General features: G+C 38.9%; 6 protein-coding genes, 1 long non-coding RNA gene and 4 other non-coding genes across 18 annotated transcripts; 8 read left to right on the top strand and 3 right to left on the bottom strand.

Moving 5' to 3' along the window:
* Positions 1 to 66,089: 66,089 nt before the first annotated feature.
* Positions 66,090 to 66,656, bottom strand: LOC133634859 (uncharacterized). Its single transcript, XR_009821982.1, has 3 exons — positions 66,608 to 66,656; positions 66,386 to 66,525; positions 66,090 to 66,280 (listed from the first exon to the last, which is right to left on the bottom strand). It is a non-coding gene; the product is annotated as an uncharacterized LOC133634859 (long non-coding RNA).
* A 49,305-nt stretch (positions 66,657 to 115,961) lies between these two features.
* Positions 115,962 to 120,467, top strand: nppc (natriuretic peptide C). The gene is made up of 3 exons (XM_062027508.1): positions 115,962 to 116,172; positions 117,418 to 117,718; positions 119,479 to 120,467. Exons 1-2 carry the CDS (start codon positions 116,080 to 116,082, stop codon positions 117,688 to 117,690), a joined length of 366 nt encoding a protein of 121 aa, XP_061883492.1. The 5' UTR covers positions 115,962 to 116,079; the 3' UTR covers positions 117,691 to 117,718; positions 119,479 to 120,467.
* Positions 120,468 to 142,748: 22,281 nt separating this feature from the next.
* On the top strand, positions 142,749 to 156,105 carry ncl (nucleolin). Its single transcript, XM_062028045.1, has 16 exons — positions 142,749 to 142,911; positions 145,287 to 145,382; positions 145,460 to 145,568; positions 146,334 to 146,420; positions 146,660 to 146,875; positions 147,691 to 147,837; positions 149,061 to 149,144; positions 149,228 to 149,351; positions 149,456 to 149,592; positions 149,663 to 149,789; positions 153,356 to 153,495; positions 153,582 to 153,717; positions 153,977 to 154,104; positions 154,256 to 154,382; positions 154,970 to 155,280; positions 155,375 to 156,105. Exons 1-16 carry the CDS (start codon positions 142,894 to 142,896, stop codon positions 155,443 to 155,445), a joined length of 2,058 nt encoding a protein of 685 aa, XP_061884029.1. The 5' UTR covers positions 142,749 to 142,893; the 3' UTR covers positions 155,446 to 156,105.
* LOC133635474 (small nucleolar RNA SNORA57) lies at positions 145,691 to 145,829 on the top strand. Its single transcript, XR_009822069.1, has one exon. It is a non-coding gene; the product is annotated as a small nucleolar RNA SNORA57 (small nucleolar RNA).
* On the top strand, positions 146,457 to 146,595 carry LOC133635479 (small nucleolar RNA SNORA57). The gene has a single exon (XR_009822073.1). It is a non-coding gene; the product is annotated as a small nucleolar RNA SNORA57 (small nucleolar RNA).
* Positions 147,551 to 147,621, top strand: LOC133635477 (small nucleolar RNA SNORD82). The gene has a single exon (XR_009822071.1). It is a non-coding gene; the product is annotated as a small nucleolar RNA SNORD82 (small nucleolar RNA).
* Positions 151,412 to 151,550, top strand: LOC133635478 (small nucleolar RNA SNORA57). The gene has a single exon (XR_009822072.1). It is a non-coding gene; the product is annotated as a small nucleolar RNA SNORA57 (small nucleolar RNA).
* A 1,093-nt stretch (positions 156,106 to 157,198) lies between the features above and the next one.
* Positions 157,199 to 246,286, top strand: polr2h (RNA polymerase II, I and III subunit H). Of its 3 annotated transcripts, XM_062028044.1 has the most exons (8): positions 157,199 to 157,261; positions 192,524 to 192,618; positions 236,569 to 236,655; positions 240,430 to 240,508; positions 242,114 to 242,197; positions 242,384 to 242,477; positions 242,555 to 242,638; positions 245,756 to 246,286. In XM_062028044.1, the coding sequence occupies exons 4-8, from the start codon at positions 240,436 to 240,438 to the stop codon at positions 245,871 to 245,873; spliced, it is 453 nt and encodes a 150-aa protein (XP_061884028.1). In that variant the 5' UTR covers positions 157,199 to 157,261; positions 192,524 to 192,618; positions 236,569 to 236,655; positions 240,430 to 240,435; the 3' UTR covers positions 245,874 to 246,286. The 3 variants fall into 3 exon arrangements, with proteins under 3 accessions (XP_061884028.1, XP_061884027.1, XP_061884026.1); XM_062028043.1 differs by lacking the exons at positions 157,199 to 157,261; positions 192,524 to 192,618; positions 236,569 to 236,655 and adding exons at positions 237,744 to 238,413; positions 238,659 to 238,842; XM_062028042.1 differs by lacking the exons at positions 157,199 to 157,261; positions 192,524 to 192,618; positions 236,569 to 236,655 and adding an exon at positions 237,747 to 238,413 and having other exon boundaries at positions 245,756 to 246,284.
* Positions 162,768 to 172,680, bottom strand: b3gnt7 (UDP-GlcNAc:betaGal beta-1,3-N-acetylglucosaminyltransferase 7). Its single transcript, XM_062027507.1, has 2 exons — positions 172,545 to 172,680; positions 162,768 to 166,008 (listed from the first exon to the last, which is right to left on the bottom strand). Coding segments are annotated over exons 1-2 (1,257 nt in total). The 5' UTR covers positions 172,547 to 172,680; the 3' UTR covers positions 162,768 to 164,753.
* On the bottom strand, positions 198,521 to 237,298 carry LOC133635168 (lisH domain-containing protein ARMC9). 5 transcript variants are annotated; one of them, XM_062028037.1, is made up of 23 exons: positions 236,581 to 237,298; positions 236,371 to 236,496; positions 232,898 to 233,062; positions 229,678 to 229,833; positions 229,506 to 229,598; positions 228,539 to 228,563; positions 226,035 to 226,192; positions 225,652 to 225,750; positions 224,103 to 224,138; positions 220,967 to 221,001; positions 220,764 to 220,872; positions 220,568 to 220,660; positions 218,852 to 218,942; positions 218,014 to 218,137; positions 217,752 to 217,891; positions 217,504 to 217,580; positions 217,077 to 217,151; positions 216,753 to 216,843; positions 215,642 to 215,703; positions 215,169 to 215,267; positions 213,149 to 213,264; positions 209,967 to 210,106; positions 198,521 to 201,667 (listed from the first exon to the last, which is right to left on the bottom strand). In XM_062028037.1, exons 1-23 carry the CDS (start codon positions 236,653 to 236,655, stop codon positions 201,513 to 201,515), a joined length of 2,340 nt encoding a protein of 779 aa, XP_061884021.1. In that variant the 5' UTR covers positions 236,656 to 237,298; the 3' UTR covers positions 198,521 to 201,512. The 5 variants fall into 5 exon arrangements, with proteins under 5 accessions (XP_061884021.1, XP_061884022.1, XP_061884023.1 ...); XM_062028040.1 differs by lacking the exon at positions 198,521 to 201,667 and adding an exon at positions 201,683 to 205,458 and having other exon boundaries at positions 226,032 to 226,192; XM_062028038.1 differs by lacking the exon at positions 224,103 to 224,138 and having other exon boundaries at positions 226,032 to 226,192.
* A 7,365-nt stretch (positions 246,287 to 253,651) lies between the features above and the next one.
* mfsd8l1 (major facilitator superfamily domain containing 8-like 1) lies at positions 253,652 to 284,694 on the top strand. 2 transcript variants are annotated; one of them, XM_062028036.1, is made up of 13 exons: positions 253,652 to 253,761; positions 253,864 to 254,052; positions 257,958 to 258,143; positions 258,246 to 258,308; positions 260,727 to 260,846; positions 262,371 to 262,450; positions 262,944 to 263,289; positions 267,199 to 267,272; positions 267,426 to 267,639; positions 270,446 to 270,568; positions 277,639 to 277,769; positions 277,910 to 278,004; positions 284,021 to 284,694. In XM_062028036.1, exons 2-12 carry the CDS (start codon positions 253,977 to 253,979, stop codon positions 277,973 to 277,975), a joined length of 1,479 nt encoding a protein of 492 aa, XP_061884020.1. In that variant the 5' UTR covers positions 253,652 to 253,761; positions 253,864 to 253,976; the 3' UTR covers positions 277,976 to 278,004; positions 284,021 to 284,694. The 2 variants fall into 2 exon arrangements, with proteins under 2 accessions (XP_061884020.1, XP_061884019.1); XM_062028035.1 differs by having other exon boundaries at positions 253,671 to 254,052.
* The last annotated feature ends 3,664 nt before the right edge of the window (positions 284,695 to 288,358 follow it).

Genomic DNA, 288,358 nt, shown 5'->3' with positions numbered 1-288,358 from the left:
GTGTTCATTCATAGTTGTGATGCCTTCAGTGACAATCTACAATGTAAATAGTCATGAAAATAAAGAAAACACATTGAATGAGAAGGTGTATCCAAACGTTTGGCCTGTACTGTACATTGATTTTGGGTTGTGTATTCACAGCTTTTGCTCAATCCTTTGTTGATGCACCTTTGGCAGAAATTACAGTCTTAAAGGCCTACTGAAATGATTTTTTTTTATTTAAACGGGAATAGCAGATCCATTCTATGTGTCGTACTTGATCATTTCGCGATATTGCCATATTTTTGCTGAAAGGATTTAATAGAGAAAATCGACGATAAAGTTCGCAACTTTTGCTCGCTGATAAAAAAAAGCCTTGCCTGTACCGGAAGTAGCGTGACGTCACAGGAGCTAGTATTCCTCACAATTCCCCATTGTTTACAATGGAGCGAGAGAGATTCGGACCGAGAAAGGGACGATTACCCCATTAATTTGAGCGAGGATGAAAGATTCGTAGATGAGGAACGTTACAGTGAAGGACTTGAGAGACAGTGATGGACGTATTTTTTTTCGCTCTGACCGTAACTTAGGTACAAGCTGGCTCATTGGATTCCACACTCTCCTTTTTTTATTGTGGATCACGGATTTGTATTTTAAACCACCTCGGATACTATATCCTCTTGAAAATGAGAGTCGAGAACGCAAAATGGACATTCAGTGCCTTTTATCTCCACGACAATACATCGGCGAAATGCTTTAGCTACGAGCTAACGTGATAGCACCGTGCTTTAACTGCATATAGAAACAAAAAAATAAAGGATAGAAGGAAGGATAGATAGAAAATCAACAATACTATTAAACCGTGGACATGTAAATACACGGTTAATGCTTTCCAGGCTGGCGAAGGTTAACAATGCTGTGCTAACGACGCCATTGAAGCTAACTTAGCAACTTAGCAACGGGACCTCACAGAGCTATGCTAAAAACATTAGCTCTCCACCTACGCCAGCCAGCCCTCATCTACTCATCAACACCCGTGCTCACCTGCGTTCCAGCGATCGGCAGAAGGACGAAGGACTTCACCCGATGCGTTTGGCGGCCCGGAGACGTAGGAAGTCAAGGTGAGGTCGGCGGCTAGCGCGGCTAGCGCTCCAACAAAGTCCTCCTGGTTGTGTTGCTGTAGTCCGCTGCTAATACACCGATCCCACCTACAACTGTCTACTTTGCAGCCTTCATTGTTCATTAAACAAATTGCAAAAGATGTCCAAAATACTGTGGAATTATGAAATGAAAATAGAGCTTTTTGTATAGGATTCTACGGGTACCATAACTTCCGTTACTCTGACTTCGTCACGCGCATACGTCATCATACCGCGACGTTTCAGCCGGATATTTCCCGGGAAGTTTTAAAAGTCACTTTATAAGTTAACCCGGCTGTATTGGCATGTGTTGCAATGTTAAGATTTCATCATTGATGTATAAACTATCAGACTGCGTGGTCGGTAGTAGTAGGTTTCAGTAAGCCTTTAAGTCTTTTTGAATACGATGCCACAAGCTTGGCACACCTACCTTTGGGCACTTTCGCCCATTCCTTTTTGTAGCACCTATCAAGCTCCATCGGGTTGATTGGAAGTGTCGGTGCGCAGCCATTTTCAGATCTCTCCGGATTACAGAGTTGTCCTGAGGCCTTTCCTTTGATATCCTGGCTGAGTGCTTATAGTCTTTGTCCTGCTGAAAGGTTAACTGTCGCCTCAGTGTGAGTTCAAGAGCACTCTGGGGCAGGTTTTCACCCAAGGATGTCTCTGTACATTTCTGCATTCATTTTTTACCTCTATCCTCACTACTCTCCCAGTTCCTGCCGCTGAAAAACAACCCCACAGCATGATGCTGCCACCACCATGCTTAGATTTAGATTTAGATTTAGAAATACTTTATTAATCCCGAGGGGAAATTGACATTTTCAGCACAATCCCATTCAAGATCCACTGTAGGGATGGTATTGGCCTGGTTTCCTCCAAACATGACTCCTGGCATTTACGCCAAATAGTTCAATCTTTGACTCATCAGACCGGAGAATTTTGTTTCTCATGGTCTGAGAGTCTTTCAGGTGCATTTTGGAAAACTTTTATGACGGAATGGCTTCCGTCTGCCAAAAAAATTGGTTCCCGCCACGTGCTGAAGCTGCACTGCTGGCACTATGTCAACAACTGATTACTACACGTAAGACAACCACTTCATATTTGTGGTTATTATAACGATGTGATTATTTAAGTGTCGTGTCCAAAAAATGACAGAGTTGGTCATTTCCATAGGTAATAATGAGATTGTAAAGGACTGTTATTGATTCGATGATGCGATAAAACCTCTTTCTTGTTTAAAAGCTACACAAAATGTTAACTGTTGTTTGTTCAAGCGCATAATAAATAATAATAAAGTGTTTAGGTGTCTTCATTAAATCAATCAATGTATCCTCGCCTGCCAAAAAGGGATTCATGTTGATATTGACACATCCCATCTGTGCATAAATTACTAGACTGCCCTTAGACCAGGGGTGTCAAACTCATTTTAGCTCAGGGGCCGCATGGAGGAAAATCTGTGCACACGCGGGCCGGACTAATAAAATCATGGCATTAAAACAAAAAAATAAAGACACATTTTAAAAAAAATTGTCTTACTTTAGCCAAAAATAGAACAAACACATTCTGAAAATAATACAATAAAAATATAGAAAAAAATACCGGCAGCGGTAACAATTACATCCATGAAAGAAAGAAGAAAGTGAATGAATGTATAAATGCATAAAAATGTGTTTTCTTTTGTATTTTTTATTTTTTTAAATAAATTAAGTAACGTTTGACAACCTTTTTCCAAAACACAATATAGAATGTGAGATATAACAGGATAATGCATACATTTATCATTTGTTTTGAAAACGCTTACAAAAGAGTGGCACCCCAAAAATTTACCACGGGACCCCATTTTTATGACTTGATGGGGTCCCTGGAACCCCATTTTTAAAAATTCATAGCGCCAACACTGACGGAGTATTGGTGCGTGCAAAACAGAAGCAGGGGGCTGTGGCCTGCGGGCCGGTTCTAGTACTAATCAAATATCATCCCATGGGCCATAGATCATTCATTCAGGTAAAAAGATGTCTAATGCTTAAACCAAAAGTACCGTATTTTCCGCACCATAAGCCGCACCTAAAAACCACAATTTTTCTCAAAAGCTGACAGTGCGGCTAATAACCCGGTGCGCCTTATATATGGATTAATATTAATATTTATTTTCATAAAGTTTAAGTCTCGCAACTACGGTAAACAGCCGCCATCTTTTTTCCCCGTAAAAGAGGAAGCGCTTCTTCTTCTACGGTAAGCAACCGCCCCCATAGAAGAGGAAGCGCTTCTTCTTCTACTGTAAGCAACCGCCAAGGTGAGCACCCGCCCCCGTAGAAGAAGAAGCGCGCGGATATTACGTTTCATTTCATTTGTGTGTTTCTGTAAAGACCACAAAATGTCTCCTACTAAGAGACACGCGTACAAGGTTCCACTGACTTTTGATTTTGATATTCATGTGAACCGCACTGTGGATACAACGGGAACACGTACGGTGAATATTCGCACCACAGGGAATGAGAAGTCGTCCTTCACTGTGGTTCTAGCTTGCCATGCTAACGGCCAGAAACTTCCACCCACGGTGATATTCAAAAGGAAGACCTTGCCAAAAGAGAACTTTCCAGCCGGCGTCATCATAAAAGCTAACTCGAAGGGATGGATGGATGAAGAAAAAATGAGCGAAGAGACCGGGTGACTTTTTTCACGCAGCTCCGTCCCTGCTGTTCTATGACTGCATGCACGTCCACATCACAGATGGTGTCAAAAACAAGTGAAGCACACCGAAGAAGAAGAAGAATTTGAGGGATTTGTTGATGAGTAATAACTTCAGAAAGTGAGCTTTAAATGTTTATTTTGTGTGTTGTGTGACACTAACGTTCGAGCAACGTTGAGTTATTGATGTTGCTCATGCTCTGCACTATTTTGAGTGTTACTATTGTTGTGATTGCACATTTGCACATTACATTTTGGGAGTGAACAGATTTGTTAGAACGCTGGTTTGTGATATATTATTAAAGTTTGACTGACCTATCTGACTGTTTTTTTGACATTCCCTTTAGCGTAGCGTAGGTGCGGCTAATAACACGGGGCGGCTAATAGGTAAACAAAGTTTTGAAATATGCCATTCATTGAAGGTGCGGCTTACAACACGGGGCGGCTTATGGTGCGGAAAATACGGTACACAAAAGGTGAGTGCCCCTAAGAAAAGGCATTGAGCTTAGGGAAGGCTGTGCAGAACGAAACTAAAACTGAACAGACTGCAAAGTAAACAAAAACAGAATGCTGGACGACAGCAAAGACTTACTGTGGAGCAAAGATGGCATCCACAAAGTACATCTGAACATGACATGACAATCAACAATGTCCACACAAAGGGGAATAAAAACAACTGAAATATTCTTGATTGCTAAAACAAAGTAGATGCGGGAAATAGCGCTCAAAGGAAGACATGAAACTGCTACAGGAAAATACCAAAAAAAGAAAAAAAGCCACCAAAATAGGAGCGCAAGACAAGAACTAAAACACTACACACAGGAAAACAGCAAAAAACTCAAAATAAGTCACGGCGTGATGTGACAGGTCATGACAGTACACCTACTTTGAGACAAGAGCTATATTGATGCATGGTTGGTTATGATTTAAATTCATATCCAACACTTGTGACAATGACTTTTTACTGCCAACTGAGTTTAGTTTTTGAATGATTTCTGCTGTTGGTGTGCCTCCGGATTTTTTCAATGAAACAAATGTGCCTCGGCTCAAAAAAGGTTGAAAAACACTGGTTTAAGACGATAACAGAATTAACTGTGTCTGCTTGTAAGTGCTCCGTGATTGTGCGCCGCCGAACGTGCTTGTAAACCAGCAATGACTCGACGTGACGACGACACGGGCGCGCCGGACCGGTACGTATAAGAGGCGGTATAGTACCAAAAATGATTCATTAGTATCGCGGTACTATACTAATACCGGTATACCGTACAACCCTACTACACACACATGAATCTAGGCAGAGATTCGAACCCAGATCCTCCTGGCTTTGAGGCTAGTCTGCGTTAGATGAAAGCAAGAACAATGCAGTCACAACATGCGGACACTCCGGAGTAGACTGGGTTGTCCCCGAAACTTATCTCAGTGTTGTTATCTCAAAACACAAAAAGGTGGACGTGGGTGTGTGTGTGACCAGGGATAATCACCACAATAATGGCTTGCATCTGTTAAAGCCAGACTTCTAAAACGTGCAAAAATGATCTTCTAATGTGAGCAACTGAAGTATGACCTACACACAGATTTTACACATTGTATCGCTATATTGGTATTTGATATATTGCCCATGGGTTGTCATTTTAAAACATCACTAACAAATATTAGGTCATCTTCTCCATGAGTTCAGTAAAGTTAGGGTCCGTAATTGTTCCTTTAACACTGCAACAGAGAGTTTAGTGTTGTGTTTGATGAGATTAGGGTACGTGCTTTATCACCTCCACCATCTCGTCTGGCTGAGTTGGTGGTTCTGAAAACAAGTATGACGGCGGGAGTTCAAAGTTATGAAAAAAAATGGGCATAAACACACGTAGCACAATAGTATGCATAGTGGCGGGCTGACATCAGAAGAATGTTAGGGCACTAATCACTTTGCTCAGCTCCAAACCACAATACTCTGACTGTTAGTAAATGTAGTGGTTCGTAAACTGTTAGTTTTTCTGGTCTATATGATTCATGCATAAATTAGATATGACGAGGCTCAATCAAAACTGAGTGAATAAAAAGTTGGGTATTTATGCCCAAGAGGCTGTTTGAATGGCAACTACACTGACTCTTATATTTTGTCATGGTTAAAAATTGACAGCTGGATGTCATGGCTGTGCCCCATGATCAACTATTGGATGATGTATTCCAACCGGGTGCGTGTTATCGCAGGAGAGAAAAAAACAATTTGCAAAGATAATTGCTCTTCGTTTTTCATTAGTGTTGACCGAGTTGCAGCAGTCACAGTTTTAACATGCATGCCGCACATACTGCATATTTAGTGCTCCCTTTGTATGTGGCGAAATTGTGCATTTAGAATTTCTGTCTCTTGGTTACTTATAATCAAGTTCCTTCTGCAACACCAAATTCCCTTCTATTCACTGCAACATGTGGGTCAGATGCATTCCAAAAAAATACCCCTCATTGTCTCTCATTTAAATGTTTCTATTCTTTGTCCTTGGAAATGAAGCAGGTGGGTGGTGGGAGATGATTGTGGGAGCGAGGTGAATGCCTGGGCAACAATGACCCCGAATGCACACTGACCCTTATCGCACAAAAACACACGAGCGCCACTTTCACAGCAGCGAGCGTCTTCCGACGTCACTGTGACGGCATCCCACTGTCCCGTGTGTCAGCCAAGGGCATTGTGGGAGTGATGTATGATCTTTGAGGGCAACACCTTGTCTAAATCTTCCGTCGGGTCGTTACTAAGTGTGCGAAGCGTGGGAGGTTCCTCGCACATCTGCAACGGGAAGTTGAAATTAAAAAGGAAATGCAAGTCTAATAATATTGTTGTATATTTGATGGTCGTGTGACGGGTGATGAGCCAAGAAGACGCCAACGAGGAATCGTCGAACAAAAAGCTTTATTTGTTTCAGCGAGCCTCAGACTGGAACTGCAGTTTCCAGGAGAAAGAGTATGGGGCTGATTATTCCTCTCCTGTCTTCTTCGACAACTGTCCTTAAATACCTTTTACACAAAGACAGTTACTCTTTGTTGTGCTAGCCTCGGGGCCGGCCAGTTTGCACAACACCCAATTTGACCAACGGAGGACTGTCTCGATTTACAAATACAACTTTTTTGCAACGTTGTTTCAAAGTCAGTTTTAAAAAGGACATGTTTGTATAATCAACGTTGTATCAATGTCTTGTGCCTGCTGGGTTTCTTTTTTAGTTCAATCGCTTTCCCTTCCAGTCCAACCAAATGTTTACAAAGTATTGCAGTATTTTTCCTCACTTTCTTAATGTTTTTGGACAAGTGTTACCCGTCCTTGTGCTTTTGGTCCAGCCGAGCAAACACTTTGTTCAGCCTGGCTCCCATATGATTAAACATCATTATCGTTTATTGGTTTCTACCTGGTTTTTGATTCTTCCGCGTCCTCCTCTGCATTCGTTGCAAATCAAATTCTGCTAAGGACCCCTATTTAGCCAGTAGAATGTCATAACATGACACACAAGGTCATATGCTGTTTTGGGTGTTTTTTGGGTTTACTTCCTGTTTTGCGCTCATATTTTGTTCCCGCTTTATGTTCTGTATGTGTTTACTTCCAGAGCCTTCACCCCTACTTCCAAGCGTCATCGCTAATCACCTGCAGGCAATGAGAACCATGCTTGGAAGCAGAGGTGAAGGCATTGCAAGCCAACACATACAGAACAGGAAGTGGGAACAAAGTAAGAGCGCAAAACAGGAAGTAAACCCAAAACACAGGTAAATGGTGTTTTGGGTTTATGGTGGAGAGACAGGTAAATATGTTGGTGCCCTGCTTGAAAGAGCTCGTGTATGTTGCTTAATGCAGTGCTTTTCAACCTTTTTCGAGCCAAGGCACATTTTTTGTGTTGAAAAAATCCAGAGGCACACCACCAGCAGAAATCATTAAAAAACAAAACTCAGTTGACAGTAAAAAGTCGTTGTCGCAAATGTTGGATATGACTTTAAACCATAACCACCCATGCATCAATATAGCTCTTGTCTCAAAGTAGTGTACTGTCACCACCTGTCACATCACGCCGTGACTTATTTTGAGTTTTTTGCTGTTTACCCGTGCGTAGTGTTTTAGTTCTTGTCTTGCGCTCCTATTTTGGTGGGTTTTTCTGTTTTTTTTTGGTATTTTCCTGTTGCAGTTTCATGTCTTCCTTTGAGCGATATTTTCCGCATCTTCTTTGTTTTAGCAATCAAGAATATTTCAGTTGTTTTTAATCCTGCTTAGTGTGGACATTGTTGATTGTCATGTCATGTTCGGATGTACATTGTGGACGCCGTCTTTGCTCCACAGTAAGTCTTTGCTGTCGTCCAGCATTCTGTTTTTGTTTACTTTGTAGCCAGTTCAGTTTTAGTTTTGTTCTGCATAGCCTTCCCTAAGCTTCAATGCCTTTTCTTAAGGGCACTCACCTTTTGTTTATTTTTGGTTTAAGCCTTAGACACCTTTTTACCTGCAGGGTGCCTCCCGCTGTTTCCGACATCTACAAAGTTAAAGTTAAAGTAAAGTTAAAGTACCAATGATTGTCACACACACACAAGGTGTGGTGAAATGTGTCCTCTGCATTTGACCCATCCCCTTGATCACCCCCTGGGAGGTGAGGGGAGCAGTGGGCAGCAGCGGTGCCGCGCCCGGGAATCATTTTTGGTGATTTAACCCCCAATTCCAACCCTTGATGCTGAGTGCCAAGCAGGGAGGTAATGGGTCCCATTTTTATAGTCTTTGGTATGACTCGGCCGGGGTTTGAACTCACAACCTACCGATCTCAGGGCGGACACTCTAACCACTAGGCCACTGAGTAGCAATTAGCTACCGGCTGCCACCTACTGATATGGAAGAGTATTACACGGTTACTCTGCCGAGCTCTAGACAGCACAGACTCTCAACAACAACACATCATTTGCAGACTACAATTACTGGTTTGCAAAAAATATTTTTAACCCAAATAGGTGAAATTAGATAACCTCCCACTGCACACCAGACTGTATCTGGCTTAATGTATGAACCTTCGCGGACCCCTAAGCGTCACGGACAATCTCTTGATGACCTCTGGGCTGGTGCATGCAATCTGCATGCAAACAGAAGTACCAGCAGAAAGACCTAAAAGCAGGTGAAGCATGATCTACTTTGCATTGATATAAATAAAGAAACCTCTTATTCTGTGTTACTATATCTCCGACTCCAAATTGTTAGGCCAAATTTTTGTCCCAGGCCACCGCCAGTGCGAAAGTGTGTGTTAGCAATACCTCGTATTCCTGACTCACCACACTCCGCACCACTGCCCTTGCAGCCATTTACCTCAGCAGTCTCTGGGGAGGATCTCCGGATGGCAACGCCTTGGATTTATACGGTGGAGCTTGGCTATCATTCATCCTAGCTCATTCCAGATCGGCAGCCTCTTAAAAGGTTAATTGTGCCGGCTAATTGCTCTCCCTCCCTTTTGCTAATGAGGATGCCCTCCTTGATGAATACCTCTCCCACTACTTGGACGACGGCTTCTCACTTCGGAAGGGCACCACAATGTCTACGTCTGCTTCGCCGTGGAGAGGAAACAGTACTGGGAATAAAAAGGGAGTAACTCATAAACATGTCTTTTTTCTACAAGTTTTATGTTGTGCACTTGAAATAATGACACAGTTACAAATAAATGTGATTCAAATATGAATAACACACTAGTCTGCCATACACTTGTTTTGTATGTCATTTTCTTTCTCCTTTGAATATTTGAAGATTAATACCTAAAGAATACCAGAATAAGGCTGGACGATACGGCTGAAAACTGTTATCACAATATAATTAACATTATATCGGTCGATTTTGATGATTTTTATTGATATTGTTATGACCTATCAAAACTAAGGACTAGAAGAAAAACTTTCTTTGATTATAATACCCTTAGCTGTCAAGGCAGAAAGGAAGGAAAAGGTCAACACAACCATGGAAAACCATCAATGTAGACAAAATTCTAAAATCGCACTAAACACTTAACAAAAACCTTTTCAAATTAGGGTGTCCAATAGAGGAATACACAAGAAATGCTTCATAAAAGGTGACAAAATTGTGCAAAAAGAGAAAATGTAAACCTAGAAAAACCTGAGAACTATTTTCTGCAGGTTTAGTGTTGGCTGTGCACAAGGGAGATGGTGCAAGTTCCTTGGTCTGACTACGGTCCGTTTCTAACAAAAAAAATCCCCAAAACTGCCATACTGACTTTTCCTGTTTTATCAACAATTTTATTCATTATTAGTTTATTTTCTCACTCAATGCAAAGAATCAACCGTGTTTGTTTTGTTTTGTTTTATTTATTTATTTTTTTTAATAACTTTTTTATTTATTTATTTAATTATTTAATTTATGTGGAATAAAATAAGATAAATAAATGGGGGGGAAAAATAAATAAATGAATGGAGGTAAAAAATAAAAAATAAAAAAAATACTTTTTCTTGGATAGAAAAGAAAGTAAAGCAATATAAAAACAATTACATAAAAAATAGTAATTAATGAAAATGTTAGTGGACCAGCAGCACACACAAGCATGTGTGCTCTAAAGACTGTATCCCTTGCAGACTGTATTATTCTATATTGTAGGAACCAGAAGTTTTTAATAACAGAAAGAGACAGACCCTTCTGTGTAAATGAGTGTGGATGAGTGTGAATGGGGGAGGGGGGTTTTTCTTGGGTTGATGCACTAATGGTAAGTGTATCTTGTGTCTTTTTTAATGTTGTTTAAAATAAAATGTAAAAAAAAAATCAAAAAAGAAATCAACCGCGAGACAACAAAATAGCGCAACCAAACGTGATAGTTGATAATGTTAGCTGATTTGCTGTTGGCATATCACTCCCACTAATCAGTGATCACTTCTTGCATTGCTCGGTGACCAGAAAGCGACTACCTTTTGTTCATGCAAACAACCTTGCTCCCTAACTTCCGGTTTCTTCAGACACACAAAAACTAAATATATCGAATGTTTTATCGAACGCATTTTTTATTGATATCAATTACATATCTATCGCGACATATATCGATGCCTTTTTCTCTCCCAGCCCTAGTCCAGATGACTGAAATGTCACTAACAAGTTCTGTTTATGTATTATTTGCTCCTGAAAATAAATCTGTCTGTCCATACTATCAACTAGTCTTTGAGTAATCGGTAGATAACTAACTGGACTTGGAACGCCCCTCGATATGTCGCCTCCAGAACTGAAGCCTGCAAACACAGTGTGGGTGAATGTTTGTTTAAATCACTTGGTTGCATGTTTTTGTCCACCTGGTCCATGATTACTTATAAACTGATATTCAAAAGTGAGAATCCAAAATGGCTACTGTGATTCTCCAGACTTCCCAGCTCTTCCATCTCCTATTCCATAGCCCCTTTAACCTGTGTTTCCTCATGCTCGTTCAGCATTTCCTCGAGCATCTTGAAGAAAACATCAGTAGAAGAGGATGGTTTGCTCTTCTTTTTACGTCTTTTTGCAGGTTGTGACTCAGTCTTTCTCCCTTCCAGTTTTCTGAGCATGACTGCGCCCCCGTTAAAACGAGTACTCGGTAGTCTTTTATGACGGCTATAAAGACCGAGGAATACTGATGAGCATCACGTTTGCTCTTCAGTGATGTCATTGAGTTCATCAGTCAGTAGTAGAGCTTGAACACTCAGCGTTATTAGGAAATGTTAACATGTAACAAGTACATTTGGACAATGCAGCGTTCCGCAGGTCAACATTTTGAACACAGAACCACTGACATTCAGATGACATGTCATGCACGTTTGTCCACAACGTGCCTGATTTAGAAAGGGCTCGCTACACTGCAACTGTGGTGTTCAAAGCAATGTCACTCAGTAGTGTTAGGTCACGCCCGATGCTGGAACTGAGATTTTCTTTCCTGAAGTTCTAGTCCTGTCAGCTCTCTGTCCTGTGCCACCAAACTCCTAGTCTATGATACGAACAGTCGAGTGGATGAATGCCAATTTGATCTAGCAAAACAGTGGGGATTCTGCCTGGCAACAAGTGGCCTTGCAAATATGTGACATGACCACTAATTTAAAAAAAAAATTATGCAAAACAGAAATATTCACTGCAGAGAACACTGGTTTTCAGATGGATGTATATTAATGACCCTAAAGTAAGTATGTGAAAGGTTAACTGGAGATTTCAAAATGTAAGTGGCCCAAATGACTTTTCCCCAATCAAGTCAGAGCTTTTCTTTCCGTCACTCACACATCAGTGACCTGGTGAGACAGGGTACACCCTGGAATGTTCGTGAATAGGGGTGTCACGATAACATTTTCACTTCCCATACAATAACTGATACCGATATTAAAGTGCCAGCAGACTGGAGAAACAAGTTGACTTTACATGCTTATTTGTGTTTCATTGTATCCAATAAACCATATCCCATACTTGCCAACCTTGAGACCTCCGATACCGGGAGGTGGGGGGGGTGGTGGTGGGGGCGTGGTTAAGAGGGGAATATATTTAAGATAGAATTCACCAACTCAAGTATTTCATATATATATATGTATGAAATACTTGACTTTCAGTGAATTCTAGCTATATATATATTTATTTATTTTATTATACATATAAATAAAATAAATGTTTGAATTTCAGTGTTCTGGAGGCTATCCAGTAGATGGCAGTATTCTCCTGTTTAATAGTGTCACAACATTGCTGAAGAACTGCTTTACGGTAGACTAAACGTGACTGCTGTTGTTGTGTGTTGTTACCGCGCTGGGAGGACGTTAATGAAACTGCCTAACAATAAACCCACATAAGAAACCAAGAACTCGCCCTCAATCATTCTACAGTTATGACGCCATTGGGCAGGCAAGCTGTTTATATTGTGGGAAAGCGGACGTGAGAACAGGCTGTCCCCACTCAGGTCCGCATTGAGCTGGAGGGGGCGTGGCCTCCAGCTCCGGCTGAATACCGGGAGTTTGTCGGGAGAAAATTTCTGCCGAGAGGTTATCGGGAGAGGCGCTGAATACCGGGAGTCTCCCGCTAAAAACGGGAGGGTTGGCAAGTATGCCATACACAGTTGTATTTACAATCTGCAAAGTATGAGAAAATACCATTTAAAATGGCACAAAATGCCATAAAACTCCGTCAGTCAATTTGAATATCCAAATATCCAATACAATGTAGTGTATAGTTCGAACTTAGTTTGTACTTGCTATGGAAGGGCTAAAAAGTACAACAAAGATGGCGGGGAAAAGACACTGTCAAAGTGGAGCCGCATAAAATGGCGTATCCTGAACAGGCGGTCAGAAAGCGGCTTAAAGATGGTCTGTCAAACATAATTAATGCAAATTTTGGACCGAAGAACCACAGTTACATATTATGTACACCACAAGGAAGTGTTTTAAATGTAGAAAAAATATATATATAAAGTATAAACCCCTTTAAGAATGAATTGTGCGGACATGTTTGTTATTGGATACCTTCAAATATGCTTCTGCCTATGAGACTTTGAATTTGTGAATAACTATAATCATTTATATTGACAGATTTAATGTTAAGACTGCAATATTGTTCAATTCAGGACACTTGCTCTGTATGTCTAGCTTGTGTGCTTAGCTGTTGTGTACCTGCTAGCTCAGAGTAATTTATCGTGCTTACCTTTTGTATATGAGCTATAAAATACAAGGAAAGATTAAACTTTCTTTAAGCTTTTTGGAAAACATTTAGATGTCTGTCAAGCTTTGCTCAAGTCAACACATTGCAGGACTGCTTGTATCAGAGCATTAATATCAATATCGATGATTATAGAGTTTAGATGCAATCTGATATCATCCGATCCTACGGACCAATAACTGATATTATTGAACCCGGACACCCCTAGTCATAAGTCAACAACACCCCACTATTTGTTTCAACCAGAAACATTGCCACTGGGTGTGGGGTGTTTTGTTCCAGCTTTGCATGCACTAGTGTTGTAACGATACCAATATTTTGGTACCGGTACTAAAATTATTTCGGTACTTTTCTAAATAAAGGGACCACAAAAAAATTGCATTATTGGCTTTATTTTAACAAATAATCTTAGGGTACATTAAACATATGTTTCTTATGTCCTTAAATAAAATAGTGAACGTACGAGACAACTTGTCTTTTAGTAGTAAGTAAACAAACAAAGGCTCCTAATTAGTCTGCTGACATATGCAGTAACATATTGTGTCATTTTCCATTCTATTATTTTGTCAACATTATTAAGGACAAGTGGTAGAAAATGTGTCATTAATCTAATTCTTCATTTACTGTTAATATCTGCTTACTTTCTCTTTTAACATGTTCTGTCTACACTTCTGTTAAAATGTAATTATCACTTATTCTTCTGTTGTTTGGATGCTTTACATAAGTTTTGGATGATACCACAAATGTGGGTATCAATTTGCCTTTGACGAGGCAGGCATAAATAGCCGCTTGATTGGCAACTGCCGCCAGGTGTGCCCGGCTGCCAATCAGGGACAGGTGAGGAAAACGAGCGCTCAGGGAGACATGCAGGAAATGGAACAAAAATACGAGCGAAGCAGGAAATAAACATCAAATAAGGAAACACAAACAGAAATGAAATGACAGATCGTCACAGGTAAGCTATTATTGATTACGTCATTATTATTTGCCCAAACATAATCGATTCTATGTTGGACTTTTAACAAAATGCAATCAAAATTAAACTAATGAACAGAAAAGCATTAATGTCATAACCATCTATCCATTTTCTTCCGCTTATCCGAAGTCGGATCGCGGGGGCAGCCCTTCCCTCTCCCCAGCTACTTCGTCCAGCTCTTCCCGGGGAATCTTAAGGCATTCCCAGGCCGGCTCGGAGACATAGTTTCTACACCGTGTCCTGGGTCTTCCCCGTGGTCTCCTACAGGAGATATCATAACATTGCTTCAAAACACTGATTCAGCGGATAGCCAAGATTCTGTGTTGACAATGTTAAATTCCTCTGTAAAACTTTGACGTATCAGCGTTAGTATTTCTCAACCATCACTAAATCTGACAGAATTGTAGATTCTAGTTATCTGATTTTTAAAATTATATTTTTGTACTTTATATATATATATAACAGTGTATTGTGAACACTGTTTATACATTTGTCTGCGAACGGTCACCAGGTTTTTGAACCAAGTTTTCTCAAACTCTCTGGATCAAGACCAAATGTAGGTATGTTTGCTGGTTTCAGACTTATAAAAACATTTAAATGAATAATATCTATTGTGTGATATCTGACATCTGTGATGACAGAATATACCACAATATATTATTGGGCATATAAATAATAATAGAACTAGAGATGTCCGATAATGTTTTTTTTGCAGATATTCCGATATTGTCCAGTTCTTAATTACCGATATCCGATATCAACCGATATTGTCCAACTCTTAATTACAGATTCCGATATCAACCGATACCGATATAAACAGTCGTGGAATTAACACATTATTATGCCTAATTTTGTTGTGATGCCCCGCTGGATGCATTAAACAATGTAACTTTACCATGCATTAATTAACGTGGACCCCGACTTAAACAAGTTGAAAAACTTATTCGGGTGTTACCATTTAGTGGTCAATTGTACAGAATATGTACTGTACTGTGCAATCTACTAATACAAGTTTCAATCAATCAATCAAAAACAAGGTTTTCCAAAATAAGAGAACAACTTCAACTCCATTTATGGAAAAAAGTGCCAACATGGCAATGCCATATTTATTATTGAAGTCACAAAGTGCATTATTTTTTTTAACATGCCCACTACAACTATGGGAAATACTATACTTTGACTTTCACAAAGTGCATTATTTTTTTTTTTTTTTAAACATGCCTCAAAACAACAGCTACAAACACAATGAAGGCACACAACTTCAGTCCAGAGTATACGTCCGTGTTTTACCGGATATGTACCGCTCCGTACAGCAGCGTTTTAAAAAGTCATCAATTTTACTTTTTGGAACCGATACCGATGATTTCCGATATTACATTTAAAGCATTTATCGGCCGATATTATCGGACATCTCTATATATATAACACTGTATTGTGAACACTGTTTTTTACATTTGTCTGCAAACGGTCACCAGGTTTGTGAACCAAGTTTTCTCAAACTCTCTGGATGAAGACCAAATTTAGGGATGTTTGCTAGTTCCAGACTTATAAAAACATTAAATGAATAATATCTATATTGTGATATCTGACATCTGTGATGACAGTATATACCACAATATATTATTGGGCATATAAATAATAATAGAAACATTTCAAAACAGGTTACAAAGGCTCATATTGCATATTTTCTGGTCATATTATTTTCTCAAAAACAAAAACAGTATTCTTTATATCGATGCTAATACTTGAACATTTTCAAGATCGTTGTGTTGCGCCTGGATCGCATGTAGATTGACGTCAGGCAGCGCTCGAAGGTAAAGTGAAAAGGTATTCTTTACTTGCAGAAGTCTAAACACAAACCAGCGTGCCGCCAGGAACACAAAAGAGGTCCGAGGCGAACTTAGCTCAGCAAAATAACAAAACTGAATAGCAAACATCAACAGTCCCGTAAAGCAAACAACCCTGTCAGGCTTGGTCGAGAACGAGGCAGGTATAAATACCTCTCTGATTAGTGATCAGGGGCAGGTGCGCTTCCTGACCACTAACCAGAGGCAGGTGAATACAATCAGTGCCCATGGCAACTGCGGACACTAAAGTGGGTCTTGAAACAGAAAGACACAGACTAAGAATAATAATCAAAAATACCACAGTATGGTGGTGTAACAATATCAATTAAATATATTCAAATTGTTGTCTTTTTCCATTGTATATCATACAATAGTTTGAGCAAAGCAAAGTCAACAGTACAACATAAACAAAGACAAAAATTACTATTGACTCTGATACAAACCTTTTTTTTGGCAATAAATTTCATTTTAATTTATTTTATTTAGTTGATTGATTAATTGATTTATTGGGAAGTTAATTGTTGTATTTATTCCGAAAGATTTTTTGGACACTTGATTCATGTAACTGATTTTTTTTTGCATTTAAATTTTGTGAATTTTAATTTGTCAAATTTTGCTGACAATTTCATTAGATTAAAATTTGTGAACAGAACTTGTGCGTTTAAAAATTAAGTTTGTTGAAATCCAGTGTTTTAAAATCCAGTGTGTAACAATTCAGTGTAAAAAATTGTTTAGTACAGAAACATTTGTTGCTTCAAAACTCGAGTCCCACTACCGGTAAATTAAGACTGAAGCAATCAATCAATCCAAGCCAGCCAATGAGGTGTCAAGTTTGCAATCACGTGACACGACAATAATTTATGACTATTTCGAATATTTCTACACTGAATTTTCCTGCACCAATTTTTTTTTTACACTGAATTTTATAACACATGTTGCTCACAAATTTGTATTTAATGGAATTGTCAGCATAAAATTAAAACACAAAAAAATGAGCTACATTAATTAAGCTTTTTGTAATAAAACCTCCATGGATATATTATCAATATGCATGATTGTGAATGATCACAACTCTGTGGTTGCACTTGACTTGAGTAGCTGGTTTCAGTCTATTGATTCGCTATTTGGCTAAAGCTTTACTGTCTTGGCTTACTCCCCAGATTCAGAAACAGCAGGAAGTCGCTTTCACAAACAGTAAAAAAAAAAATTTAAAAACTGTTGGTGAATAAAACAAAGCATTTAGCTGCTAAAGAGCCAAATATTTCACCCAGGAGGTAATCACTCCCCTCAGCTAAACAAACCTTTCGAGAGAGTTGCAGTACATTGCTTTGCTTTTTATCGAGGTGGCTCACTCTTAACATTCTCCTGTTTGTTGTTTATGGCTGCAGAGAAGAAATATGTTCAAGCTCAGTAAGTTCTGCAGAAGCTTGATAACGATCCATTGATTGCAGTTTAGTTATTGTTCGGCATAATTGAGTTTCACAAGTCCGGTAAGTCACAACATAATTGAAATATGAAATAATTAGATTTAAAGTACATGTAAATGATCTCTTCTCGTCTGCACCGTACTGAAACAGAATGAGTCAATAACGCCAGCCAAAGATGTTACTTCAAATAAAATTCAAACGGCGGACATGAACCCATGAAAATATACAGAAGCTGTTCATTTTGTGTTTGACGGAGAAGCAGCTTGAAGGAAATACCGTAGAAGTCCACTCTCTAAGGCAGGGGTGTCCAAACTTTTTGACTTTATACAGTATATATATATATATATATATATATATATATATATATATATATATATATATATATATATATATATATATATATATATATATATATATATACGTGGACAAAGATAAGACCTTCTGGAGGAAAGTTCTATAGTCAGATGAAACAAAAATTGAGCTGTTTGGCCACAATACCCAGCAATATGTTTGGAGGAGAAAAGGTGAGGCCTTTAATCCCAGGAACACCAAGTCTACCGTCAAGCATGGTGGTGGTAGTATTATGCTCTGGGCCTGTTTTGCTGCCAATGGAACTGGTGCTTTAAATGGGACAGTGAAAAAGGAGGATTACCTCCAAATTCTTCAGGACAACCTAAAATCATCAGCCCGGAGGTTGGGTCTTGGGCGCAGTTGGGTGTTCCAACAGGACAATGACCCCAAACACACGTCAAAAGTGGTAAAGGAATGGCTAAATCAGTCTAGAATTAAGGTTTCAGAATGGCCTTCCCAAAGTCCTGACTTAAACGCGTGGACAATGCTGAAGAAACAAGTCCATGTCAGAAAACCAACACATTTAGCTGAACTGCACCAATTTTGTCAAGAGGAGTGGTCAAAAATTCAACCAGCAGCTTGCCAGAAGTTTGTGGATGGCTACCAAAAGTGCCTTATTGCAGTGAAACTTGCCAAGGGGCATGTAACCAACAGTGGCGTGCGGTAAGGTTCATGTCAGGTGAGGCACTGACTTCATCACAGTCAGATTTACAAACTTATGAACCCTAAAGAGTATCTTATTCACCATTTGATTAGCAGCACTTAACGGGTTATGTTTAAAAGCTCATACCAGCATTCTTCCCTGCTTGGCACTCAGCATCAAGGGTTGGAATTGGGGGTTAAATCACCAAAAATTATTCCCAGGCGCGGCGCCGCTGCTGCCCACTGCTCCCCTCACCTCCCAGGGGGTGAACAAGGGGATGGGTCAAATGCAGAGGACAAATTTCACCACACCTAGTGTGTGTGTGACAATCATTGGTACTTTAACCTAACTTTAACTTTACACTTACAAACTGTAGCACACAAAAAAGCACATTTAATTAAAAAAACGTTATTATGGTCTTACCTTTACTTATAAGTGCGGGAGCAGTGGTGTTCGTGTTGGAAGAGTTGTGAATGAATGAAATATTAAATCCGTGCTGCAGTCTGCAGGTGTACCTAATCTTGTGTCCCTGCGGTCGTTCGCGGCTCCTCCAGCGCGACTCGCGAGCATTGTTGTTTTTGCACTTTTTGGCTTCTTGTTAAGTGACTTTTTTTGGGTGGATTCGGTCTTGCACGTGGAGGGTTTGGGTGTGGGCTTTGGTTGGTGTGGCGCTCCCGTCGGGCGGTGCGTTCTGCGGCGGAGGTGCTTGGCACCAGGAGGCGGGGTTATGAGACGAGCCTCTCACAGTGCGTCTTCGCAGCAGTATTATGATCGCTCAGCACAAGAAATACGTTACACACATACAATTGTTGAGAAAATACACTGTACATTATATACCTCAGCTAACTAAACTATGGAAATGTATAATATAATTCATATAGAATACAGTCTCACTGCACAGCAGCTCAGCAGTTAGCCGAGTCATTGTGCACAATCCATGTTGAGGCACAACGCAGTGACGTGCCTCAACTGGCTGCTGATCACCGCACCATCTCTTCTCAGTATTGGAACGGCAAATGTGAACATTAAAATAAAAATAATCTAAAACTGGTGAAGTTAAATGGAAAATAACTTTAGTATAATCACTGGATACATATAACAATTAAATTATATTTTTTTTCTTTTTACTTTTTTTTTTCTTTCCATGATGGCAGGTGAGGCCGTGCCTCCCCTGCCTCTAGTGATGGCACGCCACTGGTAACCAAATATTAAAGGCCTACTGAAACCCACTACTACCGACCACGCAGTCTGATAGTTTATATATCAATGATGAAATCTTAACATTGCAACACATGCCAATACGGCCGGGGTAGATTAGTAAAGTGCAATTTTAAATTTCCCGCGAAATATCCTGCTGAAATCGTCTCAGTGTGATGACGTTTGCGCGTGACGTCATGGATTGTAGCGGACATTTTGTAACAGCACGGTGGCCAGCTTAAGTCGCCCGTTTTCATCGCAAAATTCCACAGTATTCTGGACATCTGTGTTGGTGAATCTTTTGCAATTTGTTTAATGAACAATGGAGGCAGCAAAGAAGAAAGCTGTAGGTGGGATCGGTGTATTAGCGGTTGGCTGCAGCAACACAACCAGGAGGACTTTGAGTTGGATAGCAGACGCGCTATCCGACGCTAGCCGCCGACCGCACCGATGATCGTGGTGAAGTCCTCCGTTGCGCCGTTGATCGCTGGAACGCAGGTGAGCACGGGTGGTGATGAGCAGATGAGGGCTGGCGTAGGTGGAGAGATAATGTTTTTATCATAGCTCTGACGAGGTCCCGTAGCTAAGTTAGCTTCAATGGCGTCGTTAGCAACAGCATTGCTAGGCTTCGCCAGGCGGGACAGCATTAACCCTGTGGTTACAGGTCCAGGGTTTGGTTCGGTGTCTCCTGATAGTAGAAGTAATAGTAGTATTGTTGATCTTCTGTCTATCCTTCCAGTCAGGGGCTTATTTCTTCTGTTTCTATCTGCAGTTAAGCACGATGCTATCACATTAGCTCCGTAGCTAAAGTGTTTCGCCGATGTATTGTCGTGGAGATAAAAGTCACTGTGATTTTCCATTTTGCGTTCTCGACTCTCATTTTCAAGAGGCTATAGTATCCGAGGTGGTTTAAAATACAAATCCGTGATCCACAATAGAAAAAGGAGAAAGTGTGGAATCCAATGAGCCCTTGTACCTAAGTTACGGTCAGAGCGAAAAAAGATACACCCCGGCATCCTGCACTGCACTCTAATCCTTCACTCTCACTTTCCTCATCCACAAATCTTTCATCCTCGCTCAAATTAATGGGGTAATCGTCGCTTTCTCTGTCCGAATCGCTCTCGTTGCTGGTGGGAATGATTGTAAACAATGTGCAGATGTGAGGCGCTCCACAACCTGTGACGTCACGCTACTTCCGGTACAGGCAAGGCTTTTTTTATCAGCGACCAAAAGTTGCGAACTTTATCGTCGATGTTCTCTACTAAATCCTTTCAGCAAAAATATGGCAATATCGCGAAATGATCAAGTATGACACATAGAATGGACCTGCTATCCCCGTTTAAATAAGAACATTTCATTTCAGTAGGCCTTTAAGCATCGGAGCAATAAGATATTGAGGAAATTGACCGACAAAATGACACACGGAGAGCCTCCTGATATCTACTAAATGTGACAGTGGCAATATTATTGTACAAGCAGTCTTAATGTTTTACCAGTGGACCCACCCTGTAAAAGCAACATGATCAAAAAAGGGGAAAGGGGTCAGGAGAACATGTTCCAAAACATTGTTACGCACCGCTGTTTCAAAGCTCTCCAAGATTAGATTGGGCAGGTAACTCCACATGATTACCTTGAGGGGCGGCGAGGTTAGCGAAAGGTAACGGTGCAACCGAAACCCAGATGTGACCAAATGTTAAGACCCGCGAGGTTTTTTCCCAAGAACTGCACCGGGGGAACAGGATGGGAATGGCAGAGATGGCCTATTATTGCTGCAAATCCCCTAAACACGGCGTAGGAAATGATTTATGTGCATAAATCTGCCGAGTGGGGAAAGGTGGCGGATCAAATTGCTGTGTCTGTTTTTGCGCATCTGGGGGTTCAGGGGTGGTGCGTAACAGATCCCACTGTACACGCTCAAGGTTTTGCATGGGTTGGCAGAGACATCCCTCATATCATCGGATCATTTGTCCTGCGTATACAATAATTGGTCAAAGCGCGTAAGTTTGCATAATAGCAGACCATTTATTGATGTAACGTTTCATGTCTCGTCCAACATCACATCGTGCAGCAAGACAGGTGTGTCGGAAAGACGAGCTGGAGGCGGTTATGCAACATTTTGTTGAGTTTGGATTGGAGAGTCACACTTGACAAAAACAAGGAAGAAAATGATATTTAAATCTGAAAGTTAGAACACAACCTGCGGCGTAATATTTTTTAAATACACATATTTCTTTCAATATGCATCATAACAAAAATGGTAATATTAAAAAAAATGGATATATGTTGATAGTCCAACTCATGCTGACTGGTATACACAAGCTACAGGGATAATAGCAGTAGAAAAAACTTTAGTTTAGATAATAATGAGTCATATATTGGAATATAGGATCCATCATTTAAATTAGTTTTAACTATTAAATGAACCTAAAATATGACTTCTTTTATCCATGTGGAAAATAATGGACACAATGTGTTGTCAAGTTTATGAGATGTGATGCAAGTGTAAGCCACTGTCCCACTATTGTTCATTTTTTAAATTTTTGTATTTTATTTTGTATAAATGGCTGTGATTATAATGTAAATGAGGGATTTCTAATCCCTGCTATGTTGTAATTCTTATTAATATTGATACTGTTGTTGATATTATTCATTTTTGATTGTTTTGTGTCATGTTTGTGTGTCCTCTCAATTGCTCTGTTGATTGCTATTCTGAATGTTGCTGGGTTTTGGAATTGGAATTGTTATATTATGGTATTATTGTGTATTATTTTGTTGGATTAATTAATTAAAAACAATTTTTAAAAAAAATAAATATATATATATATATATATATATATATATATATATATATATATATATATATATATATATATATATATATATATATATATATATATATTACGGAGCCCCTAAAGGGACATGGGGGATTTATTTTTTTTAATAATTTTATTTTTTTATTTTTTTATTTTTAGACATGTATGTCTTGCGCACGAGAAAGTTTCTTGTGTGCACGAGATACATGATACATGTCTAAAAAAAAAAAATAAAAAAAATTAAAAAAAAAAATATATATATATATACATATATACATTTTAAAAAAAAAAAGTTTATAACTTTATAAAAAGTTTCCCGTGTGCACGAGAAAGTTTCCACTCAAAAAAAAAAAAAGTTTAAAAAATCATTAAAAAAAATATTTCCCCCATGTCCCTTTAGGGGCTCCGTAGTAATACACACATATATGTATATATATATATATATATATATATATATATATATATATATATATATATATATATATATATATATATATATATATATATATATATATATATATATATATATATAATTATTATTTTTATTTATTTTTTAATTAGTGCTATCAAAGGATTATATTTTTTTTAAATCAGACTAATCACACTTTTACATATGTAATAATTGTGATTAATCGCATTTGATTACTTAAAACCAACTTAAAAAAAAAGCCCCAATATTTTGACACAAATTGCAATTTACTGTGTTCAAATTGAAATCAATTATCGGTCTGATATCAGCAAAAAAAAACAAGTATTGGGTCATATCGGCTTGCTTACAAGCAAACCTGGAACGTGTTTACCTGTGCAAAGCTTGACAGCCAGTGAAAACCTACAGTAAGGAAGGTATTAAGTGGATCTCGCGTGAAAAGGAGAGAGGGGGTTTGTCATTTTGCAATGCAGTCTGCTGAAAATGATGGGAAGCGCCACTCGACATAGCAACTGACGCTGTGGCCAAAGTTGGAATTGCCAACTTCCGTAATAAGTGTCCTTAATTGTACAGTTTATTTATATTTACTTAGCTGTTAATACAACTTTTTTTTACTTTTATGTACACCTTTTTTTCTCTTACAATGCCAATCTATTGTTTAACCCTTTTTTTTTTTTGTAGAAGCTGACTCAGGGAGAAACGCACAATAATTCCAATATACCTGTACTGTTCTGTACCTGTGCAAATGGCAATAAACATCTATTCTATTCTAATTGAACAATATTTTAGTCTACAATAGCACATTTGTCAATATAAACAAGTATAAAATAACTGTAATTGCATATTACTTACACATAAAAAGTTTCCAATTCAGAACTATATTAGAAAGTATGCAGTAACAAACATGTCCGTGTCAATAATTTACTTAATGAATTACTGTGACCACAAATTACCACTCCACTTCAATTTAAAGTCAGCATAAGTCCCTTCCTTATGGTTAATAATGCATAGGGTCGTACTCTTGTTGTTCTCTGTTTTAGTAATTTCACTTGAGCTTGTTCATGGTATTTCACAAAGCAAAATAAAAGTATGTATGATTTGTGCTGATATTGTGTCGAATCAATATCAGTAGTAAAAAGTACAACTTTTTATCCGCCACACCATTGACCTGATCACTGACCATGTAACAACCCACGCCGCCTTTAAGGTGACCACCCGTAAAGGTAAAGGTGTGGTGTACAGTGGAAATAAATAGCGTGATTAATCTGCGTTATACATAATTAATGCAATACATTTTTCTGATTAACGCCTTATAGTATATCATTATAAATATGTAATGACACTAGTGTTGTAACGATACCAATATTTTGGTACCGGTACTAAAATTATTTCGGTACTTTTCTACATAAAGGGCACCACAAAAAAATTGCAGTATTGGGTTTATTTTAACAAAAAATCTTAGGGTACATTAAACATATGTTTCTTATTGCAGTTAAGTCCTTAAATAAAATAGTGAACATACAAGACAACTTGTCTTTTAGTAGTAAGTAAACAAACACAGGCTCCTTATTAGTCTGCTGTGTTGTGATGCCAAAAAATATCGATGTAATCATAGTAGTATTGACTAGATACATGCCTGTACTTGATATCATTACAGTGGATGTCAGGTGTAGATCCACCAATGGCGTTTGTTTACATTTTGATGCCGGTGAGCTACGGTGTGTAGTGAAGCATGTGTAGCTATTCCTCGTCCTGCAGGGATGATACTTGTAAGAAACGTACTTTATTTGTCGCCATGGAGACCAGGATTAGTGATTTAGAAGTAGCTAAAACACTGCCGACGTCTTAAAGCACCTCTTCCTGAGGGCATTTCAGTGTTATAACTTCACCTTTATTGTTAGTTTTTAAGCCAAAATGCATCCGTTCTCCCTTTTCTGTCTACACACTGTGTCTGCTTGTAAGTACTCTGTGTGTGTGTGCCGCCGAACATGCTCGTCTGCTCGTAAACCGGCAATGACACGACGTGATTTCGACGTGGGCACGGGCGGGTGCAAGACCGGTACTTTTCAGAGCCGGTATCGTACCGAAAATGATTCATTAGTATCGCGGTACTATACTAATACCGGTATACCCTACAACCCTAAATGACACAATAAACAGCTCTTTCATTTTATGAGAAAAGGTATGTTAATGTAATAATGTTAATACTAATAATGTCATTGAGTTATTACATCCCTTCTAAGTTGATCAACCCCATTTATATAATTATTCTGTGATCATTTCAACAGTATTTAGGTCCAAAAAAATGTGGGAGAATAAAAAAAATGTAAAAAAACGGAAAGCTTTACATTTGATATGAAAAACAATAAAAGCCCGCCCTATCCAAGCTGGAAAGGACGTTGTGTCAGCATGGTGGACTTCAAAGTGTGAAAGCAACAAAAGAGGAAATGAAGAGATTTTTCGGGGGCCACTCTCGGATCTCACGTTACATGCGAGAGTGCAGAGAGTTTCTGCTTCAGTTACTCTCATATTGTTGTCTATTTTTTACCTATGCTATATTTTGCAAGCCTTACTGGTTAAAACCAGTAGGTCAGAAACATCATTTTGTGCAAAATAGTTGGATGTTTGAGATCCGCTGACTCGGTTTACTGTTATAGTGATGACTACAGAAATAGTGTAATATCCGTATACGTTATAACTAGGGGTTTATGCTGCCATTCCGATATCGATCGTCCCTGAGTGCGATCGGCCGATACCAATACCGATACTGATCACATGTACTGACTGTACATTTTTCAATGTATTTATGGTGAGTGCTTATGACAGCTTAACAATATCAACACAGTATTTAAATGAGTTCCTCATCCTTTTTTACTTCACGTAATTATTAGAGCAAAACAAAGTAAAACATACACAACAACTAAACAAAAACTACTACCGGAGTAAGTCGCTCCGGAGTATAAGTCGCACCGGCCGAAAATGCATAATAAAGAAGGAAAAAAACATATATAAGTTGCACTGGAGTATAAGTCGCATTTTTGGGGGAAATTTATTTGATAAAACCTAACACCAAGAATAGACATTTGAAAGGCAATTTAAAATAAATAAAGAATAGTGAACAACAGGCTGAATAAGTGTACGTTATATGACGCATAAATAACCAACTGAGAACGTGCCTGGTATGTTAACGTAACATATTATGGTAAGAGTCATTCAAATAACTATAACATATAGAACATGCTATACCTTTACCAAACAATCTGTCACACCTAATCGCTAAATCCCATGAAATCTTATACGTCTAGTCTCTTACGTGAATGAGCTAAATAATATTATTTGATATTTTACGGTAATGTGTTAATAATTTCACACATAAATCTCTCCTGAGTATAAGTCGCACCCCCGGCCAAACTATGAAAAAAAACTGCGACTTATAGTCTGAAAAATACGGTAATCATTACTCTTTTTGTGTCATGATCCGTAGCCCGGATCATGTGTTGTTTAGTTTTTGACTCCCTCAGTTTCTGTTTGGAGCACCCCTGGGTTTGTGTTTTAGTTGCCATGGGTGCAAATTAGTCTCACCTGCCTCTGATTAGTGTCCGGGACGCTCACCTGCCTCTGGACACTAATCAGAGAGCTACTTATTCCTGTCTTATTTGCTCTAGGCAACATTTAGGTCGTGTACCTTTCTTGATTCCTGTGCTAAGTTTTGCCTTAGCTCCCCGTGCAATCGGCACGTGTCTCTTTTGTTTGTATCCTGTCTGATTTATGGAAAATAAATCATTGTTTTACCTGCACCTTGCCTAAGTGCTTAATTGTATACACCTGTGGCTGGGCCAGGTGATTAGGACACCTGATTTTGATCATTTGGATGGGTGGTCAAATACTTTTGGCAATATAGTGTATCTCTTGTGCTTTTACAGTGCATTTCCCTCGCTGCACTCTAGTTTGTATTTTGGAGGGTGTTTTTTTACATTAAATACTTGTTTACTTGCACGCTGCTTGCTGTACCTTGCCTTTTCAGGTCACAACCTCTGCTATCCCTCTCAACGTAGGAAAACACAAAACATCAATCCACCTGTCATGAGGGCTCATATCAAGTGATACTTTATTCTTGCAGTTTTTGTTCCCCCGTCTTCGTCAAGTCGTGTCATTGCTGGTTTACGAGCACAAGAGCATGTTCGGCAGCGCACAATCACGGAGTACTTACAAGCAGACACAGTGTGTAGACAGAAAAGGGAGAACGGACGTATTTTGGCTTGAAAACTAACGATAAAGGTGAAGTTATAACACTGAAACGCCCTCAGGAAGAGTTGTTATAAAACATGGCTGGCTAGCTAGCTAGCGGCTAAAGTCCAGCCGCAGTCTGCAGTGTTGTAGCTACTTCTAAATCACTAATCCTGGGGCCGTACTTATCAAGCTTCTTAGAATTACTCCTAAGAAGTCTGCTAAGAGTTGACTTAAGAGTAAATAAATTCTTCGCTGAAAGCTGCACTTAAAAGTTAGTTATCAAGCGTCTTACTCACACTTTCAGCGAAGTGTAGGACTGAATCTTAAGTGTCACACTCAGAGCTGAATTACGACATTACTATGTGCCGTAAACGGAATTTTAGGTGACGTCATTTCTGTGTCCATAGAAATGACCAATCACGGAAGGGAATCCGTTGTCTAAGAATAAAGAAATATCTTGGAAATATTTAAGTGGACAATGGGAGTGTATATTTTGACAATAAACTACAAAATAATACAAAACAAACTAGTCCCCGCCGGCACTCACGCTACCGCTCCCTCTCTTCTATCGCCCACACACTCACTGACGTCACTCACCTCACGGCCACACACATACGCTACTGTCATAACATTTTCTTTCCAATTCATTAATTAGGCAACTAATTTGAAACTGGTGTGGGTGGCTCTATATATACTAGCCCACTGCAGACACATGCAGAAATCAACAAGGAATCGAAAAGTATTAAATCTGTGACAAAAATAATATCCGCTCTGTCTAAACGATACCGTTTGATCAGCTGCTCGTCATCAAAAAAACAAAAAACATTGTTCCGTTCCCTGAACGTTCGCGCACGTCTCTCTCGCCTCAGTGCCATCCCCTGCTGGCAACTCCTAACCACTTAAGACACCTCTGAAGGTCTCTTAAATATCGTGGAGAGTAGGAGTGATTCTTAGACTTAAGAACGTTGATAAAAAGCTTTTATTCTTAAGTTTGAGAGTAGGACTAAATTTCGCAAATTCTCAGGACTTAAGTGTAAAATGGCACTCTAAGAAGCTTGATAAGTACGGCCCCTGGTCTCCATGGCGACAAATAAAGTTTGTTTCTTACAAGCTGAATAGCTAAACATGTTCCACTACACACCGTAGCTCACCAGTGGCATAATGTAAACAAACGCCATCCACTGTAATGATACCAAGTACAATAGTGTATCTAGTCGATACTACTATGATTATGTCAATATTTGTTATCATCACACAATAATTTTTCGTTTTTTTTTTATTTATTTGTATTATTTTTATAAACTCGGGAAATATGTCCCTGGACACATGATGACTTTGAATATAACCAATGTATGATCCTGTAATGACTTGGTATCGGATTGATACCCAAATTTGTGGTATCATCCAAAACTAATGTAAAGTATCGAACAACAGAAGAATAAGTGATTATTACATTGTAACAGAAGTGTGGATAGAACATGTTAAAAGAGAAAGTAAGCAGATATTAACAGCAAATGAACAAGTAGATTAATAATTAATTTTCTACCACTTGTCCTTAAAAATTTTGACAAAATAATAGAATGAGAAATGACACAATATGTTACTGCATATGTTAGCAGACTAATTAGGAGCCTTTGTTTGCTTACTTACTAATAAAATACAAGTTGTCTTGTATGTTCACTATTTTATTTAAGGACAAACTTGCAATAATAAACATATGTTTAATGTACCCTAATATTTTTGGTTAAAATAAAGCCAATAATGCATATTTTTGTGGTCCCCTTTATTTAGAAAACTATCAAAGTACCGAAAAGTATCGAAATACATTTTGGTACCGGTACCGTTACCAAAATATTGGTACGGGGACAACACTAGTTGGCACCAAATGTGAATTACATCACAGCAGCAGCATGGGAACTTCACTATGAGACAATATCAGCTCACATCAGCACCTTATTGATCATCATTAAAAAGGCAGAAAGAAGTCAGGAGAAAAAACATGGAAGAAAAAAAAAAAATCGCTTTTACAACTGATTATTCAAAAAAATAACTAAAACTTCAACACTGCACAGACCATGGGAGCTCTCCGGTACCTGACTTTCCGCGAGACCACCTAAATAGCAGCTCTCCAAAGCCGACAAGCTCTGAGAAAGCTCATGGGTTTTCTTTAATGGACGACGCCCTTGCCAGGTTTGCTTCTCTAAAAACAGGAAAGTGTTCACGCCGGATTTACCAAACAATGCCGTGGCAGTCAATCGGACCAAGCCGCCATTTGACTTGAGAGTGTCACAGGCTTCCCTGTCAACACCCGCTTTGTCTCTGGGTCGGGACGCAGAAATGATAAGACGGGCGAGATAAGTCCGATCCGACCTTCTCGTTCACTTCTTTTCCGCACAATGTCTGTCTGTGTTTGTCCAATCTGCCACAGCTCTGCGCTCTCACCGAGTCCGCTCCAAGACTAACATTATGAAATGAGCAGCACAAATTACTATCAAAACAAAGGGCCGCTTTAAAATAAACCCAGCTGATTTTACATTCACTGAAATATTGCTTGATCTGAGCCACCGTCCACATTTTTAAACCACAATCTCTCCCACCCCCCCCCCCCTCTTCCTTTTTTTCAGTGAGAAATTACCAGTGTATATATTTTTATGGTGAACGACTGAGGTAATGTTTCCTCTTTATTGAAAGATCAAATGACTTCATAGGAAACACAGCCCTCTAAGTAACTTGCATGTCGGCAAACATTAACGTGTGCTGCATTTGAAATGAAATGAATGAATGAGATAAGTTTATTTCGGTCATATAATCAACCATCAACCATGTTTGTGTGATCAGTTTAACAGTACAGATTAGACATATTTACCAATCATACACATTTGCACACAAAAAGATGGTAAATGGGTTATACTTGTATAGCGCTTTACTACCTTCAAGGTACTCAAAGCGCTTTGACACTATTTCCACATTCACACACACATTCACACACTGATGGCGGGAGCTGCCATGCAAGGCAGCTAACCCCGACCCATCAGGAGCAAGGGTGAAGTGTCTTCTGTAGTCGACTTAGTAAAGGAATCCAAGCGTAGCACTGCTCGTCTGCACCATACTGAAGCAGAACGAGTCCAAAATGCCAGTCAAGGATGTTAAAATAATATCTAATTGGTGGACATTTATCCATTAAAATATCAAAAAGCTGCTGATGGTGTGTTTCACAGAGTAGCTGCTGAAAGGAGATACTGTAGATCAGGGGTCCCCAAACTTTTTGACTCGGGGGGCCGCATTGGGTTAAAAAAATTTGGCCGGGGATATATATATCACCGCACGTCATTGATATATATATCAGTGACGTGCGGTGAGGTTCATGGCTGGTGAGGCACTGACTTCATCACAGTCAGATTTACAAACATATGAACCCTAAAGAGTATCTTATTCACCATTTGATTGGCAGCAGTTAACGGGTTATGTTTAAAAGCTCATACCAGCATTCTTCCCTGCTTGGCACTCAGCATCAAGGGTTGAAATTGGGGGTTAAATCACAAAAAATTATTCCCGGGCGCGGCACCGCTGCTGCCCACTGCTCCCCTCACAAGGGTGATGGGTCAAATGCAGAGGACAAATTTCATTACACCTAGTGTGTGTGTGACAATCATTGGTACTTTAACTTAACTTTAACTTTACACATACAAACTGTAGCACACAAAAAAGCACATTTAATAAAAAAAACTTTATTATGGTCTTACCTTTACTTATAAATGAAGTCTATGCGCCGCTGTTGTGCCGGATAATGCACCCCCGCCGTAGAATGCACCCCCTGACGGGAGTGTTATATCAACTAAAGCCCACACTTAAACTTTCCACGTGCAAGATTGAATCTATTTAAAAAAGTTATTTAATAAGAAGCCAAAAAGTGCAAAAACAATAATGTTTGTGTTGGAGGAGTTGTGAATGACTGAAATATGAAATCCGTGCTGCAGTCTGCAGGTGTACCTAATGTTGTGGCCCAGCAGTCATTCACAACTCCTCCAACACGAACATTATTGTTTTTTGCAATTTTTTTTTATTTGGGACTTCCGGATTTTGGATGCTGGGGGGCCGGATCCGGCCCGCGGGCCGTAGTTTGGGGACCACTGCTGTAAATGCCCATTCGTCAAGGTAAATGCTGAACATTATTATTACATCCATCCATCCATCCATTTTCTACTGCTTATTCCCTTCGGGGTCGCGGGGGGCGCTGGAGCCTATCTCAGCTACAATCGGGAGGAAGGCGGGGTACACCCTGGACAAGTCGCCACCTCATCGCAGGGCCTATTATTACATTACTTCATAAAATACTGTTGTTGTTAGGAGTACATTCTATTGTATTGTTTCTCAGACAATATGTCTTATCTAAAAGTTATTTTTTCTTTGAAAAATGCATAGAAGATGTTAAAATTGGGCTGTTTTGGTGGGGCAAACTTGGATTCAAATTATTTTAATTGATTTCAATGGGCGACACTGTTAAGCCATACACGTTTGTTACCAGAACCAATTAAAGGCCTACTGAAACCCACTACTACCAACCACGCAGTCTGATAGTTTATATATCAATGATGAAATCTTAACATTGCAACACATGCCAATACGGCCGGGTTAATTTATAAAGTGCAATTTTAAATTTCCCGCTAAACTTCCGGTTGAAAACGTCTATGTATGATGACGTATGCGCGTGACATCAATGGTTGAAACGGAAGTATTCGGACACATTGTATCCAATACAAAAAGCTCTGTTTTTATCGCAAAATTCCACAATATTCTGGACATCTGTGTTGGTGAATCTTTTGCAATTTGTTTAATGAACAATGAAGACTGCAACAATGAAAGCTTTAGGTGGGATCGGTGTATTAGCGGCTGGCTGCAGCAACACAACCAGGAGGACTTTGACTTGGATAGCAGACGAGCTATCCGACGCTAGCCGCCGACCGCATCTATGATCGGGTGAAGTCCTTCGTCGCTCCGTCGATCGCTGGAACGCAGGTGAGCACGGGTGTTGATGAGCACATGAGGGCTGGCTGGCGTAGGTGGATAGCTAATGTTTTTAGCATAGCTCTATGAGGTCCCGTTGCTAAGTTAGCTTCAATGGCGTTGCTAGCAACAGCATTGTTAAACTTCGACAGGCTGGAAAGCATTAACCGTGTAGTTACATGTCCATGGTTTAATAATATTGTTGATTTTCTGTCTATCCTTCCAGTCAGGGGTTTATTTCTTTTGTTTCTATCTGCAGTTAAGCCCGATGCTATCACGTTAGCTCCGTAGCTAAAGTGCTTCGCCGATGTATTGTCGTGGAGATAAAAGTCACTGTGAATGTCCATTTCGCGTTCTCGACTCTCATTTTCAAGAGGATATAGTATCCGAGGTGGGTTAAAATACAAATCCGTGATCCACAATAGAAAAAGGAGAGAGTGTGGAATCCAATGAGCCAGCTTGTACCTAAGTTACGGTCAGAGCGGAAAAAGATGCGTCCTGCACTGCACTCTAGTCCTTCACTCTCACGTTCCTCATCCATGAATCTTTCATCCTGGCTCAAATTAATGGGGTAATTGTCGCTTTCTCGGTCCGAATTGCTCTCGCTGATGTTCTCTACTAAATCCTTTCAGCAAAATTATGGCAATATCGCGAAATTATCAAGTATGACACATAGAATGGATCTGTTATCCCCGTTTAAATAAAAACAATTAATTTCAGTAGGCCTTTAAGGTACCACTGTACATAAAGAAAAAACATACGCTCTTGTTTTGGTGTTTCCAGTCGCATATGTGTGAAAAATAAAAGGCACCTCTGCAAATGTTCTATTTTTACCATATCAAAAAGGGCAGTTATTTAGTTTAGTTATTTAGGGCCAAAAGCTGAGTAGAAATATCATTTATTTGAATATCAAGACTTTATTTTCATTTGTGGCTCATTCATTATAACTGATTTTGATGATAATAATCAATGCATTCATCGCTGTTCTTCATTAGGGAGGAAATAAACAAGAATACCAGATGATCTTAGTTAATTGCTCCCTGAAGTAGAAGGTCCTGGATATTTCCTACGTTCATGTGGCACCCACTCCAGTGACGGAAATTGGCCCTGCCATTTGTCATCGTGACCTCCTCGGTGAAAGCAGTTCCACAAACGTAAAATATATTCAAAATGGGATTACACAATTCCGTATCATATTCAATTACTGAAGCGCAATGGAATCGAAATAATCATGATAACATAATAGGCGGAAAAGCTATTTTGGAATACAGGAAACGTCAAAAATTGATCATTTCCCTTTAGCCTTGGATTAGAACCAAAAAAACAGGAAACCAAAGTGTTAGGTCGAAAAGTATCATATGAGAAAACGTGCCTGCTGTAGGTGAATCTTTGTGTGTTTGCGTGTTGCTTGGCTACAATACAGCAGCCTTGGTGATCCCCTTGCTAGGGACTATTTTGGAATGGAACCCCCCACCTTCTGTGCAGTAAAGGAAAAAGTTTGCATTGTGCAAACCCAATGTCCTTCATGCGAAACGTGCCGTCCATTATCATGAAGTAATACATGCGGTGCATTCAAGTTCAACATTCTCACAATAAAACTGCATTTGTGTCCAAGTATTGTTTTTTTTTTTAGGTCAATTTGAATTAAGCCAGCGAGTAATAATCTGTAATTAATTAGGTTAAACCATATCATCTGATTTAAAAAAATAATAATAATAATAATTAGACAGCACTAATAAATATAAATATATCGCAACTGTTGCCATTGGACCTGTGTTTATTTAAATTAACGGCAGTGGAAACTGAAAAGGAAGTACTAAAAATACAACAAAATGGCATCATTGTGGCAGGGGGGTCATGCGGGTTTACCTGCTAAACTGACAATTATGATTGTAAATAGATAACGCCCATCCTGTTATTATCTAGCCTTAGGCTTTGTGAAAATGCAAGGTGTCTGTATGCTGGCTGCCATGGCAACGGCGGGGATAAAAAGCCTCGTGTTGAAATCATTATGGCGGCATACCAACAAGACTGTCAGGGATACTTCAACTCAGGAGGCAATCCAGGTGTAACACCGCACCTTTTGGAAATGTCTAATTGCAATGTCGATGTCTTATTTTTTTTTTTTTTTTTTTGTCTTGTCCAGCTACTCAGGCAAATCATATTGTTACTTCCAGCTTTACAATACTGAGGATAGAAATTTACAAGGCAATCGAAAAGACAAAAAAAATACAATGCTAAAAAAAAAGGAAACCCCAAAATTTATAAAAGCAACAGTATCGATATTAATAATAACATCAATAATAGTTGATTAATGTTTTACTACAAGAATAGAAACTTTAAAAAAAACTTTAGAAAAAAAATTAATAATACGTTTTTTTTTGTTTTTTTTATTGATTTTTGAAAATTATGAATCAATTTAAAATTGGTGTAAATAAAAATAAGAGGGGGAGAAATGTGATTTTAACATACTCAAATGCCGCAACCATCATGAAGAATAGAGTGTCATGATCCTTGGTCCGGATCATGTTTTTGTGTTTTCTGTTAGTTTTGGACTCCTTTAGTTCCTGTTTGTGCACCTCCTGAGTTTGTTTTGGTTGCCATGGTTGCTCATTATGTTCACCTGTCTCTGATTAGTGTTCGGCCGCTCACCTGCTACTCGAGCACTAATCCGAGGCATTATTTAAGCCTGTCTTTGCCAGTCAGTCAGCATGGCGTCATTATTTGCTACAAGCACCTGTTACGTGAGTTTTGCCTTGTCTCTAGTTGTTTGCCTCATGCCTGGACTACGTAAGTCTTAGTTGTTTCATGTCACAGTGTCGTATTGGTTTCAAGCCACAGTTTTGTGTTTGTTCTATGCCATAGTTAATGCTAGTTGTTTCATGCCACAGTTTCGTGTTTGTTTCATGCCACAGTTTCGTGAGGTTCATGTCTATATTTTCATGTCCTAAGTTTTTACCTTAGCTTCCACGTGCGTTAGGCACGCTTGCCTTCGGGTTGTTTTCTGTTTTTTTGTACCCTTTTGAGTTTTGGGAAATAAATATGTTCCTACAAGCAAGTCCTGTCCGGAGTCATCCGTTTGCCTTCCTGGGAGAAAACCACGCCGTGACATAGAGGACGTACAGGTAGTTTACCTTTGCCACGAGGCTCCAATATGTATCTTCCGGGGTTTGTTTGTCTGTTAGCATAGCAAACAGCATAACTCAAAAGACATATATATCTTCATAAAGCTTTCAAAAAATGGCTAAGGAACAAGTGATCCGATTTATGGGGGGGATCCGGATCATTTCTACTACGTTACCTTACGCTTTTCTCTCTGTATGTATGCTTGCGGTCTTCCCTCCACCCACAGAGACAAAGGGAGTGGACGAACGACAAGATGGTCCAGGTGGTTTAAAAACATTCCCCGACATGGCGATTCCATTTATTAACCGCCACTAGGAGGTTAGGTATTTGTCGCTGGGGTATGACATGGCAATTAATCATGTTGACGCCAACAAAGAACAAGAAGAAATGTCACCTGATGTTCAGCCTACATTTACTAGATCGAGTGGCACCTGTCTACAGTTATCTAGCTCATTTGGTCTCGTAACCCTTCCACCCCCTGCTGTGAAACGTCACCTCGCGCCACATAGGACGAGGGTCATTACATCAGCATGGCTTAAGGCCACGGTTAAGTTGTGTCAGGCTGACATCACGCCAGACTCCCATCCGCCTTATCCCAATGAACTCGACCGGTCTTCTCCTACCTGATTGCTTTCTTCTCCGACTCGGAGGCTTCCATCTGTCCACAATCATCGAGCTCTCAAACTGGCAACACCTGCCAGTAATCTTCCTTATGAAGCAGTAGCACTGGTTGCAAATCAGCTCCGCCATTTATTTCCCCTCAGATGATTATCGCTTGTTTGTTGTGAAGGTCCCTGTTCCCAGTAAATGCCATGACGCATTGGGGAGTGAGATCAAACAGGATGATAATAATAATAATATTATAACGGTGATGTGTGCCGTAATGGAGGCTGCCGTAGTTTGCTGATCAAGCAGATATCCTGGAACTACGATGTATTATCGACAACATCATTTACCAACGATCGATACATAACAAACTTTGTAATAACAGAACAAGACAAGATATATTTGTGACGAACTGTCACTCCATTGCTGTTTGTTTCCTTGTTTTTGTCTTTAATTCCCATCAGTGCTCTTATTTTGTTCCATTTCCTGTTTGTTCCGCGGAGCACTGTGTTTTTTCCTCACCTGCCGTTGATTGGCAATCAGCATGTTCTATTTATGCTTGTAGTGCTCAGAGGTCACTTTATGTTGTGGAACGTTCACATGCAAGACTGCTTCATTTCTGTTTTATGAGATTAAAAACTCATTTTACCTGCTCCTCGCTCTCCTGGTTCCTGCATCTTGGGGGTCACAAACAATTGCAGCCATGCGAGTGCCTCACAATATTGCCAGTAGTATTTGTGTAAGTACTAGGGATGTCAAAGGTAATGCTTTAACCCGGGGGTGGCTCCCTCGAGCTTTTTTAAAAATGTGTGAAAATGGAAAAAGATAAGGGGAAAAATATATATTTTTTGTTTTAATATGGTTTCTGTAGGAGGACAAACATGACACAAACCTTCCTAATTGTTAGAAAGCCCATTGTTGTTATACATGCTTCACTGATGAGAGTATTTGGCGAGCGGCGTTTTGTCCTACAAATTTCAGCGGCCCTTGAACTCACCGTGGTTTGTTTACATGTACAACTTTCTCCGACGCTGCCACAGAAAGACGTGTTTCATGCCACACTTTCTTTGTTCTTTGTCTCATTTTGTTACGTGAGTATTCCGTATCTCTAGTCTATGCCAAGTGTTAGCTTTAGCTTCGAGTGCGATCAGCACGTTGTCCCTTCGGCTTGTTTTCTGTTTTTGTGCCTTCTTTGATTTTTTTCGAGAATAAATCATGTTCCTACCTGCACGCCTTGTTCTGAGTTCTCCGTCTGCATCCCGGGGGAACGAACCTCGCAGTAAGCTGCGACCCCCCCTGCCGTGACATTGTGCAATGACAATAAAGAGCATACCATACCATACCAGTCAGTAGACACACCTGTCCCTGGTCGTCAATCAGAAGGCTGGGGTTGGGGAAATCAACGGCGGCAAACGGAAGCACACAGGAAGTGGAACGAAAATAAGAGCGCTGGACTAATGAAAGAACATAGTAATCGATGGCAACCACTATGTGCTACGGTTGATATATTTTGAAGAGGTTTTACGACTGTATTTAACTGTACATTTCAATGCTATTTCTACCATACTTTTGTCTGAGTTATGTTTTAGTCCAGTGGTTCTTAACCTGGGTTCGATCGAACCCTAGGGGTTAGGTGAGTCGGCCTCAGGGGTTCGGCAGAGCCTTCGCCGCGGAGGTCAAGACACGCCCGACTCATCGTGTAAATAAAAACTTCTCCCTATCGGCGTATTATGGATACCCCCAAACAATGTTCCCTCTAATTTTCCATATGTGTGAGCAAACACAAAAACTCCTTGAGCATTCGGTGGAGCACATGTGGTCACACCTGCAGCACACCTGTCCCCAACCTGACTAAATAACAAGTTAAAGGTTTTATTATTGTAATCAAATGACAACAGTCATTTCCATGAGATTATTTTCTAATATAAGTGTTTTGGCCCACTACAATGACTATAATATATTGTTTTTCATGAGCTGTGTACTACTATTATATGTGTGGGTGGGGGGTCCTACTTTGGAAATAATGTGTACCCCTTTCAGATGTCGCATTTAGTTTACACTAAAACATTCACATGTTTCACAATGAGATGTAAACATGGGATTATGTGTACATTCCTGTATCTTTCTGTTTGTAAAATATAAATCTATTAGTATTTCTTTAATAAAATAACATCATTTTATGGATACGGTTCGGGTTCGGTGAATGCGCATATGAAACTGGTGGGGTTCGGTACCTCCAACAAGGTTAAGAACCACTGTTTTAGTCACACAGCATTGGATTACATTTGCCCGTGGTGTCCTGTTTAATGGGTATGCTGCAACGTTATTGTGAAAACACGAACGATTCATCATGCAACATAAAGTAAACACAAGTCTATTTCCCACTGCAAATCTATTTTTAGCACTTGTTGTAATCAAAGCCACGTGTTTATAATCAAATCAAGCAGCATGCAATGAACAATTTTTCCTTTTGCCCCTGGCATCAGGCTCGGGTCGCCCTTTTACTAAGAGCGGGAGCCAGAATTGACACGGAATGACTGTGTGTTTACACTGGGTTATGTAATTAAATGAGCATCGACTGAGGTGTAGCCGGTGGCTGACTACACCAAATGTGGTGTTAATTGTGCAGTTAAGGTTACAATTGTTTTTAAAGAGGGAACATTGGATTGGCTTTAAAGGCAGCAATCATTTTGCACTGTGTGGAGTTAATAGACAAACCTCAGTAAAGCTGAAATGTCAGAAACTTTATTAGGGCCCGAGCAACAACGCAAAGCACTGTGAAGGTCCGCCTGAAACTGCTCCATTTTTGAATCTGTTTTTATAGTCTGATCATGACGATTGACTCCAATGGCACCACCAATATGGCCCCGTTTCGTGGAAAATTATAACTCTTTCTACATGCTCCGATCTTACTGAAATTTTGGGATGAGTAGGACCAGACTGCAATATTTTCCCCTTGTGGTAGAGCGTTAACATGCTAATGTTTTTTTGGAGTGTCCGCCCTGAGATCGGTAGGTTGTGAGTTCAAACCCCGGCCGAGTCATACGAAAAACTAGAGATGTCCGATAAAGGCTTTTTTGCCGATATCCCAAAATTGTCCATCTCTTGATTACCGATTCCGATATCAACCGATACCGATATATACAGTCGTGGAATTAACACATTATTGTGCCTAATTTGTGCTGGATGCATTAAACAAGGTAACAAGGTTTTCCAAAATAAATCAACTCAAGTTAGGGAAAAAAATGCCAACATGGCACTGCCATATTTATTATTATTGAAGTCACAAAGTGCATTATTTTTTTTAACATGCCTCAAAACAGCAGCTTGGAATTTGGGACATGCTCTCCCTGAGAGAGCATGAGGAGGTTGAGGTGGGTGGGGTTGTGGGGGGCGGGTGGTAGCGGGGGGTGTATATTGTTGTATATTAGTGCTGCAAGGGGTTCTGGGTATTTGTTCTGTTGTGTTTATGTTGTGTTACGGTGCGGATGTTCTCCCGAAATGTGTTTGTCATTCTTGTTTGGTGTGGGTACACAGTGTGGCGCATATTTGTAACAGTGTTAAAGTTGTTTATACGGTCACCCTCAGTGTGACCTGTATGGCTGTTGACCAAGTATGACTTGCATTCTCACTTGTGTGTGTGAAAAGCCGTAGATATTATGTGATTGGGCCGGCACGCAAAGGCAGTGCCTTTAAGGTTTATTGGTGCTCTGTACTTCTCCCTACGTCCGTGTACCACTCCGTACAGCGGCGTTTTTAAAAGTAATAAATTCTACTTTTTGAAACCGATACCGATAATTTCCGATTTTACATTTTATGGGCAGTCCGATATTATCGGACATCTCTACCAAAGACTATAAAAATGGGACCCGTTACCTCCCTGCTTGGCACTCAGCATCAACGGGTTGGAATTGGGGGTTAAATCACCAAAAATGATTCCCGAGCTCGGCCACCACTGCTGCTCACTGCTCCCCTCACCTCCCAGTGGGTATTCAAGGGTAATGGGTCAAAAGCAGATAATAATTTCACCACACCTAGTGTGTGTGTGACAATCATTGGCACTTTAACTTTTAAATAAAGCCCAGAGTAATGAGAAAAGTGTACTCATAAAACCTGCTAAACGTCTAGGAGTGGTTGAGTAAGACAAGGCATCATCATCGAGGGGTTGTTGGCACCGCTAATCTGTGTTTTGGGAATGTACACTTTCCAATATACCGAACAAAAACCAAACGAGAGTACTACATGCTCACTGGGAAACACCACTATAAACAGTTGCCTCATGGAATTCACATGGAAACTTAGCCTGTTACAGCTTGACGACATGCCCAGGACTCCCTTTCTCCCTGTGCAGGAACCCGCCAATCCACTCCCTGTTCCACCAGAAAGGTCTGTGGGTTTTACAGGTTAAACGTTTTGATGTTTGACTTCCCCAGCGGCAACAACAATTCCTTCAGCGGAAATGAATCTTGATCACGTTCAAATGTTTTGCTTTATTAATTTGTACAGCCTAATACATGCCTGCCTCCTCCGCTGCTCAAAGCGGCCGTAATAAAGTGCTGTCTGACTTTTATCAGTTAAATAGATAATAGTCTGGTAAAAAAAAAAAAAAAAAAAAAAAAAAAATCCTCCCTGCGAGGGACAGAATGCGCTGCACTCTGTCAAAAGAGATGATCCAAGAGATTTAGCAGATTTTTTTTCGGAGGGATAAGTGAACGTAGTTTAAACCCCCACGTTTAGTATACTGGGGAGAAATTGGAGCGAATGAGATAATTCATTACAAATGCACTAAAGCAGAGGTGTCAAAGTCGTTTTCACTGAGGGCCAAATCGCAGTCATGTTTGGCCCCAGAGGGCCACGTCTAATGGTGAACACTATCATTACACAATTTTTTTATGCATTTTATTAGTAGTTAACTAAAATGTAAAAAAAAAAAAAAGATATGGTAAGTTGCAATAATTTCACCTCAAAATCTAGTGTATATTAAAAAACAGTAGTGCTGTTTTTATGGTAAAAAAAAAAAAAAAAAAAGGCAGCTCAGTTGCCAGAATTTTACTGTAAAATTGTTATGTTTGCAGAAAGGGAGTTGACGGCGCAGACACCACGGGGCAGTAATGTTCAATGATTTATTATATATATGTCATCAATATATATAATAATAAACAATACTAACTAACTATACTTAAACTCAGGAATGGAGTGTGTGACCAAAATCCAAGAGTGTGTGTGTGGTGTTAAACTTTGTGTGAAATTAACTGTTGTGTGTTACCGTGATGTTGGATGAGGAAGCAGACAAATCCAAAGGGGGCTAGGCGAAAGGGGTCTGTGATCCAAGTGAGGTCCGTGGGGCAGAGAGAGAAGCGACGAGGTCCGTGTCCAGGCGGGGGTCGAGGATCGAGGGAGGCAGTCGAGATCCAGGGCAACGGAAGGAAAACACTGCGGGCACAAGAGAGAAGACAGGGGACAAATCAAGCCACGAAGAGGAAACACGGAGAGAGCATAAAGCCTGTCGTTCCCGCAAGGGTCCTAGGGTCCACAGGTCCTTATACCGCTCGCCCTCATTAGTCCCAGGTGTGCTGATTGCTGATCGTCTGCAGGCTTGTCGCTGCGTGGGCGTGTCCGAGCGCGCTGCCAGCAGAGGTCCTGGCAGCTCCAGCTGCCGAGGAAAAACGGGTTCGAGTCCGCGCCGTGACAAAAATGTTTATTTACAGTAAAAAAAACAAATTGCAATTTTACAGTAAAATTTTGGCACCTGAGCTGCCAGTTTTTTTGTTGTTGTTTTTTACCGCAATTCAACAACTGTAGATTTTTCGTGTATTACAGTAAATGCCAAAATGGACGGCACCACAGTTTATTACAGTAAAAAAAAAGTACTGTTTTTTTTTCCTTTAGAGAAAAATGCTGTAAAAACCACAGTCAATTTCACAATTTTACCATGAAATCTATTGCTACTTTTACATTGCACATTTTGATGGATAACTTGCTTTTAAATCCTTATTTTTAGTATGTATTTCTATTTAAAAAAATATTTAAATGTTTGATAATATATTTTTGCATAATTAGACAATATTTAAGTTAACATAATTTGCGATTACATGGAGTACATGTACATTTTTTTCTCCCAAAATAGAAAGAAAGAATACATTTAGTAAGAAAAGTTACAGTACTTCATTGATACATATTATTTTCAGGCTTTCGAGGGCCAAATAAAATTAAGTGGCGGGCCACATCTGACCCCCGGGCCTTGAGTTTGACACGGTGCACTAAAGTATAGGCATCTCACCCGGGTAATCTTAAAAGAGCCGGTGAGGGCGAGGAGTAAAGAAATGCACAGTTTGCAGCGTAGTACAATCCTTTTTCTTTAGTGGCGTAGCTGTTTGCTCAAGGGCACCTCGGTAATAGCAAATGATGGAACCATACCCTAAATTTCCCAGATGATCTAACAGGGCTTACTTGTGTTTTTTTTTGTTTTTTTTACACATGGAAAGAAATGTTTTCAACAACTACTGTAGAAAACTAGTACAATCATGTAAGTTAGTCCCGTCTTTGATACTGCAAAACCAAGTAGAAAAGATGGAAAGATTGTCGTCTGAATCAAGACGAGGTCCTAGGAAAGAAAACGTTGTTCAGATGTGCAACCGATGGTTTCTCGTTACGCACATCGCACTTGCACAATCTAACACACAATCGAACAAACCATTTTTTTAAATAAATATTTTTATTTTTTTATTTTTTTTTTTTCATAAATAAATACAATCATGTGTGCTTACGGACTGTATCCCTGCAGACTGTATTGATCTATATTGATATATAATGTATATATTGTGTTTTTTATGTTGATTTAATGTTAAAAAAAAAAGGTTAAAAATTAAAACAAAAAAAATAATTTATTTCTTGTGCGGCCCGGTACCAATCAGTTGGGGACCACTGGTTTAGGGCAGTGGTCCCCAACCTTTTTGTAACTGCGGACCGGTCAACGCTTGAAAATTTGTCCCACGGACCGGGGATGGGGGGTTTGTTTTTTTTTTGTTTGTTTTTTTTTTTTGTCATAAAAAAATACAATCATGTGTGCTTACGGACTGTATCCCTGCAGACTGTATTGATCTATATTGATATAGAATAGACTAGAATAGAATAGAAAGTACTTTATTGATCCCTGGGGGAAATTCAGCACCACAGTTCGCTCACAATAGACAATAATAAAAATAATAATAATAATAATAATTTATATATTAATAATAATATATAATGTAGGAACCAGAAATATTAATAACAGAAAGAAACAACCCTTTTGTGCGAATGAGTGTGAATGAGTGTAAATGGGGGAGGGAGGTTTTTTAGGTTGGTGCACTAATTGTAAGTGTATCTTGTGTTTTTTATGTTGATTTAATAAAAAATAAAAAATAAAAAGTTGTATTTTTATTTTTTATTTTTTCTTGTGCGGCCCGGTACCAATCGATCCACGGACCGGTACCGGGCCGTGGCCCGGTGGTTGGGGACCACTGGTTTAGGGTATCTGGTCAGGATGCCACCCGAACGCCTCCCTAGGGAGGTGTTTCGGGCACGTCCGTCGGGTAGGAGGCCACGGGGAACACCCAGGACACGTCGGGAAGACTATCTCTCCCGGTTGGCCTGGGAACGCCTCGGGATCCCCCGGGAGGAGCTGGACGAAGTGGCTGGGGAGAGGGATGGATGGATTTTGAGAGGTAATCATTGGACACAAGACATCACTGAAGGCCTAGGTGGGAAACGCACGGCCCGACCACTGACATACAGTATACATAAAAAATGTTTTAAATATAACAATTCACCAGATATTGTTGTCTTGATTAATCACACAAACATGACCGTTGCATTCACGTGGCCGGCGACCGTGGTTGGCTCTCCTATGTGAATGAAATCGAATCTGACTGGAGGTCTAACAAGAAATTTCCTTCTTCGAAAGTTGCATGGAACAAATTACAGCGTCTTGAAAAGCCTGCAGATCCTACAGATAATCACCAGGTCATCGGTCTGGTGTTGTTCAGAGAACACGCAGACTTTTGCAGCCAACTCGTCCGAGTCCCTAACGTTTGTCTTTTTGACAGCGAAACAAATGCACAAATCGCCAAACTCTTTCGCTCATGAACACTCATCCGGCTCAGGAAAACAGAGGCAGTGAGTTCTCAGCGAGTGCCCAAGGATGTGGATAAGCACTCATTGTCCCATCAGCGCTAATAATGTTGTCACCGCTAACTGTCCCTGCTCCTCCAGAGGTAAGTGGCTCAACATGCCTCACTGAGGTCATATCCTCGAAGGATTAAAAGCAGGCCCGTGGCCCTTAGTACCCGCTATTATATGCGTTGAGCTCACATCGCCCATGGCAAGCTTGCAGGCTGGCCAAAGAATGAATGGAAATGGCACACCGTTTTTTCACTTTCTCCTAACAGCAGCAGATAATACTTGTTTTGTTGTTATTTTTGCAGTGATAAGCTGTAGTAAAAGACACGGTCCGTCTTATGTAGAGATGTCCGATAATGGCTTTTTTGCCGATATCCGATATTCCGATATTGTCCAACTCTTAATTACCGATTCCGAGAGAAACCGATACCGATATATACAGTCGTGGAATTAACACATTATTATGCCTAATTTTGTGATGTGATGCCCCGCTGGATGCATTAAACAATGTAACTTTACCATGAATTGATTAACGTGGACCTTAAAGGCCTACTGAAATGATTTTTTTAAATTTAAACGGGAATAGCAGATCCATTCTATGTGTCATACTTGATCATTTCGCGATATTGCCATATTTTTGCTGAAAGGATTTAATAGAGAAAATCAACGATAAAGTTCGCAACTTTTGCTCGCTGATAAAAAAAAAAGCCTTGCCTGTACCGGAAGTAGCGTGACGTCACAGGAGCTAGTATTCCTCACAATTCCCCATTGTTTACAATGGAGCGAGAGAGATTCGGACCGAAAAAGTGATGATTACCCCATTAATTTGAGCGAGGATGAAAGATTCGTAGATGAGGAACTTTACAGTGAAGGACTTGAGAGACAGTGATGGACGTATCTTTTTTCGCTCTGACCATAACTTAGGTACAAGCTGGCTCATTGGATTCCACACTCTCCTTTTTTTATTGTGGATCACGGATTTGTATTTTAAACCACCTCGGATACTATATCCTCTTGAAAATGAGAGTCGAGAACGCGAAATGGACATTCAGTGCCTTTTATCTCCACGACAATACATTGGCAAAATGCTTTAGCTACGAGCTAACGTGATAGCATCGTGCTTTAACTGCATATAGAAACAAAAAAATAAAGGATAGAAGGAAGGATAGATAGAAAATCAACAATACTATTAAACCGTGGACATGTAAATACACGGTTAATGCTTTCCAGGCTGGCGAAGGTTAACAATGCTGTGCTAACGACGCCATTGAAGCTAACTTAGCAACTTAGCAACGGGACCTCACAGAGCTATGCTAAAAACATTAGCTCTCCACCTACGCCAGCCAGCCCTCATCTACTCATCAACACCCGTGCTCACCTGCGTTCCAGCGATCGGCAGAAGGACGAAGGACTTCACCCGATGCGTTTGGCGGCCCGGAGACGTAGGAAGTCAAGGTGAGGTCGGCGGCTAGCGCGGCTAGCGCTCCAACAAAGTCCTCCTGGTTGTGTTGCTGTAGTCCGCTGCTAATACACCGATCCCACCTACAACTGTCTTCTTTGCAGCCTTCATTGTTCATTAAACAAATTGCAAAAGATGTCCAAAATACTGTGGAATTATGAAATGAAAACAGAGCTTTTTGTATAGGATTCTACGGGTACCATAACTTCCGTTACTCTGACTTCGTCACGCGCATACGTCATCATACCGCGACGTTTCAGCCGGATATTTCCCGGGAAGTTTTAAAAGTCACTTTATAAGTTAACCCGGCCGTATTGGCATGTGTTGCAATGTTAAGATTTCATCATTGATATATAAACTATCAGACTGCGTGGTCGGTAGTAGTAGGTTTCAGTAGGCCTTTAAACAAGTTGAAAAACTTATTCGGGTGTTACCATTTAGTGATCAATTGTACGGAATATGTACTGTACTGTGCAATCTACTAATACAAGTTTCAATCAATCAATCAAAAACAAGGTTTTCCAAAATAAGAGAACAACTTCAACTCCAGTTATGGAAAAAAGTGCCAACATGGCACTGCCATATTTATTATTGAAGTCACAGAGTGCATAATTTTTTTTAACATGCCTCAAAACAGCAGCTTGGAATTTGGGACATGCTCTCCCTGAGATAATCCTGATACCCACTACAACTATGGGAAATACTATACTTTGACTTTCACAAAGTGCATAATTTTTATAATTTTTTTAAACATGCCTCAAAACAACAGCTACAAAAACAATGAAGGCACACAGCTTCAGTCCAGAGTATACTAGACTACGTCCGTGTACCGCTCCGTACAGCGGCGTTTTTAAAAGTCATTAATTTTACTTTTTGAAACTAATACCGATAATTTCCGATATTACATTTTAAAGCATTTATCGGCCGAAAATATCGGCAGACCGATATTATCGGACATCTATAGTCTTATGTACTATAGTTTTTTTGTACACGATGGGCCTGATCTACTAAGATCCAAACAACACGCGCTAAACTAAACGGCATGTGCAAACTATAAAAATGTGTGTACTGTTAGTGGGTGTCTGCATGTGATCTACCAAGACTGCGTGTACAATCGATAACTTTATTTTCGAACTTACTTTTTAATTCTTAAAGCAATGTGGTTGCAGATGATCTCTACTTATACAGTAGGTTATCACTAGCTTTACATCAGGGGTGTCAAACGTAAGGCCCGAGGGTCGCTACGTATAAAAATGGGCCGAAATTTTTGAATGACAGAAACTGCTGTTCTAAATGTGTCCACTGGATGTCGCAATAGCAATTCTTTGTATCTTTGTAGATAATGCTACATACATGGGAAAAAAATAAACCACATGTTGTTAGTGCATTAGTCGAGGAAAATGAGCAAACTACATAAATAACATCCTGTAATTTGATTTTGATATGTATTTATCTTGATAGATTGAAAATGAACACCAATGAGTTGACTGATGAACATTATCACATCATTTTTTCAGAAAATATAAGTAACGACAAATAAAGATAGAATACTATTAACCGCAACATTTAAGTGTAAAAAAACAACATTATGATTTGTACATTTTCAGAATATGCTTGTTCAAAGAAAACAATCTGAAGTTGTCTTTATTTTTAAAATATCGTGCCGTGATTTTACCAGTCCGGCCCACTTGGGAGTAGATTTTTCTCCATGTGGCCCCCCGTTCTAAAATGAGTTGGACACCTGTGCTTTACATTCTAAGCTCCATGTTGTTGTGTGACGTGTGTTCCTGTTTTATGTATTTATTGACTATTTATTGTGGGCCATGTGTAGGCTATACACACCACGACACCCTGCTGCTCAAAATTAATTGCCCGTTGAGAGATTATAAAGTTGTTTGAATTGAATTGAATTGGTCCAGACCACCCTATTGAAGTGAGGTTTTGGCATGTTCAATGCGACTTCCACCATGGAGACACCCATTTACTGCACATTGATCTTATCATGCTCCCTTACATGTGGCGTTTTGAAACATGCTGCAGACCATTAATTTTGAAGATGGTAGATGCTGGCACTAACTACGAGTGTGCGCTGGAATGTTCCAAATGCAACAAAATGCTCATTGCAATATGACTGAAAGCGCTTTACATAGTGAAAACCCAATATCTAAGTTACATTTAAACCAGTGTGGGTGGCACTGGGAGCAGGTGGGTAAAGTGTCTTGCCCAAGGACACAACGGCAGTGACTAGGATGGCCGAAGCGGGGATCGAACCTGGAACCCTCAAGTTGCTGGCATGGCCACTCTACCAACCGAGCTATACCGCTCGTGTTGGTACTTTAACTTAACTTTAACTTTACACATACAAACTGTAGCACACAAAAAAGCACATTTAATAAAAAAACGTTACTATGGTCTTACCTTTACTGATAAATGAAGTCCATGCGCCGCTGTTGTGCTGTATTAATGCACCCCCACCGTTGAATGCACCCCCTGACGGGAGTGTTGTATCAACTAAAGCCCGCACTTAAACGTTCCATGTGCAAGATTGAATCTATTTAAAAAAGTTATTTAATAAGAAGCCAAAAAGTGCAAAAACAATAATGTTCATGTTGGAGGAGTTGTGAATGACTGAAATATGAAATCCGTGCTGCAGTCTGCAGGTGTACCTAATGTTGTGGCCCAGCAGTCATTCACAACTCCTCCAACACGAACATTATTGTTTTTGCACTTTTTGGCTTCTTATTGAATAACTTTTTTAAATAGATTCTATCTTGCACGTGGAAAGTTTAAGTGTGGGCTTTAGTTGTTATAACACTCCCGTCAGGGGGTGCATTCTACGGCGGGGGTGCATTCTCTACCACCAGGAGGCGGGATTACTGCGAGCCTCAGCCAGTGCGTCTTTTGCAGCCGTTTTATGATTGCTCAGCACAAGAAATACGTCACACACATACAGTTGTTGACATAATACACTGTACATTATATACCTCAGCTAACTAAACTATGGAAATGTATAATATAGTTCATATAGCAATACGGTCTCACTGCACAGCAGGCCAGCAGTTAGCCGAGTCCGCAATCCATGTTGAGGCACAACGCAGTGACGTGCCTCAACTGGATGCTGATCACAGCAAGTCTCTTCTCAGTATTTGAACGGCAAATGTGAAAATTCTGCGATTTTGAATAAAAATAATCTAAAACTGGTGAAGTTAAATGGAAAATAACTTTATAGTATAATCACTGGATACATATAACAATTTAATTTTTTTTTTTTCTTTTTACATTTTTTTAATTTCCATGATGGCACGTGAGGCCCCGCCTCACCTGCCACGTCACTGAGATGCACAGTTTAAATATAATTGTATTTTTAACATGACATGGTGCCAACTTGTAAACGCTATTGTTTGCACCCAGGTTTACAAGTGACAGCTGGCACCGTTATGTTCATTTTAGTTGAAATGTGAACACTGCATGCACCTAAAACACAGATAAGCGTTAAAATGAAGCATATGGAAATCATAAAGATATTGTAGCAAACTGAAGCCATGTGACATCACTGCGCCATTGTGTGAGAATGTGGTGCACAGCAGGCTTGTGCAGAATTGTAATTTAATTAATTTAAAGGCCTACTGAAATGAAATGTTCTTATTTAAACGGGGATAGCAGGTCCATTCTATGTGTCATACTTGATCATTTTGAGATATTGCCATATTTTTGCTGAAAGGATTTAGTAGAGAACATCGACGATAAAGTTCGCAACTTTTGGTCGCTGATAAAAAAGCCTTGCCTGTACCGGAAGTAGTGTGACGTCACAGGTTGTGGAGCGCCTCACATCTGCACGTTGTTTACAATCATGGCCACCAGCAGCGAGAGCGATTCAGACAGAGAAAGCGACGATTACCCCATTAATTTGAGCGAGGATGAAAGATTCATGGATGAGAAAAGTGAGAGTGAAGGATTAGAGGGCAGTGAAAGCAATTTAGATAGGGAAGATGCTGTGAGAGGCGGGTGGGACCTGATATTCAGCTGGGTAAATAAACACAAGACATATATATACTGTATTAGCCACAACACAACCAGGCTTATATTTAATATGCCACAAATTAATCCGCATAACAAACACCTCCGCCCTCCCGTCCATATAACCCACCAATACAACTCAAACACCCGCACAACACACTCAATCCCACAGCCCAAAGTACCGTTCACCTCTGTAAAGTTCATACAGCACATATATTTCCCCAAAGTTACGTACGTGACATGCACATAGCGGCACGCACGTACAGGCAAGCGATCAAATGTTTGGAAGCCAAAGCTGCGTACTCACGGTAGCGCGTCTGCTATCCAACTCAAAGTCCTCCTGGTTGTGTTGCTGTAGCCAGCCGCTAATACACCGATCCCACCTACAGCTTTCTTCTTTGCTGTCTTCATTGTTCATTAAACAAATTGCAAAAGATTCACCAACACAGATGTCCAGAATACTGTGGAATTTTGCGATGAAAACAGACGACTTAATAGCTGGCCACAATGCTGTCCCAATATGTCCGCACAATCCGTGACGTCACGCGCAAACGTCATCATACCGAGACGTTTTCAGCAGAATATTTCGCGGGAAATTTAAAATTGCACTTTACTAATCTAACCCGGCCGTATTGGCATGTGTTGCAATGTTAAGATTTTATCATTGATTTATAAACTATCAGACTGCGTGGTCGGTAGTAGTGGGTTTCAGTAGGCCTTTAAAGAATTTGAACTTAAATTGAAGAACGCTTAAACCCTGCTCTCTTTCAAAATTGAAACGCCAAGTGCCTCCATTGGCAGAGTCATTGGAAAAAGTATGTTATACCCAATGCACAAACAAACTGGGACAAGTACCAACTCAGAACATATTTTAATGCTAAACATGATAGGAGTACTTCATTGAAATAAATCAATTAAACACAACAGGTCCATGTATCTTTCAAATATTGTATTATGGTAACCCCATTGACTCATTATCTCATTGACCACACAGTAGTTGACAGCTCACAAGGAAAGTTGTAAGTATACCAGGATGTGTCCATACTGCTAGCGTTGACGATCACAAGCACATTTGCAGATCGAGCCTCTCTAACCTCTTATGTCTCCTATTAAATAACTTTTATTGAATAGGGAATTTCTGTTTTATTACTTACCACACTTTAATGGCTTGACTATTGAGTAACTGTGTTCTTCAGTACATTTCGAACATCGCCAAGTCAGCACAATAGTCAAAACCAAAAATAATGTTCCCACATCATGATAGGATTCATCCAGAAATAATCCGAACCATTGTTCTGGAACTTTCAATGAAAGCTGAGATCATAACATCATGTTCCCTGTTTAGCCATCTATCCTAAAATATGTTCCTCAGGCATCAATGCCCTGTATTTGCTCATCCGTGCCTATGCATTTGCATCCAACTACGGTAAATAACTTATATTTTACTTCTTAATATGGCAAGCTCATGCGATCAAATGCCTCAGCTGTTTTACACTGTCCAAAACACAACAGTTCAGATTACAATTTCCAGTATTGAACACCTCTTAGGGCTAAAAAGATATTTTTAAGGGCCATGGGTATGTTCCTAAGTCATAAAAAAATCTGCTAGGCAGAGTTCATATGGGTGTAAAGCCCCTTGCAAAGCGCACCTGAGTAAATTAATCCATCTAAGGGGGTCTCTGCCCAACATTCATTGTTATCGTAAGCAATGTTAAAGTACTATGACATTCAGAAGAAGCCAATATTTGCGTTGGGTGGAACTTCAGGACAGAGTCACCGGTTAGACTCAGCAACAGGTTGTCGTGTCCATCCAAGCCCGACCCGACAGTTATTATTTTACAACTCTATAAAACAACTCCTAAACTATTCGTTTGACAGCACTCCTTGGATTGACCAATACTCACTAAAAATAAAAGTCCAAGGGACTCATTGAAGATCTAAGAAGGATCATTGGGAAACTGCTGTCCATAGAAAAACTAGTTGAATTGAATTGCAAGGGTATGATCAGGAGGAAAAGGCAAAGAAAACATTAAAAAGGAGAGCATGTATTAAAAACAGGGCTTCTCAATTAATTTTCTGTCATGACATTTCTGAAAGACGGAAATACAATTGAGAAATGGATCATTTATTTGTATTTGTTTGTCCAACGCACGGTGTAAGTTACATTCTCTATATAATCATCTTATTTTCAACATAAATGTATCAAATGAGCTTAGATAATAACATATGCAATAACTTAAACAAATGTACATGTTACGCTTATTAAAGGGGAACTGCACTTTTTTGGGAATTTTGACCATCATTCACAATAATTATGAAAGACATGACGACAGATTGATTTTTTTATAATGCATTCTAACTCGTAAATAAATGTTCCCTTACAGCGATGCCAATGGGAGGTCCTCTATTCCCCCAATAATACCCAATAGATAACCATCCAAAAACCGCCCACAATGCTTCATTTACATTTCGTGACTTGAATATTAACCGAGTATTAGTGATATTGTTTTTATAAGCACTAACGCAGACAATCTATTTATAGCAGGAGCCATTATCACCACCGTGTGTCCCTATGTTTCCATCATCACGTGATCTGCTGTTTCCTCGCTTCCCTGCTCCTTGGAAGTTTTTTGTAGATCATAAATCATACACCTCACCTGGACAAAAGAAGGGTGAGGACGTATTCCGACAAGTTGGTACCCTTTGACATCCAATTTAGACCCCGGAATGGCAAGAACGACACGAAAGGACACTAGGTCCACCCCCCAATCCCCCCACTCCTGATTCTTTGCGAGGATTATGAGCCATTTTTCATCTAAATGGGAATATATGAACATCCTTTGATTAATTGATTGAGACTTTTATTAGTAGATTGCACAGTACAGTAAATATTCCGTACAATTGACCACTACTCAGTGGCCTAGTGGTTAGAGTGTCCGCCCTGAGATCGGTAGGTTGTGAGTTCAAACCCCGGCCGAGTCACACCAGAGACTATAAAAATGGAACCCATTACCTCCCTGCTTGGCACTCAGCATCAAGTGTTGGAATTGGGGGTTAAATCACCAAAAATGATTCCAGGGCGTGGCCACCGCTGCTGCCCAATGCTCCCCTCACCTCCCAGGAGGTGATCAAGGGTGATGGGTCAAATGCAGAGAATAATTTCGCCACACCTAGTGTGTGTGTGTGACAATCATTGGTACTTTTTAAATGGTAACACCCGAATAAGTTTTTCAACTTGTTTAAGTCGGGGTCCACGTTAATCAATTCATGGTAATCAGTCGGCATCCTAATGACAGCAGACCTTACACAGTAAGTGAGGTTTTATTATGTTTGTTGGCTCTAACAAAGTCTGCAGTGAGCAATAATCAGGGTTTAAAGGCCTACTGAAACCCACTACTACCGACCACGCAGTCTGATAGTTTATATATCAATGATGAAATCTTAACATTGCAACACATGCCAATACGGCAGAGTTAACTTATAAAGTGCAATTTAAAATTTCCCGGGAAACTTCCGGTTGAAAACGTCTATGTATGATGACGTTTTCGCGTGACGTCAATGGTTGAAGCGGAAGTATTGGGACACATTGTATCCCAATACAAACAGCTCTGTTTTCATCGCAAAATTCCAAAGTATTCTGGACATCTGTGTTGGTGAATCTTTTCCAATTTGTTTAATGAACAATGGAGACTGCAAAGAAGAAAGCTGTAGGTGGGATCGGTGTATTAGCGGCTGGCTGCAGCAACACAACCAGGAGGACTTTGAGTTGGATAGCAGACGCGCTATCCGACGCTAGCCGCCGACCGCATCGAAGATCGGGTGAAGTCCTTCGTCGCGCCGTCAATCGCTGGAACGCAGGTGAGCACGGGTGTTGATGAGCAGATGAGGGCTGGCGTAGGTGGATAGCTAATGTTTTTAGCATAGCTCTGACGAGGTCCCGTAGCTAAGTTAGCTTCAATGGCGTCGTTAGCAACAGCATTGTTAAGCTTCGCCAGGCTGGAAAGCATTAACCGTGTAGTTACAGGTCCAGGGTTTAATAGTATTGTTGATCTTCTGTCTATCCTTCCAGTCAGGGGTTTTCATTCTTTTGTTTCTATCTGCAGTTAAGCCCGATGCTATCACGTTAGCTCCGTAGCTAAAGTGCTTCACCGATGTATTGTCGTGGAGAAAAAAGTCACTGTGAATGTCCATTTCGCGTTCTCGACTCTCATTTTCAAGAGGATATAGTATCCGAGGTGGTTTAAAATACAAATCCGTGATCCACAATAGAAAAAGGAGAAAATGTGGAATCCAATGAGACCTTGTACCTAAGTTACGGTCAGAGCAAAAAAAGAAAGTCCTACAATGCACTCTAGTCCTTCACTCTTACGTTCCTCATCCACGAATCTTTCATCCTCGCTCAAATTAATGGGGTAATCGTCGCTTTCTCGGTCCGAATCTCTCTCGCTGCTGGTGTAAACAATGGGGAAATGTGAGGAGCCCTTCAACCTGTGACGTCACGCTACTTCCGGTACAGGCAAGGCTTTTTTTATAAGTGACCAATAATTGCAAACTTTATCGTCGATGTTCTCTACTAAATCCTTTCAGCAAAAATATGGCAATATCGCGAAATGATCAAGTATGACACATAGAATGGATCTGCTATCCCCGTTTAATTAAGAACATTTCATTTCAGTAGGCCTTTAAGGGGGAAAAAAAGAGAACGTTGTGATGCGTTTTTGAAATTATTGCGCCGCGTATGCTTAAAATGATCAAACTACGTAAATATAAAATGTTATTATAAATGTGCCCATTGTTTCGTTACATATATACCTACATCATGTTTTTAAATCCTTAATGGAGTTGTTTATTTAAGTGCCTTATAGATTGTATAGAGCGGCTCTCATAGGCTCTATTGTAAGCCGACTTTTGATCGCATTTATTTACTATTTAAAATCCATTTTTTTAAAATCCATCCGTCGTCATGTCTTTCATAATGATTGTGAACAATAGGCAAAATTCAAGAAAAGAGTGCAGTTCCCCTTTAAGACAAAGTATTACACTTAAATAAGACTGCGTGATTCTAACTACACAGAAAAAAGTAAAAAACATGTCACAAGTTTGTGCGGTTTTACAAGGCTAACACAGTGACATTGGCAACGTTTAAAAAAACCTGCAAACATTGGTCACCTGTTGGATCTATCAGCTCATTCCTTTTCAAAAAGAGCTATGATTATGATCTTTTTTCTTTTTGTGCAAAATTTGCAACAATATATCTTATATTGTAGCTTATCAGAAGGGATGCAAGTGCATATTTGCTTTTTCCTGCCCTTATCATATAGGGACTAATTTACTAAGTTTTACATACCACGCGCTAAACAGCGTGTGCAATCTACTACTAGTGGACTATTCATAACTGGTGCAAACTCCCTTATTAGGGACCGAGTCCCTTTGGGACAGAGGACCCTATTGAATTTCTAGCGTTTTATTATTATACCGCCGCCTCGTTGAGCTGTAATTTGACCCCCTTAACATGCTTCAAAACTCACCAAATTGGACACACACATCAGGACCGGCGAAAATTGCAATCTAATCAAAAAACCAAACCCCAAAACTCAAAATTTCGCTCTAGCGCCCCCTAGGAAGAAAACACAGACACAACTGCCTCTAACTCCCAGTAGGAATGTCGTAAAGACATGAAACAAAAATCTCTATGTAGGTCTCACTTACACCTAGATTTCATGCACTGACAACCCCCCGCAAAAATCAACAGGAAGTTTGCAATTCCCCCTTCAAAACAAAAGTTGTGTAAAAACAGTCACCATTTTTCAAACATTATCTCCTCTGAGCGTGTTTGTCGTGTCGGCTTCAAATTAGCACAGGAGAGAGATTGAACCCTTCTGATTAAAATTTGATGAAAGAGTTTTAATTACTGCTCCGGTTTGGATTTTATGAGCCCTCAAAGCCGGTCCCGTCCATCGCAGCTTGCAGCTTTAATTTAAACGAGGTGTTTGTGTGTACTGCGCAGCTTTCACCATGGAGAAACTCGATAATTTACTGCACATTCATGTTATCATGCGCCTCCTACCTGCAGTAGACATGTACTCATTTTTATTGGCATTTTAGAAGCAGTCCGGTGCATCCACAATGAAACCCACTTTTTTTTTTTAGCACTGCAGATAGGCTCATGGGAGAGAGGTTGCACTTACTGGGCTCAAGACACAAAAAATGCATACTTCAAGAAGGTTTTTTTTCATATAGGAGATATATATTGCCAAAAGTATTTGGCCACCCATCTAAATGATGAGAATCAGGTGTCCTAATCACTTGGCCAGGTGTATAAAATCAAGCACTTAGGCAAGGAGACTGTTTCTACAAACATTTGTGAAAGAATGGGCCGCTCAGTGAATTCCAGCGAGGAACTGTCATAGGATGCCACCTGTGCAACAAATCCAGTCGTGAAATTTCAAAGCTCCTAAATATTCCAAAGTCAACTTTATTATAAGAAAAGTTAAGTTTGGGAACAACAGCAAGTCAGCCACCAAGTGGTAGGCCACGTAAACTGACAGAGAGGGGTCAGCGGATGCTGAAGTGCATAGTGCAAAGACTTTCTGCACAGTCAGTTGCTGCAGAGCTCCAAACTTCATGTGACCTTCCAATTAGCCCACGTACAGTACGCAGAGAGCTCCATGGAATGGGTTTCCATGGCCGAGCAGCTGCATCTAAGTCCAATGCAAAGCGTGGGATGCAGTGGTGTAAAGCACGTCGCCATTGGACTCTAGAGCAGTGGAGACGCCTTCTCTGGACTGATGAATCACTCTTTTCCATCTGGCAATCTGATGTACCAGTCTGGGTTTGGACGTTGCCAGGAGAACGCTACGTTTGGGACTGGATTGTGTCGAGTGTGAAATTTGGTGGAGGAGGAATTATGGTGTGGGGTTGGTTTTTCAGGAGTTGGGCTTGGCCCCTTAGTTCCAGTGAAAGGAACTTTGAATGCTCCAGGATACCAAAACATTTTGGAAAATTCCATGGGATGGCACTTCAAGTTCATATGTGAGTAAAGGCAGGTGGCCAAATACTTTTGGCAATATAGTGTACATCAGTAATGTATATTATTAATGGGGAAAAAAACGAACGCCAATAAATAGAACGCCAGTAGACACCAAAATGCATCAATTTATTTATTGTAATTCAGCCCCTTAACTCACCCAGCATGCAGCTATGAAATGATAAAAGGATATTGCTGAATAGACAATATGTCTAATATTCGTTTATTTCTAACAGACAATGCAAATATGTCGACACACACTACAAACACGTTGGACGGAGGATTCTCTGTTCCTTGTCTGTCTTTGCTGCGCGAGCACCGTGTGTGTAAATGCGTCAGTTTGCACGTGCTTTTCACACGTGCTAAATAAAACGCAAGCTGTTATGAGTCAGAAAATATGAAAATCACACAAAAGCCACACACAAAGAGAACAACGTCTCTCACTTCCAAGTGTATTATCTCCATTTACAGGTTTGCAAAGGTCATGTGAGCAATATAGCAGATGCTCAGAACACAAAGTGGGCCAATACTCCTTAGCCCGAATCTTATTTTAGACACATTCTATGTCACTCTTCCATTAACCACTGAATGCCCTGACTTTTTAACAGGCATAGTTCATGGGTTTGGTTTCTGCTGTCACTGAATAAGCTGTGATAAAGTGTTCATTAATCAACCTCACACACACGCACGCACACACCGCTCTGACTCAGGGTACCAGTAAAATACCAAAGTTTATGCACTGCTCAACCTCTTCCTTTCACTTTGTTGGGAAGGAAGTGGGCAGTGTTCAATGAATGGCAAACGCAGAGACTGCCGTCACGGGATAAGAAAACTGTGTCATCAGTTTCCTCCTGCTGGTTGAGGAGAACTTTAACTCCAAGATAAGGATTATCCCCTGAACAATTGTACTGTTGCAGTCTGGGAAAGAAACCAGTGAAGAACAGTGCCTGACTTGTGATGATGGCAATAACTTTGAGGAAAATTCAGAGGGGGGTTCTTGGTCTGGTTTGTTTAAAAAAAACCAATGTCAAGGGGAAGAATGACAATTCAGGATTCCTAATTTAATTTTTTTTTTTTTTAGTTCCAACCAAACAAAAACCTATTGCGGTAATAATGAACCCAAATGTTTGATTTCCATGCAATTTGTCAATGACTGACACACTGATGCTGAGTCACTGGTCACTGAGTTGATGGCAAGAACCGTAACCATAAACAAAACCATGCAACCACGTATTATTTAATTTACCGATTTAAGGGGACTAAATGACTTCAGGCATGTTTGTTACACACAGTAAGGCATGACGTCTCGGGGAAATCTTTTGCATCTAGTATGTGGTCATTTCAGTCTGTAGAGCGTAAAAAGAAAAAGACAGCAGATAAATGGGGACTATATACCAACATCCATAACATGTCCAGGTCTCTGTGGGGACAATATTCGCATGGGTTTCAATATTTTCCTGATCCCTTGTTTCCAAGCCAAGTAAGAAAAAGTCAAGATTTTTAGGGTCTGCTATGAGGTCTCCTTTCAAGTTACACATGTCTAGAACAGGTGAATGAGGTATTGGAAATAGATGGTCGAGCCACCTTCTCTTAACGTGGAGGAGCAGCGGTTTGCTCCTCGATGGCTGGACCCCTCATCCTATTTTTAAGCAGCAACCTAAATGATTATATTATCATTTTTTTTCCTACATTTTAAAGACATCCTTGTGGTCTACATAACATGTAATGGTGGTTCTTTGGTCAAAATGTTGCTTTGATTATGTTTTACAAACCGTTTTCAAGCCGATTTCCGACCGTATCTGCAAGATATGACATTTTGTCAGCCGTCTTATTTACGTGGCTCCACATTGACTGCGTCTTCCCCCTGCCATCATAGTGGTAGCTTTCAGCGCTTTCATGGCGAGTATACTGACGGATTAAGTTCGAACTCAATGCGACTTTGTTTTTAAAAATGTCGACTGATGAGGTGGGGACTTGTCTAGGGTGTACCCTGCCTTCCGACCGAGTGCAGCTGGGATAGGCTCCAGCACCCCTGTGACCCCGAAAGGGACAAGCGGTAGAAAATGAATGGATGGACAGAGGGTGCATGTGCATCTACCAGCCAGTCTGCCTCACAAAAAGTGGATCGCAAAAAGAAGGAGCTTAATGACTACTAGAATGGCGGACCCACGCAAAACTCTTTGGGTAAGTTCACCGCAAAAAGTCAGTGTTCAAAAACAAGGGAAAAAAATACAAAAATTTGGGGTATTTTACTTGAACTAAGCAACATTATCTGCCAATAGAACAAGAAAATTGGGCTTATCAAGACTTTCCAAAACAAGTAAAATTAGCTAACCTCAATGAACCCTAAAATACATTAAAATAAGTATATTCTCACTAATAACAAGTGCACTTTTCTTGGTAGAAAAAAATAATATGAGACCTTTTTTCTCAGTATGTTGAAAAATATTCTTAAAAAAATAAGTAAATTCTAGTGACATTATCTTGACATAATGATATGCGCTCGGCATTACATTTCTTGAAACCAGCAAACTTATACTAAAAACTGGTTTATTTTTCTTAATGGAAAAGCAACTAGGCAACCGCTTGTTACTCTCGGGGTCTCCTAGCCGCTCAGGCAAATCATGTTGTCTAAAAATGCATTTTTCCATCGGTAACATGACATCATCGCGTCAAGTGTGTGCTCTTCCAGTCAATTAGTGCGCATATATACAGCCCGGCCCCCGGCCAAAAATGTTTTAATTGTAATTTTAAAGAATTAATCTGAATGTGCATGAACTATTTATGTTCAAAATTGTTAGAAATGTCAGATGTTCATTGTTTAAATATTAACTGTCAGTTTACTGTACTGTGCCAACTGTACTACTATATGAGTATGTGTTTTCTATGGTTTCATTGAAAATAAACCAGCAAAGTCCATTTGGCTGCCATCTGTTTTAATTATGAGACATGATTGTGTCAAAGTCATGATTTTATTTTTCATGCTTGAAATAAGAAATTATTACTTTAAAAAAGTAGTTTTATACTTGTAAGTGTTGATGACACAGCTTTGCAACAGTTGATATTCTAGTTTCAAGCATGTTTTACTCAATATAGATCATAAAATCTCAGCAACAAGCTGTAATATCTTACTGAGATCATTTAGGAGCAAAACCCTTAAAACAAGTAAAACACTCTAACATAAAATCTGCTTAGTGAGAAGAATTATCTTATCAGACAGAAAATAAGCAAATATCACCCTTATTTGAGATATTTAATGTTACTTATATTTCAGTTTTTGCAGTGTTCATACAATATCATCAATCAAAGTTTATTTATATAGCCCTTAATCACAGTGTCTCAAAGGGCTGCACAGGCCACAATGACATCTTCGGCTCAGATCCCACATCAGGGCAAGAAAAAACTCAACCCAATGGGATACAATGAGAAACCTACGGATAATCCGGTGACTTCATTGGTGCAAAAAATGGCACAGGACAGACCAGATTCCAAATGGCTCATTTGGCAAAGGTATAAACGAAGGCAATATTATTTTATAAATATCTACGCACAGTTTGATTTCAAGTTTTCGGGACTTATGCAGATCCCAAATACACAACAGCAGGTAAAGTACCAATAGGTAAGAAACGTTAGGTTTGCACAATGGGGCCCATTTTAAAAGTTATCTTGGGCAATGTACTTGCTTTTAAATTGAATTATTACTAAATTGTTTTTTTTAATTATTTTTGACCTGTTGTGGTATGACTGCTGTTGTTCTGATGTATTGTCTTGTTGTAATTATTATTGTAACTTTGTTTGTGCCGCCGTCTTTGTCAGGTTGCTCTTGAAAAAGAGATTTTAATCTCAATGAGTCTTTACCTGGTTAAATAAAGGACATTGATTGATTGATTGATTGATTGATTGATTGATTGATTGATTGATTGATTGATTGATTGATTGATTGATAAAACCCTCAAACCCACAACCATTATTTTTTTTAGGGTTTTTTTCAGGGTCTACCCTTCCATCTCTCATGAACAACCTGAGGATACTTGAACTCTTCAAACCACTTTTCGCATCATATTTGTACATATCATTTTTGCTGATGCTGTTCTGTTGTTGTTGTGGTTGTTATTGTTATTGTTGTGTTTGTTGTTTGTTGTTGTTGTCGCTCTGTCTTATTTCCCTCTTGTCTCCGCAATTTCCCCCTCTGTCTTTCATTTTTTGTCCTTTGTGGGGGGGCGTGGCCTGCGGACCTGCAGCGAAGCGGGGTGTGTCAGGATCGGCTTCGAGATTAGTGACAGGTGCGTGGATGACACAGCTGTGAGTGTTTGTCTGATCACCTGTCGCTCTGTTAAAGGCAGCAGTCGGGAAGGAGAGGAGGTGGTTGACGGTGGAGAACGAGCGAGAGACTTTTACATGGCTGAAAAGCACAACTCATTGAAAACTAAATGAACACGGCTGTCATGTCCGTCATTGGCGGTCCAGAGAACCCGGACGAGTAGTGATGGGTCGATGAGGCCTCATGAAGCGTTTCGACACATTGCAAAACTGTATTGATACTGTGTCGATGCTGTGTCACTAAATACTGACATCTGCTGGACATTAAAAATCCCTACAGGCAACCTATGGACCGACTCAACTGACACTGATTTTATGACCTAGTATATACAATAATATAAACCAAGTCATTGTATTTCATTTAGGATTATTTCATATCTTCATTCAAATAAAAATATATGTTTATCTTTTTTAGATACAGTCAATAAATAATGTGAACATGTATCGTGACTAGGATGGTAGAAGGTGGGGATTGAACCCCAGTAACCAGCAACCCTCCGATTGCTGGCACGGCCACTCTACCGACTTCGCCACGCCGCCATTCCTGTAACTGTCACACTGTGCGCCGCACAGCAAATATATGCCGCGCACCAAATCAAACCCATCTGAATTCTAAACAAATTAAACACATTTATTCTGTGTAATTTTGAAATGCAACTTTGAGTGACAGTGACAACAAGCGGCCCTAACGGTGTCCGTCAACAACTAAGCGTTTAAGGCCACACAAAAAGTCGGACAACTCAAACACCACACAAAGTTACACTATGACTCCTCAGTCATACGTGTGCTTATTTTTTCTGTCATTTATTATTAATATTAATTTATTGATATTAATCATGGAATGCTGTTAGTCAATAAATAATGTGAACATGTATCAGAACAGTGGTTCTCAACCTTTTTTCAGTGATGTACCCCCTGTGAACATTTTTTTTAATTCAAGTACCCCCTAATCAGAGCAAAGCATTTTTGGTTGAAAAAAAGAGATAAAGAAGTAAAATACAGCACTATGTCATCATTTTCTGATTTAGTAAATTTGTATAACAGTGCAAAATATTGCTCATTTGTAGTGGTCTTTCTTGAACTATTTGGAAAAAATAAAAATAAAAATAACTAAAAACTTGTTAAAAAATAAACAAGTGATTCAATTATAAATACAGATTTCTACACATAGAAGTAATCATCAACTTAAAGTGCCCTCTTTGGGGATTGTAATAGAGATCCAACTGGATTCATGAACTTCATTCTAAACATTTCTTCACAAAAAAAATACATCTTTAACATCAATATTCATGGGACATGTCCACAAAAAAATTTAGCTGTCAACATTGAATATTGCATTGTTGCATTGTAATGAATGGAATAGCCTACTACTTGATTTGATGTTCAGTTTATGAACTTACATTCATATTTTGTTGAAGTATTATTCAATAAATATATTTATAAAGGATTTTTGAATTGTTGCTATTTTTAGAATATTTTAAAAGATTAAGATTAAGATTAAAGTACCAATGATTGTCACACACACACTAGATGTGGTGAAATTTGTCCTCTGCATTTGTCCCATCCCCTTGGGGAGCAGTGGGCAGCAGCGGCGCCGCGCCCGGGAATCATTTTGGTGATTTAACCCCCAACTCCAACCCTTGATGCTGAGTGCCAAGCAGGGAGGTTATGGGTCCCATTTTTATAGTCTTTGGTATGACTCGGCTGGGATTTGAACTCCAACCTACCGAAAAAATCTCACGTACCCCTTGGCATACCTTCAAGTACCCCCAGGGGTACGCGTACCCCCATTTGAGAACCACTGTATCAGAACATGGAAATCTAAGAGAACGTGTTGTGAATGATGATGCTTGTGGACTGGGACTTTTTTTTTTTTTACATATTTTTATTAAAAAAAAACAGTTTTTCCAAAGTATTAAATTTAAACGATTTCTCTTTTTGGTTATAATTTCTCCGGCTGTAGAAAATACCCGCTCACAGGGCACAGAGGAGGCGGGAGTGCAGAGGAAATGAAGTGATAGCTGGAAGAGGTTTGGGAAGGTGGTTTTCTGTTGGTCCCAGTATTTTAATGGGTCCTGGGACCTAGCTCCCTCTGCCAGGTACCGTTGGACCTCTTGTATGGCATCTGCAGTAGAGTTTTTTGTCTGCCTTCCCACTTCCATATCCAGATGTTTCCAAAGGTTATCTTAAAAACAAAAAATATGCATTTTATTACATGATTTCAAACAACAACAAACAAATAATGCTGAATAAATGCCTGAAGTGGGTGCAGACAGCTGTTCTGCAGATGGTCCTGGCAGGGGCTCATTTGTGTGTCCGATGACAGACGCACATTCGGAACGTAGGCGAACGATGACGTCATTTAATTTAAAAGAACTGCGGAACCCGAGTGATTTATATCTGGGGTCAAGAAGTGTTGCTAGGGTCAACACACTTAATGACTCCAGATTGGAAGCAGTGTCTGTGACTCGACGCTTCAAATTTTCATGGAGGTGTTTGGCTGCCTGTGTTTGCAAGGTTGAAGCACTATGCTCTAGTGCAGGGGTCACCAACGCGGTGCCCGCGGGCACCAGGTAGCCCGTAAGGACCAGATGAGTAGCCCGCCGGCCTGTTCTAAAAATAGCTCAAATAGCAGCACTTACCAGTGAGCTGCCTCTATTTTTTTAAATTGTATTTATTTACTAGCAAGCTGGTCTCGCTTTGCTCAACATTTTTAATTCTAAGAGAGACAAAACTCAAATATAATTTGAAAATCCAAGAAAATATTTTAAAGACTTGGTCTTCACTTGTTAAAATAAATTCATTTATTTTTTTACTTTGCTTCTTATAACTTTAAGAAAGACAATTTTAGAGAAAAAATACAATCTTAAAAATGATTTTAGGATTTTTAAACACATATAACTTTTTACCTTTTAAATTCCTTCCTCTTCTTTCCTGACAATTTAAATCAATGTTCAAGTAAATTTATTTTTTATTTATTATTAAGAATAATAAATACATTTTAATTTAATTCTTCATTTTAGCTTCTGTTTTTTCGACGTAGAATATTTGTGAAATATTTCTTCAAACTTATTATGATTAAAATTCAAAAAAAAAATTCTGGCAAATCTAGAAAATCTGTAGAATCAAATTTAAATCTTATTTCAAAGTCTTTTGAATTTCTTTTAAAAATTTTATTCTAGAAAATCTAGAAGAAATAATGATTTGTCTTTGTTAGAAATATAGCTTGGTCCAATTTGTTATATATTCTAACAAAGTGCAGATTGGATTTTAACCTATTTAAAACATGTCATCAAAATTCTAAAATTAATCTTAATCAGGAAAAATTACTAGTGATGTTCCATAAATTATTTGTTTATTTATTTTTATTTTACAAGAGTTACTATTTGTACAAACATGGTGCAAAGTAATTCATGATTTGTTAAAAAAAAATGTTAGTGGCTAGCTAGTTAAAATGGGATATTGTGATTTCACAAGACTGTCTTAGAAGTGTTTCTCCTACGATGTTAAACTCATCAGCTGTAAGTGGAGTCAAATCTGTTTTTAGAGAGGCCAGAGATACCCACACTGACTCCTTCTCATCATGTAGCCTTGACAGCATTTCATATGTGCTGTTCCAGCGTGTTGCCACCTCATTGATGAGTTTCATGGTTGGCCGTCCCATCTGTTGCTGCACTTGAGCAAGCTTCTCCTTAGCTGTAGTGCTCGATCTGAAGTATGTGACAATGTGCCTAGCTTTGTGTCTGATGGATGCAAGTGTGGGGATCTGGTCACATGATTTTCTAACTAATAAATTAAGACTATGTGCAATGCAAATTGAGTGTCGAATTTGGAGCTGTCTAGTGCAGGGGTCGGCAACCCGCGGCTCCGGAGCCGCATGCGGCTCCTTGACCACTCTGATGCGGCTCAGCTACATACATGCCGACCCCCCCCGATTTTCCCAGGAGACTTATGGATCTCAGTGTCTCTCATAGATAACTCCCAGGGTAAAAATAATCCTATTTACACTCTAATTACTAAATAAAGGGCGTGGCCTAATTGCACTGCAGTAATTGTCCTCTATAGCATTTACATACAGCGTGCCAGTCCAGCCACATGTTGCATGTTGTTATTACTTGCACACACAGGAGACAGCAAAGCATACTTACTCATCAGCCACACAGCTTACACTGACGGTAGCCGTATCAAACAACTTTAACATTGTTACGTTACAAATATGCGCCACACTGTGAACCCACACCAAAAAAGAATGAAAAACACATTTCTGGAGAACATCCCACCGCAACACAACATAAACACAACACAACCATTACCCAGAATCCCATGCAGCCCTAACTCTTCCGGTCTACATTAGACACCCCCGCTACCACCAAATCCCCCCACACATCAAACCCCCACCCCCTCTCTGTGCGTTGGTTGAGCGGAAGAGTTAGGGCTGCATGGGATTCTGGGTATTGGTACCGTCAGTGTAAGATGTGTGGCTGCTGAGTTAGTACGCCTTGCTGTCACTTATGTGAGTAAGCTGAGATTGCATTCTACGTGTGGTCGAGCAGGTACACTGTTAGGGCAGACTGTAGAGGGCGCCAAATGCAGTGTCATCACACTCTGATATTCGGGAGTCTCCCGGGAAAAATGAGAGGGTTGGCAAGCGCCATTCATTCAAAACTCGCGGGCTGCAGTAACATCAAATTTCCACATTAAAGTGCGTGCCGGTGCGTGTGTCGGAGACCCCTGGTTAACATAGCACAAAGCATTTAAGCTTTGTATGCGGTGTTTTTCATTTTAAATTTAAAAAAATTTTTTGTGGCTCCCATTACTTTCTTTAATTTGTGAAACTTGCCAAAATGGCTCTTTGAGTGGTAAAGGTTGCCGACCCCTGGTCTAGTGGATGCAATCATGTTTGGTGCTGCGTCGGTCACAAAACACTTTACTTTATTAGTTATGGCCCAGTCTGCCATCATGTCCCTTTTGACCTGGGCCAAATTGTCAGTAGTGTGACTTTGTGGAAAGTATTGCACACCCAACACAGATGTACACAACTGCAAATTATCATTTATGTAGTGACAGGTAAGAGCCAAGTAAGCCTCCATGTTTACAGATGTCCACATGTCAGCTGTTATACTCACTGCCACAGCTTGCTGTACTTCCAATTTCACTCGTTCTCGTTCCTCCTCATATTTTGTCACCAGCATTTTTTGGATGGTCTGAAAATAACACCAAGTCAAACCAAAAGCAACTCAACGTATTCAATTTAAATATTAAATAAATTGGATGTATCAACTACAACTTTAGATAATTTCCACACAAACCTTTCTGGTAGGCAAAACATATGATGGCTCAAGGACCTGCACCAGTTCCCTGAACCCTTCACTCTCCACAATGCTGAGGGGCTGGCAGTCCTTCACAATGAAGTTCAGCAGAGCCTCATCCAGCATCTGCTTCCTGGTAGCTTGATGGTTAAAAATGAGATAAAGAAGAAGGGAATTAATTCTCAAAAAATAAACTGAGTAAGTTGTAGAATGGCTGTATACCTGAGTTTATCCTGGGTGTCTCTGGAACTTCATTTTCATGCCTGGCCCTATAACGCCTCAGCATTGAGGAGGTGGATTTGTTGATGTACGACAATTCTGTCGAACAAATGCGACATTTAACCTGCAGAAAATATGAATAGTAAACTAAGAATAATTTTGAAGAGATTTTGAATTCTAATAGATCAAGTGGAAACTTTGAGAGAAGAGGATGAAACGAGAAGGAAATGAACACCAATACCTTATCATCCGGTATTTGATCAAAATAGTCCCACACGGCGGAATTTTTTCTTTTTCCCTGAGGCTGCTCCATGATCGACGACGATAAATGACAAATGGCCAATGAGAGAAGTGCGCCGATTCTGTTGCCAGGTGCATCTCGTTGACAGATGCGCCGCTTCCTTATAAACACAGTTTGGCGCGCACGCGTCAGTGCGATACAGTTCGCGTATCGGTCACGTGTCCGGAACAGCTCATGAGCAGTCACGTGACAAGAACAGCTCGTGAGCGGTCACGTGACCAAAACAGCTCGTGTTCGGTCACGTGACTTTCTAAAAGCGATACGCGCACCGACACAGGGTATCGACGCATGCGCCGATGCATCTGTGTTGCCGGACCCATCACTACGGAGGTGCAAGACCTCCACATCCTTCTATCCCCTCCTGCTACGGTCAGGCTGCACCAAATAATAATAGAAATCCATATAATACAGTCAAATACAAATAAGGCAACAAGAGAAGTATCCCACACTTCTCTTTTGTAACATAAATCCGTACAGCAAATATGGGCCTGAGTAGCTGGGCAGGACAAAAAAAAAGAAAAACGAACTCTTCAAACCACGGCCTCCAACATGGTGATTCAAATATCACCAAATCCCATGAGTTGACTTGCACAGTTTTTAATGAATACCAAATCATTAAAACCCAACCTATGTGGTGGGTACATCTGTTTTCTTAGATGCAAATGCTTTTTTGACAAAAACAAACCAATTCGATACGTACCGGACTGGGAAATTCTAAGAACCAGCAGATCAAAGTCAATCAATCCTTTTCCCCAATGCGGTGCGCCACAATCGTTGTAATACAGAGTTCTGAGGGAGAGAACAGAACACACTGTAATTGTGGTCTGCTCTCAAAGAAAGAAACCTGCCAAGACCACACTTAAAATACCACAAATTTAAGTGTACATTTTTTATTTTTTTCAGGTAAAATTGTATTGACTTATTGTTGTCCTATATACCTGTCGCTGATCATTGACTTAGTGTGACAAAAACAACCACATTACACTGAGTCTGCCTTTTAAATTCCACTGTAATATTTCCCTCGAGATAGAAGGTACTGCTTTTTGAACACTTCCATTTCTTATTTTCAGTACCTGGATCCATTGAGACAAGTAGCAAATGAACAGTTCATCCATTTCGATCCAACCCACCAGTTGTATTATGGTCATGAAATGAAATAGTGTGTCAGATTTTTATTGACAATATCCCCACAGGCCATTGGCTTTAATGACAAGTACTTAGTTTTTATGGTTTACTTCCATTTTGAAGCCTATAGAACTTTTAGCTGTATCCCGATGTATCGTTCCATGCTGCAGATGTGTGCCTCAAACAAACACACACACAGGTTTTAAGTTCAGCCAGTGTATGAACGTTCTTCATTTCTTTCCACCAAACTCCGTAATGGGGAAAATACCTTGTTTTGTTTCTTGTCGCACAATGTTTGTAAAAATGACAATTTCTATAACTGTCTCCAAGTTTTGACGTGTAAACAGGCAGGCAGGCTAAATGGAAAAAAAGACTGAATAAGGGTAGTGGTTAGCTGGTTGAAGTGTCTCATCATTAAACACGTTTGTGTTGTAAAAAAAAAGTGTTGGTTTGGAACTCCAGTTAGATGTTGTCTAATGGAGTGTACCGTAAAAAAAAACCTGATCGGCAAAAGGTAAGAGACAAAAAAATGCGCTTCGCCAGTTCAAAGACTATTGAACTGCGCTTAGAATCTTATGTTTTAAATGGGATTATTACAGTCATTTTAAAAATAAGATTCTCGCAATTAACTTGATTTATTAGTAATCGTAATTTTTACTTAGTAGTACCTTGGGATACGAGTGCAGCAGCTTGCGGGTTTTCTGGATACGAGCTGTCTCTCGGCTGATTGATACGCTTTAGGTTGCGGGTTGGGAGTCTCCCTATTGCTAGAAAGGAAGTGTGAAGGACAGTGCTGTGAACAAGTGGATGATATTCATTCAATTCATTCAATTCATTGATATTCATTCAATTAAATCATCCAAAAACCGTGGGGCTGTTTTGGTTGACAAGCCTTTTGCAGCTTCGTGTGGACATCGGGGGCAGTACTTCTGGATTGGCAGACCGGAGTGGTGGTTCCTCTCTTTAAAAAGGGGAACCGGAGGGTGTGTTCTAACTATCGTGGGATTACACTCCTCAGCCTTCCCGGTAAGTAAGGTCTATTCAGGTGTACTGGAGAGGAGGCTACACCGGATAGTCAAACCTCGGATTCAGGAGGAACAGTGTGGTTTTCGTCCTGGTCGTGGAACTGTGGACCAGCTCTATACTCTCGGCAGGGTCCTTGAGGGTGCATGGGAGTTTGCCCAACCAGTCTACATGTGCTTTGTGGACTTGGAGAAGGCATTCGACCGTGTCCCTCGGGAAGTCCTGTGGGGAGTGCTCAGAGAGTATGGGGTATCGGACTGTCTGATTTGGGCGGTCCCCTCCCTGTATGATCAGTGTCAGAGCTTGGTCCGCATTGCCGGCAGTAATTCGGACACGTTTCCAGTGAGGGCTGGACTCCGCCAAGGCTGCCCTTTGTCACCGATTCTGTTCGTAACTTTTGTGGACAGAATTTCTAGGCGCAGTCAAGGCGTTGAGGGGACCCGGTTTGGTGGCTGCAGGATTAGGTCTCTGCTTTTTGCAGATGATGTGGTCCTGATGGCTTCATCTGGCCAGGATCTTCAGCTCTCAAGAAGATGGATGGATGGAATCATCCAAAAACATGACTGTGCAGTCTTCTTCGCACGGATCAACCCTGTGGTGGCCTGTTGGTGATAGTCAAATTCCATTCCGTGGAGAAGGTTTATTTCCTTTTTCGATAGCCAGGTCAATCACTTTAATTTAAAAGCTCCATTGTGTGCATTTCGATGAGGGTGAGTGCATAGCACGCTAAAAGGCTGACTGGATGATTGTGTCATTGCTCATTATTCAATGTGAAGATTTCCACTGGTCCACCGTGATGAGGCTTAATTTATTATAGGCATGTGAAGCTCGTGAACATGGAAATATACATACATTAGTTGATTGGCAACACTAAATTGGCCCTAGTGTGTGAATGTGAGTGTGAATGTGTTCTTTCTATCTGTGTTGGCCCTGCGATGAGGTGGCGACTTGTCCAGGGTGTACCCCGCCTTCCGCCCGATTGTAGCTGAGATAGGCACAAGCGCCACCCACGACCCCGAAGGGAATAAGCGGTAGAAAATGGATGGATGAATGGATAGCTGCAGGGTTTAAATGTGAGGAAAAAAGTTGTGGTTTGAATTTCGAAAATTACGTAAATCTCAATGCATGTGAGGGAAGAAATCCTTAGCCTGAAACTACAACATGATATTAGGGACCCTTTGGGACTGTGGCACTTTCGTGACTTCTGCGGTGCTTTTTTGTGAACTTCTGGATCTGCCTCCCGGGAGCCTTTTGGCCATAAAGGCCAGCTGCTGGGTCTCTGCCACACCAGAGTTTGTTTGGAGAGACTGGAGGAGATGCGGATGAAGAGACAGGGCTGCGGAGCTGGCGCTGAGCGCCGTGACGGACAAGCTTCACAGTGTCTTGGTTGAAGGAGCAGGTATCGGACACCTCGGTCTCCTTAGACACATCCTCGCTCACCCATGCGGACTGGACACTGGCCGAGCATTAGTGGGTGGCCGAGGGTGGAGTCGGCTCTCTTGGTTGCTTTGTTGGGTCTGCTCCTGTCTCTGGTCATGGTCCCCCCCACCCCAGCAGACGATGGCGTGGAACACCGCAGAGGCCGGACGTATATGCCACAGTGTATATGTATTTTGTTGTTGTTTTACTTTTGTAGCTGATTGCATGAGGTCTGCTCTTTTAATGTCTTTAATGTCCTTTGTGTTCTTTGATGTTTGCTAGCAGCATCTACCTGTTTCTCATCTTTTTTTAAGGGGCGCCGGAGGTTGGCAGACCCGTCAGCGATTCTGTTCTGTCTCCCTGTAATGTTTGTCTGCTCTTGAATGGGATTGTGCTGAAGATCTTAAATTCCCCTCGGGGATTATTAAAGTATTTCTGATTCTGATTCTGCTAAAGAAGAGGAAATACATATTTAGACAGATAAAACTTGGGAAAGTGAAAGAAACAGCTCATGACCCAAAGCAAACAGTCACTGCACAAACACATCCGGTCTTCCGTTACCACATGAAATTCAATGGTTGAGGTCAACATCTTTTTAATGTTTGAAGAAATTAATTCATAAGGTTCAGAAAGGAACTGCAATTTCCATTTATCTTTTGGAAAGCTTAATACCTCTGGGTTTTCTTCTCAGTGGTGTCACATGCATTGAATAGGTACATTGCGCATGATGGTTCATGTTATAGGAAATTGCTCATAATGACTCACAATTGCCTCTCCTCTGCACACCCTTCATGTAAATATCACACTGGAAACACACCACACGTCTTTTGTATCAGGAAACCAACAACTTACCACTCCCTGTGAGAGAGCGACCACTATCTCCGACCTTTTCCTGTGGGTTTGTGCAAGGAGATCACTCAGTAATATCCCCTCAACTGTTAGGTAAGTAGTAGTCATAGTCATTGGATTTGGGTTGGTGTGGCTAAGTGTGTTAAATATATTAATACCAACACACAAAATAACAAACAAAAGTTAAAGCTACGAGCAGCGTTGCATGGGTCCTCGCCCCAATGCACCGCGGGGTTCACGCAAGGCGGCCGGCATGCCTAGAACTTTGGGGTCACGTCCTTGCCAATGCCCAGACACGCTCCCCGAAAATATTAAGGAATGCTAGCATGCTAAGATTAGCATGTTAGCAGTTAACATGTGTCAAGTACCAGGTTATCGGACTCTGAGGTGCACGGCTGCAAAATTGGCTAAAAAAGTTAGCATGCTGACAGCTAGCATATGTCAAGTACCAAGTCATATGACCGTGAAGTGAACCGCTGTAAAAGTAAATATTATGTTTATAAACTCAGAAAATATGTCCCTGGACACATGAGGACTTTGAATATGACCAATGTATGCAACTACTTGGTATCGGTTTGATACCCAAATTTGTGGTATCATCCAAAACTAATATAACGTATCAAAGAAGAGAAGAATAAGTGATTATTACCTTTTAACAGAAGTGTATATAAAACATGTTAAAAGAGAAAGTAAGCAGATATTAACAGTAAATGAACAAGTAGATTAATAATTAATTTTCTACCACTTGTCCTTAATAACAAAATAATAGAATGATAAATGACACAATATGTTACTGTATACGTCAGCAGACTAATTAGGAGCCTTTGTTTGTTTACTTACTACTAAAAGACAAGTTGTCTAGTATGTTCACTATTTTATTTAAGGACTTAACTGCAATAAGAAACATATGTTTGATGTACCCTAAGATTTTTTGTTAAAATAAAGCCTATAATGCAATTTTTTTGTGGTCCCATTTATTTAGACAAGTACCGAAAAGTACTGAAAAGTATCAAAATAATTTTAGTACCGGTACCAAAATATTGGTATCGTTACAACACTAGTCGGGCCTTAACAAAGCTGAAAATGTAGATCACCTAAGATTGCACCGAGACAGTCCATGAGGTTCATGAGGTTCATGAGGTTCTTGAAGGTCATTCAGTCATTACTTATTTATCGTTACTGTTCCCTGGTTAAGTAATTTTCCATTCCATTTAGAAATGGGCACCGGTTTTATGTCGGTTTCCAAAATGCTTATCAAGTTACATCAAGGAACATCACGTTTACAGTTGCACAATTCAACATGTCCAAAAAATAGTAGGAGTAGCAGAGATTATTTATCATTATTATTTAAATGGAAGCCAGGAGGATAAGACTTGCGGGACATCGCCAAAGACACCAGGAGCTGCCAGCCAGCACACTGGTTCTGTGTAAACCAACACATGGGCACCGGTCACCAGGACGTTCCACCAGGGGCGTCACTAGCTTTTAAGGACAGGGGGGGCTTAGCCCCCAGGAGATGCACAGGATGCGAGCGAACGTAGCGCACAAGCACAAAACTTCACAAACGGCTAACAAAGTCTTAGAAATTATTCATTGTTATTATTATTATTTCCGTCGGTTTAGTTTCAATCTGTGTTCAGTAGAACAACAAACATGGGTTTGCACAGTGACATTTTGTTTACAGCATCAACAAGAAACAACTACTTGCATGATCCTTCAAGATACACTGAAACACAATGACAGTCGTGGCATTAGCCTCTATGTTATTCATTCACAACATAGAGGCTAATGCCACAACTTTCGTTCACAATACAATAATTGTTTTTTCCCAAATATTTTGAAGTTGCACAGATTACATTTTGGGCACATATGTGACTAAAATGGTTGTAAATTCAAGCCCTGGAAATATTACTTAATTACTTGAATTAAAGTAATATCTGGATCGGGATAATTTGGCTTGTATATATATATATATATATATATATATATATATATATATATATATATATATATATATATATATATATATATATATATATATATATATATATATATATATATATATATATATATATATATTATGGCAAGCGTCAAGGAAATTAAATATATATGGAATTCTGAATAGAAATAAGAAATATTTATATATACTGTAAATAAGAAAGACTTAGTCTGCTGATCTGAAAAAGAGCCAAAGCTGTCAAAGAGCTGAGGGACCATCTTCAAAGTGCAATGCTGAAACAAATAATGCAAACAATAAAATGTAACTTCCAGGGCTTGAGATTAATGTAGTCCCGTCGTCCCCGGAAGGGTAAAAAAAATGCACGGGACGAAATTAAATGCTCCTCGGGACGATGGCTTTTAACCATTTTTTTTCTTTTTCTTTTTATGTATTTACTCATTTTACATTTTATATTAAATGTCTTGGTTTTTCCACCCTCTGAAAATCCTATGAAATGTTTAACAAACCATCCTATAATAATACAACAGCTATTAATGTAACAATACAATAAAACAAATATATTTAATGATGTTGTTTTCATTATTTTAACAATAGGCTAATGTATATTACTTTATATAGATTCTACAAGAAACACAAAACTTAAAAACTAAATTATTTACAATTGTAGACACAAGGTTCTTGTTGTGCAGTGCTGTGTGCTAATGTGCTTCGTACACCTGCAGGACCGCAAGCAAGGTCGCAGAGAAAATGCGGACTGGATTTTAAATGATGTGGGCATTTTCTATATGAACAAGTGGAATGGATTGGATACCGACGCACTAAAGGGGCTCTCTACCTTACACTATGAAGTGAGGGGAAACTGAGTGAATAATGACAGGTTATATGATTATTTATTTAAACTCATATTCGGGCCACTTTATAATGATTATGTCGGCATGTATTTGTAAAAAAAAATAAATAAAAAAAAATAAAAAGATTTTTTTATTTTTTTTTAACACCAAATTATTCAGGAGGGGCTTAAGAACATTTTAGGGGGGCTTGAGCCCCCCTAAAATAGGCCTAACAACGCCAAAGCGTTCCACAGTAATATTTGTGGATGTACTCAAGAAATATGCCGGGGCGCAAAGCACCAAAGAGCTCGCCGGATGTATGGGGAACAGGGATGACTGGAAACGACGATGGAAGGACGACCTGGAGAAATGATCATGTCTAGATTTGAAATAAATGATCGATAACTTTGTTTTGTTCTTGTTCTTGTTCTTTCAAAGTTACCAGCAGAATTGCCAGAGGATTCCCAAAAGACAGCATGACCACGTATCTCGACACAAACACATACAGACACACATCCAAACACCGTACCTTCCAACACCATCACCGGTGTTACGTCTTTCTGTGTTTGCGTGAGTGGGTGAGTGAGTGTGTTGGTTGAAGACACTCATAAATGAAGCTGAGCACAGTTCCCTGAAGCACATTAGCACAGAGCCTGCAGTGTAGCAGGTTACACAGAGGTCAGCACAGCTGAGGTGATCCAAAACAGAAACGGCTGAAGAGAGCAGTCAAATGGACTGGGGTATGGGTTTTCATTGACTTTGGGTGGGCAATATTATGTCTACATTGTCAAAGACTGACGTGAAAGACTGATCATTTTGTTGCCCTGTTGAAATAACATCATGTAGGAACTGGGGAGAAAATACTAAAGAAAAAATGATTGCCTCAGGGCATACTCGCAACTGGACTGTTTGGACTAGTGTGAAACCTGCTCAGATGAGAGGTGAAACTTCTTATGAGACTAACTGAACCGCCCAGTTGTGATCCATTGAATACTCCTGAGAATACTGAATGAATGATAATATCCATAGGCAAAATGGGACTGAAGAATGAACGCCTAAACCCAATAAAAAATCTATGAGTGTACTTGAAGAGAGCTATGCACTAGAGATGCAATCACGATCTGACAGACTTGGAGCTTTTTGTAAAGAAGAGTGGACAATTACTGCCCAGTCAGGATGCCGTTTACCTAGGATTTTAAAGGCCTACTGAAACCCACTACTACCGACCACGCAGTCTGATAGTTTATATATCAATGATGAAATCTTAACATTGCAACACATGCCAATACGGCCGGGTTAACTTATAAAGTGCAATTTTAAATTTCCCGCTAAACTTCCGGTTGAAAACGTCTATGTATGATGACGTATGCGCGTGACGTCAATCGTTGAAACGGAAGTATTCGGACACCATTGAATCCAATACAAAAAGCTCTGTTTTCATCTCAAAATTCCACAGTATTCTGGACATCTGTGTTGGTGAATCTTTTGCAATTTGTTTAATGAACAATGAAGACTGCAAAGAAGAAAGTTGTAGGTGTGATCGGTGTATTAGCGGCTGGCTGCAGCAACACAACCAGGAGGACTTTGACTTGGATAGCAGACGCGCTATCCGACGCTAGCCGCCGACCGCACGGATGATCGGATGAAATCCTTCGCCGCGCCGTCGATCGCTGGAATGCAGGTGAGCACGGGTGTTGATGAGCAGATGAGGGCTGGCTGGCGTAGGTGGATAGCTAATGTTTTTAGCATAGCTCTGTGAGGTCCCGTTGCTAAGTTAGCTTCAATGGCATCGTTAGCAACAGCGTTGTTAAGCTTCGCCAGGCTGGAAAGCATTAACCGTGTATTTACAGGTCCATGGTTTAATAGTATTGTTGATTTTCTGTCTATCCTTCCAGTCAGGGGTTTATTTATTTTGTTTCTATCTGCATTTAAGCACGATGCTATCACGTTAGCTCCGTAGCTAAAGTGCTTTGCCGATGTATTGTCGTGGAGATAAAAGTCACTGTGAATGTCCATTTCGTGTTCTCGACTCTCATTTTCAAGAGGATATAGTATCCGAGGTGGTTTAAAATACAAATCCGTGATCCACAATAGAAAAAGGAGAGAGTGTGGAATCCAATGAGCCAGCTTGTACCTAAGTTACGGTCAGAGCGAAAAAAGATACGTCCTGCACTGCACTCTAGTCCTTCACTTTCACGTTCCTCATTCACAAATCTTTCATCCTGGCTCAAATTAATGGGGTAATCGTCGCTTTCTCGGTCCGAATTGCTCTCGCTGCTGGTGTAAACAATGGGGAAATGTGAGGAGCCCTTCAACCTGTGACGTCACGCTACAGGCAAGGCTTTTTTTATCAGCGACCAAAAGTTGCGAACTTTATCGTCGATGTTCTCTACTAAATCCTTTCAGCAAAAATATGGCAATATCGCGAAATGATCAAGTATGACATAGAATGGATCTGCTATCCCCGTTTAAATAAAAAAAATTCATTTCAGTAGGCCTTTAAGGCAACATTGCCTCGGTGAAGAAGAAAAAAATACCACAACCACAAACTTCTCCGAATAGAAATATCTGGTTGAGGGTTAGGTTTTTTCAGGTTTCCAGAAACTATTGGGGAGCAGGAGGTGTAAAGACTGCTGATTATTATAACACATTCGCAGCATTTCTGTTTAAGCCAGAATGAGGATGTAAACTTGTTTATTTAATTTTGCAAGCTTCATTACGATCATTTGAAAAACGCAGCAAAAGAAAAGAAGCTACCAGAAGACGGGCCCTTCTTATACGCAGATCACGCGCTCTGCGTAGCGTTCGGCAATCTGTGCGGGGTCCCGTTTGCATGTAAAATGTGAATAAAAGAATGACTTGGCACTTCAGATGACATTTTACCGCAAACATATTCCTCGCCCTTTCCTGTTACGCCACTGATAAGAATATAGTGGCAAATTTCCCCAGACATTCTCACTGTTCCCCAGTTAGTCCTGGTTTTGTAAGGCAACAGTAGGGCTGCAACAACGAATCGATTAAATCGATTAATATCGATTATAAAAATAGTTGGCGATTAATTTAGTCATCGATTTGTTGGATTTTTTTTTTGTTTGTTTGTTTGTTTGTTTTTTAATAAACCTTTATTTATAAACTGCAACATTTAGAAACAGCTGAGAAACAATAATCAAAATAAGTATGGTGCCAGTATGCTGTTTTTTTTCAATAAAATAGGATAGAAATGTAGTTTGTCTCTTTTATCCGATTATTAATCAATAAATCAAAGTAATAATCGACAGATTAATCGAATCAAAATAGTTGTTAGTTGCAGCCCTAGGCAACAATCATACTGAATTCTTGTTCTTGTCGTTTTAAAATCATTTTTGGGGTCGTTTTTGTTATTATATACGAACTCAAGGAGTAAGTCTCTGGATATAGGAAGGCTTTGAGAGAAAAACCCAAATGATTTAAATGGGAGCAAATAGTAGTTTTTATTTTTGTTTAGTTATTGTGCACTTGCCACTTTATTTTGTTAAAAACATTGTGTGTAACATTCAATACCACACATTTTAATACATCAACTGAATTACAACAATATTAGCAAATTCTAAACCAGACCTGGGGAATTTAAGGCCCGGGGGCCACATGCGGCCCGTTGAGCTTTTCAATCTGGCCCGCCAGACGTTCCCAAATAATTATTTTAGATCTTTAAGATGGAAAGTGTAGCTGCCATTATGATGTGCAGTGATGTTTTCTAATGACCGTAAGTCTTCAACTATACAAAGTATTTCAATGCTTGGAATTTGCACTTTGGGCTGATATACCAGTTACTATGGTAATCGAATTAGTTACAATGGTAATCTAATTAGTTACTATGGTCATCTAATTAGTTACTATGGTAATCTACGTCACAGCAGCTCAGACGAGGCACCAAGCAGTGTGGGCGGGAAGCGTTTCCACTGACCTGAAAGGAGATTTTCACAACAAAGTTCTAAAGCTTAGTGATGTATCAGATATATCAGATTGTCGGTGGGTTTATTTTGTACCCTTCGCGTTCATATTTCACTGTTTGTTGCATTTTTGTTGCGTTTCACTTGATTGTAAAATATGTCGATCAAAAGGGGGTGTGACGTTCATATTTTGTCAATATTCAATGTTTTATCGTTCATAGAAAACAATAAAATTCCATTACGTTTTTTAAGGCGGTCATAACGTTTTTAGCATTCAATCAGACATTATTGTGAGGTTTCGTATTAGTGTTCCTAAAAATAGGTATACCGGCCCAAGACACATTTTTTTCTCTAAATGTGGCCCCCGAGTCAAAATAATTACCCAGGCCTGTTCTAAACCAAATAAAATAAGCTTAATAAAAGAATGTGTTTATAATGTTTACTTTGTTACTGACTAAAAAAAAAATTCAGTTCTAATCTTTTGTCAAAGTAGGACTCAAAATAGGATCATATCTGAAGCCAGAAAATCGGAGCAAGATCAGAGGGCAAAATGTTGATCGGTACATCCCTAGTTTGCAATTTTATGTTTTGATTATTGTACCTTTGTTATTTTGTATGAAGTTTAATTTTTTTTTTTCATAGAGCCTCCAAAAAAAATTCTGCTCAGGGCCCCAATTTAACCAGGGGGCGGCCCTGACGAGAAATGACTGTATTTAGTACTTTGAGTAGGTGACTCAAAACGATCACGTCTGTGGAACAATATCTGACCATCTGGGGGAACTAAACACATTTGTGAAAAGAAGAAACTTCAACAAGATTATAAGAAGCCAAAGAACAGTTGCAGCGGGTCAGTCAAGTCGGATCAGGATCCTACGATCAGCCTGTTGTTTACTTTCCAGCAAAGACCAGGTCCAGTACACCCTATAGCTGCAAGACCTCGACTGACACAATGAACTGAAAGGAAGACATAATCCGCAAAAAAAAAAAAGAATTGGAATCATTTCAAATATAACACATTGAGGAGAATAAGTGAGTGTGTAGTAGAGAGAAACCCCATGGCTCTGAAACAGCTGGGAAGAAAACGGGGGAGAAACAACTACAGTAAGCCAGACCACAAAGATACTCTGTCATAAAAAAGACATAATGAGTATTATGATTAACTTCTAAGAAATCTGTTGTTGTTTCAGAGAAATAGACACTCAGATAGCATAGGCTAACCAAAACAGGTTATTTATATTGAATTTTAAGAGTAGAATGACGCTAAATAATTCTTATAAAGTCAAGTCTCAATGAAGTTACATTAGAATTAGTTCAAATATGAATGAGGTTAAAATGTCCTGTTGGGGTTAAAAAGGCATTTTTAGCCGATACTGCATATGCACCTTGCATGATGAGGGATGCAAAATGTGCCTGATGCCTCTTTTTGGACCCTTCAACTAAAATGATCTATTCTGCATCACGGACACCTGGACAGAAACCAGCCTAAACATAAGAAGCAACATTTTTCACCCTGGAAAAAAATACTGTATGAGACAATGTCACTCCTGCAGTCTTGTTAACGCAAAATCTATGTAAATATTTGTTACATGACCGTGGTCATGTTTTTTTGTTTTGTTTTTTCATATCTGTAAGCGTTAGTGTGGAGGGGGGCGTGGCCTGTGGGCCTGCCGCGGAACGGGGTGTGCCAGGACCGGCCTCGAAGACAGCGACAGGTGAGTAGATGGCCCAGGTGGGTCTTGTTATCTAATCACCTGTCGCCTTTATTAGCAGCAGCCGGAATGAGACACGCTGTTGGAGTTGGAGTGAGGGCCAGAGAGCAAGAGAGACACGGACTCAGAAAAAGACATTTTGCTGGAAAGCAAAAGCCTTGAACGATTTATGAAAATAAAACAGTGTTGTACCCTGAAATCCGGGCTCTCGTGGCAGTGTGTGGTGGTCCAAGCAACCCACTAGAGGGCAAACTCTACAGTTAGATTCATTACTTTAGACAGCTATGCAATTCAATGTTTGTAGATCAGATTTTAAATATACAGTTTGCTTATTTTAGCTGTTCGTCAAGATGAAATATAAATAATCTGCCATTTGAGGAAATTACCTCGGCAAATGTATTTTTACTGAGATAATCTCAGTGGCGGGCCAACCGGACCAACAAAGTCTTCTCTGTTGGCCTAAGCAAAAAGGACTGACTATACTTTCACAAACTAATTCTGGTATTTGTTCCTTGAAATTGTATTAATGTCTATTATCACTTAAGAGTGTGTTATTTTGACCGCACTGATTCCAGTACATGTTTGGAGTATGTTTGATTTTTTTTGTCAGACCATATTTAGACTTAGACAAACTTTATTGAACCCGAAGGGAAATTGTTTCGCTCGTTTACAAGAGGAAATGATAACTAAAACATTCTCAAGGGCACTGAAAAAGAGGAAGAAATAATTAATTCAATTTACTAGACAATACCAACTATACTAAAACAAAACATTTATACATCAACAGCAATGGATCAAATGTCAAAAGCTTCTATGTGTTGCCAGGTCAATGTAATCTGCCAAGGGCCTTCAAAAATAGGATTGCAGGCCTAAAAAACTGCACTTTTTCGGAATGTTGTCTATCATTCACAATCCTTATGTGAGACTGTTGGTTTTATTATGCATTCTAACTTGTAAATTAAGGTTAGTAAAAATCAGCTAACAATTAAAGTCGTTATATTCTGCCTATAAAGCCCTCTAAAAAACATCCAAAAACCCCAATCAACATTGTGTATACACGCTGTAAGTATGTATGTAATGTAGTAACGGTCACATTGATAATAGCAACATGTAATGTTTATGTATTTGGCTCATTTTAAGCATACGGTGGAGCAATAATTTCATAGACGCATTACAACGTTACGACCCATGGCAGACTTCATGAGAGCCATCAAAGATTACATTACAATCTTATATTTTGTTAGCCTGAATATAAGGACGAGGATCTACAAAATTTAGAGGCTGTGTGCTAAACAGACCCAGCTTTAGTGAAACACTATCATGCAGCAGTTTTGCTAAGTGCTAAACAAAAAATACAAACAGCGAACATAATACAACATTTACTGTACAATCAAATCAAATCAAATCAACTTTATTTATAAAGCACATTTAAAATTTACCACAAGGGTAGCCAAAGTGCTGTACAATGGGCAGGTTAAAAGATAATACGAGAACCGAGCAAACACAACACAACACAAACAGAACACGATAAAAAATAAATAAATAAAATATAAAAACATAAAAACATAAAAACATAAAAACAGGTTCACAGCAGGTGTATTATGGGGCGCCATTGCAGGATGGATATCACTCAGTGTTAAAAGCCATGGAATAAAAGTATGTTTTTAAGAGAGATTTAAAAACAGGAAGAGAGGAGGCTTGTCTAACACTCAGAGGTAGGTCGTTCCAGAGCTTGGGAGCAGCAGCAGCGAAAGCTCTGTCACCTCTAAGCTTCAGCCTTGTGTCCGGGACCGTCAGTAGCAGCTGATCGGCTGATCTTAGGGATCGGGTGGGGCAGTAAGGCTGAAGGAGGTCGGAGAGATATGTTGGCGCGAGGTTGTTTAGACATTTAAAAACAAATAAAAGGAGTTTAAAATTGATTCTGTAATGCACAGGGAGCCAGTGAAGGGACGCTAATATAGGGGTGATGTGCTCACGTCTGCGGGTCTGTGTTAGCAGACGAGCAGCAATGTCTGCTCTCGCCGGGATGCCGACTGATGGGATGTTCATATCTTCCTGTTTGGATGAAAAATGAATCAAAATCAACCCGTAGGTAACAAAAAAAGAAGAAGAAGTGGTGCGAACAAGCCTTTTTTCGTCTTTTTCTCGCCATCTATGAGTCTAAGTTAGATGTCAAGGTTTACCAACTTTTCGGTTTATGGCAACAACCTTCTACTATCCAGTTAAGAGGCATGATTTATAGTCTAGCATTAAAGCTGCAAGCAACAATGAACGGGCTCTCGCATTTCCGTGGAACTCTGGGTTAACGCAAGTCGGCAAGCACTCATGACGCAGTGCAGTCCCGTCCTTTCCAATGTCCTGACCCACCACCAAACTTTCAGGTAGATCGGGAAGTTATGACTATTAAAAGGGCGATATTGGTGTTGATAAACCGAACAGAAGTACTAACTTTAGCAGGCTAACAGTGAGAATGCGTCAACAACCAAGTTGTATGACTCTGAGGCATACAGCTACAAAAGTAGGCATGCTAACGTTAACATGCTAACAGTTAGCGTCTGCCAAGTTAATCAAAAACATGACCGAGCGTGTAGCTAACTTGGCGCTGCATTTTGACTGTAGCACTGATAGTCTGCACCATATTGAAGCAGAATGAGTCGCCAGCAAAGGACGTTTGATAATATCAAAGCCCTCTAAACATGAAATAACACCAATATAAACACCTTTAGACTCGTTTCATTGTCGTAGCCTTGAGTGACTTGACCTTGTTCTGTAGATTACAGTACTGACTGGTAGCCCTAAGGATCCTTCAAGCGTCATTGTTATGGCCGTCGCCCAGACTCTACACCATGACCATCACGTGGAAATACTTTGTCACACCCTGGTTAATTCCTCAAAGTCAGAATTGATTGATTGATTGATTGATTGATTGATTGATTGAAACTTGTATTAGTAGATTGCACAGTACAGTACATATTCCGTACAATTGACCACTAAATGGTAACACCCGAATAAGTTTTTCAACTTGTTTAAGTCGGGGTCCACTTAAATTGATTCATGATACAGATATATACTATCATCATAATACAGTCATCACACAAGATAATCATCAGAGTATATACATTGAATTATTTACATTATTTTCAATCTGGGGTGTGGGATGTGGAGGGGGGGTTAGGTTTGGTTGATACCAACACTTCAGTCATCAACAATTGCATCATCAGAGAAATGGACATTGGAAGAGTGTAGGACTGACTTGGTAGGATATGTACAGCAAGTGGCTGACATAGAGAGAGAGAGATCAGAAAGCATAAGAATAAGTATCTACATTTGATTATTTACAATCCGGGGAGGTAGGATGTGGAAGGGAGGGTGTTAGTTCAGGGTTGAAGTTGCCTGGAGGTGTTCTTTTAGTGCGGTTTTGAAGGAGGATTGAGATGCCCTTTCTTTTACACCTGTTGGGAACTGGGCTTCAATGTGATAAAACCACGGCCATAAATTGTTCTGCCAAAAGTTGGTCAACTCGAGAGTCGCATCTACAATAGTTAGCTTTGTTGGTCCAGCCTTCTGAGGCTGCGTAGGCCGGGTCAACCAAAGGATGCAGACCCTGAATTGGGACACAGCTTACATCTTGTGAGTCGATGTCGGCCAACCCCGGAAGCTAGCTCAGCTGTTCTGGCGATTAAAATGGGGATTAATGTTCGCCATTTCCACTCGAATAAGCCGACAACGAGGGGTACCACTGGCTTATACGGCGTCGAATAGGTCCTACTATTTGTAAGGTAAAAATTTTTATATCATTTTTGATATGTTTTTTGCCATTTTAATTTTGACCGTACCACATAAGACATGTTTTAATTGCTGATGCGTTTTAATAGATTTTTAAATGCGCCAGAAAATAACCCGTTTTGTACACTGTTGATGTGCTCAATGCACAGTAGTGCGTGAGTGTGTTCCTGTACAGTATTTCTCCAGCAATGGTCATGTGGTGACATCAATTATGGTATTTTGAGAGTTAATATTTGAAGTCGGACATCACTGAAGGCCTAGGTGCATACTTGCCAACCTTGAGACCTCCAATATCGGGAGGTGGGGGGTAGGGGGTGGGGGGGGGGCTTGGTCGGGGGCGTGGTTATTTACAGCTAGAATTCACCAACTCGAGTATTTCATATATATTTCATATATATATATATATATATATATATGTATGAAATACTTGACTTTCAGTGAATTCTAGCTATATATATATATATATATATATATATATATATATATATATATATATATATATATATATATATATATATATATATATATATATATATATTATTTATTTTATTTACATAGAAAAAAAAAACAACAACTTGAATTTCAGTGTTCCGGTGGCTATCCATTAGATGGCAGTATTGTCCTGTTTAACTTCTCCGTTCATGATGAGTATATCATTTCGGCCACCGTGTTCAATGGAGAAGTCTGTTCTACAAAATTTACAGGCAACATACACCTTCCCCTTCGAACTGTCCTGGATGAACTGAAATTCTTGTTTCCATTCGTTTTGGAACTTGCAAGCGTATTTCTTCATCTTGCTCGTCGACGGCGTCGCCATGTCTGTAATTTCCTCGTTCTTCTGCTTCGTCTCCTTGTTGTGTTTGCAGTTGTGCACTCTACTCTCTAAAAGCCCTAGATGTTATGACGTCATTGGGCAGGCAAGCTGTTTATATTGTGGGAAAGCGGACGTGAGAACAGGCTGTCCCCACTCAGTCTCAGGTCCGCATTGAGCTGGAGGGGGCGTGGCCTCCAGCTCCGGCTGAATACCGGGAGTTTGTCGGGAGAAAATCTCTGCCGGGAGGTTGTCGGGAGAGGCGCTGAATACCGGGATTCTCCCGCTAAAAACGGGAGGGTTGGCAAGTATGCCTAGGTGGGAAACGCACGGGGTGTTTACCAATTTAAGGCCGATGCACAACAATAAGACGGGGTGGCATGGACCAAAGCCAACATGGAATTTCAATCCATAGTAAAAACAAAACAACTGTGAGAGTCTCTCAGTCACTGAGTGCTGATACCAATCCGGACTGTGGCTGTTTATGCGCAGCCGTCGAGGAGTGTATTATCTCTGAGATATAATGGCCTTGCCTTTAATGACCCAACGCCTTTTATTCAGTGCCAAATTGCAGTAGCCTGGTGCCCTTTGGGTGTTTCTTCCTACTTGTAGCACCGCTATTGAGTTTCCCGTCCATTTTTTGGTTCAGATCAACATCCCCGCCCAGAACAAATGGTCTACCTCAGATGACTCTCCAAACAAAAAGTTTGGCCCAGGTCTCCAGCCGTGTTTCCTATAACCCTTGATAGCCCTCGGAGGAGAGACTCTTCTCATGGAGTGTCAGAGCGGACGTTTTGGTGTTTTTTCTGTCTGCTGTGTGTTTCCTGTCTATTCACTTGGCCAAATGACTTTCATTCAGACGGCGTTACTACAAGATGAAATTCAAAATACAGCTGTCATGTGCACCACAACTGAAACTTCAGTGAGCGGGACCATTGGGAAGACCACAATGTATCCCACTGGACATCTCCGGGATAGTCTCATCCTTTCCAAAAACGCAAGTTTTGCAATACATTAACTACAACGATTTTGCCTTTCTCGAACAATGTCAGACATGTGTCAAATAGAAGCCGGAGATATGTTTAAAGTTGAAGTTAAAGTCCCAATGATAGTCACACACACACTAGGTGTGGTGAATTTATCCTCTGCATTTGACCCCTCCCTATGTTCACCAACTGGGAGGTGAGGGGAGCAGTGAGCAACAGTGGTGGCCACGCTTGGGAATCATTTGGTGATTTAACCCCCAATTCCAACCCTTGATGCTGAGTGCCAAGCAGGGAGGCAATGGGTCCCATTTAGGGATGTCCGATAATATCGGACTGCCGATATTATCAGCCGATAAATGCTTTAAAATGTAATATCGGAAATTATCGGTATCGGTTTCAAAATTATCGGTATCGGTTTCAAAAAGTAAAATTAATGACTTTTTAAAACGCCGCTGTGTACACGGACGTAAGGAGAAGTACAGAGCGCCAATAAACCTTAAAGGCACTTCCTTTGCGTGCCGGCCCAATCACATAATATCTACGGCTTTTCACACACACAAGTGAATGCAAGGCATACTTGGTCAACAGCCATAGAGGTCACACTGAGGGTGGCCGTATAAACAACTTTAACACTGTTACAAATATGCGCCACACTGTGAACCCACACCAAACAAGAATGACAAACACATTTCGGAAGAACATCCGCACCGTAACACAACATAAACACAAATACCCAGAACCCCTTGCAGCACTAACTCTTCCGGGACGCTACAATATACACCCCCCCGCTACCCCCTAAACCCCCCACCTCAACCCCGCCCACCTCAACCTCCTCATGCTCTCTCAGGGAGAGCATGTCCCAAATTCAAAGCTGCTGTTTTGAGGCATGTTAAAAAAAATAATGCACTTTGTGACTTCAATAATAAATATGGCAGTGCCATGTTGACATTTTTTTCCATAACTTGAGTTAATTTATTTTGGAAAACCTTGTTACATTGTTTATTGCATCCAGCGGGGCATCACAACAAAATTAGGCATAATATTGTGTTAATTCCACGACTGTATATATCGGTATCGGTTGATATCAGAATCTGTAATTAAGAGTTGGACAATATCGGAATATCAAATATCGGCAAAAAAGCCATTATCGGACATTTCTAGTCCCATTGTTATAGTCTTTGGTATGATTCGGCCGGGATTTGAACTCACAACCTTCCAGTCTAACCACACTCTAACCACAAGGCCACTGAGCAGGTTTGTGTCCAAACTTTTTGACTGAGTGGCCGCATTGGGCTTAAAAAATGTGGCCAGAGGCCAAAAGTGGACTGCTTGCAAATACAGTATACAGTATACATATATATATATATATATATATATATATATATATATATATATATATATATATATATATATATATATATATATATATATATATATATATATATATATATAAAAATATATATATATATACATATATATATATATTAGAGCTGTCAAAGTTAACGCGGTAACGCGTCAACAACAAATTACAACGAGGTCACACATTTTTTTAACGGGCAATTAACGCGAACACTTCCTTTTTTAATCTCCTGCCGTGCCATAGCGGGGAGAACTTGGCTGCAGTTCACTTGCGACTGATGAACCACAGGCGAGCAGAAATGGACAAAAGAAAGTCGTCAAACTTATGGAAATATATTAGGTTTGAAAGCCATAGCAAGTTGTTCTCCCGACAAGAAAGGACTATTTTTCGCCGTGAAAAAGGCAACATCCCTGCAGCAAACGCCTGCAGCAAACGCCTGCTGTGCGCGTCGTTCTGGAGGTGGGTGGTGCTTCACTTTCGCGTTCAGTTTATGTTTAAGGTGCAGTGATAACATAACATTTAGTTTGTTACTGTGACTGATTTAGTAAGTAAGATGACATAAAAGCTCAACATAAATGAAAGATGGTCGGCAGGATGTCGAAAGTGGACTTTTTTTTATTGCAAACAGTCGATCCGACATCAAAACATGTCAAGACACTTTCTCAAACCAAGGACACACTTTTCAAAAAAAAAAGCGCTACACTGTACATCTGGTTTAACTACGTTTAGGGTTTCTCCTTAATGTATGGGCTTCATGTTAGCCGCCACATCCAACAAAATAAATTAATATAATGTATTGTAGCGTCCACAAGAAAACAAAGTCTTATGCGTTTTTTAGCTTTTTTGGCCAATTTTATGATAACATCAGGCCCAATTCCAGGTGGGGTGTGTATTTTTCTGGCTGGCTCAAATATTGTGTAAATTCTTTTATAACATGTTTTGGCTCAATATTACATTTTATTAATTACTAGAGAAAGTTAAAACATTGTCATGCAGCATTATGAAGCCACACCCCCTGAAAATGATCTGTCTAGGGCAGTGGTCCCCAACCTTTTTGTAGCTGCGGACCGGTCAACGGTTGAAAATTTGTCCCACGGACCGGGGGGGGTAATATATGTATATATATATATATATATATATATATATATATATATATATATATATATATATATATATATATATATATATATATATATTTATTTATTTTTTTTCATAAAGAAATACAATCAGGTGTGCTTACGGACTGTATCCCTGCAGACTGTATTGATCTATATTGATATACAGTATAATGTATATATTGTGTTTTTTATGTTGATTTAATAAGAAATAAAATATTTATTTTTTTTAATTTCTTTTGCGGCCCGGTACCAATCGGTCCGGTGGTTGGGGACCACTGGTCTAGGGTACACTTATTAATGATGAAAAATGATGCCTATCTGCGATTATCGCGATTAATTTTGAGTTAACAATGAACAAAATGAGTTTAATCACGTTTATATATTTCAATCGTTGAATCAGTATATATTTATTATTATTATTATTATTATTATTATTATTATTATTATTATTATTATGAGTATGTGAGGGTTCAAACCCTACCTTGTTTACTTTTGTGACATCGTCCTTAAGCTTGTTTAATAATTCAGATATATCAAGCTGCAAAAATGCGCCAAACATGGATAAGTGTTGACAGAGTGTTAAGCATTTTCCCCACCATCCCTAGTAATGGATTTAAATGGGTGTCATTTAGATTTGTTTCATGTTATTTGGACGTTTTTTATAATATCTACAAAGTTCACTGAGCAGGTTGTGTTATGTGTGACCATGTTAGTTGAATTTTTGTACTGGCTGATTTTATTTTATTTTTTTCTGCATTGTGACTAGGGAAGGTTGTTTGGATTGGGTCATATAAGTAAATTGTCTTTAAATTAATTGTCTTAAAAGTATAATTAATGGCAGAGTTACTTTCATTGGCCACCAGGTGATGACAAGACGACAGCAACCAGACGTGTGGATATTTATATGAGATATGGATACACCGCTCCCGGTCAAATTGTTTATTGGACTCGTGCCGTCTCGCGGGCCAAATTGAAGAAGCCGGTGGGCCAAATTTGGACCGCGGGCCATAATGTTGACATCCCTGCTCTAAACAAATGGGTATGATCTAAACAAAAGTAAGATCTCACATGTGATACTAAGCACTGACAAATGTCTGCATATCCAATGTATCCTAGCGGAATACACTTATCGAAATTTAGAAAGCTAACAATTGCTCCTAAAGTCATAAAATGACATTAACTGATAGAATTTAATTTCACACTTCAGCTCAATCTAGACGAGCAGCTCTTCAACCATTTTTGTTGTGGCTCCCTTCGGAGGAGATTGCATTTCTGAAAAGTTCTGACTGGTAATTGGCTGAGCGCGAGGAAGGCCATTTAAAGTGTGGTGAGAGAGACGTCGGCTTTTTGAATGTGACAACCAGAGGTGGGCAAAGTAGCCAAAAATTGTACTCAAGTAAGAGTACCGTTTGTCAGTGATGGGCAGTAACAAGCTCCATGTAGCTAAGCTACGTAGATTAACTACATTTTCCAGTAGCTTGGCAGTATCTTAGCTACTTTTTTAACGAGTAGCTTTTTCTGTCATTTAGCTACTTTTAGACCCATGTAGCTTGGTAGCTTACATTAAAGCTACAAACTACAAACAGTGAAAATGGACTTCGAATCCAGGCCAAAAATTTACAAAATACAATACTCAAAACCAGTGAAGTTGGCACATTGTGTAAATCGTAAATAAAAACAGAATACAATGACTTGCAAATCCTTTTCAACCAATATTCGTTTGGAATAGACTGCAAAGATAAGATACTTAACATTCAAACTGCAAATATTAGCTCATTTGGAATTTTATTTGGAACACCCCACAGGTGAACAGGCTAACTGGGAACAGGTGGGTGCTATGATTGGGTATAAAAGCAGCTTCCATGAAATGGTCAGTCATTCACAAACAAGGATGGGGCGAGGGTCACCACTTTGTGAACAAATGTGTGAGCAAATTGTAGAACAGTTTAAGAACAACATTTCTCAACAAGCTATTGCAAGGAATTTAAGGATTTCACCATCTACAGTCCGTAATATCATCAAAAGGTTCAGAGAATCTGGAGAAATCACTGCATGTAAGCGATGATATTACAGACCTTCGATTCCTCAGGCGGTACTGCATCAAAAAGCGACATCAGTGTGTAAAGGGTATCACCACATGGGCTCAGGAACACTTCAGAAAACCACTGTCAGTAACTACAGTTTGTCGCTACATCTGTAAGTGCAAGTTAAAACTCTACTATGCAAAACGAAAGCCAATTATCAACAACACCCAGAAACACCGCCGGCTTCACTGGGCCCGAGCTCAACTAAGATGGACTGATGCAAAGTGGAAAAGTGTTCTGTGGTCTGACGAGTCCACATTTCGAATTGTTTTTGGAAACTGTGGATGTCGTGTCCTCCGTAACAAAGAGGAAAACATCCATCTGGAGTGTTATAGGCACACAGTTCAAAAGCCAGCATCTGTGATGGTATTGGGGTGTATTAGTGGCACCCCAATAGTGGCATTGGTAACTTACACATATGTGAAGGCACCATTAATGCTGAAAGGTACATACATTGTTTTGGAGCAACTTATGTTGCCATCCAAGCAACGCTATCATGGACGCCCCTGCTTATTTCAGCAAGACAATGCCAAGCCACGTGTTACAACAGCGTGGCTTCATAGTAAAAGAGTGCGGGTACTAGACTGGCCTGCCTGTAATCCAGACCTTTCTCCCATTGAAAATGTGTGGTGCAATAAGAAGCCTAAAATACCACAAAGGAGACCCCGGACTGTTGAACAACTTAAGCTGTACATCAAGCAAGAATGGGAAAGAATTCCACCTGAGATGCTTAAAAAATTACTGAGTGTTGTTAAAAGGAAAGGCCATGTAACACACTGGTGAACATGCCCCTGTGCCAACTTTTTTGCAATATGTTGCTGCCATTAAATTCTAAGTTAATGATTATTTGAAAAATATATATATATATATATATATATATATATATATATATATATATATATATATATATATATATATATATATATATATATATATATATATATATATATATATATATATATATATATATGTCTCAGTTGGAACATTAAATATCTTGTCTTTGCAGTCTATTCAATTGAATATAAGTTGAAAAGGATGTGCGAATAATTGTACTCTGTTTTTATTTACGAATTACACAACGTGCCAACTTCACTGGTTTTGTGTTTTGTACAATGACCTGGATAAATACATTTATCAGAGCTGTTATCTATTTTTACCAGGAATGTAGTTCATCATTGAACTACCCAATTTTATTAAAGTATTAATTTTGAATCGCAAATTGTTTTGAATCGACTATCGGCTAGACTACTGCAACGCACTTCTTGTCGGGATCCCCAGCAAGAAAATCCAGAAGCTGCAATACTTACAGAATAGTGCTGCTAGGATCCTGGTGAGAGTGCGGAAATACGACAATTCTCAAATCCCTTCACTGGCTTCCTGTTCCACTCAGGTTTGAATACAAAGTCTCCCTACTAACCCACCAGTGCCTCCATGGAAATGCCCCCCTCTACCTCAAAGAACTACTCACCCCCAAATCCTCCACACGACACCTCCGCTCCGGACAGGCTAACCTCCTCCAACCTCCGAGGACAAAGCTACGAACTATGGGAGACGGGGCTTTCTGCTCCGCCGCTTCCAGTCTGTGGAACGCTCTCCCTGACCACCTGAGGGCACCACAGACTGTGGATGCTTTTAAAAAAGGCTTAAAAACCCTTCTTTTTTAAAAAAAAAAAAAAAAAAAGCCTTTTTATAGATATATGCATACTAGTTGTAGCTATTAGGCTGTTGTAGTTTGTATTTGTATTTATTTTGTATTATCTTTTTAGTATTATTATTATTATTATTTTTAATACACTGTAGCACTTTGAGGTTGTTTGCTGAATGTAAAGTGCTTTTTTTACAAATAAAATCTATTATTACTATTATTATTATCGATTCTGAATCGAATCGTTACCCCCCAAGAATTGAATCGAATGAAGTTGCGTGCTGCCCAAAGATTCACAGCCTTAATGAGTACGAACATCAAATTAGAACAGTCACTCGAAACTGATCATTTGTCACTCTGATACCACACTGAACCTTTTATAATCCTTGTCATCAGCGTTACTTCCAGAATGTCATATATGTGGGTGTGAAATACGGACTTTCACCAAACTCTAAAAGATCCAATCCAAGCCCACTGAACTCTAGTATGAGTATCACACTGAACATTTAGCAAGCCAATCATCACAACGAATGACCTGAGAGAAATAACAGTCAACGACCCCAAACGGGACAAGCGGTAGAAAATGGATGGATGGATGGCACAGAAGAGCAGGAACGGACCTAAGAAGGTACTGTAACAAGACACAGGCTAAAACATAGACAGTAAAAACTGTCCATTTTACCCCACCTGTTTAGAAAACAAACAAAACCAACAAGCTTTGCTATTTCATACTTCTGGGGGCCTGGTTTTTACTGATCAATGTGTCCAAAGTCAGCTGGAAAACCTTCAACTTCCTTATGCTAAACGTGGTATCTGAAAGAAGGGTGGATGTTATGTCGTTGTCATGGATTTTATGTTTGAGGTAATCTGCAGACAGACAATATAAAACTGACTAAAGGATAAACATACCCTAAACCCAACAAAACACACACATTTTACAAGGCATTATAGGCTTTGCAGGCACTACAAAGCAAGGGTTCCACTCATGGAATAAGTAGCATGATGGATGACGTGACCAATTACAAACATTGTTGAGTTGTGGAACGTAGCTCTCTGCCATTGATGTGCACCTTTTTTTTTTTAATCGGCGTGTTGTTTTAGTTACTAATCCCGAGTTTAGCTCGTAATGAAATGAAGCTGACAACCCGGCTCAGGAGCAGGAACCAAAGGAAACGCAGATGGGAAATGTGAGGTGGGCCCACACCCTTGAGTATAATGCCTCAGACATGGACTTTAGGGCCATTACCAGGTCCTAATTCCGCTGAACAATCCGGAGCAATCAGGAGTAGGCTCGTCTTAAAGGACGACTGGTAAAACTCAGCCAATGGAAAAGTCTGTCTGCATAGCAACATAGAGACGATGCAATAACAGGCTGGCTTGGACCCCTCTTAAGTCAGTCATGTCATGAGAAAACAGAGTCGGGCAAAGCATACACCTGAAGGGGACAAAAAGCAGAACATCTCCACTTAATCCCTATTGTGTGGTATTAAATAGAACCGTTTTTTTTTACAAATCTATCCGGAATTGTAATGGCGATGAAGTGTAGCTTTTCTAAGAACTCGTCTTTGGTAGTTCTACTGAGTAATTACTATCTGTTGGGACAACACGGCTTCCGGGTGACCGCATAGCACTAAAGCTCACTTTGACTGGGAAACATTAAGGACCTTATGAAGAACACTGTTATATGAATATGTTGTAAATATATATATATAATGTGGTAACAGGCACACTCATAATAACATGTAATATTGAGCATTTTCTGTTTGCTACCACTAATGGCGGACTTAGTTAGAGCCTTGTAGCACTATTGCTAAAAGTTTCAAATAACATGAAATAGTGACTGACAATGTCCACTCTCACTTAGATGCTGATGGGATGGTTGTATCTTTCAGCACTGTAAATATATATGTAATGTAGTAACAGGCACATTGCTGCACATATGCTGTAAATATGTATGTAACGTAGTAACAGGCACATTCATAATAACATGTAATTTTTACAGTATTATGGTCGTTTTAAGCATTACCGTAACGGATTTCCTGGGTGTATTGATTTCACAGAGCGACAAGCAAGGAACGCTAATTCCGTCATTAACGCTAGCAAAGAGCGCACTTTCTGTTTGCTACCACTAATGGCGGACTTAGTTAGAGCCTTGTAGCACTATTGCTAAAAGTTTCAAATAACATGAAATAGTGACTGACAATGTCCACTCTCACTTAGATGCTGATGGGATGGTTGTATCTTTCAGCACTGTAAATATATATGTAATGTAGTAACAGGCGCATTGCTGCACATATGCTGTAAATATGTATGTAACGTAGTAACAGGCACATTCATAATAACATGTAATATTTACAGTATTATGGTCGTTTTAAGCATTACCGTAACGGATTTCCTGGGTGTATTGATTTCACAGAGCGACAAGCAACGAACGCTAATTCCGTCATTAACGCTAGCAAAGAGCGCACTTTCTGTTTGCTACCGCTAATGGCGGACTTAGTTAGAGCCTTGTAGCACTATTGCTAAACGTTTCAAATAACATGAAATAGTGACTGACAATGTCCACTCTCACTTAGATGCTGATGGGATGGTTGTATCTTTCAGCACTGTAAATATATATGTAATGTAGTAACAGGCACATTGCTGCACATATGCTGTAAATATGTATGTAACGTAGTAACAGGCACATTCATAATAACATGTAATATTTACAGTATTATGTTCGTTTTAAGCATTACCGTAACGGATTTCCTGGGTGTATTGAGTCCACAGAGCGACAAGCAACGAACGCTAATTCCGTCATTAACGCTAGCAAAGAGCGCACTTTCTGTTTGCTACCACTAATGGCGGACTTAGTTAGAGCCTTGTAGCACTATTGCTAAACGTTTCAAATAACATGAAATAGTGACTGACAATGTCCACTCTCACTTAGATGCTGATGGGATGGTTGTATCTTTCAGCACTGTAAATATATATGTAATGTAGTAACAGGCACATTGCTGCACATATGTTGTAAATATGTATGTAACGTAGTAACAGGCACATTCATAATAACATGTAATATTTACAGTATTATGGTCGTTTTAAGCATTACCGTAACGGATTTCCTGGGTGTATTGATTTCACAGAGCGACAAGCAACGAATGCTAATTCCGTCATTAACACCAGCAAAGTTTGCTACCACTAATGGCGGACTTAGTTAGAGCCTTGTAGCACTATTGGTAAACGTTTCAAATAACATGAAATAGTGACTGACAATGTCTGCTCTCACTTGAATGCTGATGGGATGGTTGTATCTTTCAGCACTTGGGCTCGACTTGAGCTGGTATATTCAGAATAATCATCATTGCTCAGATTTAAAAAAATATGTTTCGATGGTCTTATGCTGCATTCCATTTGTTGAGCGCCATATAGTAGCAAGCTGGTGGCATGTGGATTTTAAAATTTTAAGCATACACATTTTTTTTCTTCATCACTGATTATTACTCACTGCAGACTTTATGAGCACCAACAAACATGATAAAAACATCACTTACTGTACAAGGTCTGCTGTCATTAGGATGCCAACTGATAGAATCCTGTTATATTCCCATTTAGACGACAAAAAGTCTCATAATCCTCACAAAGAAACGGGGTGGGGTGTAATACTCGTCTTTTCGTGTCTTCCTCGCCAGTTTCGCATCCTAAATGGCTGTCAAAGTGTACCAACTTTTCGGAATACATCCTCAGACGTCTCATGTCCGGGTGAGAGGCGTGATATATGATTTACAATAAACTTACATGACGTAAACATAAGCCCACACGCTCGTGATCACGACGCTGCTATAAATAATTAGTCTGCGTTAGCGCTCATAATAACAATATTACTGATACTTGGTTAATATTCAAGTCACGAAATGTAAATTGAGTATTGTTGGCGCCTTTTGGATGGTTATTTATCGGATTTTTTGGGCGAAATAGAGGACCTTCCATTGGCTCCGCTGTACGCTGACTTTTATTTACACACTAAAAAATGTTGGGTTCAAAAATAACCAAATTTTAACCCAACTGCTGGTTCAGAAAAGGACAAACCCCATATTTGAGTTATTTTAACTCAACATTTTGGGTCAATTTTTTCAACCCAACTTTTGTGTTGAATTATTTAACCAAAAAGTAGAGTTATGATCATTTAATGTTGAGTTATTCCCAACCAAACTATTGGGTTGAATTATTTAACCCAAAAGTTGAGTTATGCTAACTCAATGTTGGTTGGTTCATAACCCAACTATTGGGTTGAATTCATTTAACACAAAAGCCGAGTTATGCTCACTACAATGTTGGGTTATTCCAAACCCAACTATTAGGTTGCACAATTAAGCGCTCTTTGACCCAATAGTTGGTTAAAAATTATACACTTTACTGCTGGATTGTCCTACTCCTTCACAACTACTGATCAAAATTATTTTTATTCCATTTAAATATACTCAAAAGCAAGATATGAGTGACAATAATTGCCGTGTATGGTCATAGTAGTTCTATACAACATGTTTAAATATTTTCATGTACATACGATGTGTGATTATAAATAATGTTAATGACATTAATCCTTAATAAAATTCCCTTCAAGAAAAAAATACCTTTTTAATAAAAAATAAATTTAAAAAAGACTTTTACCTCATTGAAAAACAACCCAAAAATGGTTCATAGTTTTAAAAACCCAGAAATGTAGTTAAAATAATACCCTTATAACCCAAAAAATGTATTGTGCTTCGTAAAAATAACTCCAAAATTTAACCCAACATTCGCAACTCATATATGATCCTATAACTACTTGGAATTGGATTGATACCCAAATTTGTGGTATCATCCAAAACTAATGTAAAGTATCAAACAACAGAAGAATAAGTGATTATTACATTTTAACAGAAGTGTAGATAGAACATGTTGAAAGAGAAGCAGCAAGCAGATATTAACAGTAAATGAACAAGTAGATGAATAATTAATTTTCTACCACTTGTCCTTAAAGGCCTACTGAAACCCACTACTACCGACCACGCAGTCTGATAGTTTATATATCAGTGATGAAATCTTAACATTGCAACACATGCCAATACGGCCGGGTTAACTTATAAAGTGCAATTTTAAATTTCCCGCTAAACTTCCGGTTGAAAACGTCTATGTATGATGACGTATGCGCGTGACGTCAGTAGTTAAACGGAAGTATTCGGACACCATTGAATCCAATACAAAAAGCTCTGTTTTCATCTCAAAATTCCACAGTATTCTGGACATCTGTGTTGGTGAATCTTTTGCAATTTGTTTAATGAACAATGAAGACTGCAAAGAAGAAAGTTGTAGGTGGGATCGGTGTATTAGCGGCTGGCTGTAGCAACACAACCAGGAGGACTTTGACTTGGATAGTAGACGCGCTAGCCGACGCAAGCCGACGCTAGCCGACGCTAGCCGACGCTAGCCGACGCTAGCCGCCGACCGCACAGATGATCGGGTGAAGTCCTTCGTCCTTCCGTCGATCGCTGGAACGCAGGTGAGCACGGGTGTTGATGAGCAGATGAGGGCTGGCTGGCGTAGGTGGATAGCTAATGTTTTTATCATAGCTCTGTGAGGTCCCGTTGCTAAGTTAGCTTCAATGGCGTCATTAGCAACAGCATTGTTAAGCTTCGCCAAGCTGGAAAGCATTAACCGTGTATTTACAGGTCCATGGTTTAATAGTATTGTTGATTTGCTGTCTATCCTTCCAGTCAGGGGTTTATTTATTTTGTTTCTATCTGCATTTAAGCACGATGCTATCACGTTAGCTCCGTAGCTAAAGTGCGTCACCGATGTATTGTCGTGGAGATAAAAGTCACTGTGAATGTCCATTTCGCGTTCTCGGCTCTCATTTTCAAGAGGATATAGTATCCGAGGTGGTTTAAAATACAAATCCGTGATCCACAATAGAAAAAGGAGAAAGTGTGGAATCTAATGAGCCAGCTTGTACCTAAGTTACGGTCAGAGCGAAAAAAGCTACGTCCTGCACTGCACTCTAATCCTTCACTCTCACTTTCCTCATCCACAAATCTTTCATCCTGGCTCAAATTAATGGGGTAATCGTCGCTTTCTCTGTCCGAACCGCTCTCGCTGCATTGTAAACAATGGGGAAATGTGAGGAGTCCTTCAGCCTGTGACGTCACGCTACTTCCGGTACAGGCAAGGCTTTTTTTATCAGCGACCAAAAGTTGCAAACTTTATCGTCGATGTTCTCTACTAAATCCTTTCAGCAAAAATATGGCAATATCACAAAATGATCAAGTATGACACATAGAATGGATCTACTATCCCCGTTTAAAGAAAAAAAATTCATTTCAGAGGCCTTTAATAATTTTGACAAAATAATAGAATGACAAATGACACAATAAGTTACTGCATATGTCAGCAGACTAAATTAGGAGCCTTTGTTTGTTTACTAACTAATAAAAGACAAGTTGTTTAGTATGTTCACTATTTTATTTAAGGACAAACTTGCAATAAGAAACATATGTTTAATGTACCGTTAGATTTTTTGTTAAAATAAAGCCAATAATGCAATTTTTTGTGGTGCCCTATATTTAAAGAAAGTACCGAAAAGTATTGAAATAATTTTATAATTTTAATATTGGTATCGGGACAACACTAATACAGACTATTTAAGTATGGGGATTAGCAAAGGTTGAAGACCACTGTGTTAGAGGGTACTTTGGCTAAAGAAATCGGTCAACTATCACTTTGTAGAAATTCAAGGGTGTTTAATTTTGTTCGTGAATTAAAGTCTCGAACAGAGCAAACTAACAACACTGATTCATCAAATACATTCAGATAGTACTCAAACCCACTGCCTGCACTCTGCAGAGAACTACTTGCGCTTTCATTTTCATAAGAATACACATCAATTTAGCATCTGTGAGTGCATGACTTCGTGTGAATGCGCCAGGATGCTACCTTGAGTTTTGTTGAGCCGCACAGTCCACAACCGCACCCCGGTTTTCCTGACTGGCCGCGATGTCTCGCCTGGAATCCAAGATGACCTCACGTGTCGGTTGATGATGCGCTTGTGGTTATTCGACTTCATCGCAGATGCGATTCATTCAGATTGAGGAAACCTCGACACGCAACGTCCGCCCAAGAGCCAGATAAAATAGTAGATTCTGATCGAGAACCCTGACCGCTCTCGTCTGGAACTACATTTGACCCCAGAAGCACGGGAGACGAGGTCACTGAGGGCTGGGTTCAGTGACGGGGGTTTGTGCGGACATTTTGACAGCGCAGCTGATGTTGCGCCCTTTCACAGCACTTAAGATTACTGTCCCCTTTCTTCTCGCACCGTTGGCTCAGCTGCAGAAATATACGCGCTGAAAACAGATCTTTATTGAATTAGCCCGCGACTGTAAACTTACCTGCAATCAAGCGAGGAGCTTTTCCTGAGGTCCTCCGCCAGAAGGTTACTGTTGATGCTTAGAAGACCCTCGAGCCGTGCTGTGTCAGTCACGCACAATTAGACGGGGCCTTCACTCGCCCGATTGTACAAACACCAATAAACAACATCACATCGCTGAGATCCGACTAAAACCGAGACATAATAATCCGACGTGTGTTTCTCGCTCGAACACAAACATATAAAATATGCAAATCGCACATTTTGCCGTGGAAAAAGAAATTGCCGGCATTTTGTGGCACGCATAGACATGTGTAGCATTCGTGCGGCTCTACCAGGTTTGACGTCAGCGCTCACCTATTTAATTGGTGACACATGGGCACGGGACTAAGGAGTTCATGCTGGTTTTGCATAGGTGGCTGTCCCGAGCCGATATTGATATCGGTGCAATGTCAGCCAAAAATAAACAAGAATCGAATGATAGACTTAGACTTAGACTTCCTTTTTATTGTCATTCAAATTTGAACTTTGCAGTACAGATAAGAACGAAATTTCATTGCATTAGCTCATGGTAGTGCAGGATAAAAGAGCAATAAGGTGCAGATATAATTAAAGCTGCAAGCAGCGATGGACGGGACCGACTTCGAGGGCTCATAAAATCCAAACCGGAGCAGTAATTAAAACTTTTTCATCAACTTTTAATCAGAAGGGTTCAATCTCTCTCCTGTGCTAATTTGAAGCCGACACGACAAACGCGCTCAGAGGAGGTAATGTTTGAAAAAAGGTGACTGTTTTTACACAACTTTTGTTTTGAAGGGGGAATTGCAAAACTTCCTGTTGATTTTTGCTGGGGGTTGTCAGTGTATGAAATATAGGTCTAAGTGAGACCTACATAGAGGTTTTTGTTTCATGTCTCTACGACATTCCTACTGGGAGTTACAGGCAGTTTTGTCTGTGTTTTCTTCCAAGGGGGCGCTAGAGCGCAATTTTGAGTTTTGGGGTTTGGTTTTTTTGATTAGATCGCAATTTTCGCCAGTCCTGATGTGTGTGTCCAATTTGGTGAGTTTGGAAGCAGGTTAAGGTGGTCAAATTACAGCTCAAAGAGGCGGCGGTATAATAATAAAACGCTAGAAATACAATAGGGTCCTCTGTCCCAAAGGGACTCGGTCCCTAAATAAATAGATTACTGGACAGATAAATATATTGCACTTTTGCATATGCATCCACGTTTGTGGATGTGTGTTATATTGTCTTTATATTCCAGCGAGTTAATCCATTTTTGGGGGGAATTGAGGGAATTATTATGATGCGTTCAAGAGTTTTACGGCCTGAGTGAAGAAGCTGTTACAGAACCTGCGGAACCTCTTTCTAGAGTCCAGCAGTGAAAACAGTCCTTGGTGTGGGTGGGAGGAGTCTCTGCAGATTTTCTGAGCCCCTGGTCAGGCAGCGGCTTTTTGCGATCTCCTGGTTAGGAGGAAGAGGAGTCCTGATGATCTTTTCCGCCGTCCTCGCCACTCTCCGCAGAGACTTCCAATCTGAGGCACTGCAGGCTCCAGTCCAGACGGAGATGCAGTTGGTCAGCAGGCTCTCTATAGTGCCTCTGTAGAATGTGCTGAGAATGGGGGGAGGTAGCTGTGGTTTTTTCATCCGACGCAAAATGTGCATGCGCTGCTGAGCTCTTTTTACAAGAGCTCCGGTGTGTAGGGACCAGGTTATATCGTCAGTTATCTGCACCCCCAGGAACTTGGTGCTGCTTACCATCTCCACCGCTGTGCCGTTGATGAAGAGTGGAGCGTGGCTGGACTGGTGCTTCCTGAAGTCGACCATGATCTCCTTGGTTTTGTCGACGTTCAGGACCAGGTTGTTGGTTCTGCACCAGTCAACCAGATGTTTCACCTCTTCCCTGTAGTTCATGTCGTTGTTGTCACGGATGAGGCCCACTACTGTCGTGTCGTCTGCATACTTCACAATGTGGTTAGTAGTAGACCTGGCGCAGCAGTCATGGGTCATCAACGTGAACAGCAGCGGACTCAGGACGCAGCCCTGGCGGGAGCCGGTGCTCAGGGAGATGGCACTGGAGGTGTTGTCGCCCACTCTCACAGACTGGGCTTGCATCTAAAATGGCTTGTGCAAGTATTTCCACAGTAGCAGGCGAACATCGAAATGTCCTCCAATAACGACATCTGACTATGAGGATTTTACAAAACCAGTGAAGTTGGTACGTTGGGTAATTCGTAAATAAAAACAGAATACAATTATTTGCATATCCTTTTCAAAAAATTTTCAATTGAATAAACTGCAAAGACAAGATATTTAATGTTCGAACTGAGAAACTAAATTATCTTTATGTCTATATCAGGAGCAATCCTGACAGACACCCCCTCATGTGAGTCTTTGACTCCTGACCCGCTTTGACACAAAAGGGTGACAATTTGCCATGAAGCACCAACATTTGACACCATAAGTTGTCTTGACTTGCCTTGACCTTGAAGAAGCACAAAAAACTCAGTACATGGGCAACTGAGGAGCACGTTCTTGCTATCACGGAAATGCAGGACTTTGCATAACATGTTGCACGCTTTCTGTGTCATTCATACGATTGCCACTAGGAAAATTAAAAAAACAAACATTACAAAAAAAAACAGAAAGGGGTATGTAGACGTTGCTTCCTAGCAGTTCCACTGTAGACACGGCACAGGAGCCAAGCGTGCATTTTTAACAAAGTTTTAATGTGCATAGATTTTTGTCAAAGTCTTTCTCCAGCAGAACGTGACTTTTCAGTCACGTCCGTATCCTCTCCCTCCTCCTGCTCTCGGCCGCCGACTGTTAGAGACAGCAGATGATTAGATTAACACGTACCACCTGGGAAATCGAATCACCTGTCAGCTGTGTCTCGCCGTCAGCACATGCCCCGCCCCCATCCAATGGTGCTCGTCCTCAGCACCACAGACAGAGGCGGTGACCTTTGCTCCTGCAGGCACGCTGGCCACACCTCCCTCCACAGGGTATAAATTTGGTTTGTAAGCCTGAGTGGTTAGTGCCCTAATTCTATTTTCCTAAAAAAAAACAACAACATTGCTCTTTGTTGCTTCTTTGTTTTTAGCGATGTCTAACAAAGAAAAACTTTTGCAATTAAAATATTTTTAATTTTTTTGCACCACTGCAGTAACTAGGACCTTTTGGACTTATCTTCACCCCAGGTGATGGATATTCTTCTCTTTTTTTTACACAATATGTAAAGGCTACAGATGTTATTTTGCTGGAAGTATAACTCTGTGTGCACTAATTGGTCAATTTGGTAACTTCAAATTCAGGAAAAAAACAAAACATTCTCACCCTCCTGAAGGGAGACAGAAAGTTGAGGATGACAGGTTTGAAGGAGGAGATATTTATTGTTCTAGAACAGGGATTCACAAACTGTGGTACATGGACCACTAGTGGTACGCTGGCTCTATCTAGTGGTATCACTTGATTAAAGTATGTTTTATTATTCTATATTCAAACTGTGTGTTATATTACAGTGGCCACAAATATTAAATACACTTGTTAAATAAAACCTCTGCCTTTTTTTAAGGAATACTTGGGTGTACTACGCTACTGCGCAGTTTCAACTCCAAATCATACATTCATAGTGGGTTGCATCATGACAGGAAAAAAAAAATAGCTGTTACAGTATAATTCTACGCAACCTCTAAAGAGTGCACATACGCCAAACTGACCGTCATCTAACATTATATTACGCCTCAGTTCTACAGCACACAGAGTGACGTAACCAGCAGACACTTGATGAGAAGTCACCACATCACTTCACTTGCAAAATAAAAACGCAATGCGTAACCACAACAAGCATTCAAAGACTGAGTCTGGGTTTTTGGGATTTAAATGTAACTTAGATATTGGGTTTCACTATGTAAAGCGCTTTGAGTCACTAGAGAAAAGCGCTATATAAATAATTCACTTCACTTCAACCCACGCAGTCACGGGGAGAACATACAAACTCCACACAGAAAGATCCCGAGCCCGGGATTGAATTAAGGACCTTCGTATTCAAACATTACAAATATAATATAAACACAACAATTATCAAAAATGACACCATAGTCGAAACCAAGGCAACATAACTACACATTGAACCAATGTGAACATGGTAGATGTAAGCATAAAATCAAATAGAATAATCAAATGTAGAAACACACATTTTTACAATGGAGTTAATGGTGCGCATCGTGCCGTCAACCCATTGTGAGTGCTGCTCACTCTAACTACAAGGATAATAGTCATATCGACTTAAGTATTTGCATCTTACCGTTTCGTTATTTTATCCGTTGAGTGGATAATTAACAATGTAAGAAGGTATTGTGTGTCGCTACTGCATCAGTCTGCTGCCATCTGGCAACCACAACAGGAGCATCTGATTGCTGGCACCCGCGCTGATTGGAGTAGAGGCAGCCAATCTGGAGGGCGCTTAAAATCAGCTGACACAGTGTCATGTGAATGATGGGTTCTACATGTAAAGCGACTTTGGGTACTTAGAAAAGCGCCATATAAATCCCAGATATTATTATTATTATTATGTGTGATGTGGGTTACACTTGAATTACTTTTGCGACATCCAGTGGACATATTTAGAACAGCAGTTTCTTTCATTAAAAAATTGCAGCTCATTTTTGTACTTATTAAACTCATCTTGCGGGACGCGGGCCGGATTAAACCTGTTCGCGGGCCTGATACAGCCCGCCGGCCGTTCGTTTGACACCCCTGTATTAGAGTATTGCTTATACCTCAAATATTCCGAATCAGAACGTCATTTTATGAGTTGAATAAAGTAAGTCAATTTGACAATCTGTCAAGTTCCACACAACACGTGGATTTATCTTGTGTATTATCTAAGGTTTTAATTGTTTCCTTTCTATGCTCTTATTTTCTCAGCCAGACTACCGGTTTTCTTGTTTGGCGTCAACGTCACCTTCAGTTAGAGCGCTGGTTTCCCCCGGCTGTTCCTGATTAGCAATCAGGAGGCTCACCTGTTTTTGACTGCCAACTAAGAGGGTTCATAAACCAGTGTTAGATGGTGCCGGGTCATTGTTTTCTACATTCCGCATTGTCTTTACCATTATTTGCTCCTATATATGCTTAATTAAAGTTCCTGTTTCCCTGCAACTTGCAAATGTCTTTGCACCACGGGGTCCAGACTAACACAGATTATGACACATGCTGCTTAATTTATCACCTTGGATTTCATGAAAAGCCTCTAAAAGTTTACTTATAAAGAATTGATTGATTGATTGATTGATTGATTGAAACTTTTATTAGTACAGTACATATTCAGTACATAAACAAGTTTTTCAACTTGTTTAAGTCAGGGTCCACGTTAATCAATTCATGGTACAAATATATACTATCTGCATAATATAGTTATCACACAAGTTAATCATCAGAGTATATATATTTAATTATTTACATTATTTACAATCCGGGGGGTGGGATGTGGAGGGGTTTTGGCGGGGGGGTTAGGTTTGGTTGATATCAGCACTTCAGTCATCAACAATTATATCATCTGAGAAATGGACATTGAAACAGTGTAGGTCTGACTTGGTAGGACAAGCCACAACGACATCCTCGGCTCAGATCCCACATAAGGGCAAGGAAAAACTCAACCCAATAGGATACCATGAGAAACCTTGGAGGGGGCCGCAGATGCAATGGACGTCGAGTGGATCTAGTTAATAGTGTGAGAGTCCAGTCCATAGTGGGGCCAGCAGGGGATAATCTTGAGTGGAGACAAGTCAGCAGCGCAGAGACGTCTCCAACTGATGCACAGATGAGTGGTCCACCCCGGATCCCGACTTTGACCAGCTAGCGCGTCATCTGTGGTCACCTAATTACCTCTCCATGCAGGACAGGGGGGCAGAGCAGAAAAACAGACGGCAGATCAACTGGTCTAAAAGGGGGGTCTATTTAAAGGCTAGCGTATACAAATGAGTTTTGAGATGGGACTTAAATGCTTCTACTGAGGGAGCATCTCTAACTGTTACCGGGAGGGCTTTCCATAGTACTGGAGCCCGAATAGAAAACGCTCTATAGCCCGCAGACTTTTTTTGGGCTCTGAGAATCACTAATAAGCCGCAGTTCTTTGAACGCAGATTTCTTGCCGGGACATACGGTACAATACAATCAGCAAGATAGGATGGAGCTAGACCGTGTAGTATTTTATACGTAAGTAGTAAAACTTTATAGTCGCATCTTAGGTGCACAGGAAGCCAGTGCAGGTGAGCCAGTATTGGCGTAATATGGATTGATATTCGGCTTTTATCAGCCTTTTGAAATGCTTTTCTACTGCAAACCTCGGGAGAACTATTCATTTTTTACTGCCGATTACCAAATGATTCATAACAAATATAGGCAAGGTTTTTATATCAGTCGGTTTGTGAGACACACTGACTGATACAGTTTCACACAATAGGGTTTTCCCAGGTCACGAAGCGTTCCGGGTCAGTTGTTATAGTGTCTGGTTGCTCTCTCCAGGGAACACCGGGTCAGCTACTCCAACGTTTATTTCTGGGAATATTGGGATAAATAAAAGTCCTGGGCAGTAGGTATGAGTAATGATTATCACAGAGGATGAGTAGACAAGAAGGATGCATTTATTTGTTTAAAGGGCGGTGATGAGAAAGCGGATAAAAATGTGGATGAAAGGATAGCGATATAGAACCCTTTAGCCATTCCGTCAATCGCTCCCCAGGTGCTGGCAAGCTGCCCACTGCACCGACATGTCACCAATGTGTAAGCACTCGTCGTTTAAAAGCAGAGGTCACAGTCTGTGTCTGAATGTGCTTGACATAAAAAGGGGTCTGTCCAATTAAAATGCTGGGATGACGTTTCAAGGCAGGATAGAGGTTGTTTCATCACTTTGCATACGTCAAACTCGCGCTTTTTTTTTTTTTTTTTCCCGTGCACGCGCTCACACACCCGCGCTCTCAATCACTTTTAGGTTTTGGACGATATCTTGCCAGTAAATCTGCCACTGCTGCTCCCTTTTCGGCACAGCAAATGCTGCCACTCTGTGTCTCAAAACAGACAGTGCTACTGGGCGATGCAACTGTGCTCACGTGGGATCACAACACTCCTCATCCTTAAACAGGGATCGCCGGGTTCACCATAGTGTTATTGCAAATATGTGTTTATTCCTGAGGATTGTTGTTGTCAAGTTTGTAGAACATTCAGACTCTGACAACACAGCAAACAATGGATTTATACACCATCACAAAACAAATATAATATAACCGTGTTAAACAGTGTGGGAATGCATGAGTGCTGGCGTACTGCGGTTAATTGACGGTAAACACGAATCCCTGTATGTATTGTGACGTTATACAGATCTGCTCCATGGTCTTGGAGTGCGTAAGTGCTGCCGGCACCGGGGCACTACAGTTAATTGAGGAGAAACATGAATCTCAGCATGTATATTGACGTTCTGAATATCCACTCCATGGTCTGGCGCTGCATGAGTACCGCCGTCACTGGAGAGCTGCGGGTAATGCAACGGAAAAATGAATCCCAGCGGGCATATTGACGTTCTACAGATCTGCTCCATGGTCTGGGAGTGCATAAGTGCTGCCGGCAACAGACAGGTAAACATTAATCCCAGGATGTATTGTAACATTCTGAAGATACACTCCATGGTCTGTGGCAACATGAGTGCTGCCGGCACTGGGGCGCTACGGTTAATTGAAGGGAAACATGCATCCCAGCAAATATTGTAACATTCTGAAGATCCACTCCATGGTCGGGCGCTGCATGACTCCCGCCGTCACTGGAGAGCTGCGGGTAATGCAACGGAAACGTGAATCCCAGCGGGTATATTGACGTTCTACAGATCTGCTCCATGGTCTGGGAGTGCATAAGTGCTGCCGGCAACAGACAGCTAAACATTCATCCCAGAATGTATCGTAAGATTCTGAAGATCCACCCCATGGTCTGTGGCAATATGAGTGCTGCCTGCACTGGGGAGCTGCGGTTAATTAAGAGGCACATGAATCCCGGCATGTATAGTGACGTTCTGAAGATCCACTCCATGGTCTGGGGCTGCATGACTACCACCCGTCTCTGGAGAGCTGCGGTTAATGGAACAGAAACATGAATCCCAGCATGTATATTGACGTTCTGAAGATCCGCTATATGGACTGGGGTGGCATGAGTGCCGCCGGCACTGGGGCGCTACGGTTAATTGAGTGGAAACATGCATCCCAGCAAATACTGTAACATTCTGAAGATCCACTCCATGGTCTGGCGCTGCATGACTACCGCCATCACTGGAGAGCTGCGGGTAATGGAACTGAAACATGAATCCCAGCATGTATATTGACCTTCTGAAGATCCGCTATATGAACTGGGGCTGCACGAGTGCTGCCGTCACTTGGGTGCAGCGGTTAATTGAAGGGAATCATGAATCCAAGCATGTATTGTGTCTTTCCAAAGTCTCTCTCTATGGTCTAGGGCTGCATGAGTGCTGCCTGCACTGTGCAGCTGTGGTTAATTGAGGGAAAACATGCATCCCAGCATGTATTGTAACATTCTGAAGATCCCCTCCACGGTGTGGCGCCGCATGACTACCGCCATCACTGGAGAGCTGCGGGTAATGGAATGGAAAATGAATCCAGCATGTATTGTAACATTCTGAAGATCCACTCAATGGTCTGGCGCTGCATGACTACCGCCGTCGCTGGAGAGCTGCGGGTAATGGAGTAGAAAAACATGAATCCCAGCATGTATATTGACCTTCTGAAGATCCGGCTCTTTTTGGTTTAAGGCAGCATGAGTGCTGCCTGCACTGTGTAGCTGAGGTTAATTGAGTGGAAACATGCATCCCAGCATGTATATTGGCGTTCTGAAGATCCGCTATATGGACTGGGGCTGCATGAGTGCTGCCGTCACTAGGGTGCAGCAGTCAATTGAAGGGAATCATGAATCCCAGCATGTATTGTGTCTTTCCAAAGTCTCTCTCTATGGTCTAGGGCTGCATGAGTGCTGCCTGCACTGTGCAGCTGTGGTTAATTGAGGGAAAACATGCATCCCTCATGTATTGTAACATTCTGAAGATCCACTCCACGGTCTGGCGCTGCATGACTACCGCCATCACTGGAGAGCTGCGGGTAATGGAACGGAAACATGAATCCCAGCATGTATATTGACCTTCTGAAGATCCGCTATATGGACTGGGGCTGCACGAGTGCTGCCGTCACTTGGGTGCAGCGGTTAATTGAAGGGAATCATGAATGCCAACATGTTTTGTGTCATTCCAAAGTTTCTCTCTATGGTCTAAGGCAGCATGAGTGCTGCCTGCACTGTGTAGCTGTGGTTAATTGAGGGGAAACATGAATTCCAGAATGGATTGTAACATTTTGAAGATCCCCTACCATGGCCTGGGGCTGCATGAGTGCTGTCCGCCCCGGGGAGCTGCGGGTAATGGAGCGGAAACATGAATCCCAGCATGTATATTGGCGTTCTGAAGATCTGCTATATGGACTGGGGCTGCATGAGTGCTGCCGTCACTTGGGTGCAGCGGTCAATTGAAGGGAATCACGAATCCCAGCATGTATTGCGTCTTTCCAAAGTTTCTCGCTATGGTCTAGGGCTGCATGAGTGCTGCCTGCACTGTGCAGCTGTGGTTAATTGAGGGAAAACATGCATCCCAGCATGGATTGTAACATTCGGAAGATCCACTCCCATGGTCTGGGGCTGCATGAGTGCTGCCGGCACTTGGGTGCAGCGGTTAATTGAAGGGAATCATTAATGCCAGCATGTTTTGTGTCATTCCAAAGTTTCTCTTTTAGGTTTAAGGCAGCATGAGTGCTGCCTGCACTGTGTAGCTGTGGTTAATTGAGGGGGAACATGAATTCCAGCATGGATTTCAACATTCGGAAGATCCACTCCCATTGTCTGGGGCTGCATGAGTGCTGCCGGCACTGGGGAGCTGCGGGTAATAGAGCGGAAAAACGTGAATCCCAGCATGTATATTGACGTTCTGAAGATCTGCTATATGGACTGGGGATGCATGAGTGCTGTAGTCACTTGGATGCAGCGGTTAATTAAAAGGAATCATGAATACCAGCATGTATTGTGGCATTCCAAAGTCTCTCTCCATGGTCTAAGGCAGCATGAGTGCTGCCTGCACTGTGTAGCTGTGGTTAATTGAGGGGAAACATGAATTCAACATAGATTGTAAAATTCTTAAAATCCACTCCCAATGTCTGGGGCTGCATGAGTGCTGCCTGTACTGGGGAGCTGCAGTTAATTTGCACGTTGTCTGCACGGTGTTGCGGGTAATTGAGCGGAAACGTGACTGTCTGAAAATCCGCTACATGGACTGAGGATGCATGAGTGCTGCCAGCACTGCGGAGCTACGGTTAATTGTTGTTCTCGCTGATGAATTGGATAAGCAAGTCCCAAAAGAGACCAGTTTCAGAAGAAAATATTGTTCAATTCTGCATGGACAAATTCCAATGACCGCAAACTACAATGAAAATATTTTTTAAAAATGTTGGTTTATAAGCTGTGTGACATAAATCCAATATCAGCAAAAAATAAAAACAAAGCAAGTATCGGATGATATCAGCTTACATCGAAAGACTTTGATGTAAGCATTCCGATACAACTTGTGCAAAGCTGGACAGCCAGTTGACATCTAAATGTCCTCAAATAAGCACACAACTTTGGTATATTCTCGTATTTTAGCGAAGTACTTTACAAAAAAGTAAAATGTGGTAGGCTAGGAGCTAACAGCTACACAACAGCTAAGCACACAATAGCACACAAGTTATAATAAGTGTCCTTAATTGAAAGATATTGCCGTCTAGACCATGACATTTGTCAATAAAGACATGTACCTATATCTTACTTACATATACAAAGTCTCCAAGGCAGAAGTATATTAGAAAGTACCCGGCAACAAACGTGTCCGCATCATTTCACTTATGAGCTTTATTGTGGTGCCACCAAAAAAAAAAATCCACTCCAAGGAAGTTCACACAACCCTTTCCTAACATCCCGTAGTTTAAAATAATAGAAGTGTGTATGATTTATGCTGATATTGTATTGCTATTGGGCAATACGCGAGACTTCAAAATGTGAAAAAGTTGTATCGGGACACCTTAGTGCAGGGGTGTCAAACTTGTTTTCAATGAGGGCCACATCGCAGTAATGGCTGCCTTCAGATGGCCACTTTAAAAAAAAAAACTATCTTAATTATGCATGCAGGCAATAACCTGTCATTAATCATTAACCTCTAAAGGCCTTAGTGGCCACATGCGTGGACAGCACCTTTTAGCTCTTATTTCCAAAATTGTGTACACTACTGAATCGGGGTCTTATTCCGACATATGGACACTTATACTGCCATCTGGTGGTGTCAGAAGAGTATAACATAGAATGGAATTTGGGGAAAAAAGTGTAAAAATAAAAATTTGCATGTCACTACATATGAAGTACACGTTTGTGTACTTATGGACTAAGTACATCATATTACAATATGATTTTCATGTTTTTATTCTAATTAGGGTCCAATAAACCCAAATAGCAAAGAGAAATAAAAAAAAAGCATGTAAACAAACAGCTTGGGCCTTAAGAGGTTAAAAAAGAAAACTATCATTTGACAGCATTGATATAAATGTATACCAGTAATCACCTCATATTATTACATTATTGCCTATGCACTTGATAATTAGATTTTTTCATATACAAATTAATGGATACATCATACATAAATGTGACAAGCAAATATTCAACTGCTTATTTTTATCTTTACTAACATGTGGTTAGAGTGTCCGTCCTGATATCGGTAGGTCGAGTCATACCAAAGACTATAAAAAAGGGACCCATTACTTCCCTGCTGGGCACTCAACATCAAGGGTTGGAATTGGGGGTTAAATCACCAAAAATGATTCCCGGGCGCGGCCACCGCTACTGCTCACTGCTCCCCTCCCCTCCCAGGTGGTGAGGGCGATGGGTCAAACGCAGAGGATAATCTCACCACACCTAGTGTGTGTGTGACAATCATTGGTACTTTAACTTTAATATTATTGTAAAAGACTATATAATAATGTAATATTTGGCATGACTAGATCATAACTTTCAAAAATACGCATTTTTTTCCTGACAAAATCAAAATAATTATTTATAATCATTTAGTATTTTATTAACACACATTTTTCCCGGGCTTTCGCGGGCCACATACAATGATGTGGCGGGCCAGATCTGGCCCCCGGGCCTTGAGTTTGACACCTGTGCCCTAGTGTTATGTTTTGTTGTGGTTTTTATTTTATTTTGTATGGGCTCTGTGATTGACCGTTGACCAGTCCAGGATGCTTTGTGCCAACTTTGCTGTAAGAGGCACCAGCTCAGGGTAAGTGGTAGAATACCATTATTATTTATGGGTAACACTTTAGTATGGGGAACATATATTCTAAGTAACAAAGATTTAATTAAGAGTGATTTGGACACCAGGGGAACATATTGTAAGTAACAAAGACTTAATTTAGAGTTATTTGTTTAGGGTTAGGGTTGGATTAGAGCAGGCTTGGGCAATTATTTTGACTCGGGGGGGCTACATTTAGAGAAAAAAATGTGTCTGGGGGCCGGTATATCTATTTTTAGGAACACTAATACAAAACCTCACAATAATGTCTGATTGAATGCTAAAAACGTTATGACAGACCGCCTTAAAAAACGTAATGGTATTTTACATTTTTCTATGAACGATAAAACACTGAATATTGACAAAATATGAACGTCACACCCCCTTTCGATCGACATATTTTACAATCAAGTGAAACGCAACAAAAATGCAACAAACAGTGAAATATGAACGCGAAGGGTACAAAATAAACCCACCGACAATCTGATACATCTGATATATCACTAAGCTTTAGAACTTTGTTGTGAAAATCTCCTTCCGCGTCTGTGGAAACGCTTCCCGCCCACACTGCTTGGTGCCTCGTCTGAGCTGCTGTGACGTAGATTACCATAGCAACTAATTAGATGACCATAGTAACTAATTAAATTACCATAGTAACTGGTATATCCTCCCAAAGCGCAGATTCCAAGCATTGAAATACTTTGATAGTTGAAGACTTACGGTCATTAGAAAACATGACTGCACATCATAAGGGCAGCTACACTTTCCATCTTAAAGATCGAAAAAAATTATTTGGGAATGTCCGGCGGGCCTGATTGAAAAGCTCAACGGGCCGCATGTGGCCCCCGGGCCTTAATTTGCCCAGGTCTGGGTTAGAAGGTTAGGGTTAGGGTTATTGTATAATAAGGCCATGCAGAATAAGGCATTAATGAGGACTTAGTAATGACTAATTAAGAGCCAATATGTTACTAATTTTCATGTTAATAAGCAACTAATTAACGGTGAATATGTTCCCCATACTAAAGTGTCACCGATTTATGTGATGAGGTAACCATCGATTGAAATTGAGGTTTTTAAAACACAATAATAAAAGCATTTCGTCAAAATGGCATTTCAATATAAATAGGTGGAAAAAATATTTAATCAACACCACTTTGCTTAAGTGATAATTTTGGGTTCCACATGTCCATATAATTAGGTTATGTAAACAAAATGGGCTTACAGTAATATGACTATAGTATGAATGTGTCAATTACTATTACATCTTTTTTTCATAAGGTCCAAGCTGTTTGTTTACATGCTTTTTTATTTATATTTGCTATTTGGGCTTATTGGACCCTAATTAGAATAAAAACTAAAAATCATCTTTTGATATGATGTACTTAGTCCATAAGTACACAAACGTGTACTTCATGTGTAGTGACATGCTTATTTTTATTTTTCCACTTTTTTTTTCCAAATTCCATTGTATGTTATGCTCTTCTGACACCACCAGATAGCAGTATAAGTCGTATAAGTACATGTCGGCATAAGACCCCAATTCAGTAGTGTACACAATTTTGGAAATAAGAGCTAAAAGGTGCCTTTAGAGGTTTTAAATTAACTTGAATGTGCACAAGATGCATCTTATTTATACACTGTAAAAAAAATCCTATTTTTATGGTTAATTTACTCTAAGTTTCTACTGTAATTTTTCTTTTTTTTTTTAATAGTTTATAAAACTGTAGAATTGAAGACATTATCTGTAAATAAACAACCCGCCTGTTATTTTAAGTAATATGCCAGTAATGACAAACTATGTGTATTTCTATTTTTTTTACAGAAAAATACCAAATTAATTATACGTAGCATTTTCTGTTTTCTTAAATTACTTTCAATTTCATGTAAAATTACAGTAATTATCTTTCATTAAATATGTAGCTTGTTATATAAAAGTCTATGTCCATACCAAAAATCTATAAAGGTATTTTTCTGCAGAACTGTTTGCATCGTCACTTTATTAAAGGTGGTTGAACTTAACAATTCAGAAAAGATCTGTAAAATAATGGTATTTTTCAGTGGAACTGCCAGCATTGTCACTTCATTAAAGGTGTTTGATCGTAATAATTTGAAGGAAAAAAAACTCTGTAGAATAAAGGTATTTTTCTGCAGAACTGTTTGCATCGTCACTTTATTAAAGGTGGTTGATCTTAATAATTTAGTAAAAATCTGTAAAATTACAAAATTTTTCCGCAAAACGTCTCATGAAAATTTCTGTAAATATAATGTTTTTGATCAATATTTGGTTTACAATGTTTTACTTTAATTTTATGGTTTTCGTTTGGCAGCCATAGCTGCCAGTAGATGACCGTTTTTTTACAGAATTTTTTTTTACAGTGTACTTCATGTGTAGTGACATGCTAATTTTTATTTGTACACTTTTTTTTCCAAATTCCATTGTATGTCATACTCTTCTGACACCACCAGATAGCAGTATAAGTGTCCAAATGTCGGCATAAGACCCCAATTCAGTAGTGTACACACTTTTGGAAATAAGAGCTAAAAGGTGCTGTCCACGCATGTGGCCACTAAGGCCTTTAGAGGTTTTAAATCAGGGGTGTCCAAACTTTTTCCACTGAGGGCCGCACACGGAAAAATTTAAGCATGCGCGGGCCATTTTGATATTTTTCATTTTCAAACCATAACAAAATATATGGATTTTTTTTTTTAACCTTTAGGGCTCCCGGGGACCATAAAGGGTCTCAGTCATTAAAACGTTAAAAATAAGTAAACTTTTTTTTTTTTTTTAATTTAACGCTTACAGTAAATCCGTATCAACTTCAGGTTGATAAAAAGTAACAAAAAAAAAAAAAAGGTTTTATGCCTTTTCTGTCAAAGACAACTTTGTTTGTTATAGCAAAACTGGAAATATGCAGTATTTAGTCATTAGAGCTCTAAAAGATCAATAATGCAGGACACCATTGATTTTAATTCTTTAATATTTTTGAGAAATCACTGAAAATATTAGTAAAATCCCACTAAATATTTTTGGGATCCAAAAGGTCCCCCACTCATAAAGTGATACATTTTTATTAGGTTTTCTTTTACTTTCAACACTTAAGTTACGAGATCAACTTCAGGTATATCTGTCGATTTTACGCTTGAACTATTATTTTGTTTGTCTTTATGCTCTTTTGTCAAAGAAATCTTTGATGTTTTTTTTATGGCAACCACACAATATATGCAATATTTTTCCACATAAAACATTTTAAAGTGACATTTTTGAAGTAATTGGAGCCTTGAATAGGTCAATAATTCATTATAACATAGATTTTTTTGTCTTTTTTTTGTTTTTGTTTTGAGCAATGGCAAAAAAAAGAAAAATAAAGAAAGATAATAATAATAAAACGCTAGAAATTCAATAGGGTCCTCTGTCCCAAAGGGACACCGGTCCCTAACAAAAGAAAGAAAAAACAGCCTGCATGGCAGCTTTGTGTCAACATTGCAACTTTTTCTTGTTAGATTTCACCTCATTCAATTGTATTGTTGATAATAAAGGTAAAGTATTGGTATTGTTTATTATCAATAGCGCTATTTCTATTGGTACTCCTATTGCTTAATTTTTAATGTAATAATGCTCATTGTCATTTCTGTATTATTTTTCATTTTCACTAACTGCTTATTTGCTATTACTTTTACCATCATATTTGTACATGTAGTATTTGCTGATGTTGCTCTGTTGTTGTTGTTGTTGTGTTTGCTGTTGTTGTTTTTGTCTCTCTGTCTAATCCCCCTCTTGTCCCCACAATTCCCCCCTCTGTCTTCCTTTTTTTTCTCTTTCTATCCCCTCCTGCTCCGGCCCGGCTGCACCAAATGATAATATAAATACATTTAATAAAGTCAAATACAAATAAGTCAACAAGAGAAGTATCCTACACTTTTCTTTTGTAAAGTAAATCTGAACAGCCGATATGGGCATCTACATCTACTATATGATTTGCCTGAGAAGCTGGGCAGGACATTATAAAAAAAAATTTTTAAAATTAAAAAATAAATAAAAAGATTTCACCTCATTCCACTTTTTTAAATGTTTATTTTTTATTTTTGCATTACTATCAATTTTGCGATTTTTGCAGAATGTGTGACGGGCCGGTAAACAATTAGCTGCGGGCCGCAAATGGCCCTCGGGCCGCACTTTGGACACCCCTGTTTTAAATTAACTCAAATGTGCACAAAATGCATCTTATTTATAGCTATTTAAGATTTTAGCACGCGTGTCAACTTTCACTTGGGAGAGTTCCTAAAAGTGCATTTCTTCTTGCACATGAGCCTTTTGAAAGCCACCTTCGGTTTCAAGTACTGATGCATCCCGGGCCAGAACTCTATAGTGGGGGAGAAAAAAAAAAAAGAAAAAAAAAAGCATGATAGATCAAAGTCCATCCCATTTCCTCCGAAACCCCGATGACCGCGCATCATCCAATTAATCCCTGGCATGACGCGCGCATGCAGGGGCAGGTATAGAGAAAACAGGGAGTTGGCGAGGACGGGTGGCTATTACGCAGGTTGTCATGACATCACCGCCGTGGGCCGGTCTATAAAGTGCACGAAGGGTTCATACACACAAGCAGAAGGAGCACTTGAGGAGCTTTGGAGTACAAGGACGGACGAAAAAAGCTTTTATTGGCTGCTGCATTCGACACCGCGCACATCCTCCCATTGCACTTCCAGACCGGAGGAAGCCCTTCCCTTCATTGTCATCAAGATGAACTTGTCCTACTTGGTGGCGTGTGGACTTATGGTCACGCTGCTTTCGGGGAGGATGGGAGCGAAACCTTTAACTCAGGCACAGCAGAAGGTGAGTCAGTCTGCGTGGTTTAAAGATGTTTGCCTTCCGTGGGTAAAATCGCCATTACGCACTAAAATGCACCATTTAAGATGTATGTCTTGTGTGCGTAAAATCACCATTACGCACGAACCAAAACTCTAATATTTGAGAGGGTGAAAACTTGGTTATTTTCCTAAATAAGACTCGACCCAGAACTTTTAAACCGTGTTAACACTAAAATGCATCATTTAAGATGTCTGTCTTGTGTGCGTAAAGTCGCCATTACGCACGAACCAAAACTCTAATATTTGAGAGGGAAAAACTTGGTTATTTTCCTAAATAAGACTCGACCCAGAACTTTTAATCCGTGTTAACACTAAAATGCATCATTTAAGATGTCTGTCTTGTGTGCGTAAAGTCGCCATTACGCACGAACCAAAACTCTAATATTTGAGAGGGTGAAAACTTGGTTATTTTCCTAAATAAGACTCGACCCAGAACTTTTAAACCATGTTAACACTAAAATGCATCATTTAAGATGTCTGTCTTGTGTGCGTAAAGTCATCATTACGCACAAACTAAAACTCTAATATATGAGAGAAAAAATGTTGGTTATTTTCCTAAATACAGACTCGACCCAGCACTTTTAACCCGTCATTTAAGAGGTATGTCTTGTGTACGTAAAATCACCATTATGCACGAACTAAAACTATAATATATGACAGAAACATTTTTGGTTATTTTCCTAAATACTGACTCGACCCAGCACTTTTAAACCATCATTTATATGTCTGTCTTGTGTACGTAAAATCACCATTATGCACGAACTAAAACTATAATATATGACAGAAACATTTTTGGTTATTTTCCTAAATACAGACTCGACCCAGCACTTTTAAACCGTCATTTAAGAGGTATGTAAAGTCACCATTACGCACAAGCCAAACTCTAAAAATTCGAAAAAAAAAAGTTCGGTTATTTTCCTAAATATTGTCTTGACCCAGTCTTAACAGTAAAATGAAAGGATGTGTGCCGTGCATGCGTAAAATCACTATTTACGCAGGAACCAAACTCTAATATTTGAAAGAAATCATGTTTTTTTTTTTCTAAAACTCTTGGATTCACTGAGTTACTGCGCGTAAATCTGCATGCAGCCCAAAAAGCACCTGCCGCACGAAGCACCCCAACGCCATTTTTTTTGTTGTTGTTTTTTTACAAAGACATGCGTCTTAAAGTGACGTCATTATTCATATATATGTCCACTGTGTGTTTCAGTCTCTGAGAAGTTTGCTCGGCGACGAGCTGACGGACCTTCTGGAGTCAGAGGAGCGGGACCGGCGGTTAGACGCCGTGCGCTCTCGGATGCGCTTACTGCGAGATTTACGCATGGACACCCGCGCCAGAGGCATGTGGGCTCGGCTCCTCAACGACCAGCCCGTGCCGAGGAGGCACAAATCCGGGAGCAAGAAAGCCGGGTCCACGGCGCGGAGTGGCTGCTTTGGACACAAGATGGACAGGATAGGGACCATCAGTGGCATGGGTTGCTAGTGTTGGAACGCGCGCTTTTTTTTTGACGGTGAGTGTTTTTGACCCGTATAGTGTGGAGCCATTGGAGTAAATGGGGTGCACATTACAGGTTTATTTGATGCCTCTCCCAACACTTCAATACAATATTTGCAGTATTGCAGTTAATATGTATCTTAAAATGTCAAGACAACAAAGAACACCATAGCTATTCAAATAATTACCCCGAGAATAAAATGATAACTAATGCCTCCAAATAGTGCACATTTAGGAGGGTGAATGGTGCATAACCTAAAACAATACAAAAATGTCTCATTGCAAAGAAATTTCTACTTTCCTACTTGGTTATAGTTGCCATTTACACACTGTGGAGGTCTTGCTCCTCCGGGTTCACTGGACCACCAATGACGGACATGACAGCCGTGTTCATCTTTGCGAACAATGATTTGTTTTGCAATAAGTTGTGCTTTTCAGCCATGTTAAAGTTTCTCTCGCTCGTTCTCCACCGTCAACCGCCTCCTCTCCTTCCCGACTGCTGCCTTTAACAGAGCGACAGGTGATCAGACAAACACTCACAGCTGTGTCATCTACGCGCCTGTCACTAATCTCGAAGCCCATCCTGACACACCCCGCTTCGCTGCAGGACCGCAGGCCACGCCGCCCCACACACACCTATAGTGAGCACATCATGTACAAAAAAGGCAATATGTTAACAATAAAACACACTAGCATCTCATGTTTTTTTTTTTATTTTAAGGAAAACTTACCAAGTGTTCAAAGTATGTAAAATTATACATCCATTTGTGTATATTTTTTTATATTTTAATAGTATTTTTATGTGAAGATTCTGCAATTTGGCACCCCCTCCAACAGATGGCGCCCTAGGCAGCATGTGCGTTGTTTCGGGGGTACCAAATGGGAAAGAAGCATTAAGAATAACATGTGTTTACAGAAAAATAATATTTTGTTCTGCGTATGTGTACAAATGCAGCACGTTTGACTTTCGCAAAATCTGGGCTTATATGATGCAGCGGCGAAAAAAAATATCTGTTAGAGTAGATCCATTTTTTTTACTATTTACAGCAGAAAAAACTACTTAATGTAAAGTTATTTCATTAGTGTCGTAGGTAGCAAAGCGGACAATGTGTAGTATATCCCAAAATAGAAAAAGCAAACTTCTGGCCAAAAATTGCCAAGGTCTGGACCCCGAGATGCAGAGACGTCAGGCAAGTGCAGAAAAGAAGCCCATTTTGATTAGGTAACACACAGGTAACACAAACAACAAAGGCAAACATATTAATAATAATAATGATAGATTTTATATGTAAAAAGCACCTTACATTGAGTAAACAACCTCAAAGTGCTACAGTGTATTAAAAAAAATAAAAATAAAAAGATATAAAAAATAAATAAAAATAAAAACTAGAACAGCAAAATAGCTAAAACTAGTATGCATATATCTAAAAAAAAAAATTTTTTAAAAAGGCTTTTTTAAAAAGAAGGGTTTTTAAGCCTTTTTTAAAAGCATCCACAGTCTGTGGTGCCCTCGGGTGGTCAGGGAGAGCGTTCCACAGAACATGTGTATTAAGCACAAAGCAAAATGATCATAAGAAGCATCCCAATTGGCAACCAGGGACAGGCGTGTCCTGACTGCCAACCAGTACACTTAATGACTAATTACTAGGTATGGGGTATCCTCCGTGAATTGCAATGGCAGGGACCTACAGATACTTTTACAGAAGTATGTATTTTATTGTCATTAGAAATGAAGTTGTCATCACTAACATCGTATTTCCTTTCTCTCATCCCCAGATCTCCAGAGGATGTGTTTGGAAACATTTTGTTCTCACACAAGGGAGTTAAAAAAAAATAAAAATAAAAAAAAGACCTCACCAGACGGGACAGATTTTTGGTACGAAAGTCACCATGGCCAGCATTAATAGAGACTGAGATGACAGGGCTATACACAAGCCTCATATAAATACATGTATATGATAAATATGCAGGTATATATCCGTAGATGTATACCATACAAAATGTTCAGACGACGGTGTAAAAAAACATTGACAAACCGCAGATCTGTATATTGTTTGCTGCTGCTGTAAATCCATGTACTTCATCTTCCCCTGCATAAATGTATTTATGTTAAGAACTATTTATATGTTTATAAAAAAAAAAGAGATATTTATAAATACGTTTTATTTATGTAACTTTTTTTTTTTTTTTTTTTTTTTTTTAAAGGACGCAAACTGCAGGTCAATTCTGTTTGTAACTTTTTTCGTTTGTCTCAAACAGTTGTAAATGTTTTGAACAATGATAAAAAAGAATGTGCACTTAACATGCGTCCATGTTGTCTTTGCGCAGGTAAAAAAAAAAAAAAAGGAGTTTATATGAGCTTAACCCTCTTAAGTATATCCAGGATGGAAAAAGTCCTCAGGGAGTTAGGAGGGTTTTCAACAAGTTTTGGATTCATACATTTTAGTACTTTTTTTTTTACTACTAGTCAACTCAGTACTAAATATAAGTAGCTAACATGTCATGTTTTTTCATCGTAACCCTAATCAATGCCCATTTGGTTTATTTTAGTCTTTTTATTTTGAAAATTGCAAAAAAAAGTTATGACCATGCATATAATCCAAACTCATTTTAGATGGGGGGCCACATGGAGAAGAATCTACTCCCAAGTGGGCCGGACTGGTAAAATCATGGCACGATAACTTAAAAATAAAGACAACTTCAGATTGTTTTCTTTGTTTAAAAATAAAACAAGCACATTCTGAAAATGTACAAATCATAATGTTGTTGGGATTTTTTTTTACACTTGCATGTTGCGGTTAATAGTATTCTATCTTTATTTGTTGTTATTTATACTTTCTGAATAAAGTATGTGACAGTGTTCATCAGTCAACTCATTGGTGTTAATTTTCAATCTATCAAGATAAAAAAAAATACAAACCCCGTTTCCATATGAGTTGGGAAATTGTGTTAGATGTAAATATAAACGGAATACAATGATTTGCAAATCATTTTCAACCCATATTCAGTTGAATATGCTACAAAGACAACATATTTGATGTTCAAACTGATAAACTTTTTTTTTTTTTTGCAAATAATCATTAACTTTAGAATTTGATGCCAGCAACAAGTGACAAAGAAGTTAGGAAAGGTGGCAATAAATACTGATTAGGTTGAGGAATGCTCATCAAACACTTATTTGGAACATCCCACAGGTGAACAGGCAAATTGGGAACAGGTGGGTGCCATGATTGGGTATAAAAGTAGATTCCATGAAATGCTCAGTCATTCACAAACAAGGATGGGGCGAGGGTCACCACTTTGTCCACAACTGTGTAAGCAAATAGTCAAACAGTTTAAGAAAACCCTTTCTCAACCAGCTATTGCAAGGAATTTAGGGATTTCACCATCTACGGTCCGTAATATCATCAAAGGGTTCAGAGAATCTGGAGAAATCACTGCACGTAAGCAGCTAAGCCCGTGACCTTCGATCCCTCAGGCTGTACTGCATCAACAAGCGACATCAGTGTGTAAAGGATATCACCACATGGGCTCAGGAACACTTCAGAAACCCACTGTCAGTAACTACAGTTGGTCGCTACATCTGTAAATGCAAGTTAAAACTCTCCTATGCAAGGCGAAAACCGTTTATCAACAACACCCAGAAACTCCGTCGGCTTCGCTGGGCCTGCGCTCATCTAAGATGGACTGATACAAAGTGGAAAAGTGTTCTGTGGTCTGACGAGTCCACATTTCAAATTGTTTTTGGAAACTGTGGACGTCGTGTCCTCTGGACCAAAGAGGAAAAGAACCATCCGGATTGTTATAGGCGCAAAGTTGAAAAGCCAGCATGTGTGATGGTATGGGGGTGTATTAGTGCCCAAGACATGGGTAACTTACACATCTGTGAAGGCACCATTAATGCTGAAAGGTACATACAGGTTTTGGAGCAACATATGTTGCCATCCAAGCAACGTTACCATGGACGCCCCTGCTTATTTCAGCAAGACAATGCCAAGCCACGTGTTACATCAACGTGGCTTCATAGTAAAAGAGTGCGGGTACTAGACTGGCCTGCCTGTAGTCCAGACCTGTCTCCCGTTGAAAATGTGTGGCACATTATGAAGCCTAAAATACCACAACGGAGACCCCCGGACTGTTGAACAACTTAAGCTGTACATCAAGCAAGAATGGGAAAGAATTCCACCTGAGAAGCTTCAAAAATGTGTCTCCTCAGTTCCCAAACGTTTACTGAGTGTTGTTAAAAGGAAAGGCCATGTAACACAGTGGTGAACATGCCCTTTCCCAACTACTTTGGCATGTGTTGCAGTTTATGAGTTTGAACATCAAATATGTTGTCTTTGTAGCATATTCAATTGAATATGGGTTGAAAAGGATTTGCAAATCATTGTATTCCGTTTATATTTACATCTAACACAGTTTCCCAACTCATATGGAAACGGGGTTTGTAATATCAAAATCTAATTACAGGATGTTATTTATGTAGTCTGCTCATTTTCCTCGACTGGTGGTTCATTTTAATTTTTTGTGATATATTATTTGAGGAAAATGTTTCAAAATGTTTAAAAAAAAAGGGTTAAAAAAAACGTGACATGTCTGATATTTTTATTTATTTGAAGTTAATTAAGCGATTTGAGCAATAGGAGTAGAAAGAAATATATAAATCCCAAAATTTTTTATAAACTCTTAACTTTCTGAGAACTTCTTCGTCCTGGCTATACTTAACTGGACTAAAATGAGTTCCTATAGTGCAGGGGTCAGCAACCCAAAACGTTGAAAGAGCCATATTGGACCAAAAATACAAAAAAACAAATCTGTCTGGAGCCACAAAAAATTAAAAGCCTTATAATGAAGGCAACACATGATGTAAGTGTCTATATTAGCTATATTAAACTACTATCAAAATGACTTTAAAAGTCTTATATAAGTCTTATAATGAAGGCAACACATGATGTAAGTGTCTATATTAGATATATTAGCCTACTATCAAAATGACTTTAAAAGTCTTATATAAGTCTTATAATGAAGGCAACACATGATGTACGTGTCTATATTAGCCTACTATCAAAATGACTTTAAACATAGTATATAAGTCTTATAATGAAGGCAACACATGATGTAAGTGTCTATATTAGCTATATTAGCCTACTATCAAATTGACTTTAAAAGTCTTATATAAGTCTTATAAAGAAGCAACACATGATGTAAGTGTCTATATTAGCTTACTATCAAAATGACTTTAAAAAGTCTTATGTAAGTCTTATAATGAAGGCAACACATGATGTAAGTGTCAATATTAGCTATATTAGCCTACTATCAAAATGACTTTAAAAGTCTTATATAAGTCTTATAATGAAGGCAACGCATGATGTAAGTGTCTATATTAGCTATATTAGCCTACTATCAAATGTACTTTAAAAGTCTTATATAAGTCTTATAATGAAGGCAACACATGATGTAAGTGTCTATATTAGCTATATTAGCCTACTATCAAAATGACTTTAAAAGTCTTATATAAGTCTTATAATGAAGGCAACACATGATGTGTCTATATTAGCTATATTAGCTTGCTATCAAAATTACTTTACAAAGTCTTATATAAGTCTTATAATGAAGGCAACACATGATGTACGTGTCTATATTAGCCTACTATCAAAATGACTTTAAACATAGTATATAAGTCTTATAATGAAGGCAACACATGATGTAAGTGTCTATATTAGCTATATTAGCCTACTATCAAATTGACTTTAAAAGTCTTATATAAGTCTTATAATGAAGGCAACACATGATGTAAGTGTCTATATTAGCTTACTATCAAAATGACTTTAAAAAGTCTTATGTAAGTCTTATAATGAAGGCAACACATGATGTAAGTGTCAATATTAGCTATATTAGCCTACTATCAAAATGACTTTAAAAGTCTTATATAAGTCTTATAATGAAGGCAACGCATGATGTAAGTGTCTATATTAGCTATATTAGCCTACTATCAAATTTACTTTAAAAGTCTTATATAAGTCTTATAATGAAGGCAACACATGATGTAAGTGTCTATATTAGCTATATTAGCCTACTATCAAAAAGACTTTAAAAGTCTTATTTAAGTCTTATAATGAAGGCAACACATGATGTGTCTATATTAGCTATATTAGCTTGCTATCAAAATTACTTTACAAAGTCTTATATAAGTCTTATAATGAAGGCAACACATGATGTACGTGTCTATATTAGCCTACTATCAAAATGACTTTAAACATAGTATATAAGTCTTATAATGAAGGCAACACATGATGCAAGTGTCTATATTAGCTATATTAGCCTACTATCAAATTGACTTTAAAAGTCTTATATAAGTCTTATAATGAAGGCAACACATGATGCAAGTGTCTATATTAGCTTACTATCAAAATGACTTTAAAAAGTCTCATGTAAGTCTTATAATGAAGGCAACACATGATGTAAGTGTCTATATTAGCCATATTAGCCTACTATCAAAATGACTTTAAAAGTCATGTTAGCATTGGTTAGCTTGCATATTTGGTCATGCACTGACCAAATATGCCTGATTAGCAGTCCAACAAGTCAATAACATCAACAAAGCGCGCAACTTTGTGCATCCACGCACAGTATAAAACTTTCGGTGGACAAAATGAGACAAAGGAGGAGTGGAAGATTTTACATGTAAACTGTTGCGTCACAGTCCACACTATGGTGAGTTCAAGAGCCGCCGAAATTTGTAGGACAAAACAATGTTCACCAAATGATGTTCATCAGTGAAGCATACACACAAACATATTTAACAGTGGGCTTTCTAACAATAGGGAAGGTTTGTGTCATGTTTGTCCTCAAACAAAAAACATAGTAAAACCAAAATAATATTTTCCTTTTTAAAAATGCTCCAGGGAGCCACTAGGGCGGGTTGCTGACCCCCGCTATAGTGTATCGTTGATGTATTAAAAATTTTAAATACAACTATTAAAATTGAACATGTAAAATCCCACTTAAGAAAAAAAAAACATTCCATTGAGAGTACCACAACCAAACTTATGGCCAAAAATGGAGCAAAATAAAGAGTTAAATAACATGAACTTTTTGCCATGAACAAGTTACTTTTAGATTTTCCACAGCTTTAATGATTATGTCGTATATATGATGCTTTTCTCAGCACAGATTCCCCAAAAAAGGCACGTAGGAAAACAGTGAACTATTCAAACAAACAAGTTGTAAAATGGAAACATATAAAAGCAAAGTCCATAAAGTGTGTTTATGAGGGGAAACGTGAAAGGACGAAGTATTTTTTGCACAGATTCTCACACTATAAAAGTGCTTTTTAAAATATCTGAGTTAAAATCAAATGTGTCACGGTGAAAACTCACACATTTTTAATAGTTATTGTCACATAATCAACTTTTTTTACATGGTGCTCAAATAGAGTAAAATATGCTCTTGGTGTGAAGTACAGTTATTTTCCGCTAGAGGGCAGAAGAGGAGAAAATAAAGACACCTGTTCCACTCTCCTTTGAAATTTTTTAAATGACTGGTTTGAGTCTAATTCCTCAAATTTGACAGTGGAAATTAGTTTTTTTGGGAGGGTAGGGGGTGTTTAATAGATAATGCCATTGAAAACTTAACATTTTTTCAGAACTATATTATTTACCTATATGGATGCGATGCTGGTACTAACATTACCATGGTTATGATTATGACTAGGTAAGTCTGATAATGGCTTTTTGCCGATATCCGATATTCCGATATTGTCCAACTCTTTAATTACCGATACCGATATCAACCGATATATACAGTCGTGGAATTAACACATTATTATGCCTAATTTGGACAACCAGGTATGGTGAAGATAAGGTCCTTTTTTTTTAAATTAATAAAATAAAATAAATAAATAAATTAAAAACATTTTCTTGAATAAAAAACAAAGTAAAACAATATAAAACAGTTACATAGAAACTAGTAATTAATGAAATTTAGTAAAATTAACTGTTAAAGGTTTGTATTATTAGTGAACCAGCAGCACGCACAATCATGCGTGCTTACGGACTGTATCCCTTGCAGACTGTATTGATATATATTGATATATAATGTAGGAACCAGAATATTAATAACAGAAAGAAACAACCCTTTTGTGTGAATGAGTGTGAATGAGTGTAAATGGGGGAGGGAGGTTTTTTTGGGTTGGTGCACTAATTGTAAGTGTATCTTGTGTTTTTTTATGGTGATTTAATAAAAAAAATAAAAAAAATAAAAAAACGATATCGATAATAAAAAAAACGATACCGATAATTTCCGATATTACATTTGAACGCATTTATCTCTAATTATGACCTATTTGTTTCAGACATGTACATTTCCAAATATCTGACAATGGGTAAGAAACATGCCACGCCTCGAAAAGTTGGAATCAGCAGACTTGGAGGATGTTGAAGTTCTTGAATTTTATAGAAAAAAACTATATAACACATAGCAACTTTATGTCTTTAACGAAAACACTGAAAAGTAATCAAGAACAATACATTGTAGTCAGTTACAGTTTCATTTTTAGATCAAGCAGAGTGGAAAAAAAGTTAATTAGTCTGCATTTAAAAAGGAGTGTCCAGACCTTGGAGAGCAGTTGTACCAGGTGGTTTGGGACCGTGTTGCATCTGGACCTCTTTTTTTTTTAATCATTTATATCAGTGGTTCTCAAACTTTTTTCACCAGGTACCACCTCAGAAAAAACTTACCACCACAAGGACCAACAGTAGCCTAGTAAGTTAAAGATAAAGTTAAAGTACCAATGATTGTCACACACACACTAGGTGTGGTGAAATGTGACCTCTGCATTTGATCCATCCCCTTGTTCACCCCCTGGGAGGTGAGGGGAGCAGTGGGGAGCAGTGGGCAGCAGCGGTGGCCGCGCCCGGAAATAATTTTTGGTGATTTAACCCCCAATTCCAACCCTTGATGCTGAGTGCCAAGCAGGAAGGCAATGGGTCCCATTTGTATAGTCTTTGGTATGACTCGGCCGGGGTTTTAACTCACAACCTGCCGATCACAGGGCGGACACTCTAACCACTTGGCCATTGACTAGGCCACCTACTCAGTGGCCTAGTGGTAAGCCAAAGTATTCATTAAAAACAAGGCAGCGGTTTTATTTAACAAGTAATATTTTTGGTCACACTTGTTTAATGCACAAACATCAACAATGATACTCCATATACATCACATATTTACAGACTTTCTTTGGGGTACCACTAAATGGAGCCCACGTACCACCAGTGGTGCGCCTACCACAGTTTGGAGAAAGACTGATTTATATCAATGACCTGGTGCTTAATGTGTCAAATGCCAATATGCATTTTTATACCGATGGCAGTTATTTATTGTTTCCACTCTTGTCTAAGCCGTTGAATGCTTGCAAAAAACATGTTAAAAAACTGATTAAAAAAACTACTGAAATTGGGGTTTTACTTATGAAAAAAACATTTTTTCCAAGCAAAAGGTGCTTTGTCTCTGCCACTTTTCTCTCTCTCTTAGATTATGGGGATCTGCTGTATTTGGATGCCTCATCTCAATGTCTTCAAATGATTGACACTGTATAATATGCGTTACTGTATCATTATGAGTTGTACCGTATTTTTCGGACTATAAGGCGCACTTAAAGGCCTACTGAAACCCACTACTACCGACCACGCAGTCTGATAGTTTATATATCAATGATGAAATCTTAACATTGAAACACATGCCAATACGGCCGGGTTAACTTATAAAGTGCAATTTTAAAATTCCCGCCACACTTCCGGTTGAAAAACTCCTTTGGATATGATTTATGCGCGTGACGTCACAAAATCCACGGAAGTGGTTGTACCCCATCTGACCCGATATAAAAACCTCTTGTTTTCTTCGACAAAATTCCACAGTATTCTGGACATCTGTGTTGGTGAATCTTTTGCAATTTGTTTAATGAACAATGGAGGCTGCAAAGAAGAACGTTGCAGGTGGGATCGATCGGTGTATTAGCGGCTAAGTACAATACTTACAGCAACACAACAAGGACTACTTACTTAGCAGACGCCTAGCCGATGCTTGCCGCCAAACCCACGGATGAAGTCCTTCGTCGCGCCGTCGATCGCTGGAACGCAGGTGAGCACGGCTGTTGATGGGAAGATGAGGGCTGGCTGGCGTAGGTGGAGCGCTAATGTTTTTATCATAGTTCTGTGAGGTCCGGTTGCTAAGTTGCTAAATTAGCCTTAGCGTCGTTAGCAACAGCATTGTTAAGCCTTACCAGGCTGAGAATTTTTAACCGTGTAGTTACATGTACATGGTTTAATAGTATTGTTGATCTTCTGTCTATCCTTCCAGTCAGGGGTTTATTTTTTTTGTTTCTATCTTCATTTGAGAACGATGCTATCACGTTAGCTCAGTAGCTAAGTGTGTCACCGATGTATTGTCGTGGAGATAAAAGTCACTTTAAATGTAAATTTTGCGTGCTCGACTCTCATTTTCAAGAGGATATAGTATCCGAGGTGGTTTAAAATACAAATCTGTGATCCACAATATAAAAAGGAGAGAGTGTGGAATCCAATGAGCCAGCTTGTACCTAAGTTACGGTCAGAGCGAAAAAAGATACGTCCATCACTGCCTCTCTAGTCATTCACTGTAACGTTCCTCATCTACGAATCTTTCATCCTCGCTCAAATTAATGGGGTAATCGTCGCTTTGTCGCTCCGAATCTCTCGCTCCATTGTAAACAACGGGGAATTGTGAGGAATACTAGCTCCTGTGACGTCACGCTACTTCCGGTACAGGCAAGGCTTTTTTTATCAGCGAGCAAAAGTTGCGAACTTTATCGTCGATTTTCTCTACTAAATCCTTTCCGCAAAAATATGGCAATATCGCAAAATGATCAAGTATGACACATAGAATGGATCTGCTATTCCCGTTGAAATAAAAAAAATTAATTTCAGTAGGCCTTTAAAATCCTTTTTTTCCCCTCAAAACTCGACAGTGCGCCTTTTAACCTGGTGCGCCTAATGTACGGAATAATTCGGGTTTTGCTAACCGACCTCGAAGTAATTTTATTTGGTACATGGTGTAATGATAAGTGTGACCAGTAGATGGCAGTCAAACATAAGAGATACCTGTAGACTGCACTATGATGGCAATATGACTCAAGTAAACAACACCAACATTTTATATGTTCCATTGAAAATATAGAACATTACACACGGGGCTCAAAAATCTATCAAAATGCTTTAGTACAACTTTGGTAAGCTATGAAGCCACACCGCTTGATGGATTGTTGGTGCATTAAACATAAGAGTATTATTATGGTGTGTGTAGATAGATATATAGTACTTTATTGATTCCTTCAGGAGAGTTCCCTCAGGAAAATTGTATAAGGTAAGACATATTATCTGGCGTTTTGTTCCGCAATATTATGCGAAAGCAACTTTTTTTACTGTCTGGTACCTGCTGATCTGTATTTGGGATCTGCATAAATCCTGAGAAATTGTGTACGTCCGCCTTTGTAGTCCGTGCCGACACCGTAGTTGATAAGCTTCTTCTTTTTCTCTATCTTCTTGTTATGGGACATTCAACCTCCGTGTTTGCCATTTATAATATATAGTAGTGTAAAGTTATTACTTATATCTGTCAGTAAACTCGCCATGAAAGCGCTAAAACATACCGGTATAGTGAGTTTACATTATTCATCCAAGGAACTTTGGTTATTAGAGAGTTTTGGTCGGACGTTTTTTTACGGGACACATGGATGAGGAAATGCTGCTCCGTTATTGATTGAAGTAAAGTCTGAATGTCATGAAATCAATTAGCTCCATCTTTTGACACGTCTTCCACCCCCGTCCTTGCACGCTACACCGCTACAACAAAGATGACGGGGAGAAGACGCTGCCGAAGGTGAGCCACGTAAATAAGACCGCCCACAAAACGGCGCGTCCGGAAGCGACTGTCACAAAGCGGCTTGAAGATGATCTGTAAAACATAATCTATGCAACATTTTGACCAAAGAACCACCATTACATGTTATGTAGACCACAAGGAAGTCTTTTCAATTTAGAAAATAATGATAATAATATGACTCCTTTAATGCGTCCTATAATCCGGTGTGCTTTATATATGAAAAGATCGAAAATAGACCATTCATCGGCAGTACACCTTATGCGCCCTATGGTCTGGAAAATACGGTACTCTCGGGAAAAAATGGCTATCTCTGTCGACTCAAAGGTTGAGGTATTGGTACATTTTTATACTTGGGCTAATGCCCACTTACATTTGAAACCTAATAGCACAAAGAAACTCTTACTCTCTCCATTCCAATGAACTGTTGCTATCTGTTCCTTAATTGAACAGAACTGAGTAAAAGGTATTTTTGTGTTTTCTGCACCTTACACTTGGAATGTGTTGCAAAAAAGACTTGAAATGGACTGAGTTGATATTCCTGAATACTTTTTTTAAACAATCTAAAAGCACAAAAGGTAACCGGATTTACTTGTTTTTATTTGTTTGGGTATTGATCCGTCTTGTGGTTTTTGGTGTATGATGCAACTTTCAAGGACAACCTTGAAAAATAAATTTTTAACTTTCAATGGGATTTTTCTTGGCTAAATAAGCGGATTAAAAGAATGACATTTACCATGGCTCCAATATAAGAAATGTTGGGTGGAAATAAAGGGGAGGATGATCAAACTTCTTCAATAATGTAAATCATCATGCAAAGTTGCAAAAGATGTTGATCGTTCTGGACCAAGTACAAACAACATGGGAAGGTTGTAAAAGACCGGCATACTGGGAAACATCAAAGCGTCAAGACAGAAGACTAAAAATGCACAGCAAAACAAATGAAGAACAAATGGGTGGAGACTGTAATCACAGCCGAATAGAAAACTTAAACGGAAGTCATCAATAACACCTAAACAGAAAAAGACAAGGTTGCAATGGGTTAAGTAAAAGCAATGGTGGACTATGGATGACTGGATGAAAGTCATATTCAGTGATGAATCGTGAATCTGCATTGGGCAAGGTGATGATCCTGGAACTTTTGTTTGGTGGCGTTTTAATGACATTTATGAAGACGACTGCCTGAAGAAAACATGCACTTTCCCCCAGTCATTGATGATATGTGGCTGTATGTCAGGTAATGGCACTGGGGAGATGGCTGCCATTACGTGTCTTCAATAAATACACAAGTTTATATTGACATTTTGGACACTTTTCTTATTCCATCAATGGAAAGGACATTTGGGAATGATGACATCATTTTTCAAGATGATAATGCATCTTGACAGAGAGCAAAAACTGTGAAAACTTTCTTTAAGGTCAATGTCATGGCCTGCAGATCTCAATCAAATGTAAAATGTGTGGTAAAAATTAAAGAAGATGGTCCATGACAAGACTCCAACTTGCAAAACTGATCTGACAACAGCAATCAAAGAAAGTTGGGCAGGATTGATGCAGAGTTCTGTTTGTCACTCGTTAAAGGCCTACTGAAAGCCACTACTACCGACCACGCAGTCTGATAGTTTATATATCAATAATGAAATCTTAACATTGCAACACATGCCAATACGGCCGGGTTAACTTATAAAGTGCAATTTTAAATTTCCCGCCACACTTCCGGTTGAAAACGTCTAGATATGATGACGTATGCGCGTGACATCAATGGTTGATACGGAAGTATTCGGACCCATTGAATCCAATACAATAAAGCTGTTTTCATCTCAAAATTCCACAGTATTCTGGACATCTGTGTTGGTGAATCTTTTGCAATTTGTTTAATGAACAATGGAGACTGCAAAGAAGAAAGCTGTAGGTGGGATCGGTGTATTAGCGGCGGACTACAGCAACACAACCAGGAGCACTTTGAGGACAGCAGACGCGCTAGCCGAACGACCTCACCTTGACTTCCTCCGTCACCGGGCCGCCAACCGCATCGGTGATCGGGTGATGTCCTTCGTCGTACCGTCGATTGCTGGAACGCAGGTGAGCTTGGGTCGTGATGAGCAGATGAGAGCTGGCGTAGGTGCAGAGCTAATGTTTTTAGCATAGCTCTGTCGAGGTTCCGTAGCTAAGTTAGCATCAATGGCGTCGTTAGCAACAGCATTGCTAAGCTTTGCCAAGCTGGAAAGCATTAAACGTGTATTTACATGTCCAGAGTTTGGTAGTATTGTTGATCTTCTGTCTATCCTTCCAGTCAGGGGTTTATTTCTTTTGTTTCTATCTTCATTTGAGAACGATGCTATCACGTTAACTCAGTAGCTAAGTGTGTCACCGATGTATTGTCGTGGAGATAAAAGTCACTTTAAATGTCCATTTCGCGTACTCGACTCTCATTTTCAAGAGGATATAGTATCCGAGGTGGTTTAAAATACAAATCCGTGATCCACAATAGAAAAAGGAGAGAGTGTGGAATCCAATGAACCCTTGTACCTAAGTTACGGTCAGAGCGAAAAAAGATACGTTCTGTACTGCACGCTAGTCCTTCACTTTCACGTTCCTCATCCACAAATTTTTCATCCTAGCTCAAATTAATGGGGTAATCGTCGCTTTCTCTGTCCGGATCTCTCTCGCTGCTGGTGTAAACAATAGGAAAATGTGAGCAGTCCTTCCTCCGGTGTCGTCACGCTACTTCCGGTAGGGGCAAGGCTTTCTTTTATCGTTGTTCTATACTAAATCCTTTCAGCAAAAATATGGCAATATCGCGAAATGATCAAGTGTGACACATAGAATGGATCTGCTATCCCCGTTTAGATAAAAAAATATAATTTCAGTTGGCCTTTAAGTCCATGCTTCAGAGATGGCAAGCTGTTATAGAAGCCAGAGGTGGTGCAACAAAGTACTCATGGTGTGTTGTAGTGTTTTTTATGTTTTTATGGTTTGTTTTTCATGTTTACATATTTTTTTCCTCAGAACTGAGTGATTCCATTACGTTTTTAACTCTGCTTGATCTAAAAATGAAACGGTCACTGACAACCGCAGTTTATTTTCTTGATTTCTTTTAGTGTTTCTTAAAGCCAGAAAGTTAGCATTTGAAATTACTATACATTATGTCTAATATCTGCTTTTTTCTACAAAATTAAACAACAGACTGAACATCCTCCAAGACTAGTTATTCCATACTTTTCCAGGGGTTATATTCAATCATGTAACCCTTCTCCATGTCCATTACTGATCATTAATTCAAACTATACCTTTTATATGTTTTATATAGTTGACTTACTTGTGTGAAAGAAAGAAAGGTATTGGAAACAAAATAAATCTCAGTAAGTCACAAAAACAAGTCGATTGAGACTAGATATACTGTACATACTGACCTAAAAATGTTACTAATTTGTCCATTTCATAATTAATCCATAAAAATATTTAAAGTAATAATTTATTGGTGATTGAAAATGACTTGTCTGTTACTTAATACTGTAGTTTGGCAGTGTCCAGTAACAAACGTGTCCGCATCATGCGCTTAAATTGATGAATTATTGTGGCCACTAGATGTCGCCCAAATAAAATTACCACTCTACTTCATTTTAAAGACAACATAAATCCATTCCAGACAGTTAATAATAAATGGGTTAGTGTTTTTCATACCTGCCGTTGTCCTCTCTTTGACTGATTTCCCTCGACAAAGCCTTTTCTAACATACCACACTACAAAATAACAAAAGTGTGTATGATTCGTACTGATATCGTATCGGGTCAATATCGGGTGCCAGCCAATACCCAAGGCTCCCATATCGGTATGATAGTGAAAAAGTTGTATTGGGACACCCCTAAATGATACTAAGTGAATTTAATCTCAGCTTAATTGTACATAATATTCATGACTGGCTAAAGAATATGTGTCTACTGTTAAATACAACAACAACAACAAAGTAGTATGTACTTTCTCAGGGCATTCAATCGATCGCAGCTGGACTGTTTGGTTTGTCTTAGAAGACATTTTGCCTCTTATCCATGCAGGCTTGATCTCAGCAGGCACATGACATTGATTCAACGTTGATTATTGTTAGAATAATTATGTGTAAGTTATAACACAACTCTTATGCTTAAAGTCGTACTTTTCTATCTGTGCAAAGCGAGTCGTCTCGTATCAGTGTTTGTTTCCAGAATCGGCCCGCTGACTGCCAAGGGCGAACATCGAGTGCCGTGACGCAGACAGAGCAGAGACAGGGCGATATCACGAGTGTCAGCACATTTGCATTTCATTAATAGTCATATATTGTGTCTAACTGGGGCTGCTGAGATAACCCCCTGGGCAGGATTTTAGAGCGTAGTTTGGATCTGTAACTGGAGTACAGCACAAAAACGTCTCTCCTCATTAAGCAAAATTTAACTGTCTCTGCATGATTTCTTGCTTCTTGTCTGTTTAATAAATGTCATCAGTGTTTGAACCTGACAGATATTATATATATATATATATATATATATATATATATATATATATATATATATATATATATATATATATATATATATATATATATATATATATATATATATATATATATATTAATATGTATATATATACACTACCGTTCAAAAGTTTGGGGTCACATTGAAATGTCCTTATTTTTGAAGGAAAAGCACTGTACTTTTCAATGAAGATAACTTTAAACTAGTCTTAACTTTAAAGAAATACACTCTATACATTGCTAATGTGGTAAATTACTATTCTAGCTGCAAATGTATGGTTTTTGGTGCAATATCTACATAGGTGTATAGAGGCCCATTTCCAGCAACTATCACTCCAGTGTTCTAGTGGTACAATGTGTTTGCTCATTGGCTCAGAAGGCTAATTGATGGTTAGAAAACCCTTGTGCGATCATGTTCACACATCTGAAAACAGTTTAGCTCGTTACAGAAGCTACGAAACTGACCTTCCTTTGAGCAGATTGAGTTTCTGGAGCATCACATTTGTGGGGTCAATTAAACGCTCAAAATGGCCAGAAAAAGAGAACTTTCATCTGAAACTCGACAGTCTATTCTTGTTCTTAGAAATGAAGGCTATTCCACAAAATTGTTTGGGTGACCCCAAACTTTTGAACGGTAGTATATATATATATATATATATATATATATATATATATATGTATATATATATATATATATATATATATATATATATATATATATATATATATATATATATATGTCCCTTAAAACTGACTTTGAAACAACGTTGCAAAATAGTTGTATTCGTAAATTGAGAAAATTTACGAATTTTCACGTTGTTGTTGGGGAAATGACTACATTTCAATGGTCAAATCAACGTCACAACCTGACATTGATTAAACGTCGTCAAAAAGCATGTTGTTTCAATGTTATGTTTGAGTTGCTCAACGTCAGGATCTGATTCAACAAGTTGTTTTAATGTCTTGTGTCTGCTGGGATCAGTTCATGCTGAGACTTCGGTCAGGTCTAGTCTAGCGGCTGGTGCCAAAACCCCAAATATTTTTTACCACAACACCAGGAGGGTGTGCCTGGGCAAGGATGGTTCCGCCCTATCGTACAGTAGAAAAACAACTGTTACGATGCAAACGAGCAATCCTATTGTCAATGCCAATGACAGTCGTTCAAGTGTAATTTCCCTTCAATAGCATTGAGGTATTGTGTGGTGGAACGATCGCCGTGGATTGAGCACCACTATTTGCATGTTGTTCACAAGAGATGAGTAGACATGAATAGCTCTGACCTTTTGGGGGGGACGGGTGGGATCTTGCACTAGTTTCTCAGTTGAAATATATTGGACTTATTCTGGAGTCAAAGGGACACATTAGAAATGCCAGGAACACAGTTCATTTTAATTGACTTAATTTTTTACAAATCCGGCCGTTCAAAACAGCTGATGCAGCAAAACCATAGTCTTCTTAAGTTCGGTCATATTGAATATTGCTTCACAAACACAAAAACACAAAAAATATTTAATAACAGAGTGATAATAGACTGTCCGCTCTGAGATCGGTAGGTTGTGAGTTCAAATCCCGGCCGAGTCATTCCAAAGACTATAAAAATGGGACCCATCACCTCCCTGCTTGGCACTCAAGGGTTGGAATTGGGGGTTAAATAACCAAAAATGATTCCCGGGCGCGGCCACCGCTGCTGGCCACTGCTCCTCTCACCTCCCAGGGGGTGATCAAGGGTGATGGGTCAAATGCAGAGAATAATTTCGCCACACCTAGTGTGTGTGTGGCAATCATTGGTACTTCAACTTTAACTTTATTATATTTGACAGAGAACTTACTTCCATATTTACACGTGTTATTGAGTTCGTCAATACGCATTGTACCTTAAAACAAACAAACAACCGATGGTAATTAATGGTGCACAATATAGACGATGTATGATATAAATTATATACATTTGGCCGCCGTTGGATCTTTTGATACTACCCTTATGTTGTGATATTGTCAGGTTCAAACACTGATGACATTTATTAAACAGACGAGAAGCAAGGAATCATGCAGAGACAGAGTTAAAGTTAAAGTTAAAGTACCAATGATTGTCACACACACACTAGGTGTGGTGAAATTTGTCCTCTGCATTTGACCCATTCCCTTGTTCACCCCCTGGGAGGTGAGGGGAGCAGTGGGCAGCAGTGGTGGCCGCGCCCGGGAATCATTTTGGGTGATTTAACCCCCAATTCCAACCCTTGATGCTGAGTGCCAAGCAGGGAGGTAATGGGTCCCATTGTTATAGTCTTTGGTATGACTCGGCCGGGGTTTGAACTCACAACTAGGGATGTCCGATAATGGCTTTTTGCCGATATCCGATATTCCGATATTGTCCAACTCTTTAATTACCGATACCGATATCAACCGATACCGATATCAACCGATATATACAGTCGTGGAATTAACACATTATTATGTCTAATTTGGACAACCAGGTATGGTGAAGATAAGGTACTTTTAAAAAAAAATTATAAAATAAAATAAGATAAATAAATTAAAAACATTTTCTTGAATAAAAAAGAAAGTAAAACAATATAAAAACAGTTACATAGAAACTAGTAATTAATGAAAATGAGTAACATTAACTGTTAAAGGTTAGTACTATTAGTGGACCAGCAGCACGCACAATCATGTGTGCTTACGGACTGTATCCCTTGCAGACTGTATTGATATATATTGATATATAATGTAGGAACCAGAATATTAATAACAGAAAGAAACAACCCTTTTGTGTGAGGTTTTTTGGGTTGGTGCATTAATTGTAAGTGTATATTGTGTTTTTTATGTTGATTTAATTTACAAAAAAACAAACAAAAAAAACAACAAAAAAAACGATACCGATAATAAAAAAAACCGATACCGATAATTTCCGATATTACATTTTAACGCATTTATCGGACATCCCTACTCACAACCCAGCGCTCTCAGGGCGGACACTCTAACCACTAGGCCACTGAGTAGGTCAGCATTTTTGCTCAATTGAGGAGAGACATGTTTTGGGCTGTACTCTGGTTACAAATCCAAACTACGTTCTAAAAATCCAGCCCACGTGCCTCCTCTATTTATTTGGGAGGTCCCTGGTTACATCACTGAAGCTGTCGCTGAGGGAAGGGGGTAATCTCGACAGCTCCAGTTAGACACAATATATGATTATACAAAAATGCAAATGTGCTGACAGTCGTGATATCGCCCTGTCTCTGCTCTGTCTGCGTCACGGTACTCGATGTTCGGCCTTGGCAGTCAGCGGGCCGATTCTGGAAACTAACACTGATACGAGACTGGCTTGCAATCTTTTGGATTGCCAGCTTTGCACAGACAAAGAAAAATACAATTTCAGCACAATTGATAATAACTATAGCAACGGCCCTTAAGCATAAGAGTTGTGTGATCATATATACATAATTATTCTAACAGATATTGCATGTTTATGAAACATTCTCGCTGTGTCACGCAAATTTAACACAGTGCAAAGCCACTTCACTTCTAAGTCAGCGATCCTCGCCACGATGGCGGAAAATAAAGTGATTTCCTTACAAGTGCAATCACTAAAGGACGCATGAGGCTATGCTAAACATACTTGCAGGAATGTCAACAAACGTGGGCGGATCGATACAAACATCGACAGAAAAGATACCAAGTAAATTATCAGTATATGGTCCCTCCTGGGGCGGTATAGCTCGGTTGGTAGAGTGGCCGTGCCAGCAACTTGGGGGTTCCAGGTTCGATCCCCGCTTCTGCCATCCTAGTCACTGCCATTGTGTCCTTGGGCAAGACACTTCACCCACCTGCTCCCAGTGCCACCCGCACTGGTTTAATTGTAACTTACAAATTGGGTTTCACCATGTAAAGCGCTTTGAGTCACTAGAGAAAAGGGCTATATAAATATAATTCACTTCACTACTGCAGTGGTTACAACAATATTATTTACCATCGAAGCATCTTTTGTCTTTTTTGTTATTGTTTACAAACTCAGGAAAGTCCTTGCACACAGGAGGGCTTAAAGGGCAAAAACCAAAGGATTTAAATTGGAGCCAATAGTAGAAAAGTATTTAAATATGTAATTGATATTATTACACCACTATCCTGTGCTTTTGTCTGATTATAATTGTAATCAGAACTGTAAACATTCAATGAATAAATATTATGATTATACAAGTTGTAGAGAATGGATGGATGGATCGATTATAAAAATGTAAAGTATCAGTATCAGCATTGGTATGACCCATACAGCTGTAACGACTTGGTATTGGATCGATACCCCAATTTGTGGTATCACCCAAAACTAATTGTGAAGTAGCCAAACAACTGAATAAGGGTTTATTACATTTTAAAAGAGGTATAGATAAGAACATGTTACAACAAAAAGTAATACGATATAAAATTCGGAAATTGATTATGAATAGTTTTGACAAAATAATATATTGATATATATATTGTTATTGCAGGAGGCTGCAATGTATATCGCGATGTAGAGTTCAGGCCATATGTTGATCCCTCACTATAGTGCACATGTTGAGTGCACTCTTCCCAGTATACTCAGAATACCAAGTTGTGGGACATAAAAGGCACTGCTGCCTTTGTGTATATAAACAATATATACATACAGTGCATTGTAAAGACAGTATACTGCATAACCATATCAAATTAGAATTGATGTGTGTGCTAGTTTAAGCTTTTTTCCCCACTTACTACAAACTACATACAATTAAAATGTTTAAATATCAAATGCTGCAGAAGACATGATACCATACTGACATACTCAACATTTTTATCATGGACAATTAGTTGCTCAGTACGCAAAGACAGCTTGGCCTCTCTTTCTTTTTCAATCCATCTCGTTCAAATTTTACAGATGTGTGCCCTCGGGTTACAGTTCATGTTTTTTGGAGCGCAGTGTGAGAAATTCCAAGTCAAATTAGCACAGGCAACATAGTCCAGTGATACCTCAACTTACTTATTGGTTGTGTGACGGAGTTCTTAACTCAAAACACATCAACATCACCATCGAAATGAATTGAATTCAGTTTAATCGGTGCTTGCCCACCAACCCCTCAAAACAGCACAATTTTAAAGGCCTACTGAAATGAATTTTTTTATTTAAACTGGGATAGCAGATCCATTCTATGTGTCATACTTGATCATTTCGCGATATTGCCATATTTTTGCTGAAAGGATTTAGTAGAGAACATCGACGATAAAGTTCGCAACTTTTGGTCGCTGATAAAAAAAAGCTTTACCTGTACCGGAAGTAGCGTGACGTCACAGGTTGAAAGGCTCCTCACATTTCCCCATTGTTTACACCAGCAGCGAGAGCGATTCGGACCGAGAAAGCGACGATTACCCCATTAATTTGAGCGAGGATGAAAGATTTGTGGATGAGGAACGTGAGAGTGAAGGACTAGAGTGCAGTGCAGGACGTATCTTTTTTCGCTCTGACCGTAACTTAGGTAAAAGGGCTCATTGGATTCCACACTTTCTCCTTTTTCTATTGTGGATCACGGATTTGTATTTTAAACCACCTCGGATACTATATCCTCTTGAAAATGAGAGTCGAGAACGCGAAATGGACATTCACAGTGACTTTTATCTCCACGACAATACATCGGTGAAGCACTTTAGCTACGGAGCTAACGTGATAGCATCGTGCTTAAATGCAGATAAAAACAAAATAAATAAACCCCTGACTGGAAGGATAGACAGACGATCAACAATACTACTATCAGGAGACACCGAACCAAACACTGGACCTGTAACCACACGGTTAATGCTGTGCCGCCTGTCGAAGCCTAGCAATGCTGTTGCTAACGACGCCATTGAAGCTAACTTAGCTACGGGACCTCGTCAGAGCTATGATAAGAACATTAGCGCTCCACCTACGCCAGCCCTTATCTGCTCATCAACACCCGTGCTCACCTGCGTTCCAGCGATCGACGGCGCGACGAAGGACTTCACCCGATCATTGATGAGGTCGGCGGCTAGCGTCGGATAGCGCGTCTGCTATCCAACTCAAAGTCCTCCTGGTTGTGTTGCTGCAGCCAGTCGCTAATACACTGATCCCACCTACAGCTTTCTTCTTTGCAGTCTCCATTGTTCATTAAACAAATTGCAAAAGATTCTCCAACACAGATGTCCAGAATACTGTGGAATTTTGCGATGAAAACAGAGCTGTTTGTATTGTGATACAATGTGTCCGAATACTTCCGCTTCAACCATCGACGTCACGCGCAAACGTCATCATACATAGACGTTTTCAACCGGAAGTTTCCCGGGAAATTTAAAATTGCACTTTATAAGTTAACCCGGCCGTATTGGCATGTGTTGCAATGTTAAGATTTCATCATTGATATATAAATTATCAGACTGCGTGGTCGGTAGTAGTGGGTTTCAGTAGACCTTTAACATATGACATGCCTTTTGAAAAGAAAAGCAAACTTTTAGATAAATATTGTATGAAAAAATAATACAGTACAGCGTACTACTCCCAACAACAGTAGTCTATTAAGTAATGTAACAACAATGTACATCATTTACCTTAGAGAGTGGACTTCTACAATATCTTTTTCGAGCTGCTTCTCAGGCAAACACACCATCAGCAGCTTCTTCATATTTTCATGGATAAATGTCCGCTGTTAAGATAGTAATTTAACATTCTTGGCTGGCTTCAATATGGTACAGACAAGCAGGGCTACGCTCGAATTGGTTCGCCAAGCCGGCGACACGCTCAGCCATGTTTTTAATGATTTTTTTCTTTAATTTAATGAAAATCATCCACTTCTCCTCAGCACTTTCCTTCGCACTCACTCACTTATGTCGATCTCGAGCGATAAGCTAATGCTAGCAAGTAAGACCAGATGTTTTGGGCGGATCTCACGGGTTCATTGTGGCATTCGCTATGCCAAAACATTTTTGTAACTCCAATAATAATAATTGCTTGCAACTTAAAGCATAACAATTAACCAAGAGACAGCTCTTATCTCAAAACACTCTCAAGTTGGGGTACTCTTAAATTGAGGTACCACTGAAATGGGGTGCAGGTTTTATCAAATGTTCTCCTTTTTGGGTGCAGCCAAACAAGAGTAGAAGAGTTAGTTTACACCGGTGATGTCAAACTCAAGGCCCGGGGACCAGATCTGGCCTGCTACATCATTTTATGTGGCCCACAAAGGTCTGAGAAAAAATATGCGTCAATAAAGTACTTTATCTTTTCTTACTAAATGTATTTGTTATTTCCATTTTAACAGAAAAAAAAGCAGGTACCGCATGACATTGCATACCTTTTCAACTTTAATATTATCCAATATAGCATACTTACCAAATATTTTATTTTGTTAAACTACTTACATTTCTGCTTGACTTATGGTTTTAAGGCAAGTTATCCATCAAATTGTACAATGCAGCTGTGATAGGCTCCAGCACCCCCCGCGACCCCGAACGGGACAAGCGGTAGAAAATGGATGGATATGGTTCAAAGTAGGGGTGTGGGAAAAAATCGATTCAAATTCAAATCGCCATTCTCACGTTGTACGATTCAGTATCGATTCTCATTTTTCAAAAATCTATTTTATTTTATTTCATTTTTTTAAATTTTATTAATCAATCCAACAAAACAATACACAGCAATCCAATAACAATGCGATCCAATTCAATAACAATACGATCCAATTCGAAAACCAAACCGGACCCAGCAACACTCAGCAATAAACAGAGCAATTGAGAGGAGACACAAACACGACACAGAACAAACCAAAAGTAGTGAAACAAAAATTAATATTATCAACAACAGTATCAATATTAGTTACAATTTCAACATAGCAGTGATTAAAAATCCCTCATTGACATTATCATTAGACATTTATTAAAAAAATAATAATAATCAAATAAAAATGAACAATAGTGTCACAGTGGCTTACACTTGCATCGCATCTCATAAGCTTGACAACACACTGTGTCCAATATTTTCACAAAGATAAAATAAGTCATGTTTTTGGTTCATTTTATAGTTAAAACAAATTTACATTATTGCAATCAGTTGATAAAACATTGTCCTTTACAATTATAAAAGCTTTTTACAAAAATCTACTACTCTGCTTGCATGTCAGCAGACTGGGGTAGATCCTGCTGAAATCCTATGTATTGAATGAATAGAGAATCGTTTTGAATCGGGAAAAAAAAAAATCGTTTTTGAATCGAGAATCGTGTTGAATTGAAAAAAAAATCGATTTTGAATCGAATCGTGACCCCAAGAATCGATATTGAATCGAATCGCGGGACACCCAAAGATTCGCAGCCCTAGTTCAAAGGCAGCTGCAAAAACTACCCTGCTCGCTTTCTGGTCACATGACCAAAGTGAAACGAATTCAGCGCAGCAACAGGCACAATTTCAAGTACAGCTTATCGCTCTCTTGACATTTTTCCAGCACCCACCATTTTTGGGGGGGAATTATTATTTTAAAAAAAGCCGTGAATGAACAAATAACCTTTCAAAAACCGTTCAGCGGGCGAGGCGCGGGCGCGATTCAAACATCCTCCCTTCTGATTGGACCGCAAAGTCACGTGTTTTTTTTTCGCGTGAACGCGCTTCGCAAGAGGGTAAGGAGCGCGGACCCCGCTCAGTCTTTCCTATCTAATGCACCACGGTGAAGGCACAGACACGTGCATCCATTAGCCACCTACACGACTCTTTCTCAGCGTCTACGTTCCCCCTTTGTCTCGTCGAAACACCCGGCAGCATCATGGTTAAACTAGCAAAGGTAAGACATTTCGATTTAAAGTGTTTTTTATGTATTCGTTGCAATATTTGCTTTGTGTTCCAATGTGGTCGCTAGCGTGTGTCCGTCTCTACGCGTGCGGCCTTGATGGTGTAATTGTCTTTAAGAAGGGATTATATATATATACATATAACGTACGTGGGGAAGTGTTTTAGCGTAAGTAATAATGACCATGTCGGACTAAATGTTTGAAATGGAGAAAAGTCGGGGGGGCAAGTGTGGTGGAATGACGATAAAATAGGCGTTTCTGGCTTTTAAAAGAGCGGCCATGTTTGTTCCTTGGCCAGGCTTCGTAGCGCGGCCTGCTAGCGCGGATTTAAGCTAGCGGCTCAAAATGGCATTCGTGCGTCTTCTCCACTTGATCGCTCTGATCTGACGCGGACATGACGCACTCTATTTTAATGTAAAGTATTGTTTTTTTGTTTTTTTTTTAAATCACGCAAGATGGCCGATGTAAGTATTTAAACACGAGGGCTACCTGGTGACATTTTTGTAATTCAACTGTTATTGCGCAGTTGCCGCCACCGACCTATTTACATCCATATTTGTTCCCCGCATTGTGTTCGTTGTCTTTTTTAAATTTTTTTATTAAACACTACATCAATATATTTTTAAGCGTTTGCACACTTGCTACGTTAGCCATCGTGCTAACTCGTTGAAATCCACGTGGGGGTTGCGCCTCCCCCACGGTGTCACACGAGGTGCGACACCTGGTTGCCCCCCAACGTGGTCTGCACACTCCATCTGTAATTACTCAATTATTAAGTTACATGCAGTGAACTTTTGTAACATGAACCTATTTTTCTTTTGTTGCCAGAATGAGTTCCTTTGTTTGGCAAATAAGTCACTTTTTGTGTCTTTTTTAGGCATTGATTGATTGAGACTTTTATTAGTGGATTGCACAGTACAGTACATATTCCATACAATTGACCACTAAATGGTAACACCCGAATAAGTTTTTCAACTTGTTTAAGTCGGGGTCCATGATAATCAATTCATTGTATAAATATATACCATCAGCATAATACAGTCATCACACAAGTTAATCATCAGAGTATATACATGGAATTATTTACGTTATTTACAATCCGGGGGGTGGGATGTGGAGGGGGTTAGGTTTGGTTGATATCAGCACTTCAGTCATCAACAATGATATAATCTGAGAAATGGACATTGAAACTGTGTAGGTCTGACTTCATAGGATATGTACAGCGAACAGTGAGCTCAGAAAGCATAAGAACAAGTACCGTATTTTTTGGAGTAAGTCGCACCTGCCGAAAATGCATAATAAAGAAGGAAAAAAAACATACTTCTGTCACTCCTAATCCCTAAATCCCATGAAATCTTATACGTCTAGTCTCCTACGTGAATGAGCGAAATATTATTTGATATTTTACGGTAATGTGTTAATTTCACACACAAGTCGCTCCTGAGTATAAGTCTCCTTATAGTCTGCGACTTATAGTCCGAAAAATACGGTATATACATTTGATTGAATATATATACACGTGGCATCGAAATGTTTTACGCAGCTAATGTTTTAAAAGCCCGCGGCACATTCTAAAAATACTAATAAAATAAACGTAACAAAAGTGGAATATACAAGCTTACAGGTGAAATGTAATTGAGAAAAAGTTGCAACGTTGACTAATAAAACAAAGCTGTTAAAACTGTCATCGCTCAAAACGTAATATTCAATAAAAATCTACGTTTTTATGAATTATTGACCTATCCAAGGCTCTGATTACTTCACATCAAATATTCCACTCTGAAAAAAAATTTTTGTCGAAGATTTTGCATATTTTGTGTGTTTGCCATAAAAACATAGTTTTCTTTGACAAAAAGGGCAGAAACAAGCAAAAACGCAACTTAGAATTGAAGTTGATGCAGACTCTAGAGATTTAAGCATTATATAAATGTATGTATGCCCTGGCACACCATTATCATCATTTCATGACCGAAGCAAAACACTTTTTACACTTTTATACTGAAATAAACACACCTACAACTTATTAAATACTAATATTTAAAAAACTACCAGCAGCGATAGTTTAGATCCATGAAGGGAAGAAGAAAGTGAATAAATGTTTATAACTGAAGACATTTACGTATGCATAAACATTTGTATTATTTTTTTAATGAATTAACATTTATGACAACCTTTTTCCAAAACACTATGGAGTGTGATATATAACATGATAATGCACACATTTATCATTTTAAAACGGTTGCAAAAAAAGTGGCACCCCAAAAATTTACTGTGGGACCCCATTTTTATGACTTGATGGGACCCCATTTTGAATATATTCCTGGCGCCAACACTGATTTTTTTTTTTTTTACACCATTCCACTTCTAGGCAGCAAATAAACAAGTAAACCTGAAGAAAAAAGCTCCCCCGCCTCCAAAAGAGGATGAGGAATTGAGTGAAGAGGAGAGCGGCGAGGAGGAAGAGGTACCCTAATATTTACTTCTTTTTATTGTTTTAGTATTTATACTGTACTCATTTTCCCCTCTTTTGAATTTTACCAGGCTCCTCTCCCAAAAGCGGTAAAGAAAGCGACACCAGCGAAAGCCACCAAAGCTGTAAAAAATGGCAAAGCCGTCAAGAAAGCTGAAAGTGAGGATGAAGATGAGTCGGGTAAGCGCTCAACGGGCCAGGTGTCTCCAGGTGTCTCCAAAGGGTGCAAACATGCTCATGTTGTCGTACTAGTTTTCTCCAAAAGCAGACAACGCATGATTCGATTATGTATTTTTTCCCACCCTCCATTTCTTGACACGCATGTGGTTGATCAGTACTCGTGTGTGTAATGCTCGGAGGAAAATTAACATACAGCGCTATGTCTTCGGTGCTGGTGTGTTTAATTGTCCACCAGTTCTATCCTCAATCGCTGTGACATGAACCAGGGGAACTCTACCTATTTTTTTGGGGAATTGAGCCTATTCTCGATCCTTAAGAGACAGGACAAAAGTTTTTTCAGCTCCTCATCTTTGGAACTTAGACTCAATATCCCTCTTCAAAGCAAGACTCAAAACACACCTATTCCTGACTGCTTATTCATTGTAAATCTTATCGGTCTTTGTTTTTTTTTTTATCCAATTGATTTTATTGTTTTGATTTTGTACGGTGTCCTTGAGTGCCCAGAAAGGCGCATTTTTTAAGTAAAATGTATTAAGTAGATGAATAAATTTGACAATAATACAACTGGTAATGACGCAATATGCTACCGCATACGCCAGCAGTCAAAAAAACGTAGCCCCTGTAACCCGTTTTGAAATAGTTAACATTTACATACCAAATATATTGTTACCGCAGGATGCTGCAATATACAGGATATCGGGATAGGTTTTAAGCCATATCGCCCATTCTTACTTGTAAACAAATGTCGATTTGTCAATCCCACAGAAGAGGAAGCACCACCCCCGAAGAAAGCCGCTGCTAAAGCTGCACCTGCCGAAGAGTCTGAAGATGACGACGACGAAGATGAGGATGGTAAGTCATCCATTGTTTTTATGCATTATTTCCCACCCTCCATTTCTTGACACGCATGTGGTTGATCAGTACTCGTGTGTGTAATGCTCGGAGGAAAATTAACATACAGCGCTATGTCTTCGGTGCTGGTGTGTTTAATTGTCCACCAGTTCTATCCTCAATCGCTGTGACATTAACCATTAAGCATGTCATATTTTTGTTGGATTTGGGGGTAATTGCTGATTCGGTTTGTCTCCTAGATGAAGAGTCTGAAGAGGAAGCCCCACCCCCCAAGAAGGGAGCCAAACCCGCTAAGCAAGTGAAAGGCAAAGCTGCAAAGGAGCCTTCAGATGACGAAGAATCAGAAGAGGAGGCCCCACCTCCTAAAAAAACTGCAGCTAAGCCAAAGGCCAAGCCAGCTAAGCAGGATGACGACGATGATGAAGATGACGATGATGAAGACGATGAAGAAGATGGTAAGTGTACACTTTTTTCCTTAGTCTAGATCAGTGGTTCGTAACCTTGTTGAAGGTACCGAACCCCACCAGTTTCATATGCGCATTCACTGAACCCTACTTTAGTGAAAAATAAAATGTGTTTTTTTCTTCAAATTCAAGACAGTTATGTTTTTGGTAACACTTTAGTATGGGGAACATATTCTATGTAACAAAGACTTAATTTAGAGTTATTTGGACACTAGGGGAACATATTGTAAGTAATAAAGACTTAATTTAGAGTTATTTGGTTAGGGTTAGGGGTCAGGGTTAGAGGGTTAGGGTTATAATAGGGCCATGCCGAATAAGGCATTAAGTACTTAATAATGACTAGTTAAGAGCCGATATGTTACTAATTTGCATGTTAATAAGCAACTAATTAATGGTGAATACGTTCCCCATACTAAAGTGATACCATGTTTTTTTACTGGTGCATAAAATGAACTGTGCATGAACATCACCGTGTTCAAAGAACAAAACCAACACAGTGCATAAACTCACAACAAATTACACATCTGCAAATCAGTCAGCTGTTGCCGTATCCGTAATACACCGATAGGGAGAAGTTTGTATTTACACGATGAGTCGGTGTGTATATGACCTCCGCCGAACGAACCCCTAGGGTTCGATCGAACCCAGGTTAAGAACCACTGGTAGATTGCAAGTGATGATCACATGGGACTTAATACTGAAAATTAGTGATGTCACCATGCATATATCTGATGCAGTGCGGATATGTTGAGATTTGCATATAACAACGGCTACCTTCTTAACTCAACGGCTTCTGTGGCTTTCAGACTCTGAAGAGGAGATGGATACCACACCTGCCCCAAAAGCCGCCAAGGCAAAGAAAGCGGGCATGGTGAAAGCCAAGGAAGCGTCTGAAGAGGAGGACGATGAGGATGATGACGATGAGGAGGACGATGAGGAGGACGACGAAGACGGTAATTCATGGCAGTTAAATATTTGTGCACCGCTGCTTTGAACTTTTTTTTTTTGGTTCAATCATGTTAGCAAGTAGAATATGAGTCAAGCATGTTTGCTCACATTGTGGTTTGGTCCTCCAAGATATCCTCCCCACTAGGGTTGGGTATCGAGTATCGATTGGAACCGGGACTAACTTTCCGATTCTCCCGGAATCGTTCAAAAGTTTAAATTTCGATTCCTATTTTCGATACCCAGTCCTCCGACCGGAAAAAAATATGTCCGCCGAACCGGAAGAAGAAGTCGCTGAACACCAACAAAGAAGCGCCCACCGCCGGAAGTGTTAGCATAGCCGAGCGAGTCAGTCAAGCTCAAGCATGGATAGCGGGCGTCGGCGGTCGAAATTGTGGCTTTACTTTACAAAAAAAATTAAATAACCGCGAAATAACAGAGCTCCATGTCCATCAAGAAATGAGTGGAGAGAGAGCTGCAGATGTACCAGGACGTTCCACCGATACTTATGTCTGACGACCCTGCTGCATGGTGGTGGTCCGGTGGAACCAACAAAAGACTTATCCTTTGCTGTCATATCTCGCTTACTCCTATTTATGCGTTCAAGCTTCTTCCACACCCAGCGAACGTGTATTTTCCACAGCAGGAGACATTATCTGTCCAGAACGCTCACGCATCCTGCCTGAGAAGGCGGATATGGTCATTTTCCTAAACAAGAACTGTCTCTGATTTTATACTGTACCTGCTGCTAATCTGGACTGGGTTTTGCAAGTTGTTTCTTATTGTTTATTTGCTTTTCTGCACCAGGTTAGCCCATCAGTGGGAGCACGGTAACATTTTTAAGTACCTGCAGCATCATACACTTGTGTGTGTAAATGTGTTTTCATGAGGTTTTCAAAAATAAAGCTCTCGAGGAAAGTGTACACCTGGGAAAATGTATTCATAATTTATAATTATGTTCAAGTTCATAGATTTGATATTTATATTCTAGTTGAAAACAGCCCTGTGAGGAATTTATTGTAAAGTTAATAGAATTAAAATTGATGGAGAATGTCAGACTATTTCATTCAGAAAGACTGCAGGTTAGCTAGCTCATTTAAAATATCCTAAACTTTTTTTTTGACCCTGCCTCTTAAAAGAATCGGAATCGAGAATCGTTCGAATTCAAACGATACCCAACCCTTCTCCTAAAGTGGAATGGCTGAATTTTGCGTGTTACTTTAATTGACAGAAGCCCCAGTTACCCCTGGTAAGAGGAAGGCCGAGGGTAAGAAGGACACACCACCTGCCAAGAAAGCAAAGTCAGATGGCGAAGGTAAAACTGTTAACTCATTGAGCAACCATTTACCCCATCTTTATACTGCCGTAACTGAAAGTGTATCTTCCCTGTTTTGTCAGGTTTCTGTTTGTATATTGGCAATCTGAACCCTGAAAAAGACTTCGATGATATCAAATTGGCGCTAAGGAAATTCTTCTCCAAGAACAGCATTGAGATCGCTGATGTCCGGTTAGGCGGCTCCAGGTATGACGATCAATTAATACCTTGTAAAATATAAATGCTACTATTTTGGGTTTAGTGGCTGTGTGGAACAATCATTTTTAATGTTTTGCATGGTGTTCTTTTAGGAAATTTGGCTATGTAGACTTAGAATCTGAGGAAGAAGTGCAGAAAGCGATGGAGTTGAATGGTAAGAAGTTTATGGGCCAGGAGATCAAGCTGGACCGGGCAAGAAGCAAGGATAACGCAGCTTCTGGAAAGAAAGGTATTTGGTGACTTTGCTTTTCATGGTTGAGGAAATGTACGACATTCTGTTTACACTGCTTTGTCCACAGAAAGGGAAGCTCGGACACTTTTTGTCAAAAACCTTCCCTTCTCTGTTACGGTTGAGGAATTGAAGGAGGTCTTTGAAGACGCAGTTGATGTCCGGATCCCTCCTGGCCAGAACGGCTCCAACAGAGGGTAAAAAAACAACCCTTGTATGTTCTGATTTAAACATTGACGCCATAGCCAAAACGTCACAATAGCGTGTATTAGGGATGTCACGGTATGAACATTTCTTATCCCGGTTACTGTGACCCAAATTATCACGTTATAATCACGATATTTTAAAATGTGCTCAAAATTTTCAAAAAGGTAAATGAAATGTTTTAACACGACACATTAAAAAATATTTCCTTTTAGGAGAAACATTGTAGATACAACCACTGTTTCATGGACCTCAAGTAGAAATTGAATGTTCATATGAACAAAGTACTATGGCAGAATTTTTTTTACTAAAATGTTAGAATTTTGAAAGATGGCACCTGATGGCCATAAGACATAACGACACTTTTTGTCCATACATATAAAAATAGGGTTGCCAATTATGGCCAAAATAATAAAGATTATTTTTTATCAATATTAAATGATTACTGAGTGTTGCCACTTAAAATGCCCATTTAATCGAAATTTCACCTTTTTGTGAAAAGTTATTTTTCTTGTATGTTTGTTTTGAATGGGTACAACTTTTCACTTTTTGATAATTTGCTCCACCATTTTCTCCTTGTGACAAATGTCACCATTAACTTCCATTATAAACACACTTTTAAATCGCACTCATTACACAATAATTTTTCAAGAGATTCAGCCCAGACTGGTCATCCAATCGTGCGGAAGCCCGGCTACCCCCTTTCGATCACTCTTATTCATTCGCTCATCGTCCGTGTGCGAAACAAAGTTGAGTATTTATTCAATGATTGTCTCATTTGGCTCCAGCACTGAGACGCTACCACATCAATGAAAAAAGTTGTGCCGAAGTCGCTGGTTGTAAACAAAAGTTAAACGTGTTCTAATGCATTTAGTCAATGAAATGCAAACACAAAAGAATATATTTGAACACTTTGCATAGTTTAGGGGAAGCCAAACTACCGTTGCTGTCTATTATTCGCCACTGCGGTACGTGTAGCATCACATGTTAAAACAATGCAGTAGGTAAGAGAAGTCGTCAAGTCAGATCTCTAACTTCAGGACAAGGACAAATCCTAATTTTTAAGGTGTGGTGGCTTCAATTTAGCAGTGGAGCAGCGCCATGATCAGATACATGTAATGGAAACCTTGGAATGAGATCCAAGATTTTTTTCCCCCCATTGTAGATCTGTGCATGTAAAATTACATTGTTTTCTTATCAGCATCCACTGCTGCAACAATGTCATGTGATTGCCGGAGGGTGTCGTCCTTTACTGTAATGCTTACATTGAAGTGATCCAACCAATGCCCCTTTTCCCGTTAGTGGTTGAAGCAAAAGTTGTATTTGACCTTTTTTCCGCTTGAGATTTTAAACAGTCACTCTGATTTCTCACAGCCAAGTGAAATCTGTTTATTACTGGCTATAGCAAGACAGCACCTCAGGTGAAGAAGTTTTATGCCCCTTTCTGTGTGCGCACATACATTCAGGTCTTTCAATTGTGAGTGAAAAATACCTATATCAAAGACAAAGCAACTCCTTAGTGATAGGCAAATCTGTCTCCAAAGGGTGCACACATGCTCATGTCGTCGCACTAGTTTTCTCCAATGCGTGATTCGATTTATGTTTTATATCCCACCCTCCATTTCTTGACACGCATGTGGTTGATCAGTACTCATGTGTGTAATGCTCGGAGGAAAATTAACATACAGCGCTATGTCTTCGGTGCTGGTGTGTTTAATTGTCCACCAGTTCTATCCTCAATCGCTGTGACATGAACCAGGGGAACTCTACCTATTTTTTGAAATTTTGCCTATTCTCAATCCTTAAGAGACAGGACAAACGTTTTTATTTTTGCCTTCTAACATAAATGGCTTGTTCTTGGTGACTAGCAATGCAGCTAATGGAAGCACTCAATTCTACCTCTAAATCACTTTAAAATGCTTTCAAAAAACCTCAATGCTTCTGTAACCTGTATAATCAAACTGTAGCGACATTGTGAGAGCGAACACTGAGGAACTTTTTTTTTTATACTGTACTAACACTTGCTGCAGAAATTTAACGACTGCAAGAGATAAGCTAGCTTCTACGTCAGCACCAAATGCGTTGTTTGTAATGCACAACATAATGCGATAGGACACCAATCTGGACTGACTGAAAACATGTACAATCATTACAGTATCTGTAAAGTATTAGCCCACATTTCATGTTTTGTTTGTACACAGCTAGCCAGACAGCATAGCATGATATACGCATGACGTGCTGCATGTATTATGCTCAATATAAAGTATGACTCACTAGATGGAGAGTTGTCTGTTAAGTCCATTTGGCCAGGGATGTTTTTTTTGGTTAATTATGGGTAAGCACTCCCATTTTTGTCCAAATAGCTTGGCTTCAAATTTCTACATTTTGTAGCGTCAATTCACTTTCACCTCACTCTCAGCTTCTGTCTGCGCCGTCTCACTCTTCCTTGGTGCTGGCGTCCAGATGAAATAGTTAATCCTCCATAAATTCAGATTTAAAAAAAAAAAGGATGTTATCATTTTTCCAAAAAATAGTTGTCTTTGTTGTTACTGAATCTGCCATGATTTGTAAACATACTTGTGCTTTTGTATCGGGAAGGGGTTGTTGTCGGAAGTCAGGTGTTCGCTGCTATGGAAACAGAAATCAATGCGCGGAATAAATAGTTCCAGCAATGATTAAAACCAAAATGCGGTAAATGTTGTACCATATTTTTCGGAGTATAAGTCGCACCGGCCGAAAATGCATAACAAAGAAGGGAAAAAACATAAGTCTCACTGGAGTACAAGTCGCTTTTTTTGGGGAAATGTATTTGATAAAACCCAACACCAAGAATAGACGTTTCAAAGGCAATTTAAAATAAATAAAGAATAGTAAACAGGCTGAATAAGTGTACGTTATATGACTCATAACCAACTGAGAACGTGCCTGGTATGTTATTGTAACATATTATGGTAAGAGTCATTCAAATAACTAACATATAGAACATGCTATACGTTTACCAAACAATCTGTCACTCCTAATCGCTAAATCCGATGAAATCTTATACGTCTAGTCTCTTACGTGAATGAGCTAAATATTTGATATTTTGCGGTAATTTCACACAAGTCGCTCCTGAGTATGTCGCACCCCCGGCAATTTATAGTCCGAAAAATACGATACATATTGTTACTATGGAAAAAAAACCCTGCAATTTATAGTGACTCCTATTGGCTGCATCTTCCAAGTAACTTTTATCTTTAAAATCCAAAAAGCTGCATCTTCCAAGTAATTTTTATCTTTAAAATCCTAAAGACGTGTGTCTCACGATTGTGAACGATGGGCAAAATTCCCCCAAAAAACTGCAGTTCCCCTTTAAGCATGACGTTGACCGTAGTTTGAGTAGTTGATTAGATTGGGTAATTGCTAATTACTTTGCAATTAAAAATTGTTTATAATGGGGCTCAGTATTTATTTTGGATATTGGATTTAAATTAATTCCAGCATCTTGACTGAACGAGGTAGGCATATCTTCATACAGGAATGAAGGCAGGCATTAATATTTTTCCATTTTCTTTGACAGCATTGCCTACCTTGAGTTCAAAACCGAGGCTGAGGCAGATAAGACGCTGGAAGAGGCTCAGGGTTCCGACGTGCAGGGCAGGTCTATTATTCTAGACTTCGTAGGAGAGAAAAGCCAGAAAGCTGCTCCTAGTAGACAAGGTAAATAGTTTGTGCCATGCCTTGTTTATTTTTGTGTTTTTTATTTAAGTGATATATATGTGAAACTATATTCATCTTCCTTCCAGGAGGTGGAGCAGCAACCGCTAAAACCATAGTGGTGAATAATTTATCCTTCAACGCCACAGAGGACATCCTGCAGTCCACGTTTGAGAAGTCTGTTGCCATCAAAATGCCACTGAGAGACGATGGCAAGCCTAAAGGGTAATAAACAAGTGCCTAAATCGTGCCATTTCTGATGTAGGGTAACTTGCATTTTGCACCTTCTCATGAGCTCTTCATAATCTTGCCATGATTATGCTGGATTCGCACGAGAAGCAGAGCCTGTGCACAGTTTAAACCAGCCGCACTTCTGTTATGTCAGGGTATACGGCCATGTCTGCTGTGCTACAACTATTCGTAACACCAGGCAACCTTTTGGTGTTTGGAACCTGCATGTTCATCCCTCGTTTGTTGTTTTCAGGTATGCTTATGTAGAGTTTGACAGCATAGAAGACGCCAAGGAAGCCATGGACACTTTAAACAACACAGAGATTGAAGGCCGCTCAGTCCGACTGGAGTACAAGGGAGAAGGAGGCAGAGGAAACTCTGGTAGGTCTTCAAACTGCAGTCTTGTTTTTATAGGATATGAAAACCTGGATCTTTAGAAATTCTGTAATGATATAGAAGTGACACAATCTCCTAACTTAATGCCTTGGTAATGAATACCCAAAGCTTTCACTAACTGCCCTGTTGTTTCTAGGTCCAACAAAGACACTGTTTGTCAGGGGTCTCACAGAAGATACTACCGATGAAACCCTCAGGGAAGCTTTCGAAGGTGCTGTGGGTGCTAGAATTGTCACAGACCGAGACACGGGGTCTTCCAAAGGGTAGGTTTTAAGTGAACTCTCCTTGACCACCACTTATATATATGTATACAAAAATCGCAATGTTAATCTAAAAACAAAACTGTACAACTTCAACCATATCCAAGCTTTACAATACTTACAAACATTCCGACAAAATGTATCATCCCTTATTTCAATCACCATCACAGCTTTTAGTGAGAATAAAAGTATGTGGAGTCATTGGGATTTGTATATTTAAAAATGTAATTGCTTTAGTTTTAGGCCAACTCTTTTATTCTGACTTTTACACAGTAAATGAATGAGTTAATTTCGCTGTCTGACACTTGTATTTTTTTAATTTAAATTGGTATCTACTGTATCCCTTTTATACAACTGAGATTGTGTAAAATGCAACCATTTCAAGATTTTACAGTGGATCAGTTTATTTTGAATCCATTTAAAGAGCTTATTAGTATTTCAAAAAATATTGTGACTAGAATAGACCTTTGCATTTTGCAAATAAAGGCCAGTTCCAAATTGAATAAATATAAAAATGTATTTTCTTTTAGGGGATACTGTAGTTGGCAAAAGTGAACGGCTTCTTTATAATTGCATTTTTTTCTCTTTAGCTTCGGCTTTGTGGACTTTGACACGGAGGACGATTGCAAGGCAGCCAAGGAATCTATGGAAGACGGCGAGATCGATGGAAGCAAAGTGACCCTCGACTATGCCAGGCCCAAGGGCGAGGGCGGATTCCGTGGAGGCCGCGGGGGCGGTTTTGGACGTGGGGGTGGTGGCGGCGGCTTCGGCAGAGGAGGTCGCGGCGGTGGCGGCTTCGGCGGCCGAGGTGGCGGCTTTGGCGGTCGTGGCGGCGGCGGCTTCGGCGGCAGGGGGAGAGGAGGTCCTCGTGGAGGTGGTCGCGGACGTGGTGGCTTCAGAGGTAAATTTGTTGCAAAATAAGTACGAGACTTCATCAACAAGGGTTAGTTCACCTCCGATCTCCCTGCTGACTACTAAACCAACTGTCTTTGTAGGTGGACGAGGCAGCGGCGGTGGTGGATTTGGAGGCAGGCCCCAAGGAAAGAAAACCACGTTTGATGACTAAATCCTTTAGTCTTTTACTTTTTGAAAGGACTCTGTTTCATCAGTTTTCAGAGCTTTTGGACATTCCAGAAAGTGTCGCTATTTAACTGTAAATGGGCATTTTAAGCCCTTTATATTTAGAACCCTCAAACTTTACCCGCCCTCCTTGTGCCAAAATGGCACGTTTGACCTTTCAACTCATGTGAGAAGTGAATGTCTTGAACGATATCCAGCACCCCTTCACGTCTTTAGTTTGTGTTTCTAAAGGAGTGAAATGTATGTAGTGGATCTGGCAACCAAATTTGCTGTGAAAACTGAGCTAGTCGTGTTTTTTTTCTGTTTCCCAGATACATACATGTGTAAATTAAACAGTTTGTATGATTTCCATTTTACCATTTGTAAAATACACTTGTATCCACTCTTTTTGTTTTTATCGTTTATCAGTTAGTTTGCTTTAGTCCTGCTTGTATGTAATGTGTAAAGCATATTTTGATAAGAGGATTTGAGTCTACTCAAGAGTTTGGTGTTACTATGGAAAAAAACGTTCGTGTTTATTGGGATATGATCTTGTTCGAGTTGGAGGATGAGCGCACCTCTATGTAACATAACTTGTAGTGTTAAACTGTTTCCCATCTGAGAATCTAATTGCCTCGTTGAATAAACCGCACAGGTGATTTTTAAATCTGTCATCTCTGTATTTGGCTTGCCTATAAATGAGGTTGAACGTATTGAACCATTTCTACCGTGTATCTATTATGTAAACCATAGTCAACAGAATGCTTGTTAAACGTGCACACATTCGCTATTCCATAAAAAGGTGATGCTGCCTGCTACTGTGGACTAGGTAGGAAAATGGCATCTATAAGTCTGGTTGCCAGATGGAAAATGACACATTGCTGTACGTCAAGGCAAACATTACAGCATATTTTGTGGAAGATTGTCTCAAATGCCCAATTTCAAGATGAACGAAATACTCCAGTCAAGCACGACCACCGACCGTTATAGTATTGTATACATGAACATCAATGAACTTTAGTATCGAAACAAGACCGAACGGCACCTATTCCTGGCCGTTGCGGCACCTGAGTTTTTGTACAAACATGCTCAGCGCAGGATGAAGCCAGTTCATTGCAATGTTTCGAAAGCGTCAGATTATTGTAAATCTCGCAATGCTGATCGGAAAGACTAAGGTAAGGCCTAATGGCGCGCAATGGAATACGCAGTGCATTCTGGGATGTAAGGAAACGGAAGTTAACTTTCTAAAATGGGCGGCGTCATCCGGGTATTTTGTAGTAACTCACTTCCGTAAACCTTTACGTTTCGCGAGAACGTGCCGACTTTACTGTTTAGTCGGCAATTTAGTGTTTTTTGAACTATTAGTACAAATTTAAGACTTTGAAAGTCCAATAACTATATATATCATCGCAGCAACAAATCTCGAAAATGTTATAGCGTTTGTTCGCCACTAGAGGACAGCCTAACAGCTCGCCTTGGTTACTAAAGTGCGGTATGTTGTAAGTTTCCTTTTAAATATGACCCCAGAAGTATTTAGAATGAAAAGGAAAATTATTTCTATTGTGGGCGCAATTTATTTTGGGTAGGTGAAGAAAATGGCTAATCATCAATTACGCTGTCTGGCCTCCAAAAGGTCAGCACCTGGATTTAATTAAGCAAATATAGGTAAGAGCCTCTCATTGGATAACTACTGACGAGGTGATTATTCTTCATCCTTTTTTTAAGTGACTAGTGGGTAGCGTGGGAGGAAGTGTAAAACAAATGTTCATCTGTTTCAGAACCATCAAGTGCATGCATCTACATCATTGGAATTGTCCACAGCAGTAAGTAGAGGAAGAATTTCAAATACTTTAAATCAGGGGTGTGCAAACTTTTTAAACTCAGGGCCGCACTGAAAAATCCCCCCCCCCCCCCCCCCCCGTGACCCCGAAAGGGACAAGCGGTAGAAAATGGATGTAATTATATACGTGTGTGTGTATATATATATATATATATATATATATATATATATATATATATATATATATATATATATATATATATATATATATATCTCATGCAAAGGGTTTCAGTCATGAAAAATTTTGAAAATAATTTATACTTTTTTTTTTCAATGTTTAAATCTAGATCAACTTCAGATCTCTGTCAATATAAAGTTGAATTTTTGTTATGCATATTTTGTTAAATAAAGCCCAGCTGTTTTTATGGGGGAGGGGGGGAGGGAGGAAAAATTTCCCCCACAAAAATGTTCAAAGTGGAACATTTGATGTGAAGTATTTGGAGGCCTAAATAGATCAATATTTTATATAATTGAGTTTGATTCATTATTTTTTTGAGCAATGACCGTTAACCAAAAAAAATCCCACTAAAATTCTTAGAGATCCTAAAGGGCATACTCATACAGGTAAGTGTTACAAATATACGTACATGCATATTCAATATGTGTACTGATACATAATTTTTTATTGTATTTTCACTTTCAATAGGTCAACTTGAGATCTATCAGTCGATTATAAGTTTTTTTATTTTTTTAAAATTGTTTTAGTTTTTTTTTATGGCAAACACAAAATATGCATTATTTTCCCCCCCAAAAAAATATTTCAAAGTGGTATATTTATTGTGAAGGAATTGGAATAAGAGATAAATATGAATTATAACGATTTTACTTAAGTATTTTATGAGCAATGACAGTTTTAAAGGCCTACTGAAATGAATTTTTTTTATTTAAACGGGGATAGCAGATCTATTCTATGTGTCATACTTGATCATTTCGCGATATTGCCATATTTTTGCTGAAAGGATTTAGTAGAGAACAACGACAATAAAGATTGCAACTTTTGGTATCTGATAAAAAAAAAAGGCTTGCCCCTACCGGAAGTAGCGTGACGTAGTCAGTTGAACATATACGCAAAGTTCCCTATTGTTTACAATGATGGCCGCATGAAGTGAGAGAGATTCGGACCGAGAAAGCGACAATTTCCCCATTAATTTGAGCGAGGATGAAAGATTTGTGGATGAGTAAAGTGCAAGTGAAGGACTAGTGGGGAGTTGAAGCTATTCAGATAGGGAAGATGCTGTGAGAGCCGGGGGTGACCTGATATTCAGCTGGGAATGACTACAACAGTAAATAAACACAAGACATATATATACTCTATTAGCCACAACACAACCAGGCTTATATTTAATATACCACAAATTAATCCTGCATAAAAACACCTGCGTGTTTGTTATGCTAGCTCCTAGCTCCTCTGCTAGCTCCTAGCTCCATAGAACACGCCAATACAATTCAAACACCTGATCAACACACACAATCACTCAGCCCAAAAGACCGTTCACCTAACCCAAGGTTCATAAAGCTTATATATTTTTAAAAAGTTACGTACGTGACGCGCACATACGGTCAAGCTCTCAAATGTTTAGCAGCCAAGGCTGCATACTCACGGTACCTGATATTCAGCTGGGAATGACTACAACAGTAAATAAACACAAGACATATATATACTCTATTAGCCACAACACAACCAGGCTTATATTTAATATGCCACAAATTAATCCTGCATAAAAACACCTGCGTGTTTGTTATGCTAGCTCCTAGCTCCTATGCTAGCTCCTAGCTCCATAGAACACGCCAATACAATTCAAACACCTGATCAACACACACAATCACTCAGCCCAAAAGACCGTTCACCTAACCCAAGGTTCATAAAGCTTATATATTTTAAAAAAGTTACGTACATACGCAAAAAAAAGTTGCGCACATACGGTCAAGCGATCAAATGTTTAGAAGCCAAAGCTGCATAAAAACACCTGCGTGTTTGTTATGCTAGTCATCCAAATCAAAGTAATCCTGGTAAGAGTCTGTGTTGTCCCAGTTCTCTACAGGCGTCTGTGTATCGAAGTCAAAAGTCCTCCTGGTTAGAGTCTCTGTTATCCGAGTTCTTCCATCTTGACTGCATCTTTCGGGAATGTAAACAAAGAAGCGCCGGCTGTGTACTGTTGTTGCTGACTACGTTCGAAAAATACGTCCATTTCGCACCGACAACTTTCTTCTTTGCTTGCTCAGCTTCCTTCTCCATAATGCAATGAACATGATTGCAACAGATTCACGAACACAGATGTCCAGAATACTGTGGAATTATGAAATGAAAACAGAGCTTTTTCGTATTGGCTTCAATGTGGAAGGCATACCCGTGTTCCCCGGGCTACGTCACGCGCATACGTCATCCTCAGAGGCGTTTCGAACCGGAAGTTTAGCGGCAAATTTAAAATGTCACTTTATAAGTTAACCCGGCCGTATTGGCATGTGTTATAATGTTAAGATTTCATCATTGATATATAAACTATCAGACTGCGTGGTCGGTAGTAGTGGGTTTCAGTAGGCCTTTAAAGAAAAAAACAACCTGCATGGCAGTTTTGTGTTATTAGAGTCAACATTGCAACTTTTTCTCGTTACGTTTCACCTGTACGCTCTTATTCCACTTTTTTTGTTTTGAAATAGTATTTTTAGAATGTGGCGGGGGCCGTTAGAAAACTAGCTGCGGGCTGGAAAATGGCCTCCGGGCCGCACTTTGGACACCTCTGCTATAACCGCTGTTCAGTAGCGCTTACACAGAGGTATGCTACTTTTCATTTGAAGCCAAACTTTTACATTCTCACCTCTGCTTGTGCCAACGAAGTTGTTTCTTCCGCAGCCTTTCAGAAAAGGTCGAGTACTGGTGTGAAAAACCGCGGCTCCGTCCGGTCGGCCTCTAAACCAGGCGGACATCAAAAGCTTCCCCCAATTAGTGTCAACAAATATGCTGCCGGTCAGTCGGCAGGTTAAAGAAGCCGCTTGTGTGCCCACTTTGAGCGGAATAGCGTCACTTGAGTGGGAAATTTACCGTGCAATTAGGCCTGTGATGGATATGTTCATTTCCCCCGCCATTTCCATCAGAAAAATCAGAATCTGAAAACGGAACCTATAGATTAACTAATTGTATCACACTCATACCTGTGAAAATAAAGGACATATACTGGGGATTTTTTTATTTTTTATATATATACATGTATATATACTGTATATACATACTAGGGCTGCAACAACTAATCGATTAAAATCGATTATTAAAATAGTTGTCGATTAATTTAGTCATCGATTCGTTGGATCTTTGCTATGCGCAGAGTTTTTTAAAAAAAGTTTTTATTTTTTATTTTTTTTAATAAACCTTTATTTATAAACTGCAACATTTACAAACAGCTGAGAAACAATAATCAAAATAAGTATGGTGCCAGTACGCTGTTTTTTTTCAGTAAAATACTGGATAGGATAGAAATGTAGTTTGTCTCTTTTATCCGATTATTAATCGAAGTCATAATCGACAGATTAATCGATTATCAAATTAATCATTAGTTGCAGCCTTAATATATACATATACATATACACACTATATATACACATACACACACAGTTTATATATATATATATATATATATATATATATATATATATATATATATATATATATATGTATATGTATATGTATATGTGTGTGTATATGTGTGTGTATATGTGTGTGTATGTGTATATATAAAGTGTCTATATATTAGTGTATATATACAGTATATATATATATATGTGTATATACAGTATGTGTGTGTATATATATATATATATGTGTGTGTATATATGTGTGTATATATATGTGTATATACAGTATGTGTATATATATATATGTATATATATGTGTGTGTGTGTATATATGTGTGTATATATATGTGTATATACAGTATGTGTATATATATATATGTATATATATGTGTGTGTGTGTATGTATATATATATATATATATATATATATATATATATATATATATATATATATATATCTATATATATATCTTTCTGTCATTCAGGGTAAATTTAGGTACTTGAAGCTCTCATTCTCATTAGATTCATTTTGTTAAAGTGTAAACATTAGGGATGTGCCGATCAATCAATTTTCCATCCATCCATCCATTTTCTACCGCTTATTCCCTTCGGGGTCGCGGGGGGCGCTGGAGCCTATCTCAGCTACAATCGGGCGGAAGGCGGGGTACACCCTGGACAAGTCACCACCTCATCGCAGGGCCAACACAGATAGACAGACAACATTCACACTCACATTCACACACTACGGCCAATTTAGTGTTGCCAATCAGCCTATCCCCAGGTGCATGTCTTTGGAGGTGGGAGGAAGCCGGAGTACCCGGAGGGAACCCACGCAGTCACGGGGAGAACATGCAAACTCCACACAGAAAGATCCCGAGGCCGGGATTGAACTCACGACTACTCAGGACCTTCGTATTGTGAGGCAGACGCACTAACCCCTCTTCCACCGTGCTGCCCTCAATCAATTTTCATAAAAACTTATTTTAATTTCCCCGGTTTATAAGTGGCTAGCAGCTAATTATGCATCTCCATACAGTGTGGACCCGCTCCCCTCCGCTAATAAAAAACAATCTCCTCCATCACGACAAATGAACTTACAGTAGTATCTTATGTAACATTATCACTGGAGGACAATGCTAAACATGTTACACACCGCAGTCATGCTAATTGCTATGCTAACCGCTACGCTAGCTTTAAACAACACCAAGCCATAAGTGCTTAGTGAAGTTTTGCAGCAGAAAGTAAGTGGATATTAACAAAACATTAATAAGAGCTTTGAGGTTAATCTTACAATTGTTGGTGTGTCAGCAGTCAGTACACAGCACTTAAGGGAAGGGCGGATCGATCCATAAATAGGTAGTGTCGATACCAAGGGTAGTATCAGTATATGATTGATAGTAGAGTGATAACGTCGATCCAATTTTTTTTTCTTTTTCTAAAAATATATTTTCTTGATTTTGGTATTTTTTTACAAACCAAAGGAACAATTCCCTGGACAGAGGATGACTTTAAAGGCAACAACCAAATAATACAAAATTAGTGGTAGATAGGCTAGTAGTTTTTGCTTTTGTTTAGTTATTGTGTACTATTGACTTTGTTTTTCTGAAACTCTTGCAATAAAAGAGAATAAGGAATTGTTTTATAAACTGTGTTGATATTGTTAAACTGTCAATAGCAGTCAGCCTAAATAAGTTAACATTAATGTTAAGTTAATACTTGTGATGATCGGAATCTGCAGCATAAAACCCTGATAGTAACATCCCTAGTAAACAGTTTTGTTCAATGAAAATCTACAGAAAATAACTGACATAAATTGTAACATTTCATCACCATGCCGATATGGACTAAATTGCATCTTAAAACAGGTTGCTTTGTCAAAAAGATGCTTCAAATGGAAATAGTTGCGTAGTTTTCATGTCCTGAAGAAGCACTTTATTGAACACCTTCAACATGTTTCATGTAGACCATTATTATCGTCATGGTTGTGTGAAGAGGTTATGTTTACTGTTTAGTTGCATGACCGCCTCTCCCACGTCAACATCAGACACTATTGTTGGCTGACCTGCTGGAGATCGCCACAAAGATGCTGGATGCTGATAGGGTGAACACACAAACTGCTGACCTGGGACAGATTTACAAAGAAATGTTTTGGGTGTGGAGGGAAAACAACAGAATATTGAACTTTTTAATATTCACATATACAATATTTACATCACCAATGCCTTAATTAACACCCACTCCTAAAAGATGAATAATTCAAATTAAGACAATTATAAATTAAACATTAGGCCCACATTATTTTCTTAAATGAACATCTTACATAGTCGTACCAGTAATGTTTTAGTACAATGTTGTGTAAACCTTCTGTCAACGTCACGTCAAGTATATCAGAACAGTCACTTCCATGGGCAGCTCTCAGTATCTCCAGTCGGTCTTGTTTTTCCACCCCCCCCCCCCAAAAAAAGATCGCAAGGACCTCTACAACACAAATTATGTTCCTGTTCTGTGATTGGCTGGCAACCAGTCCAAGGTCGTCCAAAGTCAGCTGGGAAAGGCTCAGGGCCGTGAACAGGATGAACTGTAGAAGGTGAATGCATGTCCAAACTATCGTATCCTGGAGACCCTTGAAAATATGAGAGTTGTGGAAGGTCTACTGAGGTAGAGTCATTCTCTTGCTTTGAATGAACCAAAAAGGCACAGCAGCAACCAGACACTGAATTCTAGCTGTAAGGGTGCGTTCACACTTGGAGTCCGAACAATATTTGGTGGGGACTTGAATGCGGTTTCTGTTCACAATTGAATTCGCCAGTGGACTAAATCATGTAAGTCAAGCTTCGATTGGGGACAAAGCATGAAACATGATGTCATAGGACTTTTGTTCTTATAGCCACTTGAGATGTAACAAGGTAGATCTAAATGATACCAAGATGACTAAAAGATTCCTAGAAATTTGCTGCAATGAATCAACCCTTCTGCAAAGTAAGTTGATGCTTCTGGGCTTTCTGTTGGGTTTGGCTCACCATGAACTGGTTTTGTTTGAGTGTTTTGGCGCGCAGACTAGAGTCTGCCTGCAGGCGGATCTCTCGGGTGGTCCTGGGTTCCGTAGACTGTGTTCACACTCGCTCAAATGAACAAACTAGCAGAAACTGAGGACTCTTGTCTCTGTTGGGGACTTCATTAAAGTGCAGAATCAGTCAGTGCCATTTTTCCCAGGTCGTTTTGCTGGAGATTCGTGGGTGTTTTTGTTGTGTGGGCACCACATGACATCTCTTTCCTGGTTTTAAAAATGACAAACTGTTTGGCGGCCACTCTCTTCCCAAGTTTTGAAATTTGTTCCAGATTTCAGGGTGAAAGAGGAACGGTATCTTGATTCTTTCGTATGTCTTGCGTGTATGGGATAATTGACATTGAAGGGTCTTTGAAGTCTTTTGAAGGGGTTTGTTTTAACCGCTCCAAAAATGACAAGTGCGAACGCGCCTTATATTATTCCTTTTCGTGATAAATAGGCATTCCTTCTTTATGGCAGGCAGAGACATTCATGATTTTGTTGAGGAATAATATTCACATTTATGGATTCATCATCGTCGTCCTCTAACGAGGAAGTCGGTAAAAGGAAAAGGCTCCAAAGGAAATAATCAGCACCAAGCAGGCCTAAATCACACATCACGTGATCAATCGTCCTCCTTCGTGTTACCATTGTCGCCGCAGCTTTAGGTTGAGGTTATTTTTAAATGCCTTATAAATACAACAATTCAAAAAAGCATAATTTACTTCCGAAGTACTTCTACATAAAACCCACAGCGACAGCAAATACTGTCTCAGTCTTCCCCCAGAAAGAAGAGTACGCACAGTTTCCCTTGGACTATCCTGGCAAACAGCAAGAGTCACCTTGGAGCGGCCCGGTCGAGCTATAGAATCTCGACTTTTTGTGAACAGACCAGTTCGCTGTTGACCAGATTCCACATGTGTAAGAGTTCCTTTGGGAGCAGTTTGTGAACAACAATCATGCTCTTAAAGAAACAAGGTTCTTTGTTCAACTTGCTGCTCTTGTTTTTCACAAGGCCGAACGTCTTAAAGGCATTATGTTTGATTGGAGCCACCTGAAGGACTTCCAGGCACATACCTAAGAAGACGTCGTCGATGGGGTACAGCTCCAGGGTATCTGCAACCCAGTAGAGCTTCCTTGCCAGGTTACCGTCCATCAGAAACCCCCCTCCCCCTGCGTAGGGAGGGTAATGGGTCTTATTGTACAAAGCCTGCGGGATGTAGTACTTATTCTCCCTTTTTCGGATCGGCTTTGCCCTAAAAATCACATCCCCGACAAAGAGGTTCTTTGCAGGGTCAGTGCTGTCGAGGAACTCAAAGATGTTCTCCACACTGACAAAAACATCGTCGTCCCCCTTGAAGATGTAGCGAACACTCGGGCAGTAGGTGTGGAACCATTTGAGGAAGTGTGTCTCCTTCAGGGTGAGATTGAAGAAGCTATCCAAGAAGTCCCACTGAAGGATATCGCCATAGATTTGGTTTTCGTACTCCAAAAGCTTTTGATGGTTCGCCCCCTCGGCCTGGTTGGATGATTTAGCAAGAAGGAAGAGCGTCTTTATCCTCTTGCCGCTTACGACTCGCTCCTTGCCCCATGTTTTTCGAATGACCTCTCTGCGATCATGCTGGGTTGCCACAGATTTGATCACCATGAGCAAATGAATCTCCCCAGCGCATTTCTCCGGGTGGTTTTGAAGTATTGGGAAGTATCGGCAGTGTCGGTAAAGCATAAATTGCTTGAATGTGTCCTCCAGGCTCCGAAACCAATCCTGGCCTGAAAGATTGTGGTTGGCACTGCAGTTGGTGGTGGTTACGTCCCAGGTTGTGGCACTATGTTCTTCAGTGACGCTAGGCTCCTGGGTGGTGGATCGACCTCGATGAAGCGGCTGGTGCTTGATCGGCTTCCAAAAGCCTTTCACCCCCCGAGAGGAGTGCGTCTTCACTTGAAGGGCAGCTCCGGACTCCGCTACTTCAGAGGCATCCATGCGAGCCTGCCGCTGGAGTTCAAATGGAGCCCCCATATTTATGCTCCCTCTCTGGACAACGGTGAGCGCCACCACTGCCAGGAAGAACATGACAGCCACCCTCTTGTACACCTTCCAGCGATCTCTGTTGTTAATCCTGGTCAACACAAAGACAAGAGAAAACTGTTCAGATCAAAAGCTTTTATTGAAAAAACAAAATGTGAGGCACTTATTGGGACACCAACCACTAAGATACGTTACCTAAGGCCCATTGTTCAAAAGACCTAAAAGTTTTCATTGGTTTAAATCCTAAAACTACATCACAATTTAGTTTATGGTCAAACTTAATTGGTTTGTTTGCGACTTATTAAGATATAACGGCTTTCTCACTACACTTGAATCCTGACAAATTTGTGTGGAACTGTACCAAAACCACTTTTTGTTGGGGGATTAGTTGGCTCGGGCCGCCCCTTAGTTTGATTAATGTGTTCACACCTCACCAAACAATGGGGAACTTTAGTGTGATTATAAAAGTTGAAGTTAAAGTACCAATGATTGTCACACACACACTAGGTGTGGTGAAAGTATCCTCTGCATTTGACCCATCACCCTTGATCACCCCCTGGGAGGTGAGGATGGCAGTGAGCAGCAGCGGTGGCCGCGCCCGGGAATCATTTTTGGTGACTTAACCCCCAATTCAAACCCTTGATGCTGAGTGTCAAGCAGGGAGGTAATGGGTCCCATTTTTATAGTCTTTGGTATGATTCGGACGGGGCGGAAAACTCTAACCGCAAGGCCACTGAGCAGGAATAACATACCAAAGTGTATTAGTGTGACATTGAAAACATTTATAACAAGTAATTGATCCTGTCAAGGATCAAGGGTGTGCAGGGGCCTATCCTGGCTACCTTTGGGCGAGAGGCGGTACACGCTGGACTGGTCACCGGTCAATCACAGGGCACAAACAGACAACTAGACACACATATTTATCGCCGTGGTTTGTTAGTTAGCAACCTAACTTTAAAAGTTATGGGCGGATTTCGATAAAACTATCAGGAAATGTCCAAAATGGAAGAAACAAAGTGATTAGATTTTGAGGGTGATTTGCATAATTTCTACTAGTTACCTTACATTTAAGTTACAATGCTAGCGGCCCCGCCTCCACCCACAGTGACAAACAGTGGATTAATGGCAAGAGCGTTCCCGCTATTTATTAAATTCCGCTATAGATAGCTCAAAAAAATGTATGAGCAGATTTTGATTGAATGTTCGGTAAATGTCAGAAATGGGATAAGGAAGAAGTGATTTGATTATGGGGGTCATGCGGATCACTGTTTGGATTCAGGATATTTTTAAAGAATTCTTTACCATTGGGAGATGGGGCCTGGTGGAGGTCTGCGTTAATTGATAACATAACAGACGTCATAATTATTTACCGCCAACTACAGGCCAGTAGGCAAAGGTCTGAGAAAAATAACATTTTGACTGAAAATTTGAACTGAAACCAAAGAAATGTGAATATTTGCTCACTAGATTAGTTTAAAACAGGCAAGTATGGATACTTCGAAACCAACACGCAAAAATTACATCGATACTTCCTTTTTCTCAGCGAGCTATGTCGATTGTTGACATGTGAAGTCAGCGCCGAAGAAGAATGTCTGCTGTTCTAGAAAAAAATGAGCCAATATTTTTTTTTATTTTTTTATTTCGAATATGTAGACAAAACAAAAACAAACAAGTTTTGCAAAAAACAACAAAAAAGCCATTCAAAAATGAATAACAAAAATATATTCCCTATATATTTATTTATTTGTGTCAGCCGAGCCCAAATGTTTATTTGGCGCTTGCGTTTCTCCCTCGCTCATACACAAATTGTTGAAGTGGGGCGGTATGCATCATAACTTGCATCGTACGCTTCACAACACAACACCTAATGCACACCTGCCACCTCCATTTTTTGCTAATCAAATACAAGCAAGGGTGAAAGGCAAAGTATCCGCCACCGCAAGCCCTGCAGGCAGCGTACATTACCGCAGTGTGCAGAAAACCTCCACAAAGTTGCTACCCAACCTTCACCATGTCTCTAAGTGCCAAGAAGAGAAACTTTTCCTAATGAAAAATGGAACTTGCAGTATGTCAGCATTTTTATTAGCCTATTTCAGTACAAATATATATACACTACCGTTCAAAAGTTTGGGGTCACATTGAAATGTCCTTATTTTTGAAGGAAAAGCACTGTACTTTTCAATGAAGATAACTTTAAACTAGTCTTAACTTTAAAGAAATACACTCTATACATTGCTAATGTGGTAAATGACTATTCTAGCTGCAAATGTCTGGTTTTTGGTGCAATATCTACATAGGTGTATAGAGGCCCATTTCCAGCAACTATCACTCCAGTGTTCTAATGGTACAATGTGTTTGCTCATTGGCTCAGAAGGCTAATTGATGAGTAGAAAACCCTTGTGCAATCATGTTGACACATCTGAAAACAGTTTAGCTCGTTACAGAAGCTACAAAACTGACCTTCCTTTGAGCAGTTTGAGTTTCTGGAGCATCACATTTGTGGGGTCAATTAAACGCTCAAAATGGCCAGAAAAAGAGAACTTTCATCTGAAACTCGACAGTCTATTCTTGTTCTTAGAAATGAAGGCTATTCCACAAAATTGTTTGTGTGACCCCAAACTTTTGAACGGTAGTGTATATAAATGACGTCACGCTACCACCATATTGAAAGAACATTGAGAACAATGTTTTAAATACTTTTTTAAGCACAGTATTGTTTGTTTTGTTATACTGGGGGTTTATAGAACACTGCTGTGCTTTTTTGAATGTATGTACAGTACAGGCCAAAAGTTTGGACACACCTTTTCATTCAATGTGTTTTCTTTATTTTTTAATGACTGTTTACATTGTCTGGTCAGGATGCCACCCGAACGCCTCCCTAGGGAGGTGTTTAGGGCACGTCCGACCGGTAGGAGGCCACGGGGAAGACCCAGGACACGTTGGGAAGACCATGTCTCCCGGCTGGCCTGGGAACGCCTCGGGATCCCTCGGGAAGAGCTGGACGAAGTAGCTGGGGAGAGTGAAGTCTGGGCTTCCCTGCTTAGGCTGCTGCCCCCGCGACCCGACCTCGGATAAGCGGAAGAAGATGGATGGATGGATGGATGGATGGATATTTACATTGTAGATTGTCACTGAAGGCATCAAAACTATGAATGAACACATGTGGAGTTATGTACTTAACAAAAAAAGGTGAAATGACTGAAAACATGTTTTATATTCTAGTTTCTTCAAAATAGCCACCCTTTGCTCTGATTCCTGCTTTGCACACTCTTGGCATTCTCTTGATGAGCTTCAAGAGGAAGTCACATGAAATGGTTTTCACTTCACAGGTGTGCTTGAAGCTCATCGAGAGAATGCCAAGAGTGTGCAAAAAACTAATCAGCGCCAAGGGGTGGCTATTTTGAAGAAACTAAAACATAAAACATGTTTTCAGTTATTTCACCCTTTTTTGTTAAGTACATAACTCCACATGTGTTCATTCATAGTTTTGATGCCTTCAGTGACAATCTACAATGTAAATAGTCATGAAAATAAAGAAAACCCATTGAATGAGAAGGTGTGTCCAAACCTCTGGCCTGCACTGTGCCTCTTGGCAGTTGCTACTAAAATTAAAATTATGTGCAAAATAATTGACAGTTTTCAATAAAGTCGTAAATTCAATAGTCCAGTTTTTAAAAGATTTGAATGGCGGTATCCAACAAGTTTAGGAAAATTAAGGAAATTCATCGATATCGGGTCAAGGGGAGTCAAAAAAGGTAAACTCTGTATTTCCGCAATGGAAAGAAAAAGGCTTTGTTGCCATAATATATTCCCACATGTACCATACATTGTCTCCTGATGTATACTGTATGTTCTAGCAATGCAAAAACTTGCCTCGGGGCAATATTTTACTGTCATCATATAATCATGCTGCACTTTGCATCTATCTATTATTACATGCACATTATCACATTTGTGCAATACTGAGAATAAAAAGGGTTTTTTACTAAAGGATTGGTTTCCCATACTGAATTGACATTTTATGTGGCAATGAAAAAAATCTAATGAAAATAATGATTTTAAGGACAATATTTTTCCTTAAGTCTCTTGTAGGGCAGTGTTTTTCAACCTTTTTTGAGCCATGGCACATTTTTTGCGTTGAAAAAATCTGGCAGACCACTAGTAGAAATCATTAACAAAACGAAACTCAGTTGACAGTAAAAAGTCCTCGCAATTGTTGGATATGACTTTAAACCATAACCAAGCATGCATCAATATAGCTCTTGTCTCAAAGTAGGTCTACTGTCACCACCTGTCACATCACACCGTGACTTATTTTGAGTTTTTTGCTGTTTTCCTGTGTGTAGTGTTTTAGTTCTTGCCTTGCGCTCCTATTTTGGTGGCTTTTTCTCTTTTTTCGGTATTTTCCTGCAGCAGTTTCATGTCTTCCTTTGAGCGATATTTCCCGCATCTACTTTGTTTTAGCAATCAAGAATATTTAAGTTGTTGCTATCCTTCTTTGTGGGGACATTGTTGATTGTCATGTCATGTTCGGATGTACATTGTGGACGCCGTCTTTGCTCCACAGTAAGTCTTTGCTGTCGTCCAGCATTCGGTTTTTGTTGACTTTGTAGCCAGGTCAGTTTTAGTTCCGCTCTGCATAGCCTTCCCTAAGCTTCAATGCCTTTTCTTAGGGGCACTCACCTTTTGTTTATTTTTGGTTTAAGCATTAGACACCTTTTTACCTGCACTCTGCCTCCCGCTGTTTCCGACATCTACAAAGCAATTAGCTACCGGCTGCCACCTACTGATATGGAAAAGTATTACACGGTTACTCTGCCGAGCTCTAAACAGCACCGACACTCAACAACAACACATCATTTGCAGACTATAATTACTGGTTTGCAAAATATATTTTTAACCCAAATAGGTGAAATTAGATCATCTCCCAGTGGTTGAAAATCTTGTTGTAGGGGAATGCGAGGAATGTCGTGCCACCTGCAAAGTGAAATCAACCCTGCCCTCCAAATTCTCACATTTCCATCATTTCATGCCAAGGCTCGTTGCACTCTTTAAAAAGAACCTCCTTTGTGGCCCCCGCTGCTCTCTAATTTTGGAGACCCTGTAGTGTTTATGACCCCTGATCAAAGTTCTCAAGCACGTTGGTAGAGTAAAAAACAGATCATTTACTTTAGATAGAACGTGTTAAAAGAGAAAGTAAGCAGATATTAACAGTAAATGAACAAGTAGGTTAATAATTCATTTTCTACCACTTGTCCTTAATAATGTTGACAAAATAATAGGTGGATAAATGACACAATATGTTACTGCATATGTCAGCAGACTAATTAGGAGCCTTTGTTTGTTTACTTACTAATAAAAGACAAGCTGTCTTGTATGTTCACTATTTTATTTAAGGACAAAAATTGCAATAATAAACATATGTTTAATGTACCCTAAGATTTTATGTTAAAATAAAGCCAATAATGCCATTTTTTTGTGGTCCCCTTTATTTAGAAAAGTACAGAAAAGTATCGAAATAATTTTAGTACCCGTACCAAAATATTGGTATCGTTACAACACTACCATATACAAGTTTTTTTTGTGATCATTCCTTACAAGTCTGATGTATTAAAAATAACTACACCTTGGATTTTAAATAACAGATCATTTACTATTTTGTAAAACAATAACAGACAACTTTGTCCTAATGCATTTTATTAATAATTGATTCATTAATTTTGACATTTTATTCAACTAATAGTGTTTGTTGCGCATTGTAGTGATGTCTGAATCAATACTGGAATATCGATACTGCCGATACCAGACATGTATTCAATTCTGTAATATCGATGTCAAATCAAAATATCTACACTTGTGATACTGTAATGATTGGAGATCATGTATATCATTAACAGGAACACAGTGTAAAAAAGTAAACTTGTGAATGAGGCAATGTGTAATGTAACTGAATTGTGAATGAGTTTTTATTCTAATCATTTATTTCTATTATTTTATTCATTTTCTTTACGGTTTGAAACACCATTTTCATGTACTTTGTACGATTTTTGTCCTATTTTTGTTGAAAATAGTTATTCACGTCACTACCTCATTATTCTTTTCTCCACAATACTGAAAAAGTGGCTTAAGGAAAATCCGAAGTGTGAGCACTAGAACTGGATGTAGTGCGGACAAATGGGGCCAATTATTTTCAATGTCTTTTTTATTTTTCTACTTGTCTTAATCCTTTTGTATGTTTTACACTTTTCTCAACTTTTTTTTAAAGCCTAACCAGGGACAGGGTTGCAAATCAGCCTGTGGCTAGAAGTCTTATGTACTTTGACGTCGGTTAATTGTACTGTCCCTGTCAAATGAACACATAAATACAATTATACTGAAGAGTTTGAAATGAATAACCCTGTTTTAAATTATTTATGCTATGAGTTATGTTATTTGGAAAACACAACTTTTTACATATTAGTAGACATATTAGGTATATTTGCACCAAGGATCAATATCGGATCGGTATCGCCCATACCAGCCTGAATTTAACTCGGTATCGGATCGGAAAGAAAATGAGTGGTATCGCACATCAATTCGGACATTGTCTAACAAGAGTTCAATTAGAAAAAACCTAATTACACTTACATTGTGCCTCAGGTCTGTAGTTGGTTGGTTTAAAGAAACTGTTCAATTAAAAAAAATTATCCTTTGCTTGAAAATTGGAACTTGCTGCCAAAAGAAATGTGACGAGCAGGGATGAGTATGAAGAAAGGAAGGCGCTTGTGTGTGCGGTGCAGCTGCAGACTGATCTCACTCCTCCTGCAGTCCGGACTCAGCTTTTCAACACACACACGCACGTCACTTCAGCCCACCCATCCAACTCACGCACGCACACACACGCATCCATCTCCTTTTTACTGTATCACCTTTTGTTCTGTTTGTTTTACATCTGCAATCCTGACTTATTGATGTGTTATTTAGTTACAGTTTGACCATATACTAGGATTGTACGGTACACCGATATTAGTATAGTACCGCGATACTAATGAATCATTTTCGGTACTATACGGCCTCTGAAAAGTACCGGTCCCGCACCGCCCCACGTCGAAGTCACGTCTTGTCATTGCTGGTTTACGAGCAGAGGAGCATGTTCGGCGGCACACAGTCACGGAGTACTTACAAGCAGACACAGTGTGTAGACAGAAAAGGGAGAACGGACACATTTTGGCTTAAAAACTAAAGATAAAGGTGAAGTTATAACACTGTTATAACACTGATACACCCTCAGGAAGAGGTGCTTTAAGACATGGCTAGCTAGCTAGCGGCTAACAACCTCCGAGGACAAAGCTACGAACAATGGGAGACTGGGCTTTCTGCTCCGCCGCTCCCAGTCTATGGAACGCTCTCCCTGACCACCTGAGGGCACCACAGACTGTGGATGCTTTTAAAAAAGGCTTAAAAACCCTTCTTTTTAAAAAAGCCCTTTTTTTTAGATATATGCATACTAGTTCTAGCCATTAGGCTGTTCTAGTTTTTATTTTTATTATCTTTTTATTTATTTATTTTTTTAATACACTGTAGCACTTTGAGGTTGTTTACGCAATGTAAAGGGCTTTTTTACAAATAAAATCTATTATCATTATTATTATTATTATTATTATTAACGTCCATCCGCCGTCGGCAGTGTTTTAGCTTCTTCTAAATCACTAATCCTGGTCTCCATGGCGACAAATAAAGTACGTTTCTTACAAGTATCATCCCTGCAGGACGAGGAATAGCTAAACATGCTTCACTGCACACCGTAGCTCACCGGCATCAAAATGTAAACAAACGCCATTGGTGGATCTACACTGTAATGATACCAAGTACAAGCACATATCTAGTCGATACTACTATGATTACGTCTGTATTTTTTGGCATCACAACATCTTCTTTCATTTAAAAAAAAAAGTATATTATGTTTATAAACTCAGGAAATATGTCCCTGGACACATGAAGACTTTGAATATGACCAATGTATGATCCTGTTACTACTTGGTATCGGTTTGATACCCAAATGTGTGGTATCATCCAAAACTAACGTAAAGTATCAAACAACAGAAGAATAAGTGATTATTACATTTTAACAGAAGTGTAGATAGAACATGTTAAAAGAGAAAGTAAGCAGATATTAACAGTAAATGAACAAGTAGATTAATAATTCATTTTCTACCACTTGTCCTTAATAATGTTGACAAAATAATAGGTAGATAAATGACACAATATGTTACTGCATATGTCAGCAGACTAAATTAGGAGCCTTCGTTTGTTTACTTACTACTAAAAGACAAGTTGTCTAGTATGTTCACTATTTTATTTAAGGACTAAACTGCAATAACAAACATATGTTTAATGTACTCTCAGATTTTTTGTTAAAATAAAGCCAATAATGCCATTTTTTGTGGTCCCCTTTATTTAGAAAAGTATCAAAATAATTTTAGTACTGGTACCAAAATATTGGTATCGTTACAACACTACTATATACAAGTTGTTGTTTTTTTAAATCAATTCTTACAAGTCTGATGTATTAAAAATAACTACACTTTGGAATTTAATTTTTTGGGGGGGAATTTGGTGACCAACATTATTTTGGGTAAAAATCTGTGCCTCCAAACTTCACGGAAAAAACCCAACATAAAAGACGTCCAGACGACTAAAGCAGGGGTGCGAAAAAATAGTTTTTGTATATTATTAAAAGAGGCGTGACATTGGTCAGATATCAGCAAAAACACAAGTATCGGATGATATTGATTTGGTCTTTTCTTGTATTTTAGTGACGTCATACAAAAGTTAAACATGGTAGGATATATAGACTGCTAGGAGTGAGCAGCTACACTACAGCTAAGCACACAATAGCTATAAAACGTAATACATGTCCTTAATTGAACAACAGTCTAAAACAGCACATTTGTCAATATAAACAAGTATCAAATAATTTTAGTTGACTTGTAATACAAAGTATCCAGTATCAAACGTGTCCGCATCATTCTACTTACTGCGTCATGCTCAATGAGTTATTGTGGCCTCTAGGTGTCACCAAAAACCAAATTACCACTCCACTTCAATTTAAAGAGAGCGTAAGTCTGCCATGTATTTAGTGATTTTTTTTTTACGTACCATTTTTCTCAGTTTGACTTATTTCACTTGATCAAGCCTTTTCTAACATTCCGCACTACAAAATGATAAAAGTATGTTCTATGACTTGTGCTGATATTGTATTGGATTAATAGCGGTATCGGCCAATACTCTAGGCTCCAATATTGGTAACCGAAACCACTGAAAAAGGGACATCGCAAAATATTTCTATATTATTGTACATGCCCAATACAGTACACGTTTTGTAGGATTTGGTTTTTATCGTACGATCTGACATTACGCTCCACAAAAACAGTCGGTTTACATGCTTATGTACCTGCTTTGTGGAATCCAGTGACTAAACAAAAAAAAGAATGCAGACGTTGGTGACTCAGTTTCAGTGCTGTTATGTTTTTTTTGCTACACCTGCTAAATAATTCAGTGTGGGGCCCAAAAAGTTGCGAGTGCCAGTACTTTGGTAAAGAAAGTAAACGCCATTGAATTAAAAAAACGTGTAAGAAAATCAATTTCTTTAGATTTCCTTGTTTTTTCATTTTCTAAAATTAGTTTTGTGCTAAATTGTGGGTATCTAAAATTGATTAATTAGATTTACATAATTTTTTTTATGGGAAAAATAACTTCAGCTTTTGTACAAGTGTCTTTGTCTGACCTTTTGGAATAATACACTGCAAAAAGTCAGTGTTCAAAAACAAGAAGAAAAAAAAAGTACAATTAGGGGTGTTTTATTTGAACTAAGCAAAATTAACTGCCAATAGAACAAGAAAATTCGACTTGTCAAGACTTTCCAAAACAAGTAAAATTAGCTAACTTCAATGAACCCAAAAATACCTTAAAATAAGTATATTCTCACTAATAACAAGTGCACTTTTCCTGGGAGAAAAAAAAAGACCTTTTTGCTCAATATGTTGAAAAATATTCTTAAATTAAGTACATGCTAGTGCCATTATCTTGACATAATGATATGCGCTCGGCATGATGATTTTTTTTTTCATGCTTGAAGTGTGTGAATGTGTGTGTGTGAATGGGTGAATGTGGAAAATAGTGTCAAAGCGCTTTGAGTTCCTTAAAAAAAAGGTAGAAAAGCACTATACAAGTACGACCCATTTACCATTTAAGAAATTATTAGTTTAAAAAAGTAGTTTTCTACTTGTGAGTGTTGATGACACAGCTTTGCATCAGTTGATATTCTAGTTTCAAGCATGTTTTACTCAAAAGAGGTCATAAAATCTCAGCAACAAGCTGTAATATCTTACTGAGATCATTTAGGACCAAAACCCTTAAAACAAGTAAAACACTTTTAACATAAAATCTGCTTAGTGAGAAGAATTATCTTATCAGACAGAAAATAGGCAAATATCACCCTTATTTGAGATATTTAATCTTACTTAGATTTCAGTTTTTGCAGTGTAGATTTGAAAAATGTTGTATATGTTTGAGATACGTGATGATGACCATGAAGCCAGAACTTGTACGTATATTGCAATGTACACTGATCTGAGTCCTGGCTGCTTAGTACAATATGGCTGCAGTGACAACGAGTATACAATAATAATAGGAATAGGACTGACTTACCTGCACGTTTATCGCCGTATGACATGTTCATGCCGTGAAGTTGTCCAGTGGTTAGCTTTCTTTTACAGCTGTAAGAATCTCACAATGTTATTTAAAATGTTTTTGTTTCATTTCAATAAAACATTTTTTTTAGGAACAATTGTTTCAAAAGTTCAACAAATTGCCATTTAATATAATTTATGTTTGACCTGAGAGGGTCTAAAAATCTTTCAAAAAAACCTCAGTCAATAATGATTTACTCCACTTATTACACAGCTTTAAAGTGTCCTTTTCTAATGTAGTTTGTGCATAATTGATCAGCATTTGTCTAATTGATGTCTAATAATTAATGGTCAGCCTTAAAAATTTGTATTTCACATAAAGTAGACCAATAACAAATTGCCATTATCAAATAATTGCTTGCTTGAGCGCCTTTCAGTATGAGGAAGTTGAAAAAAAAATATGAGGAAGTGATATTTAACGCGTAAGAAATCCATGACGGACTCATAGATCAAACTTCTATTGTGAAAGTGAGTAGGAGGACCAAGCGCTGTGACATCAGTAAAATGTCCGGTTGTCAATGAGCAGGAACTGTGCAAACTTGAGAGGTTTTATCAGCTTGCAGGCCTTTCTTGCTGTGTGTGACTAGGGAGTACACAACACGCATTAAGCATGATGGTCGTCATATCCATTTGCGCCATTTGATCATTTATTTGAATTGTATTTTTCCAGGATGGAATGCAATAAAACAAATAGTTTCAACAGCGGTAGGATCCTTTTTTTCATCAATTTGTTTATTATTTACCGTATTTTTCGGACTATAATTCGCAGTTTTTTTCATAGTTTGGCCGGGGGTGCGACTTATACTCGGGAGCGACTTATGTGTGAAATGATTAACACATTAGCGTAAAATATCAAATAATATTATTTAGCTCATTCACGTAAGAGACTAGACGTATAAGATTTCATGGGATTTAGCGATTAGGAGTGACAGATTGTTTGGTAAACGTATAGCATGTTCTATATGTTATAGTTATTTGAATGACTCTTACCATAATATGTTACGTTAACATACCAGGCACGTTCTCAGTTGGTTATTTATGCCTCATATAACGTACACTTATTCAGCCTGTTGTTCACTATTCTTTATTTATTTTAAATTGCCTTTCAAATGTCTATTCTTGGTGTTGGGTTTTATCAAATACATTTCTCCAAAAAATGCGACTTATACTCCAGTGCGACTTATACAGGTATATGGTTTTTTTCCTTCTTTATTATACATTTTCGGCCGGTGTGACTTATACTCCGAAAAATACGGTATATTATATTATTTTTATATTATAAATTATATGATAATTAATTTATATTAAATCAAATTATATTATTATATTATTTATTTATATGCATTTTTTCCCCACATACTTAAATGTTTTTAAACATTAACATTCACACACTGTAGTGTAGTTTAGACATAGCGAGGACATGGCTACCCGTACTCACTGTACCTCGCAGCTTCCAAATAAAAATATGAATAAATGATCATATTCATTCAATTAGTGCTGTAGTTGCCAGCTAGTGATTAGAGCGCGAGTTGTCAGCTAGCGATTAGTGCTTTTGTTGCCAGTGGCGCAAGCTACCAGCTCGTGATTCGGGCGCTTGTTGTCGGCCAGCGATTAACGTGCTAGTTATCCGCTTGCAATTAGTGCACTATTTGCCAGCTAGCAATGAGTGCGCTGGTTGCCAGCGGTGCAAGCTGCCAGCTAGTGATTAGCACGCTCCTTGTCACCTATCGAGTGGTGCGCTAGTTGTCGGCAAGGGATTGCCGCATTAATTGTCCACTAGCAATTGGCGCATTGGTGGTTCAGTTGACAACAGTGCAAGCTATTAGCACGCTCTTTGTCAGCCAACGATTGGCGCGCTAGTTGTCAGATAGCAATTCATACTCTAGTTGTCAGCGGTACAAGCTGCCAGCTAACGATGAGCACACTAGTTGTCATATAGCGATTGGCTATATGACACCTCCGCTCCGGACAGGCTAACCTCCTCCAACCTCCGAGGACAAAGCTACGAACTATGGGAAGCCGGGCTTTCTGTTCCGTCGCTCCCAGTCTGCGGAATGCTCTCCCTGACCACCTGAGGGCACCACAGACTGTGGATGCTTCTAAAAAAGGCTTAAAAACCCTTCTTTTCTAAAAAAGCCTTTTTATAGATATATGCATACTAGTTCTAGCTATTAGGCTGTTCCAGTTTTTATTTTTTATTTATTATTTTTGTATTATTATTATTATATATACTGTATATATATATTTTTTTAATTTATTATTTTTGTATTATTATTATTATATATACTGTATATATATATTTTTTCAATACACTGTAGCACTTTGAGGTTGTTTGCTCAATGTAAAGTGCTTTTTACAAATAAAATGTATTATTATTATTATTAGTTGTCAGATAGTGATTAGCGCAAGTAAGACGCACTAGTGGATGTCCTGGCCCCGTGGCAAGAACTTGCAGTAAACGAGGTCCCTCACGTCGAAGATTGCGGTTGACAACTTTTCTGACACACCTTGTGCAGTTCATAAACTAATAATAAAGAATCTGATTTAGTGCAAACTAAATGTGCCTGCTTGACAATCAACACATTGGAATACGGATTAAAAAAAAAAATGTTGAGCCCAGAAATTAACTTTAGGAAATGCTGCATGATGTGGTCAAAAGTATTGGGACACAGGCGGCGATCTACATTTCTGCCAGTGGGTGCTCGGACGGGCAGTGAATCTGACGCTACTTTTTTAAGCATGCACGGTTTTTACTTAGTGGTGAGAAATAATTTTCCATCAATCCCACGTGGGTGCTCGGTAGGGGTGTGGGAAAAAATCGATTCGAATTCGAATCGCGATTCTCACGTTGTGCGATTCAGAATCGATTCTCATTTTTAAAAAAATCGATTTTTAAAAAATTATTATTATTTTTTTTTTTCATTGTTTTTATTTTATTTTATTTTTTTAAATTAATCAATCCAACAAAACAATACACAGCAATACCATAACAATGCAATCCAATTCCAAAACCAAACCCGACCCAGCAACACTCAGAACTGCAATAAACAGAGCAATTGAGAGGAGACACAAACACCACACAGAACAAACCAAAAGTAGTGAAACAAAAATGAGTATTATCAACAACTGTATCAATATTAGTTACAATTTCAACATAGCAGTGATTAAAAATCCCTCGTTGACATTATCATTAGACATTCATAAAAAAATCAAAAAAAGTCACAGTGGCTTACACTTGCCAACACACTGTGTCCAATATTTTCACAAAGATAGAATAAGTCATATTTTTGGTTCATTTAATAGTTAAAACAAATGTACATTATTGCAATCAGCTGATAAGACATTGTCCTTTACAATTATAAAAGCTTTTTACAAAAATCTACTACTCTGCTTGCATGTCAGCAGACTGGGGTAGATCCTGCTGAAATCTATGTATTGAATGACTAGAGAATCATTTTGAACCGGGAAAATATTGTTTTTGAATCGAGAATCGCGTTGAATCGAAAAAAATCGATTTTGAATCTAATCGTGGGACACCCAAAGATTCGCAGCCCTAGTGCTCGGGCCCCGAAGCACTCACGGGATCGGCGCCTATGTTGGGACATGCACAGGACCAAAAACTACCTAAAAATACAAATTGTTGTATTTAAAGTGTATGAAAACTCTTCCAAAATGCAAAAAAAGGTAATCAAGGGTGTCTAATATTAGTTCTGATATCGAGCCACCAAAAGTGGACAAGCCCGTTAACTGCGGCCAACTGGGCTCTTCCGCCTCTTTGTCATCCTGTGGCGGGACAACAACATGTCTGTGCTTCAAAACAGGAATTTTTCAATCCGAACGCAGCTGTGATCCAAACGGCCTCCTTCCTCTCGCCTTCTCTCTCGGCTTCCTGCATCCAACAAGTCATCCTTCTCAGGGCCATGTGCATCCTGTTGCCTGCCGACGCTGCTTTTTCCCCTTTGGGTTTTTTACCCCCCCCCCTTTCTCTCTTTCTATGCTGCTTCAAATCCTGCAGCTGCCCGTGGTCGACGTCTACGACTACGCTCGTCAAGAGGTCGCACGGCACGACGACAATGGATCCAAACGACTATTTGTAGAACGGAGGGTGTGTGTTGTACTTGTGCTGACAAAGTCACAGACGATTCTCTCACCTGCGTGATGCATTTTTGCAGCTCTAAGCTCTTTGTTTTGTTTTTACACCCTGCACCCGTCATCATTGTTTATTATTATTATTATTATTGCACCCTAATTTAGCCCGGTCGCACCTCTCAAGTCTTGTAACTTTGGTTATGGAAACTTCTTGTATTCATGATTTAAAAAAAGGGGTACCAGGGCACGGTGGGATTTGTGGGCACACGCCTACAATCACCTTAGCTGTAACACCTCGCCAGTTGTTTATGATAACCCACAAAGGGGTTGTGGTGAAAGCAGCAAAAAAGTAAAAAAACAGAGCTGTCAAACAATTGAAATATTTAATTGCAATTAATTGCATTTTGTCCATAGTAAACTAATCAAGAATAATCTCAAATAAGGCTGGGCTGATAAAACAATATCACCAGACACGTAATTGATATCAATAAAAATGTGTTTGTTTAATAATGCCTGAAATAATGTATCTTTGAGTTTTACTAGAAACATGTGCTTTTGTAAGCTTTGCAAACATAAAAATTAGTTGTTGTTTTTTACTAAATATGACAGTTATTCAAACATAACTCCAAAACCAAACATGCAACATGTGTAACAATGCCTGAAATAATGTATCTTTGTGAGTTTTACTAGAAACATGTGCTTTTGTAAGGTTTTCAAACACAAAAAAAATTGTTTTTTACTCAATATGACAGTAATGTTCTTAGAATCCTGAGATAATGCAAAAAAAGCAATACAACATGTATTCAAACATTCATTCATTCATACAACTCCGAAACCAAATATGCAAAATGTCTAATAATGCCTGAAATAATGTATCTTTGTGAATTTTAGTATAAACATGTGCTTTTGTAATGTTTGCGAACACAAAAACAATTTCTTTACTCAACATGACAGTATAACTGTCATACTAAATATGACAGTCATTCAAACATAACTCCTAAACCAAACATGTACAAATGTGTAATAATGCCTGCATTAATGTATCTTTGTGAGTTTTACTAGAAACATGTGCTTTTGTAAGGTTTGCAAACATAAAAAAATATTTTTTTTACTCAATATGACAGTATAACTGTCATACTAAATAGTACAGTTATTCAAACATAACTCCAAAACCAAACATGCAATATGTGTAATAATGCCTGAAATAATGTATCTTTGTGAGTTTTACTAGAAACATGTGCTTTTGTAAGGTTTTCAAACACAAAAAATTGTTTTTTACTCAATATGACAGTAATGTTCTTAGAATCCTGAGATAATGCAAAAAAAGCAATACAACATGTATTCAAACATTCAAACATTCAAACAACTCCGAAACCAAACACACAAAATGTCTAATAATGCCTGAAATAATGTATCTTTGTGAATTTTAGTATAAACATGTGCTTTTGTAAGGTTTGCGAACACAAAAACAATTTCTTTACTCAACATGACAGTATAACTGTCATACTAAATATGACAGTTATTCAAACATAACTCCTAAACCAAACATGTACAAATGTGTAATAATGCCTGTATTAATGTATCTTTGTGAGTTTTACTAGAAACATGTGCTTTTGTAAGGTTTGCAAACATAAAAATGTGTTTGTTTTTTACTCAATATGACAGTATAGTTGTCATACTAAATATGACAGTTATTCAAACATAACTCCAAAACCAAACATGCAATATGTGTAATAATGCCTGAAATAATGTATCTTTGTGAGTTTTACTAGAAACATGTGCTTTTGTAAAGTTTTCAAACACAAAAAATTGTTTTTTACTCAATATGACAGTAATGTTCTTAGAATCCTGAGATAATACGAAAAAAGCAATACAACATGTATTCAAACATTCAAACAACTCCGAAACCAAACACGCAAAAATGTCTAATAATGCCTGAAATAATGTATCTTTGTGAATTTGAGTATAAACATGTGATTTTGTAAGGTTTGCAAACACATAAAAAAAATGTTTTCTCAATATGACCGTAACTGTCATAGTAAATATGACAGTCATTCAAACATAACTCCTAAACCAAACATGCAACATGTCTAATAATGCCTGTATTAATTTATCTTTGTTTGTTTTACTAGAAACATGTGCTTTTGTTAGGTTTTCAAACACAATAATGTGTTTGTTTTTTACTCAATATGACAGTAATGTTCTTAGAATCCTGAGATAATACAAAAAAAGCAATAAAACATTTATTCAAACATAACTCCTAAACCAAACACGCAAAATGTCTAATAATGCCTGAAATAATGTATCTTCGTGAATTTTAGTATAAACATGTGCTTTTGTAAGGTTTGCGAACACAACATTTTGTTTTACTCAATATGACAGTATAACTGTCATACTAAATATGACAGTTATTCACACATAACTCCTAAACAAAACATGTACAAATGTGTAATAATGCCTGTATTAATGTATCTTTGTGAGTTTTACTAGAAACATGTGCTTTTGTAAGGTTTGCAAACATAAAAAAATAGTTTTTTACTCAATATGACAGTATAACTGTCATACTAAATAGTACAGTTACTCAAACATAACTCCAAAACTAAACATGCAATATTGTAATAATGCCTGAAAATAATGTATCTTTGTGAGTTTTACTAGAAACATGTGCTTTTGTAAGGTTTTCAAACACAAAAAATAGTTTTTTTACTCAATATGACAGTAATGTTCTTAGAATCCTGAGATAATACAAAAAAAGCAATAAAACATTTATTCAAACATAACTCCTAAACCAAACACGCAAAATGTCTAATAATGCCTGAAATAATGTATCTTCGTGAATTTTAGTATAAATATGTGCTTTTGTAAGGTTTGCGAACACAACATTTTGTTTTACTCAATATGACAGTATAACTGTCATACTAAATATGACAGTTATTCACACATAACTCCTAAACCAAACATGTAAAAATGTGTAATAATGCCTGTATTAATGTATCTTTGTGAGTTTTACTAGAAACATGTGCTTTTGTAAGGTTTGCAAACATAAAAATGTGTTTGTTTTTTACTCAATATGACAGTATAACTGTCATACTAAATAGACAGTTACTCAAACATAACTCCAAAACTAAACATGCAATATTGTAATAATGCCTGAAATAATGTATCTTTGTGAGTTTTACTGGAAACATGTGCTTTTGTAAGGTTTTCAAACACAAAAATTTGTTTTTTACTCAATATGACAGTAATGTTCTTAGAATCCTGAGATAATGTGAAAAAAGCAATAAAAAAATTATTCAAACATAACTCCTAAACCAAACATGCAACATGTCTAATAATGCCTGAAATAATGTATCTTTGTGAATTTGAGTATAAACAAGTGATTTTGTAAGGTTTGCAAACACAAAAACATTTTTTTTTCTCAATGTGACCGTAACTGTCATACTAAATATGACAGTCATTCAAACATGCGAAAAAAGCACTAAAAAAATTATTCAAACATAACTCCTAAACCAAACATGCAAAATGTCTAATAATGCCTGTATTAATGTATCTTTGTGAGTTTTACTAGAAACATGTGCTTTTGTATGGTTTGCAAACTCAAACAATTGTTTTTTACTCAATATGACAGTATAACTTTCATACTCAATATGACAGTTATTTAAACATAACTCCTAAACCAAACATGCGATATGTCTAATAATGCCTGTATTAATGTATATATGACAAAAATATATATATATATATGTGTGAGTTTTACTATTATCATGTGCTTTTGTAAGAAACAAAAAACAAGGAAAGAATGAAGCATGGTTGGTTGCATGAACATAGGCACTCTCGGTCTTAGCAAAACAGGAAGTGATCTGTGAGGAACGGAAGTGACAGGCTAAACAGCCAATTGCGTAACAGTGTCAACTATCAAGTTTGGTTGCACCAAATTTGCTGTCTCACTGTTGATTCTCTGCATGGCGTGAGAAGAGAAATGAAAAATTAGTGCTGTGGAGAGCGAAGAAATTGTTCATAAAACAGGAAAAGTCACCTCACCTACACTACCGTTCAAAAGTTTGGGGTCACATTGAAATGTCCTTATTTTTGAAGGAAAAGCACTGTACTTTTCAATGAAGATAACTTTAAACTAGTCTTAACTTTAAAGAAATACACTCTATACATTGCTAATGTGGTAAATGACTATTCTAGCTGCAAATGTCTGGTTTTCGGTGCAATATCTACATAGGTGTATAGAGGCCCATTTCCAGCAACTATCACTCCAGTGTTCTAATGGTACAATGTGTTTGCTCATTGGCTCAGAAGGCTAATTGATGATTAGAAAACCCTTGTGCAATCATGTTCACACATCTGAAAACAGTTTAGCTCGTTACAGAAGCTACAAAACTGACCTTCCTTTGAGCAGATTGAGTTTCTGGAGCATCACATTTTTGGGGTCAATTAAACGCTCAAAATGGCCAGAAAAAGAGAACTTTCATCTGAAACTCGACAGTCTATTCTTGTTCTTAGAAATGAAGGCTATTCCACAAAATTGTTTGGGTGACCCCAAACTTTTGAACGGTAGTGTATATGGCAGTTTTTTGGATTTAGTAGTCCTTCGCCACGCTCATATTTTGTTTTCAACCCTTGTCTGTTGGTTGGACACAACGGACACAAACACTCTTTGCAGACACACCGACCGTGGGCATGATAATAACCAGGAAACGTGTAAAATAGGCCAAAGTACCTATAGCAGAGCAGTTGTGTTTTGCTTTATTGTAGGGACAGAAAAGCAATCTCAAATAAGCAACTACACATTCAAAACAAGCCAAAAAACCCCCCCGCAACTCAGAGCTAGGAACTCTAATGATACTGATAACTCTCGGCAACAGTGGATGAAAATAACTTTGGTATGGCAGAGAGAGCGACCTGCCAGGGCTTTGAATTCAATATGCATTTTTATTTGTCCATTTCTGCTCGCTATTGGAACCTGTGACTCAACAGCAGCTGGAAGAGATGGACTATGGACTGAGGGTTACACACGACGCAAGTTAATCGCGTGATAAAAAAAATTGTGCCGTCAAAGGAAACTTTTTTTTTAACTCGTTATTAGCGCGTCAAGTTTGATAGCCCGAGTAAAAGACACACACAAAAAAAATTATGCTGTATTTGTGTGGTTGTATTGTGTTGGTTTAGTTCGAATGGCGTACATTATACAGGAAACTAAGAACTTTGCATTTTGTTTCAAGGAGAACATTTATCTATTTGCATTTTTATTCGTTGTAATTTTTGTGTATTATTTGTGTTTAATAATTCCAAAGCATGTTCTTCTTTGTCCCGCATCCTTTGTGTTGTAAACAAATCATACTTACTAACAAAACCAACCAAAAAAGGTGGAGAGGCTAAGAATGTAATGTAGAATCCTTTTTTTAAGAAAGTGACTGAGGCTAAAAAGCTCCCAAAAGATGGAATGCAAGATTTGGGTTAATAATTATACAACATCATCCTTGCTTAATGAACCTTACAATGACAATGCAATAAAGGTGTGCAATATTGAACAGGTACAATTACTAATGCAAGATCCTTGAGTAGCTCTTTGTGTAATTCTTTCCCAAAATGCAAGAGGCAAAGGTATTAATTTGTAACCTTCCTTTGTGGCAAGAAAACAATGGTAATTAAAGCAAAAGGGGGACTGTTATTGCAGCTGGAACTTTGGATTTGTTACAACTAGGGGTGTGACGATACCCGGACGTAGGGAGAAGTACAGAACACCAATAAACCTTAAAGGCACTGCCTTTGCATGCCAGCCCAGTCACATAATATCTACGGCTTTTCACACACACAAGTGAAAGCAATGCACACTTGGTCAACAGCCATACAGGTCACACTGAGGGTGACCGTATAAACAACTTTAACACTGTTACAAATATGCGGCACACTGTGAACCCACAAGAAACAAAAATGACAAACACATTTCGGGAGAACATCCGCACCGTAACACAACATAAACACAACACAACAAATACCCAGAACCCCTTGCAGCACTAACTCTTCAGGGGACGCTACAATATACTTCACTAAACTAATTATATTGTTCTTGGGCCCACTTTACACTGCGAGTGCGTAATGCTAGATCAATAGAAACAGAATATAAAGGCTCGACACCATCCAAGTCAAACCCAAAGCAAATTTAATTAGATGCTTTTGTCAGGTAAATAATGTCCAATACAAATAATCAGCAAAACTTGAACTAAGATTGGAAATAATCCACAATTCAGGAATACAACAGTATCGAAACTAGCACAAACTAGCACAGGCCATCGTGCCTAAGTCCAAAGGAATGGCCTCGTTTGAGTATGCCAGGGGTGTCCAAAGTGCGGCCCAGGGGCCATTTGCAGTCTGCAGCTAAATTTTTAAAGGATTGCGGCACTCTAAAAACATACTATTTCAAAAATAAACATAAAAAGTGGAATCAAAGAGCAAACAGGTGAAATGTAATGAGAAAAAGTTGCAAGATTAACACTACTAACTAGTTTTTTTTTTACTTTAAAACTGGCATTGGCTCAAAAAAAATCAAAACGTACAATCAACGGATAGGTCTCAAGTGAATCTAGAGTTTTAAGTTTAAAGTAAAAATAATATGGTAACACTTTAGTATGGGGAACATATTCTAAGTAACAAAGACTTAATTTAGAGTTATTTGGACACTTCGGAAACATATAAGGGTTAGGGTTATGGTTAGGGTTACTAATAAGCAATCACTCTGAGGTTATTGAGGGAAGACTCTTAGTTAATGGCTTACTGGTTGTATAATAAAGCCATGCAGAATAAGGCATTAAGTACTTACAAATTACATATTAACAGCCAATATGTTACTAATTTGCATGTTAATAAGCAACTAATTAATGGTGAATGTGTTCCCCATACTAAAGTGTTACCATTAATATGTCATGTCTGTGTTAATCATGTTTTTGTTTTGCTTGGGTTTTGGGCTCTTTTTTTAGTTCCTGGTTGCACTTCCTTGTTTGGTTTGGTTTCCATGGTCACCCATTAGTTTTCACCTGTCTTGTCACGCACCTGTTTCACGTTTCGAGTCACGCACCTGTTTTCACTGATCACGTCACTATTTAAATCTGTCTGTTTCTGTTATTTGTCCTGGCGTCCTCACACATTCACACTCTGAGGATCCATGCTGCTCTTTTTCATGTTTTTTCATGCCAAGTAAGTTTTGTTTATTAAGACCACAGTTAGTGTTGTTGTTTCTTTGTTCATAGTTTTTGTGCCCACGTGCATGTCTTTTGTTTCTTAGTCAAGTTGTATTTCCGCCTTTGTGCGCGCCATTTGTTTGCTTCCTTTTTGTTGTAGTTTATTAGTGTTAAACAATAAATCATGTATTTAAATTCACGCCTTGCCCGCGCCAATTTTCCTTTACCTTCCGGAGAAGCAAAACCCAAGAACCAAGTCTTGACAGTAGGACGCCAGCAGAAGAGTTTCTCCGCAAAAAAATTGGACAATTTTGACGAGGCAACGTGGGAGGTCCTCCGCGCGATGGAGGAAGAGACGCTGCGTTATTCCTCCGGTAAGCGCAGAGACCTGATGTGGGGGCCAGATGGAAATCTGGTGCCATTGAGCTCCAGTTGGTCCGAGGACAGCGCTGCGTCACCGCAGTCCCGGAAGCGCCGCTCCAGACCAAGGACATCAGGGAAGGCGAGCGGAAAGCATGCGGCGCTGCCGCAGGCTCCTCCCACTCCGGGCGGAAGCAGGTTGCTGCCAGCTCCACAGCTCCAAAATGACATCACAGACCAGGATTTTTTTTTTCTGAACTCTTTTTCTTTTCATCATCCGCCTCCAACCAAAGACTCTAAAAACATGATAAGACATTACAAATGTCATGCCCCGCCCCCCAAGACTCAAGCCACGCCCATGTCACAACAGGTTTCTTTTTTTTCACCCACTCAATCACATGTAGAAAAAAAAGGACATTTTGGACAATTTAGAGGGGAGGATTCTGCCCCCCTCCTGACCTCCCTCCACCCACCCCAAAAGACGGTTCCAGACCGCGGGGAGCGCGTCTGGGATCCGCTCATTGAGGGGGGGGGCTAGGGCTGGGAATTGTTCAGGTGGGGTGGGTCAGCATCGCCATGCCAAACCACAGCCACCAGCACGGCCACCACCACCTGTCTTTCGACCTGCCAAGCCACAGCCACCAGCACGGCCGCCACCACCAGTTTTTCGACCATGCCAAGATCCACCTGCTCCACGCCCAGCTCCACGCCAAGCCAAGCCCCACCACGCCAAGTGCCACCAGTACCTGCTCCACGCCAAGCGCCACCAGTACCTGCTCCACGCCAAGTGCTGCCAGTCGCAGCTCCACGCCAAGTGCCGCCAGTCACAGCTTCACGACGCCAAGTGCCGCCAGTCGCAGCTCCACGACGCCAAGTGCCGCCAGTCGCAGCTCCACGACGCCAAGTGCCGCCAGTCGCAGCTCCACGACGCCAAGTGCCGCCAGTCGCAGCTCCACGACGCCAAGTGCCGCCAGTCGCAGCTCCACGACGCCCAGTGCCGCCAGTCGCAGCTCCACGACGCCAAGTGCCGCCAGTCGCAGCTCCACGCCAAAACCAAGACACACCATGCCAAGACCAAGACACACCATGCCAAGACCAAGTCCAAGACCCCCCATGCCAAGACACACCATGCCAAGACCAAGTCCAAGACCCCCCATGCCAAGTCCAAGACCCCCCATGCCAAGTCCAAGACCCCCCATGCCAAGACCCATGCCAAGACCCATGCCAAGACCAACCATGCCAAGACCCATGCCAAGACCAACCATGCCAATTCCAAGACCAAGTCCAAGACCAACCATGCCGAGTCCAAGACCAAGTCCAAGACCAACCATGCCAAGACCAACCATGCCAATTCCAAGACCAAGTCCAAGACCAACCATGCCGAGTCCAAGACCAAGTCCAAGACCAACCATGCCAAGACCAACCATGCCAAGACCAACCATGGCTACGACAAGCTTCGCCGCCTGCTTCATCTGCTGCTTCTACGCCTGCCATGACGACGACGCCGCACCTGTCTTCTCGTCGGCCACGAATATGGCCGCTGCCTGGTCGTCCGCCACGCCAAGTGCGCCCACGTCATCGTCTGCCACGGATGTGGCCCTTCCCAGGTCGCCCACCTCGCCTGTGGCGCCGCCGCCACATGACTATGCCTCGGTGGATTCGGGGCCACTTGGCCTGGCGACCCACCGCCATGTCCCCCTCCCGCCCCCCCATGACTCTTGTTCATTTTTTTGTGTTGGGACATCTGGGATCTGTCCGTAAGGGGGGGGCTCTGTCATGTCTGTGTTAATCATGTTTTTGTTTTGCTTGGGTTTTGGGCTCTTTTTTTAGTTCCTGGTTGCACTTCCTTGTTTGGTTTGGTTTCCATGGTCACCCATTAGTTTTCACCTGTCTTGTCACACACCTGTTTCACGTTTCGAGTCACGCACCTGTTTTCACTGATCACGTCACTATTTAAATCTGTCTGTTTCTGTTGTTCGTCCTGGCGTCCTCACACATTCACACTCTGATGATCCATGCTGCTCTTTTTCATGTTTTTTCATGCCAAGTAAGTTTTGTTTATTAAGACCACAGTTAGTGTTGTTGTCTCTTTGTTCATAGTTTTTGTGCCCACGTGCATGTCTTTTGTTTTCCTAGTCAAGTTTTTTACCTCCACTGTGAGCGCCTTTTGTTTATTCCTTTTTTTTATTTGTTAAAATTAAATCATGTATTTAAATTCACGTCTTGCACGCGCCAATTTTCCTTTGCCTTCCGGAGGAACAAAACCCAAGAATCAAGTCTTGACATAATATATATTGATATGACTTATTTTTAACACTTTTATCAGTGGGGGCCTTTTGGATCCCCGAGACCTCATGTGATTTATTTTTTAAACTGTCATTATTCAATGAATCAAAAGCAATGTTCTTATGAATTATTTTCATATTTAAGGTTCCGATTAATTCAATATTAATCAAATATTCCACTTTGATTATTTTGGGGAGAAAACATTGCATATTTTGTGTGTTTGCTATAAAAAGTTTTTTTCAAAAAAAAAAAAAAAAGAAAACATTACAAAATGTCAAACTTCATGTCAACGGCTAGATCTGAAGTTGATCAATAGATATTTTAGCGTTGAAAGTAGAGATGTCCGATAATATCGGACTGCCGAAATTATCGGCAGATAAATGCTTTAAAATGTAATATCGGAAGTTATCGGTATCGGTTTCAAAAATAATTTTTTTTTTTTGTCCTGTCCAGCTTCTCAGGCAAATCATATAGTTGATGTAGATGCCCATATCGGCTGTTCAGATTTAGCCTAGTTTATAATTCCCTGTTTTATAGTATGCCAGGCAGTCTTGCACTAAAGGAGGACTATGTTATTGTTTACTTTATTACTCTAGTATACTCTGGACTGAAGCTGTGTGCCTTCATTGTTTTTGTAGCTGTTGTTTTGAGGCATGTTTAAAAAAAGAAATAAAAATGCACTTTGTGAAAGTCAAAGTATAGTATTTCCCATAGTTGTAGTGGGTATCAGGATTATCTCAGGGAGAGCATGTCCCAAATACCAAGCTGCTGTTTTGAGGCATGTTAAAAAAAAAAAATGCACTTTGTGACTTCAATAATAAATATGGCAGTGCCATGTTGGCACTTTTTTCCCATAACTTGAGTTGATTTATTTTGGAAAACCTAGTTACATTGTTTAATGCAGGGGTGTCAATCGTACGGCCCGAGGGCCGGATCAGGCCCGTGAACAGGTTTTATCCGGCCCACGGGATGAGTTTGGTAAGTATAAAAATCAGTCGAAATTTTTGAATGAAAGAAACAGCAGTTCTAAATGTGTCCACTAGATGTCGCAATAGCAATTCTTTGTACCTTTGTAGATGATGCTACATATGTAAAACAATAAAAATAAACCACTTGAAGTTAGTGCACCAGTCGAGGAAAATGAGCAAACTACATAAATAACATCCTGTAATTTGATTTTGATATTACTTTTTTATCTTGATAGATTGAAAATTAACACCAATGAGTTGACTGATGATAATTATCACATCATTTATTCAGAAAGTATAAATAACGACGAATAAAGATAGAATACTATTAACCGCAACATGTAAGTCTAAAAAAAACAACAACAACATTATGATTTGTACATTTTCAGAATGTGCTTGCTCTATTTTCAAACAAAAAAAAACAATCTGAAGTTGTCTTTATTTTTAAGTCATCGTGCCGTGATTTTACCAGTCCGGCCCACTTGGGAGTAGATTTTCCTCCATGTGGCCCCCCATCTAAAATGAGTTTGACACCCCTGGTTTAATGCATCCAGTGGGGCATCACAACAAAATTAGGCATAATAATGTGTTAATTCCATGACTGTATATATCAGTATCGGTTGATATATCGGAATCGGTAATTAAGAGTTGGACAATATCGGATATCGGCAAAAAAGCCATTATCGGACATCTCTAGTTGAAAGTAAAAAAAAATGTATACATCAGACTTATTTATATTGGTCTGAGACCCTTTTGGGTCCTTGGGACGTTTAACGTTCACCAAAATTAAGGGGGGCCTAATGGCTACAATAAATATTCTATTGCTTTTGAAAATGAAAAATATCAAAATGGCCCCCGCATGCTCTCATTTTGAAAAAAAAGTTCTGACACCGCCGCAGTACGCCCTCAGTTAAACACATTTGTGTTTTCCTCCCCATCAACAACTCAGCTTTTTCATCTTCCCTTGTCGTTTGTGCTACAACTAGGAAGGCGTCAACGTGAGCGGTGACAATAAGAACATGGAAAAGTTCCTCTCCTGCGTTCAAGTCCACAGGAAGTTCGCCCTAATCCTTGGTTGAAGGTAAGCCCACCTGAGAGGATTACCTGGGGTCTGTCAGCTGTCTTAGCTCTCAGTGGCTGACTGCTCGCTTTAAGTCACCATGAAAGAATTTACTTCCGGAAGAGCAACAAACAAAAAAAAACATGCTTGAGGGCAAAACGACCCCCTTGCATTTCCCCTCTTTTCCACTCAGCCATCAAGTGAGGATGTTCTTGTCTGACAAGGCAGCAGGAACAAAAGAAACGTGATCAGGTTGCTGGGAATAAACGCCTCTTCGTGGAAACACCACAACCAAGAGTCCTCCGGTATTCTTCCGGTGAACAGATATTATTAATTTACACAATGTTTCATAGGTGAAACCTTGTGTTGCCATTAGGCAAAAGTATTGGGACACCCGACCGTTACACATCAAATAAAAGCATTGATCGCCCCTTTGCAGCTTTAACAGCTTGCACTCAAAGCCTGATTTGAAATAACTTTTAAACATACACTATATTGCCGAAAGTATTTGGCCACCCATCCAAATGATCAAAATCAGGTGTCCTAATCACTTGGCCCGGCCACAGGTGTATAAAATCAAGCACTTAGACATGGAGACTGTTTCTACAAACATTTGTGAAAGAATGGGCCGCTCTCAGTGATTTCCAGCGTGGAACTGTCATAGGATGCCACCTGTGCAACAAATCCAGTCGTGAAATGTCCTCGCTCCTAAATATTCCAAAGTCAACTGTCGGCTTTATTATAAGAAAATGGAAGAGTTTGGGAACAACAGCAACTCAGCCACCAAGTGGTAGGCCACGAAAAATTGACAGAGAGGGGTCAGCGCATGCTAAAGTGCATAGTGCAAAGACTTTCTGCCCAGTCAGTTGCTACAGACCTCCAAACTTCATGTGACCTTCCAATTAGCCCACGTACAGTACGCAGAGAGCTTCATGGAAGGGGTTTCCATGGCCGAGCAGCTGCATCTAAGCCATACATCAGCAAGTCCAATGCAAAGCGTGGGATGCAGTGGTGTAAAACCCGTCGCCACTGGAGACGCGTTCTCTGGAGTGATGAACCACGGTTTTCTGATGGACGAGTCTGGGTTTGGAGGTTGCCAGGAGAACGCTATTAGTTCGGACTGCATTGTGCCGAGTATGACATTTGGTGGAGGAGGAATTATGGTGTGGGGTTGTTTTTCAGGAGTTGGGCTTGGCCCCCATAGTTCCCCAGTGAAAGGAACTTTGAATGCTCCAGGATACCAAAACATTTTGGACAATTCCATTCTCCCAACCTTGTGGCAACAGTTTGGAGCGGGCCCCTTCCCTTTCCAACATGACTGTGAGGTCCATAAAGACACGGATGACAGAGTCTGGTGTGGATGAACTTGACTGGCCTGCACAGAGTTCTGACTTGAACCCGATAGAACACCTTTGGGATGAATTAGAACGGAGACTGAGAGCCAGGCCTTCTCGACCAACATCAGCGTGTGACCTCACCAATGCGCTTTTGGAAGAATGGTCGAACATTTCTATAAACACTCTCCGCAACCTTGTGGACAGCCTTCCCAGAAGAGTTGAAGCTGTAATAGCTGAAAAAAGCTACTGCAGGACATGCCAAACAGGAAGTAGAACTTGGAAATAAGAAATAGTAAATCAGGAAAAACACAAAACTAAGTGATTATGGCGCTTTGATTATTGTTTCAGTGGAAAAAGAAGCAGAAAGGCTGTTTTAATAGTAAATGTTTCTAATAAACATTCTACATCGAATGAGACCAATGTCTTCGAATTAAGATATCTGCCTCAGTTGTGTCCATATCCCCAGTATGCTTTGGACATTTGTTGGTAGTCGATTGCTTGTCAGTTACACATTTCGGGAAAAAAAGCCCTTTTATGCATGTCCACTGGCTTTCATAGTGTGTAGAAAGGCATCAAAACAAGTAGGAACATGTACCTTGTTTTATCGCACACAACACAAGTCCCCTTCCTGTGTGCAGAGAGCAGCCCTTAAGCTGATACAGCCGCAGTCTGTGACATTGATTCATCTTTTTATCACCTTCCTGTTCACAAGTCAACAGCTGTGGATGGACTCCATGTCCCACCGAATCTAGTGTACACACTTTGTATTCATTCAAAAAGGTTAATGGTTAGTTTTGTGAGGACATTCCTAAAATGTACACCGTGTAAAAGGGGATTTCTAAATATGTTGAATGAATGAACTATGATAGGTTTGAAAATAAATACAAAGTTATAACTGTTGTTCCTTGTCATTTTGACCTTTTTAGTTATTTGGCAAACTCAACCAAATGACCAAACATAACCTGAGAGCCACAACAGTGGTGGTGGGAGGTCACTTCAGTCGTATCTGTAAGGAGGGTTTAAGAGGAAACAGGAGGTTCAGGAGACAGGCATACTGAAATGCTGTCTCTTCTTGGCTGACGTCACCTTTATCAGCAGTGCACAAGAACACTTAACTGATTTGAGTGGGATGCCACTGATCCTAGGAACAATTTAGTAGTCCTGATACTGCCTCTTTCACAAAGAGACCCCGAATCAGAGCCGTAATAGTAGCTGTGGAATTTATTGGCATGTGCTTTTCACACACAACCCAGTGAAGCAAAATAACGGTAATAAGTGTGGGTCTCAGGTGTTGGACTTTACACTCTAGTCCTGGCTTTACAAGATTTGCTATCACACAGGCATCATAGCATCTCAGCCATTACGTCTGATTCCTGGAATTAGGACATACTCATATTGAAAGATGACTGCAGGAATGCACAGAGACATCCTGGATAAAAACCAACCCTTCCTATCTAACCTGATGGAGCTTGAGAAGAGGAATGGGCGAAACTGCCCAAAGATAGGCATGCCAAGCTTGTAGCATCGTATTCAGACAGACTTAAAGCTGTAATTGCTGCCAAAGGTGCAAGTTCGGCACACTTCCTCCTCCTTTAGCAGGATTGCCATGGCACAGCAATATACCATCTAATGATACAACGTAGCCGAGTCACGGAATAACTTTCGGTCAGTCTACCACACGGCAGCTGTGGCTACAAATAATGTGGAGCGAATGAATGACGGGTTCTCAGTTCTTACTGTAAAGCCCTTTAAGTGTCTATAAAAGTGCAATATAGATCTAATCCATTTTTCTTATTACATGCGGTGCATCGGGTAAGTATTCGCAGCGCATTACTATTTCTATATTTTATTATGTTACAGCTAGAGATGTCGATAAATAATTTAAAATGTAATATCGGAAATTATCGGTATCGGTTTCAAAAAGTAAAATGTATGACTTTTTAAAACGCCGCTGTACGGATTGGTACACGGACGTAGGGAGAAGTACAGATAAATAAACCTTAAAGGCACTGCCTTTGCGTGCCGGCCCAATCACATAATATCCACGCCTTTTGACACACACAAGTGAATGCAATGCACACTTGGTCAACAGCCATACAGGTCACACTGAGGGTGGCGGTATAAACAACTTTAACACTGTTACTAATATGCGCCACACTGTGAACCCACACCAAACAAGAATGACAAACACATTTCGGGAGAACATCCGCACCGTAACACAACATAAACACAACAGAACAAATACCCAGAACTCTTTGCAGCACTAACTCTTCCGGGACGCTATAATATACAGCCCCCGCTACCCCCTACCTCTAAAAAAAATAATGCACTTTGTGACTTCAATAATAAATATGGCAGTGCCATGTTGGCATTTTTTTCCATAACTTGAGTTGATTTATTTTGGAAAACCTTGTTACATTGTTTAATGCATCCAGTGGGGCATAACAACAAAATTAGGCATTATAATGTGTTAATTCCACGACTGTATATATCGGTATCGTTTGATATCGGAATCTGTAATTTAGAGTTGGACAATATCGGGATATCGGATATCGGCAAAAAAGCCATTATCGGACATCTCTAGTTACAGCCTTATTACAAAATGGAATAAATACATTTTTGTCCTTGACAATCTACAAAAAAAATACCTCATAATGACAGTCCTAAAAGTTATATTTTTAAATTTTGAAAATTCAATTAAAAAAACTACTAAACAAACACAAGTGTTCATAGCCTTTACTCAGTACTTTGTTGATGCACCTTTGGCAGCAATTACAGCCTCAAGTCTTTTTGAATACGATGCCACAAGCTTGACACACCTATCTTTGGGCAGTTTTGCCCGTTCCTCTTTGATGCACCTCTTAAATTCCACCAGGTTAGATATGATGTGTTGGTTTTCATCCAGGATGTCTCTGTACATTGCTGCATTCATCTGGATCTAGTCAGGGAGGAGACCAAGAACCCGATGGTCACTCTATTAGAGCTACAGCATTCTTCTGTAGAGAGAGAGGAGAACCTTCCAGAAGTACGAACCTCTCTGCAGCAATCGTCCAATCAGGCCTGTGTGGTATAGTGGCCACACAGAAGACATTTATTTGTAAAAAAAAAAAAAAAGTTTGTCAATATGCACCTGAAATAATCTCAGACAATGAGAAACTAAATTATCTGATGAGACAAAGATTGAACTCTTTGCCATGAATGCCAGGCATCATGTTTGGAGGAAACCAGGCACCGCTCATCACCAGGCTCATACCATCTCTATAGTGAAGCATGGTGGTGGCAGCATCATGCTGTGAGGTTGGTTTTCAGTGGCAGTAACTGGGAGATAGATGAATGCAGCAATGTACAGACACATCCTGGATGAAAACGCTTCGCATTCAACCCGATGGAGCCTGAGAGTTGCTGCAAAAAGGAATGGGCAAAGAGGAATGGCAGAAACTGCCAAAGATAGGTGTGCCAAGCTTGTGGCATCGTATTGAAAAAGACTTGAGATTAATTGCTGCCAAATGTGCATCAACAAAGTACTGCGCGAAAGCTGTGATTACTTGTGTTTTTTTTTAAAATAAATTTGCAAAAATATCTATTTTTTTCACATTGTCATTATGGGTTATTGTATGTAGAATTTTGAGGGAAAAATTCATTTATATCATTTTGGAATAAGGCTGTAACACAACAAAATGCGGTAAAAGTGAAACTCTGTGAATACTTCCCGGATGCAATGTATGTATGAGGTCGATCGCTCCTTTCAAGTTTCTTTTAACGATAAAATACACTCGTTATAATATAATACGAAACACTCAAAATAATCCTAAAGTCAAACCCGCGGCATGCTTGCTCACCATCGACTACATTTGTGTGCGTAAGGAGGACGTGTCATTTATTTAATGCAACGGCTCCTCCAGCATGTGACAAATCGCTATCTTACACAATAGAAATATTCCGAATGACTCGAAATTGTCATGTTCTGTGGTCTGGATTATGTTTTGGTATTTTCTGCTAGTTTTGGACTCTATAGTTCCTGTTTTTGTGCACCCTTGTTTGTTTTAGTTTCCATGATGACTCCATAGTTCCTGTTTGCGCCCTCCTCGTTTGTTTTGTCACCATGGCAACTCATTAGTTTCACCTGCCTCATTTGTTTGGATCACACCTGTCGCTAATCATGACATTATTATTTAAGCCTGTCTTTGTCAGTTAGTCTGCCTGGCGACATTATTCTGTATCATGCTCTGTGCTGACTTGTTCATACTGCTCGTTCCATGCCTTGCCAAGTAAGTTTTTGTATATTCATGTCACAGTTAGCGAGTTTTTGTTTCATGTCCATAGTTAAAGTATTAGTTTTGCTCCCTGCGTTAAAGATTAAATCATGTTTTTACCTGCAAGCCTTGTCCGGTCAAGTCCGTTTGCATCCCGGGAAAACAATCCTCGCAGCAAGCTGCGTAAAGATCCACGTTATGACGGAAGTAAGACATAATCCAAAAAATCAGAGTCGTTGCAGTCCGAACAGAACACGCTCTTTCTGTGCAAGAGGGTTGGGGGGGGTTTTCCTTTAAAATTGTATTTATTTATTAGTGTAGTGGATTGTCCGAAGCTTAAACAGGCAACAAAAGTAGTTTAGTACAACAAATGTATTTACCCATTATCAGAAGAGCAGGTTGAATTAAGTTGGCTGTGCAGACAGACCACATGTTACTCCGGAGTAAACAAGACACACACAAGCCAAAATCACTCTCGAGTTCCGGTCTTCTGCCATTTTTTATATGTCTCTTGTGCGTCATTGTTTGTTATCTAATGCGTCATAATTATTTTGTTTTGGTTTTGTCTGTTCCAAAACAACCTTGTATCTCTTAGTCATATTTGGAAATTCTAAACATTCTGTAGACAGGTTGGCACAACTCCATATTCACCTTTGTCCCACTGGTCCAGTCAATGGCACAAAATGGAAGAGAATTGAAAATGAGCGGACATTCTTATTAGACATGCAATATAGGTCAAAGGTCAGAAATTCTACTACATACCCGCCTTCCAGGGTCTTAAGACCCTGGACCAAAACAATTTCTGATGTAGACCACTAAGTTAAATCTCTACCACAGATAGAGGCAAAAACCTCAATGTTTTTATACGAGGCAAAAATTCCGTCTATGACCTTCCTTCAGAGCGATTGCGGTTACCAGCCTGCAGTAAAACCATCTCACAGAACACAATTAGTGGCCTACCCTTTGATTTAGTAAAGGAATAACAAATACTTTGATCATGAACATCATTGAACATAAATAGATGAATGTATATAGACTTATGACTGTAAGACATTTGCAAAAATATTTTTCCCGGCATTTGCAATGAATGTAGTTACCAATATTGTTAATTATCAATTGATTTTGAACACACAACTGAATTTCGTATGAGTCCATGTTCGATTAGTGCTCGTATAGATGGCTCGGTGGTGCCTCAGGCTGATGGCCTGCCGATACCTCGTTGGGCTTTTGGCTGCCTTGGTGAAGAAAGAGATCCACTCAAACAGTGTGTCTCTGTCTCTTCTTGGGGTGTGGTTCAGTCCATTGGGCAGACTGTGCAATGGCATGTGCGCGCTGGCCGCTTTGGGGAAAAGCTGAGAAAAAGTTGGAGCTGTGGGGGCTTTGGGGAAGGCGAGGGCAGAGTATGGGGCGTGGGGCTTTGGTCCAGGCCTCCTCGCCGCTTCGGCACTCCCGACACTTCTTTCCACAGCTGCTGGAGTCCTGGTGGACACATTGGCTGGCAACCTTAGTTGTTCTCGTCATCGCTGGCAAGGTGTTGTCTCTCCTCTCGGTTCCTTCCAGTCAGGTATCGGGTGTTGGTCCTGGATTGGCTTTGACCGTGCCCCTCTTAGCGAGTGCAAGGGAATCTGGAGTGGCTGCTTTCATCCTCAAATCTGCACAGAGGAACTGGCACACAAATTCTACATTTTGCAAACTTACCATTTTGGTCTCATGGTCTTTCCACCTTCCTAGGAAGCTGCTGGTCCTGAGAAGTGCTGATCTTGTGACTGAAGAAGATGAACCTGTTTTCTTAAATAAGGTGCCGTTGTTTGACCTAATCTTTTTGGGGAAACCACGTCGGGATATTAGATAATTCACAAAACATTTAATTACTGAATTGGCACCCTCCTTTGAGGTTGGGGTTGCTTCCGCCAACCACTGCAATTGTCAATCTAAATCATTACGTTCCTTTATCCTTGTACCGGATTGATCATATCGATTAAATAAAACCTCAACACGCTCAAACTTGACCCAATCTAAACTCACCTCCCCCCTCTGTCCCTCTTACAGGGACGCCAATTTGTGTAATGGATTGTCCGAAGCTTAAACAGGCAACAAAAGTAGTTTAGTACAACAAATTTATTTACCCATTTTCAGAAGAGCAGGTTGAATTAAGTTGGCCGTGCAGACAGACCACATGTTACTCCGGAGTAAACAAGACACACACAAGCCAAAATCACTCTCGAGTTCCGGTCTTCTGCCATTTTTTATGTCTCTTGTGCGTCATTGTTTGTTATCTAATGCGTCATAATTATTTTGTTTTGGTTTTGTCTGTTCCAAAACAACCTTGTATCTCTTAGTCATATTTGGACATTCTAAACATTCTGTAGACAGGTTGGCACAACTCCATATTCACCTTTGTCCCACTGGTCCAGTCAATGGCACAAAATGGAAGAGAATTGAAAATGAGCGGACATTCTTATTAGACATGCAATATAGGTCAAAGGTCAGAAATTCTACTACATTAGGCAATTAGGACACTTCGCTAAATTAAAGAATATATATTTTTGACAGTTAATTTTACTGTGCATTTATACATCTTTGCAACGATTTGGTGGAATGGCCCCCACAGCTCCTGCAGTTGTATAGTAAATAAGGCAGGTTTTTACAAGCATGGCAAATGGAAAGAAAGGAAACCCAGTTATCTGATACAAAAGCGCTCAAGCGCTTTTGTATGTAACCTTTTCCGTATGACACTTTTACACTGGAATGATAGACCCTGATGATAGTTGATACACATCAGTCTGCGCTTGGTGTTGTAACACACTCACAAGGTCATGGAAACACGTTTTCCACTCTGTAATGTGACAATCGGAAAAGCCATCTATTTTCCCCTGTCCATCTCTTTATCCACACTTTGTGTTTTGATAAAAAGCAGCGGCTTCCTCTCTGCTGCGATTACAGCTGGACGGTACCAGCATGCTGGAGCGAAGGGTTAGCGAGCCACCTGCATGCAAGTGCGTCAGCGTGTCATGTGCGACTTGTTTCCTCACATTGTGCTGCTGCAGCTCACTGGCATAGTCCACACTGTGAGTCAATGGACACGTCATCCATCAAGAGACCAAGTGGGGGTTAGGGAGCAACTAAAAGTGCCGGTTTTTGTGTTATTAATAATGAGATAATGACAGTTACTTTATTTAAAATAGACTGCTGTGACCTAGAAGTACTGGGTACACAAAAGCATGTCTCACAAACATGAGTACACCCTTTTTATCTCGAGACACACTTTAGAGTAGTCAGTGTACATCTTGTGTTACACTTAAAATAACAACACACAGTGAAAAGATTAAAGTAAGAGTGTCTTACCTACAGTCATGGCGGTGGTAGCGTCATGGTCTGGGGCTGCATGAGTGCTGCCGGCACTGGAGAGCTGCGGGTTCATTGGAGGACATTCCTCTGACTTTGAGGCAGAGCCTGACCCTCCTCCCTTGGGAAAATGGGCTGTATGGCAGTTGTCCAACATAACGACCCCCAACAATGCAATGGTCACTGAGATATGACATCATTTATAACAGTATACAAAACAAAAAACATACATATATCTGAACAGTGCAAATGTACAATGTAAAGAATGATACTTTAAAACATTCATACAATTTCAAGTTTTTTGCCAGATGTTGTATATACATGATAGCGTGGATTGATAAATAAGACAATACGACAACTTAAAGTTCCCTTTTCGCGCGTCCGCCATTAATGTCCAATGCTGCAGTCAATAAGCTCCTTCTTTTCCTCTATTCTCTTGTTGTGGGGCAGACTGGCTCGTACATGCACATGCATCCTCCCCTGTTGCCATTTCTAATATAAAGTAGCATTTGGTTTGAACCTAATCTGTCAGTAGACTCGCTATGGAAGCGCTAAGACTACAAAAAAGATGGCGGGGAGAAGACACTGTCAAAGTGAAGCCACGTAAATAAGACGTGGAGACGCACTTTCGTTAATGCACTCGCAGCTTTCGGCAGGCTTTTCTTCTGATAACAAACTTGTACCATTAAGTCACCAAAAATTATTCCCGGGCACGGCCACCGCTGCTGCCCACTGCTCCCCTCACCTCCCAGGGGGTGAGGGTGATGGGTCAAATGCAGAAGATAATCTCACCACACCTAGTGTGTGTGTGTGACAAACATTGGTACTTTAACTTTTACCTTTAACTTTAAATAAAAGAATAAACAAAGTTCATTTGTGATACGAAAGTCCATTTTAATTTATTCTCAAACAAAGCATAAATTCTTATAATACAAACTCACACTGCCGTCAGCCTGCAAAAACAATAAGTCTCTGGTGCAATCAGTGCGCACCTAAATGTCCTTGGCTTCTGGCTCCACAGCGCCACTCAAGCACCTAGAGAACATGGCTCCACCAGGCGGTTTGAAGACAGTCTCTAAAACAGTGGTTCTTAACCTTGTTGGAGGTACCGAACCCCACCAGTTTCATATGCGCATTCACCGAACATATTCTAAGTAACAAAGATTAAATTTAGAGTTACACTACCGTTCAAAAGTTTGGGGTCACATTGAAATGTCCTTATTTTTGAAGGAAAAGCACTGTACTTTTCAATGAAGATAACTTTAAACTAGTCTTAACTTTAAAGAAATACACTCTATACATTGCTAATGTGGTAAATGACTATTCTAGCTGCAAATGTCTGGTTTTTGGTGCAATATCTACATAGGTGTATAGAGGCCCATTTCCAGCAACTATCACGCCAGTGTTCTAATGGTACAATGTGTTTGCTCATTGGCTCAGAAGGCTAATTGATGATTAGAAAACCCTTGTGCAATCATGTTCACACATCTGAAAACAGTTTAGCTCGTTACAGAAGCTACAAAACTGACCTTCCTTTGAGCAGATTGAGTTTCTGGAGCATCACATTTGTGGGGTCAATTAAAACGCTCAAAATAGCCAGAAAAAGAGAACTTTCATCTGAAACTCGACAGTCTATTCTTGTTCTTAGAAATGAAGGCTATTCCACAAAATTGTTTGTGTGACCCCAAACTTTTTAACGGTAGTGTATTTGGACACTCGGAGAACATATTCTAAGTAACAAAGACTAAATTTAGAGTTATTTGGACACTAAGGGAACATATTCTAAGTAACAAAGACTAAATTTAGAGTTATTTGGACACTAGGGGAACATATTCTAAGTAACAAAGACTAAATTTAGAGTTATTTGGACACTAGGGGAATATATTATAAGTAACAAAGACTTAATTTAGAGTTATTTGGACACTAGGGGAACATATTCTAAGTAACAAAGACTAAATTTAGAGTTATTTGGACACTAGGGGAACATATTCTAAGTAACAAAGACTTAATTTAGAGTTATTTGGACACTAAGGGAACATATTCTAAGTAACTAAGACTTAATTTAGAGTTATTTGGACACTAGGGGAACATATTATAAGTAACAAAGACTTAATTTAGAGTTATTTGGACACTAGGGGAACATATTCTTAGTAATAAAGACTTAATTTAGAGTTATTTGGTTAGGGTTAGGGTCAGGGTTAGAGGGTTAGGGTTATAATAAGGCCATGCCGAATAAGGCGTTAATAAGTACTTAATAATGACTAATTAAGAGCCAATATGTTACTAATTTGCATTTTAACAAACAACTAATTAATGGTGAATATGTTCCCCATACTAAAGTGTTACCATGTTTTTTTACTGGTGCACAAAATGAACCGTGCATGAACATCAACTTGTTCAAACAACAAAACCAACATAGTGCATAAACTCACAACAAATTACACACCTGCAAATCAGTCAGCTGTTGCCGTATCCGTAATACGCTGATAGGGAGAAGTTTGTATTTACACGATGAGTCGGGTGTGTTTTTACCTCCGCCGAACCCTTGAGGCCGACTCACCGAACCCCTAGGGTTCGATCGAACCCAGGTTAAGAACCACTGCTCTAAAACATAATCTATGCAAAATCTTGACCAAAGAACTACCATTACATGTTATGTAGACCACAATGAAGTGTTTTGAATGTAGAAAATAATCAATATTATGTCCCCTTTAAGAGATATATGAGCGCACTAGCAAAAGACATAGGAATATAACTGTTGAGCTCAAGCTTCTTGCATCATATATTTTATATCCTATTAATATCCACTTACAAACTATACATTTGCAAGCATTTGTGTCCACCTAAGGATCACTAATATATGCTGTTTGAATAAAACATCCTAAAATGAAATCTCATGATCTTAAATTTAGGATTATGTATTCATTTGGAAACGTCCAGTAAACATCACAATAATTAGTAGATCCATTTTTTAAAAAAGAAAGGGTGCATGACAAATGTGTGACATAATTATTGGGCCCATATGAGTGAGACATTATGACATCATACCGATAAATCCGATTTAAAACGCTTCAATGGGGCGAGATTACCCGTACTGTGCTATGAGTAGGTTAGGGTGAGCAAATCAAGCGCTCCTTTTCTCCTGCGCTGGAAGGAGCCTGTCGTAAACTTCTAGAGCTCACTGTAAACAATTATGGTGTCGATCGTGTGGGACTTTACTGTCTCAGAGGAAGATCTTTTGCGTGCTATTTGCACCAAATGTTCTTGAGACAATCATCGAACATTACCACCTGACCCGGCATCATTGCGACAACTGTGTTTTGACAACCTATGAAGATACCTGCTGCTTAAGAAACGGGCCCAAACCCAGCCACAAACAAAGCTTTGCAGAAACTACAGCAGAAGAAAAATATGGATATAAATTAAGTGTTGGTCTTAAGGACCAGGGAATTATCTGTATCGGGATCAGCTTGAAAAAAAAAATGGTATGCATCCGAAAAAAAGCTTTGTCTTGTGACCTGTAATGGCAGCAGGATGTTGCACATATCCAGGTGTGCCAAGTGTGACCTCGTTGAGAGAGCGAGCGTGCGGAGAAATTGTGGGCCAAACGAGGCCACATACAGCACCCGGTTGGCCGGCTGCGGGACGCGATTATTGTCTGACCTCATATCGGGTTACAAAAGTCTGTGCTGCAGCCGAGAAAAAATGCAGCACCACAATCCTTTGCATTGTTCGAGCTCCTCTGCCCCCGCTGCCGATTCTCGACCCTCTCTGTTACCCTGACCCTGATCAAAACCTGGAGGGATGATGTTACAGGAAGCCTGATGCTCCGGGGAAGATAGAGCTACGCTGTGGTGACAGCTCCCTCTTCAACACTGCTTCGAGTCACTGCCTGGAGGAGGACACAGGAGGTGTGGAGTTGGGGGCTGGGGGTGGAGGCGGGATGGAGGTTTGGGGAAAGGGAGACAAATCGTAAGCTTTTAATGTATGAAATTAAACTACAATAGTATCAGTTCATTTCCTGGAAGTGGTTTGATCGTGTCACAAAGGTGCTTATCCTTGCGTTCTGGGGTGTTTTGTCAGAGTTTGGATGCAACATTTCTGTCGCAAGTTAAAATTGTGACCGTCAAACATACATCCATGCATCCATTTTCTACCGCTTGTCGCTTTTGGGGTCGCGGGGGGTGCTGGAGCCTATCTCAGCTGCATTCGAGCGGAAGGCGGGTTACACCCTGGACAAGTCGCCACCTCATCACAGGGCCAACACAGATAGACAGACAACATTCACACTCACATTCACACCCTAGGGCCAATTTAGTGTTGCCAATCAACCTATCCCGTCAAACAATAATAGTTTTTCCCCCCCATTCTTAGTGATGTCCAACTACTATCAAATGTCACATGTAATAACATCAGACGTCTTAACTTCAATGAGGTCAGCAATGCCGAGTCGCATTGCTGACCTCATTTTTAAACCGTTCTGACTTACATTCAAATGTAAAAATAAGTTCAACTTTATGATTACCTTTTAATACGGTAAGCGATGACGCAGATGCTGCCAGTTTATTTCACATAACCTGTAAAGATGTTCAATCCCGATCATTGGTTCGAATTAGGAGCCGATATTTGCCTTTTTTAACTTATCGCTGAGCTCATCTGATCATTACAGCAGCGGTGTCCCAGTGTTTACGTGGCTAAAGATTGTATTCACGTGAAAGATTGTACTCACGTGAAAGACACAATTACATTTCCATATTCCTTGTTACACACGTGCAGGAGTTGCATGAATTCCAGGTCAAGTGAGTGTTTTGCCAGAACACCAGCTCAGATTTGAGAGCAAGCTGCAATGAATAAGTCGTCTATTCATAGTGCGCTTCTAAGATACTAATCTTCACCACCATGACGGAAAATAAACTAAGTTTCTTCCAAGTATGACTAGAGTAAAAGGAATGGCTAAGCATGCTACCCAAATACACACCGAGCAGGACGACACAAGAAGCTCACCGCTAAAGCCTCAATGTAAAGTAGGGGTGATTGTTCCAGATGTTGATACTATCAATACAGACTATGGTATACAAACAATACCAAATGGATTAAATATAGTTTTCTTTTTCTTGTTATTATTACTACAAAATATGTTTTGGCTCTGAAAGTACATCTCTGGATACAGGAAGGATTTTTAAGGCTAAACCCAAATTATTTCGAAAGTGTGGCCCGCAGGGTGGCTTCCGTGAATTCAAAACATACTCGTACTCTTTTAGGCTATCACAATCATTGATGGAATGTCCGCAAGGCTAACAAGTTGCCGTCTATCAAAGGTGAGGATTTCCACTAACTTAAATAATGGCGGTATGCGGTTAAACTACTCACTTATTGTGCAGCGGTATGCTTTAAATTGCTGTGTTTGGCACATGGACCATTGGCACCATATCACTTTGGCCCTTGGAGGCAAAACGTTTGGGCATCCCTGATTTAAATGGTAACCAATAGTAGTTTTTAGTTATTATGCACTAGCCACTTTAATTTGTAAAAAAAATAAATAAAAAATGTAGCATTCAATACCACAAATGGAATACGTCACCTGATTTACAATACTAGCAAATTCTACATTTGAGACGATAATCTTCATACAAACGTGTTCCTGAGTTTAGTTACCGTACTTGCTACACAACATTTTTAAATTCTGTAGTATATTGTCAAAGTATTGGATTGGAACTCGAAATCGGATTAGAACTGAGGCCATAAAATCGGATTGGAGGCCAAAAATGTTGATCGGGACATCCCTAGTCATTTTTTTTTTCAATTTCAGGGCATAAGTGTCACAGCAATATTTAGGGGAAACATAATTTCAGCGAAAGATGGGGCACCTGTCAACTACAGGGCACAAATGGACACAACTATTAGAAGCATAGTTTTCTCACAAATATGATTAATTTCTGAATGATTTAGGAGGAGCTCAAAGTTCCACTCTACGAACAACTCACAAAAGAAGATCATCTGGGTACAACATCATGCTTTCTTTCTATCTTCCGGTTGTGAGCATCGCAACTGTTTATTAGCAGACTGGGTGGCACATGACTGTGGGCCTAAAGGGTGACGTGCCTCAGCATGCGGCTGATGTTGCACCATCCCCTTTAAAGTCAGGAAAACAGCAAGCAGCAAATATTAGAGATATAAACGCCTGACAGGCAGCAAAAACTGCACCCAAGTGCAAACTAACTGAACTAATAGTGGCTAGAAAGAGACAACGGGGACAAAAGTAATGGAAGCTCACAATGAATCCACTTATTTAGTTTGTTGAGCTACGTGTGTTGGCTTTAATTCTCTTAAAAGTTGGATGAAGTGACATCTTAATGACTTCATTGATGTGTGACACATGCCAGACTTCACAAACACACTTAGCATTAGGCTCCATTACAGGATTCATGGATAAGCCGAGGGCGCCTGGCGTTGGAACCAGAGGTAATCGATCATTAAACGCAAAGAAGACGCATGAGTGCATGTAATTGATGTTATCATGTTTAAAAGCACCAGAGCTCCAAGCTTTGTAGAAGCTCAAGCTTCCCATTTTTTAATACAAATAGACATCTTACAGATACTAAACTATACCACAGTATCTGATGCATGTTCAAAAGGTTTCAGTTTTATTTTGTACGCATCTGCATCTCATAATAGTATTTTCCTCCTCTATAGGCGTGGTTTAATCAATTAGAGTTACCTTTCTTCTCAGTTTGACCATCTGGAGGGACTAGCCACTGGGAGTTTTCCCAGTGGCTGATCAAAAATGGGTCCATGGACCGACTTTAATACATTTTGTGTTGTGCCTTGCCTTTGTAACTATGTAACTGGCACAGTGGGGCTTGTAGTGCAGATCTGGAATTGTTGTGGGCCAGACTAGACTAAAAACTCCAGGGCTAAATGCACTGCCTCGCTCTTAATGTTCTTAGTAATCTGTTTTAATTTGTTGTTAAATTCATCTCAATTGCTTCTCCATCCATCCATCCATTTCCTACTGCTTGTCCCTTGCCGATGCACAAGTTGCACTAGCGATTCATTCACTGACCAACTGTAATCTGCAATTTCCTTTGAGTTGGTTACAGCCAAGGATTATTACTATTTCAGTATTTGATGTGATTTGACACACTTTTTGTATTGCACAATTTTTTAAGTTTATAGGTCGATCATTCTCAATATGTATTTGCATCTCATTGTCATCTTTAATTGTTTTTATGATTGCACTTGCTTTGTATTGTTTATTTATTTGTATTCCTTGAGATCTTAAAATACTTCTTAACCTAAACATGTTTTTCATAAACAACTTGCTCTTTGTAAACATCAGCCAAGTCTTGCATGAGTGTAAGTGATGTCTACAATCTTCCTGGTCAGACAATCTGGAGAGATTTAGGATTTAAATCAGTTGCCATAAACCAGGGTTGTCCAAAGTGGGGCCATTTTCAGCCCGCAGCAAATTTTTTATTGACCCTCAAAATGTTCTGAAAATTAAATGAATTATTTACGTTATCACCTATATCACAGAGGCTAAGATAACAATGCTTTTTTTCCGAATAGCTTATCATTTACTGATGTACATTGAATTAGTTTTAATGTAAAAAAATGTATCAAAGTGGCCTCCCACATGCTTTAATTTTTCTGTATGTGACCCTGTTGGTGGAAAAGGTTTTGACACCCCGGTATTATACGGTTTTTTGATCCCACAATCCCACATTTGGATTATAAGCCAGTACCTCTTTCAAAATGTATAAAATATCCCCATTAAAAGAAACGCTAAAAGGTTCAGAAGAAAAGTACATGAAATGACACTGGATATTGAAATTAATAATGCAAGATGACATTCATTTACTAAATTGAGTAATACAATTATCATTCAAATAAAACTATGATATTAATCTTAAATACATATGTTTTTATAAATAGAATAATGCATATTATGTAAACATTTGAATTACATTTTAAAACTACAGGGTTATGGGTAACTTTTGAGCAAAAGGTGGTGTACACCTTTAACTGGTTGCCAGTCAATGGTAGGGTAATGAATTTCATCACTACATCTGAATTATTGATTAGGTAATGGGTCATTTAGTGGTTTGATGATCTTTTGATATTTTACTATTTCAAGTTGTTTTCCCAACAATAGCTGGGAAAAAGGGTTCTTGGTATTCTGGAGGACAATTGCGGTGACTTTAGGTTGGCATGGGGCTCAATCAGATGATAAGTTACTCCTTGCTTCTCGTTAAAATATCTAACAGGCACGGTAGAGCAGCACGTTTTGTGTACAGTACCGGTACTTAATGTAACCACCATGATGATTGAGGGAACACTCTATACCATTACAACTCTTTTTAAGGATTCAAAGACCTGTACTTGTAGTGTTTTGTGTTTGTGTTTTCTCACCCTTTCGTAACATTAGACCCACCTTCATTCTGACTTCCCATAAAACACGTGCTTGAAGAGCTCGCAGTGCACAGCCGGGGTTCGGACTGGGATTGAATGGGTTCTGGTTCAGGAGTCCGGGCGAGGATAGGTTTACTTTGAAACGCAGAGATCGAATCTCCCCTGGTAAAAGTAAAGAGAACATCAACAATTACAGTATGTCCAGGCTTTGTCTATATCAGGCCTTGGCAATTATTTTGACTCGGGGGTCAAATTTAGAGAAAAAAATGTGTCTGTGGGCCGGTATATCTGATTTTTAGGAACACTAATACAAAACCTCACAATAATGTCTGATTGAATGCTAAAAACGTTATGACCGCCTTAAAAAAACGGAAAGGAATTTTACGTTTTTTTACTAAATGAGACACCCATGAAAATAAAGAATGTGGGATTTACAATATTAACTATGACCGATAAACTACTGAATACTGACAACATATGAACAAACACAGCGAAATATGAAAAAACCCCACCTACAATCTGATATATCTGATATATCACTAAGCTTTAAAAACTTTGCTGTAAAAATCTACTTCCGCGTCTGTCCCTGACACCCGCATTTCAGACTGGCTACTCTGGAAACATTCTGTGGAAACACTCCCCACCCACACTGCTTGGTTCCTCGTCTGAGCTGCTGTGACTTAGATTACCATAGTAACTGGTATATAATACAAAAGCGCAGATTCCAACCATTGTAATACTTTGTATATAATATAATTCAAGATTTACGGTAATTTGAAAACATCACTGCACATCATAATGGCAGCTACACTTTCCATCTAAAAGATCTAAAAAAAAATATTTGGGAATGTCCGGCGGGCCAGATTGAAAAGCTCAACAGGCCGCATGCGGCCTTAATTTGCCCAGGTCTGGTCTGTACACTGCACACTATTTATATATGATGTGATTCTCCCTATTTTGCAATATTTTATTATCATTTGTATTTTCGCTCCTACGATTATCAGTGCTTGGCCAATGTCAAAGCTTTGATTGTCATGCAAGATGGCGCCCCTCCACATTTCGGGGCAGTATAGCTCGGTTGGTAGAGTGGCCGTGCCAGCAACTTGTGGGTTCCAGGTTCGATCCCCGCTTCCGCCATCCTGGTCACTGCCGTTGTGTCTTTGGGCAAGACACTTTACCCACCTGCTCCCAGTACCACCCACACTGGTTTAAATGTCACTTAGATATTGGGTTTCACTATGTAAAGCGCTTTGAGTCACTAGAGAAAAAGCGCTATATAAATATAATTCACGTCACATTTTGCTATTGTATGCCCACTTCTCCAAGAGATGGATGGTCCTAGTCTTAATTAGTTACCAACCCGAGTGACTTTTAATTATTTTTAGAAAAATCATGGTTATTAAATAAATTATACATATTTTAAAACAGGTACCGTAGTTAGTTTGTAAGTCATCTTTTGAATAGGTTATGTCATTTGGTACCACATAAGCTTTATTTGCAGCCACTTTCACTCAGTTTTTGGGATAATTCATCCTGCTCCTATGCGACAAGCTGGCACAATGCACACCTTGTATCTGACCTTTGACCATGACACGCGATAGCACTCATTTAGTTTATTTCAATCTAAAGCCCCCATGTCTTCATACCAGACTTGATTACTGAGGCTTTTAAGACAGCGTTCAGCAGGGCCACACAGATCAGGCACGCACGCACACACACACTAGCTACATACTTTAGTGTGTAATAGTTTAACTTTGTTAATTGTAGGGGTTTAGGGATTTTGTCGGGACTTTTTCTTGCAGATTGGACTGTCTCAGTTTCAAGAGCAGCTGCATAACAAATGCATTGTTATCTCACATCATAACAATGCATACCACTGATAATGAATAGGGATTTCCATGGCACTTGGCACTGGTCAAACAGTGAGGGTCCAGACTTGTCTGATGTCCTTATCTGACTGTAACCTGGTGGGGCTGTCCAATGTCCTAATAGATAGATTTCAGTTTTCCTCTCCAAACACAGTCATTTGACAGCATCACTGATACCATCTATAGTATAATTGAATGTTATGCAACGATATGGCTGCATAGAATTTCCGTCATCCAGGTGATGTTCACTTATGGCCGCTAAATTTAATTCAATTGAATTCCTGGATTTTTGGTTATGCTTTTGTTGGCCTCTTGCAACTTCACTTTCATGGCTGCCCTGATGTGGGATCTGAGCTGAGGATGTCGTTGTGGCTTGTGCAGCCCTTTGAGACACTTGTGATTTAGGGCTATATAAGTAAACATTGATTGATTGATTTATTGATTGATTGTGGCTAGAACCATCACTCCAGTGGAGCAAAACATTAAAAACCAACCTGAGGTGTCAAGACAACGATGACCTTTCTGGATTTATTTATCCATCGCCATATCAATATTTGCACAGTGTGTTTAGCAGCCCTGAGTGGCAGGATACGCATAGAGGAATGTGATTTCTTAGGACGTATTACTCTACAAGCAAAGGTTGAGGAGTCACATTGCCACATTGCCAGACTAGCTGGGCGCCATTAAATCAAACACATAAATTGACATCCTGACGAGCCTCCTTTTGCAAGTGGTCCAGATTACTTACCTTGTCAGAGGATCTCTAAGATTTTAGGTCAGTTTTATATATATACTGTAGTACCTCAACTTAAGAGTGTTTTGAGATAAGAGCTGTCTCTCGGCTAATTGCTATGCTTTAAGTTGAAGGCAAAAATGTGAGTTTCAAGCATCCCCGTCATTAGTTATTGCGGCTAGATTTGACCAATCGAAGTCGATGAGCATGAACTGATGAAGCCTACTTGGATAAGAAATGTCTTTTAAGACAAACAGTCCAGTTGCGATCGATTGAATGCTCTGAGAACCAGGCTCTTACTTAGTAAGTAATTTTGTTCCAAGCATCTAGGCAACACAATCATTGTCATAATGACCTCTTTGGTCTTGATTGTTGTAGGTGCGCTTCTTTGTCCAACCCTAAGTTTTAACAATGAGCTATTTGGGGTTCCTTTTGTGTTGATGTCATGTGATCGGCCCCATAGGATTCAAGCTATAGACATTAGACACCAACATTCAAACATATTATCTTGAACACTGGACCAGTAAGCAGCCAGTTGAACAAACAAGCACAATAGTAGGGCATAACAACTGTTTGTCCACACATTTTGTACAAATCACTCACATTGCATTTATATTACGATGTGAGCCTGGGGTCACCGGCCGCTGTAGGGGCTCGTCAATGCTTGGTTGAGGCTGTGTAGTCGATTTCCTCTTCAGTTTGGGTACGTTAGTAATAATCTGGACAACCAACACACAAATGACAATTAGCATAAAAACATTTTATTTTTTTCACAAGAAAAGTCTTCTATTTGTTCCTCTTTATTTAATCAATCAAACTTTTTTTTATAAAGCGCTTTTCATACATAAGAGAAATGCAACGCCAAACTTAAAAACAATACCCCAATGACCCAGATCCCCCATTATCACATACGCACGCACACACACACGGACACAAATACCAAACAAAAACACACACACACACATATGCGACTATATGAACTACAGAGAGACTGGGCTTCCACGTGAGGCTGAGACATGTGAGTAAACACTATCACAGGAGCCATCTGCACTAGAAGGTCATCAGACCATGGCCACTAGGACACTGACACAAAGCGCCCCCACAGCACGGCCGATAACCCCTGATTTATGATTTGATTTATGGATGTTTAATAATCAAAGCAATTCAATAATAACACAGGCAACACAGTTAAGAACTGGAAATATCCATTTTACCATAGGGCATTTTTTAAGTCAACATAATGATAATAATTTCACTTATTTAAAAAGCCCTGCAGACAAACAAAATGTGTGTACCTATTTTGTCTATGCAGTTTCCTGCTACATTTACATAAAAAACTAAATTATTGTTTACTTTACAGCAGGGCGGCCTTCCACGTGCAGCAGATAAATACAGCAAAAAAAAGTGCGCAAAAAATACAACTCACCATAACTCTGAATCAGTGGAGCCACGGCTTTTTTCCCATTGCAAAAAAGCTCTCCAAAAGCTTTTGGTTTTTGACCCATTTTCCCTAGCTTGCGGGCTTAATTTTTGGCTGACATATCCGATATGTCATCCGTGATACGTTATCGTCAAGCTCAAGAGCATAGATATAATGCAACTAGATATACTTGCCATTATTTGCTATTAATTTCTATAGGTTTATATTCTAAAAATAATGTGTTAATATATTTTGTACAATATTTCAAACATACATTTACGTATGCATTTTTTTGGTTCACTTTTCCATGCGTAAACAATTCTGTTAATGCTAACTACTTCTGCAATAAGGCTAAGTTGGATAATAACAGCACTTTAACTTACTAGGCCATGGGAGAGGTGTATTTTCTTCCTTCAGCACACTTTTTATATGCAACAATTTAGCACACTTGGACTTTAGCACTTCTCCATCTGCCTTAAGCGCTTTAACTACTATGAATTGATTAACGTGGACCCCGACTTAAACAAGTTGAAAAACTTATTTGGGTGTTACCATTTAGTGGTCAATTGTACAGAATATGTACTGTACTGTGCAATATACTAATAAAAGTCTCAATCAATCATTTAAAGGGGACTTTATTCTTGAACTGTCCTGAGCTGAGGTCATGCAGCTACCTACTGTTTTATATTGGTTTCCTTTTATTTTCAATATTATATCAGAGTGTATGTATCGTACTGTTTATGTCTGATGCTGGTGCCGTCTAACTTAACTTTTTATGGACCTTGTTGTATATACCATTAACCTGCCGGGGACTACAGATGGAAATCAGCCTTTGGCTACAATCTGTCACATTTACATTTTATACGTTCATGAACGTGCTTTGTTCCATATAACAAAGATATAAAGAATATAAAAAATGTCACCTTCCGATCAGGAGTTTTATTATACATCTATGAACAAGCTTATTGGTGTGTCTAGTGGGACAGGCAAACATTATGTCTGAGAAAATGAAGTCATTTAAAAATGATTTAATGTTTCTTTGCGGCCCAGTAGCAAATACGTCAAGGACCGATACCGGTCCCCTGACTGGTGGTCAGGGACCACTGTTTTGTAAAATGCAGAGCAATTAGTGACAATGCACTTGGGTGTGTAAGTATTGGGATGTGGAGGTTGTGTTAAATGTTTGTTTGTGTGTGTTCTTACACCCAGGTATTCAGTGTTGAGCAAACTTTCCCCAGACAGCTCTCTGGGCTGTGGATGCAGGACCTCCTCTTTATCTATGTCTGACCCCATTACATCTTCCTGTCACAACACAATAAACAACACACACAAAAGACATTAATTTGTGAGTGCCTTCACTGTTTTTAGTCAGAATGTAGACAAAATATCCATTCAAATATAAAATATATAAGCTGTGTGAGACATTCTGTGTTGTGTGTCTGTTATGCAATGTGTGTAGATTAAGTACAAACTAGTGAACACAAGTTTTTGTCATTACCCAGATGTACTCCTTATTATAACCAGTACAAATGCATAGGGGGTACGGATGGAGAAACAACAAATAATGATGTAAATGTCTTAAAATACACATTAAGATTGATACATCACACTGTAGAGAACAGATAAATGAAGGTAGAATATGTAAATGGGTGTGTATCATGAAATTATTAACTTACATCATTTTCATCCTCATCATTTTCATCCTCATCCTCGTCATCATCCGACTCTTGCCCTTCCGCTGAAAGAACACATGGTTTATAAATGTTAATATATTATGGTTTAAAAAAAGACCACAAATTCCAACTTCCCTCATATTCCCATCTATGAATAATATATCACCAATCTGATCGACGAATGGTCACCGATCAGTATTGTCAGAGTGCCGTCAAAGAGTATGTTCTTGGCCAATTATCCCCACTGGCTGATACTTTATTTATTTCTGGTCTCCGGCTGACAGAGGCAGCTAGCAGCTAACAGTGTATGTCCATACACAGTGTGGAGTCACTCCCCAAAGTTAATAATCATCCATAGCGGCAAATATACTGCATTTCTTAAAAGTAACATTTCACTGGAGGACAAGGCTTAAACGTGTTACACATCAAGTAAAAATAAGCAGAAGCAGACAAGAAATATTTTAACGCAGTAGCATCGCTAATCCAACAAGGGCCTTCTACTAGTAGCTCCACCCACTCGGCTGATGACTTACTGCAATTCAAACATATTAAACAGTGGGCTTTCTAACAATTAGAAAGGTTTGTGTCATGTTTGTACTCCCACACAAACCACATTAAAACAAATATATATATTTTCCCTCATCTTTTTCCATTTTCATACATTTTTTAAAAAGCTCCAGGGAGCCACTAGGGTGGTGCTAAAGCGGTGGCTCTCGAGCCGCGGGTTGACGACTCCCGACCTAGATGAATGAAAACATCTATAGACACAGTAGATGGTAGTTTTCTCTTTTGTTTAGTTATGGTGTACTATTTACTTTGTTTTGCTCAAACAAGTGTATGTATTGAAAGGGAATAAGCAACTTGTTCACATATTGATTGATATTGTTAGTGTCAACAACACTCACCATAAATAAATTTATGAATTTCAGTTAATGGATGTAGGTATTGGCATCCAAATTGGGAGTATAATACACTGATTGGAACACCTATACAAATTATTCATGTAATATTGTAATATCTACCTTTACAATACCAGACACTTGAGGATATTGGAATACTAGGATACCTGCATTGTAGTGAGCAAGTAAAATAGTGTAAATGTACATGCACTGACCTGAGTTGAGCTGTTTAATGACAAAGCCAATTTGCCTGTGAAGAGCTGGGTTGTCCTCTTTCCTGTAGCAGCAAAGGATCTCCTCCACACTCTGTACAAGAGAGCGAAACAAAAATTCCAGTGGAAGATGAATCTGAACCAAGCCAAAGGATTCAAAATACCACCTTCCTTTTTGCACATTTCAAAAACCTCAGAAGAGTACATGTGTCATTTTCCAACATGTTTTAATCTCTAAAGCAAAACAACTACAAAAATGTAAACATTTAAAAAGCAAAGGAAAAGTGAGAAATCTGCAAGCAGGTGAAAACATCTCAACTATCTCACCATCTCTTTTGCTTCTTGTCTCACAGACGGATTGGACAAGATGTTGTACAGGGCTCCATTCACGTATTTGTGAATCTGCACAAACAAATACCCGAGCAAAAAACAAATTAGTCTTGCAATGGTAAAATATATATATCAAGTACCGCTTTGATGTTCTCATAATTTGCCTCACGTGAAGTTAAATACAGTAACCAAAATATCACAAACTCAATCAACAACATAATTTTAACGGCAAATGTCTACATCTCTATACTGAATCGATAAACACTCAACATTATTGCAGTATAAAAAAGTACACTTTTATGTAATCCATTTGACTGTGGTGTTATACATTCGCCAGTGAGTGACATACTGTACATATATGTTTCTGTGGGCTATTTGTGTCAGTCTATCATAGTAATTTCTGAAAAATTAACGTATGTGTCACCTCATCGTTGTCATGCCCAAGGAGGTCAGTGAGGACCTTGAGCACGTGTTGCGCGTTTTCTGCACACTTCTTTATTCCTGTATAAAGACAAACACATGACCTCACATTAATATTGGATGCTGCAGCTGGCTTTGGTAGAATCTCGTGTGGAAGCAGCACAAATATAAACTAATATAAAGGGCAATATATGAATAATTCAACTCAACTAGAATGTGACGTGTTCCTTATCTATAATCCCTTGCTTATACCTTTTGATCGCAGGCACAAGTTCATAAGAAGAGCTGCAGAATACTCCAGGGTGTCATCGCTCAGAGAGTCTGTGTCATCAAGTTCATCCACTAGCCAGCCAATCAGATTATTTTCGATCATGGCCAGCTGCTGGTTCTTCCTACATTAGAGATGTGACGATAAGGGTTGATTGGATATTAGAAATGTTTGTGTCAGCCATTAAACAATGGCTTAATAAGCCACTTTTTTTCAGCACATTGTTGTTTCTAAATTCTCTGTTACCTCAGGCTGAGTTTCTGTAGAGATACTAGTACATTCTCTCTGGTCAAGGAGTCCTTTGCCTCTGTTGAGAGTGTTTTTATCAAGATTTTAGGAATATATGGGATTTGAGAGAGGTAAACCCGCCCTGGAAGCATAAACACAACACAACACTGGTTGAATTTCCAAATAGTCAATGTTAAAGAACACACATTTTATCGAACATATAGGCCTACTGTAATTTCCAAATTTGATAATTTTATGTAGGGTATTGAACTAATTCTTAGAAAACTTTAAGCTTTATTTATTTATTTATTTATTTATTTAACCAGGTAAAAATCCCATTGAGATTAAGAACCTCTTTTTCAAGAGAGTCCTGGCCAAGAGGCAGCAAAGTAACACATAAAATCCCATTCACATCACACATTAAAATGACAGAATGGACATCAAGTAAAACAGTTACAGATAACTGAGGCTCCTTCAAATGCTCTCAGTTTAGATTTAAAAGCATTTAAGGATACAAATTCAGTCAGCTTCCAGTCTCTTTGTAGCATGTTCCAAGCACAAGGAGCTGCATAGACAAAAGCTTTTTTCCCCAGCTCAGTGCGAGCAAAAGGGACAGAGAGCAACAGCTGATCGATGGATCTCAGTGCTATGTCGTTACTTTTTATTTATTTATTAAGGTTCCATTCCATGTCGGTTTAAGAGGGAGAAAGTTCCTGGTTTTACTCAAGCACAGGGGTATCTCAACAAACTGTTTTTTGTATCGCATTGTTCAATTCTATTATTGAAAAATAAAGAATTAGCATTACTAAAACAACAGATTTATTGGAACATTTTACTGTGACTGTTGATCACTTACCATCTGCAATAGAGGAAATCGCATTGATTAGGCGAGCCATGTACTGTCGCACTATCTCATTCTTGGAAGTCAGTAAATGAAGCACCGTTTTCTGTCAAGACAAGTAGTGCTGTGTTGATTCACAAGATTCTTCGAGATACAAATCTTTATATAAAACACACTTTCAAGATTGGGAAAACATTATTAAACATAGTGGAACCTAAAAGTGGTTGCTGGAAAGGTAATAAAGCGGAACTGCACTTTTTTTGGAATTTTGCCTATCGTTCACAATCATTATGAAACACATGACGGATGTTTTTTTTAATGCATTCTAACCCGTAAATAAATGTTAGCTTACAACGAAGCACAAAGTAGGTCCTTTTATTTCGCCCATAAAACCCAATAAATAACCATCCAAAAATCGCCAACAATACTCTAATAATAATTTCGTTCTTATCTGTACTGTAAAGTTCAAATTTGAATGACAATAAAAAGGAAGTCTAAGTCTATTTACGTTTTGTGACTTGAATATTAACAAAGTATTAGTGATATTGTTATTATAAGCGCTAACGCAGACAAACTATTTATAGTGGCCCCGTAATTACAAGCTTGGGTGCCTATATTGAGTGGTAAGCTGCTTCCTCGCTTGTGGAAGTTTATTATATAGTATGAATAAAGCCTCTCACCGCGATAGTAGAAGGATGAGGACATATTCCAATAACCGGACTTTTGATCGCATTTATTTACTATTTAGAATTTTTTTTTTTTTTAAGTGTTCACATGGATTGTGGATGTTAGGCAAATTTCCAATAAAAGTAAGAAAAATGCTATCCTTGTTCAGCTAAGCTACTATTCTCCAGCTGGGGTGATTTCCTTTGCCTTCACCTAAAAACAATTCTGAAATAAATAATGTAGGAATGAAACATGTATTAGTGCAAAACTGCTAATTCCTCATCTTTTGCCTGCCTGGGATTAATTAGGTAGGGGGGCAAATAGACGAAAAGTAATGTTTTCCACTCAGGTGTACACACTTTATGCAATACAAGTTTGGTGTTTCTAGTTAGTATTCTCGTTACTCTACATCTACAACTTGGGTCTGACCTCTGTAGGGTCCAAGGTTCAATGACAACTAGGTGCCTGATTTTTTAAAGGTTTGTGTGTACTAAAACATGTGCAAACTTGAGAGCACACGCGGACCTGATCTATTAAACGTGTGCAAAGTGATTTGCGTCAGTTAAGTGAGTAGAATAAGGTGTGCAATCCATTTTGAGTTTCTGTGTTAGTGTGTTCATAACATGCAAAATATATGCTTATCATCAAAACACCCAAAATACTGGGAGGATAAAATGCAAATATATTATACAGCGCGCGCAATGTGATTTATCAACACTCATCACCGTTTTGGGAGCTCTATAGTACACGCAAAATTTTGATTTGAATAAGGCGGTCTGTGCCACTTTTCAATTGCACACGCAATGTTAGTAGATCACACACAACACGCCCGTTAATAGAGGTATTTGGATCTTAGTAAATCAAGACCCAAGTCTGGTTCAACCTTTATGGAGTTCTGTGGCTTTACATTCCCCATTCATTTATTGTGATGGATTTCTCAAGGTATTGATAATTATCGTGTTGGATTAATGAGCACAAAAACTCATTTTAAAATGAGACACTCACAGGAGTGCAGCAGTTCCGCATAAAGTTACAAAACTATCATATTTAACAAAGAGTCCCTACCTGCTTTGTGCTGTTGCGTTCCAACAGGTCGTTGCTTATATATGCTTGAAGTATGGCGTCTCTCTGTTCACCAGGAAGTGAGCGAGTTAGTCTCTAAAAAAAATAAAAAAAAGTCAAATTGGATGGTTCACAGTCAGGAAACAGCAGGTGTGTTAAAACAGAAGTAGTTTAATGAGTAGAAGGGCAATTTACAAACCCAGCGCAGCGCCTGAAGCAGCAGAGACCTGAGGCGGTCTGTTCCTCTATGCAGGTCCTTTTTCAACTTTACATAATCCAAAGAGGGCAGCATTGGCACTTCTTTAGTTCTAACAGGGATTGTTAGAGAAGGAGACATCCCAATTAAATGTAATTACCAGGCTGCCTAAATGAACCACATGTATAGAACACAAAATAACTTACTGTGGTGCAATAGATGCTCGTAGTATTGAGGACGCCTAGAAAGTTAATTACATTTTTTTAATGAAAAAAAAAAAGTTTGTTTTACATTTTATTTACTCATGTAATTAAATATAATGTACCAAATTGTGTGTGTACATTATATAGTAGGGCTGTCAAAATGAACATGTTAATGTGGAGTAATCTGTCATTGTTATTAAAATCATTTTTAAAATTGTACGCAATTAACCCATCTGCAGCGCACAATGACTGAAAATCCCTGAAACGTCTCTGGCAATGCATTTTGGGCAGTTTGTCCAAGTAGTGTTACCATCGCGCATGCCTAAATGGCCAGTTGATTTGGTAGTGACAGACTGCAGAAGCAAACAAGTCATTATGGAAAATGCTTAAAAGCACATTGGCTCTCTCGATGGGAAATGTGACTACAAAAAAAACCATTACCGAACAATTGACCGACAAAGTATTATGCACACTCTGTAGGAAGAAGTTTTCTTTTCATCAAAGCACTTCTTTCTTACAAAAAAACAATATCACAAAATAAGTAACCGGTCCACGTCAATGTGGGTACAGGTTTGTTTCAATATGAGTATTTTTGTGAACTTAAGCATGGTCTTTAATGAACACATTCATTAATATTCCCTGTTATATTGAGCCTCTTTGGTCATGCAAAATGAAACATACATTTTAGTTTAAAAATTATAGTATAATTGTAATCAATCTACATCATCCATCCATTTTTTTACCGCCTGTCCCTCTAGAGTTGCGGGGTGGCTAGAGCCTATCCCAGATGCACTCGGGCAGAAGCAAGGTAAATCCTGGACATGTCGCCACCTCTCGCAGTAATCCACATCAATCATGTGATTAATCTTGATTAATCATTTTAACCGTTTGACAGCCCTAGTAAATATACAATGTATGTGTGTACTGTCTGTTGTTCCGTTACTCACCCAGAAGTGTTCCACATCTAGAACACTTCTATCAGTGCATAGATATGCTTATATCATGCGTTTGTGTGTGTGTGTGCTACATGCTGAATCCCAAAATCATCATATCATTCAGTTTGGGGCCATCCCTCATGCAGACAAGCAGGCTCGGATTGTTAGAGTTAATAGAGAACGGCCACCCATGCCTTAGTTGAATATGTTGTGTTAGCATGTCACATATTGTCACCTTGATAAGTTTGCCATTTGTCCTGAGAAAGGACTTTAAATGTCAAGTAGCTGACTTGTACAACAATAATTTAAAGTAACTAGTAATTGTTGACTGAAGTTACAGTGGTTTAAAACAACAACAAAAAAATCCATTATACCTGTGCTTTATCATAAGTTCATATCATTTGTTTTGGTGCGTGTACGTTTGTAGTGGATGGAGATATGTCTTCATTGTTTGTATTTTTTAACTGAAAATGGGGGATACAAAGTCTAAAATAGAACTTAAGGCAGGGGACTGAACACTACATATAACTTGGTAAGATTTACCCAGGAGAGTTTAAATGAGACATCAGGCACTGTACATAACGAGACCAAGAGAACTAGTGTTTTTATTTTGAACTTAAAAAGCACTCGGAGAGTGTGGACCTCTGCCAGGCTAGATCTCCCAATAGCAAATAATTAATTTAACACATCCACAACACAGACGTGGATTCGGATCACCTTAAGAAGCTAATCATTTTTTCTTCGTCTCATGTCAGTTTAATCTAATTCCACCCATAACTTTTTGAGCTGTTACAAACTAAAAAACAAACCGAAAAACAAACCCCATTGAATACATAACCTCCAGGTGGAAGCAATTAACTGAAGGATAAACAAAACTGCCATTCCAATGCGTGTTTATTTTGTTCGCCTGTCGCCTCCAATCAGGCTGCAAGAGTGTTCACTCTTTGCATCGGTTTCAACACTTGGACGCATTTGTTCTATAGCAAAATGAAACAAACGGCAGGAGCCCCTTGTCCGTCTTCCAGTCCCTTTGTCTCTGTAGGTGAAGGTGGAGCCACTAGCGTATACACACAGTAGACATAAGGTAAAGCAGTAGAAATGACCGGATCACCCCTAAAATCTAATAACTCGTTCCTTATCTTATGCCTGACATTTCTTAAAAGTTTTATGAAAATCTGCCTTAACTTTTTGAGCTATGTTGCTTGCTAACTGACTGACGACAAACCTTAACAAGTTTGGCAGAGGTAATAATAAAAAGGTAGGGCCAACTAAACCACCTTTCTTTTAATTGGCCTCAGTTTATATTGCATCTTTCAGCACACAGCTACACAACCCAGAAAATATAGTTAAAGGGAAAATTTATAAGTTTATATAAGGGATGGATATTCTGTCATTTCACCTTTACTATACTGTAAAGCCTTTTATTGTTCATTTAATAGTCTGCAGTGACAGCTCTGCTCCGAGGTTCTCTAGCGTATAAAACACAAACCAAGCAACAAAAAAAACCTGTCCATTATGCTCAATTATTGTGCTACCTTGGTACAATGAAAACAGTGTTGCCTGTTTCTGCAAATAGAAATGTGTTACAGACTAACACAAAAATAATAGCCACATTACATCACTGCTTTTTCAAAATTATTAATTATTTCCTTACTGACAATTATGTTAAAAGCCATAACAGTTTTAGAAAAGTATTCCAGTAGCTTCCTTTCAGAAGGCTGTAATTCAAGCCAACCTGCTATATCGCCGCAGTGTGAGAGAAATTATTTTGCATCAAAACTTATTTTGTTTGCCGTTCTGGTACTTTCATTGCATCTGTCTAAATCTTTATTGTTGGAAAAATAGTACCGGGAGAAAAATAAAACGGGCAGAATTTTACATAAAAAAAACAGACAAACAGTGAGGTGAGTTGGTGGGAAAAACACTGACGCGGTCTGTACATTTCATGAGGTGAGTCTTAAAGGTAAACCCGTCAAAAGGTGTCATGTATACATCAAGTAAAGAAGCCCTTTCAATGTGGACGACCAGGAATGTGAGACAAAAATGACTGGGAAGACAAAGCAGTTTTAGAGGGTTATTTGTCGCGAAGGAGAGGCACGAGTTAGAGACGAGGGGAAAATGAGACACAACTGAGGGGACACGGCGAGAGGGACGGAAATTAGGGAACTGAGGTGACGTGAAAAAAAAGAGAACAAGAAACTTACATAGCCATCATCATAGGGACTCATTGAGTAATATCCCTTTGGGGGCCAAAAATGTCATCCACGCAAAAAAAAACAACAAACAAACACACAGAAGTTGTTCAGTTAAGGCCAGAAAGAAAAACAGAAAGTGTCTGTAATTAACCAATTAATACATTTTTCCTCTTCACTAGCTTATTGGTGTCTGAATTGAGCAGTCAGTTCCACTCAACACCATCATTTTGAATGCGCTCAAAACAGAAACAAAACAATAGGCAGTTAAGGACCTCAAAGTACTTTTTAAAAAATTGAGCCTTTAGCTACTAACCCAGGGGTCGGCAACCTTCACTCTCAAACAAGACGTCTATGGATGTTCTCATTGATCCAAGTCATTGTATTCTCAGGGCATTCAATCATCGCAACTGTACTGTTCGGTTTGTCTTAGAAGACGTTACGCCTCTCATCCATGTAGGCTTCATCAGTTCATGCTCATAGACTTAGATTGGTCAGATCTAGTCTTAGACTGACACCAGCATTTATTCTCAAAATATACATTTTCAGCCAGGACAACACAACAAAGCTTTTTAAACTTTTACATCACAGAACGCAACCAACAAAATTTCAATGTGCATACATAAATGGTTACGACTTTTACTTCCTCTATTTAGTCAAGTTAGATGTCTTCTTCGTCCTGCGCCAGAGCAAGGTCCACACAAACTGCGGTTTAGCCCTTGTTTTAAGGGCGAAAAAGTCGCAAATTAGATCTTTGTTTTGTTCACTTTAATGAAATACTTTATTCATTTCACAAGTACTTTTAACTAACCAAGAATATGTGCTCATCCATGTGACATAACTGACACCTAGTGGCCGGTCAGTATACAGTAATACGTGTCATTCTCCGTTTTTCTCATTTTAAAAAAACACAATCTATTTGATTGATCATCGACGATGGGCAAAATCTTAACAAATCAGATTCGACTATGAAAATCTTTGGTCGAAGACAGCCCTATTTTTAACGTTGCATTTTTTTTGTTTGCTTTATTTCTGCCCACATACCATGCACCTAAAAGTTAGCCAGCGTTGTTGGCAGTGAAAGCAAATGAATTTGGCCATGCAGATATAAACTCAGTAGTTTCTTCTGAAATTTTTGTTTTTGGGAATTGTATCCATGGTTAGTTTACCGTTTACCGTGGGGGTAGCCGACTCAAAAAGCTAACGTTTTTCCAGCCACCTCCTCCCTTTTCCTTGTCTTCCCCGCGCTCATTCAATCACCAGGCAGACCTGTACACACATTCACGGCCTCACAGATATACGTAAATTATACAACCCTTTAAAAATGATCAGAAGGGAGCCACATCTTTGGACCTGTGGGTTGCCAACCCTTGGGATAGCCATTAACATACTGCCTGTGTCAAGTACATAAGTGGAAACAGCGTGTGAATGAAAACGTCACACAACTGTATTCACTACACAGTATCAGTTGAGTTTATGTGTTCCATCAGATGCCTATAGCATCACATAGTTTGTCATGGATATATTAGAGAAGGGTAAATAAAAAGATGCTTCCACTTACACTGCCAGGCCTGGTAAAGTCAGTCATCTGCACCGCACTTTGCCTCATCTGCCTGCTGAACAGGCGAACACACACATTGTGCAGGTACTCAGGGGAGAGCTGCAAAAACATAGCAAACCCTTTGAGATTAAGTGGTATAACACAGGATGGCATACTCAGGTGTGAGCTGCAAAAACGTAGCAGACCCTTTGAGATTAAGTGGTATAACACAGGATGGCAGTCTTGTTTGTTTTATAACAACCACAAAAAACAAAAAAATAAATTGTATTCAGTTCACAGCATTCTCGCTAGCTTGTGCATTACTTTTTCAATGAGTCTTGCAGCTAGTGTTACATTGTGCGTGGTTGTTGTTTGTGTGCAATGTTTGCGCTTGCCCTTACTACCGTTTTTCCGCTGATGGTGGCCTCCAAAGAGTCAACCAGCTCAGCAGTGATAGTAATCAGCTGGTAGTAGTCAGCCTGCATCTTGTTGAACTTCCGCTTGTAAGTGGAAGCGCGCCACTCCGACTCTTCCAGCTGAAATTTGAGCTGCTGCAGGGCTTCTGTGTAGATAAAAATATAATTTTTTTATGTAACTTTATTAATGAGTGCAAGGCCCAGATTTGCATCAGCTAATAACTTTATACTATAGTACTGTTTATTGTTTCCTTAACCTATAATAGAACACTGTTATTTTATGTATTGCAACTTTATTATTGATCGTTTTATGTCTTGAAATAAATATTGTCTGCTCATTTTAGTATGCTGCAATGTTTTTTATATGTACTGCACACAAACAGTAATACTGTCTCAGCACTAACAACTAACTGGCTGTTCTATCAATATTTTATGTACACACGAGTGCCACAAAACTGATTCCACTTTGGAGATCCTCAGAATTGTAATTTGTAACTGCATTTACACATGAACACATTCAAACTAACAACTTTCGAGGTTCCAAAGATTTCCGTTTTTTACACTTTTAAATCCCACTGTTTTCGACCTTTTTCCCTTCCGAGTACTTCTCCCACATTTTTCAACCAATTTCAACTATTCCGCCATCAAAACAGTCAACTTACTCAGGATAATCTATTTTTTTATACCAGAAAATGTTTTGTTTTTCCCACTTCTCCGTAACACTTATTCTCTATTAAAAAGTATTACTACTTCCACAATTCTTAACCAATTTGAATCGTCCTAAAGTCAAAATGCTAATTGCTAATGTTTGTTTACGTAATCATAGTATTGTAACCTTTATAGCTAATTTCACAGATTAACACCTCAGATTCAAAAAGCTGCCAAACCTCTTGCTTCGACCGTGAGAGTCACGCAACTTAACCCATTCTCACGCCACATGCCACACTTAAAAATTCTCACGCTTACATTTCCCCATTCACTACTCTATATTTATTTTTTCATAATAATTAACATTTTTCCTCGCAACATGTTTGAGTAACTGTTTGACTGACTGAAATAACCAATTCCAGACCAAAGTATAAGTTATTGTGCCTAAATTTAGCCAACCATGGAAGGTACCACGCAATGTAAACCAATCAGAAGCATTGTAAGGCGGGTCTTTCACACACACGAGTGCGGTGTTGTCAACTTGGTGACTTTCTCGCTAAATCTAATATATTTCCTACTCCTGTTGGTGACTTTCTTTCTCAAAAGCTACGAGCGACAAATCGACTTTTTTTGGATGTTATATGTTCTCAACGTACAAGCGGCAGCTGAACCTTTCCCTACAGGCGGTCCCTTGTCTACTGAATGTCTGCTGTTAAAAAGCTGGTCCTGAAAACACATTTCGTTGTGCTTTTAAGTGCAATGACAATAAAGTTCCATTCCAGTCAGAGCAGGCCGGCGACGCACACCAACTCTGTGCAAAGCTGCCGCTGTTTCTGCCTTAATTGGTTTACAGTGTGCGATTAATGTAAATGTTTTACCACTTTCACGCTTCAAATAAAAACCAACCTATTGTTAATGAGACAGTCAATAGATTTGGTTGGTTCGTGAATATCACAAGCCTTCAGTGTTTTGATTAAATTTGATACTCTAACATTTAACGATGTAGAACAAAGACAAATACAACTAAACTAAAAACCAACAGAAGAAAATTAATTTACAGTTCTAATCATAACTTTGCATTTTTTAAACTCACTTTTTATGTCTCCCACGTTATTCCTCTCTTCTACATTGTAAATTGTAATAAATTATGCCAATGATGTCATTATCTATTTCTAGCAGCTTTTATGACTGGCAATAGCTACTTTCCTTACTGAGGAGTTGGCAACACTGGACGAGAGATCAGAAGAGATTGAGGACAGTGAGGAAGGAGATGTAGAAGAGATACAAATTGAGAACACAGATGCAGAGGATGAGACAGAAGAGCCAGCAGAGAAAACAGTGGACATGATTTTTATTTCCGATTTCTGGTTAATTAAGACTAACAATAGGAGGCCACTAAAAAAGTTAACGTCAGCATATTAACATACTAACGTTATCATGGTTTTTTTTTTAGCTAATTTTATAGGCATATGCCTCAGAGTCATTTACTTTTGTACTTAACACATGCAGTTAGCCTGCTAAATTTAGTTTATAAGCATGCTAGCTCGTTTAGCGCATTTTGAGGGTACGAGCCTTGGAGTGATATAATTTGTTACTGGACACTATCTGGTTGGTGTGCAACCTGCTATCATTTCAGTTTGGCTTCTGCATTCACACACAATTTCTTCTAAAAGTACATAATCTAGTTACAGTGTTTGTATGAAGCCATTGAATACTTCTACTTTGTTCATAACTTGATAACTTCATGGTTATAGCACTTGCTATTGGGTCGGTTTACAGCTGGTGTCTTTAATTAATATGTCAGCGCATACAACATGGTAATTTGAACAAATCACAAAATGTACCTTTAGATCTCTTTCCACCCTCCTTCTGCATGCCATCTGTTAAGGAACATACGTCAGCACTTATTTGACAATGCAACATCCCGAAATTTCTCCTGTGCTGCTCCTCCCAGTGTGCCATACCATTAAGCATAAAGAATATATAAAAATGTGAGTCAGAGTATGTTGTACATCCTGTTGAAAGCAGGCACTGCCATCACAGTGACGATTTGTACAGGCTTAAGATAATCCATTTTACAGGGTGACGCCAAACCGGTGTCGATGCACGATTGATACGAGTTTGTTTTGCAGGGAGGGATGGATTGCTATTGAGAAATCCTCAAACACCCTTGCATGGACAAACACAGCTGTCATGCATGAGTTGACAAGTACTTAACAGAGGACCTCTTCCCAGTGTGCTGATTTCTTCTATAACAAATAAAAGTGAGCCAAGCAGCAGTTTATTTAGAATGTGTATGCATGTGTAACACGTCGACTGTGTGAGTGTTTGCACAATGAAAGATTAGACAGATCAGATGCTTTATTTTACGCTGTATGGACACAAAAAAATAATTTCCTTTTCTTGGAATGACAGTACAACTAATATGCTCATTTATAGTCTTTGATCACGAGCCGATAAGGACAGATTTCAGTTTCATGAATGTTTACGAAGGGCGAAAAGTTATCCTTAGATTTTCAGTAACAACAACAAGAGTAGCTTAGAATAGTTTGATCTATTAAAGTCATTCAAACTGATGCTACTATAGAAAATCCGGAATGGAAAAAATAAATACTGCATTTGGCCTGAAATGTAATTTACGATTTCAAGTTTTCCCCATTAATACAAAGTACTATAAACTGATGCACCGGACTGTGATTCAGAATAGACAATGTATCTAGTTACGTAATCTTATTTAACCAAACCATAACCTGTGAACTTCATTGCTTAAAATTAGTTTCATTTTTGTGTTAGTACCAAAGTAAAGGATACATATAACGTCAGCAGCCTTGGACAGTTTGAATGCTTAAGTGCCTTGGACAGAAACTCCTCAAGTTTATTCTTTAACTTTGGTATCCAGGAATCCTAAATAAACACAACGTGAAAGAACATTTGTTATTTGAAAATATTGCTCTAAGGGGGAATAAGATGGAGAAATGAGAACCTTAAAGAGATCCTTGAAGGAGAGATGGGCACTGGGGTTGGACACAAAAGGCAAAGCATAGTAAGGCAGAAACTCCGGGCTCTGGCTCAGTGCTCCTCCTCGCATATCCAGAAATTTCTTGAAATTAGAAATCCTCTTTTCAAACTCTGCCCGATCCTGGAGACAGTCAGATTGAATTAATACATTCATCTTTCTACAAGATTTAAGTGGGAAAAACAATTACCGTATTTTTCGGACTATAAGTCACAGTTTTTTTCATAGTTTGGCCGGGGGTGCGACTTATACTCAGGAGCGACTTATGTGTGAAATTATTAACACATTACCGTAAAATGTCAAATAATATTATTTACCGGTAGCTCATTCACGTAAGAGACTAGACGTATAGGATTTCATGGGATTTAGCGATTAGGTGTGACAGATTGTTTGGTAAACGTATAGCATGTTCTATATGTTATAGTTATTTGAATGACTCTTACCATAATATGTTACGTTAACATACCAGGCACGTTCTCAGTTGGTTATTTATGTGTCATATAACGTACACTTATTCAGCCTGTTGTTCACTATTCTTTATATATTTTAAATTGCCTTTCAAATGTCTATTCTTGGTGTTGGGTTTTATCAAATAAATTTCCCCAAAAAATGCGACTTATATGTTTTTTTCCTTCTTTATTATGCATTTTCAGCAGGTGCGATTTAGTCAAAGTCAAAGTCAAAGTCAGCTTTATTGTCAAACAACTGTTTGTACAGGACATACAGGTGGACGAAATTACGTTCCTCTCACATCCACGGTGTCTATAAATATAAAGTGTAAAAGAAGAATAAAAAAGACAACAATTTAAACAGTCGCACGAGGGGGGGGAAAAATATACAGGGGAAGAAGATATTACCAGAATATCTATAATATCTATCTATTGTATATACAGTATTGCAACGTAAGTATTCAAGTATTCAGATGGGAGTGCAAAGTGCAATGTAAACAGTGTAAACAGTTAAAACAGTTAGCAGCATTTTGAGTCCGGAGTAAAGTGGCTAAGTGATAGATGGTGTGTGTGTGTGTGTGTGTGTGTGTGTGTGTGTGTGTGTGTGTGTGTGTGTGTGTGTGTGTGTGTGTGTGTGTGTGGGTGAGTGGGGGGGGGGGGGGGGTGGGGTGTAGTGTCTCAGTTCACAGTTCAGTTCAGAATGCAGATTTATGCTCCGGTGCGACTTATACTCCGAAAAATACGGTAGAAGCATTACTTTTTGGTTTAATTCTGTCTCTTTTGTGAGCAACCACCACAAAGCTCTACATCAGGGATGTCAAACATGTGGCCCGTGGGCCTGATGGGTTTAATCCGGCCCGCGAGATGCGTTTGCTCAAGAGTAAAAAGGAGTTTCGTTTTTAAATGAAAAAAACTGCTGTTCTCAATGTGTCCACTGAATATTAATAATAAGAAGCTGCGGTACTCCAACCTTGCAGCTGAGGCAGAGGACAGAGGCTGGAGGGTAAGGGTGCGCCCAGTGGAGGTGGGCTGTAAGGGCTTTGTAGCAAGCACAACAGCAAAGCTCCTTAGGGAGGTTGGAGTCAGGCTCACAGACAGGCCATTAAAGAGTTGGCCAACACAGCAGAGAGGACGAGCCATTGGTTGTGGTTGAGGAGGAGTGACACCAGCTGGGCTGCTAAGTCTAACACCTAATGGGACGCACACACCCAGGGATTTGATCACCCTGGGGTGGGCCCTTCCTCGGCAGAGGGTGTCTTGTGGTAAGCCGGGCCGAAACACCCCGTGACGCTGGGGCACACAACTGAAGATGTGTCCCAATGGTGGAAAAGCCTCCCAGCAGTGCCACCTAGCCTCATTTAGGTATGCGGTCAGGTGCAAGCCTGGCTCAGGGAGGAGGACGCCCCTGTCATGCAGAGTCCCCAGGGATTGTACCAACTAGTCCTTTCAACAAATTCTAAAAATAATACAAATAATAATGGACTAGATTTTTAAAGCGTTTTTCTATCAATAGCAATTCTGTTAAGTACAAAGTAAAGTGGCGCTGCGGCTCCTACCCCTCGACCCAACGTAAAACCTGCTTCGAACACATCATCTTTTGGCAAACTAATTTCCACAAGATGACTCGGTCTAAAAGAAAAAGAGTGGACGCAGAGTGTTCCGAGAAAAAAAGAAATAATTCTCCTATTCATTCACTGAAGTGAATAGTAAACCACATATCTTTTTGAGCAAGTTTTCCTCTAATGAACCTAAAAAAAAACAAAGGTACGATCAAGGCTCACGCACAAACACCGGAATAACATCCTTAAATTGTCTGACACTCAAGATGTGACACCTGGTATTGATGCACCTGTAAAAGTTAAAAGATGCCAAGTTTCAGGAGTGAAATAAACAATTCATAACCCCACTTAAAATGCTGCATGAGACACTGCACACTGATATAGTTCTGTGAAAATGCATGTCTCCTGAGCAAATTTAAAGAAAGTAATACTGTCAATGCTGCAATACTGTCAGTCTTTTAGTTCGAACGTTTGGTTGGTTGAAATTGTTCATACATTGCACAGCTTCTATTCATGTTTTAATCAATACACAGTGATTCCTACGAGGCGGGGAGTAACTCAACCCTCCTGAATAGATTCTCTCTCTTGTTGAGTTAGCACAAGATTGATGTATGGAAATGACAAATTAGGTATTTGATACCTAGACAAGTTTTTATGTATTATTTTGTTCAATCCCAGATAGGCTGTGAATTACAGTTTAATGGTTGCGTAGATACACTGAGAGACAGTTTAAGTTCATTGTGTGCTTAATTGTGTTTTTGCAACTGCACCAATGTTTCCTTAGAATTTTCACTAACAAAGTGTTTTGAAAAGAGGATTATTTGTAATATGTACATTTTCAGAATCTGCTTGATCTATTTTGGGCCAAAGTAAACAAAGAATACAATCTGAAGAGTGTTGTAGGTTTATTTTTAAGTTCTCACGCCGCGATTTTACCAGTCCGTCCCACTTGGGAATAGATGTTCCTCCATGCGGCTTCCTGAGCTAAAATGAGTTTGACACCGCTGCTCTAAATATTTTGCAGCCATTCCGACATAAACACTGCTTTAACTTGCAATGCAACATTCTGACCAATAGCACAGCATAGTGGACACTTTGAGCATATGACTATTATGTGCTATTAGGAAAAGTAGGCTCTTATAATTCATAAAATAGAAATGCAAAGTAACTAAATCATACTTGTCTGGCAGGGTGACTTCTCAGTGGGTAGATGGTAAAGTGGATGTGGAGGTAAAACTCCAGCTTTAGGGCCTCTGTGTTGTTTACATCATATGGAATAATTTCAGCCCACAGCTCAAAGAACACATTGTAGTCTCCATTATCAAAAGAGCTAAGTAGATCTTTCTGTGTATGGAGATAAACAGGTAATGGGTAAGACAAGACAAAATAAAAAACTTAAATAAGACAATTATGCAGCACCCTCTCTAGTTTTGTATATCCAAAAGGCTGCATAACACTAATTGTCACATTAAAATTAGGGGTGTCAAAATTCATATGACTAATCACAAACAAATATTGCATCAATCATGAACACACATAGATTAGTCATGCAACTTATTTTGACCGTACAAGCTCTTTTACGTTAAAGGGAAACTGACATTTTTTTTAGAATTATGCCTATCGTTCACAATCATTATGAAAGACACGACGACGGCTGGATTTTTAAAAATGCATTCTAAATAATAAATACATTCGATCAAAAGTCCGCTTACAATGAATCCTAAGGGAGCAAGCACTTTTCGTGTCAATCTCCCCAATTCCAGGTCCCAAATGAATATCAATGTGTCCCAACTTGTCGAATTATATCCTCAGCCATCTACTTTTCAAGTGAGATGCATGATTTATGATCTACATTAAACTTACAGGGATCAGGGAAGCGAGGAAGCAGCAGACCACTTGATGATGTAAACATAAAGACTCACGGAAGTGATCACGTTGCCGCTGTAAATAGTTTGTCTGCATTAGCGCTTATAATAACAATATCACCAATACTTGGTTCATATTAAAATCACAAAATTTAAATGGAGTATTGTTGGTGCTTTTTGAATGGTTATTTAGCAAATTTTATGGGCAGTATAGTGGAGCTCCCATTGGCTTTTGATTACGTTTATTTAATATTTAGAATGCTTTGAAAGAAATCCTTCCATCATCATGTTTTTCTTAATGATTATGAATGAGGCAAAATTGCAAAAAAAAAGTACAGTTCCCCTTTAACTGGTATACGGTCAGTGTTTAGAGCAGGGGTCACCAACGCGGTGCCCGCGGGCACCAGGTAGCCCGTAAGGACCAGATGAGTAGCCCGCTGGCCTGTTCTAAAAATAGCTCAAATAGCAGCACTTACCAGTGAGCTGCCTCTATTTTTTAAATTGTATTTATTTACTAGCAAGCTGGTCTCACTTTGCCCGACATTTTTAATTCTAAGAAAAACAAAACTCAAATAAAATGTGAAAATCCAAGAAAATATGTTAAAGACTTGGTCTTCACTTGTTTAAATAAATTCATGAATTTTTTTAACTTTGCTTCTTATAACTTTCAGAAAGACAATTTTAGAGAAAAAAATACAACCTTAAAAATGATTTTAGGATTTTTAAACACATATACCTTTTTACCTTTTAAATTCCTTCCTTTTCTTTCCTGACAATTTAAATCAATGTTCAAGTAAATTTTAGTTTTTTATTGTAAAGAATAATAAATACATTTTAATTGAATTCTTCATTTTAGCTTCTGTTTTTTCGACGAAGAATATTTGTGAAATATTTCTTCAAACTTATTATGATTAAAATTCAAAACAATTATTCCGGCAAGTCTAGAAAATCTGTAGAATCAAATTTAAATCTTATTTCAAAGGCTTTTGGATTTCTTTTAAAATTTTTGTTCTGGAAAATCTAGAAGAATTGTCTTTGTTAGAAATATAGCTTGGTCCAATTTGTTATATATTCTAACAAAGTGCAGATTGGATTTTAACCTATTTAAAACATGTCATCAAAATTCTAAAATTAATCTTAATCAGGAAAAATTAGTAATGATGTTCCATAAATTCTTTTTAAATTTTTTTCGAAAAGATTCGAATTAGCTAGTTTTTCTCTTCTTTTTTTCGGTTGAATTTTGAATTTTAAAGAGTCGAAATTGAAGATAAACTATGTTTCAAAATGTAATTGTCATTTTTTTCGTGTTTTCTCCTCTTTTAAACCGTTCAATTAAGTGTAAATATCATTAATTATTAATAATAACATAGAGTTAAAGGTAAATTGAGCAAATTGGCTATTTCTGGCAATTTATTTAAGTGTGTATCAAACTGGTAGCCCTTCACATTAATCAGTACCCAAGAAGTAGCTCTTGGTTTCAAAAAGGTTGGTGACCCCTGGTTTAGAGCAATGCATTGTTCACTTCAAAAATGACTGGTGCGCTCACTAGCAAATGTTACTCCAAAATACAGCCTGAAAGAACTTTAGATAAAATTGTTGCCAGGTGTTGTGCAAATACATGACTTGCATTCAAGTAAAATATTTTAAAATGTTCCTGAATTATATTTTGACAATGAAATTGCATTTGTGTACAAACATTGGGGCCATTTCTTAGAAGGACGACACTTTTTTGGAATTGTGTCTATCATTCACCATCCTTATGTAAGACAATAACACATTTTTCTTTTTTTATGCATTCTAACTCGTAAATAAACGCTAGCAAAAGTCAACTAACAATGGAGCTAATAGGAGTTGTCTATTCCGCCTATAAAGCACGCTCATCCAAAAGCCTCTATCATTGTTTTATATACATACGCTAAGTCTATGTGTAATGTAGTAACAGGCACATTCATAATAACATGCAATATTTACATATTTTTACTCATTTTAAGGAAACATGTCGGCGTATTCATTTCACAGACGTATCACAACTTTCGCTTTTCCATCTAACAACAACAATAACAATATTGGCAGACTTCATGAGAGACAACAAAGACTACTTTGGGACAACTCACTTGGATGCCGGCTGATGGGATGTTTATATTTTGCTGTTTAGATGAAGACTAATCCTCACATAGGTTAAAAAAAAAGGTTCTGCAAATGAGCGTCTTGTCATGTCTTTCTCGCCAATGTCAAAGTTGACCAACTTCTTGGTTTATAGCCACATCCTTCTACTATCTAGGTGAGAGGCATAATCTAGAATTCACTGTCACCAGCTTAGAGCTATATGCAGCAGCAACTTGGTGTGTCAATAGCGTAGCTCTCTTTGACCACGGCACCTTTAAAAATACTTAAGTGTATTTTAGCGCTTATAATAACAATATCGCTAATACTTGGTGAATATTTAGGTCACCAAGATGTACATTTTTGGATGGATTTTAATGGGCTTTATGGGCGGAATAGTATACTCCCATCAGCTGCATTACACCTTGTATTTCCGGTATTTAATGACTTAGAATGCATAACAAAAAGAAAAACATGTTTTTGTCTTACATAATGAATGAATGATAGGCAAAACATTTTTTAAAAGTACAGTTTCCATTTTAAGCAAATTTTGAATATGCAAGTGAATACTCGCCTGTGATATCATGATTAATCTGAATTCAAAAATTTAATTAATCAGATTTTTGAAAATACGTCATTTGACAGCCCTAATTAAAATGGCTTGTAAACATTTTTTTTATGTACCTGGGTGACATGAGTCTTTAAGTCCCTCAGAGCATTCCCTTGAGGCTTGGGTACCAGTTTTCCTTTGTTTTTGCACTCCTTGTCAAAACTCTGAACAGTTTCATCAAACTGTTCAATCTTGAGGTACTGTGGTCAATGAAAAATAAGCAAAAAGTGTCAATAAATGAAGACTGACATTACTCACTGTTGTACCGGTAGATGGATAGATACCTCCTTGATCATCCCAAGCAGACTGGCTTCAGTGGCTAAGATGTCCCCCATCTTGGCTTCCTCCTTGAAACTCATGTGAGTATCTACAACTTTTTAAAATCCCACATAGAAGGCAAACATGTGTTCTCCTTATGTAAGGTTATAGTTCTGCTTTTGAAGCCTTTGTTGACTCCAATCAGTTTCTACTATTGGGTGCATTCCATTGGATCCGACGTGTTTGTACCACTTTAAGCCTCGGCTCCAGCGACCCCGTAAGGGACAAACGGTAAAAAATGGATGGATGATTCCAAATTATGCTCAGCAAATCCTGCAAACACATTGCATACTGTCCTCGTTAGCAATGCTAATGCAATGTATTCTAAAAAAAAAAAAAGCGGAAACCACTTTAACGCATTACTTTTGGTTACCCATAATCCAGTCTATTTTGAATATATGTTTACACGTTTTTATCACAGCAACAATTTATTATAATTGCCAAAAAAAATGAGGCAGACAAGCTAGTGCTAGCTGGCATGCTAATAGTTGTTGTTTTAACAGAGGACGTCAAAACCGTCATTCTCACCTTGTTCCTACATTGCAAGTCTAAGATAACATACTTAAAGGCGAATTTACCCTCTCTCATCGTACTATAAACATTAAAAAAAGCCTCACAAGTCCGTCTCTCTTGACATTAGGGATATATTCATTAGCTAGCAACCGTAAACAGATGGGACGCTAACTACATAGCAACCAGAAAGTTGAGGCTGGAAAGTAGAAGAAAATGTCGTAAAGTAATGGCAAAGCTATAATGGCAATATGACTTATGTTTTTTTTTTGTATCAAAAGCGATCTAATAACCCTTCAACAAAATATAAAAATTAAAATATTTATTTAGGCATAAAGAGAATATTTTTCAACATTATTACACACCATGTCGTTTAATGCTTACGTGAACCGGAAGTATATGGCGTGTCAAAGGTTGAGCACATTAGTCCACTATAGTTCCGCCGTCTCACGATGTTATGAATGAATGAATATTTAGCCAGACTTAACGAGATATTAACCTTTTAACAATATGTAAAAAATATTATTTTTTATTTAAGCCAAAAGAAAATATTTTTAAACGTTATTCTACGCCGTGCCGTATTGAGGAAACAAGAGGAAGGTTTTATTTTAATATTCAAAATAGTGTTAGGGGAGGAAGCATCACCCTGGGAAACAGAAGGGAGCAAGTCATTATGACACGGCTGAGATTTGGACACTGTGGCCTTGCAGGGGGACTGGCCCGTATTGGGAAACATGAAAATGGACTGTGTGAATGTGGGACAGAAGAAACTGTGCAGCATGTTTTTATGGAGTGTCCTATATACACAACAGAGAGGAGAGAGCTCTTTGCTGCATTACTAGATGCAGGGTTGCCCTGCATCTCACTGAGGATTATTCTGAACCCTGAGGAACATCAAAGTGCAGTGATGAAAGCAGTCATGGACTACCTGTGGAATACTGGCCTGCACCAGAAAGTGTAACTGCATAAGCTGTGGTAATACCTGAACTGAACTGTGGGAGGCAGCAATACGCCGATGGGCGTCTAGTCTGCCGGAAAGCCACATGAAGAAGAAGAAGAAGTGCCGTATTGAGACTCACGTAACCGGAAGTACGAGGCGTGTCAAAGGTTGAGCACATTGTTCAACTGTGGTTCTGCACGATGTTACGAATGAATGAAGATTTAAGGAGGTTTTAAAGAGTATGTTACAGTCGCACATGTTGTCACATAACTGAGGCAAAACGTGCTAGGAAATCTTGTTGGGTGCACAATACGGAATAACGTAGCTAACCAGCTCCAACAAACTTAAGGTAAGGAAACGGTTGCTCGCTAACAGCTAGCCTATAACTAACGTTGTGAAGCGCGTATAACTTTGTTGCTACTACATTTTTATTAAACACATGTTCATTTAATCTCACAACATGTCCGAAAAGGAGTAGGAAGAACTTGAAGCAAAGCGTATTTAATCCTACCCCCTTTTTCGTATAACAGCAATTATTAACACATATGTTCACTTTCTGTATCAATGTTTATCAATCAATGTTTATTTATATAGCCCTAAATCACAAGTGTTTCAAAGGGCTGCACAAGCCACAACGACATCCTCGGCTCAGATCCCACATCAGGGCAAAGAAAAACTCAACCCAATGGGACAATGAGAAACCTTGGAGAGATGTGGGGACCCCCCACCCCCTAGGGCGACTGGTGCAATGGACGTCGAGTGGATCTAGCATAATATTGTGAGTGTCCAGTCCATAGTGGATTTAACATAATAGTGAGAGTCCAGTCCATAGTGGGGCCAGCAGGAGAGCATCCCGAGCGGAGACAGGTCAGCAGCGCAGAGACGTCCCCAACCGATGCCGATAACGTGGACCCCGACTTAAACAAGTTGAAAAACTTATTTGGGTTTTACCATTTAGTGGTCAATTGTACAGAATATGTACTGTACTGTGCAATCTACTAATAAAAGTCTCAATCAATCAATCAATGCACAAGCGAGCGGTCCACCCCGGGTCCCGACTTTGGACAGTCAGCGCTTCATCCGTGCCACCGGATTCTATTTTGTAACGCAATTTATGTTAATTCTAAATACAACAGCTTTCTTGAATAAATAGTTCAGTCAGTTATGATTCACATAATAGGGTGAATAGTATCTTATTTTCAATAAAATTCAAGATGTCTATCAGAATTATTCTTCTTTGTACTTTGTGAACACTTTTAGTTTGAACAGCCTCTTAAAGTGGATCATATTAGTACATTGTTTCTCTTTTACTTATATTATTCCATTATTTAATCCCACATACTGATATGCCAAAGGTCTTAAATGTTGTATGTGCATACAAATGTTTTGGGTATGCAACCCTTTTTTGTAGAACTACAATCTACAGTGATTCTGACAATATATCCCAGGGCAGGGGTCTGCAACCCGCGGCTCTTTCATGCCTCTGCCGTGGCTCCCTTTGGCTTTGAAACCGAATGTCAACAAAGAATGATTACTTGCTTTATTATATTTAATTTTATTTAGTTAGTTTATTTTAATTTAACAGTTGTTATTTTGGAGAGTTCTGGGATCTTGTCATTTGAAAATAAAACACATTTTAATATATTGTCAAAGGAAGTGTAGGTCACAGCCCTTATGCGACAGCTCTTGCTGCCATGCAATTGTATTGTTTTTAGTGGTCAACCCCTAGCAATGGATGGATCAAAAAAGACAAACATTTTATTTATTTGCATTTTTATTAATTTGCTTTCATTGATGACGAGGTTGTTGTTTTCCATTTTTAGTCAAATGAATATGCCGTAGTTGTATGCCTTCAGAATACTGGAATGAGTTCCATCCATCCATCCATTCTCTACCGCTTGTCCCTTTTGGGGTCTGATTTTTATTTTTTTTATTCATTAATAAGGGAAGGAACAGTGTATTTTTTTCTAATATTCAAAATAATTTGGTGATTTGCTTCGTTATACCCAGAAATGCAGGTCGTTTTTGTCAAGTGTTTGATGTCATAAGTCCTATAGCACAAGTGTAAGGAAACTATAAGTGGTGTTATCGTCATTTTAGGAATCTAACAGAGTTTGTGGCTCTAGGTGGCTTTTATTTGGGGGGAAATGGGCTCCAACGGCTCTTTGTATGCTGAAGGTTGCCGACCCCTGTCCCAGGGTCTCTGAACATAGCTATGGAAGTTAATATCCACTTATTTGTATATTCTCGTATTAAAAGATGCCCTGGTTTGACATAGTAAATCCATCGAGATTATTGTAGTAATTTTTCCAGAATTGTAGTTCCTGTTTTTCTAATTCCCTTGTTTTGTTCTTGTCAAAAACAGAAAAAAATGGCGGGAATTCTTTTTGAGGATATCTTTGATGTGAAAGACATCGATCCAGATGGCAAGAAGTTCGACAGAGGTTTGTTATGACGTAATAATAATGTATGCATGTGCATATAATCTATAAAATGTATGTCTATTATGAAACTATGGTTTTAGTGTGGCAGAATATCAAGGAGTATTTTTCTGTTGGGATGTAACAATATCAAAATCTCACCGTACGTTATTGCGTTACGTTAGTACGATATTTTGGTATTGTCCAGAAAAAAAAAGGCTTGGTAAAAATGCCATAGTGTGTATATTTAAGCGGCAGGAATGACTTAGACTTAGACAAATTGTCCACAAAGGAAATTGTTCCACACAGTAGCTCAGTTACAAAGGAACTTTTTTTTTCTTTGATGTGCCTGAAAGAGTGGCAGCACATCACAGTAGCTCCTTTGAATGTTTAGGATAAAAACGCTTACCGTAATTGAACACAAACATAATGCTCAAATGTTCTAATTATATTTATTGTTACAAATATGCATTTTTAAGTGCTAATAATTGTTCAGCAACATCCACTGTTACAAGCAAATATATTTATTTTAAAAATTACAGTTGTGTGTCTTCAAAGTGACAATGTAAACAACCAGTGTAACAAGTGTTAAACAATATGTTAAGTTTAGTGTCTTTCAACTTTGACTTTCTGAAGAGCAGTGGCCATTTGTATTAATACTGTATCAGTTTGGGAAACAAACTGTCAGAAAGGTTAACTGACAATTAAACTTTTACTCATATAAATACCTCACAAATTGATGTTGAGCCTTGCTGGCTTCAAATATATTTTCCGGGTGATGGTTTATTAAGTAGTTTCTCATATTACTCGTATTCCCCGCGTTGTGCAGCGTCTGTATTCCCGCTAGGTGCTTTCCCTCCGAACGGTGCGCCGTGACCAGCTCTGTGGAAACGCTAGAGGCTAAATTATCTCCGTCAAACGAGGTTTTCTTTTCGTCAGGGTTTGTTGGCAAAACAACTCAAAAAGTTATGGACGATTTTGATGAAATTTACAAGAAATGTCCGAAAAAAACAATTATTCTCATCTACTACGAATACACTTCTCCCGCATGCTTCCTTCTTATCTCCCCTTTACTGCGTTCCACGCCCCCACCTTGCTGCTGCGCAGAGGATTACGGGAGATGTAGTTTATTTTCAGACCGGCCAATGCAAAAGCTCCAGAAAAAAAACTACCCTCACCAAGTTTTTGTTTGACACCGTTTGAGACCAAACATTATCATCACGGCATTATTGTGAAGATTTTGAAATCGTAATACCGCGGTATCTACAATACTGTTACATCCCTACAAATAAGTACTTTAAGATAATATTTATGTCATTTACTGTGGGTAATACCAGGAAAACAGTGCCAGAAAGGGGCTTTAGTCTAATTTTGAAAAATATTTGTAACCTATCGCAGTGTTCAATTAAAACCTCAAACTTCTACTCAAATGTTGTATTTTTTTTTTTTTAACTGCATAGTGATGTAAACAATTGGGCCAATTACAAAAATAGTGATTGACTGTATCAGCTAATTTAAATGCAATATTGCCCCCTTGTGGATACAAATATTAACACAACATTTCTATCACTGTACTGTAGCATGAAGCCAAGAGATTGATGCTTTTTTTCCCCACTAATTATCCCACAGTGTCTCGCCTACATTGTGAAAGTGAATCCTTTAAGATGGACCTCATTTTAGACGTAAACATTCAAATCTACCCTGTGGATCTCGGTAAGGACACGTCTCCACACTCATGTGTCTTTGCCTGACTAATTATTAATGTTATCCCACTGAAACATGTACTGAGGTCATTAAAGCTGTTGGAGTAAACTTGTCTATAGTCAAGCTAAACAAATTATTTAGTTCAATTTAAACATCAAATGCATTGGATTCAAAAAATACTGTTTCTCCCATTAGGTGACAAGTTCCGATTGGTCATTGCCAGCACTTTATACGAAGATGGAACACCGGATGACGGGGAGTACAATCCTCAGGATGACAGACCGTCAAGGTACGTTTCCAATAGTGGTAAAACAATAACATTGTTTTATCAGGATGATTTTCTATGTAATTGTGTATACATTACAGGGCAGACCAGTTTGACTACGTGATGTACGGGAAAGTTTATAAGATTGAGGGCGATGAGACATCGACAGAAGCAGCCACACGCCTGTGAGTAATCTTTATTATTTGTGTCTTTCTGTTTGACAATAGATAATGACTTGTTGCAATATGTGAACAATTCTTAGTCCTTAGTAGAAATTGGCATACAAACATAATTAATTATTTTTTAAATCATTATTTTATTGTTAAGAATAAAGTAGCTATTGGCTCACAAACAAGTCACAAAATTATGGCATTGTGTAATTTGCACATGTACTTGCAATGAATGCTGTAGGGGAGAGGACAGGTTATTGCTGTGGGAGTGACAACATATGTTTTAAGTAGAGATGTCCGATAATATTGGACTGTCGATCTTATCGACCGATAAATGCTTTAAAATGTGATATCGGAAATTATCAGTATCTGTTTCAAAAAGTAAAATGTATGACTTTTTAAAACGCCGCTGTACGGAGTGGTACAGGGACGTAGGGAGAAGTATAATAAATAAACTAATAAACGCTAATAAACCTTAGAGGCACTGCCTTTGCTTGCCGGCCCAATCTCATAATATCTACGGCTTTTCACACACACAAGTGAATGCAAGGCATACTTGGTCAACAGCCATACAGGTCACACTGAGGGTGACCGTATAAACAACTTTAACACTGTTACAAATATGCGCCACACTGTGAACCCACACCAAACAAGAATGACAAACAAGTTTCGGGAGAACATCCGCACCGTAACACAACATAAACACAACAGAACAAATACCCAAAACCCCTTGCAGCACTAACTCTTCCGGGACGCTACAATATACACCCGCTGTTGTCTGTCTATCTGTGTTGGCCCTGCGATGAGGTGGCGACTTGTCCAGGGTGTACCCCGCCTTCCGTCTGATTGTAGCTGAGATAGGCTCCAGCGACCCCCGCCACCCCGGAGGGAATAAGCGGTAGAAAATGGATGGATGGATGTACCGAGTACAAAGTTGTAACAACAAGTTCATTCACAGACAGTCCCATTATAAAGTGTTTATGAACAAGGGCAAAGCGATGGTGCCAAATGTATTTGTGGTGACCTGCCAAAGACCTCCATTATGGCACAAGTCCTATGGGCAGAACTCAAGTTAACACTGGCAGGGAAATAGAAGTTCAGAACATTCAAAGAGAGATGATCTCATCCCATTAATATAAATGCATATCCTTAATGAATATGCATTGTTAATTATGGTTAATTAAACACATATCTTGTTTAAAGCCTTTTTAAACTACCTGGCGGTTGTCTCTCCTACTGTATGTAAATTATAATTAGGTATTATTTTGTGTTTATCATTTTATTATTATATGGAAAGCCATAAGTGTTTACATTTTGCTTTATATTTATTATTTTACTTATTTTTTGCCTGTTTTTTTTATTTGTTTTGTATCATCCCGTGAGGTGTATATTACTTCTTTTTTTTTTTTTTTTGGTTCGGTTTGTACTTCATGAAGTTTTGCACTTGTTGTGTTTTTTTGTATGTTTTTTTTGTTTGTTTTAATTATATTTGGATGTAATTGTTGGTTTATATGATATCCCTTAAAGGCCTACTGAAATGAATTTTTTTAATTTAAACGGGAATAGCAGATCCATTCTATGTGTCATACTTGATCATTTCGCGATATTGCCATATTTTTGCTGAACGGATTTAGTAGAGAAAATCGACGATAAAGTTCGCAACTTTTGCTCGCTGATAAAAAAAAGCCTTGCCTGTACCGGAAGTAGCGTGACGTCACAGGAGCTAGTATTCCTCACAATTCCCAGTTGTTTACAATGGAGCGAGAGATTCGGAGCGACAAAGCGACGATTACCCCATTAATTTGAGCGAGGATGAAAGATTCGTAGATGAGGAACGTTACAGTGAAGGACTCGAGAGGCAGTGATGGACGTATCTTTTTTCGCTCTGACCGTAACTTAGGTACAAGCTGGCTCAATGGATTCCACACTCTCTCCTTTTTCTATTGTGGATCACGGATTTGTATTTTAAACCACCTCGGATACTATATCCTCTTGAAAATGAGAGTCGAGCACGCGAAATGGACATTTAAAGTGACTTTTATCTCCACGACAATACATCGGTGACACACTTAGCTACTGAGCTAACGTGATAGCATCGTTCTCAAATGAAGATAGAAACAAAAGAAATAAACCCCTGACTGGAAGGATAGACAGAAGATCAACAATACTATTAAACCATGTACATGTAACTACACGGTTAAAAATTCTCAGCCTGGTAAGGCTTAACAATGCTGTTGCTAACGACGCTAAGGCTAATTTAGCAACTTAGCAACCGGACCTCACAGACCTATGATAAAAACATTAGCGCTCCATCTACGCCAGCCAGCCCTCATCTTCCCATCAACAGCCGTGCTCACCTGCGTTCCAGCGATCGACGGCGCGACGAAGGACTTCATCCGTGGGTTTGGCGGCAAGCATCGGCTAGGCGTAGTAAGTAGTCGTTGTTGTGTTGCTGTAAGTATTGTACTTAGCCGCTAATACACCGATCGATCCCACCTACAACGTTCTTCTTTGCAGCCTCCATTGTTCATTAAAGAAATTGCAAAAGATTCACCAACACAGATGTCCAGAATACTGTGGAATTTTGTCGAAGAAAACAAGATGTTTTTGTATCGGGTCGATGGGGTACAACCACTTCTGTGGATTTTGTGACATCATGCGCATAAATCATATCCAAAGGAGTTTTTCAACCGGAAGTGTGGCGGGAATTTTAAAATTGCACTTTATAAGTTAACCCGGCCGTATTGGCATGTGTTTCAATGTTAAGATTTCATCATTGATATATAAACTATCAGACTGCGTGGTCGGTAGTAGTGGGTTTCAGTAGGCCTTTAAGTAAGACTTTGTATTATGTTGAAGGGGGCAGGAAAATATAAGATTTTTCTTCATCCTGCTCCTTCTCAGGCATTGGTGTGTAAATGTATAATTGAATAATTGAGGTATAATTGTCTATCGATCAAAGATGCACATCAATGAAAGAGATAAATAAAAATTAAATGAAAAAAATGAAAATTATCATCTGTTGTGTAAAAAAAAATCAAAAATCAAAACCAATGAATAAAGAGGTGAAGATGCTTTACGAAACGTATTGTCTCAAATCATCAAGCTTTAATGTGCCTTTTCCTCTTTCAGCTCCGCCTACGTCTCGTACGGCGGTCTCCTCATGAGACTGCAGGGAGACGCCAACAACCTCCACGGTTTCGAGGTGGACTCTCGGGTGTATCTCCTCATGAAGAAACTGGCCTTCTAAAGCCCATTCTTCCCCCGTGACAGTCGACATTAGTACAATTACGCAGAATTTCGAAAGGGCTTACCAAGAATCATGTAACATGGACTATTTTTATAATGGAAAAAAAAAGAGCTGGACTAATTTGACTGTGACACTTAGGAATTTCAGAAAATCTGCTGATTATCTGTAAATAGACTTTTTTTTTTTACATGACTGTTTTTTTGATACTCTACATCTTTATTCATTTTGTGGCTTCAAAATTATGGCTGTCTTCAAATTTATTACAGCTTTGAAATTGATAGCGTATTTTTCCTTTGATATGTTGTATTACAACAATATTAGCATTAAAAGGTTTATTATCATCTGCCTTCTGTGCTACTGTACAGTACACTGAACCTTGGGATTATAAACAAGTCTGTTTTATTTTATTAAAACAATATTTTCTAATAGGAGTCATTTTCGCTGTACTTTTTTATGTTATAGTGTTTATCAATGTATATGTAGTGTTTCATGATGATACATAATATTGGCAATCAGCATGCATATTTGTTGCTGGTGCTAGTGGAGATGTGCAATGTCACTGTTGACAGTGCAGTGCTTGTACTAGGGGAGTATTTAGTCACTTGGGACCCTTCACATAACAAAAAATAACAGTAATTTACCATGTTGTTAGAAACTACCATGCAATCTGGGTTATAGCTTGCATGCACCTCAACCCCACCCTGCCCACCTCATTCTCCTCATGCTCTCTCAGGGAGAGCATGTCCCAAATTCCAAACTGCTGTTTTGAGGCATGTTAAAAAAATCATGCACTTTGTGACTTCAATAATTAATATGGCAGTGCCATGTCGGCATTTTTTTCCCATAACTTGAGTTGATTTATTTTGGAAAACCTTGTTACATTGTTTAATGCATCCAGCAGGGCATCACAACAAAATTAGGCATATAAATGTGTTAATTCCACCACTGTATATATCGGTATCGGTTGATATCGGAATCGGTAATTAAGAGTTGGGGAATATCGGATATCGGCAAAAAAGCCATTATCGGACATCTCTACATAGAACATAACTTTATTGTCATTGCACCTGAAAAAGGTTGAAAGAAAATGTAAACATTGGGGCAGGAGAAAGAGAAAAAAGGAACTCTTAAACTAAGCTCAGAAAAACTTATGTTACAACACACAAAACTGGAGACTTGCAATGGGGGAGAAGGAGGCATCCGGCCCGAAGCTGCATCCATCAGGGGCGCTGCTCAGTTGTACGTCATACCGTGATGGGGGAAGCGTTGAAGGTGTGCAATTGTGAGTGTTGTGTATGTGTACGTATCTGTACATTGCAAAAAGTCAGTGTTCAAAAACAAGAAAAAAAAAACAAAAAGTAGGGGTATTTTATTTGAACTAAGCAAAATTATCTGCCAATAGAACAAGAACATTTGGCTTGTCAAGACTTTCCAAAACAAGTAAAATGAGCTAACCTCAATGAACCCATAAATACCTTAAAATAAGTATATTCTCACTAATAACAACTGTACTACTATATGAGTACGTATTTTCTATTGTTTCATTGAAATTAAAACCGCAAAGTCCATTTGGCTGTCATCTGTTTTTATATGAGACACAATTGTGTCAAAGTCATGATTTTTTTTTTACATGCTTGAAATAAGAAAGTATTACTTTACAAAAGTAGTTGTATACTTGTGAGTGTTGATGACACAGCTTTGCAACAGTTGATATTCTAGTTTCAAGCATGTTTTACCCAATATAGGTCATAACATCTCAGCAACAAGCTGTAATATCTTACTGAGATCATTTAGGAGCAAAACCCTTAAAACAAGTAAAACACTAACATAAAATCTGCTTAGTGAGAAGAATTATCTTATCAGACAGAAAATAAGCAAATATTACCCTTATTTGAGATATTTAATCTTACTTACATTTCAATTTTTGCAGTGTACGGTGTAGTATGGTTTTACGTCCGTGTTTTAGAAAACCTAAAAAATTGTGTTCCTGATCGGCTGAGGACAATTTAGTCCTCAGCATAGTGCTGCCTGTGTTTATACATTTACAATAGTCGCCACTAAATGTGGACACTCGAGTTAACATTTAACTAAGGGTGACGCGGAAAGAAGCATAGTGTTTTTTTGCGTGGAATTCCACCACAATGTCACTTGTGTGTGTAATGGATGTCACAGGATGGTGAGTAACACTGCAAAAAGGCTTAGACGTGTGTATGTAAAAGTGGAATCCGAAAAAAGAAAAGCTGACAAGGGATTTGCCACTTGTCCAATATCCTCACAACAAGATTGTAATAGTTAATTAACACGTGCAACAATTGAAAATTATTTGTCCTGGGTAGTGAAAATAAATAAATATAATAAATGTCTAGCCTCAGTGAGAAATGATTTGAATGAAGTAGAACTCAAGACTCTACACAACTATTTTCCAAGTAACTGCAAGCTAGCAATCGATGGTGCTGGTTAGATGAAAATAAAACATTCAAAAAGAGTTCAGACTTAGACAAACTTTATTAGCCCCCAAGGAAAATTGTTGTCCCTCACCACTTAGCCCCTTGAATGTTTCCGCTTTTCTCTATGGTGGTTTTTGAGACTGTTTTCCCAGCTGGCCTGCAAGCCTCGAGACGAAGTGGCTGGGGAAAGAGAAGACTAGGCTTCTCTGCTTAGGCTGCTGCCCCCGCGACCCAACCTCGGACACGCGGAAAAAGATGGATGTTTTTGGCAAATATATTTATTTTAAAAAATTGTTTCACGGTCCCTTGCTGTTTTTACATTTGACTATGGCCTATAATTAGTCCAAAAATATGCATGTTGAAGCAAATCTGACATTTTTTGTTTGTTTAAATTAAGCATTTTCCATCTGAAATTAAATGTCTAAACAACTTAAAATAACAGATGTAAGGCATTGTACTGTATTGCAAAGCAGATCATCATCAAACAAGTTGCAGTGTTTTCACAGCTTAGTGGTTGTGTTTAATCAATCAATCAATCAATCAATCAGCTTTATTTGTCCATTCTTACATGTACAAGACACATAAGAACTGAAATTACATTTTCGGCACAATCCCGCTAAGAGCAGACATACGTTACAGGGAGACAAGACGGGACCGCCAACGGATCAGCCTCACTTAGGCGCTCCTTAAAAAGGTGGGAAAAAGGTGACATTGGGGAAGGGGGGAAGTAAAAAAAAATATCAGTCTGAGGCTGGACCCTCAGGAATGGTCCAGACTGAGTCCGAGGAAAAAAACCTCACATAGCATGGCACACATAAACATGGTACATGTAATCACAACAACTCGCAACAGAGTCATCCAACAGGGCTTTGGAGGCCGGCAGCTGCTGTTGAGCGCTGCTCAGCCCCCACAACCCCGGAGGAATTAAGCAGTGGTGAAGGCGTTGATTTGGGGAGGGGTGTGTGCGTGCATGTATGCCCAATTAACTTGGGTGAGATGTTGGAATTGTCTTTATGGGCCGAGGCCGGCCCCAAGAGTTCAAGAGTTCAAGAGTCCGACCCAGGTGCTTTTGAAAAAAAGGGAAAGGTCAAAAGCGTCCATCTTTGAGGAGTCCTCAGGGGAGTGTTTTCAAACAGCCTGTTCCTCAAGGCCATTCGAGGGAGTCAAATCGTAGATTAAGATGTTGTTTTTTCTTCGAGCAGTCAAAACAATGACATTCCTGCTCTGTATGCTGGCTCTGACAATTCCAATTTATTCTTTCTATAACTTCATCAAGATGGAATCTACCTTGCGATTCAAATCAGCAATCGCTCCAGTCTGTGATCCCACAGCACGACCCAATCCTTCCATTGCGTTGAACAGCCTGTTGGCCCCTTGAGTGGCTGCCATCGTCTTCCGAATTTGACGATACACCAGAGCAATGCCCAGCCCAATCAGCAAATGCCCTGCGATCACAGCTCCAAATAGGTAGATGTCTTCCACGTCCTCGATGGAAAGGACTGAGAGGCACATGATTCTCCAAGTATTCCAGGAATCTCTCACGTACCCCGCAGCAATGGTTCCATCAGGGCAGCCAGGCTCCCCCGAACCTCTTTTCCTTGTCGAAAAGACTGTGTCAATTGCGTCGAGAGTCCAGTTGATCAAATTCATTTTGATGTTTAGATTTGAGGACAGCTCAAGAAAAGAGGCTTCAAAATAGTTCAGACAAGACAAAAACAAAGAGAGCAAGCAGGGAAGGAGGGAGCGGAGAAAAATTAATATATTGCAGTATTTGTTATTTTTATTACAATTTAATTTTCTATGGTTATGTCTCCTATATTGGAAAAAAAACAAGTGTAAAGGTGAGTATAGGGGTGGGATTTCATGTCCATAGTGTTTTACTACTGATTAAAACAACATTGAGAAGGGTCAAACAGTTTTTTATGCTCCCAACTATAAAAACAACATTTATTTATTAATAAGAATTCCAACATGGCGGAAATTCACTTATTATGGTCGGGTCTGGAACCAGTTAACAGTTTTAAATGATAGACGACTCAAACTAAATAAATGTAATTTATACAGCACTTCTCACAATCAAACACGCATACAGCATGATGCAACAACGGGAACATTGCAAATAAAATAATAAACATAACAAAATAATATTTTATATAAAATAAGGTAAAATATGTGTTAGATTACAAGGCAATGCATATATTGTATTGTGCACTTATATTGCCATACATTAGCTAGTGTGGGGGAACACATATAAGAGTAACATAAAGGCATTGTATTAACTACAGAAAAGAGCTATAAGGATTATTCATAAAGTAGATTACTTAGAACACACTAACATATTATTTATTAATTGTGGTTTATTGAAATTACAGGATCTAGTAAAGTTACAGACATTAATGTGTTATGTTTAAGGATAAAAGTAAAAAAATACCAGCAAATTGACAAAACATGTTTGTCATCACTTCCGAGAATGAAGAGCATAGAAGAAAAGGTCATTTCCAACATCAGTATTCAAGGACAACTTTAAAACAAATGTGTATATCAGTGGTGAGGGTTAAACTATGAAATTCTCTTTACAATGAGATAAAATATTGTAGAAATATATTCCATTGAAAAAAAAATATAAAGACAGAACAATAAGATCATATGGACAGCCATAAGTGTTTACATTTTGCTTTATATTTATTATTTTCTTATTTTTTGTCTGGTTTTGTATTTGTTTCGTATCATCCCGTGAGGTGTATATTACTTTTTTTGTTCGGTTTGTACTTCATGAAGTTTTGCACTTGTTTTTGTTTTTGTTTTCATTATTATTTGGATGTATTTGTTTGGTTTGTATGCTTGTGAATCTGGGCTATCCATTAAGTAAGACTACTTTTTATGTTGAAGGTGGCAAGAAATATAAGATTTTCTTCCTCCTGTTCCTTCTCAAGCATAGGTGTGTAAATATGTGTTTAGTTGCTAACGTTTACTTGTCTATTGATGAAAAATGCACATCAATGAAGGAGATAAATACAAAATGAATGAATGAATGAAAATTAAATATATCACAGAAAGGCACACTTAGGCCGCCTTTTAAAAATTTCAACAGAAATTACAAGAAAAATAACAGTATTAAAAGCAAGAGGAAAATTAACAATATTAATCAAAAAAGCAATGACATGATAGAACTACTGTTGAAATGGTAGAATATAGAATGAAATAGATTATGCAGTATTTGCATAATTAAAATTAGATAAGTGCAATAAGACGAGGAAATAATAATAAAGTACATTTACACTAAAAAGAGAGACATTACAGTACAATAATAACGTGCAAACGTACAAATAAACTTTAAATTAACTATTTTTCTGTTTTTATTCTTGTATTTCGTTGACTGAATTGTCATTTCGAGGTTTATTTTATTATTTATTTTATTTTTTTGAATTTTATAAACCTTTATTTATAAGCTGCAACATTTACAAACAATGAGGCACATAAGTGCAATAAGATGAGGAAATAATAATAAAGTACATTTACACTAAAAAAGAGAGACATTACAGTAAAATAATAACATGCAAACGTACAAATAAACTTTAAATTAACTCTTTTTCTGTTTTTATTCTTATATTTTGTTGAACGAATTGTCATTTCAGGGTTTATTTTATGTTTTATTTTATTTTGTTATTATTACTATTTTTTAATTTTATAAAACTTTATTTATAAACTGCAACATTTACAAACAATGAGGCACATAAGTGCAATAAGATGAGAAAATAATGAAAATCAAGTACATTTACACTAAAAAGAGAGACATTACAGTATAATAATAACGTGCAAACGTACAAATAAACTTTAAATTAACTCTTTTTCTGTTTTTATTTTATTTTATTATTATTATATTTTTTAATTTTATAAAACTTTATTTATAAACTGCAATATTTACAAACAATGAGGCACATAAGTGCAATAAGATGAGAAAATAATGAAAATAAAGTACATTTACACTAAAAAGAGAGACATTACAGTACAATAATAACGTGCAAACGTACAAATAAACTTTAAATTAACTCTTTTTCTGTTTTTATTCTTATATTTCGTTGACCGAATTGTCATTTCGGGGTTTATTTTATTTTATTTTTTTGAATTTTATAAACCTTTATTTATAAACTGCAACATTTACAAACAATGAGGCACATAGGTGCAATAAGACGAGGAAATAATGAAAATAAAGTATATTTACACTAAAAAGAGAGACATTACAGTACAATAATAACGTGCAAACATACAAATAAACTTTGAATTAACTCTTTTTCTGTTTTTATTTTTATATTTCGTTGACTGAATTGTCGTTTCGGGGTTTATTTTATTTTATTTATTTTATTTTATTATTCTTTTTTTTTTTAAATTTTCCATCCATCCATTTTCTACCGCTTATTCCCTTCGGGGTCGCGGGGGGCGCAGGAGCCTATCTCAGCCACAATCGGGCGGAAGGCGGGGTACATTTTATAAAACGTTATTTATAAACATCGAGAGGAGCCAGATGAGGTGGTTCGGGCATCTGTTCAGGATGCCACCCGAACGCCTCCCTAGGGAGGTGTTTAGGGCACGTCCGATTGGTAGGAGGCCACGGGGAAGACCCAGGACACGTTGGGAAGACTATGTCCCCCGGCTGGCCTGGGAACGCCTTGGGATCCCCCGGGAAGAGCTCGACGAAGTGGCTGGGGAGAGGAAAGTCTGGGCTTCCCTGATTAGGCTGCTGCCCCCGCGACCCGACCTCGGATAAGCGGAAGATGGATGGATGGATGGGTTATTTATAAACTGCAACATTTACAAACAATCTAGATATAATAATAATCAAAATAAGTACAAAAACAGTACTAATCAGCGCCAGGGGGTATATATATATATATATATATATATATATATATATATATATATATATATATATATATATATATATACATATATATATATATAACAAAGTGCAAAGCCATAGGATCACACAAGTTCAGTAAATAATTTAAATTTGGAACACAGCATCATCTTATGTTGAAGAGGTTCATTTAGCCTACCTTCATCAGAGGTGTCACGTGATGTTAGAGTGACGTCGTCTGTGACGTCACAGACGACGTCACGCTAACACTTCTTTTCACAGCTTTTTGGTTGTTAGAGGTAGAGAGTGTTTCAACGCGGAGTTCTAATTTTTTAAATGCACAAAAAAACAGGTCGGGTATTGAGAAACTTACATTAATGAATATAAAACTTAGCCAATAGTATAATGAGGTTGCAAAGGTAAAATTCCTAATTTTGGAGTTTAAAAATCAATCCCAAATTAGGATCTGGACGGGAGGTGAATCCGCGTCTGTGATTGGTCGAGGTGTAACCAGATACCCGGAAGTGATGTAGATGAGTTTAAAATGCGCAGGAGAAGCTCTTGCGTGACATTCTTTCACATTAAGGTGCAGCCACTTCTTATTCTTCTTGGATTTAGGATTGTCCCACCAACAGAAACAGTCTTCGCGTTATTCCTGTGTAATGTGTTTTATATCACGTTCCTACAGAACGCAACACGACCAGGACTAATTGGAAGCAACGCACTCAGGATTATGTTGACTGAGGACACATGTAGGACATCTAAATAACTCACAATAATGTGAACAGTCGTCTTGTCACGATGGATAATGGACGGAAAAGGAAGCTAACATTTTTTACCATCGGACTCATCTTCCTGTTGAGCGGCGTGGAATATGGTAAATATGTCTTTGAAAACGCTCACGTTTGCTTTTGTATTTACTAAACCAGTGGTCCACAACCACCGGTCTCTATCCATCTATATCTATATATATTTATATATATATCTCTCTATATATATATCTATATATAGATATAGATATTATATCTATATATAGATATAGATATACAGTGAATAAAATAAGTATTTGAACACCCTGCTATTTTGCAAGTTCTCCCACTTAGAAATCATGGAGGGGTCTGGAATGTTCATGGTAGGTGCATGTCCACTGTATGAGAGATAACCTAAAAAGAAAAAAATCCAGAAATCACAATCTATGATTTTTTAAACAATTTATTTGTGTGATAAAGCTGAAAATAAGTATTTGAACACCAACATTAAAGGCCTACTGAAATAATTTTTTTAAATTTAAACGCGGATAGCAGATCCATTCTATGTGTCATACTTGATAATTTCGCGATATTGCCATATTTTTGCTGAAAGGATTTAGTAGAGAACATCGACGATAAAGTTTTGGTCGCTGATAAAAAAAAGCCTTGCCTGTACCGGAAGTAGCGTGACGTCGCAGGTTGAAAGGCTCCTCACATTTCCCCATTGTTTACAATGCAGCGAGAGCGATTCGGACCGAGAAAGCGACGATTACCACATTAATTTGAGCGAGGATGAAAGATTTGTGGATGAGGAACGTGAGAGTGAAGGACTAGAGTGCAGTGCACAAACCCGGACAGGAATACAATTGGAAATGCCGTGAGTCAGCCCTTCGCTTTGTCTGTGCTAATAGTTGAAACTGCAGTCAAGAGGGCCTTTTACACCACAGGAACTTTAGGAAGACTGCAAGTGTGTTCTACTATTCAACATTCCTAAGTACATAGATCGACCGCAATCAAATTCCAAACGGCTCGTATGGAGCAACTTTGAAAGAAGGCAAGTTTGTTGTATAAATATCCCAGTCATGCCTCCATGGTTAAATTTGAATTTTTCATGACTTAGGCTTAGACAAGCTTTAATGATCCACAAGGGAAATTGTTCATATGACTTCTGGGTATCCTAACTATAACATGATGAAAACAAGCTCACTAAGAAGTGACAAAATCAGTTTTCTCACCCCCAACGCCCAGTGAGTCATCGTTCAGTTTTGGTGCATCAGTTCATTGTCAACTTCCACAGCCACACAATAGTTACACGACTCCAACACACAGCGTCTCAAGACTGGAACAGTTCATGTTGCTTTATTCTCTATGGGTTAATATTTCACATTTATAGGTCTAATAGTTTAACTTAATTATGTCTGTTTGATAACCACAGTAAGACAATAGATATTGGAATGTGTGCTAGCTTGATAAGCACGTTGACTAGACTATGCTGCGTTTCAGTTACTTCGGAAGTTGGAAGTCAGAGCTGGGAATGACGTCACAGCCGAGTTGTGAGCATTCAAGTTACAATGTCGGAAATCATTTGATTGATTGATTGAAGCTTTTATTAGTAGATTGCACAGTTCAGTACATACTCCGTACAATTGACCACTAAATGGTAACACCCGAATAAGTTTTTCAACTTGTTTAAGTCAGGGTCCACGTAAATCAATTCATGGTAAAATATCAAAATGGCCACATTCACGAAAGCTATGTGTGCGAATACCTTGTTAAAATATAAAAAACTATGGGAAAATATACATTCTTTCTGCAACCTTCAAACATGGTGGATTAAGAGGAAACAGACGCTATTGTAAGCTATGGACAGCGTATATACCACATGAATGAAATATAGTTTAAGCTACTTTGACCTTACCACATATAAATGTACGTTGCTGATTTATTGCGACAAAAACCTATCAAGAAGTGATAATAGCGGCTATTATAGAAGCGGATTGTATCGTTAACTTGCAGAGCATTCATCTCTGAAACAAACTAGGAGATAGTGAGAATGCTTCGACTTTCCGAGTCGGAAATCCATTCCAGTTGAAATTCCAACTAGGTACTCAGTATTTCCGACTTCCCAGTACAAATGGAACACACCAATAGTCTTAAATGATAGTTAGAATATTAGCTGGCCCATTAAACATTAAACCACTGCTACACAAACATATTGTATAAATATCAACATTTACCACTTAATTTGCATATTAAAAGAACCAATTAGCTATCGTTAATAGATCTTTAACATTCATATCTGTAGCTCAATAGTCACAACGCAGGCTGAGGTTGTTGTTCAGTTTTCAATGATCAGTTAATTTTTGACTCACAGCTGCAAGTTGATTCAGAAGTCGAGTCTTCGTCTAATGACGATGATTCAGTGAGATGCAAGCAGGGATGGGGTACCGAATCTAGCACTTTTTTTGGCACTGACCGAATCCCGCTGGTCCCATTGGGCACCGTTTGACATAAAGTCTAATGTTTCGGTAGCTTGGGTGCACGCGACATCACGCCTGGGTGCTGACTCAGCAGGCTCTGAGCTCTCCAATACTTGGCGATCACTCCAACAGCACTAAGAGCAGATTTTTAATGCCAACAAAGAGATTGACTAAAAAAAAACCGCTCCAACAGAAGTAAAGTAAGGCTCCACTTTCCAAAAATGCGCTAACTTAATGCTCAAATACATTGGCTTTGCCATTGACATGCTACTGATTAGCATTAGCCATTTCAACTTTTTCATTTCAACACCTTCATATCTGTTAATTAAAACTACAACTAAAATGTACGTTACAATCAAACAGCTGTTAGGTAATTGGTACAATACTTACAGTATTAACATTTTGTTGGGCGCAACCGACTGAACTGACCAACACATCATAAACTAACGTCTTGGACTTGCAGTTGCAAAAAAAAAAAAAAGCGCCATACTTGCAAATGATACTCACAAATTTGATAATGAAACAAGATATAACAAATGGACTGCAACTATCATAATCAGCTCGTTATTAAATATTGCAATAGAAAAAGGAGATTTTATCATCAAAAACAATTAATATTTATTAACACAGACAAAAGTACAGACAATCGGTACCGTTGAGTACCGGTATTGATTCTCAGATAAAAGTTTGGAGCGGGGCCCTTCCTCTTCCAACATGACTGTGCACCAGTGCACAAAGCAAGGTCCATAAAGACATGGCTGACAGAGTCTGGTGTGGATGAACTTGACTGGCCTGCACAGAGTCCTGACCTGAACCCGATAGAACACCTTTGGGATGAATTAGAACGGAGACTGAGAGCCAGGCCTCCTCGACCAACATCAGTGTGTGACTTCAACAATGCGCTTTCCCATAAACACACTCCGCAATCTTGTGGACAGCCTTCCCAGAAGAGTTGAAGCTGTAATAGTAGCAAAAGGTGGACCGACATCATATTGAACCCTATGGGTTAGGAATGGGATGGCACTTCAAGTTCATATGTGAGTCAAGGCAGGTGGCCAAATACTTTTGGCAATATAGTGTATATTGATGTTTTATGTTCAGAATAATCCCAATAGTTATTTTAATGAGAATGTCTAAGCTTGAACAGTAATGCACTCTCATTAGAAAATGTAGCTATAAACCAAGCCTTAATGACTTTAACATGATCACAAAATGAAGATTGTAGAGTAGCGATTGTGTTGCTGTTAAATAACTTAAATTTTTTCACTTGTAGTCAAAGTTGATGGGACCATTAGTTGGAGAATATTAGGTTTGCTGAGACATACAAAAAAAACGCTTGCGTTTTATTTGCTACCAGTCATGTAGAGTTGTAGTGGAGACATAGCTGCCCTATATAAAGAACAAAGCCAGCCAGCATGCCGTTTATATTTTATGTCTTTAATTGGTCGATATTTGGCCTTCATCAATTCTGATACGCACAATGTATAATTTCGGTTCATATTGTATGTCTGTACCATGCAAGACAAAGGTAACCCTCTCATTTCTCTCCTTAGCTGTGATACTTCCTACAATATGGAAGTATTTGCAAACACTAGATGCACCTCCGTACTTCCTGGGCTTGACCCTATCAGCATTCAGCCTGAGCGGCCTCCTGTCGGGCCCGCTGTTTGGTCACTGGTCCGACAGAACACGAACCACCAAGAATATAATCTTGTTTGCCAACCTTTTTGAGATTGTGGGTGAGTTCACGCCTCTCTTGCACTCATATTTAGCCTGTAAAAAGGAACACATTCTTTCTCTTGTTCTTCTGTGTTGACCTTCCTTTTCCTTTGACTCTATAGGTAACTTTATGTACTTTATGGGTTTCTCCAAGTGGCTCCTATTGTCAAGCAGACTGGTGGCAGGTAAGGCAAAAAAATAAATAAATAAAATAAAATTACCTGATGCTCTTTTATTTGTAATCAATTTGAACCTGAAGGTTGATAATCTTACTATTGACTCTAGTCTGCATCTAAGCACTGTCATGGCACCCTTGAGCAAAGTGCCTAACCATCCATCCATCCATTTTCTACCGCTTGTTCCTTACAGGGTCGCAGGGGGCACTTGAGCCTATCCATGCAGAACCTTTTCTGTCCTTGAGTTTTGCAATGCATGCTTTATAGAAATAAGAAGCAGAAGAAAATTTCTCTCCTAGGCCAGCTTTTTAACTGTACTGGTGCACTGGTTCAACAAAAAAAAAAACCCTGACCCAGTATTTACAACTGGGGGAAAGAACTGATGTTCAATATTTATTGATGTGCAATTTTTGCTTACAGCAATTGAGGATCCATTTTGCCTTTGTTTGTTTACCGTAATTTCCGGACTATAAGCCGCTACTTTTTCCCCTCGTTCTGGTCCCTGCGGCTTATACAACGGTGCGGCTTATTTACGGCCTGTTCTTCTCCGACACCGACAAAGAGGCTTTCGGTGGTTTTAGTACGCAGGAGGAAGACGATGACACAATGATTAAAGACTGACTTTTCATATACCGGTAGGCTGGTTATTTTGATAACGTACAGGCGAGCACTTTGTATTACTTTGCACCGTTGTATTATTTGTACTCTGCACGAATGCTGTTCGCCATGTCAAAGATGTGAAAGTTTGATTGAATGATTGAAAGATTTATAGTTAATAAATGGGACGCTTTGCGTTCCCAAACAGTCATCTCTGTCCCGACAATCCCCTCCGTGGTAGCAGGAACCCCTATATACTACGGTAATTACACATCAAAACCCTGCGGCTTATAGTCGGGTGCGGCTTATATATGGAGCAATCTGTATTTTCCCCTAAATTTAGCTGGTGCGGCTTATAGTCAGGTGCGGCTTATAGTCCGGAAATTACGGTACTTGTATATGATAACTTATGGACCTTCTAATTACAATAGTAAAAATAAAAGTTCATTGGGTTTTAAAGTACGGTGGCCTAGAAGTGCAAAACACATTTCATGAAACAAATTACAATCTCTGAAAACACAAAAACAAAAGAAGAATCAACTTGCAATTTCAGAAAACAAATTAACCCATAACACTTTACAATTTCAGAAAAGACAAAAACAACGGCTTTTGTTTTTGTGTTTTCTGAATTTGTAAGTTGTTTGTCTTTTGTTTTTGTGGTTTCTGTAGTTGTAATTATGTATGTATGTATGTATGTATATATATATATATATATATATATATATATATATATATATATATATATATATATATATATATATATATATATATCTATATATATATAGATATATATATATATATATATATATATATATATATATATATATATAGATATATATATATATATCTATATATATATATACTGTATATATATGTGTGTCTGTGTGTATATATGAGTGTGTTTGTGTGTATATATATGTGTATATTAGGTCAGGAAAAAACACAAGAGGCTATATCATCCCTACAAGCTTGTTTCGCAGATTTAAAATCCCCTAACGAGCAGGGAAACCTACGAAACAGGCTTGTAGGGATGATATAGCCTCTTGTGTTTTTTCCTGACCTAACATATTATTGAGCACTGTATAACGGATAAACCACAGAAACCTCGACTGTGTGTGTGTGTGTGTATATATATGTGTGTGTATATATACTGTATATATATATATATGCGCAGTCTTAAATTTTTTAAAATGTTTTGAGGCCATCTCAATGCTTACTCGCTGTGCGTATACGTCACATTTAAGCAACCAAAAGGATATTTTGTAACCTGTGACCTGTTTTGAAAAGGTTTGAAGCGGTTTATATTACGAATCGTGTTGAATCAAAAAAACGAATCAATGCCAACAATTGGCATTGGATGGAATCGTGAGGTGGCTTAAGAGTCCCACCTCTATAAAATGTTATATTATGATTACACGAGTGCTTAATTTGGTTTCAAAATACTGCTGACAATAATATCGTTTATCAGCAATAATTTGTCCAGCAAAATTTGTTATCGGCCCAGCCCTACAGTATGGTGCTTCTTGGACATAGGCATGGACACATGCAGCTCATTTGCAATAAAGCTCCAGGCACACAATGGAGTTTCCCCAGTAAGGCTTATTAAAAGCACTTTTTATTTCTAGCATCAAGGCTAGATTTTGGACAACACACTTCTAAAACACTATTGTTGGACCTTTGAGACTACTTAATATGAGACCTTTAATACTGCTTTTATGAACAAATATGTGTATATTTGTACATATTTATTCAGCAGCTACTGGGTTATATTATTACAATGTCTTCTATTCAAGTGTTGTAATGCAGTTGTTCTGGACATGTTCTCCTCAGGCATTGGCACGGGAGCCGGCTCGTGCATCTTCGGTTTCCTGACGAGAAGCACACCCCCAGAAGATCGCTCTACCGTGTTTGCGGCTGTCATGGTGTGTCGACAAGTGGGCCTTCTAATTGGTGAGCTGATGTTGCACAGTATGGACGCAAATATTGTAAGCTTTAATTCATTAGAAAAGAATAATCACGGTTCAGTGTTTCCCAGTATATTCTCGTCGTCCTTCATTCAGGGTGGTGTTTAAGAAATATTCAAAATAATAGTAAGAGCAAACTTCATTGTAATACTGTTTAGGGCTGGTGTATTTAATTACTAAAACCTGAGGTCAAACGCATAATGACGTCAATATTACAAATGGTTATTCATCATGTTGCGATAGTTTGATGTTAAGGTTCTACAAAATGTACATTCACAATGAACAAGCGAAACACTCCAGTTTAGGCGTGCAGGATTAGATAATACAGTGGTACCTCGGCTGGTTCTGTGACGCAGCATGACCTTGAAAAAACCTGTATTGCAAAACAGCGTACCCCATTGAAATGAATTGAAACCAATTAAATCGGTGCTTGGATCCCCAACACCTTATAATTTTAACATATAACATACCTTCTAATAACAAAAACAAACTTTTAATGGAGAAAAAAGTGTATGTACTAGAGATGTCCGATAATATCAGACTGCCGATATTATCGGTCGATAAATGCTTTAAAATGTAATATTGGAAATTATCGGTATCGGTTTCAAAATTATCAGTATCGGTTTCAAAAAGTAAAATCCATGACTTTTTAAAACACCACTGCGTACACGGATGTAGGGAGAAGTACAGAGCGCCAATAAACCTTAAAGGCACTTCCTTTGCGTGCCGGCCCAGTCACGTAATATCTACGGCTTTTCACACACACAAGTGAATGCACGCATACTTGGTCAACAGCCATACAGGTCACACTGAGGGTAGCCGTATAAACAACTTTAACACTGTTACAAATATGTGCCACACTGTGAACCCACACCAAACAAGAATGACAAACACATTTCGGGAGAACATCCGCACCGTAACACAACATAAACACAACAGAAGAAATACCCAAAACCCCTTGCAGCACTAACTCTTCCGGGACAATACAATATGCACCCCCCAGTACCCGCCCACCTCAACCTCCTCATGCTCTCTCAGGGAGAGCATGTTCCAAATTCCAGGCTGCTGTTTTGAGGGTTTAGGGTTAGGCATAATAATGTGTTAATTCCACGACTGTATATATCGGTATCGGTTGATATCGGAATTGGTAATCAAGAGTTGGACAATATCGGATATCGGATATCGGCACAAAAACGAATATCGGACATCTCTAGTATACTCCCATTAGCTGCATTGTTAGCCATTTCATACTGGCTGTATTTTACGAATTACAATGCATAAAAATAGAAAAGTATGTGTTCTTGTCTTACATTGGGATTGTGAATGATAGGCAAAATACCCCCCAAAAATTGCATTTCCCCTTTATTACGCCAATTACCTCACAGACGTTTCAATAATGAAACATTTTATAATGCTGTTATAGATTCAATAAAATGTATTTGATAATTTGTATTGATCGGTTACTGTGTAGTGATGACTTAACACATTTTACATGTACCTTTTGATGTAGGTCCAGCATTTAACATCTTCCTGCGACTGTGTGATTTCCAGTTGGGTCCTTTTGTGGTCAATACCTTCACTGCACCAGGGGTAAGGAATGGAATAAAATCAATTTCCATAAGTGCCTTAATAGTCATATGATTGCTGTTTAAGTGTCTGGATACTAATACCTGAATCTGATAAGTCATGACTTGAGGACCATTTTTGTGAATCACCATAAATGAATTATCCTCATTGAAATTATAAGGGATTAGAACTGGGGTTAACAACATTCTAATCATCATTGCTCATCTGATTAAAAACATTATTCAATTAACCCATCTGCAGGTCAGAATGTCCCTGGAACGTCTCATGCTCTAAATGTGTGCCCTCAGGAACTCAGTACACAGTTTAAAAGTATTCGATTTGAGATATAGCCATACACTTATGGGCCACTACATAAGGCACACCTGCACAGTCTCGTGAAATTCAACACATAGATCGTGTCAAAAATTGCTAAAGATTGACATTTTACAAAATGTTCGATGTACTGTGTACTGTGATGTACTGTGTGGACTTTATATTGTCCTTTTGTCAACTACAGCTATTCATGTGTTTTCTGTGGATTCTTCTTCAACTGGCTGTGATCTTCATGTACTGGGATCTTCCACCTCTGGAAAGGGGGAAAGACACGTTTAAAGCCGAGCACAGCGTCCTTGAGAATGAACAAGAGATTGAGGGAGATGAGGGCGAGGGTGATGAAGAAGGAAAGCCGCTAATGCGCTCCCAGGAGCTGTTGGGTTCCTACGGCTCAGTGGTCGCCGAAGACTCGCACAGGGATGGCACTACTGTGACTTCCGATCCAACCCTGAATCATATTTCCTCATCTCCCGAGCCAGCAGATTTACAGGAATCCTCGAGTCCCTTCAAGAATATCAGCCTCTCTCGCGGTACGTGTTTTTTTTCTGGTTTTAGTGTCCAAGCACTTTGAGTAGGTAATAACAGATTGATTAGAAGTAGCTACTCAATAGAAATTGCAGGCAAATGCTTAAAAAAACGAACTGAAATGCTAATAGTCAGCACGCTAGCCCGATAACGTCAGGTAACAAAAAAATACTACTCAGGTCTCTACATGCAAAATTAACTACGAAAGCTGTCAGGTTAACATGTCAACAATTGCCATGCATTAAGTACTAAAATATACTGCATGACTCGGACGTTCATATAGTACCTGTAAAAATAGCTAACATATTAATGTTGACATGCTGACATACTAACATTAGCCTGTGTCAAGTACCAAAATATATGACTCTGAGGCGAATACCTGCAAAGATGAGAAGGGTAAAACTACTGTAAGTTGCGCACTCTCTAAGTCAGGCCTGGGCAATTATTTTGACTAGGGGGGCCACCTTTAGAGCAAAAAATGTGTCTGGGGGCCGGTATATCTATTTTTAGGAACACTAATTCAAAACCTCACAATAATGTCTGATTGAATGCTAAAAACGTTATGACAGACCGCCTTAAAAAACGTAATGGAATTTTAATTTTTTCTATGAACAATAAAACACTGAATATTGACAAAATATGAACGTCACACCCCCTTTCGATCGACACATTTTACAATCAAGTGAAACGCAACAAAAATGCAACAAACGGTGAAATATGAACGCTAAGGGTACAAAATAAACCCACTTACAATCTGATACATCTGATATATCACTAAGCTTTAGAACTTTGTTGTGAAAATCTCCTTCCGCGTCTGTGGAAACGCTTCCCGCCCACACTGCTTGGTGCCTCGTCTGAGTTGCTGTGACGTAGATTATCATAGTAACTAATTAGATTACCATAGTAACTGGTATATCATCCAAAAGCGCAGATTCCAACCATTGAAATACTTTGTATAGTTGAAGACTTACGGTCGTTAGAAAACATGACTGCACATCTAATGGCAGCTACACTTTCCATCTTGAACATCTAAAAAAATTATTTGGAAATATCCGGCGGCCCAGATTGAAAAACTTAACGGGCCTTAATTTGCCCAGGTCTGCTCTAAATCGTGGGTGTGCATCTTGTAACAATAGGAATTATTTGTGTTTGTTTTGCATGGACATATTTGAGTGACGGACTGGAAGTCATATTGAGTGTTGACAGTTACCGATGTACGTGTGTGTGTGTGTGTTATATGAATAAAAAAGACTGAGTGAGCAAGTATAATGCTCGATCGTCCAGTTTGTAGTCAAGAGACAGAACAAACTGAATCACGTTTTAGCAAAGTGTTTTATTGCCACCCAAACGTGGCACAATGTAGTGACGTTAGACTGCAACCAACCGTCAGTGGATGCTATATTGCTTCAAAGCAAATTAATGGAATATTATTTTACCTCAATGTTTCACTTATTTGAGTGGATTTATTCTGGCCTGTGGAATAATAGATCGCTAGGTGGACAGTTGATAAAACGCGGTCGTGACTTGTCGTGAGTAAAGTGCGATCACTTCAAACTGACACTGTGTGCGTGATTCTGAGGGACTTTTGAGGAAGATCTATTGTTTGTTGCAAACTTTTGTGTGGTGTTGCTTCCTTATTTGCCATTATTCCAAGCGGATTGTAATGTGTAGCAGCGGCAGCTGAACGAATGTGACAAGGTGTCATAATTACGTCGGTCAGCTGGAACAGACAATACCGATAGCAGTATCGTTAATCCAAAACCTTCAAGCTCCTCATGGACCGACCTAATTAGGAACCGGTTCCAAAAAATACCGGTACTTGGTACATTGGTTTGTGTTACCGTATTTTTCGGACTATAAGTCGCAGTTTTTTCATAGTTTGGCCGGGGGTGCGACTTATACTCAGGAGCGACTTATGTGTGAAATTATTAACACATTACCGTAAAATATCAAATAATATTATTTAGCTCATTCACGTAAGAGACTAGACGTATAAGATTTCATCGGATTTAGCGATTAGGAGTGACAGATTGTTTGGTAAACGTATAGCATGTTCTATATGTTAGTTTTTTGAATGACTTACCATAATATGTTACGTTAACATACCAGGCACGTTCTCAGTTGGTTATTTATGCGTCATATAACGTATACTTATTCAGCCTGTTGTTCACTATTCTTTATTTATTTTAAATTTCCTTTCAAATGTCTATTCTTGCTGTTGGGTTTTATCAAATAAATTTCCCCCAAAAATGCGACTTATACTCCAGTGCGATTTATGTTTTTTTCCTTCTTTATTATGTATTTTCGGCCGGTGCGACTTATACTCCGGAGCGACTTATACTCCGAAAAATACGGTACTTTGGTTGTTGAATGTATTGCTTTTCCGGCTGATTATATTCAACCCTAACCGTAAGCTTAACTTTTTTTCAGCAGTATTTTTTTTCTGTTTTCCGTGTTACATATTGTCTCTCCAGCTTCACTTCCGTTTAAGAGACGCTTCACTTCTGTTGTCGTCACCCCTGTGGGCACATCTTTAAGTGGGCGCAACTTAGAGTAGTTCTGCGTGGCTGCGGATAGATATACTTGGCAAAGATAGCTAAAGAAGCTAGCAACACACTAATGTTGGCATTATAGCAATTGAGTAACATTATCAAGGAGCATTTTAACAATGAAACTGTTTGAATCGGTTTAGAAATAGAATAGAATAGAATAGAAAGTACTTTATTGATCACTGGGGGAAATTCAGCTCCACAGTTCGCTCACAATAGACAATAAACATTTAGGTATTTTTACATGTGAATAATATAAATACTGTCTATTACAAAGCATTATTCACATGTGAATAGGGCTGCAACTAACAACTAATTTGATAATCGATTAATCTGTCGATTATTACTTCGTTTAATCGATTAATAATCGGATAAAAGAGACAAACTACATTTCTGTCCTTTCCAGTATTTTATTGGAAAAAAAACAGCATACTGGCACCATACTGGCACAGTACTTATTTTGATTATTGTTTCTCAGCTGTTTGTAAATGTTGCATTTTATAAATAAAGGTTTATAAAAAAAATAAAAATAAAATAAATAAAAAGTAGCCTCTGCGCTTGCGCATTGCATAGATCCAACGAATCGATGACTAAATTAATCGCCAACTATTTTTATAATCGATTTTAATCGATTAGTTGTTGCAGCCCTACATGTGAATAATATAAATACAGTCTATTATACATTTAAGTACAGTCAAAAAGGAACATGTGCATTATAAAGTCTGATGGCTGTCGCTATGAAGGACAATGTGTAAGGAGTAACATTTTTCAATAGAGAATAAGTGTTACGGGATTGCCTGAATAAGCGGAATGTTTTGAATGAGGCTATGGTTGGAAATTATGGGAGAAGTAGTTAAAAGAAAAAAATGGTTTAAACAGTGGTATTGGAAAAACGTGAATTGTGGGCAAAACATAATTTTTTTAAACTTTGTGATAATTTGAATGTCCAGGATGAGTGGACTGTGTACTGGTGAATGGTTTCAATCGGTGGAGAAATGTGGAAGTTTGAATAATTGTCCCGGAAAATTTGAAATTTCTGTAAATGTGGGAATTTCTGGAAAAAAATTAGCCATGAATGAGCCGAGCATTTTGAAAGTGAAATTGTTTGAATTGGATTAAACATGTGGGAGGAGAAGGCAGACGGAAATAATACTAAGACTACAAAGATTTATTTTAGTGTGTAGAAATTACGACACTTTATTTTTAATACGTTGATATTTTGTAGGCTGAGTAAGTTTCTTTTAAGGTTCATACAAAACATAGCATAGAGTGGAGGCCCAGTGGGTTACATTGTTGTCTACAAACATGCATTTTTTATTTCTTTCATATAGTCTGATATTTTTCATTTTCCATTTTTGACCACAGAGTTCCTGAGAGAGGAGGTGGTTGTGCTGCTGGCTGCTCAGTTCATCACCCTTTTTAATCAGACAGCCCTGGAGGTACAATGAATACCAGATAGTTCAACTATTTCTACCGAATGAAAAACTCTCAATCTGCACATCAGTCATTTTTAAGGCCGCTGCTTGGCTGAAATAAAATGACAGTAAGGCATTCTGTGATAATAAAAATGCAATGCACCACTTGTTCTCCAGACTATGGTGACTCCACTGACACAGAAGTTCTTCAACTACGGGGAGTTGGAGAACAGCCTCATGTACTGTCTGTGCGGCGTGGAGGTCATCGCTGGCTTCCTCTTTGTGCGCTGGCTGAGCCAGCGTTTTGCTGAGCGAGTGATTCTTGCTGTCGGCCTCATTATTTGCAACATTTCCTGTGTCTGGTGCCTCATCTTCCTGGCTAAGCCGCTAGGTAAGTCTGTATTGTGGCCCATTGTGGCTTATGCACCAAAATCTAAATCTCAATTAAGGGGCGGCATGGCCTAGTGGGTAGAGCAGCCGTGCCAGCAACTTGAGGGTTGCAGGTTTGCCAAATATATAAAGAGTCCTTTGAATTAGAGATGAAAAAAATAACTTGAGGTGTTTTGTTGCTATTCTCCACAATTAAGTCACTGTAAATCTAAGCACACTAGGGAAAGTACATTATATATACCGTAATTTACGGACTATAAGCCGCTACTTTTTCCCCTCGTTCTGGTCCCTGCGGCTTATACAACGGTGCGGCTTATTTACGGCCTGTTCTTCTCCGACACCGACGAAGAGGATTTCGGTGGTTTTAGTACGCAGGAGGAAGACGATGACACAATGATTAAAGACTGACTTTTCATATACCGGTAGGCTGGTTATTTTGATAACGTACAGGCGAGCACTTTGTATTACTTTGCACCGTTGTATTATTTGTACTCTGCACGAATGCTGTTCGCCATGTCAAAGATGTGAAAGTTTGATGAATGATTGAAAGATTTATTGTTAATAAATGGGGCGCTTTGCGTTCCCAAACAGTCATCTCTGTCCCGACAATCCCCTCCGTGGTAGCAGCAACCCCTATATACTACGGTAATTACACATCAAAACCCTGCGGCTTATAGTCGGGTGCGTCTTATATATGGAGCAATCTGTATTTTCCCCTAAATTTAGCTGGTGCGGCTTATAGTCAGGTGCGGCTTATAGTCCGGAAATTACGGTACACATGAAGTGCACATACATGTCAATCAATCAATCAATCAATCAATCAATCAATCAATCAATCAATCAATCAATCAATCAATGTTTATTTATATAGCCCTAATTCACAAGTGTCTCAAAGGGCTGCACAAGCCACAACGACATCCTCAGTTTAGATCCCACATAAGGGCAAGGAAAAACTCACAACCCAGTGGGATGTCAATGTGAATGACTATGAGAAACCTTGGAGAGGACCGCAGATGTGGGGGACCCCTCCCTCCCTCTAGGGGAGACCGGATGCAATGGACGTCGAGTGGGTCTAGCATAATATTGTGAAAGTCCAGTCCATAGTGGATCTAACATAATAGTGAGAGTCCAGTCCATAGTGGGGCCAGCAGGAGACCATCCCGAGCGGAGACGGGTCAGCAGCGCAGAGATGTCCCCAACCGAGGCTCAGGCGAGCGGTCCACCCCGGGTCCCAACTCTGGACAGCCAGCACTTCATCCATGGCCTCCGGACCTGTGCCCCCCCTTCCACAAGGGAGAGGGGGGCAGAAAAGAAAAGAAATGGCAGATCAACTGGTCTAAAAAGGGGGGTCTATTTAAAGGCTAGAGTATACAAATGAGTTTTAAGATGGGACTTAAATGCTTCTACTGAGGTAGCATCTCTAACTGTTACCGGGAGGGCATTCCATAGTATTGGAGCCCAAATAGAAAACGCTCTATAGCCCGCAGACTTTTTTTGGGCTCTGGGAATCACTAATAAGCCGGAGTTCTTTGAACGCAGATTTCTTTCTGGGACATATGGTACAATACAATCTGCAAGATAGGATGGAGCTCGACCGTGTAGTATTTTATACGGAAGTAGTAGGGATCGAGTTAAGTTAGTTTGGAATAAACTAAAAAATGCACTACAGTTCTCCAGGATGAAGGTTGAGTTTTAATGCCCCTAGCTTACAAACGTACAATAGATAGGCTTATTGACCGGCTAACCAAAATTCGCATGGCCTATCGCAGGGTACATACCATATATAGGCAAACAATCATTCAGAGTCACATTCATATCTATGTACATTGTACTGTCTCCAATAAACCTAACATGAATATTTTTGGAATATGGTAGGTAACTGTAGTAGCCGGAGAAAACCCACACACGCACAGGGACAACATGCACGGTCAAACGGAGGCTCAAAGACGCACGCAGCATAAAGTTAGACGTCATTGTCGGTAGTAATGTCAAAAGAATTAGGGTAGTTTGCATAGGCTTGAACAGGAAACGCATGAAATGACTTGAAATACCTTTTCTCTTCAACTTTTTCTCCTTTTGCCTTTTTCAGAATCTTAAAGGAACATTTTTATGACAATTGAGATGTTTTTGAAACTTATTATGGCCAATAGTGTGTAAATAATAGACTATGTACAGTATATTCATTCATACAATATATTACTAAAATGTGTTTATATATTTAAAAAAACAACTTATTTTTAAGGTGTGTTGGCATTTATGTTGCAGTGGCGTTGCGCAACGGCCATTTACATGTATGGGAAACCTTGTATGATTTATCTAAAGCAATGATTCTCAAACTGTAGTACGTGGGTTCCATCTAGTGGTACACCAAAGAAGTCTGTAAATATGTACTGTATATGGAGCACCGTGGATGGTGTTGCATTGTGTGTTATGTTCCAGTGGCCAAAAATATTAAATAGACCTGATAAATAAAACATCTGCTTTGTTTTTAATGATTATTTAGGCCTACTTCGCTACTGTATTTTAATGTTGGTCATTATGGTGGTACTTGGAGAGAGCCAAGTGTTTTCTGAAGTGGTACTTTGTAGAAAAAGTTAGAGAACCCCTGTTTTAAAGCATTTACACTGTAATATATCCCGAGCAGCTACTGTACATAGTTTATTTATATAACCTTTAATCACACGTACATCAAGGGGGTTCACAAACCACAATGACATTTCCTGACCTGAAATACACACTTACATTAGTAGAACTCCTCCTTAAAATTTCTCATTCATATAAGTTTACTGGGTTGTATCTTTGTGTAGGTGGTTTCTCCTGGCGGCTGACGGAGTTTATCATCGGCGTATTCCTGCAGGTCCTGGGTCTGCCATTCGTAGCGGTTGCCCAGGTTTCCCTCTTTTCCAAAATTACTTCTGAGAAAACGCAAGGTGAGTAACAAAAAGAGAGTAACATTTTTTTCAACATGTGAAATGAGAGAAGCAAATTCAGCACACATTTTGACCCAACACTGCTGTCCAGTCACGCATTTTTTTTTGCCTTTCGTCAGTTTAAATCTTGAGTTAAATCTGTGAAACCTGGATTATTTTTCTGTGTCGAAGCTCCGGCGTACAGTACACCAGCTCGCTCCTGCCCCTACAATTACCCTTGACCTCCCAAACTATCTCACAAAAGTATATATCTTGTTCAGACCACATCCGCAAAAGGCTTCTTTGATTTCAGATGAACATTTGCAATGACTGTTGTAACGAGTGATGTCACGATACCAAATTTTCACTTCCAATATGATACAGATATTGAAGCCTTGAGTATTGGCAGATAACAATATTAAACCGATACGAGATCCGCACGAACCATACTTATTTACCGTATTTATTAATGATCAACATCTTAAAACTTCTGTCTGTTAGTATTATCGTTTTAAATTCAAATTTTCTAAAAACCGTGATCGATAACAGCACTTTGATAAATTCATAGACTGAATGGCGCCAGCTCTCTCGCTGAAATGCTAACATGAAAAGAAGAGACATTAGCGTTTTTCCCTATTAAGGAACGACATACCCCAATCTAAAGGTTTATAAACACATTGCTGTCTGATTCAATTGTGCACATTCAACCTACAAGCTGTGCTCTCTTAGCACAGAGTGATCGTTCTATACTCCAAGGAATAGGAGACGGAATAATAAATAATAATACATTTTATTTTTGTACTTTTCACTTAAAAAAACTAAAGTGCTACAGTACAAACCAATAAAATCTTAGCCATTAAAACAGATAAAATACGAAGACTAAAACACTATCAGTCAAGCAAAGGAAACACAAAACATTCAAAATAGTGGGTTTTCTAACACTGTGTGTATTTTTTGTTATTAAAAAAATATTAGCTTGGTCAAAAGATTTCAGTGTGTGTATGAGTATCTTTTGAGCACTATCAACAATACCGCGATAATGATAACCGGGATATTACATTTTTATAACAGTACATCCATATTTTGTAGTGTTGAGTGTTAGGAAAGGCTTGATCTCGTGAAATTACCCAGAGAACAATGGTAGGTATGAAAAACTCCAACTTTATGACAGATTTATGCTATTGAAGTGGAGTAGTAGTTTTTTGTGGCACCGAGGGGTCACAATAATTTATTACATTACAGTCATTAAAGGCCTACTGAAATTAATTTTTTTTATTTAAACGGGGATAGCAGATCCATTCTATGTGTCATACTTGATCATTTTGCGATATTGGCATATTTTTGCTGAAAGGATTTAGTAGAGAACATCGACGATAAAGTTCGCAACTTTTGGTCGCTGATAAAAAAAGCCTTGCCTGTACCGGAAGTAGCGTGACGTCGCAGTTCGAAAGGCTCCTCACATTTCCCCATTGTTTACACCAGCAGCGAGAGCGATTCGGACCGAGAAAGCGACGATTACCCCATTAATTTGAGCCAGGATGAAAGATTTGTGGATGAGGTACGTGAGAGTGAAGGACTAGAGTGCAGTGCAGGACGTATCTTTTTTCGCTCTGACCGTAACTTAGGTACAAGGGCTCATTGGATTCCACACTCTCTCCTTTTTCTATTGTGGATCACGAATTTGTATTTTAAACCACCTCGGATACTATATCCTCTTGAAAATGAGAGTCGAGAACGCGAAATGGACATTCACAGTGACTTTTATCTCCACGACAATACATCGGTGAAGCACTTTAGCTACGGAGCTAACATGATAGCATCATGCTTAAATGCAGATAGAAACAAAATAAATAAGCCCCTGACTGGAAGGATAGACAGCAGATCAACAATACTACTATCAGGAGACACCGAACCAAACACCGGACATGTAACTACACGGTTAATGCTGTGCCGCCTGTCGAAGCCTAGCAATGCTGTTGCTAACGACGCCATTGAAGCTAACTTAGCTACGGGAACTCGTCAGAGCTATGATAAAAACATTATCTCTCCACCTACGCCAGCCCTCATCTGCTCATCAACACCCGTGCTCACCTGCGTTCCAGCGATCGACGGCGTGACGAAGGACTTCACCCGATCATCGATGCGGTCGGCGGCTAGCGTCGGATAGCGCGTCTGCTATCCTCAAAGTCCTCCTGGTTGTGTTGCTGCAGCCAGCCGCTAATACACCGATCCCACCTACAGCTTTCTTCTTTGCAGTCTCTATTGTTCATTAAACAAATTGCAAAAGATTCACCAACACAGATGTCCAGAATACTGTGGAATTTGGCGATGAAAACAGAACTGTTTGTATTGAGATACAATGTGTCCGAATACTTCCGTTTCAACCTTTGACATCACGCGCAATAGACGTACATAGACGTTTTCAACCGGAAGTTTCACGGGAAATTTAAAATTGCACTTTATAAGTTAACCCGGCCGTATTGGCATGTGTTGCAATGTTAAGATTTCATCATTGATATATAAACTATCAGACTGCGTGGTCGGTAGTAGTGGGTTTCAGTAGGCCTATAAACAGTAAATTAAAAGATGTGGACACATTTGTTACTGGATAATTTGTAATACAAAGTCTCTAAGGCATTATTGTATGTGTAAGTAATATGACACTATATTTGTTAGATACTTGTTTATATTGACAAATATTTTTTACGCTGCAATATTGTTCAATTAAGGTCACATATGTTTAGCTTGTGTGCTATTGTGTGCTAGCTCCTTGTCGTCTGTAACCTAATATGTTTACTTTTTGTCACTAAATTACAAGAAAAGGCCAAGCTTGTGTGTTTATTGGAGAACATTTAGATGTTAACTGGGTGCCCAGCTTTGCACAACAGCTTATATTGGACACTTTAGATGTTGTTGTTTTTTTGCAAATATCGGATGTAGACACCCCTAGTTGTCCCACGTTGATTAGTTCCAACTGCAATATCAGTCCCCTGCATTCTCTTTAATTAATTTCATTGTGTTTATTTGATAGGGACACATGTTTCATGAGCACATGTTACGTACTACAACATTTTAGCCAGGGCTAATTCTCCATGTCTGTCCCAGTTGGGCATTTATTAACAAAGCGGTATAATTAAAAACAGTAACAATTAATAACACAGTGAAGAAAACATAATACACTTAGATCAGTAATGTTCAGATGGCTGACCTCTCATTAAGACGTCCTTAAGTTTGAAAAGTCAAGTTCAAAAGGCAAGTTGTAAAAGATGCAGAGTGTTGTTTGACTCTACAGTATGGAGCGCAAGAGTTGGTTAGACACAATGTTCTCAAGCACCTTTTAAAAGTACAGGCAGGATGCTTCCAAGTTGATCGTTACATGCCTGGTCTGGTGCTCCTGACTTTAAAATAGGCATAGCTTTGAATGGACAGGTCGATTAAATGTGTGAGGGGTTTTGCGAATACATTTTTATGTTGCTATAGAAAGTCTGCATCCTTTTGAAAAATATCTTTACTGGGACTTTGATCAGTCTGATTTATAACTTGGAGCACTTCAACCTCATCAGTCTGCTGCAATGCGAAGGCCGTGTCCCATTTTCTATGAAATTCAGTGTTACATTGACTTTCTGCCATTTGGGGAGAGCAAATTGATGTTTTTGATTTTAACTGCTGCACTATCTCTACACAGAGGAAACAAAATAACTGTTCAACACTTGGCGACTTCTTTACTGTCTCTAATGTGAGCGTCATTATTTTTAAGCTCATACATTGTTGTTGTTTTGCCCAATGGTGTTATTATACTATTCATTTTTTTCCACATTGTGAGAGGGCATTGTTGAGATATAATAACCTGCTTGTAGATTTCTTAACACACTATATTGCCAAAAGTATTTGGCCACCTGCATTGACTCACATATGAACTTGAAGTGCCATCCCATTTCTAACCCATAGGATTCAATATGATGTCGGCCCACCTTTTGCAGCTATTACAACTTCAACTCTTCTGGGAAGGCTGTCCACAAGGTTGTGGAGTGTGTTTATCGGAATTTTTTACCATTATTTCGAAAGCGCATTAGTGAGGTCACACACTGATGTTGGTCGAGAAGGCCTGGCTCTCAGTCTCCGTTCTAATTCATCCCAAAGGTGTTCTATCGGGTTCAGGTCAGGACTCTGTGCAGGCCAGTCAAGTTCATCCACACCGGACTCTGTCATCCATGTCTTTATGGACCTTGCTTTGTGCACTGGTGCACAGTCATGTTGGAAGAGGAAGGGGCCCGCTCCAAACTGTTCCCACAAGGTTGGGAGCATGGACTTGTCCAAAATGTTTTGGTTTCCTAGAGCATTCAAAGTTCCTTTCACTGGAACTAAGGGGCCAAGCCCAACTCCTGAAAAACAACCCCACACCATAATTCCTCCTCCATCAAATTTCGCACTCGGCACAATGCAGTCCAAAATGTAGCGTTCTCCTGGCAACCACCAAACCCAGAGTCGTCCACCAGATTGCCAGATGAAAAAGCGCAATTCATCAGTCCAGAGAAGGCGTCTCCACTGCTCTAGAGTCCAGTGGTGAAGTGCTTTACACCAGTGGTCCCCAACCACCGGGCCGTGGCCTGGTACCGGTCCGCGGACCGATTGCTACCGGGCCGCGCAAGAAATTAAAAAAATATATATACATATTTTTTATTTATTTATTAAATCAACATAAAAAACACAATATATACATATTGTGTATGTCAATATAGATCAATACAGTCTGCAGGGATACAGTCCGTAAGCACAAATGATTGTATTTCTTTATGAAAAAAATATATAAAAAAATCCCCCCCCCCCCACCGGTCCGTGGGACAAATTTTCAAGCGTTGACCGGTCCCCAGCTACAAAAAGGTTGGGGACCACTGCTTTGCACCACTGCATCCGACGCTTTGCATTGGACTTGGTGATGTATGACTTGGATGCAGCTGTTTGGCCATGGAAACCCATTCCATGAAGCTCTCTGCGTACTGTACGTGGGCTAATTAGAAGGTCACATGAAGTTTGGAGCTCTGTAGCAACTGACTGTGCAGAAAGTGGGCGACCTCTTTGCACCAACTCCCAACTCTTGAAAAACAACCCCACACCATAATTCCTCTGCTGACCCCTCTCTGTCAGTTTACGTGGCCTACCATTTCTTGGCTGAGTTGCTGTTGTTCCCAAACTCTTCCATTTTCTTATAATAAAGCCGACCGTTGACTTTGTAATATTTAGGAGCGAGTAAATTTCACGACTGGATTTGTTGCACAGGTGGCATCCTATGACAGTTCCACGCTGGAAATCACTGAGAGCGGCCCATTCTTTCACAAATGTTTGTAGAAACAGTCTCCATGCCTAAGTGCTTGATTTTATACACCTGTGGCCGGGCCAAGTGATTAGAACACCTGATTCTGATCATTTGGATGGGTGACCAAATACTTTCGGCAATATAGTGTATTTTAGTAACTGGATTTTTTTAGGCTTTTAAACAAATTTGTATCGCTGCTTAGTTCACCTGTTAAGGGATTTTTTTCAGAGCCAAATCTATTCTCTCATTAATTTTCTAAAATCAGGGTAAAAATTTACTTCTCTTGCACTTGTGCTTTTGAAGATCCTTAGATATAGTTCCCTCCATCTTATTTATTATTCCATTACAGCAAACATGTGCATCATTTTTGTCCATGACATTGTTCCAGTCAAAGATCACCAATGTCCTTGTCCTGAAAAGCTGTATCACACTTTAAAATGGTCACTATGTTTGACCTATTCTTGTTTTACCATCGCTCGCTCGCAACAAAGTTGCATGCTAAATATGATGCCAAATTCTGACCCAAGTGGAGGTGCGGTACTCATTAAATGTATTTAAGGCTGGCATGTCTGCACCTTAAAATCCTTAGACTTAGACTTCCTTTTTATTGTCATTCAAATTTGAACTTTACAGCACAGATAAGAACGAAATTTCGTTACATAAGCTCATAGTAGTGCAGGATAAAAAAAGCAATAAGGTGCATATATATAAATAAATATATATAAATAATATATAAATATATATATAAAATAAATAAATATATATAAATAAATAAATAGATTACTGTACAGATAAATATATTGCACTTTCTCACATGCGTCCACGTTTATGGATGTACCGTAATTTCCGGACTATAAGCCGCTACTTTTTCCCCTCGTTCTGGTCCCTGCGGCTTATACAAGGGTGCGGCTTATTTACGGCCTGTTCTTCTCCGACACCGACGAAGAGGATTTCTGTGGTTTTAGTACGCAGGAGGAAGACGATGACACGATGATTAAAGACTGACTTTTCATATACCGGTAGGCTGGTTATTTTGATAACGTACAGGCGAGCACTTTGTATTACTTTGCAGCGTTGTATTATTTGTACTCTGCACAAATGCTGTTCGCCATGTCAAAGATGTGAAAGTTTGATTGAAAGATTTATTGTTAATAAATGGGACGCTTTGCGTTCCCAAACAGTCATCTCTGTCCCGACAATCCCCTCCGTGGTAGCAGGAACCCCTATATACTACGCTAATTACACATCAAAACCCTGCGGCTTATACAAGGGTGCGGCTTATATATGGAGCAATCTGTATTTTCCCCTAGATTTAGCTGGTGCGGCTTATAGTCAGGTGCGGCTTATAGTCCAGAAATTACGGTATGTTGTATTGTCTTTTTTATTCCAGCGAGTTAATCCATTTTGGGGGGAGTTGAGGGGATAATTTAATTATGATGCGTTCAAGAGTCTTACGGCCTGAGGGAAGAAGCTGTTACAGAACCTGGAGGTTCTGCTTGCATGCTTTACTAAATTGTACTTTGCATTTTTTTAGTTAGCCGAATAAAGGCAGCATCTGCAGTCTTGCAGTCCCTGTACCAGACCGACAGTTGAACTTATACTTGTATGCAGTTTCCGTATTTGTTCTCAATCCAAGATTACTTATACTATTCACATCAAAAGTCAGGGTTGCCTTACATGATAATGATATTGCAGTTTTGTTGTGTTTGCGCTGCCCACGCCTTAAGCACAGAAATACCCTAATTAGCGTTAAGCTGATGTGTTGTTGCCCTTGCAGGTTTCAGTCAGGGCGTGCGTCGCTCAGTCGGAGGTCTCGCGACCATTCTGGGCCCGCTGTGGGCTGGTGGCCTCACTGACAACATGTATATCATGATGGGGGTGATGATGGCGCTGCTGGCACTACTAACGGTGAGCAACAAACATTGTTAGGGAAGTAAAAGAAGACATTGCAATCAGCCTCTTAAGATCCCACAGAGAGGGAAATAAACACGGTACAGCCAATAGATGGAAAATAATTCAATATTATGTGATGTCGTTTATCCCTCCAGATGATGCTGGCCTTCTCCTACAAGCAGCTGGTGGAACCATCCCGAGAGGAGGAAGCAGAAAGCTGAGTCAGCTGTTAATTCAGTCGATTGTGAAGGTTAGTTGCAAACACTAGTAATTGAACAGATTTTTTTTTTTACCTCTTCAGAACAGGCACTTTTGGATTCATGTGTATTGCTATAGCAGGGGTGTCAAACGTACGGCCCGAGGGCCGGATCAGGCCCGTAAACAGGTTTTATCCGGCCCGCGGGATGAGTTTGCTAATGAAAAAAATTAACCTGAAATTTTTTGAATGAAAGAAACAGCTGTTCTAAATGTGTCCACTGGATGTCGCAATAGCAAGTCTTTGTATCTTTATAGATGATGCTACACATGTACAAAATAAACCACATGATGTTAGTACGTCAGTCAAGGAAAATGATCAAATTACATAAATAACAGTGTAATTTGATTTTGATAAAAAATGTTTATCCTGATAGATTGAAAATTAACACCAATGAGTTGACTGATGAACATTATCACATAATTTATTCAGAGAATATAAATAACGACAAATGAAGTATAAATACTATTAACCGCAACAGGTAATTGTAAAAAAAACAAAACCCAAAACATTATGATTTGTACAATTTTAGAATGTGCTTGTTCTATTTATAAACAAAGAAAACAATCTGAAGTTGTCTTTATTTTTAAGTTATCGTGCCGTGATTTTACCAGTCCGGCCCACTTGGGAGTAGATTTTTCTCCATGTGGCCCCCGATCTAAAATGAGTTTGACACCCCTGCGATAGACGGTCACAATTAAATACATCTTTAAATAATGATGTTAATTTATAATATGAATTAAATACATAAATGGTATTTAATGTGTCAATTTATTTAATTAAAAGGATATTTAATTATTTTAATTTAAAATTATGTAATCATTTTGTTAATTATTGATTTTCTTTAATGATGAAATTTATTATTTTACGATATGATAAATATATTCATGATTTATGATTTATTTATTGAAATCTTGAAATGTTTTAATAAAATTTTGAAATAAATAATTAGATATACCTTAACATAAAAAATGACAAATTTAATGACACATTTACGTGCAATTGTAATTAGTGACACGTACAGTGCCCTCCAAAAGTATTGGAACAGTGAGGCGAATTCCTTTATTTTTGTTGTAGACTGAAAACATTTGGGTTTGACATCAAAAGATGAATACGAGACAAGAGATCAACATTTCAGCTTTTATTTCCAGGTATTTACATCTGGATCCGATACACAACTTAGAAGATAGCATTATTTGTAGTGGTACACAACATTTTTAGGTGAGCAAAAGTATTGGAACTAGGGCTGGGCGATTTGGCCTTTTATTAATATCTCGATATTTTTAGACCATGTCATGATACACAATATATATCTCGATATTTTGCCTTAGCCTTGAATGAACACTTGATGCATATAATCACAGCAGTATGATGATTCTATGTGTCTACATTAAAACATTCTTGTTCATACTGCATGAATATATGCTCATTTTAAACTTTCATGCAGAGAAGGAAATCACAACTAAGTCAATTTAGCAAAACTGTATTTATTAAACAGTTATTAAGCAGTGGCACAAACATTCATGTCATTTCAAAACAGAAAGTGCAAGATTGTCAGAGACATTTTAAAACAAGCTGTGAGTGCACTTTTGTGCATGATGTCACTAAGATGACATATCAAAACAACACTAAATTAAAGTGCAGTTTTTGTACAGAACGCCACTACAATAGTTTAAAACAAATAAAGTGCACTTTTGTGCATGATGTCACACAAGATATTTAAATAACTGTCAAATAAAAATTAGCTGCATAACAGGAAATCAAATTGTGTATGTCCTTCACTATGTGGTAGGTTATCTCCGTCTGTTGTTGACTATTTTTTTCATACGGTGTTGATCTGGAAATGGAAGACGCCAGGCTCAATTGGGTCAGTGCTCGTTGCTCCGGCATTTTGTTGTTGTGGCACAGAATGGAGATGTTGACATGCAGAGTTTCAAGCACTCTTCATTCTCTAGCGGGTGACTTTTCAAATGATGCTACAAATTAGCAGTGGTGCTAAGTTGCTAACGCTTTTGCCGGATACTTGTTCAACATCTTCGCGCTTGAAGCCAAACCACCGCCAGACGATGGACCCCGTGCTGTTTTTCTTGGGAATTAATTCTTCCGTCATTTGTTACCAGATTCGCACTTTCTCTCTCTCGTATTACCTCTTCGCTAACATCACAGCTAACGTTACCCATGCTGCTACCTGTCTGCTCCGCGAGGGCGTATGACGTTGCCATACTTGCCAACCTTGAGACCTCCAATATCGGGAGGTGGGGGGTATGGGGTGGGGGGGTGGGGGGTGGGTGGTTGGGGGCGGGGGGCGTGTTTGGGGGCGTGGTTATTTACAGCTAGAATTCACCAACTCGAGTATTTCATATATATTTATATATATATATATATATATATATATATATATACATACATATATATATATATATATACATATGTATGAAATACTTGACTTTCAGTGAATTCTAGCTATATATATATATATTTATTTTATTTACATAAAATAAATACTTGAATTTCAGTGTTCCGGTGGCTATCCATTAGATGGCAGTATTGTCCTGTTTAACTTCTCCGTTCATGATGAGTATATCATTTCGGCCACCGTGTTCAATGGAGAAGTCTGTTCTACATATTTACAGGCAACATACACCTTCCCCTTCGAACTGTCCTGGATGAACTGAAATTCTTGTTTCCATTCGTTTTGGAACTTGCAAGCGTATTTCTTCATCTTGCTCGTCGACGGCGTCGCCATGTCTGTAATTTCCTCGTTCTTCTGCTTCGTCTCCTTGTTGTGTGCGCAGTTGTCCACTCTACTCTCTAAAAGCCCTAGATGTTATGACGTCATTGGGCAGGCAAGCTGTTTATATTGTGGGAAAGCGGACGTGAGAACAGGCTGTCCCCACTCAGTCTCAGGTCCGCATTGAGCTGGAGGGGGCGTGGCCTCCATCTCCGGCTGAATACCGGGAGTTTGTCGGGAGAAAATCTCTGCCGGGAGGTTGTCGGGAGAGGCGCTGAATACCGGGATTCTCCCGCTAAAAACGGGAGGGTTGGCAAGTATGGACGTTGCACGCGCGTCAGTATGTGACGTATGTAAGTAGGTGCGCTTGTTTTATCTCTCTGTGAGAAGGAGAGACAAGAAAAAATGAAGAAAAGCCTGTAGTGTAATGCCCGCAGCTAAAAGCAACTGCGTGAGAACGCACACTCGAATATCACGATATAGTAATTTTCTATATCGCACAGAGACAAACCCGCGATATATCGACTATATCGATATATCGCCCAGCCCTAATTGGAACATATAAACATAAAATAGATTAAAGTGAATAAGACTCAATATTTAGTTGCAAATATTTTGCTTTCAATAACTGCATCAAGCCTGTGACCCATTGACATCACCAAACTTTTGCATTCTTCTTTTGTGATGCCTTTCCAGGCTTTCACCGCAGCCTCTTTCAGTTAATGTTTGTTTTGGGGGGGTTACTCCCTTCAGTCAGCAGGTAAAATGCATGCTCTATTTGGGTTTCAGTCTGGAGACTGACTTGGCCAGTCTAAAACCTTCCACTTCTTGCCCCTGATGAACTCTTTTGTTGTTTTGGCATGTTATCTTGCTGCATGATGAAGGATCTCCCAATCAGTTTAGTTGCATCGTTCTTTAAATTAGCAGACAAAATGTTTCTTTAGACTTCTGAGTTCATTTTGCTGCTGCCATCATGTGTTACATCATCAATGAAGATGACGTCCCAGAAGAAGCCATGCAATCCCAAGCCGTGACATGATGTTTCACAGATGAGCTAGTATGTTTGGGATCATGAGCAGATCCTTTCTTTCTCCAAACTTTTGCCTTTCCATCACTTTGGAAGAAGTTAATATTTATCTCATCAGTCCATAAAACTTCTTTCCAGAATTTTTTAGGCTCATCTCTGTACCTTTTGGCAAATTCCAGCCTGGCCTTCCTGTTCTTCTTGCTAATGAGTGGTTTGCATCTTCTGGTGTAGCCTCTGTATTTCTGTTCATGAAGTCTTCTGCCAACAGTATATTGTGATACCTTCACTCCTGCCCTCTGGAGGTTGTTGCTGATGTCACTAACAGTTGTTCTTTATAGCTCTCACAATGTTTCTGTCATCAACTGCTGATGTTTTCCTTGGTCTACCTGTTCCATGTCTGTTGCTTAGTACACCAGTGGTTTCTTTCTTCTTCAGGACATTCCAAATGGTTGCACTGGCTATGGCCAATGTTTGTGCAATGGCTCTGATTGATTGTCCATCTTCTCTCAGATTCGCAATTGCTTATTTTTCACCCATAGACAGCTCTGTGGTTTTCATGTTGGTTCCAACTCTAAATGTAGTCTGCACAGGCAAAACCTATCCTACCCAATCTGAAACTGAGCTCAGACATTCAGTGCTATTTATTGTTTGAAAAATCAAGTCCATTGGGAGACACCTGGGCAACAAAACACACCTGTCAGTCTCATGTTCTAATACTTTTGCTCTCATGAAAAATGGATAGGTTCAGACAAAAGGTGCTATCTTCTAAGTTGTATATCAGATCCAGATGTAAATACCGTAATTTCCGGACTATAAGCCGCACCTGACTATAAGCCGCACCAGCTAAACTTAGGGGAAAATACAGATTGCTCCATATATAAGCCGCACCCGACTATAAGCCGCAGGGTTTTGATGTGTAATTACCGTAGTATATAGGGGTTGCTGCTACCACGGAGGGGATTGTCGGGACAGAGATGACTGTTTGGGAACGCAAAGCGTCCCATTTATTAACAATAAATCTTTCAATCATTCAATCAAACTTTCACATCTTTGACATGGCGAACAGCATTCGTGCAGAGTACAAATAATACAACGGTGCAAAGTAATACAAAGTGCTCGCCTGTACGTTATCAAAATAACCAGCCTACCGGTATATGAAAAGTCAGTCTTTAATCATTGTGTCATCGTCTTCCTCCTGCGTACTAAAACCACCGAAATCCTCTTCGTCGGTGTCGGAGAAGAACAGGCCGTAAATAAGCCGCACCGTTGTATAAGCCGCAGGGACCAGAACGAGGGGAAAAAGTAGCGGCTTATAGTCCGGAAATTACGGTACCTGGAAATAAAAGCTGAAATGTTGATCTCTTGTCCCATATTCATTTTTTGATGTCAACCCCAAATGGTTTCAGTCCACAACAGTGGTTCTTAACCTGGGTTTGATCGAACCCTAGGGGTTCGGTGAGTCGACCTCAGGAGGTAAAGACATCCGACTTATCGTGTAAATAAAAACTTCTCCCTATCAGCGTACTATGGATACCCCCAAACAATGTTCCCTTTAATTTTCCATCTGATTTGCAGGTTGTTTGATTGATTGATTGAAACTTTTACTAGCAGATCGCAAAGGAAGAGAATACAATTTATGAAACAGTACAGTTTACACAGTACAGTACATATTACGTACAATTGACCACTAAATGGTAACACCCGAATAAGTTTTTCAACTTGTTTAAGTCGGGGTCCACGTTATTCAATTCATGGTAATGTGTGTAAGGTGTGTCATATGTTGTGAGTTCATGCACTGTGTTGGTTTTGTTCTTTGAACAAGGTGATGTTCATGCACGGTTCATTTTGTGCACAAGTAAAAAAAACATGACTTTTTCTTGAATTTGAAAATATTTTTATTTTTATTTTTTTCCACTAAAGAAGGGTTCGGTGAATGCGCATATTAAACTGGTGGGGTTCGGTACCTCCAACAAGGTTAAGAACTACTGGTCTACAACAAAAATAAATGAATTCGCCTCGCTGTTCCAATACTTTTGGAGGACACTGTATAAGTAATTATTTAAAGATGTATTTATTTATAAAATGTGGTCCCATTTGACCCCTATATATTGCACTTGTCAACACAATTGCAAAATATATTTTTATTTAAATAAAGTGAGTTTTTCCCCCTTAGACTTTAGCAAGCAGTGCAGAATGTAAATATGCTTTTTTATCTAATCGCTCCTAAAGGCTTCTGTAATGTGTTTTCAAAGCTTTGCACACAAATGAAGATCGGAGGACTGTTTGGTGAATATGTTTATTTCCCATGGAAATATGGAATCCACCCGACATATTTGTCCAATTGTAGGATGGTAGTTATTTCCATTGTTTTTGTTAATTTATGTGCACATTAGTTACCAACAAAATACAACAAATTTTTAATGTGTGCCTCAGCACTTACAATATTTAACAGTTTGAATTAAAGATTAAAACCTCATTTGTATTTTATATACGTTGTTATTATATTTAGATTATTAAGGGTGTCTTTGCTTTAAACTAAACACAGCAAAAAAATGAGTCAGATTTTTTTTAACATGCATTATTTATATTGAACACTAGTGGGCACACTTGGACTTCTAAAGTAGACAGCAGTTGAACTTGTCTTCCATGTCAGCAAAGTAAGGTCAAATTTTTGTGGGAAACTGTTTTTGTTTTTAAATATTATATGCAGCAATTTACCAATGTGACTCTTTTGGTAGAATTTCCACAAAACCAAAAAATCTGGACAGAAATTGTATTTTTGTCTTGTTTTTTTTTACCCCAAACATTCACTGTGTCTAATAGTTGATTCCAATGCTTTTACTAATTTTGATTTGCTAACTATTTGCTCTCAATGTTCTTTTTATTGAAAATGTATTGTTATATATTATTAAAGTATGTATGTCAAACATCACTGAATTGCAGACTATAGCTCATCATTCTTTTAATTGCATTTCTCATCTATTTAAATAATTGTATTATTAATATGATGCATATGAAATTATATTGCAATATAATATTGTAACAATGTATTTAGTTTGTTTTTACTTTGCATGAAAAAATGGCATTCTTATATTTATTCACTGCTTACCCTTAATAATCTAACATAGTGATTAATTAAATATGTCTATATATTATACACAAAATGATTATATATCAGTTATTTAGAAATTCCATTAAATACAGTAGTAAAATAAGAGGTTTTAGTAAATAAAGCATTTGAACAAGATTTAAGTAATTCTAGTTTTCATCAAAAAATATATTTGATTCTATAAATGTACATCATATTAAAGCCATCATTGATTTAATTCTTCTTCATTGAAGAAATCTGTTCTGAAAAAATCCCTATGAAAAAAACATGCGTATCATGTAATATTTATTTGCGTATTGTAATTAAATGTTAGTCATTTTGATTTTATAATAAATATTATGTACTATCCTAATGTTATGTAATTCACTGGTAATGATTTGACTGTGTCTATGTATTATGAAACACACAAATGAATTGCACATAAGTTATTTAGAAATATCTTTAAACATACGAGTAAATTAAGGTAATTATTAAAGGTATAGTTACAAATTAAAACATTACCAATATTTAAGCGTCCTTAGTTTGGAATTTACTTTTTTATCAAACAATATATTTAATTCTATTAATGTACATACTATTAAATCAATCATTGATTAGATTATTAATTTAAGAAGTATATTCTGAAAAAAAATTCTTAATGAAAAAAATCGAACTCATATAAAGTAATATTTATTTTCAGTATTTCATTGTAATCAAATGTTATTAATTTTGATTTCATAATATGTAATATCCTATTGGTAAAAAATATATTATTTATTTGACTATTGCGGTGGGTGTTCCCTGCCTTCAGCCCGAGTGCAGCTGGGAAAGGCTCCAACACCCCCGAAACCCCAAGAGGGACAGGCGGTAGAATATGGATGGATGGATGTCTATACACACAAATTATAAATTATTAATTTAGAAATTCCATTAAATACACTAACATGTTCAGGGAGGTATTACAGATATTAGAAAATAAATTACTTTAACAATTAAAATGTACTTTTTAACCAACAAATATTTAATTCTATGAATTAATTTGATTATTCTTTATTCAATAATTATATTCCGTTAAAATACAATTGCAATAATGAAAAACACGTACTAATTATTTGGGTATTTAATTATAGGTAAATATTATTCATTTTGATTTCATAATATAGATTATGTCATATCCAAAGGATATTATTTAAACACTAATCAATGCAAAATAAAACATGTTTTTGTGTACCCTTATTTTCTATAAATAAGAAGACGTTAGTAATATTTAAAAAAACAAACAAAAACACACTGCACATTAAATAGTCAGTTTAAAAAAATTGAGTACTCCTAAAAGTAATACCAACAATAAATGAACTAAATGGGGTTGCCCTCTTTAAAAATGACATAAATGTTCCTTTTTTTCCAGGCAAAGACTGACGTGTGTATTTTTTCTTTGTACCCAAAAAATGAAGAAATACAATTGCAATAATGAAAAACATGTACTAATTATTTGGGTATTTAATTATAGGTAAATATTATTCATTTTGATTTCATAATATAGATTATGTCATATCCAAAGGATATTATTTAAACACTAATCAATGCAAAAGAAAATATATGTTTTTGTGTGCCCTTATTTTCCATAAATATGAATACTGTAGTAATATTTAAAAAAAAACACACACTGCACATTATATAAAGTCAGTTTAAAACATTTTGAGTACTCATAAAAGTAATACCAACAATAAATTAACTAATTGGGGTTGCCCTCTTTAAAAATGACATAAATGTTCCTTATTTTCCAGGCAAAGACTGACATGTATATTTTTTCTTTGTACCCAAAAAATGAAGAAATACAATTGCAATAATGAAAAACATGTACTAATTATTTGGGTATTTAATTATAGGTAAATATTATTCATTTTGATTTCATAATATAGATTATGTTATATCCAAAGGATATTATTTAAACACTAATCAATGCAAAATAAAATACATGTTTTTGTGTGCCCTTATTTTCTATAATTATCAAGACTGTAGTAATATTAAAAGAAATAAACAAAAACACACACTGCACATTATATAAAGTCAGTTTAAAACATTTGAGTACTCATAAAAGAAATACCAACAATAAATTAACTCTTTAAAAATTACATAAATGTTCCTTATTTTCCAGGCAAAGACTGACGTGTGTATTTTTTCTTTGTACCCAAAAAATGAAATACAATGGCAAGCTTCTAACAAGTCTTGGTTGTTAGAGCGGCTGAAGGCCCGCTGGGGGTCACTGTGTCTGAACGAGAAACGGGCGACAAGTTGAGGTTTTTCTTGCTCGTGACGACACATCGCCTGCCTGACGACACGGCGGCGAGGGGGCGTGGCTTCATCTGTGAACTGCAGTTGAACCCGCTTTAATGTAGGGCGGCGTCGGCTCCCAAATGTTACGACACAAGGCCAGATACAGAGATATTTTGAGCGTTTACCTCTTCTTGTTTTGTTTTTTTCCCCCTCTTAACGGGTCACACACCACATCCACCACACACACACACACACCAATCACACTTGGCCTGCAGCGGCAATCTGACCGAACAGCGACCCTGCGTATCAGGGTCAGAGGTGTGGAACACATCGCGTGTCATATCAACAGTAGTCAGGGTATGTTCGGTTCCTTGTTTTCCAGCCAATCACAGGAATACTTTGAGGCATATACGGCCAGAGTCGACGATGATAACCGACACGTGAACTTTCGGTGAACTTGTTTTTTCTTCTACACAGGGCAAAGAGGGCAGGTGGAGTTTAGTAGGGCTTAAGTATTTTATTGTTTTTATTTTTTCCCCGTCTCTTTCCCTGAGCTTCATCAGTGATTTGCCGGGGGATGAATTTGGATGATGCGCTGCCTCGTATCCACATTGATTAAAAGAAAAAAAACACCATAAATTTAATTTTTCTCAATTTTTTCGCACATGCCACTGATTGACCTTGCCTTTTGGAATCCCCACTTTACATATGATTTGGTTTTCAATGAAAAAGTTTGCCATTTTGTGTAAAAAAAAACAAAAACGAGTCAGATTGTGCCTGTGAATCAAGTCCCCAATGTAAGAATCCCTTGTATTTGTGACTCAGTATCTGTGCTCTTTTATTTACTGCAAAATAACCAGTGTGGGGCCAAAGAAAGTTGCAAGTGCCAGCACTTTAATGAGAAAATATTGAAGTTCAATTCAGTTCCTTTATTTCATTCATAAAAAACTCGAACAAAGGAAGAAAAATATAACAATCGACATAACATTAGAGTAAATTATGAATGAAAATGAGCAAAAAAGACATTAAAAACTTCTGCACTGCAAAAAGTCAGTGTTCAAAAACAATAAAAAAAATAAAAAAAATTAGGGATATTTTGTTTGAACTAAGCAAAATTATCTGCCAATAGAACAAGTAAATTCGGCTTGGGAAGACTTTCCAAAACAAGTAAAATTAGCTAACCTCAATGAGCCCAAAAATACCTTTTTAAAATAAGTATATTCTC

This window comes from Entelurus aequoreus, linkage group LG19 (genome assembly GCF_033978785.1).
Source record: "Entelurus aequoreus isolate RoL-2023_Sb linkage group LG19, RoL_Eaeq_v1.1, whole genome shotgun sequence".
Lineage (NCBI taxonomy): Eukaryota > Metazoa > Chordata > Actinopteri > Syngnathiformes > Syngnathidae > Entelurus > Entelurus aequoreus.
This window is presented reverse-complemented; position numbering and strand designations above follow the sequence as displayed.

Bases quoted from the DNA above. Each gene is read 5' to 3' on its own strand.
- nppc (XM_062027508.1), top strand. From the start codon at position 116,080: ATGAACTTGTCCTACTTGGTGGCGTGTGGACTTATGGTCACGCTGCTT. The intron at 116,173-117,417 runs GTGAGTCAGTCT...TGTGTGTTTCAG, and splicing joins TAACTCAGGCACAGCAGAAG to TCTCTGAGAAGTTTGCTCGG.
- ncl (XM_062028045.1), top strand. The intron at 145,569-146,333 runs GTAAGCGCTCAA...TCAATCCCACAG, and splicing joins TGAGGATGAAGATGAGTCGG to AAGAGGAAGCACCACCCCCG. The intron at 154,383-154,969 runs GTAGGTTTTAAG...TTTTCTCTTTAG, and splicing joins GACACGGGGTCTTCCAAAGG to CTTCGGCTTTGTGGACTTTG.
- LOC133635168 (XM_062028037.1), bottom strand. From the start codon at position 236,655: ATGAGTTTCAAGGAGGAAGCCAAGATGGGGGACATCTTAGCCACTGAA. The intron at 218,138-218,851 runs GTAAGTGATCAA...TTATGCTTCCAG, and splicing joins GATTTCCTCTATTGCAGATG to GGCGGGTTTACCTCTCTCAA. The intron at 217,581-217,751 runs GTATAAGCAAGG...GTCTTTATACAG, and splicing joins CTTGTGCCTGCGATCAAAAG to GAATAAAGAAGTGTGCAGAA.
- polr2h (XM_062028044.1), top strand. From the start codon at position 240,436: ATGGCGGGAATTCTTTTTGAGGATATCTTTGATGTGAAAGACATCGAT. The intron at 242,198-242,383 runs GTAAGGACACGT...TTCTCCCATTAG, and splicing joins AATCTACCCTGTGGATCTCG to GTGACAAGTTCCGATTGGTC. The intron at 242,478-242,554 runs GTACGTTTCCAA...TATACATTACAG, and splicing joins CAGGATGACAGACCGTCAAG to GGCAGACCAGTTTGACTACG.
- mfsd8l1 (XM_062028036.1), top strand. From the start codon at position 253,977: ATGGATAATGGACGGAAAAGGAAGCTAACATTTTTTACCATCGGACTC. The intron at 267,640-270,445 runs GTAAGTCTGTAT...ATCTTTGTGTAG, and splicing joins CTTCCTGGCTAAGCCGCTAG to GTGGTTTCTCCTGGCGGCTG. The intron at 277,770-277,909 runs GTGAGCAACAAA...TTATCCCTCCAG, and splicing joins CGCTGCTGGCACTACTAACG to ATGATGCTGGCCTTCTCCTA.